Raw genomic sequence first — 288358 nt, forward strand, 5'->3', positions numbered from 1 at the left:
AAAGGCTTCTATCAGAAAATATAGTATCAATTTTCAGAGGGCTTGTTTCACTTATTTATTCCTTAGGTTGATACATTTTTAATGAGGGGTTAATTTGTTCTTGGTTCTGTGTTAAAACACATTTACTATTCTCAAGTTGCTAATTCTTTAAAAAGGTCTTCCCCAGTGCTGAAACTCAAAACAGTATGGAAACCAATTTGACAATAAATTTCATATTAATAAAAAAAAAAAAAAGAAAAGAAAAAAATGGCATGGAGACTGAGCAAGTGCCCCAAATATAAAGAGATTTATTTTATGTTTTTAACTTTTCTCTATAAGCAGAAAGTGTTCTCAAGAGCCCTTTGTTTGACAACACCAAACTAATATTTCAATGAGTTTCCCCCTCATCAGTTGATTTTTTTTCTGATTAACAAGTTAACGATTAATTTGCTAATCAGAAAATTCCACAACATTCCTTTATTTCTTTCCACTATTTTGTCTGTAACACTAACACTGTCGATAAATCTCCACTCATCAAACTTCCTTCTCTTCATACCTATAGCCCTGAACTAACCTTTGATTTTTTTTTTCTTTTTGTTCTCATTCATTTCCTCAGCCAGTTGGTCAGTCTGTGAATAACAAGAGATAATCAGAAATAAACAGTGGCCTCAAGGGATTCAAAGAAATATAATGCAATTTCCCAAAACTCTTTCTTTCTATTTATTTAATGAGAAATGGCATCCATTTCCACACCTCAAATTCTTAAAGGCTCTCAAATACTTCTCTGTGGTTTCGAATTCTACCTGAAGTTCTAAGAGCCCCAACTCTTGACTCTTGACAAAAACACTGACTACTTGAGACATGAGTCATGGGCTAGGAACTTGCTGGAGCTTTAGTCAAATCCCATAGTATCTTAGTCCTCTTTTTCTCAGCCAAATAAAAGAGAATTTGGACTAGATTACCATTGAGATCATTTATAAATCTAATATTCTATAATGCCACAACTGATTTCAACCTGAATGTCCCAAACATGTCATCTCCTTTCACTATAAATTAGTTTCCTCTCATAAATTTTCTGTCAGGTAAGATTGCCATGATTTTCATTATATATACAGTTTATCTCTTTCTTGTTCTTTCCTAATCATGAAATCTAACTTGTTGCCTGAATGAAGGAATCAGGGATTCTATCACCTTTATCATTTTGGGCATAATTCAAGATGTCATTCAAGAAAAAAAAACAAAAAATATATTTATTGTGGGGCACCTGGGTGGCTCAGTCGGTTGGGCATCCGACTCTGGCTCAGGTCATGATCTCACAGTTCGTGAGTTCGAGCCCCACGTCGGGCTCTGTGCTGACAGCTCAGAGCTTGGAGCCTGCTTTGGATTCTGTGTCTCCCTCTCTCTCTGCCCCTTGCCCACTCATGCTCTGTCTCTCTCTCTCAAAAATGAATAAACATTAAAAATTTTTTTTATAAATATATTTATTGAGTGATATATATGAGGATTTCCGGATTAGAGTTGTATTTAATATGTTATAGTGTTCAGGGAATGAAAATTGGCTAATGGTTCAGTTATCTCAGAAAAAAAAATTGGGGTGTTCAACTTTCCTAGGGTTATTTTAAGCATACAATTCTCTAACTTAGTATATATAAAATGAGTTTAAGTCTGGAAAGAAAGGCCTGATAAGAAATGGGGATGAAAAACAATGTAGAAGCAAGATACTGAAGGACTTTATATATCATATTAAGTGTTTTGAACTTTTTTTTAAAAGCAAGGTATACCCGGTGAACTAATTTACATTGAATTGTGATGATCATCTTCATTATAAAAGATCAAATTTTGCATCAACTAAAAATTGAATTGAAGAGAAATAACTGGAAGTAGAGGAACACTTATGAAATTTTGCTGAAACTTAGATATAAGATGATGAAAGCCTATCCAAGGCCAAGTTAGGAGAAGTAAACAAAAAGATATTACTGGAGAATTTAAGGATCTATAATTGACAGGGCATTTTTATACCAAATTTTATATAGGAAATAATGTAGACAAGAATCAAGGATGACAACAGTGTTATGGTTTAAGCAGTATTACGGTGGATTATTGTGCTTCTCACAGTATTGGGAAGTTGATGAAGAAGAGCTATTATTGGAGAAATAACTTGCTTGTAGATTTGAACTGTATATGTATGGTATGTGTAATATAGAACTGGAATAGGTAGCTGGCTGCAAGGTTGTTCTCCATGTCCACTCAAGACTTACAAAAGGGTATTACCTTGATTCCAAAACCAGAAAAGCCTTGCTACAAAGGAGAACCACAGACCAATTTCCCTGATGAACACGGATGCAATAATTCTCAACAAGATATTAGCCAACCGGGTACAGCAATACATTAAAAGAATTATTCACCATGACCAAGTGGGATTTATACCTGGGATGCAGGCCTGGTTAAATACCAAGAAATCAATGTGACACATCACATCAATAAAAGAAAGGACAAGAACCACATGATCCTCTCACAGATGCAGAGAAAGCATTTGACCAAACGCAACATCCTTTCTTGATAAAAACCCTCAAGACAGTAGACATAGAATGATCATATCTCAAGATCATAAAAGCCACATATGAGAGATCCACCGCTAATATCATCCTCAATGGAGAAAACCTGAGAGCTTTCCCCCTAAGGTCAGGAATATGACAGGGATGTCTACTCTTGCCACTGTCACTCAACATAGTAGTGGAAGTTCTAGCCTCAGCAATCAGACAACACAAAGGAATAAGAGGCATCCAAATCAGCAAGGAGGAAGTCGAATTTTCACTCTTTGCACATGACATGATACTCTATAGGGAAAACCCAAAACATTCCACCAAAAAACTGTTAGAACTGATCTATGAACTCAGCAAAGTCACAGGATATAAAATCAATCCACAGAAATCAGTTGTGTTTCTATACACCAATAATGAAGCAACAGAAAGAGAAACCAAGGAATTGATCCCATTTACAATTGCACCAAAACCCATAAAATACCTAGAAATACCTGACCAAAGAGGTGAAAAATCTATATACTGAAAATTATAGAAAGCTTATGAAAAAAATTGAAAAACACACACGCAAAAGGAAAAATATTCCATGCTCATGGATTGGAAGAACAAATATTGTTACAAAGTTGATCCTACCCAAAGCAACATACATATTCAATGCAATCCCTATCAAAATAATACCAGCATTCTTCACAGAACTGGAACAAACAATCCTAAAATTTGTATGGAACCAGAAAAGCCCCCGAATAGCCAACGCAATCCTGAAAAAGAAAACCAAAGCTGGAGGCACCACAGTCCTTGACTTTAAGATGTATTACAAAGCTGTAATCATCAAGACAGTATGGTACTGGCATGAAAACAGACACTCAGATCAACGGAACAGAATAGAGAACCTAGAAATGGACCCACAAACATATGGCCAACTATCTTTGACAAAGCAAGAAAGAATATCCAATGGAATAAAGACAGTCTCTTTAGCAAATGACTGTAATACAGTTATTTAGCAAATAACCCAGTGGTTACTGGTGTTGGGAAAACTGGATAGTGACATGCAGAAGAATGAAACTGGACCACTTTCTTATACCATACACAAAAATAAAATCAAAATGGATGAAAGACCTAAACATAAGACAGAAAGTCATCAAAACCCTAGAGAAGAAAGCAGGGAACAACCTCTTTGACCTTGGCTGCTGCAACTTCTTACTCAACACGTCTCCAGGGGCAAGGGAAACAAAAGCAAAAATGAACTATTGGGACCTCATCAAGATAAAAACTTCTGCACAGCAAAAGAAACAATCAACAAAACTAAAAGGCAACTGACCGAATGGGAGAAGATATTTGCAAATGACATATCAGATAATGGGCTAGTATCCAAAATCTATAAAGAACTTATCAAACTCAACGTCCAAAAAACAAATAACCCAGTGAAGTAATGGGCCAAAAACATGAATAGACACTTCTCCAAAGAAGACATTCCAGATGGCTAACAGACATATGAAAAAAATGTTCAACATCACTTACCCCCAGAGAAATACAAATCAAAACCATAATGAGATACCACCTGACACCAGTCAGAATGGTTAAAATGAACAACTCAGGCAACAACAGATGCTGGCAAGGATGCAGAGAAAGAGGATTTCTTTTGCACTGCTGGTGGCAATGCAAACTAGTGCGGCCACTCTGGAAAACAGTATGGAGGTTCCTCAAAAAATTAAAAATAGAATTACCCTATGATCCAGCAATTGCACTCATAGGTATTTATCCAAGGGATACAGATGTACAATTTCAGAGGGGCACATGGATCTCAATATTTATAGCAGTGCTATTGACAATAGCCAAAGTAAGAAAAGAGCCCAAATGTCCACAGACAGATGAATGGATAAAGAAGATGTGGTATATATGTACAATGGAGTATTAGCAACCAAAAATAATGAAATCTTGCCATTTGCAACAACGTGGATAGAACTAGAGGGGATTATGCTAAGCAAAATTAGTCAGTCAGAGAAAGGCGAATATCATATGACTTCACTCAAATGTGGAACTTAAGATACAAAACAGATGAACATAAGGGAAGGGAAGCAAAAATAATATAAAAACAGGGAGGGGGACAAATCATAAGAGACTCTTAAATATAGAGAACAAACTCAGGGTTGCTGGAGGGGTTGTGGATGGGGGGGATGGGCTAAATGGGTGATGGACATTAAGAAGGGCACTTGTTGGGATGAGTACTGGGTGTTATATATACAGGATGAATCACTGGACTCTACTCCTGAAATCATTATTGTACTATATGCTAACTAACTGGGATGTAAATGAAAAAAAAGAAAAACCTGTAAACAAATAGTAAACTTTATTTAAAAAAAAAAGTTACAAAAGGGCAAACGAGAAGCCAAGTGGTCTGAATTGAGGCCCCCACCTCTACTTCAATAAGAAGAGCTGCATTTTTATCTGTTAGATTTCCACGAAGTTTTTCCTATGTACAAATGTTTCCAGGGCTTTAATAAAGTCAAATGAGATAACAAGTTGACAAGTTGTGACTTTCCTGCAAATATTAATATTTTCATATTAACAGAAGGAAGAATTTTTTTAAAAAATAAGTTCTTCAGAGAGTCTCATGGCTCAGTCAGTTGAGTATCCTGACTCTTAATTGTGGCTCAGGTCATGATCTCACCATCGAGGAATTGAGCCCTGCACTGGGCTCTGGAGTGGATGTATCGTTTAAGATTGTCTCTCTCCCTCTCCCTCTGTCCTTCCCCTGCTCATGCTCTCTGTCAAAAAATAATAAATAAATAAATAAATAAATAAATAAATAAATAAATAAATAAATTTTCTGACTTGTGATCCAATAATCTCAACTTTATCCACATATATTATGTTTTAGAGAACTAAAGATCTATACTTGAGTACTATGATATAACTATAGAAATATGTCACTGATAGAAAATCTATGTCACAGATTGAGAAACTTTTCTATAAAGACTCAGGAAAGGTACAAACTTTCAGTTATAAAATAAATGTTTTGGGAAGGTAATATATAGCATGACAATTATAGTTAATAATACCACAATGCAACTTGTGGGAAAAAATATATATATGTATATATTTTTTTTACATCATGGATATGAGCCAAATTCTAAAAATCCCCTCCCCTTCCAACCAATAATACCACAATGAAACTTGCTGAGAGAGTAAATCTTAAAAGTTCTCATCATAAGAAAAATAATTTTGTAACTATGTGTGGTGAAGAGTGTTAACTCTACTTGCTGTGATGATCACATCATAGTATATAAAATATAGAATCATTGTTGTCCACCTAAAACTAATATAATGTTACATGTAAATTATACCTCAATAAAATGTCAAATTATAGATATTTTAGATTTTTTCAAGCCAGGTGGTGTTTTCACAACTACTTAAATCTGCTGCTTGTAAAGCTTTTAAGGCATCCATAAAGAGTACACAAGTAGGGGCGTCTGGGTGGCTCAGTCAGTTAAGCAGCCGACTTCAGCTCAGGTCATGATCTCACGTCCATGAGTTCGAGCCCCGTGTCGGGCTCTGTGCTGACAGCTCGGAGCCTGGAGCCTGTTTCAGATTCTGTGTCTCCCTCTCTCTGACCCTCCCCCATTCATGCTCTGTCTCTCTCTGTCTCAAAAATAAATAAACGTTAAAAAAAAAAATTATAAAAAAAAAAGAGTACACAAGCAAATGGGTGTGGCTGTGTTCCAAAAAAAAAAAATGTATCTACAAAAGTTTTTTATTCACCAGCAAGATTTGGCCCACAGACTAGTCTGCTGACCTGTATACTACGTAATTCATTGGCTATTGACTCCTAGAGACTGTAGGTCTCACTTGAGAGTATTTGAAGGTGATAAGAAGTACAAAAGAGATCTCTGCTCTAATCTCTAGAATACTAGAATGCAAAGTCATTTCAATATCACAAAAACAGGTCTGCTCTTTCAAAGAGGACAGCATTTGTGATTAGAAAAAAAAGGGGTAATATTGTATTTGCTACCCCAAATTTGTGACCATTATACTTCCTAATCCTAGAAAATCGCCTATCAGATTCCCTGAGAGGTATTAAAACCTTGGTTCACAATTCTTTGGAAGGATAAAGAGAGAATAAATGTCTATAAGCAATTAGTTTGAGAAAAAGGAAATAATGTATTCTTAATAGATAACTCAGACTCATACTCAATTCTTACATAGGAGTGGGATGAGAGGAATCATTGTAATTGTACATTTCAGAAGAAATTTGTCTTGAATTCATGAAAATTAAAATTATTTTAGACACTCCAATGAAAGTACTGTGTGTTCTTTACCATGTACCGAAAGATTTAAGTATGTTTAGCCACGTAGTTCTTATTAAAATTCAGCACTTGGTACTTAGCATTCTCTTCTACTACAACAGAGCCATTATACAATGAAAAGAAATATGAGGAGGCTGAGGTATCTCTTCTACACATTTTTTTTTACGTTTTTTTCTTGCCAGAGAAGTGATTCCTTGGACCTTCTTTATTTGGCTTGCTTGCTCTTTTCTGTTTCCTTTTCAGGACAGTGAATAATGTGTCAAAGTGTGAGGTGCATATGAATTGAACCCAAAAAAAGGAGAGTTATTATTAACATTCAACTGTTACATTAAGCATTGTATTTATTGGATTGGAAGGGGAGGGGATTTTTAGAATTTGGCTCATATCCATGATGTAAAAAAATATATATACATATATATATTTTTTCCCACAATACTCTAATGTTCTAGACATTGTCTCAGGAATAAAAATGTGTCTTTTGTTGAAACAAAAAGACATCCTTCTAAAGTCTCCCATTAAAAATAATCAATATGATTATTATTAAGACCAAAGATAAATTTAAAATGAAAATTGTATGTATGCCATCACTTAATTTAAGGAAATATATATCTTTGAAAGAATGGACAAATTATTTCTGCCCTCACTAAAAATGCTGTTTTGAAGATTAAAACTGTAGCAACTTTAGATATTTTTGTTCTTTTTTAGCAAGTAAGACAAAAATCACCACTGAAAAAGGAAAATGCTAAAACATCCTCATTTATCACTTGTGAGGGTAAGGTGTATCCTACTGTTATTAAATGTTTAATGTAGCTGTTGGCAAGTGTGTATAATGAGCTTTGTTTCAAGTCTGGGACACTGTTAATGTAACTGTTTCTCATTTACCTACTGCAAAGTGTGGAAATTGTCCCTACTCTTTCGAAAATTCATTACAGTATTATTTCCTTACAGTTAAGACCATTTGTGGCATACAGTGGTTTTGAGATTTGTTCAATTTTATTTGCTTTAAATGAAATGGACATTTTCCTTTGTTAAAGAAAATAAAACAGGCTCTAGTAAGTTTTGCCGGATTTAAGAAGACTTTGGTTATTAAAGGTCAAGAACATTGAAGGGTACTTCTTATTTGATAAAACTTTGTAGGACCTATTTAAGTCTAACAATTCCCTCCAATGGAATTATATGTTACTTTGTGTCTTATTAAATTCATTTATTTTAGTTTCATCATTCTTAGAACCTCTTGATTTAATTGCTTCAAATGAATGCTGTTCCACCAATTCAACTTATACTCAGATGAAATTAACAAAATACATATTAAGATTTGTAATTGGGAAATGTTAATATGTAAACTTTTAAAGTAGTAAAATATTTTATAGTTATGTGCTTCAGATTAAAGATTCTCAAACTGTAGCATGTGTAAGTATAAATTATGGAGGTTATTTTTTTTTTAAATCTAAGATATCACTCCAAAAGGTTTTTATTTAGGAGACTCAAAAAAACATGCATTTTTATAAAGAAGTCCATGTGATTCTGATGCAAACGGTAAACCAACTGAACAGAGAAGCACACCTAAATAAAGCATTATAAGGAACCCGTTCTGAATATTAAGGACACAGCTATAAAACTTATGCAGAAAAACAGGGAGCAAGGTATTAGCATAAAATTTGTGCTGAATATAAAGGCAGTTTTGAAGAGAACACATATATCTCTTTTGTCAAAAATACATTTCTATTATGATGTTATTATAACACTGATGTTATTACTTTCTAAAACACTTATTAGTAGGAAACAATTTTTTTAAAAATAGTGACCTGTTTTTTAAAGGAAACAAAAGAGAAAAAAATTTGATATTTGAAGTCAACATCCTAAATTAGATTTAACATAATGTCCAGACTTACTCTATATTGAAAATATATACCCTATAGTATATCTATATACTCCTATTGCATAATAGTCACTGGTATCACCTGCTAGAAGTGCAGTCTTTTTAAAAAAAAAAAAAAGTTTATTTTTTTTATTTTGGAGAGAGAGAGAGAGAGAGAGAGAGAGAGAGCGCGAGAGCAAGAGCGAGAGCATGCAAGCAGGGGAAGGGCAGAGAGGGAGACAGAGTCTCCCAAGCAGGGTCTGTGACTGACAACACAGAGCCTGAGGCGTAGCTAGAACCCACGAACCTAGAGATCATGACCTGAACCAAAATCAAGAGTCAGATGCTCAGCCAACTGAGCCACCCAGGCACTGAAGTTCAGTCTTGATCCCACATTCCAGGCTTCTGATCTGGTAATTGATCAGACAAAAGACTTGCATTTTTATAATTCCATCCTATAATGTGGTCCTGATCCAATTGATTTATGTACCATATTCTGAGAACACTGATCAGGGTAAAAAGACTGGAAATGAGAAAATTAATCACAAAATACAACTGATTTGAACTGTACCAGACTAGCATTAGGACTATGTCCAAATCAAGAAGTAATTCAGTGGTTTCCATGTTAAGACACTCAAAGTTGCCTCACTTATCCTATTAGGAAGAACTTTCTATCTATTTCTCAGATATATTTAAAGACTGCTCAATAATTACTATAACATTTCTTGATATAAGAGCATAAGATTAAAATCATATTGCTTTTATTTAAAAACCTTACCCAAGATCTAGGGGAAATGTGAATGAAATGCAAATAAAAGTGGGGTGAGCCTAGTTAGAAAGAAGGAACACACCATATATGGTGTGTTATAAATTAATACTCTTTAGGTTTCAAGTAATACAAAGTCAATCAATATATTTGAGCAAAAAGGAATTCTACTATAAGTCAACAAGGTATCTTACAGACTCAAGGGAAGAAAAACAGCCAGACCTCACTAGGCAATCATGAGTTATATTCTGAATTTCTCATTCTTTCTCTCTAGAACTACATAATTTCACATACTCACATCAATTTCCACATTCACTTCTTACTTTGCCTTCTTCAGAATAAGCTTTCCCTCACTGTCCACATGAGTGAGTTGAAAATAGCCATTTGAAGCGCCTGTGTTGTCAAGTCTCTTCTTCCTTTAATTTTTATTCTCTTAAGAATAATTTTTTTCACTCTTATGTGTATCCTGAGAAACTTAACAGAAACCCATAGGGGAGGGGAAGGAAAAAAAAAAGAAGTTAGAGTGGGAGAGAGCCAAAGCATAAGAGACTCTTAAAAACAGAACAAACTGAGGGTTGATGGGGGGTGGGAGGGAGGGGATGGTGGGTGATGGGTATTGAGGAGGGTACCTTTTGGGATGAGCACTGGGTGTTGTATGGAAACCAATTTGACAATAAATTTCATATACTGAAAAAAAAAGAATAATTTTTTTTCAAATACAATTTTTAAAACATACTTTTAGGTTATATTTTGAAAATATTTAAGTCAATGTTTCTATAATCCTTCAGCCAGGATCCAACATTATTCAAGAAACATTTAGAATCAATAATGCTCTTGACATTCATCATGAGTTTGGAAGAAAAAAAATACATGAATAATTTGCAGTCTAAAAGATAAAATCGAGTAGGAAAAGAAGCAAGCAATTCAATTAAATATCAGTTGCGCAATATGAGAATCATGGCGCGTGTTCCTATGTCTTTTTACAGAGTGAAATGAGACATTGCAAAGAAGGCCATGTTTGAGAAGACATTTGAAGGATAAGTATGGGTTTTTCAGATGGACAAAACAGAAGAATATCTGAGGTAGAGGGGAGAGAATATATAAAGTCAAGCGGATATGAAATATCACAGTTTGTGAAGGGAAAGATAAATCTTGCACTGTGAAAAAGGCATGAGGTGTAAGTAAGAGAATAACAAGGAATTTGGTTAGATGAGAAGCCAAAAATGTATCATGAATCTATGAGATAAATCAGTAAGTTGTGAGAATCATACATATCAGTCAACATCTTGTTTTCACATCTAGTATCCATTTTATCCTTTCCTGATGTACTACAATTTTCCTCAGGATATCTCATCTCCATACTCTGAGTCACAGATTTGGTGAATATTCTTTGTATCCAGGCTCAGAGACACGACTCAATGTTGGTCAGTTAGAGCAAATATTTGCCAAACTACAATGACTAGTTCAGAGATCGTACCATTACATACAAATTATAGAGATTTTTTTTTTCTGTGACTGCTGTGAAAGATACTGGCAATCTGTTCAACTACCAATATTCTGTCATCTATGTGAAATGCTTAATTCCTAGATGACAATGATTTTTATAAAAGAAAAAGTGTGCCAGAAGTAGTTATACTTCCTCTCTGGGGAAAGATATAATGTGGTTTTAGTCCTCAAAAAAATTCTGTAAATAATTCTGTCAATGAAACATCTGGAATACAATTAGAAATAACAATGCATATAAGGAAACAACAAAATATGACTGAAGATCAGAAGATAACAAAAAGAAAAAGCTATAAAAGGAGACTCACAATGAATCAAGGTATCGAATTAAACAATGAAACAATCACAATTTTTAAATTATATTTCCAATGATCCAAGAAGTCAAAGAAAAATTGAGAATTTTGGTAGAGAACTGGAAATCATGGCAAAAAAATAAAAAATAAAAATCCCATGGAAACTATAAAATTAAAATAGAAAATAAGCAGAAGATTTCTGCTTCCAAATGAAAGGGGGTCACACAGAGTAGATTTATCCTGGAACAACCAAAGGGGAGGGGAAAGAAAAGAAAAGAGAAGAGAAGAAAAAGGAAAGAGGAGAAGAGAAAAGAAAAGAAAAGAAAAAAAGAAAAAGAAAAACATTTAAATTAGTTTCAAGACACCAGATAGGCAATAAATGACAGTGATTCCTGAGAAACCAAAAATGAGATGAACTCAACAATGGCCTTAAATTACAGCCTCGACAGCGTTCTAGGCTGATGGAAATGAGAGGACAGTGAAACCAAATAAACTGGACTTTGCAGAACAAGGTCAGAGAGAGAACTCAGAAAGGCTGCAAAAGCCTCCCACCTGTGAACATTGATGTTCATTGATGTGTAGGAAACTACACAAAACCAAGGAAGAAATCACCTACAAAAATAAGAGCGAAAAATGTCTGTAGTTCACACAGAGCCAGGAAAAGGGCCTACTCCCAACTAGAAAATATTATTATTCATGGAGCACTGGATTGAGTAGATAGAAGATCAATTCACAAATGGTAAGGAATAACTATCCCTAAACTAAGCACTCTTTTTGGCTCCACTTAATGAATCTTAAAAGCAAGACCAAAGAGAATCTGTTTCCAAGTAACCTAACCATGTACAAAAAAATGACCAAAAATATTTATAGGAATTAAATATATCCAGCCCTAATAGGGTAATATCACAATGTCTGGTATCCAGTTAAAAATTAATAGGCATATAAGAAGCAGGAAAATATTCAACATAATGAGGAGAATAATCAATACACTGAAACTGATCAGATATGATACATACATTAAAATCAGCAGATACATCATTTAGAATAGTTATTATGCTGAATTGTCTATGATCAGATATGTGAGTGAAATCTAAAAAAAGACAAAAATCTAATTTCTAAAAATAAAATTATAAATTATGAAATGAAAAACACACTGAAACATATTACAAGTAGAAGAGACATTGAAGAAAACAACTTGATAAACTTAGTAAATTCAAAGATATAGCAATATAAACAATCCAAAGTGAAACACAGAAGAAAAAGAGAATTAAAAAAGAAATTAACAGAACATAAATAAGTGATGAGATAACTTCAAGAAGCCAATATTTGTATATTTTGAATCACCAAGGGAAAGGAGTTACAGAAAAACATTTTAAAAAAGAATTGCCAAAAGTGTCCAAAAATGATAAAAAATATAAATTCACAAATATAAGAAATTCAGTGAAACTCAAGACCCACAAACATGAAGAAAACTTTAGCAAAACATATCATAATCACATTTCTCAAAATTGGTAGTAAAAAAAATCTTAAAAGCAGTCAGAAGAAGATGAGAGATTTTGTGTAGTAGAAAAAAAATAAGTAAGTAAAACATCTAATGTCTTATTCAAAACAATAAGCAAAAGTCTGTAGAATAACATCTTTAAAATACTAAAAGAAAAAGACTATCAACCTTGGGTTCCATAAACAGAAAAAAAAATCTTTTAAAAACACAAGTGAAATAAGAACTTCTAAGACCCACAAAAGCAGAAATACTTTAAAACAGCATACCTACATTCCAAAAAATATCATAGGAAGTTCTTCAGTCATGAAAAAGGAAGAAAAGGTATGTAGCTATGAATAAGGGTCTATGCACAGGAAATAAGAAACACAGAAAATAGTAACTACCTAGAAAAGACGTGGTATATTTTTCTTATTATTTAAATCTCCTTATAAGATCTTGACTATATAAACAAAAGTAAGAATATAGTATGGAGATTATGACAACTGTAAAATATACGGCTACAAAAACACAAAGGCTGGGATAGGAGAAATAAACATATACTACTGTATAATTTTTTAATGCAAAATGTGTTATAATAGCTCTTTATAGGAGACTGTGATAAGTTAAAGGTATAACATAAACTCTGAAACAACCATCCACACTTATTACCCAATAATCCAACTGAAAAGATCAAATGGAGTCATAAAAATATATACATGCAATCTAAAGGAAAGCATAAAAAGAAGAAAAAGGGAACAAAGAACAGATAAACAGATAAACCTGTATAGCAAGCTGATAGATGAAAATCTAACAACATCACTAATCACATTGAATTTAAATAGTCTAAACACCCCAACTAAAAGAATGATATTTCCATAGTGGGTAAAATCAAGACCAAATCAAATGCTTCCCATAAGAAACAAACTTTAAATGAAAACACTCAAATAGATGAAAGTAAAAGGAATTGGAAAAAAATATTTTATGCTTGTACTAAAAAACTGGGATAGCTGTATTAATATTAGGAAAATTAGATTTCAGAGGAAAGAATATCACCAGAGATAAAGAAGTCCATATTAAGTTGAAGGAAGTCAATTCATCAAGAACATGTAATAAATAAAAATATTTATGTATATAAGCATGTATAATATATGTATAATAACAGAAAGATCATAAAGTGAAATGTACATATTTTCAAGGAGAAATGGACAAATCCACAATAACAATTAATTCAATATTGCTTCTCAATAATTAGTAGAAGTAGGAAGAAAATCAATAAATATATATTTCAAAAACACTATCAACCAACTTGTCTTAATTTACATTTATAGAATAGTTTACCCAACAAACAGCAGAATATAGCAAGATAATCCACATTTTGGCCACAATTCAATTCTCAACATAATAGATTTAAGTCTAACAAAATGTTTTCTTGACACAGTGGAACTGAATTCAAAAAAGTAACTGAAGTATCACTCAAAAATCCTCAACTGATGGAAATTAACAACACACTTTTAAAATAACCCATGGGTAAAAGAAGACACAAAACAACAAATTAGAAAAACGTTTTGAGTTGAATGAAAATGAAAAACAACATAAAAATTTGTGGTATGCTGCTAGGTAGTATCTAGGGAGAAATTTATAGCACCAAATGCCTGTATTTGAAAAGAAGATTTCTAATCAATGACTTTCATAAGTATAGACGCAAAAATTTTAAACACAATTTTAGAAAATCGCATCTAATAATATATAAGAAGCATAATATTTCAGAGCCTAGTAGGGTTTACCTCAGGAATATAGGCTTGATTTACATTTAAAAATTGATTAGTTCAAATCACCATATTTACATACTGGAAATACTGGAAACACAGATCTGATCATTTCATATAGCACAGAAAAAGCAAATGACAAAAACAGACACTCAGATCAACGGAACAGAATAGAGAACCCAGAAATGGACCCACAAACCTATGGCCAACTAATCTGAGACAAAGCAGGAAAGAATATCCAATGGAATAAAGACAGTCTCTTCAGCAAGTGGTGCTGGGAAAACTGGGCAGCGACATGCAGAAGAATGAACCTGGACCACTTTCTTACACCATACACAAAAATAAACTCAAAATGGATAAAAGACCTCACTGAAAGACAGGAAGCCATCAAAATCCTCAAGGAGAAAGCAGGCAAAAACCTCTTTGATCTTGGCCACAGCAATTTCTTACTCATCGTGTCTCTGGAGGCAAGGGAAACAAAAGCAAAAATGAACTACTGGGACCTCATCAAAATAAAAAGCTTCTGCACAGCAAAGGAAACAAATCAGCAAAACTAAAAGGCAACCAACAGAATGGGAGAAGATATTTGCAAATGACATATCAGATAAAGGGTTAGTATCCAAAATCTATAAAGAACTTACCTAACTCAACACCCAAAAAACAAATAATCCAGTGAAGAAGTGGGCAAAAGACATGAATAGACACTTCTCCAAAGAAGACAACCAGATGGCCAACCAACACATGAAAAAATGCTCCACATCACTCATCATCAGGGAAATACAAATCAAAACCACAATGAGATACCACCTCACACCTGTCAGAATGGCTAACAGTAACAACTCAGGCAACAACAGATGTTGGTGAGGATGTGGAGAAAGAGGATCTCTTTTGCATTGTCGGTGGCAATGCAAGCTGGTGCAGCCACTCTGCAAAACAGTATGGAGGTTCCTCAAAAACTAAAAACAGAACTACCCTACGACCCAGCAATTGCACTACTAGGTATTTATCCACGGGATACAGGTGTGCTGTTTCGAACGGACACATGCACCCCCATGTTTATAGCAGCACTATCAACAATAGCCAAACTATGGAAAGAGCTCAAATGTCCATCCATGGATGAATGGATAAAGAAGATGTGGTATGTACACACACACACACACACACACACACAATGGTGTATTACTTGGCAATCAGAAAGAATGAAATCTTGCCATTTGCAACTACGTGGATGGAACTGGAGGGGATTATGCTAAGTGAAATTAGTCAGACAAAGACAAAAATTATATGACTTCACTCATATGAGGACTTTAAGAGACAAAACAGATGAACATAAGGGAAGGGAAACAAAAATAATACAAAAACAGGGAGGGGAAACAAAACAGAAGAGACTCATATATGGAGAACAAACTGGGGGTTACTGGAAGGGATATGGGCTAAATGGGTAAGGGACACTAAGGAATCTACTCCTGAAATCATTGTTGCACTATATGCTAACTAATTTGGATGTAAATTAAAAAAAAAATAAATATAAAATTTTAAAAAAGTTTTGAAAAGACAAAAAAAAAAAAAAACCAAAAATAAATGAGTTCATCAGTTTCCTTATAGAGTCAAGGTACAAATTCTAATTCATCTCTATATCCTAATTTAAAAATATGGAAATTTTATAAATGATACTTTTAATGATATAGTAAAAATTTTTGAAAGACTAGAAATGAAAAATTTATGTCTTGTATATGGGATATTATAAAACATTGTGAAAACAAAAGAAAATCAAAACAAATAAAGAAATATGCCATAGTGATGAATTCAAAGACAAAATATTACAAACTGGATCAAACTACAGGTAGATTCTTTGTAAATTATTACAAGTATATAGATTATATAGTATACTAATATTAATTAGTATATTATATTATAGTATATTACAAGGATAAGAAAATAGATCTGTGAAAAAGGAATTCAGAAACATCATCACTCATATACAGACAACAGATTATGTGCTTTCTGTCCCTCTTTCAAATAAACTTTAAAAAAAAAGACTACAAATCAGTAGGTAAAGTATAGACTTCTCACTAAGTGGTACCAAGTTAATTGGTTATCGATATTAAAAGATAAATAAATAAATAAATAAATAAATAAATAAAAACTGCCTCATTCTATATTGAAGAAAAATAACTAAGTTTGGGTGGATTTTAGAAAGTTGTAATATTAAAGCTTTTAGATAATCCTATAGGAGAAAATTTTAGTGAATTTAAGGTAGGGAAATTTTAAAATAAGACATAATCAGTGCCTATCAAATAATAATATATATAATGATAATAATTTGGTGATTTTCTAGTTAGGGGATTCTGATTATAAAAAATATCAAGTGAAAATTCAAGCCACGATGTAAGAGTAGATATTTTAACACATAATGCTGATAAAAGCTGGTATCCTGACTATACATCAAACTTCTACAAAACCAGTAAGAAAAAGACAACTGGAAAAAAAAAAAAAAGATGAGCTAGCAATTTGAAAAGACACTTTACAAAAGAAAAAAAAAGATATTTTTATAGTATGGTCCATTCACGTAAAATTTCACTCAATCTCACTAGTGGTCAGGAATATGTAAATTAGAGCAAATACATACATCTACTCTTTAATCAAAAGAGCTGAAATGGAAAACACTGACAACCTCCACTGCTATCAACGGTGAGGAGCAACTGGACCTCTTCGTGCTGCTGGTAATAGAAGTCAATGCAATCATTTTGCAAAGTGCTTCAGCATTATCTAGCAAAATCAAATATGTGCATACTATAAACAATTAATTCCAATCTCAGGCATAACCTCCACACAAATTCATTACATGTTCATCAGCAAACATTTATAGGAGCATTCATGATGATATATTCTACAATAACCTCAAAAGGCAAACAATATATACCTACACCACCAGTAGAACAAATAAGTAAGTAAATAAATAATGGTGTAGTAATGCAACTGAATTCTACTGAAAATGAAAAAGTATGAAGTACAAATAGATATCAAAATGATATAAACCTTACACACTATTAAGCAAAGAAAGCCAACATATAAAAATACAAAATGTATCCTTTTATTTACATCAGGTGATAATGTGAATAAAGTAACACAACAAAAGGTTTCCCATAAATAGCAACATAATGGCTTCCTGGGAGGGGAGAAGGATATAAGAAGGGGGAGTGACTGGGATAGGGACAAGGTGCAAGGGTGTCATTCTATTTCTCAAACTGTGTTGTTTACAAATGTGTTCATTTTGTATGAAGTCACTGAGCAGTCCTTTGTTTTGCTTCCTAAGAGGAAGAGGGAAGAAACTTACACATTTCTGTATGTGTATAATTTTCATTAATTAATGTTTAAAAAGAAGTGCTTTAATAATCTTAGGGTACATTTGTAAATCATGGGGAATAAATGCATTGCCAAATCATGTTGATTCCCCGTGACTTAAATCCCAGTGTAATTAACATGGACTTGATGTTTAAAACTTGGATTTAAACCCTACACTTACGATCTATATGCATTTTTACTAGTTATGTTCCTCTCTCAGTCTGTTTTATCTTTAAGTTGAAAGTCAAAACATTTTTTTACAAGATAAACACATTTCTTAGAAGTCATTATGAGGATTCAGTGGAGTAATGTTGATTTCAACTCAGAAATATGTAAGTCAAAGCCTGGCTCTTCTTTCCAGTTTTACTGCTAAAGCCTTACAGTTAAGGCACCGTGGTCTTTTACCAGAATCCCAAAGTCCTGATTCCCATGTTTCAAGTGCATTCTCAAGCTTAGTTTTCCCTTTATAAATCACATTGATAACATCTTTTCCTTCTTTTATCACTTAGCTTGAAAACCTTTCATATTGGATGAAGTTCCATTTCCTTAGCATGACAGAGAAGGCTGTTTTCCAATTCTATACATGACTCCCTCTCCAGATTCTTTGTTTTTTACAAATCTGCCTCAAATCTATCCCTCCACCACAAGAACTTTTTGCTGTTCCCTATGCTCCTTTTACTCCATATCTTTGAACAAAGTAATCTCTGGCTGAAATGTGCCCTCTCTTTGTCTCTGTCTAACAAATGCTTATTCATCCTTTCATATAAAGCTAAAATTATCCTCTTGTATGAAATCTTGTAAGTTTCCCCTGACATATTCAGTATGAACTTCTCTCAGTACTTCATCAATATCTCTGCATAACTCCTCGGGGAAATTGGCACGGTCCATTAGTCTCTAGATTACTAGTTGGCCAAATTTTAGCACTTTGCTGGCATTTCCATAGAGGTATTTTTTCCCCTTCTCCAACAAGTCCAAGAACAAATGAAAAGGAAAGGATAAGGGCTGCAAGCAGCGGAAAGGGAGAAAAAACCTATGTCAATGCTATTGAGAGAAGTCCGAGAGGTGTTTTTTTGTTTTTTGCTTTATCTAGCTCTAGGCCCACATTTTGTGCTATGTCACAGTATTCTCAAGAGAAGAAGTGAAAAAGAGGGTTGATGGATAGCTGTGGTTTTCCACGGAACTTTAAGGAATTTAAGCGACACAACATCTGCAAGAATAGAAATGCAAGTACAGCCAGTGCAGGCTGGAGGCCTTCACACACTTAACATCAGTTGATTTTGATGTTAGACACTCATATCTAATTTTCTCTTAACCATGTTACATTCCACTGTTGCTTAACTGAAGGTATCATTTCCTCTTAGAATACCAGCCATTTTCACTCCTTTTAGAATAACTGCCCACTGAGTAATGCTCAGGAAAATTGGAAAGCATTCTCCCATGAATAAATCTTGCTCCCACAGAGATAGGCCATCACAGATTTGCCCTTATAAAAAGGAACTCCATCACCAACCTGTAATTTGGAGTGGGAAATTTGGAAACCTTTTAATAGATTTATGTTTTTTAAGCCAATTCATTTTATGATTCCAGAATTCTCACAATTAGCATTTGCATAGGCCTTTTAGGGAGGCTCAGTTTCAGCTAATTTGGAAGATAATTGCTTCTCTCACCTAAATACTCACCTGGGGCTTGCAAAGTAAATTTTGGATGCCCTATGTCATCGCCAATGATGAAACACAATTCTGTACATCTTACAAGAGAGGCATTCACTACCCTTTTCCCAGGATATTCGTACTACTTTTATATTTTTAACTTTAAAAAAAAATAACAGACTTCATTGGTAGAGCCCTTTTAGATTTGTAAAAAATTGGGCGGATAAGATATATCTCTCACACACGTCTACTTTCTCCTTTTCAGTTTCCTCTGCTACGGATAGGGAAAAATCTGTTACAAGGTGGCTGACGGGACTGACAGGGGAACTCCAGTCCCGGCCGAAGACTCCCCTTCTGGGTTCTTCTTCCCACCCTGCTTGCAGCTCCAAACTGCTAGTAATGAGCATGCGGAAGTAACAGACTATAAATTGTGCCCTCTGCTTATGCTCTGGGCTCAGACCTCTGGCGAATGATCTCCTCTGAGCCCACGGGTGTAAAATAAACCTCCTGCCTTCCAAGATCTCCGAGTGCCGCTCGGTTCTTCTGCCGGGTGATCCAGGCCAGGTTCTGTAACGTTACTTGCACTTTGCCCTATGTGATAATTTGTTAAAAAAATGGGCCAATGTTGGTACATTATTATTAACTGAGGTCCAGAATTTACATTAGAGTGCATTCTTTGTGTTGTACATTGTCATGGGTTTTGACAAACGCAAAATGTCATGGAATCACCATTAGCATGTCATGCAGAATAGTTACAGTGCCCTAAAAATCTCTGTGTTCTACCTTTTCGTTCCTTCCCCCCACCCCACACCCCTAAATTCTGGGGAACAACAGATCTTTTTCTTGCTCTATAGTTTTGCCTTTTTTGAAAAAAAATTAAGTTTATTTATTGATTTTTGAGAGAGAAAGAGAGAGCACACAAGCAGGGGAGGGACAGAGAGAGAGGGAGACATAGAATCTGAAGCAGGCTCTGGGCTCTGAGCTGTCAGAGCAGAGCCCAACTTGAGGCTCTAACCCAAGAACCCTGAGATCATGACTTGAGCCCAAGTTGGACACTTAACAGACTGAGCCACCCAGGCGCCCCTAGTTTTGCCTTTTTCTGATTGTCATATAGTTGGATCATACAGTATGTAGCAGTAATAAGAAATATACATTTATTCTTTGTGTTCTATTCCAGATACAGAGCTTTAAAAAACTTCGCAATTTCCTGAGTGATAGGGATTATGAGAGCATCTTTTGTTATTCAAAACAAGCTCCTGTCAATAGTACCTGAGTTAATGCTAATAAAGTGACTTTTGGTGAACCCCTAGATAGCTTCAGGATTGTTGCTCCTTACTAGAGGAACCACCCATGTAATTAAAAGGTTGAAAATTCCAGTCCACCCTGGACCTCCAGGAAGGTGAGTGGGCTGGAGACTGAGTTCAATGACCAATGGCCAGTGACTTAATAATGCTATGTAATGGAACATGCAGATAAATTCCTAAAGGATCAATTTGGAAAACTTCTTCTTTGGTAAACATATTGAGGTGTTGGGAGGGTGACACTCCCACAGAGGGCTTGGAAGTTTTGTGTCCTTTTTTATTATACCTTGCCCTATGCAGATCACTTTGGCTGTTCCTGAGCTGCATCCTTTATAATTAGCAAGTAGTAGTAAAGTGTTTTCCCGAGTTTTGTGAGGCATTCTAACAAACTGTCAAATATACAAAGGGATTTGTGGGAATCCTCTGAATTTATTGCTGGTTGGTTAGATGTACAAGTGAACATAGGAGAAAGGGAAAAATAAAGGAGAGAGAGGGGAGCAAACCATGAGAGACTCTTAAATATAAAGAACAAACTTAAGGTCACTGGAGGGGAGATGTGGGGGGGTACTAAATGGGTGATGGACATTAAGGAGGTCAGTTGTGTTGGGCACCAGGAGTTGTATGTAAGTGATGACTCACTAAATTCTACTCCTGAAACCATTATTATATTATATGTTAACTAACTAGAATTTAATTAAAAAAAGAAAAACAAAACAAAAAAAAGTACAGGTGGCAATCTAAGACTTCAACTGGCTTCTGAAATGAGAACAGTCTTGTGCTAACTCCAGGTAATTAGGGTCAGAATTAAGATACCCAACTGTGTCTGCAGAGTTAGAGAACTGGTACCAGAAAAAACCTGCACATTTGGTGTCAGAGTGTTGTGAGAAAAAAGAGCCCAGAAGTAGCCTTTTCAGACTGGCTTCTTTCAGCCAGTAATATGCATTTATAGTTCTTCCACGTCCTTTCATGGCTTGATAGCTCACTTCTTTTTATAGCTGAGTAAAATTCCATTGCATGCAAATATTTGTTTATCCAGTCACTTTCTGAAGGATAATTATGAATAAAGCTGCTCTGAATATTTGTGTGCAATTTTTTTGTGTAGACATAAGTTTTCACTTCACTTGGGTAAAGTCCAAGGTAAATGATTGCTGGATCTTATGGGGAGACTATGATTAGGTATGTAGGAAACTTCCAAAATGTCTTCCAAAAAGTGACAGTACCACTGCATTCTCCCTAGTATTGAATGAGTGCTCCTACTTCTCCACATTCTTGACAACATTTGTTATTGTCAGTTTTTTTTTAGCCATTGAATAGGTGTATAACAGAATATCATTTTTGTTCTAATTTAAAATCCCCTAATCACATACGATGCTGAGTGTCTTTATATGCTTATTTTCTATCTGCATATATTCACTGGGGAAATATATGCTCAGATATTTTGACCACTTTTAAATTAGATTGTTGGTATTCTTATGGTTGAGTTTTAAGTATTGCTTAATATATTTTGAGTATAAGTCCTTTATCATTATGTGTTTTGCAAATATTTCCTCCAGTCTGTGGCTTTTCTTTTCACTATCTTAACAGTGTCTTTTGCAGAGCAGAGCAGAAGTTGTCAATTTTAATGAAGTCCAATTTATCAATTTTTTTTTATGATTAATGCATTTAGTATTGTTTTTAAAATCTCATTGCCAAACCCAAGTTCACATAGATCTTCTGCTATGTTATCTTCCAGAAGTTATATAGTTTTCTATTTTATATTTCTATATTAATGTTTTTTGGTCTTTGTTGAGTTTTATTCATATCTCTCTGCTATTATCTATCTATTCTTTCATATTCTCCATTTTTCCCATTAACATAGTCTTAATATTTGTTTTAAACTGCTGGTCTAATAATTTCAAAATCTGTCATCTGAATCTGATTCAAATTCCTGCATTGTCTTTCAAACTGTTTTTTTCTTGTCTTATGGTTTGTAATTTTTTGTTGTTGAAAGACAGACATACGTATTGAGTAACAGGAACTGACACAAATAAGGCTTGATTATGAGAGATTATATTTATTTGGGTAGTAGTTACACTGTATTTACTCTTTGCTATAATTGTAGGTGTCTGAGGCTTTACGCTTCTCCGGTGTTCCTATTTTTGTCTCGTTTGTTGCCTTTGCGATTCTCTAGAAACTTTTTACTCTTTTTAATTTATTGTTATTATTATTATTATTTTTTATTTTTTGAGAGAGAGAGAGAGTGAGTGCTCACAAGCATGGGAGGGGCAGAGGGAGAGGGAGGAGAGAATCTCAAGCAGCCTCCACATCAGTGAAAAGACTGTGAGATCACATCAGGGAGATCACGACCTGAGCAGAAATCAAGAGTAGGGCACTTAACCGACTGAGCCGGCCAGGCGTCCCTCTCTGGAAACTCTTAAATAGAGTCTAAGGCTTGTGGTTCCATCCCATATCCTCTGTTATTACAAAGAAGCCTTGTCAATGTGGTGGGGGAAATGTAGGGGAGGAAGTACTCTATAATCCTATGATTAATTCTGAATTTTAGTGGGTCTATTTCCTGGTATATGAATTTCACAAGCACTCCTCAGCTTTTCTTTCTCTTTTTAGACGAGAGAGGAGGGCTCGGGCAGAGGCTGAAGTTGTGTTCTTCTAGTCTTCCATTTTAGTTAGGTAGTACCTCTTGAGAGCTGGTGGACACAAGCTCTGGTTCTATTTCAGAATGTCCTTTCTCCTATACCTGCTGGTACATAAAGAGATTTCTCTTTGATTTTCAACGTGAGAATGTTAGTGTTCTGGGGGGAAAAGCCATGAAAGTGTGTAGACCTACCTAAGACTGGGCCTCCAGAAATGTTTAGCTCTCAAATTATTCCCCACTCAGCCTCTAGTAGTTTATCAATTACAGTTTAGGTTTTCCTACCCACTTCTGGCTCCAGTGCGTTTTGCTACTACTAAGCTATGATTCTCTATATTCTAGTTTTTAGGTGTAGATTTGATCTGTGACACCAATTCTTTGATGAACCCAAAAAAAGAGTTGACCTTTTAGTTTACTATTTTCTTGCTATGATGATAGCAAGAAGTGATAATTTCCAAGCTATTTACATGTCAAAGCAAAAAAACAGAACTGAACTACCTTTTTAAAGATGTTTCTATAACAAACAGCCTTGTAAAAAGAAGATAATGTCTCCTCCCTGGAAAAAAAAAGGTCAGCTTTTTTATATCATTTGAAGATATACTGCTTCCCTCCATATCAAATAGTAGGCATGCTTGTTATCCAGAATTGAAAAGATAATATCTCTCTCCAGAGTAAAGGGCAGGCATGTTAACTACCCATTATAAGAGACTGAGATTCCCTATGCTCAGGGGTTTTCTGTAATGCAATCCACTGTGTCTATGGTGTCATCTGCCCCTCTCTCTGTCATTCTGTGGGAATTACATCTCACAAAAATCATGCTAATATGCTTATACTTTTTGACTAATTTTCTGTTTGAAAATAGAGAAAAATCTCAGAGCCTTCACAGTTCCTGACACAAAACATACTTCAAAAATTAGAAAAGATTTTCCAGATATTTTCAAGCAATGGCATAATAAGAAGAATGCAAACAATTAGTAGCATTCCTATTAAGGTACAAAATAAATGCCATTTACATTAATAAATTCACAAATAAATATTGTGACAGTTATTTTTATGTGTTGATTTGGAGGGATTTTTGGATAAGATTAACATTTAAATCAGTGAACTTTGAATAAACAAATTGCTCTCCATATTGTGAGTGGGCCTCCTCCAATCAGTTGAAGGCTTGATTAGAACAAAAAGACCAGCCTCATATAGCAAGAGTGAATTCTTTAACACACTGCCTTCAGACTATCTGGCCTACTGGCGTTAGGATGGGAACTGTGCCATTAGCTCACCTGTGTCTCAAGCCTGCCAACCCACATTGTAGATTTTGGACTTGCTAGCCTCCGTATTCCCATGAGCCAATTCTTTATGATAAATCTCTTTCTATATATATATCCACATCCTATTGGTTCTATGTCTCTGGAAAACCCTGACTAGTACAAATGTCTTGACAATACATGATACTGTGAGATATAACAGATAATTTGGAAAAGTAGATGGCATTTCCATTTCCTGCAGTTCTTTAGCAAAAGAACAGTAAGATAACATAATGAAAGCCTGAAAACTGTGCAAGAGTGATTGACTTTTGGAAGAGTTTATGGACCATAAGTTAACAAGAACTCACTTCATTTGGAACCTAAACTACAGTAGCTGACCTGGTTTTATAATCGCCCCCTCCCCATTTTTTGAGAGAGAGAGACAGAGAGAAAGAGCACGTGTTAGTGGGGGAGGGGCAGAGGGAGAGAGAGGGAGAATCTTAAGCAGGTTCCAAACCTAAGGCTGAGGAGGACAAGGGACTTGATTTCACGACCTCAAGATCATGCATGATCTGAGCTAAGATCAAGAGTTGGATGCTTAATGGACTGAGTTACCCAAGTGCCCCAACACCATTGTTTTTCATCCATTTATGTATTAAATAGGAAGCTACTGAAGAGATAAATGCATATTCACAACTCCTCTAAGTGATTACAGTATATTTGAAAAACCAAAAAGATGAACAATTTAAAAAAATTAAAATTTATCTATTTAGTGAGTTACTCATTATTTGATTTCTTTCTCCATGATATTTCAAACGGCAAATACCTGCATAATTTGCACTTTGAATTGATAATTTGCCTAGGCTGGCCAGAGGAATGGAACATGGTAACAGGATGAGACAGTGTTGAGCCATGGAGCATCAGACATGCCCAAGAGAACCAGCTGGATGGCTATGAAATTGTAAAGCAGAGTATCTAGAATTTTACAAAACTGTCAAATAAAACTCTAACATTTCCTGGAGGAACAATATTTTGGAAAACAAATTGCCATAAGTACATCAGTACACATGAAATTAAAATATTTACATGAACATGAAATGGATCTCATTGAAATTTTGCTTATCAAAGGCCAACTTTGATTTTAATAGATTTTTTTTAAATTTTAATAGATGTTTAACAAAATTATTTCCCTGGCAAGTTTTAGGCTCTGAAATTCTTTGCATCATTGCTCAACTTTTAAGATCCCAATATATGGCTTTATGGGCATATCAAATCATAAAGGGTTACATTTTTGTGTTAGTAAAAGATTGTTTACTTAATGTTAATTCCATCTTAAAATCTATATTTTAGGTGCTCAAGCATTTATGATTAATACAGAATGCTAATGTTTCTGTTTTGAACAATCAGCAAAGAAAGGATTTCAGTGCATTAAGTCACCTACTAAGAGTCTTGCAATTGCAATTTTTTGTTTTGATAACATAGAGTCAATTGATAATACAAAACTACCTTTATAGAATTACAGTTATAGAATTGTAATAGGATGGCGGAACAGCATGGAGGTTTTTTGTGTGTCTCACATCCATGAAAAACAGCCAAACCCAACACTAAACCATCCTACACACCTAGAAAACTGATTGGAGGATTAACACAACAATATGTACAACCTGAACCACAGAATTCAACAGGTACGCAGCACAGAGAGGTGAACTTGGGGAGAGAAAAGCTGGCGGCAGGCATGGCCGCTTTTACAGGCAGAGATAGGACAGAGACTGGGGTGGAGGGGAGAATATGGGAAAAGCACCCCTCCCCAAAAGCATCTGGAGAGAAAGTGGAAAATGGGAAACAGCCAAAAGGACTAAGCTAAAAAGGGGAAAAGGAGAAAGGAGAGGGTTTAAATTCCATTAAGACTGTAAACAAGGGGAGTGCAAAGGCTGCAACTCCACAGCTCCATACCTGGCGGTGCTCCGGTGGGAAGGACGAATCTCCAGTAACAGAGTGGGGTCCGGGAGGTTCTCAGGCCACACGGGGAAAAGCAGTTCCACTGCTGGAAGGACATTTGGTAGAGACTGTTGAAGCCACCTGGTCCCAGCAGACTGCAGAATATGGCCACATTCGCTGGTGCTGGTGCAAGGTCGTTAAGGGTGAAGCCTGGTGCCAGATGTGTGTTGTGATTTTCCATAATCCCCGAAAAGCTGCTGTTACACTATCTCACGAACTTTTTCTGAGGCGGGCTGGCACCTGGCCATACTCTCAGGGCACCGGCAGCAGCAGGGTCCAGCAAGCATTCCTGGGTGCAGCCGACATTCAGCCATTGCTCATTCGGCCATTACTGGGTGAAACCCTCCCGCAGAGGGGCGGGACGGGTCCAAGCCGCAGTCCTTCAGAAGTAAGGGGCTGGGGAAAACAGCCGCATCTGAGACAAAACTTGGGAGAGAGGTACTGCCTGGGGCCTGGTCACGGACAGTGAAAAACCGGGGAGTGGATGAGAGCTGAAGACAGAGGATGGGTGCACGATTGCTGATTCCGGAGAACAGACTGGGTAGCTGGGTGCTGCCATTGCCCTGCTCCCGCGCATGCGTATATGCACCTAGAAGCATAACAACAATCTACCCCAGTAGGCTAGCAGGGCCATCTAGTGGAGAGCAGAGCTATTACACTGAACCCCGCCCAACTGGGCCAACTTCACTCTTCAAGAACACAAACCTCACCACCATCTTAGTTTATGGCCTATAAAGCGCTACATAGACTGACTTCTAGGGGAAAACGAAGTAATTTCAGTCCTACTCAATCTGTTAGCAGGTTCATCTATTCAATTTTCTTTCTTTTTTTTTTTCTTTTTCTCTTTTACACTTCTTTTCTTTTTCTTGAAAACAGAAAGAGAAAAAAACATTTTTATTTTCAATTTTTATTAAAAATATTTTTCTTTAGTTCTTATTACTATATTTTTTACTTTTGTGTAAATTTTTTCAAATTCTATATTACTTCCATCATTTTATTTTAGTCTACTTCAGTGTATTAAACTTTTCAAATTTTCAAACAATTTCTTTTTTATTTTTTTCTTTTTTATCTTTTTTGTTTCTTTTCTTTTTCTTGAATACAGACAGGGAAAACTTAATTTTTAGATTCAATTTCTATTAAACCATTTTTATTTAATTTTTTTACTATATTTTTTGCTTTTATGTAAATATTTTCAAATTCTATTTTTCTTCCATCATTTTATTTTAGTCTACTACAGTGTATTCACTTTTTCAAATTTTCAAACAATTTCCTTTTTTCTTTCTTTTTTATCTTTTTTCTATTTTTCATTCCTTTTCTTTTTTCTTGAATACAGAAAAAGAAAAACTCATATTTATTTTTAGTTTGTATTAAAATTATGTTCCTTTAATTTTTTCTACTATATTCTTTACTTTTGTGTATATTGTTTCAAATTCTATTATACCCCCATCATCTCATTTTAGTCTACTTCTGTGTATCCATTTTTTCAAATTGTCAAACGACTTCCTTTTTTTTTTGTCCACCCCCTTTTTTTCTCTAATCTGTCAAGCCACTTTCAACACCCAGACCAAAACACACCTACTATCTAGCATCATCTATTTGATTTCTGTGTGTGTGTGTTTAGTTTTTAATTTTAATATTTTTTTTAATTTCAATTTTTCTCCCTTCAAAATGGCAAAACGAAGGAATTCACCCCAAAAGAAAGAGGATGAAAAAATGACAGCCAGGGGTTTAACCAACACAGATACAAGCAAGATGTCTGAACCAGAATTTAGAATCACGATAATAAGAATACTAACTTGAGTCGAAAACAGATTAGAATCCCTTTCTGCAGAGATAAAAGAAGTAAAAAATAGCCAGAATGAAATAAAAAATGCTATCACTGAGCAGCAATCATGGATGGATGCCGCAGTGGCAAGGATGGATGAGGAAGAAACAGAGAATCAGCAATATAGAGAACAAACTAATAGAGAATAATGAAACAGACAAGAAGATGGAGATTAAGGCAAAAGAGCATGATTTAAGAATTAGAGAAATCAGTGACTCATGAAAAAGGAACAACATCAGAATCATAGGGGTCCCAGAAGAGAAAGAAAGAGAAATAGGGGTAGAAGGGTTATATGAGCAAATCATAGCAGAAAAATGTCCTAACCTGGGGAAAGACACAGACGTGAAAATCTAGGAAACACAGAGGACCCCCATTGGATTCAACAAAAACCGACCATCAACAAGGCATATTATAGCCAAATTAAAAAAATTCTCAGGCAAGGAGAGAATCATGAAAGCAGCAAGAGAAAAAAAGTCCCTAACCTACAAGGGAAGACAGATCAGGTTTGCAGCAGACCTATCCACAGACTTGGCAGTCCAGAAGGAGTGGCAGGATGTATTCAATGTGCTGAATCAGAAAAATATGTAGCCAGGAATTCTTTATCCAGCAAGGCCCCTCATTCAAAATAGAAGGAGAGGGGCGCCTGGGTGGCGCAGTCGGTTAAGCGTCCGACTTCGGCCAGGTCACGATCTCGCGGTCCGTGAGTTCGAGCCCCGCGTCAGGCTCTGGGCTGATGGCTCAGAGCCTGGAGCCTGTTTCCGATTCTGTGTCTCCCTCTCTCTCTGCCCCTCCCCCGTTCATGCTCTGTCTCTCTCTGTCCGAAAAATACATAAAAAACGTTGAAAAAAAAATTTTGCAAAATAGAAGGAGAGATAAAAGTTTCCCAGACAAAAATCAAAAGATTTTGTGACCACTAAACCAGCCCTGCAAGAAATTTTAAGGGGGACTCTCTGAGGGAGAAAAGATGAATATATATACATATATATATATGTGTATATATATATATATATATATATATATATATATAAACAAATACCAAAAGCAACAAAGATTAGAAAGGACCAGAGAACACAACCAGAAACTCCAACTCTACAAGTATCATAATGGCAATAAATTCATACCTTTCCATACTCATGCTAAACGTCAATGGACTCAATGCTCCAATCAAAAGACATAGGGTAACAGAATGGATAAGAAAACAAGATCCATCTATATGCTGTTTACAAGAGACCCACTTTAGACTTAAAGATACCTTTAGATTGAAAACAAGGAGATGGAGAACCATCTATCATGCTAATGGTCAACAAAAGAAAGCCAGAGTAGCCATACATATATCAGACAATGTAGACATTAAAATAAAGACTGTATCAAGATATGCAGAAGGGCATTACATCAAAATCAAGGGGTCTATCCACCAAAAGCCCTAACAATTACATTTATGCACCAAATGTGAAAACATCCAAATATATAAATCAATTAATCACAAACATAAAGAAACTCATCGATAGTAATACCATAATAGTAGGAGACTTCAACACCCCACTCACAGCAATGGACAAATCATCTAACCAAAAAACCAACAAGTAAACAATGGCTTCGAATAACACACTGGACCAGATGGACTTAACAGATATATTCAGAACATTTCATCCTAAAGCAGCAGAATATACATTCTTCTCCAGTGCACAAGGAACATTCTCTAGAATAGACCACATACTGGGACACATATCAGCCCTAAGTAAGTACAAAGATCGAGATCATACTGCGCATATTTTCAGACCACAACACTATGAAACTCGAAATCAACCACAAGAAAAAATTTGGAAAGGTAACAAATACTTGGAGACTGAAGACATTCTACTAAAGAATGTTTGGGCTAACCAAGAGGTTAAAGAGGAAATTAAAAAGTATATGGAAGTCAATGAAAATGATAACACCACAACCCAAAACCTCTGGGACACAGCAAAGGCGGCCGTAAGAAGAAAGTATATAGCAATCCAGGCCTTCCTAAAGAAGGAAGAAAAATCTCAGATACACAACCTAACCTTACTCCTTAAAGAACTGGGAAAAGAACAGCAAATAAAACCCAAAACCAGCAGAAGACAGGAAATAATAAAGATTAGAGCAGAAATTAATGCTATCAAAACCAAAAACAGTAGAACAGATCAATGAAACCAGAGCTGGTTCTTTGAAGGCATTAACAAAATTGATAAACTGCTACCCAGTTTGATTAAAAAGAAAAAGGAAAGGACCCAAATACATGAAATCAAGAATGAAAGAGGAGAGATCACAACCAACACACCAGAAATAAAAACAATAATAAGAGAATATTATGAGCAATTATATGCCAATAAAATGGGCAATCTCGAAGAAACGGAAAAATTCCCAGCAATATTTACACTACCAAAACTGAAACAGGAAGAAATAGAAAATTTAAACAGACCCATAACCAGTAAGGAAATCGAATTTGTAATCAAATATCTGCCAAAAAACAAGAGTCCAGGGCCAGATGGCTTTCCAGGGAGATTCTATCAAACATTTAAGGAAGAGTTAACAACTATTCTCTTGAAGCTGTTCCAAAAAATAGAAATGGAAGGAAAACTTCCAAACTCTTTCAATGAAGCCAGCATTACCTTGATTCCAAAACCAGAGACCCCACTAAAAGGAGAACTATATACCAAATGCCTTGATGAACATGGATGCAAAAATCTTCAACAAGATATTAGCCAACTAGATCCTACAATACATGAAAAAAATTATTCACCACGACCAAGTGGAATTTATATCTGGGATGCAGGGCTGGTTCAATATCCGCAAAACAATTAATGTGATTCATCACATCAATAAAAGAAAGGACAAGAACCATATGATCCTCTCAATAGATGCAGAGAAAGCATTTGACAAAATACAGCATCCTTTCTTGATAAAAACCCTCAAGAAAGTTTAGGGATAGAAGGAGCATACCTCGAGATCATAAAAGCCATATATGAACGACCCAATGCTAATATCATCCTCAATGGGGAAAAACTGAGAGCTTTCCCCCTAAGGTCAGGAACAAGACAGGGATGTCCACTCTCGCCACTGTTTTTCAACATAGTATTGGAAGTTTTAGCCTCTGCAGTCAGACAACACAAGGAAATAAAAGGCATCCAAATTGGCCAGGAGGAGGTCAAACTTTCACTCTTCGCAGATGACATGATACTCTATATGGAAAACCCAAAAGATTCCACCAAAAAACTGCTAGAATTGATTCATGAATTCAGCAAAGTTTCTGGATATAAAATCAATGCACAGAAATCAGTTGCATTCCTATACACCAACAGTGAAGTGACAGAAAGAGAAATCAAGCAATCGATCCCACTTACAGTTGCACAAAAACCCATAAAATATTTGGTTAGAATAAATCTCACCAAAGAGGTGAGAAATCTATATACTGAAAACTATAGAAAGCTCATGAAAGAAATGGAAGAAGACACAAAAAAAATGGAAAAAGATTCCATGCTCCTGGATAGGAAGAATAAATATTGTTAAAATATCAATACTACCCAAAGCAATCTACATATTCAATGCAATCCCTATCAAAGTAACACCAGCATTCTTCACAGAGCTGGAATAAATAATCCTAAAATTTGTATGGAACCAGAAAAGACCCCAAATAGCCAAAGCAATCTTAAAAAAGAAAACCAAATCAGGAGGCATCACAATCCCGGACTTCAAGCTATACTACAAAGCTGTAATCATCAAGACAGTGTGGTACTGGCACAAGAACAGACACTCAGATCAATGGAACAGAATAGAGAACCCAGAAATGGACCCACAAACCTATGGCCAACTTATCTTTGACAAAGCAAGAAAGAATATCCAATGGAATAAAGACAGTCTCTTCAGCAAGTGGTGCTGGGAAAACTGGGCAGCGACATGCAGAAGAATGAACCTGGACCACTTTCTTACACCATACACAAAAATAAACTCAAAATGGATAAAAGACCTCACTGAAAGACAGGAAGCCATCAAAATCCTCAAGGAGAAAGCAGGCAAAAACCTCTTTGATCTTGGCCACAGCAATTTCTTACTCATCGTGTCTCTGGAGGCAAGGGAAACAAAAGCAAAAATGAACTACTGGGACCTCATCAAAATAAAAAGCTTCTGCACAGCAAAGGAAACAAATCAGCAAAACTAAAAGGCAACCAACAGAATGGGAGAAGATATTTGCAAATGACATATCAGATAAAGGGTTAGTATCCAAAATCTATAAAGAACTTACCTAACTCAACACCCAAAAAACAAATAATCCAGTGAAGAAGTGGGCAAAAGACATGAATAGACACTTCTCCAAAGAAGACAACCAGATGGCCAACCAACACATGAAAAAATGCTCCACATCACTCATCATCAGGGAAATACAAATCAAAACCACAATGAGATACCACCTCACACCTGTCAGAATGGCTAACAGTAACAACTCAGGCAACAACAGATGTTGGTGAGAATGTGGAGAAAGAGGATCTCTTTTGCATTGTCGGTGGCAATGCAAGCTGGTGCAGCCACTCTGCAAAACAGTATGGAGGTTCCTCAAAAACTAAAAACAGAACTACCCTACGACCCAGCAATTGCACTACTAGGTATTTATCCACGGGATACAGGTGTGCTGTTTCGAACGGACACATGCACCCCCATGTTTATAGCAGCACTATCAACAATAGCCAAAGTATGGAAAGAGACCAAATGTCCCTCGATGAATGAATGAATAAAGAAGATGTGGTATATATATATATATATATATATATATATATATATATATATACATACCACACTTGCCATTTCCAATCACGTGGATGGAACTGGAGGGTATTATGCTAAGTGAAATTAGTGAGAGAAAGACAAAAATCATATGACTTCACCCATATGAGGACTTTAAGAGACAAAACAGATGAATATAAGGGAAGGGAAATAAAAATAATACAAAAACGGAAGGGGGACAAAACAGAAGAGACTCATAATTATGGAGAACAAACTGAGAGTTGATGGAGGGTTTGTGGGAGGGGGGATGGGCTAAATGCGGACGGAGCACTAAGGAATCTACTCCTGAAATCAGTGTTGCACTATATGCTAACCAATTTGGATGTAAAAAAAGAAAAAAAAAAAAGAATTGTGATCACAATTTTTATAATGACTTTAGTCAGTTACATGGAGTCATCTCATTGAATCTGATTGTCCTCAACAAAATTTAAATTTGAAATATCATCATGATATTCCTTATTTCCTGGTTAGATTTGTCAATGTATCACTTTGGGAGAAGGCTTATTTTGTTTGTAACTTTAATAATTACCCACATGGGTTACTGACACTTTTATTTAGCAAACAAAAAGAGAGAGAAAGAGAGACAGAGAGAGAGAGAACTAAACATAAAGGACTTTGATTATATTTCTGGCAATCAGTTCTAACAAATGTTTTCATTCCATTACCATCCTTACAAGGTAATATGGCACACCCTATGGTCTAATTTGAAAAAAAAAATAATGTAACAATATGTAATATAAATCAACTTATAGTTTAACTTCAAGTTATTAAGATGAGACTTTGGACTTATAAAGTTGATGCTGGCACAAGTTAAGACTTTTGGGGATATTTGGGTAGAATAAGTGAATTTTGCATGTGAAAGGACATGAGTTGCAGAAGCAGAGGCAGAAAGCTACAGACCGAATATGTCTCCTCCAAATTCTTATGTTCCAATCTAATCCCCAATATGATGGTATTTGGATATGGGGCCTTTGTGGGATCATTAGTCATGAGGGTGGAGATTCCATGAATGGAATGAATATTCTTATAAAAGAGACCCCAGAGAGCTCCCTTGCCACTTCTGCCCAGTGAGGACACAGCAAGCCACCTATCTATGAACTCCCCAAACACTGATTTTACCTGTGGCTTTAACTTCAACTTCCCAGCCTCTAAACTGTGAGAAATAAATTTGTGTTTTTTGGTAAGCCACCAAATGTGTCTATGTTATTCTCTTATGGCAGCCCAAACTAAGACATACTTATAAAGCATTTTTTAAAAGTTAAAATTAATTAGAATATTAATATAACTTAGAAACCATTGGGCTGATATTGCCTCAGTGTCACATGCAAACTCTGTACGAACCTTCACACAAAGCAACTATTTAACAACCGTGTCTATAGAGGATAAGAAAATTGTTTAAATACTTACATCCTTACATGAGACTATGTTACCTATACATAGTTGCTTTACCCAATTCAATTACATTATAGTGAGTTGGATGGGGGATTTGTAGTTAAGAAATAAGACATTTTATTTTTTTTTCCTTTTAAATGAAATAGACTCCCATTGGTGTGATGCTGGACAGAAGAGTGCTTTATCCTAAATATGTATTATTCCACTGTTTGGATCTTTTAGATTTGCTACTTATCTAATTATTTGCATTGTACCAGAGTTTCTAAATACCTATAGTATTTTTAAAAAGTAAAGATTTCTATCAAGAATGAAATGAGCTTGGCTCATAAAGAAATAAAATATTGCTTATTTCCCAGTTCTCTATTTCTTGCTAGTTAATTTCAATCAATATTTTATATGATTCTATTCAATGACTTGATGGTAGTACTAAGACAGCTTTAAATGTCCTTTCAGCTTGACTAAACCTTAGGTTTCTTCCCATCTATATGCCTCTGATCTCCCTTTTCTTAGAAAACTTGAAATTGCAAATCCTTTCTCTTCCCCTTTGAGATGTAAGTCTTCTACAAGCCAAGGATATCTTTCTCAAGGACCTGGGAGCCATCTTTTTGAAACGTAACCATCAGGGAAGGTATCATGACTATTTCCAGCCTCTGTGGGAGTGTAGGTGCCTAACTTCAGTAAGCACCAATTAGTCAACACTGATGGCTTAATCACATTCACCAACGTTCCCCATAATGTTCTCCAGTATTTTTTCACTAGCTCACCCCAATGCTGAAAAACACCTGCCTTTGTTTCAAAGATGAGTTTAATCGGCTATCCCACTGTAATAGTCTTAAATAAATTCTTACTTATTATTTTAACTATAATTATAAATTATAAATCTTTCATTGGTAATATGGTGCAAAGCCAGCCCATTCACTCATACTTAAAAAAATTACTAATCTGGAAAATTAATTTTAAGAGCAAAGGTATATTAGACAAAGCCCATTTTTGGGGAGGGGAATGGAAAATAATTTTTGTGTTTAAGCCTTGTGAAATATATTTTTGTCTCATTTTTCCTCTTCCTCACTCTAAATTACATTTTTTTTTTGCCAGTGTGTGGATCTTGTTGATAACAGTTACCAATTTGTGATGATTGGATTTGTAAAATCTGTAATTTAGATGAATGATAAACCGTGAAGTTTTCAGAAAGAAACTCATGAAAAAATTATTTTCTGGAAAATCCAGTGAGTGTTAAGTGAAGCTGAGTACTTTTGAGAAAATAAATGTGTACTTTACATTTCTAATTGAAATCTTTGATTCATCTCTCAATAGACCCAGCAGAATAATCTCCCTATGAATTGTAAGAGACAGAGAAGAGTGAGAACTTTCCACTGTGGCCATGGCAGGTCCTTGCCATTTCCAGTTGTTCCCCCTCTGCCCACTTGATGATATCCAGATTGGGCAAACAATGGCTGGTAATCAGCGAGAGCCATTTCTTCCACTCTGTGAATCTGTCTGACCCCTTCCTTCTATTAAAGCCCTATAATCCATTTCCCCCTTCTTTTACAAGTTTAAATGCTCTTTAGGAGCATTCTCATGTGGGTCATTGTTGAATACAGATTTATACCGATAATGCTCCACTTGATTTTTTCCCACAGAAGATATTTCTATGCAATCTATTGTTCTTATAAAATTCAATATGTGTATATGTTATGTATATCATATTTTAAGGCATATATGTTATATAATATGATGTTATTATGTTGTGAGGTTAAAAAATATTACATTGCAGTGTAAATATTTTTACCTTTCTACACATAAGATAGAGAAATGTAAAAGAAATTATCCTCAGCTACTATTTACAAAATGTTTTTGGAAGACTAATCTCAAGAGGAATTTTGATCAGATAACTTTGAGAAAAACTATAGATTTATGCCCAGGAACCCCATCATTGCCACATTATGGCACATGCCGATATGATGCTATTTGTAGGTCACAGAGGCTTCAGCTGAAGGCAGTATGAAGTTCATGCTATGAACTAGATAGAACTGATGAGGGAGCATAAGGCAAGCAGCAGGCAAAATATAAGCTAGCACTGCCCCCCAGCCACCCCAAGTGGGATGTGTGTGATATTCCTCAGGCACTCCTGGCTTCCCAAGGACAAAGGAAAGGGAAAGAAAACCAATGGTTAACTGATAGAGGTCATAGTCGTGCAGGACACGAGTCTCCATCAGTTTACAAATATCTTAATAAATCACAAGAAAAAGGCAATCTTATAAATACCCTGATCTCCAGGAACTCCCTACTGTCTTAATGATAATGTTGTTCTAGAGGGAAAAACCACCTTAGCTTGACAATAGCTAGGACTACAGTAATCTGTAAATCTTCTTTAGCATTTGGAAATTCCTTTAAGAAACTTCCTCTCGACTTTACCTCCCCCAACTCCATAGTATATAATCAGTCAGTCTTCACAACCCCTGAGCAGCTCTTTCTGCCCATAGGTCCTGTCCCCGTGCTTTAGTAAAATGACATTTTTGCACCAAAGATGTGTTCGAAAATTTTCGTGGCCAACAGCTCCTAACCCACGTTACCTCAAAACCTCATTAGAACTAGCCCAGGACTCAATTCATCTAATCATCAGAGCAAGCTCTGATCTTGGCATGATTTATATTCATCTCTTAAAAACTCCAATAAATTCCATCTTTTAGAGGAACTGTTTAATTCTTCCTGTTGTTTTCTTGTTTGTTTTTAAATTCCAGCTTAGGTTTAAAGGATTTTTTTTTTTTAATAAAACCTGGGAAAATATTTTGGAAAATATTACTCTAATATTTTTAAGGGAAATGATCTTTTTATACAAGTTATGATCTTTATTCATAAAAAAATGGAGAAATATAAATAACATTTTATGAAATGTCTTCAAATATTCCTTGGCCATAAATTCTGGCAATTATTAAAATCTACAAGGGACATCAGGTCAACTGTAGCAAATTTTAATCACATCAATGCAATAGTTTTAGAAAATGGCCCCTTTCTTTGCAACACTTTACTAATTTCTTCTTATTCTCCTTCTCTTTCTCCTCCTCCTCCTCCTCCTTTCCTCCTCCTCCTCCTTGAATACTGTGTTTTCTTTTCCCTAACACAGCCTTCATATATCTCCTCACAATTCCCCATGCATTCCAGATATTGTATGGTTGATAAGACATATTTGTGAGTTGATTAATGCTTTTCCACTTTCTAAAGGAAACCATTTAATGTTTATAGTGTTTTGGTATAAAAATTTGCATATTTTAAAATGAATATATGATCACTATGTGTAATTATTTAATCATTATTTAAATATATACAATTTCATCATAAATACTATTAGAACAATTACATATTTTACTTACCATTTGTGGTACTAAAAATAATAAGCAAACATTTACAAACGTTACCTATATTACAAGCTTTTCTACAATTCAGCCAAATAAACCCTTTTGACTGAGCTGAAATGAGACTATTTTTTCAATGCCATAAATAATGCTTAAATATTCACGATCCTAAGATTGCTGTAAAAATAATATGTGAAATCGAGTGGCTTGCTTTAACAGAGCACTTTGTAGTGAAATAAGATTTTAAAGCACAGTATAGCGAGTAGTTATTAAAAAGACATCGAAGCAAAACCAAACAGGAAGAATTTATGCTCTTGAGTGCTTTGCTGAGATCCTTTCAGTCGTGTTGAAGCAAGATTGAGTCTATGCTTTCCCAGTTCTGTGTGTCAGGTAAAACATAGCAGGGGGTGAAATGAATTCATCTTTCTGTCTTCAAGTAAACTAAAAGCAATTTTTGTCTTCCCATGTGGTCACTTGAGGTGCTTGTCATGTTCAAGCTAATGATATCAGGCACCCTCAGGTTGTTTAAGTATTCATGAAGTAATTAAATTCTCATTAACATATAAATAAAAGAAAACTGAAAACAAGTTTAGCAGGCACCTAACATCTGTTCTAATGCTTTTAAGTATTAAAATGTGCCACACACAGAAGGAAAAGTGCATTCTGTTCTGGGAAGTATTTTGCATAGATTATTTATAGAAACTGTAATTAAACTGATTTGGCATATTAAAAAAAGTTAACAGCAGAGCATTATTTAGATCATTTGTTGGTCTCTGTCACCTAAATAAGGAATTAAAAATAGATACGGGGAAAGGAAAATTAGATTTTGTTTGTTTTACATTTCAGATAAAATTATAAGAATAATTGAAATTTATTTCCATCCTGAAACAAGATGGTTAAATTTCAGTCTATACAGGCATAAATCCAACTTTGCAACTGCAACCAAAAGCCCTTTTCATGGTAAATTATAAAATGGCTTGGGTGCTTGTCCAAACATGTCACTTAAATCCATAAATTTATCTTATTCACATATACAGATGATTTCCTCTTTAAAGCTTTTTATATATGGATTTGTCAAAGGGTAAATTGAAATGGATTAAAGAAAATCTTACCTTTCATTATTAACTGTGTGATTTCATGTTATTTGCCACTTATAATAGATTTTTTTAATGCTGTGTATTATATTTTAAAATTTCAGATATCCCATGGGGCGCCCGGGGTGGCTCAGTCCATTAAGCATCCCACATCAGCTCAGGTCATGATCTCATGGTCCACGAGTTCAAGCCCCTCGTTGGGCTCTGTGCTGAAAGCTCAGAGCCTGGAGCCTGCTTCAGATTCTGTGTCTCCCTTTCCTTCCCTCTACCCTTACCCCACTCATGCTTGGTCAATCTCTCTCTCTCTCTCTCAAAAATTAATAAACATTAATTTTTTTTTATTTCAGATATCCCAAACTTTTTTCTATTTCTCATCTTCCCAAATTAGCCATTCAAATAAGACAAATTCACTTATCTTACCTGGAATTATTAAAATCTGTATGTTTGCTAATATTAGGACACCACGACAAAACATTGTGAACAAATACGAGTGGGAATTGTAGAGGAGTGAAAGAAATTTACCCTCTACCCTTCTAAGTTTTTGCCAGGGATCCTTGTGTCAAATAAAGATTGATAAAAGAAAACACTGCATGCAGGGGAACAGTAAGGGGACTATAGGAACAGTCCACATGGAAATGCTAGCTTGACTATGATGATATAGGGGACAGATAAATTTTTGGAACCAGATTCTGGATATGTTTTGATGATGAAGGCAATGTTATTTGGGATACAAGAAAGAGAGGAGTAAAGGGAAAGTCCAATATATTTTTTTCCTGAGAAACTTAAAGAATGGAGTAATCATTTACTGAGATTAAGACTATGGGTGGAGTAGCATTAGGGATCAGTTCTGAATGTGTTGCATTTGAAGTGTTTCTTATCCAACCAAGCACATCAATCAAATAGGCAGTTGAGTATATGGGACTATTTCAGAGGCAAGATTCAGACCAGTGATATAAAACTTGGAAGGCAGCAGAAAATTAATGGCATTTAAAGCCATTAAACTAAAGGAAATCACAAATAAAATGAATGTAAATAGAGGACAGAAGAGGCTCCAGGGCTAGGCTATTGAGCACACCAAAATTTTAAGGTCAAAGAGATGAAAAGAAATGGTCCATGAGGTCAGAAAAAATACCAGAAGAGCGTGATTTCTCAGAAGCCACATGAAAAAGGGTTTCAGGCAGAAGAAATAATTAACACTGCCAAAGGTCAAGTAAGGTGAGGACTGAAAATTTATTATTGAATTTTGCAACATTGAGCTCATTGTTGATTTTGATTAGAAAGGCTTTGTTGAAAGGGTCTCGGTTAATGACTGATTGAGTGGGATAAGAGAAAATGTCAAGAGAGGAATTTGAAACAGGGAATGAATATAGACAACTGGGGATTAGGTTTTAAAATGTAATATATTAACACATCTATTTTGTGTAAATCATGTAATCTGCATAGAGAAGTACTTAGGTCACAATCGCTTGCCTTAGTAGAGCCCCCTGGTGGTCCCAGCACCACTGGCAACAGCTGTGCCTTCAACAGAAAATTGAAAATTTACGTTTATGGACTCAAAACCATGAGCGGAAACAGCTTCTTTGTTTTGGAGTAGCAATCCATTTCTCCTCTTTACCCTTTGAGCCATCACTTTCTCCCCCTTTCTTTTTCAATATCTTATGACACAATTCTCTGGGTTAAATCCTTCCAGATGAAATATCTAACATAGCTTGTTTTCCTGACTGGACCTGAATGTTAACATTGCTGATTGTGGTTTTCATCTTCATACCTTGGTTATATTTCCTTTTTTTCTAGAATATTCTTGCAGTTTTTTTTTGCTTCTGAATTTAAGTTTTAGAGTACCTTTAGGGCATCTGTTACTCTATTTGTGTGTGTGTGAAGCTCTTCCTGGTAGCTCTATATAGGTCACATGGACATTTCCTTCTCCAAACTTGAATGGCAGTCATTAGTTGAAATGTATAACACAGCAGTCACATTGTATACAGATTAGCTACTTTCTCCAGGAAATTATTGTTACCAGACAATAAGATCCTGTACCACTTAAAATAGCTTATGTAAGATGACTAACAGTTGGCACATCCCAATTTGCTTTAAGACCTTCATCTCAAGGTTTTTAGTAATTCAAAGACTTTATGTAATGATATCTGTCCAATCTCAAATGAAATATTCTCCCTGGAGTTTTCTTCTTCTGAGATACTAGTATCTGTCAAGATCGTATTTTCCCTTACTATAGTAAGTTTAATGAACTTAGCTAAGCTTGTCCAAAATTATTATTATTATTTCCTAAAAGTCTTTTAGGGAATCAGTTGACTGACAGTTCTTTCTTACCTAGGCAGTCTCCACGATACACCCACTGGATTCCTACGTAGCCACTCTCTACATGCCCTTAGCAGGGAAATGTAGGAAATTCAATATTTTACAGACAACACCCAAGAATGGAGCAATTCTGACCTTCCAACTGCCTATCCACTGTACAACAGCAAGCTTAATTTGATGTGAACATGTGAAGATTGTTAGGGGCAGTCTGCAAGGTGATCTTTCCTCAAAGTCCCAAACATTTAAGTGAGAAAAACCCTGTGTCATTGGAAATGCTCCAACCCATCCAACAAGTCTCTTTCCTTAGGACCAAAACTCATAGACAGGTCAGGTTGTGATTCATATCACTATTTCTAAATTCTCTTTCCTCCTCCTCCCTATAATCTCTATGGTCAGAAATAAAGATAAGTCTACATTTGCTTTCTTTTTGACTTCTTTTAGACAAAACTCCATAGTTAGCCCAGTCAGTCATTTGATAAACTCCAAGAGAAAATTTTGTGGTCCAAAAGCTTAACTTGGAGAGTAATGATTTATCAGTGGCTTTTTTTCCTGCTCCCTAAACAAGTGGTTCTCCACCACAGATAATTTTGCCCTCTGAGGATATTTGACAATGTCTGGAGACATTTTGATTGTCATAATTTGGGGGATGTTATGGGTATTTGCTGATAAATTTTCTTCAATGCACAGGACGTCCACCAACAACAAGGAATTATCCAGCAAAAATGTCAATAATGTTGAGGCTGAAAAACCCTTTCTAGATAATATTAGCCTCTCTTAAGATAGATCATTAATAAATACATTTATGAATAATGATAATTGTTTTTTTTTTACTTTATGGATGATGGGTAAGTAACATTATTTTTTTACTCATTTATATATATATGTATGAATGAATTTATGCATTTTTGTCTAGTGCAGCTGAAAAATGGATGTATCTAAGTGATTATAATGTACTACTCTTTTCAGACAACAAGTGTCTTAATTGGCAATACAATTCAGTAAGTACTACACATTTATTTCGTGTAACTATTCCTGGAGGAAACAAATACACGTATGTCTATGAAAGTTTCCTTCAGTCGAGGGGCTTTAAACCAGTGAGACCTAATCCAATAAGAACTATAATTAAGGTTTAAAAAAATTCTTTGAAAGGAGAGGGGAGCAAAAATTAATTCTTGCTGGGAAGTTATGGAAAGACCTTATTCAAGCAGTAAGATTTAAGCATCTGGAAAATAATGTGAAAGCGTTCAAGAAAAAGAACATGTTGACAAATGCAGCAATCTAAATTCCATGGTAAAGATGAGTTAATTCTAATCATCTTAACTCATTTAATATGCTTCATATGAGAAGTGAGGATTAGAAGAGATTTAAAGGATATTTTAAAAAGGTAAATTGTCATCTGGGTATTGGAGATTGTCTTCAAGCATATGTTTGCACATGAAAATATGCATGGAAAATGGAAGCAAACTTGGACATGCATAGAAATGGAATATTTGAATTTTAGATTGGTTGTTTTACATGTTGTACACTAATAAGTATTCCTTTTGCATTTTCTTTGGAAAAGCAAATTGAAAGCATTTGCCTAATCAACAATATAGGTACATCTTCCAATTTGTATTTTCTCGTAGACAAGGAGTTTGATTTAATCATGGGTTAATAAGATGTATTTGGTTCCATCCATATGTTAGTTTGATTTTATAGGTCTTTGGAAGCTTTTTGTTAAGATATTGCTTACTTTATACAGTGAAACTACAAAGATACAGCTAAATTAATTCATTTATACAAATTAGTTTTTCCATGTTGTAAACTTTGGAAAGCAAGGTGAAAGGAAAATGTTTTCTTTTGGTGCTGTTAAAGGCCAATAGATTCCCATCAGAAATTGTCTCAAAGGTCAGCAGGTTGTGTCCATAAAAGAAAATTTCAATTATCTTTGACACACTCAGCAATTGCCATGTTATTTTATGTATTATGCTTGACTATTCAAACTAAAAAAAAAAAAAAAAAAAAAAAGGCACTTGTGAGGTCCATCCATTAGATTGTTCCTAGATGGCAGAACCCATAAGCTAATTTAACCCTTGAGGAAAAATTTAAGGCATATTTGTTTCTTTTGTATTATATAATTTGAGACAAATAATTGCTTATCGACTTTAATTTGCAATCTGAAAATTTTAACATTAACATTGAAACTATTGTATTTGTTGTTTCAATAATCTGTTTTCAAAATTGTTGAACCAGCTTTTGAATACTGAGATTTGTTATAATATTAGAAGTGATGCTAAATTTAATCATGTTCACATGAAAATATGTTATTATAGTCAAATGCTACATGAATTACAACCTACATCTTTTAGGCAACTTTACTGAATAAAACATTATTTTAATAATAACCACTAGTTTGTATGTACCTAACACAAATTTCATATTGATTTAAATGATTTTAACACAAAATATTTGGCAAGATTAGAAAAGAGTCATCCCTGAATGTTTTTATAAATCTTCTAGACTCCAGAGAAAGATACTTGTCATTTTGAAATATCAGTTTCTGGGACAATCAGGATGATATTTTCTCAAATATGTGTGACTTGTGACACCCAAGACATTTCTACATATGGCTGGCAGAGTGGGCTCATTCCTAGTCAACCCACTTATTCTCAATATTCAGTGATAAATACTGAACACAGAAACTGAATTACTCAAGTATATATGTTACCTGTTCATGACAGAAATTAACAGATGTGTCCATGACGTGGACATTTGTTCTATCCATATGCTGTGACTGATGTTGCCATTAAAGACACACTAGCTTTTCAGGTCACCCAGTGAACACTTCATATAATAGAATCAAGAGTTTCTGAAAATATAAATTTTACCTTGAAAAAACAATTAACATCTCTGGAAGCAGAGTCGTTCTCTTATCAGAGTAGAATATTTTTAAGCAAAAACAAATTTTTTTTTGCAACAGTACAGGTGAGGAAGCAAATAGTGTAAAAATTAACCTTAGTAGTTTAAAATAACTAACTTAGAACCAAATGGTAACTTGAGTCCTGTGAGAACCAGCCTCAATGGAGTGGCTCAGTAGTAATTACGTACCATTTTAGCACTAGACTTAAAGCCATTTTAAATGAAAGCGATCATAATCATAAAGAGGATAGGAAAAAAGGGAATTTGAACTTTTAATCTTAGTGACTTTCCATTAGATTCAGAAGAACTCTTACAATAAAGGCTTTCTTATTTGCCATTTACAGAGGGTCAAATACCCTCTTCCTACTGTCTTACTATCAGGCCTTGTTATTGGAATAATGGTTTTCATGAGAGCTCTGCAGGTTCTCCATTATCAGACATGTTTGCTACAAACATGAATAAGACAACTCGAGTTTTCAGCATTGGAGACCATGAGGTCACTCAAATTTGAGGGGGGTCTTCATTTCAGACTAGAACTTCCCAGCTGACAGAATAACTGAATACTTCTAGACTAGGTAGCAGTATGATATGGGGCTATTATTTTCCTCTCTTATTATGTATAAATCTGCAATGCAATAAAAGATATTTTCTCTTCCTGGTTAATTGTATAGTTCCTAAAACAAATAATATTTTGTCTATTGTCATCTAAAATGTATGTGTGCATACATACACAAACATAAAAAAAGCATGTATATATATATATACATGTGCATACACAAGCACATATATGTACATACCCAAATATATATGGAAAATATTAGGGATAATTGTGATCCTAGATAGATGTTTCTGTTTTGTTCTCATTCAAATTCCTTTATTTGAGAAAGATGCAATGGATCTATTGAATTTTCACATGTTCTCTTCTTAACCTAAAAATTTTTCAGAGAAACCATCTATGTTATGCTCAAGCATCATGCATAGTAGCAGACAAGAAACATAAATTGCACATAACTCATACATTTTATCTAAGCCAAAGCACTAACGTTGTTTTTCCAAATATTTTAATTTGGGCCCACTTCTAAATAATAAGTGACTTACAATGAATAAAATGGCACATACATAACATGATTAAAATATATCAGCAAAATATATTTAAATTATTTTATTTTTATTATTTTAGTTATCAAAGTATGTAAGCACAATTTAAAATGGCATTTCTATAAATGATATTTCTTTAGAATATTTTTTCAGAGGTGTATGGAAATTGTATCAGAATACCATTGCCTCTAGCTTGTATTTTCTTATGACAACTTCAGAGTTCAGTAAATTTTAATGAACACAAATAATAATACACATAAAGTTAAATAAATTAAAAGATATCAGGCTCAAAGCAGTTATCTAAAACTTAAGTGCATTTTCTTAGAATACTAGAAGAACTAAACTCGGAGTAGGCTGCAAATAATTTAATTTGTAGTTCATGAAAAGCAAATTATATTTTCCTTTATAAGTTTTTGCATTTCCTAAATGTTTACTTTTTCAACATAAGAATACATGTTGAATATATTAAAGATATATTTTAAAAACGGTTGACATATATTATTACATTTTCAAAAGGAAGTCTTTCGTCATTGAAAAAATCTGCATGTCTATTGAGCTTTCACTGTCTAAAGTTTTACTGGAAACCAGAACATTCATTGACTAAATTTATGAAATTATGTGTGGGCTTGAATCTTACTGGCTGTTCTGTGACTATAAAAGTAACATATATTACATTTAAATGTATGCTATACTATTTATCTATATAAGTCAGGATAATTCAGTGGATATTTGCACAACTCTAGAGTGAGTTAAGTAAGTACAAAAGCTTGTTTCATCACATGCTAGCTCTTTACAAGCAGTCACCTGCAAATATGGAAAAAGAAAAGGGTAAGGTTATGTTCTGTTTTCCAAAACAAAACAAAACACAAAACAAAACAAAACACCCTTCTTGCATATATCCATGGCCACATTGAGAAAAAGGAAGCTGGAAAATTAGGTCTTACTGTTCAGTAGCTGTATGCAAAACTGAAAATTATTATATTATCAGAAGAGAGAGAATGAATATTGGAAGACACCAAGTATTTCAAAGTTCGTATTTCCAAGTAACATGTTTACGCCCTTAATTTTAATTTTGTGCATTGATTTTTATTTATGCAAGATGAGCATTTAGGTCTGTAGACATCACCCCTTTCCATTCTCCCACAACTTTTCCAAAATGGTGAAATTACACATTTTGTTTACATCAATAATCAGTTTGTGTGTCACTACAATAATGTAAATATTATTCTTAATCTGAGACATATCAGAGATGAAAGTCCTTCTTTCACAACATTTTATTTTCCTGGAGTTGATAACTCACTCCCTGTGTACTTACTTAGTACAATTACTCCAATGAGTCACCCTCAAGTTCCCCAAACAAAATGTGAACACCAGATATTCTGTCAATTTCATCTATAAGAGGACATGCTCCTAGAGCTATCATTCCTTTTGCTACAATCAGGACTGATTGCTCGCCAGGTCTTCAGCACAGAAATCATGTAATATCTCTTCATTATCCTGTTGGGAATCTCCTCAAATATTCACAATGTGGATCTCTTGTCAGGATCTCAGGACTTTTCTCTGTTTCTTTATTTCCTACAGTGGTGAAGAAGCTTCTTGAGAATGTGCCTATGTGTTTACGTGTCTAAATATCTGAGACCGTGCTTATTTTAAAGTGTCTCCATTTATTCTTAATAGTGATTCAATTTTACTAGGTATAGAATGCATAGGATAATATTTTGCTCTGATTTATGAATAGTATCAACATTTGGAAAGTGAAATTTTATTCTCCTTCTTGAGTTTTGTTTAGGCTATATACATTTTTTCCTTTCCCTGGAGGATTTTATAATTTTTATCTTTGAAACTTGAATTCTGAAATTTCAATTGATGGGCTTTAATGTAAATATTTTAGTCATACCAGTCTTGAAAAAATATATGTTAGTTTAAGGAGGAATAAAAGACATAAGTGATAAACTTGAGGAAAATTTGGCAAGCAATTATAACGAAAGGATAGGTTCAGTCATGATAAAAATCATGATGTTTCAAGGGGTGCCTGGGTGGCTCAGTCAGGCTCAGTTAAGTGACCGACTTCGGCTCAGGTCATGATCTCATGGTTTGTGGGTTCAAGCCCTACATCGGGGTCTGTGCTGACAGCTCGGAGCCTGGAGCCTGCTTCTGATTCTGTGTCTCCCCCTCTCTCTGCACCTCCCCTGCTTGTGCTCTCTCCATAAATAAATGTTAAAAAAAAGATGTAAAAAAATCATGTTTCAAGCCTTACACAACAAATTGTTCTTTTGGGATTTAAACTAATCTAGTTTATAGAACAAGATGGATGGTGTCCTAATTCTTTTTTTTTTTTTTTAATTTTTTTTTTTCAACGTTTATTTACTTTTGGGACAGAGAGAGACAGAGCATGAACGGGGGAGGGGCAGAGAAAGAGGGAGACACAGAATCGGAAACAGGCTCCAGGCTCCGAGCCATCAGCCCAGAGCCTGACGCGGGGCTCGAACTCACGGACCACGAGACCGTGACCTGGCTGAAGTCGGACGCCTAACCGACTGCGCCACCCAGGCGCCCCTAATTCTTTTTTTAAAAGTTACCATCATATTGGTATTGAAAGGCTTGCATCTTAAACATATATATTGAAGTAGAAGTACTAAAACCCCAATGTTAATGAATCATCTCCAACATGTTATAAAAATTATAAGACATTAAGAACTAGCAGAGTAATAAGAAGATTGCAAATAGGGTGGTATATTAATAAATACTCCTTTAATGAATGTAGAGTAGATCATTTGATAAATTTCACCAAAGATTAAAACTCGTAATAAGGTGATCACCTTGGCAATCACACCTTCTCTAGAAGAAGTCTGAGGAACTCTAAGAATTTTTGCTCGTTTGATCTCTGTCTTCAGTATAATAAAAACAAATATTCACTCAAAATCAACACATACCATCACATTTAGGTTTGAAACATTAAAGAAATTTCCATTAAAATCCCAAGTAGTATGGCCTTTTTAAACATGACCTCAAAGTTAGAAACTTTTAATTAATTTGAGTGATAGTGTTGACTGCTATGGTAGACACTGTTGGTTGCTTGCTCAAAGATTTTTTTCCCACTATTTCAAAACTCATTATTTTAAATTCTTCTGAATGTGCATCTTGGTCGCTGAGACCCAAGAAGCAGTCTTTCACTGAGCTTTTGGAAAACTTTTTTAAACATTTTTTTAATGTTTATTTATTTTTGAGAGAGAGAGAGAGAGCACATGAGTAGGGAGGGGGCAGAGAGAGAGGGAAACACAGAATCCAAAGCTCTGAGCTGTCAGCACAGGCTGTGATCATGCCATGAGATCATGAGATCATGAGATCATGAGATCATGACCTGAGCCGAAGTTGGATGCTTAACCAACTGAACCATCCAGGTGCCCCACTTTTGAAAAACTTTTAATTCTTAATTGAAAAAAAAAGGACTCATCAAATTCAAATATCTCTCTGGATTAATGCCATTTTGTAAAATCTAGTACAGCTGCAGCAATTTTGCAACCACGTGAAAAGACAACACTGAACACTTTTTTTCCTGTTTATTTATTTAATTTTGGAAGAGAGAGCACAAGGAGGGGAGGGGAAGAAAGAGAGGAGGGCAGAGGATCTGAAGCAGGTTCTGTGCTGACAGCAGCGAGCCAGATGTGAGCCTTGAATTCATCAACAGAGATCATGACCTGACCTGAAGTCAGATGCTTAACCAACTGAGCCACCAGGCACTCCCTGAACATTTTTATGTTTACAGAAGTGTGCTATAACAAAGATGGTCTAATCTTGTCAGAATGTTCCTGCCACAACTGCTAAACTCACAGATTTTGCTGGAAAATATCATCACCAATGTTTGCTATTACTGCTATTAGAAACAATGGCTAATATTGTTGCTAGAGAATGGGGATATGAAACATTTTAAGCCTTTCAATTGTTTTTTAAAATTTTTTAATGTTTATTTCTGAGAGAGAGAGAGACAGAGAGAGAGAGAGACAGAGAGAGAGAGAATGCAAGAAGCAGAGGGGCAGAGAGAGAGAGAGGGAGACAGAATCCGAAGCAGGCTCCAGGCTCTGAGCTGTCAGCAAGCCTGACTTGGGGCTCCACCTGACCCATGAATCATGAGATCATGACCTGAGCTGAAGTCAGATTCTTAACTGACTGAGCCACCCAGGTGCCCCTCAGTTCTTTTTTTTTTTTTTTTTTTTTTTAAATCATCCTGACAAATAGAATAGAAATTCTAAGTCCATTAGCAAAGTTGGGAATTTTATACAAATGGAACCACTCAGGTTATTTTGTGTGCCTTTGTGTATACATTCTTTGGTATCTGGTTCCTAGCACTCAGCACATTTAAGACTCAATCATGACGGGGTGCCTAGTTGGCTCAGTCGGTTAAACATCTGACTCCTGATTTTGGTTCAGGTCATGATCTCATGGTCCTGAGATCAAGCCCTGTGTTAGGTTCCAAGCTGAGCGTGGAGCCTGCTTGGAATTCTCTCTCTCCCTCTCTGTCTGCCCCTCCCCTGCTTGCACGTGTGTGCCCATGTGCACTCTCTCTCACTTTCCCTCTCAAAATAAATAAACACTTATTTTAGGTATTTAGGTATTTAACATAGTATTTTAGGAGATCATCAGTTTTCTATAGCTGAGTATTACTAATTGTATGTACATACCACAATTTATCCAATTCCTACTGATTTTTATTATTACCAGTTTTGGGGCTTATTATTAATAATGCTGCTATGTTGATACATGTTTTCAGTGGTTTTGGATAAATCCTAGGAGTGGAATATTTGGATTGTATGGTAGATATATGTTAACATTTTTGAGAAACCACAAACAATTTTCTAAAGTAGTTGTACCATTTTATACTTCTACCAGCTACATATGAGGGTCATAGTCTTTTCTAATATTTGGAGTTGCTTACCATTTTTTAAACCAATTTAGTGAGTGGGTGTATTTTGTTGCCTCATTATGATTTAAACATTTTTCTGTGATGACTAATGCTGTTGAGCACTTTTTCTCATGCTTCCTCACCATTTTCATATATTTTCTTTTGAGAAATATTTGTTTTGCTCATTTTATTGTCTTTTATAATTCTGTTGCAATAGTTCTTAATATGTTTTGTCTATAAGTACTTTTCCAGTTTTTAGAATATCTTCATTTCTTTAGTGGTTTCTTTTAATGAGAAAAAGGTTGTAATTTTTGATTATGTCTAATTTATCCCTTTTTTCCCCCTTTAATGGTTATCTCTTTCTTTGATTGGTCTAAGAAGTACTTACCTACCCAGAAGTCATAAAGATATTTTCTAGTTACCTTCTGAAACACTATGCTTTTGGTTTTTACATTTATGACTGATTCATCTAAAACTACTATTTTATTTTTGCACACAGTGTGAAGTAGAAGCTATTTTTCCCCCCATATTGATGTTGTAGCACCATTTGGTGAACAGATTTTCTGTTCCCCAGTGATTGCTTGGCATCCTTGAAAATTATTGGACCGACTATATGTAGGTTTATTTCTGTACTCTCTATACTGCTCCATTGATCAATTTGTCTATCCTTTTGGCAAGACTACACTATACAGATTACTGTAGCATTATAAAAAATCTTGGATTCCTTCAACAGTTTTTGTTCATTTCTCCCAATTGCTTTGGATATTCTTGATACTTTGTCCATTAAAATAAGTTTCAAAATCATCTTCTTGATTTTTAGAAAACAATCCAGCTTGGATTGTGACTGAGATTGCATTTATGTTATAATTCAATTTCTGAAGAATCAATATCTTAACAATATTGAGTTTTCTAATCCATGTTATAGACTATGTTAGTTCAAACTAGAATACTATTACTAGAATTTTTAAGTAGAATCAACTTATTAATTCTAAAAAAAATAATAAACTGCACAAAGCTATTTGTACAAAGGTAAGTACTGGAACATTATTCCTTATATTTATAGCCTAGCACCCACTAAAATCAACAGTAGAAAAAAATCAATAGTAGAATGTTTAACTTTGTTTCCTGCCACATGATGGTGTTAGAATAATTTTGTGCAAAAATAGGGTCACGATATATTCATATGAAAAAAATAGGTAGCAAATTAGGCACACTAGGTGCACTAGGTACCTAGGTACAAATTAGGTACCTAGGTACACTAGGTACCAAATTAGGTACAAATTAGGTACCTAGGTACACTAGGTACCTAGGTACAAATTAGGTACACTAGGATCTAATTTTTATAAACACATTTAACTATTGACTACCTATAAAAACATGACTCACTTTGATGTTTAACTTCTGTTGTTTTTTTTTCTATTATATGCCTCTCGTATATTATAAATTCTTTTGGGGCGCCTGGGTGGCTCAGTCAGTTAGGCATCCGACTTTGGCTCAGGTCATGATCTTGGTTCCTGAGTTCCAGCCTTGAGTTGAGCTCTGTGCTGACAGCTCAGAGCCTGGAGCCTGCTTCAGATTCTGTGTCTCCCTCTCTCTCTGCCCCTCCCCCACTCACACTCTGTCTCTGTTTCTCTCTCTCTCTCTCTCTCTCTCAAAAGTAAATATTTAAAAAATTAAAAAAAAAACAATAAATACTTTCAATTTAAAGTATTTTTACTTTGCAAAAGTAAGCTTTGCAAAAGAAAGCTTTGCAAAAAGAAGCTATATTAGTGCATACATTTTTAGTTGTCTGTTTGCAAACTTTTTTTTTACCTATGATTTCTAATAAAATAAAACTATAAACCTCCTAGAATGATAAAAACACCTCCCACACATATTTCAGTTTCATCTGCTGAATGAAACCCACATGTTTCAGGTACAATAGGTGACATGCAGTTTTATAAATTAGCTACTTATTTATACATCTGCACAGCTTTCTATACTATTATTAATTTTATCCGAAAAACTATTATATTCATATATATGCAGATAAACGTGTTTCCTTTCAGACACTGTTTTCTCTCATCTGGCAGAATTAATGGCTTGTATTGCCTTTCATGGTATGAAAGAGCTATGTGGTATCAGTTACACATAAGAATTGCAGACAACTTTTCAGGCCCAACTGAGTTTTGGGATTATTATTATTTGAGATTATTATTTGTAGCAGCAAAGCCAACAAAGTATTTTGCTTGTTGGACTACCAAGTGTTCTGGAGATAGGAGGGATCAAACTGTTTTATTGATCCAAGGTTGGGTTTTATTTATTTATTTATTCATTTTTTAGGAGATACCATGAAAGGATAAAGAGAGGAACAGAAGAAATAATATCAGTAAGAAGGTAGTTTTAACATAGGGTCATAAGAATGAGTTCAGGAGAGAATAGAAGAGAAGGTTTAAGTAGAGATATTAGAAAGGTCAAAAGTATGGAGAGTTTAGTGTGATACAAGAAGAGGGTTTTGGCCAGAGTAAGAAATCTTCAATTTAAAAATCAGAGATGAAGCCTTAGAGAGGATGCTGACAATCAGCTTGTATAGATGGGAGTAAGCGGTTGAAATAAAGTGAGCATGAACATTTGTATGTAATGAGGATAAGGATTTGGATAATAGTCATCTGCGTGAATACTGTAGTCATTTGAATTATTTAAACATTGAGGCCAGTCAGGGGTGGACAGAAGGAATCATAAGGAAGCTATGTTGTGGGAATAGTTGAACGGCATGATCCTAAAGGACAGAAGATGTTTTTACATATGGTTAGAGGCATCACTATGCAGGAGCCATGAGGTAGGCGCATGCTTTTCCCATCTCAGATCATCTCTGATGCTAAAATATGAGAGATGAAGGAAAATAAAATATAGTTCTTTAAGAAAGCTGCAGAAAAGATGAGACTTGTTTAGATCTGAATTTCAGTAAGACAGCAATAAGGGATTATTCAGAGAAAATTATGATAATGTATGGGAGTTTTGTTTATTTCTTTTTACCTATGGAATAGGATTCTAAAAAAAACACATTGAGGTTGGAAGAAGAGAAAATATCAGTTAAGGATTGCCTTCAGCTGCACAAAGTAGATAACAGATAAAAGTGCCTTAAAAAAAAGAACAGCTTTTTGCCTTTTTTTTTTTTTTTTTTTAATCTAGAAAGAATGTCAGAGCTAGGAAGCCCCGGGATAGTTCATTCCCTTCACAAGGTCACCATTTTCACAGACTTCTATCTCCCTGCTCCACCATCCATAGTGACTGCTATAATCCTCATGGTCACCTGCCTCAAATTGACTTTCAGCCTTATATTACAGGCTATAAACAGTAGACTAATAAGGAAACAACAAGGAGAAAAGGGTGATGACTACATCAAAAAGTAAAATATGCTCAAATATTTCAGTGGACTTCCACTGACACCTGAGAAAACATTGCAATGTCAAGGGAGGCTGGAAAATTATTTTATTTTATTTTATTTTATTTTATTTTATTTTATTTTATTTTATTTATCTTATTTTTTGTTTTACCTTGTTTTCTTTTGTTTTGCTTTAATTTTATTTTTAATTTTTCTAATAAGGTCCATTGCCATTTTAATGAAATCAGGAATGCCTACACCTAACTCCATCTTTCCTACACATTTACATTTTCATTTTCGGTTTTTTTCCTCACCAAGTTTAAATATTTCATTACTGAGACTGATTATTCTTTGTTTCCTACCACCATCCCCAAGAATAGAAGTAAAGTACAGGACGGGCATGACAGTACAGAGAGGGCAGAAGAGAGGGAGGTGGGGAAAGATGAGATCCCTTATTTCAGCCAGTGCTCCGATACGTGAAAAATATAAAGTCTGGGGGTAGTGATTACAAGTGTTTTCTCAAAAAGAGTCACAGTGATCCTAATTTGAATTAATTATACTCTCCACATAGTCAAAGTGTAAGAATTCTAATGAATGCTGTTGAGGATGGGGATGAGAGACAAAGAATTACCAGTCTCAGTGATGAAATATTTAAATTTGATGGGAAATACCCAAAAATGAAAATGTAGATATCTGGGGCACCTGGGTGGCTCAGTCGGTTAAGTGTCCAACTTTGGCTCAGGTCATGATCTCACAGTTCATGAGTTTGAGCCGCACATCAGGGTCTCTGCTGTCAGCACAGAGCCTGCTTTGGATCCTCTGTCCCCACTCCTGCTCGTTCTCTCTCTTTCTCTGAAAACAAATAAACAAACTTAAAAAAAAAAAAAAAGAAAGTGTAGTTATCTAGGTAAGATGGAATTAAGTCTAAGCATCCAGTCTCCCCTTTTCCACAACCCCGTATTATTATAGATTATTTACTCAAAACCATGGCATAAACATGAGAAATTAGCAGAGGATTACACAATGCTTAAATTAAAAAAAAAATTAATGATATGGAAAAAGTTTTATAATATATTGTTAAATGGTAAAAGACTATTACAAAAAAAAAGACTATTAGAAAACTATGTGTACATTTTAATTCTTCTTCTCCCCTCTGTCACCCATATTTTGAAGGATATTTACTCAACTACCAAAAATAGTTATACTTGGGTGGGAGTAAATTTTACTTTCTCCATATCTTTTTGTTCTTGCCATATTAAGCATGGGTTACTATTTTAATGAAAAAGTTTCAGTAAATACTTAAGCTTTTGCTAATTGGCAATTTCTGAAAGGTATTTTCCCCTTTGATGACCCATATCATGCACACACTTTCCTACATTTTTGAGAATAGATCAGTTACTACTTCTTAAATTGCACTATTTACAACCATAATCTAATGAAGCACTTTATTTGGGGTCAGAGACTGGGACACATTGCTAAGCCTTGGGACTGACTCAAGAAAACTGGTAAATTTAGCTACTTAGTATTAGGAGCTTGAGACAGCTCCATTCTCACTCATTAGGAACTTCGAGTGATTACTTGCATTCTAAAGAAACCAAATGTCTTTGAATATTTTATAAATAAGACAAGCCACATAATATGCTATTTTGAATGTTCTAGTGTTTTGATACTGCATAATGTGATGCAGCCTGACATTACAGAGATCAGCTTCTTTTTTGTTTGATGCTGTTCTTAAAATGTTTTATTACAAATCATTATGCAACATGTGCATTTATCTTCATATTACAGTGACAATATATTTGTAAATCATGGAATTACTGCATTATATTTGCATTTATTTCCTTTGGTAAAACAATAGTTATATATTTTATTCTTATAATTTATACAACCTTATTCATGCACACACTAAAAAAAACAGCAACAAAACCCTTAACTTTTTGTAATCACACAGCTATAAACACACCAAGAAAAAGATGTGATAATTAAATGCTTTTGAGTATACAATGAAGATGCTACTGAGAGAAAATAGTTCATTTTAGAATTTCCATTAATTTTAGGCTTACTGAAATCTAAGTGGCAGCCAAGGGAAAAATACTTATTTAGACACTGAGTTGAGTAGTTTATTTAACAAATACTAAGTGCCTACTATGTGTTATGCCCCACTGTAAACTCCAGGAGTACAATACTAAAGAATAAATAATTTTTCTCATGGACATTGCAATTTCTGTTCATTTAATTTTTTCCCCTTAAATAGAGTTTACATTTTAGAGCAGATTTAAGTTATCATCAAAAATAGAGTAGAAGGTGCCCAGGTATCACATATACACACCCACCTATGCATAACTTTCCTCATTATCAATATTTCTACCAGAATGGAACATTTTTACAATCTATAAACTTACATTGACACATCATATCACCCAAAGTCCATGTTTAAGGCTCACTTTAGATGTTGTACATTCTGTTGTTTGAATAAATTCTACCGGTTTATCATATGTACCCATCGTTGCAGTATACAGAGCAGTTTTACTGCCCTGAAAATACGATGTTCCTATTTATCCCTTCCTTCCCCCAATCCCTGTCATTGCTTTAGCTGGGCATTCCAATAGAATGTTGAAGTGTTGAAAGAGGATATGCTTGGCTTGTATCTGATCTCAGTGGGAAAGCTTCCAGTTTCTGACCATTAAGTATGATGTGAGTGGTAGGGTTTTGTATATGTTTTTTATCAAACTGAGAAAATTCTCCTTTATTCCTAGTTGCTGAGAGTTTTTGTCACAAATGGGTGTTGTATTTCAACAAGTGCTTTTCCTGCATCTTGTTTTGTTTTACTTATTTTGTGGTTATAATATATAATTACAATGTATGTATTATATATTACAATATACATTAGCAACTAATCCAAGTTTTGGTGGTTAATTTTGTGTTAATTGGATGGGCTAAGGGATACCCATTAACTGATAAAACATTATTTTGGGGTGTGTCTGTGAGTGTTTCTAGAAGAGATTAGCGCTTTAATCATTAGACTGAGTCCAGAAGATCCACCCTTACATGTGCATGGATATCAACCCATTGATTGAGGGCCTGAATAAAACAAAAAAAGTAAGGGAGGGTGAATTCTTGCGCTATCTTCTTGAGCTCTGATGCTTATCTACTCCTGCCCTCTGACTTTAGAGCTCCTGGCTTTTGGGCCTTCAGATTTGGAACTTATATTAGCAGCCCCCCTTTCTGAGGCCTTCAGCCTTGGACTTGGACTTACACTAGTATGGGACCTATGGTTCTCACGTTTTCATATTTGGACTAAATTAAACCTCTGACTTTCCAGGTTCTCCAGATTTCAGATAGCAGATTTTGAGACTTTTCAGTCTCCATAGCTTCATGAGCCAATTCCTATAATAAATCTCATCTATCTATCTATCTATCTATCTATCTATCTATCTATCTATCATCTACCTGTGTTATCTACCTTCTACATGCTTTTGGTTCTGTTGCTCTGGATAACCCTGACTAATACACAAGTCCACATTCAAATGACACTATACCACTGCACAGGTAATGTGAGTACCTTATAATACAAAATAATCCTAATTCTTCTCTCCCATTCTGTGTATCATTGCTGTCATTTATTTCACTTCATATATAAGCAAACACACACACGCAAACACACACACACACACACATATTCTTATACATAACAATAAATAAGAAAATTCATTGCTGCTGCTATATTTTGAACAAATCATTATCTGTTAGATCAATTAAGAATAAAAAAGGTAAGTTTTTATTTTATCTTCACTTATTCCTTTTCCAATGTTCTTCCCTCCTTTGTGAGTATATGAGTTTCTGATCTATATCTTTCTCTTCTCTAAAGAACTTCTTTTAACGTTTTATATAAGGCAGGTCTAAGGCAATAAACTCCATCAGTTTTTGTTAGTTAAAAACGTCCTTTTTGGGTGCCTGGGTGGCTCAGTCAGTTAAGCGTCCCACTCTGGATTTCAGTTTGGATCACAATCTCCTGGTTCGTGGGTTCGAGCCCCACATGGGGCTCTGTTCTGACACCATGGAGCCTGCTTGGGATTCTCTCTTTCCCCTTTTCTCTCTTTGCTTCTCCCCTCTCTTGCACTCTATCTCTGTCTCAAAAAAAAATAAAAAGGCTTTATTTTTCCTTAACTTTTGAAGATAATTTTTCAGTGTACACAATTCTCTGTTGTTGTTTTGTCTCTCGACACTTTAAATATTTTACTCTACTCCCTTCTTGCTCACACGAATTGTGCAGAAAACTCATATGTAATTCTTGGGCACCTGGGTGGCTCAGTCTTTAAGCATCTGACTTTGGCTCAAGTCATGATCTCATGGTTCATGAGTTTGAATCCCACATCGGTGAACTGGAGCCCTGGTTCGGGTGAGCCTCACTTCTCTCTCTTTCTTGCTCCCCCCACCCTCTCTTCCCCTCCTGGTACTCTCTCTCTCTGCACCTCACTGACTTGTATCCTCTCTTTCTCTCAAAAAGAAAGAAACAAACAAAAAACACCGCCCCCCAAAACAAAAAAAAACCCAAAAAATCTCCCCTAAAACTCATATGTAATTATCTTCACTCCTCTGTAGGCAGGGTGTTTTTCTTCCCCTGGCTTCTTTCAAAATATATATATTTTAAATGAAAATGGTATGCCTAGGTGTGATTTTTAGATACTTATTTTGCTTGGTGTTTTATGAGCTTGCTGGATCTGTGGGTTTTTGTCTGTTATTAATTTTGGAAAATTTTCAGTCATTACTGTTTCAAGTATTCTGTTTTTTTTTTTGTTTTTTTTGTTTTGTTCTCCTCCTGGTATTCCTATACGTGTATGCTACACATTTGTATTTGTCCCATAGTTCTTGGCTATTCTGTTTATTCATCTATTTTAGTATTTTTCTTTAATTTGCTTTTCAGTTTTAGAAATTTCTATTGTGATGTCCTCAAGCTCAGCAATTCTTCCCTTATTCTACTAATAAGCCTATCAAAAGCATTATTTCTGCTACAATGTTCTTGATCTATAGCATTTTTTAAAGTTTATTTATTTTGAGAAAGATCATGGGACAGAGAGCAGGGGAGGGGCAGAGAGAGGGACAGAATCCCAAGCAGGCTCCACACTGTCAGCGAGAAGCTGGACTGGAGGGCTAGAGCTTACCAACTGTGAGATCATGATCTGAGCAGAGATCAAGAGTCAGACACTTAATCGGCTAAGCCATCCAGACACCCCAGATCCTATAGAATTTCTTTCTGCTTCTTTCTTGGTTTTTCTGCTCCCATTGCCCATCTATTCTTACATGCCCTCTACCTTACGCGTTACAGCTATTCATATATTTATATAATCACAGTTGTTATACATTCCTGGCTTGAAAATTCCAGCATCTCTGCCATATCTGAGTTTGCTTTTGATGCTTTCTCTGTCTCTTCAAACTGTGTTGTTTTGCCTTTCAACATGTCTTGTATTTTTTTTTTTTTTTTCTAGACTCAGACATGAGATACTGGGTGAAATGAACTACCACCCCCCCTCTCCCCCCACCAGCAAAGCCAAATAGTGCACCTTCAGACTCCAGCTGCTCCCTGTTTGCCCTCCTGGGAAATCCCACACTCCTCCCAACCAGATTACGCCCCAGGTACAGTTTGTGAGCATCCCTGATGGTGTTCAAAAGAGAACATTTCCTGATTTAAGGGCTTACGTGAAAGGGTCAGCTCCTCCATGGAATGGCGCTGGCAATTAGGCTGGGTCGGTAAGAGAGAACAAAGCCATGAGGATTTTCTTCAAGGGACAAGATCTGAGGAACAGGCAGAGTGATGGTCTTTTGAGTTCAATTCTAGAGAACTCGGAGTTGGTGGGGAATAACTGGCCTCAGGACGTGCAATGAAATGGTGTGTTTGGGTTTTTGAGGCTTCGGACCTTGGCAGATGTGGGACCGGGACCCCAAGTTTCCGCTTCGGAAGCCTATGTCCTTTCACTGACTAGGTCCTTAGTTCTTCAGGAAGGCCATAAACTTGTGTGGGCGCTTTTTCACTGCCCCCATTGTGGCCTCAGACAACAGCTCCCACGCCCAGCCTTTACGCCACAGCTCATTCCCACACTCGTGGTGGCAAGCACTCTGGGGCCAGGTGCCACAGTGTGACTCCGAAAGGGACAGGGACAGGCATCTACAAGGATTGAGGTTTGCCTGATAGGTGTCAGGAGCCAGAAGCCTCGCGGCCGACTTCGGGACGAAGGTATTAAAGCAGCCAAAATTCCACACGGCCTTACCGGCCCCCGTAGATCTCTCAACATCTCGCGAGATCTGTTTCTGCTGGGTGGTTAACTGAGACGGCAGAGTTCCTGGCGTGGACGCAGTGCTTTCTGCTTTACCTCCGTCTCAGTGCTGTTCCAGCTGCTCTGCGGGGACCTACCAGCCTTACCAATAGGTGAGGAGTGGAGGGAGGAGGAGAATTCTATTGTCCTGTGGTTACAGTTTAGTCTTTTAGTGCGCTTTTATCTTTGGATTATTAACTTCACCTGTGCTCCGTGTTTAATCCCCTTAAACGGGACAAGAAGCCGGGAGTGGGCTGGAGATGACTAGTTCCCTTCTTCCATGTGGAATGCTATTTCCTTTCCTGCAGTGGGGTTGCATATTTCCTTTCCTGCAGTGAATTAAACTCTGATAAAACCTGGGAAATTAGACTAATTAAACAAAATGCTCTGGCATATTTTAAAATGTTTTATTTTTCCTCTACCTCTGCCAGAAGTAAGAGAGTTTTTGTTGTTTTTTTCAGCTTTCAGATTCACTGTAAGAATCAGGTTGAGCTTTTGGAGGTAAAAAAACAAACAATGTGGAGTCCCCTTTATTAGTGGGTACTTCTGGAATTTTTGACTGTCAAAGCTATCCACACTGATCCTCCAGTAATTATCAAAGTTTAATTTTCCCTAGCTGGGGATGTTGCTGTTCATGGGCTTCTGATCTGGTAAATTGTGATTGTTTGTAATTTGCCTGTTGGTCTCTCCAATTTTGGGGATACTGGTTTTGCCTGTAATCTCATTTCTCTTATGGATCTAAGAAAAATTGATTTTCCACTGTGTTTAGTTTTTTTATTGTTGTTTAAAATAAGAGTACCAGTTCCAAGCTTCTTACATTCCAGACTGCAGACCAAAAGTGTGGAGATTGCATTTCAATAGAGGAAGACAAATAATAAACAGGCAAACAAAATAAGCATATACTGTGTCAGATGGTATGTGCTGTGGAGAAAATAAATCAGGATAAGGTAAATACACAGTTCTGTTATGGGACAGAACAGTTTCCTATCTCAGGTTCAGCTGCTCGCTGCTGGAAAATCTTGCTACTCAAGAGACTGGTGATGGTGAGAAAAGAAAGGTTGCTTTATTCAAGAAGCTGGCAACCTGGGATGATGGTGGACTAAAATCTCCAAGACCATTTTTTACCATCCAGGTGAAGCTGGAGGGTTTTAAAGAGGAAGGCATGGGAAAAGGAAGGGGGGTATGTGCTAGAGAAGCAGGATCCCGGGCAGTTAGTCATATGTCGACATGACCGTGAACAGACTTGCTGGCATCCTTGGTGACTGTTTTCAAATGTAGTTAGGCCTTATTTTCTGGGAAAGTGCAGTTCTTTACTCCTCAAGGCTGATGGTCTGCAAATTTCAAGGAAAGTATGTTACTCCTGCTGCAAAAACCAAAGGGTTAAGGTCAGCAAGCAAGGAGTGCATAAGCTTGAAGCACCTTAACACTTAAGATGGGTTGGGGTGCTGTTAACGGTTCTACTGATAGGGACAAATTGCTCTTTTATATTGGATAGTCAGGAAAGGCCTTGCTGAAAATGTGGCATTTGAGCAGAAGGAGAGATCCTGGTGGCTATCTGGGGGAAAGAACAGGTGCAAAGACTCTCAAGTGTCAAATGTTCTTGGTGGTCCAGAACAAGAAAGGTTGTGTGTCTGGGCAGAGAGAATGAGAGAGAAGTAGGAGATAAGTCACAGGTAATGCCTGGTGAACCCTTGTAGGCCACTGTAAGGTCATTTGTTTTGATCTGTGTGAGATGGGGACGCTAACAGTCTTGCACTGAAGACTGAGGTAATCTGATTTAAGTTTTAAAAGTTTATTTTAGCTGTTATGCTGCACATAGACTGTAAAGGGACAGATTTGAAAACAAAGATTAGGGAGCTAATCCAGTATTCAGGCTTCCCTGTGTCATTTATCAGGTTGGTAGTGGTTAGGTGGTAATTTCAGGTTTTAGAATCTGGATATGTTTTGAAGATAAGAGTCAATAAAATTTGTTTTTTGAATTTGTGATATGAGAGAAATAGAGGAAGTAACAACACCCCAATTTTTGACCCAGACCAAAATGAAACATCCGTTTACTGTAATTATGGAAGAAAGTATCTGAACTGGACAGAATATGAAGTATGGCCTAATGGTAGATTGAATTTCAATATGAACACATCACATATAATCCATGTGATGTTTGCAAATATAAATTGGTAACACAACTGAATCAAAATTAATATTCAGAAGAGAGTTACCAGCACTGGATAAAGAATGGACCAAAGATTTTATAAGCATTTTGGTAGAGGATGATTTCTGGGAACTTCAATATTACCTTGCAATGCAATTTCTTATTCTATATGTGTTCTCAAGGACAGAAGATCAAACAGCTACTAGGAAATTCTAGGCAGCAAATAAAAGGAGAAGAAAAATACTTAAAGAAACTCTAAATAGAAGAAAAAATATAAAAATGTAGTATTACATAACAGAAATAATAAAAACCAGAGGCTTAGTTGACCCACAAAACATCCACTATCATCAGGCACATGTTTGAATGCTTTTCTATTGAGAGGAGGTACCCATGGAAGAGGCTGAAGGGATCCTGTAATTACCAAATGTTTGTCGCTTCAAATTTTTCTTTGCTATGGGGTCAGGAATGTTTGTTGTAATTTAATAAAGTTGATAGGAGAAGATTGGGGGAAGAAAACAAGCCACAGTCATTAACCTATAGCATTTTTCACATTTAAATATATATTTGAAAGGTGTTTAGTATTGTTTATGCAAAAGCATCTATAATGGGATTTATTAGAGAATAATTATGTATGTTGTTCTTAAACAGTGTCTAAATTAAATATTCTGTGATTTGTATTGTCAAAGAATACTCATTCTGAATTCTTACATAATTGCATTAAGTAGCACTTATCTTTATTTATTTTATTCTCTTTGTTTTAGCATATTGGTTTTTGGTCTGTATTGTTTTGGTTAAAAGGGAGCTGAATAATAAGCCATCCTGTCTGTCCTTTTAAAAATTAAATACTATTAAACTTTAATGAAGTTTTAAAAATTAAACAAAACATTAAGAATATATTTTTAAAAGAGAAGAGTATATGTGATATTCTATAATCAATGAGAAAAAATATTTTCCTCTGATCAACTAAGGAACAGGCAGTTGAGAATATTTGCTCAAAACATTTTATGTGATTTATTCTATTAAAGTATTATTTAAATGATTTTTATTACTTATTTTGCAGAGTAGTTTCTACATCTTTTTGTTAGTAAATTGATAGTTGCATATGGTATCTGTAATCATATTCTGTTCATATGTAAAAATTTATGAGTGATTGTAATATAAAGTATTAGGTATAAAAGTTAGGCTATGAAACAACAGACTAAAAATGAAGTATAGTCATCACATAAGTTTTTACTCATGCATTACATTTTAGAGGTCAAGTACATACTTTTATTTATAGTGATGCTTGGCCATTGTTAATAAAATTGCTACCATGTGTATGATTTTGTAGACTGTTGAGGCAGCTGAGGAATGTTCCTCTAGCTATAACTTAAACCAGTTTCACAAATTCTCTAAACTTCACTTGACTCATCCATAGACTAGCACTACATCTCCACCTTCTTTTATCCTTTCCCAAGATTTCCAACTCTATTAATGAGGAAATTCTACAGCAAGAAGTAGGAATATATACATAAATTGGGTGTGTGTATATATATATATATATATATATATATACACACACACACACACATATATGTGTGTGTGTGTGTGTGTATGTGTGTGTGTGTGTATGTATATTTTTAAGTAGCTTTGACCAAAAAATATATATAAACACATAATATTACATAACAGACATTCATAAGATAGGATAAATACCTACAGATTTATTTAATTTATTTAATTTCATATCCCAATTTACATCATTAAGGATCCGAATTCTTTCTTACTTTACATATATTATCCTCAGGGTATAAATTTTATTATTGACTGTCTCTCCTTATAATGGCTATCACAGTCTGTGGCAGTACAAGAAAATGAAACAATGTCCACCATATTTATATGTGTGTGTTTATTCTGTGTGTGTGTGTGTGTGTGTGTGTGTGTGTTGGGAAGTGCCTTTTATTATGTGTTTCTTTTTTTCCAGCCTTCTTGAGGTATACTTACTATATACAAGAAACTTGCACATATTTAATGTGTACATTTTGGTGAGTTTGGGCATATGCATACACCTGTAACACCATCACCACAGTCAAGGTAGAAAACATTCATCACCTCCAAAAGAATTCTTGTGTCTTCTTGTTCCTCCTCCCTCGCTGCTGCTGCTGTAGTTGTTATTGTTGTTCTTCTGCTTCTCCTTCTTTTGGTGGTAAGGAAACTTAGCATGGAATCTATCCTCTTAAATAGTTAAGTGAACAATACCATATTGTTAACTATAGGTTCTGTGTTGTACAGATCTCTAGAACTTGTATACCTGCAACTTTATACCAGTGAAATAAGTCAGTCACAGGAGGACAATTACTTCATGATTCCATTTTTATGAAGTATCTAAAATAGTCAAATGCCCGGAAGCAGAGAATAGAATGATGGTTGTAGGGGATGGGGGTGTGGAAATGGGGAAAGTTTGTCCAGTGGGTATTATGTATTTTTCTTTTTATTACTAAATAACATTTAAGTCACTCAGCAAATTTCCTTTCACGTCTCACAAGCTACAACTTTAACAATCGCAACTGTTTCTTGGCAACGGTAATTGAGCAAGGCTGATATTTTTCTGGTTTGTACCAATGTGTGGCTTTTCCACTTATTAGATTTTGAAACAATTTTGGATTACTTGCCAAACAGCTGCTGACTCAAGCCTATCTAGTACTTCAACAGCCCTATTCTCAGAATCTTCTGACAGGCAATTTTTTTTTTCCAATTTATTTTTTTAAATTTTATTATTTATTTTTTTTTAAATTTACATCTAAATTAGTTAGCATATAGTGCAACAATGATTTAAGGAGTAGATTCTTTAGTGCCCCTTACCCATTTATCCCATCCCCCCTACCATAACCCCTCCTGTAACCCTCAGTTTGTTCTCCATATTTATGAGTCTCTTCTGTTTTGTTTCCCCTCCCTGTTTTTATATTATTTTTGTTTCCCTTCCCTTATGTTCGTCTGTTTTGTCTCTTAAAGTCCTCATATGAGTGAAGTCATATTATTTTTGTCTTTCTCTGACTGACTACTTTCACTTAGCATAATCCCCTCCAGTTCCATCCTTGTAGTTGCAAATGGCAAGATTTCATTCTTTTTGATTGCTGAGTAATACTCCACTGTATATATGTAGCACATTCTTTGGACCTCCAGCCATCAGCCCCTTGCAGCGGAGTGGGGCCTCCAGAATTCCACTCCTGTGTTGAAGCAGCTATCCATTCTGATTAGGGATGCCTTTGTAATACCAGTTGCTACATACCTTAGAGGAGGACTAGGGAGGATTAGGATCACTATGCTTCTTGTGTAGAACCCATGGATATAGGAAGTCAGTGGGTTCCCTGATAAAATCAGTTTCATTGAAAAAGTAGAAAAGGAAATGGATGGTTACTAAGCCATCTACAGTATCTGCTGCAATACTTGGTAATATGGAGGTCTTTATTATGTGTGATAGCACTAAGAATGGTCTTTTATGTGTGACCTTCCCCAAGGAATTCTTACATGCTTTATAAATCCTGAGTATTTTTCACTTACAAGTTTAGCTAGCGGCAACAGTAGAAAGATGCCCTGTTCCTTCCAAGTCACTGCTTATTATTCAATAACTGTTCTGGCCATTGTCCTCAATATATAGATACATTTCCTTATCCATACACCCCTAAACCCCAACCCCTGACACAGATAAGACCAGTCTTAAGGTCCAGTTGTACTTTATTGAGAAGTTAAAGAATACAAAATAGAATGCAATGCAGGGATTTTTAAGAAGTGAAACATAAAGTTAGATATGTCTCTTAGAATCCATCAGCTGCACAAGATTTTCTGTTGACTTTTTTTTTTTCCCTTAGACTCTTGACTGCTTTTTAGTTATAGGAGTCAGTGTCTTTTTACCTGAATGAGACTCCTTAATCACCTCCTCCCTACTTAGAGTCCAGCCTTTCATCTTTCCTTTAAGGTGAGGGAGAAAAAAAAAAAAGAACCTCCTATTCCTTGCATAATTCTATGAAACAGACTTCAACATCATAACAGTCTTCCTGGAAGGAGGAAATTTTGCCCAGAGGAAAACAATTTGAGACATTAATATATGGAGCAATTTGGTATCATTTCAAATCCTTATTTTCATTAAATGAGTCTTATTTCTCATTTATATCATCAAAGGCCCATTTAAGCTATTCCCATACTCCCACTTCTCCCAGAAGATGACCTTCTCCCCAGTGAACTTTGCCTATAACTAATAAAACTTAGGGATTACATTTCTCTTAATTCTAGCCATCCATTATCAGATATTGGGGACAAGTCTCAGAAGACCCTCTGTAACAAGTTCCTTATAAAATGTGTCTAGAATTAGTCTTTTCAGTAGAATATAGTATGTATTTAGCCTGAAAGATAGCTAAACTGAAGAAGCCTTAAAGCAATATTGAATAAGATTGAATATATAAACAGTTTTGCTTACCCTAGACACCAGAAAATGAATTGCAATAGATAGGAATATATTTCTATTTCCAAAATCTTTTCAGAAATAGACTTGGAAGTGCCCTTCGCTCCCCCAACACATACGTTCAGGACTGAATGAAAATAACAAGGGAGTTTGTTGAGAATGACTCTATAAACATGAACATGTGAATGCTGAGTACATACGTTTGAAATAGTAAAACTTTCTGATATCCTCTGATCTCTCTTGTTCCTCCTCCTTTCAATGGAACATAAGCTGTTCCATGGTCACTATTTAGGAAAGGATATGTTAGCCTAAAGCAATTTCTTCTAACTTGGTTTTTAAATGACTAGTTCTTGAGCAAGTAGGAAGAACCCAGGACATAAACAATAGGCTTTTGGAGAGCTACAGGGAGAAGCAGAGAGAGTGCAGTGCTCTTTTAGACTGGGGAAAATAATGCCCAAATTAAAGCTGGGAGGAGAGGGACATATAAGTGGTAGTGGTTAGATGGAAGCAATTTTCTTTGAAAAAGTCTTTGTTTTCTTGTCCCATAATTCAAGTCCAATAGAGATAAAAATATATTAGAAAGTTTATACAATCTAATAGCAAGAAAGTATATTATTTTGCTTTTCAGGTAGATCTAGGGGAAGGAGGAGGAGCTGGGGAACCCTAGAAAAAATGGATGGCTATGTGAAGAACCTAAGTAGATGATCTTACGCAACCTCATAGAGTTTCATGGATAGAAGCATAAGAATGATTTCCTTTAGTGGGACTTTGAGCATTGAAATGAGGGATGATTCAGTGTCAGCCCATATGCACTGACAACTAAGAACATGACAAGATGATGAATGTATTGGTAAATACCATCATGGACAGATGATGATGAGAACCAGATGGCACTCTTTCAGTAGCAAGTAACAAACAACCCAGCCGACAATGACTTAAACAATAAAGACATAACAAGAACCCAGGAGGTCTGATTAATTTAGCAGCACAATGATGTCATTAAGTCCCTGGGTTTTTCATATTCTTTTCAGTCAGCCTCAGGTGTTGGCTTTAGTTCTGTCTTTTCCTCAAGGATCACTGGACAGCTATTGTAAACCTTGGCATCATATTTACTAAACTGCCTCCAAATAAATAAAATAAGGGCACTCTTCTTGACAATCTACTTTTATTTATAAGAGAGAAACTGGCTTAGGATACTTAATGCAGTCTTTCCATTTGTATTTTAGAGGACCTGGCTATACCTAGCTGAAATACAGGCAAAATTTTGTGAATTCTGTTGGCAAAAATATGAGCTGAAGGGGATTTGGGGGAAGAGGACAGAATATGTGTCTGGCAGGTAAAATGTCAGCTATATTCACCATTCTATACTTCTATACCACAACTATGGAGAACACAACACCCATGACCCTAAGAAAAGGAGAGGGATTTGTTCATTGACTTTATTCTTCAATGTCGGCAGAATTATTTAAATACAAAAAGAAACAAGCCAAAAAGTTACAATGAGTTGTGTGAAAATATGGTTATATATTTTACACAATTTAATGTAAAGAGACTCATAATAAATATAACTAAGAATGTAGAAATATGTGAAATTATGTATATCATGTATATTTTTGAGAGGGACAAATGTATTAGGTTTGTTAGTTCCTATGGTGAAGTAAGAAAAATTGTTGGTAAGTGACCCAAGATTTTTTCTTTTTTTCTTTCCTGGACAATGGGATAACAGGGATTGAGACTGTTAGAGGTAGTGGGGTTCCACCAGCTGCCCCAGTGTCTTTCTCTGTAGTGTGGTTATAGTATGGTTGCCAGATAAAACACAGGTTGCTCAGTTAAATTCCAATTTCAGGAAAAACAACAAACACTATTTTAGTAAAAGTATGCCCCTAATATTGCACAATGCATAATTAAATAATTGTTGTTAATCTGAAATTCACATTTAACTGGGCTTCCTTTGTTTTTATGTGCTAAATCTTGCAACCCTACCTTAACCAGAGCAGTTGGAATATCTCAGAACACCCAAGTCTCCAAGGGCTCCTGGGTACCTGGATTTCCTAGAGATTACTTTCTATCAGCAGGCACTTTAAATTCAACAATTTGGCCTTCAGGTAGTTGCAATGCAGGTAGTAACTACACCACTTTCCACACGTGCCCTAAAAAAGGCAAAACTTTAGGGGTGAAGACTCCTTCCAAAGAACTATGTCCAGGAGAGCACCCTAGTGCTTACATGTGCTCTGTGAGATCATGGGAGAGGCAAGCATCTGTGCCTTTTCTTCCGTTGCTAACCAAGCCTTATATGACTTTCCTTGCCTCCCTGATCCCAGTCCTCCAAGATTAGTGTCATCTCTTACTCTTATGAAACTATATTCCACTTTTGAGCTAAGAGACAGGTGAGATGTATGTCTGCTCTTTTCGCATAGACACAGGCTCATCCTTTATTTCTTCATAACACATACAAAAAGACTAATTCCTAGGGCAGTGCTTCACATATAGTAAACAATTTTTTACCGAGTGAATGAATCAATTAATTTTACTTTACGATTTGGCATAACTCAAAGGAAACAGTTTGTGAAAAATAAGGCTTGATATTTCTTGACTGCTTTTAGAAGTCATAGACTGAACAAACCCATATATAACTCTTATTACACACTGCTTTACAATGATTAAGAATAACTTTATGGAGCTGAAACCTGGCTGAGTCCACTTATATTCACTGATCAAAATTAACACTACCCTTGATGGAAAAAATGTAAACTGGGTGCAACCTAGTATGTTATAATAAGAGCACTATGTTATTTCTGTGATATTCCTGCCAAAATGCATGAAATGAATCTAGGATCTAGTCATGAGAAAATATCAAACTCGAGTTGAGGAACACTCAACTACTCTTGTAATCTTCAAAATTCTCAGGAACTATGCTGAACTAAATGACACTAATGAAAATCATAACTGAAAGCAATGCTTGATCTTGAATTGGCTCATTTCACTCCCGGGGCATTTGATGGAATTTGAATCCAAGGGTTCGATAGTAGTACTATCTTAGTACTAACTTCTTGATCTTGATGGTTGTGCATTCGATGTATAGGGCAGTGTCCTGATCTGTTGAAGTAGAGTGCTAATTTTATTAATTGGTAATCAGCATGTCTGAAAGTTACTGCACAAATCATCATGAAGATATAAGATATGTCTGCAGTCTACCCTCAATAACAGTTTTTCTACTACTTTTGTAACTTTTCAACTGAAATTATTAACAAAAAAAACAACAATAAAAACTAGGAGTTTAACAGCCAACAGTCCAGGCCAGCAACCTGTTCTGCTGAAGGCCTTTTGGTCTCTGACATTATTTTCTAATGAAAGACCAGTGGTAGAACTATCTACAATAGGCCTGCCAGGGAGGATGAGAAAGTAGAGCACTTTGGCAAAGAGCCAAAAATGGCATACATTTTGTGAATCCCATGAAGAAATTTCTTTTTTTTTGCAGGGTAACTCAGGAACCAGATTTGAGGGTGACTTCCTTCCCCTAGCCAGAGTTCGAAGGTCTCCTGAAAGACGTACTCACTGTGTCGAACAAAGAGACCTAAAAATTACTAAAGCCTATTGAACATATTATAAAAATAACATTTATGTGGTTTGTTATGCAAAGACAATGTAATGCAGCTGCTTCTGGGGAGGGGAATTGGCTGGTTAAGGACTAGGAAAGAGATTTTTACTGTGCATCCATGAATTGTGTACTATGTGCATGTGTTTCCTGTTCACAAAAATAAGAAGTTACCTAACAATGGTCATTTTTAATATATCTGTGCTGGGATAGGGGATCACTATCTCTTTGTGGTTGGTAGAGAGAATGGATTCTATGTATGGGAATATGTGGTGAGAAAAGAAACAAATGATCACATTTCTTCTCAGACAACTTTGGTTTTTTGAGGTCATGGATACTTAAATCCTTGGTATGCTCTCTTCAGTCCATTTTCTATAAGCCTTAGGACAGATCCCCAAATTCTGATACTCTGCTGTCTTTTAGTTTTAACTTTGTGTGTAGAGTGTTTTTTATTTTAGGAAGTAACTGTTAGTATTTTGTTTTTTTATGTTAATTTTTTTATATAACTATGAGAATTTTAGAGAAATCCTGATTAACTGTACATCAAAGGCTTTTAGCCAAATACTATTATACATCAAAATTCATAGACAAACTATTTGAATTGCAGACCAAATGGAATTAACCATAAGTTTTAGGGTTGGAGTGATAAAAAATTTTTAATGATTTTGCAAAGAACAACGCCAGAAATATAGAATGTAATTGTAGAATGTTAATGAACATAAGTAGATTGAACAATAGAGATGAAATAATTTACAGTGAAATTCTTTTAAATCATGTTCCAAATCCATTATAAAATTCTTAAATACCTGAAAAACACTCTATAAATGAGTAGTAAATATTCTGTTATTGACTCAGATATGTAAAAATCACTTGACAACCCTCTGGTCTTTTTAATCACACTCAGATTCTCTTAAAAATTTTTTTTTAATGTTTATTTTTGAGAGAGAGAGTGTGAGAGAGAGAGAGAAAGAGAGAGCCAGCGCAAAAACTGGGGAGGGGCAGAGAGAGAGGGAGACACAGAATCCAATGCAGGCTCCAGTCTCTGACTGTCAGCACACAGCCAACACGGTGCTTGAACCCGTGAACTGTGAGATCATGACCTGAGCCAAAGTCAGACGCTTAACCAACTGAACCACCCAGGTGTCGAGATTCCTTTAAATATAAGAAATATAGCAATATGCTTTCTGTTATTCTAGGAATCAAGGTTCAAAGAATGTAGTCCCAGCACTGTCACTTAATTAACTGTATTAATGAGAGGGTATTAATAACAGGGCAGCCTAACTTACAGGGTGTAGTGAGCATAAAAATGCATTTCACATATACTTTTGCAACTGTGTTTTGAAAATCATGTTCTATGAATATATATAATAAGAAATAGAACACTGTGTGGAGGAATTTATGGAAATTACAACAAATATCTGAAAAAAATGTATTTTCAATTCTCAGAATATTTTCTAGTTTCAATAGCATGTACATATGCATGTATTGAGAATGTCTCACTTATTTTTTTATTTAAATTTTCAATTCTGATAAATCATATAAAAAGTCTTAATGAATGTGACTGATTTTCTTTTTTATTGTGAAAATTGTTGATTAATTTATAAATTGCTGTAATTTTTGTTTTCACTGCATTTTGTGTCCTGGGGAAAAATACATAACATAAAATGCATCATCTTAACCATTTTTCAGCATACAATTTAGTAGTGCTATGTACATGGATATTATTGTGAAACTGATTTCCAGAACTTTTATCCTGCAAAACTGAAACTATCTGCCCTTTAAGCAACAACTCCCATTCCCCCCATCATCCAGCCCTTAGTAATCACCATTCGACTTTTTGTTTCTATGAATTTGATTACTTTAGTGATCTCACATAAGAGGAATCATGCATTATTTGTCCTTTTGTGACTTGTTTATTTCACTTAGCATAATGCCTTCAATATGCATGTAGGTTGAAGCATATGACAGGATTTCCTTTCTTGTAAGGCTAAATAATATTCCACTGTATGTATATATCCCATTTTGTTTGTACATTTATTCATTGATGGGCATTTGGGTTGCTTGATTATTGCGGATAGTTCCACTGTGAACATGAGTGTGTAAATATCACTTTGAGACCCTGCTTTCAGTACGTACTCAGAAGTAGGATTACTGCATCATATGGTGCTTTTATTTTTATTGTTTTGAGGGAACACCATGCTGTTTTCCATAGTGGTTGTGCTATTTGCAGTTGTACCAACAGTATATAAGGATTCCACATTTTTTAGATTCTTGCCAACATTTGTTATTTTATTTATTTAAACTTTTTTTTTTTAATGTTGAGAGGGAGACAGAGTGTGAGTGGGGGAGGGGCAGAGAGAGAGGGAGACACAGAATCCAAAGCAGGTTCCAGGTCCAAGCTGTCAGTACAGAGCCCGACACGGGGCTTGAACTCACCAAACGTGAGATCATGACCTGAGCCGAAGTTGGTTGCTTGACCGACTGAGCCATCCAGGTGCCCCTATTTGTTTTTTTGATAATAGCCATTCTAATGGGTGTGAGGTGATACTGTATTGTAATTTTCATTTGCATTTGTCTGATGATTAGTGATGTTAAGCATCTTTTAATATGTTGTTGATCATTTGTGTATCTTCTTGGAGAAATGTCTAAATCATTTGCCTGTTGTGTAATGAGCTATTTGTGTTTTCGTTGTTGAGCCTTTAAAAAAATTTTTTTTAATGTTTTTTATTTATTTTTGAGAGAGACACAGCACGAGCAGGGGACGGGCAGAGAGAGAGGGAGACACAAAATATGAAGCAAGCTCCAGGCTCTGAGCTGTCAGCACAGAACTTGACGTGGAGCTCAAACTCATGAACCATGAGATCATGAACTGAGTGTAAGTTGGACGCTTAACTGACTGAGCCACTTGTTGAGCTTTAGGAGTTCTTCATAGTATAGATATAAACCCTTTATCAGATGTATCATTTGCAAATATTTTCTTTCTTTCTATAGATGACTTTTTCACTCTGGTTTTTGTCGTCCCACCCCCCTCCCCCCGCACAGAGGTTTTTAAGTTGTATGTAGTCCTAATCGTAGGACTATTTTTGCTTTTGTTGCCTTTGCTTTGGGTGTCATATCCAAGAAATCATTTCAAATCTGATGTTAGGAAGTTTCCCCCTCTGATTTCTTCTAGAAATTTTGAGTTTTAGGTGTTACATATAGGTCTTTAATCCATTTTGAGTTAATTTTTGTATAGGCTGTACAGTAAGGATCCAACATCATTCTTTTACATGTGGCTATCCTGTTTTTCTAAGTAAGTTTGTTGAAGATAATGTCTGTTCCCTGTTCAGTGGTCTTGACACCCTTGAAGATCATTTGACCATATATTAGAAGGTTTACATCTGTGCTGTCTGTTATACTCCATTGGTCTGTATACCTATATTTATGTCAGTACTACATTGTTTAAATTACTATACTTTGTAATTTGTTTTGAAATCAGGAGGTATGAAGGCTCCAGGTTTGTTTTGCTTTCTCAAAATTGTTTCAGTTCTTTGGGAATCCCATGAAATTCTACATGAATTTTAGGGTGATTTTTAAACAAAAATTGCCTCTGGGACTTTGGTAGGGATTGTGTTGAATGTTTAGATTGCTTTAAGGTATTGAAGAGTTAATAAAAGATCTTTCAATTCATGAACATGGGATATCTTTCCATTTATTTTTCTCTTTGATTTCTTCTAGCAATATTTTTTTGTACTTTTCAGTGTACAAGTAAGTCTTCTTTGGTTAGGTTTATAACTGTTTTATTTTTATCACGAATTGTTTTCTTAATTTCCATTTTGGTTATTTATTGTTAGTGTATAGAAATATAACTTATTGTTTTGTGTTGATTTTGTACACCATAACTTTACTGAATTTGTTTATTCTAGCCGTGTGTGTGTGTGTGTGTGTGTGTGTGTGTGTGTGTGTGTGTGTCTTTAGGGTTTTCTGTATATAAAATGTTATCTGCAGAGATAATTTTAGTTTTTCCTTTCCACTTGGAAAGGCATTTGGGTGCCTTTCATTTCTGGTTCTTGCTTAATTGTTCTGTATCTGATTAAACAATACTGCATTGAATATGTTGAGAGTGGGATGCTTGTCTTGTTCCTGACGTTAAAGGAAGTTTTCAGTCTTTTACCACTATGATGTTAACTATGGGCTTTTCATGTCTGACCTTTATTATGATGAAATAGTTTCCTTATATTCCTTGTCTGTTGAGTGTTTTATTTTTTATTATGAAAGGGTGTTGAATGTTGTCAAATGCTTTTTCTGCATACATTGAGATAATCATATGCTTTCATCCTTCATTCTACTAATGTATTATATTACATTGAATATTTATGTATATTCAGACATCCTCGCATTTTATATATAAATCCTTTTTGGTCATGGTGTATAATCCTTTTTTATATGCTGCTGAATTCAGTTTGCTAATATCTTGTTGAGGATTTTTACATCAATATTTATCAAGTGTATTGGTCTATAAATTTTCTTGTGGTATCTTTGTCTGGTTTTGGTGTCAGAGTAGTGCTGGCATCATAGAATGAATGTAAAAGCATTTCATCCTCTTCAATTTTTGAAGAGCTTGAAAATGGCGGGCGTTAATTTGTCTTCAAATGTTTGGTAGAATTCTCCAGTGAAACCATCTCTAGTACTGGGCTTCTTTGCTGTGAGGTTTTTGATTATTGATTCATTCTGCTATTTGGTTCTTACTCTGTTAAGATTTTCTATTTCTTCATGATTCCATTTTGGTTAGTTGTGTGTTTCTAGGAATTTATCCATTTCTTCTGGGTTGTCCAGTTTGTTTGCAGGCAGTTGTTCATAGTATTCTGTTTTAATCCTTTCTATTTCTGTTCAGTGGTTCTGTTCTCTTTTAATTCTGAATTTAGTTATTCAAGTATCTTTGTTTTCCTTAATTTAGAGCTTGTCAGTTTTGTTGATCTTTTAAAAAATCCAACTTACAGTTTCATTGATGTTTTCCTATTCTATTTCCTGTTTTATTTATCTCTGCTCTAATCTTTATTATTTGGGTCTAATAGATTTGGGTTTAGTTGCCTTTTTTTTCCTTTTTCTGATTTTTTTGCAGGTAAATTTAGTTGTTGGCTTGAGATCTTTTATTTTTATTAAATTTGCACATAGCTAGAAGCTTCCTTCTTGTGCTGCATGTAGTTCGTGAGTTTTGGCATATTGTGTTTTTGTTTTCATTTATTTCAAGGTACTTTCTACTTGTGACTTTTTAACCCATTTAAGAATGTGTTGTTATGTTTCCATATATTTGTGGGTTTTACTGTTTTCTTTCTGTTGATTTCTAGAAACCTTCCAGTGTGGTAACATGATAATTTGTTATCATGATTGATTCCATTGATCTATATTGTTGAAGCCCTCTATTTCTTTTTCTCTAGTTGTTGTTTTTATTGTTGAAAGTGAGGTATTGAAGTCTCCTGCTATTCTGCTGCTTTTTATTTAATTATGCCAAAGTTTGCTTCTTATATTAAGGGCTCTGATATTTGGTATATAAATACTTACAATTGTTATATTTTCTTTTGAATTGACACTTTAATGATGATGTAATTTTCTATCTCTTGTAAGGTTTGACTTAGAATCTAGGTTGTCTGATACTCATACGGTGACTCCTGCCCTCTTTGGTTTACCATTTGTATGGAATATCTTTTTTCCATCATTTCACTTTCAGCCTTTTATGTGTTTTTCTATCTAAAGTGAGTTTCTTATAGATGGCATGTAGTTGGGTTTTTTTTAAATCCATTTAGCCAATGTATATGTTTTGACGGGAGTTTAATCCATTTACATTTAACCTATTTATTGATAGAAGACTTACTATTGCCAATTGGTTAATTGGTTTCTATATGTTTTGTAGCTTCTTTGTCTTACATTTTCTCTTACTGCCTTTTTTTTTATTAGTTTTTGTAGTGACATGCTTCGGTTCCATTTCATTTTCCTTTATTCAGTAGATACTTTTAGATACTTTCTTTGTGGTTACCATTGAATTTGCATAATATATATATATATATTTTTTTTTTTTTTCTTTTTTACTATTTGTTTATTTTTGAGAGAGAGAGGCAGAGACAGAGCATGGGTGGAGGAGGGGTACAGAGAGATGGAGAAACAGAATCTGAAACAGGCTCCCGGCTCTGAGCTGTCAGCACAAAGCCCCACGCAGGGTTCAAACTCATGACCTGAGCCAAAATCTGATGCTTAACCAACTCAGCCACCCAGGTGCCCTTACATAAAATATCTTAAAGTTACTGCATTGTATTTTAAGCTGTTAAGAGCTTAACTGCAGCCACCTACAAATCCCTACTCTTTTACAGCTTCATCCCTTACATTTTTTTTATTATTTCACAGCTTTCATCTTTATATATTGTAAAATCATTAACACAAATTTTTATTTTTTAGTGCTTTTGTAATTTAAATTATATTCAAAGTTAAAAGCAAACAATATTATAATAAAGAGGTTACTAATTTTTGTCTTGTTTTTACCTTTAATGGAGAAATTTATATTTTTAATGGCTTCATGCTTTTATCTATTGTTTTATCATTTCAACCTGAAGGACATCTGTTAGCATTTGTTGTAAAATAGGTATGATGGTAATGAACTTTTTTAGTTTTTGTTTATCGGGGATTTTAATTTTTCCTTTCTGCGTATAGTATTTTCTTTGATAGTTTTTTTTCCCCCTCTCTATTTTGAATATATCACCCCCCTCCTTTTGGCCTGAAAGGTTTCTATTGAGAAATCTACCAATAACTTATAAAAGTTCTATTATACATGATAAGTTGCTTTTCTCTTGCTACCTTCAAGATTCTTTGTCTTTGACTTTTGGCAGATTGGTCATAATGAGTCTTTATGTAGATCTCTTTGAGTTAAGTTTAGTTGGATTACATTAAGCTTCTTGAATTTTTACATTCACTCCTTTCCACATTTGAGAACCTTTTAAGCATTATTTTTTCTTTTTCTTTTTTTTTCAATATATGAAATTTATTGTCAAAATGGTTTCCATACAACACCCAGTGCTCATCCCAAAAGGTGCCCTCTTCAGTACCCATCACCCACCCTCCCCTCCCTCCCACCCCCCATCAACCCTCAGTTTGTTCTTAGTTTTTAAGAGTCTCTTATGCTTTGGCTCTCTCCCACTCTAACCTCTTTTTTTTTTTTTTTCCTTCCCCTCCTCCATGGGTTTCTGTTAAGTTTCTCAGGATCCACATAAGAGTGAAACCATATGGTATCTGTCTTTCTCTGTATGGCTTATTTCACTTAGCATCACACTCTCCAGTTCCATCCACGTTGCTACAAAGGGCCATATTTCGTTCTTTCTCATTGCCCTGTAGTACTCCATTGTGTATATAAACCACAATTTCTTTATCCATTCATCAGTTGATGGACATTTAGGCTCTTTCCATAATTTGGCTATTGTTGAGAGTACTGCTATAAACATTGGGGTACAAGTGCCCCTATGCATCAGTACTCCTGTATCCCTTGGGTAAATTCCTAGCAGTGCTATTGCTGGGTCATAGGGTAGGTCTATTTTTAATTTTCTGAGGAACCTCCACACTGTTTTCCAGAGTGGCTGCACCAGTTTGCATTCCCACCAACAGTGCAAGAGGGTTCCCGTTTCTCCACATCCTCTCCAGCATCTATAGTCTCCTGATTTGTTCATTTTGGTGACTCTGGCGTGAGATGATATCTGAGTGTGGTTTTGATTTGTATTTCCCTGATAAGGAGTGACGTTGAGCATCTTTTCATGTGCCTGTTGGCCATCCGGATGTCTTCTTTAGAGAAGTGTCTATTCATGTTTTCTGCCCATTTCTTCACTGGGTTATTTGTTTTTCGGGTGTGGAGTTTGGTGAGCTCTTTATAGATTTTGGATACTAGCCCTTTGTCCGATATGTCATTTGCAAATATCTTTTCCCATTCCGTTGGTTGCCTTTTAGTTTTGTTGGTTGTTTCCTTTGCTGTGCAGAAGCTTTTTATCTTCACCAGGTCCCAGTAGTTAATTTTTGCTTTTAATTCCCTTGCCTTTGGGGATGTGTCGAGTAAGAGATTGCTACAGCTAAGGTCAGAGACGTCTTTTCCTGCTTTCTCCTCTAGGGTTTTGATGGTTTCCTGTCTCACATTCAGGTCCTTTATCCATTTTGAGTTTATTTTTGTGAATGGTGTGAGAAAGTGGTCTAGTTTCAACCTTCTGCATGTTGCTGTCCAGTTCTCCCAGCACCATTTGTTAAAGAGACTGTCTTTTTTCCATTGGATGTTCTTTCCTGCCTTGTCAAAGATGAGTTGGCCATACGTTTGTGGGTCTAGTTCTGGGGTTTCTATTCTATTCCATTGGTCTATGTGTCTGTTTTTGTGCCAATACCATGCTGTCTTGATGATGACAGCTTTGTAGTAGAGGCTAAAGTCTGGGATTGTGATGCCTCCTGCTTTGGTCTTCTTCTTCAAAATTACTTTGGCTATTCGGGGCCTTTTGTGGTTCCATATGAATTTTAGGATTGCTTGTTCTAGTTTCGAGAAGAATGCTGGTGCAATTTTGATTGGGATTGCATTGAATGTGTAGATAGCTTTGGGTAGTATTGACATTTTGACAATATTTATTCTTCCAATCCATGAGCAGGGAATGTCTTTCCATTTCTTTGTATCTTCTTCAATTACCTTCATAAGCTTTCTATAGTTTTCAGCATACAGATCTTTTACATCTTTGGTTAGATTTATTCCTAGATATTTTATGCTTCTTGGTGCAATTGTGAATGGGATCAGTTTCTTTATTTGTCTTTCTGTTGCTTCATTGTTAGTGTATAAGAATGCAACTGATTTCTGTACATTGATTTTGTATCCTGCAACTTTGCTGAATTCATGTGTCAGTTCTAGCAGACTTCTGGTGGAGTCTATCGGATTTTCCATGTATAGTACCATGTCATCTGCAAAAAGTGAAAGCTTGACTTCATCTTTGCCAATTTTGATGCCTTTGATTTCCTTTTGTTATCTGATTGCTGATGCTAGAACTTCCAACACTATGTTAAACAACAGCGGTGAGAGTGGGCATCCCTGTGTTGTTCCTGATCTCAGGGAAAAAGCTCTCAGTTTTTCCCCATTGAGGATGATGTTAGCTGTGCGCTTTTCATAAATGGCTTTTATGATGTTTAAGTATGTTCCTTCTATCCCGACTTTCTCAAGGGTTTTTATTAAGAAAGGGTGCTGAATTTTGTCAAAGGCCTTTTTTGCATCGATTGACAGGATCATATGGTTCTTATCTTTTCTTTTATTAATATGATGTATCACGTTGATTGATTTGCGAATGTTGAACCAGCCCTGCATCCCTGGAATGAATCCCACTTGATCATGGTGAATAATTCTTTTTATATGCTGTTGAATTCGATTTGCTAGTATCTTATTGAGAATTTTTGCATCCATATTCATCAGGGATATTGGCCTGTAGTTCTCTTTTTTTACTGGGTCTCTGTCTGGTTTGGGAATCAAAGTAATACTGGCTTCATAGAATGAGTCTGGAAGTTGTCCTTCCCTTTCTATTTTTTGGAATAGCTTGAGAAGGATAGGTATTATCTCTGCTTTAAACATCTGGTAGAACTCCCCTGGGAAGCCATCTGGTCCTGGACTCTTATTTGTTGGGAGATTTTTGATAACCGATTCAATTTCTTCGCTGGTTATGGGTCTGTTCAAGCTTGCTATTTCATCCTGATTGAGTTTTAGAAGAGTGTGGGTGTTTAGGAATTTGTCCATTTCTCCCAGGTTGTCCAATTTGTTGGCATATAATTTTTCATTGTATTCCCTGATAATTGTTTGTATCTCTGAGGGATTGGTTGTAATAATTCCATTTTCATTCATGATTTTATCTATTTGGGTCATCTCCCTTTTCTTTTTGAGAAGCCTGGCTAGAGGTTTGTCAATTTTGTTTATTTTTTCAAAAAACCAACCTTTGGTTTCGTTGATCTGCTCTAGTTTTTTTAGAATTTATATTGTTTATTTCTGCTCTGATCTTTATTATTTCTCTTCTTCTGCTGGGTTTAGGCTGCCTTTGCTATTCTGCTTCTTTTTCCTTTAGGTGTGCTGTTAGATTTTGTATTTGGGATTTTTCTTGTTTCTTGAGATAGGTCTGGATTGCAATGTATTTTCCTCTCAGGACTGCCTTTGCTGCATCCCAAAGCGTTTGGATTGTTATATTTTCATTTTCGTTTGTTTCCATGTATTTTTTAATTTCTTCTCTAATTGCCTGGTTGACCCACTCATTTGTTAATAGGGTGTTCTTTAACCTCCATGCTTTTGGAGGCTTTCCAGACTTTTTCCTGTGGTTGATTTCAAGCTTCATAGCATTGTGGTCTGAAAGTATGCATGGTATAATTTCAATTCTTGTATACTTATGAAGGGCTGTTTTGTGACCCAGTATATGATCTATCTTGGAGAATGTTCCATGTGCACTCGAGAAGAAAGTATATTCTTTTGCTTTGGGATGCAGAGTTCTAAATATATCTGTCAAGTCCATCTGATCCAATGTATCATTCAGGGCCCTTGTTTCTTTATTGACCGTGTGCCTAGATGATCTATCCATTTCTGTAAGTGAAGTGTTAAAGTCCCCTGCAATTACCACATTCTTATCAATAAGGTTGCTTATGTTTATGAGTAATTATTTTATATATTTGGGGGCTCCCGTATTCGGCGCATAGACATTTATAACTGGTAGCTCTTCCTGATGGATAGACCCTGTAATTATTATATAATGCCCTTCTTCATTTCTTGTTACAGCCTTTAATTGAAAGTCTAGTTTGTCTGATATAAGTATGGCTACTCCAGCTTTCTTTTGGCTTCCAGTAGCATGATAAATAGTTCTCCATCCCCTCACTCTCAATCTAAAGGTGTCCTCAGCTCTAAAATGAGTCTCTTGTAGACAGCAAATAGATAGGTCTTGTTTTTTTATCCATTCCGATACCCTATGTCTTTTGGTTGGCGCATTTAATCCATTTACATTCAGTGTTATTACAGAAAGATACGGGTTTAGAGTCATTGTGATGTCTGTATGTTTTATGCTTGTAGCGATGTCTCTGGTACTTTGTCTCACAGGATTCCCCTTAGGATCTCTTGTGGGGCTGGTTTAATGGTGAGGAATTCCTTCAGTTTTTGTTTGTTTGGGAAGACCTTTATCTCTCCTTCTATTCTAAATGACAGACTTGCTGGATAAAGGATTCTCGGCTGCATATTTTTCCTGTTCATCACATTGAAGATCTCCTGCCATGCCTTTCTGGCCTGCCAAGTTTCAAAAGAGAGATCAGTCACGAGTCTTATAGGTCTCCCTTTATATGTAAGGGCACGTTTACCCCTTGCTGCTTTCAGAATTTTCTCTTTATCCTTGTATTTTGCCAGTTTCACTATGATATGTCGTGCAGAAGATCGATTCAAGTTACGTCTGAAGGGAGTTCTCTGTGCCTCTTGGATTTCAGTGCCTTTTTCCTTCCCCAGTTCAGGGAAGTTCTCAGCTATTATTTCTTCAAGTACCCCTTCAGCACCTTTCCCTCTCTCTTCCTCCTCTGGGATACCAATTATGCGTATATTATTTCTTTTTAGTGTATCACTTAGTTCTCTAATTTTCCCCTCATACTCCTGGATTTTTTTATCTTTTTCTCAGCTCCTCTTTTTTGTAATTTTATCTTCTAGTTCACCTATTCTCTCCTCTGCCTCTTCAATCTGAGCCGTAGACGTTTCCATTTTATTTTGCATCTCGTTTAAAGTGGTTTTCAGCTCCTCCTGACTGTTCCTTAGTCCCTTGATTTCTGTAGCAAGAGATTCTCTGCTGTCCTCTATACTGTTTTCAAGCCCAGCGATTAATTTTATGACTAATATTTTAAATTCACTTTCTGTTATATCATTTAAATCCTTTCTGATTAGTTCATTATCTGTTGTTATTTCTTGGAGATTCTTTTGAGGGGAATTCTTCCGTTTGGTCATTTTTGGATAGTCCCTGGAGTGGTGTGGACCTGCAGGGCACTTCCCCTGTGCTGTGGTGTATAACTGGAGTTGGTGGGCGGGGCAGCAGTCATACCTAATGTCTGCCCCCAGCCCACCCCTGGGGCCACAGTCCGACTGGTGTGTGCCTTCTCTTCCCCTCTCCTAGGGGCGGGATTCACTGTGGGGTGGCGTGGCCCGTCTGGGCTACTTGCATACTGCCAGGCTTGTGGAGCTGGGGATCTGGCATATTAGCTGGGGTGGGTAGGCAAGGTGCACGGGGGCAGGAGGGGCAGGCTTATCTCACTTCTTCTTAGGTGATCCACTTCAGGAGGGGCCCTGTGGCAGCGGGAGGGAGTCAGACCCGCTGCCGGAGGGGTGGCTCCGCAGAAGCACAGTGTTGGGTGTTTGAGCAAGCAAGTTCCCTGGCAGGAACTGGTTCCCTTTGGGATTTTGGCTGGGGGATGGGTGAGGGAGATGGCGCTGGGAGCGCCTTTGTTCCTCGCCAAACTGAACTCTGTTGTCCTGGGGCTCAGCAACTCTCCCTCCCTTTGCCCTCCAGCCTTCCTGCTTTCCGAGAGCAGAGCTGTTAACTTATGACCTCCCAGATGCTAAGTCCCGCTTGCTGTGGGAACACGGAACACACTCCGTCCGGCCCCTCCGCTTTTGCAAGCCAGACTTGGGGGCTCTGCTTGGCTGGCAGGCCGCTCCTCCGCCCCCGGCTCCCTCCCGCCAGTCCGTGGAGCACACACCGCCTGTCCCCCCTTCCTATCGTCTTCCGTTTGCCTCTCGTCTGCTCTTGGCTTGGCTTCGGAGGCTCAGTTCTGCTAATCCTCTGGCGGTTTTCTGGGTTATTTAGGCAGGTGTAGGTGGAATCTAAGTGATCAGCAGGACGCGCGGTGAGCCCAGCGTCCTCCTATGCCGCCATCTTCCTCCAATCAAGCATTATTTTTTCAAATAAGCTGTCTGCCCCTTTTGCTGCTGTCCTTCTTCAATGACTCCTATAACGCATGTTATAATTCCTAACATCATAATGTAATTATTAGTCAAGCTGCTATAAAGATCCATGGGGAGACTTTTGAGTGGAAATAATTTTTGTAGTTAATTTGGGTAAATGCTAAGAAGTGTGATTGGTGAATCCTAGTGTGAGTATATATTTACTTTTATGAGAAACTATCACTGTGTCTTCCAAAGCAGGTGCGCCATTTTCCCGATACCAAGTAATGTGGTTACTTGTTGCTCTGCATCATTGCCAGTATTTGGTGCTGTCAGTGTTCTGGATTGGTCACTTTAGTAGATATATAATAGCATTTAATTTTCTTCAGTTTGCATTTCCCTGATGACCTATGTTGTGGGGCACATTTTCATATTCCTATTGGCCATTTTTGTATCTTCTTTGACGAAGTAAATGTCTGTTAAGGTCTTTGGCCTATTTTTAAATTGTGTTGTTTATGTTTTATTGCTGAGTTTTAAGAATTCCTTGTGTATTTTGAGTAACAGTCCTTTATCATTTATGTTGTTTTGCAAATTCTTAAAGTCTGTGGTTTTTTAAAATATCTCTTGACAGTGTCTTTTGCTGAGTTGAAGTTTTTTATTTTAATTTTATTTAGTAAACTGTATCTTAGCGATTCTTTCTGTCCTGAATTGTTCCTTTTGTGTTGTATCTAAAATATCATCATCAAACCCATGGTTATGTTGATTTTTCCTGTGTTATCTTTTAACAGCTCTTTGGTTTTGTGTTTGTATGTAGATGTGAAGTTTTTAAAAGACTACCTATTTATTGAAAAGACCATCCTTTTTTTTCTTTTCTATTTTATTGCCTTTCTTCTTTATCAAAGATCAGTTAACTTTTATTTATCAGTTTACTCAGTTAACTCTGAGTCAGATCAGTTAAGTCTGACTCTGTGGTTTTGTCCCATTGATCTATTGGTCTATTCTTTAACTGATATTACACTATCTTGATTATTGTATTAATAGTAAGTTTTGAATTTGGTTAGTGTCAGTTCTTTAACTTTGTTATTTAATATTGTGTTGACTATTCTGGATCTAATGCCTCTCCATATAAACTTTACAATCAGTATGTTGGTACCCATAAAACTTGCTTGGATTTTGACTGGGACTACATTGGTTTAGTAGGACAAGTTGGAAGAACTGACATCTTGACAGTATTGTTTTCCTATCCATGGATGGAACATTTCTCCCATTTATTCAGTTCTCTGATTTCATTCAAAAGAGTCATGTAGTTTTCCTCTTACAGATCTTTTACATAGTTTGTAAGATTCATATACCTAAGTATTTCATTTTTTGAGATAATGTAAATGGTATTGTGCTTTTCAATTTCAAATTCTCCTTGTTTATTGTTGGTATATAGGAAGGTGATTAGTTAATTATATCTTCCTACCTTGCTATATTATTCTAGATTTTTCCCCCACTCTTCCAAGTTCTTATATTCTGTATGGAATATAATGTCATCTGCAAACAAAGACGGTTTTTCTTTCTTCTCAATCTGTGTATCTTTAATATGTTATAGGTTTAGCTAGGAATTCAGCTACAGTGTTGAAAAGGAGTGGTGAAAGGGGATAACCTTGTTCCTGATCTTGGTGGGAAAGCCTTGAGTTTCTTACCATTAACTATGACATGACCTAAGTTTTTTGTATGTGTTCTGTATTAAGTTGAGTGAGTTCTCTATTCCTAGTTTTCTTAGAGTTTTGAACATGAATGGATATTATATTTTGTCAAGTCCTTTTCCTGCTTCTGATGGTATGATTATCTGTTATTTCTTCATTAGCCTGTTGCTATGATAGATTAGTTTATTTTACAATGTTGAGCCAGGCTTACATACTTTGGATAAATCCCACTTGATTGTGCTGTGTCCCTTTTATACATGGTTGGATTTGATTTGTTAATATTCTGTTGAAAATTTTGTATCTATATTCATGAGAGATATTGGTCTATAGTTTTTGTGTAGCATGTTTTTCTGGTTTTAGTAATAGGGAATGCTGGCCTCACAGAATGAGTTAGGTAGTTTCCCTTGGCTTCCATCTCTGAAAGCGATTATAGAGGATTAGTATAATTTCCTTAAAATTTTTACTGAGGGGTGTCTGGGTGGCTCAGTGGATTAAGCGGCCAACTTCAACCGGTTTGTGAATTTGAGCCCTGCATCAGTGCAGAGCTTGCCTCATATCTTCTGTCTCCCTCTCTCTCTGCCCCTCACCTGCTCTTGCTTTCTCTCTCAAAAATAAATAAACATTAATTTCTTTTTTTGATCTCACCAGTAAAACTAGCTGTTTTCTATTTGGAAGCTTATTAGTTACTTATTCAATGTCTTTAATATATATAATCCTATTGCAATGTATTTATTCCTGTGTGAGTTTTTGCCAGTTGTGTCTTTTCAAAGAATTGTTGCAGTTGATGTAGATTACTGAATATTGTAGACATAGAATTGTTCATAGTAGTTTTTAAACTTTTTTTTAACATTTTATTTTTTGAGAGACAGAGCATGAGCAGGGGAGGGGCAGAAAGAGAGGGATACACAGAATCCAAAGCAGGCTCCACGCTCCGAGCTATCAGTACAGAGCCTGACTGAGGGCTTGAACCCGTGAATGCGAGATCATGACCTGAGCCAAAGTTGGACGCTCAACTGACTGAGCCACCCAGGCACCCCTGTTCATAGTATTCTTTATTATCCTTTTAATTTCCCTGAGATCTATAGTGATGTCCTCTCTTTCAAATCTAATATTAGTAATTTGTGTGCTTACTTATTTTTCTTAGTCTGGCCAGAGCCTTAGCAATTTTATTGGTCTTTTAAATAACTATCTTCTGGTTTTAGTGATTTTCTCCATTGATTTCCTGTCTTCAGTTTTATTGATTTTACTGTTTTCTTAAGTATTCCTTTATATGATTCCTTTAATATGATGAATTTTAAAATATATTTTTAATACTTGAACTTTCTTACATTCCTTGAATTTTGAAGTATGTTTGGTATTTTAATAATTCTGTTGATAATATTTTTTCCTTTAGAGGTTTATATCTACAATCATAATGGAAATTGATTTAAAATTTTTATATGCCAAGTCTTTGCTAGGTTTTGGTATTCTTTGTAATGATAGAATTTCCAAAGGTAAATCATGAAAACCCACTTTATCTTGTTTAAGCATAATATGCTTTATTAAAGAACATTAAGTAGCAAACTTTATTATGTGAAACCATCGTAACGTGGCTTGGAGGTAGTTAGAATAGTATATAATTCACTAAGATTCATGTTTGTCAGATAGTATGAGATTAAACCACAAAAATTCAGTGTGAGGTGTGCCAACTCAGTGGTGTTTCTAGAAATCCTGTGGCTAGAAAGTAAGTAGAAGAAGGAAGGAAGTCAAGTACAGGAATGATAGAGGAAAAACATGTTTGGTCCATGATGAATATGAAACAGTTAAACCTTCCACTGATTACTTACTTGCTGAATTTACAAAAGAAGGAGAAAGTAAAATAAAGTTTTCATCTTGTTCTAACAGTTTATTTTTTTGTTGCTAGTATATGCAGCTGAAGTTAATCAGAATTATTGCAGACTTCATACCAAAACCTGGCTATTTTATCTTTTCCCAATTGCAAATTTTAAATTGATACATCTTAGACCCTGGAAGAATTTCTACATTTTCAAGAAGAGCTGAGTAGAAACAGTTATAAATCTTCCTATTTACTAAAATAGCAATCCAGATAGGATAATGTATCCCTTTGGGAATCAAGGATATTAATAATCAAAATTTTGAATGGTGCAGCTATAGGGATATTTATCATCTACCCATTAATTTTCCTGGTTTGACCTATGCAGCAACCTGATATGTATTAGAAAATTGACAATAGATTAATAAAGGATATTAATTGGGTAGTGATTGCAATTATAACTGCTTTTTCAGATAATAGTCTCTTTTCTTGGATACAGTGATAAACCTCTGACATTGGGAAGGAGTCATGTGCCTGCAAACTTGTTTCTTTTTTACTTTTTTAAAAGTTGTTTATTCTGGCAAGTGTAGATCATCAAGAATTAAGCCTTTACATTCCTGCTTTGAGGATAGATGATACTCCATATTTGTGCCATAATATAGTCTCAAATGACATTGACAGTTCATCATCATCCTGGGACACTTCACTAATAACTTCTTAGTAGACTCTGGAAAAACCAGGAGATCAGGGAGCAGCAGCAAGTTCGAGTTTGCCAGCTGAAAGGTAAGACCTGTGTCCGAGTAGAAAATAAATCCAGGAAATGTTAAACTTCTGTACCTCATTGAAATTCCTGGGAATTCAAGTATCTAAGGGAATTGAGAATATTTATTCAAAGTGAAGAATATAATGCCTGGTTTTTCTCTCTGTGTTTTCGTCAGGCTCCTGGCTAACCCCCAGGTGATGTAAAGCAGTAATGGTTAATAAGGGAGCTATTTATAGATTTCTGGGAGGCATGGGAAAAAAATGGAGGCATCTCAGAGTAGCAAAGAGAGGGATTTATTATCCCTCTACATCAGAAAGGATGAAAGGAAAAAATAGTTGTACAAATCCAGAGATAGTAGCTGTACCTGCAGAAGATGTTAGCTTGATAGAAACTTTGTGGTATTATATTGGGGTGGCTGGGTGGTTCAGTCAGTTAAGCATCTGACTTTGGCTCAGGTTATGATCTCATGGCTCGTGAGTTCGAGCCCCATGTTGGGCTCTGTACTGACAGCTCAGAGCCTTGAGCTGTCTTTGGATTCTGTGTCTACCTCTCTCTCTCTGCCCTTCCCCAGCACTCACACTCTGTCTCTCCTTCAAAAATAAACATAAAAAAAAAAAAAAAAAGAAACTATGTTATCTTGTATGGATGTAGCCTTCCTGAAGCAAACAACATTAAGTATGCAGTGAAAGACATACTATAACTTAAATCTCTTGCTCTCCATCTCTTGGGCTATTTATTAATTTAACCAAACCAGAGAACAGTGAAACCCATTGATTTAGTCCAGAATGTTTGGCATCCTGTTGATGTGTGAATAGAGATGGATTAGGAGGTATTAACAGATAATATCCAGTAATAGGAGGCAAACATATTGGTAGCTCTCTATGGAGTTTTGAGGCAAAGTAGATCGTGTCAACTCTCTAGCTCTTGTCCATTTTCCATTTTCTGGATATTAAATAATTAGCAATGGGAACCTTGGGAACCATGGTTTAGCTGATATTGTGAATTAAGTACTGTCTGGCAAAGCTAGCTATCAGCTGAGCTTATTCAGTGGTATTCCATCATCAAATGCAAGTAGTTTGTATTAACAGATCCAAGATAAAAACAAGACTGTTGCAAGCCACACTGTCCCAGCCTACCTGTTTATACTATCAAGCTCTGTATCAGCCACTGTGTTTAACCTCAGTGGTGCTCCCGTGTGATGCTTACATAAAATGATGGCATTTCTTCTTAGTATCTAGGTTTGTTTGGGGAGTAAATAATCATGACTGGTAATTATTGTCTCTCACAGAATAGTATAAATCCTTTGGACCAGTGAAGAATATATGACACTATCTCTAATTGCCTGTGTGCATGTGTGTGTGTGTGTGTGTGTGCGCGCGTGCGTGCGCATGTGTGTGCACGTATTTGCTTATACGTGGGTGTATTTAGTTAACCAAAACTAGAAGTGTGGGTTAAGTTTTGCAAGAATATATTTAATAACTCACTTAAAAGTTCTGTCTGTAATCTCCATGACTCTGACCTCAGTTTGTTTGGAGGTGTTCATAATCAAGTGGGAAAAATGTTCATCAAAGAATATAATTAGAAGCCTATTGATAAAGTGGCTGAAATTGCTTCCTGACCATTTGAAACAACTGTTGCCAAGAGGGAAGTGGGAAAAGAGAGAGAGGAAGAAAGGCTAAAGCGATTGTCATGCTTTTTAAAAGAGAAATAGTGTGGTTGCTAAACAGTGGTGGCAGGAAAGAGAATAGTTAGAACCTGGAGGAATATCTAGTACAATAAGATGCTCATTGAAATTTTATTAGAGACTAAGCCTGCAATAATTCCAAAATCTCAGATAGGAAATTTTGGGAAGTACTTCTACGTAAAGAGCTTTAACTGGAACATAGAGGTAATATAAGACGAAGTCAGAATTATCAGCTTATAATAGTGTAAAATGTTTACACAACTTAGATTTTTTAAGTTTTATTTATTTATTTTGAGAAGGAGACAGAGCGAGTGGGGGCAGAGTAGAGAGAGAGAGGGAGAGAGAAAATCCCAAGCCGACTCCACACCATCATAGTGGAGCCTGATGCAGGGCTCGAACTCACGAAAACGTGAGATGTGACCTGACCTTACACCAAGAATTGGATGCTTAACCAACTGAGCCACCCAGGCACCCCTACACAACTTAGAATTATAACATTTACCTCTGTTTCTGACTTCACATGAATTACAATTTAAAAAATTTTAATTTTTTTTTCTTTTGCTATACTTATATAGGGTGCTGGGTATGTTTAAACTTAGTCTGGAATTTTCCAAATATTATAAATTAAGAAAAAAATAGGTAGCTTTTAGAGACATTGTGTTTGAAGCTGGATATCATAGAGAATGGCTTTGGATTGCCTATTTTTAGAGAAGGAAATATTGTGTGTGTGTGTGTGTGTGTGTGTGTGTGTGTAATACATGAAACAGAATGTAACATAAGATGGAGATATTTTAATTGCATCTATATCAAAAATTGCAGGGCCACCTGGGTGGCTTAGGCAGTGGAGCATCTGACTCTTGATTTTGGCTCGGGTCATGATCTCCCAGTTGGATTTGTGGGATGGAGCCCACATCAGGCTCCACTCTGACAACACAGAGCCTGCTTGGGATTCTCTCTCTCCCCCTCTCAGCTTCTCCCCCACATGCACACATTCTCTCTCAAAATAAATAATAAATGTAAAAAAATTGCATACGTATTGGAATGTGTACTTGTAAGAGGAAACTTTTCCCTCCTTTTTGTACTCTGTTCTTGTATCAGTAATAACATCATTAGAGCTACAATTTTAGCATTCCATGAAGTCATATTGAGATTATCAGATTACCATGCCTCAAGTGCCACCAATTTGCCTTTACTAAAGGATGAACTGTGATTCAATCTAGTTAGTTTCCACTTCTGAGAATTTTAATATGGAGTGGAGTATCATAGACTGCATATACTTTGGAGCTAAATGGATCAAATGATGATAACCTAGAAGAGATTCTCCATAAGCTTTTGCAGCTGTTCTTTAAGTTTTAATTTTATATTTCCTTTGATTTGGTGAGCTGCCAAGTGAAGTATTCTTTTAATAAATTTCTTTAAGTTTTCCAGAGTCAGTTTCTATTTTTTTATTGAGGTATAATTGAAATACCACATATTATTTTCAGCCTTACAACATTATTCATCATTTGTATATATTACAAAATGATTGCAACAAATCTGGTTAACATCCATCACTATACATAGTTACAAAGCTTTTTTCATGTGATGAGAATTTTTAAGATCTATTGTCTTAGCAACTTTCAAATACACAATACGGTATTATCAACTGTAGTCACCATGCTGTTCATTACATCTCCAAAACTTACTTATTTTATAACTGGAAGATTGTACCTTTTGACTCTCTTCACCATTTGGCCCATCCCTAATTCCCACCTTTCCCTCTGGCAAACCCATTTTGTTCTCTTTATGTGTGGGCTGCTTTTGTTTTTGTTTTTGGTTGTTTAAGATTCCACATATAAATGAGATCATATGGTATTTATCTTTCCCTGTTTGACTAACTTTATTCAGCATAATGCCTTGAAGGCCCATTCATGTTGTCACTGATAGCAGGATTTCCTCATTTTTATGGCAGAATAATATTCCTGTGTGTGTATGTGTGTGTGTGTGTGTGTGTGTGTGTGTGTGTGTGTGTATCCTATTTTCTTTATTCATCCATTGAGGGACATTTAAGTTATTTCTATACCTTGACTGTTGTAAATAACATTGCAGTGAATATAGGGGTTCATATGTATGTTTGAATTAGTGTTTCTGTTTTCTTTGGATAAGTACCCAGTAGTAGAATTGCTAGAGCATATAGTAGTAGCTTTGTTTTTATTTTTCGGAGGGATGTGCATTGTGTGTTACATAGTGGCTGCACCAGTTTTACATTCCAACCAACAGTGCACAGGGTTCCCTTGTCTTCACAGCTTTGTCAACACTGGTTTTTCTTGTCTATTTTTTTAATGTCCATTCTTACAGTTATGAAGTGATATTATAGCTTTACGTTGTTTTATTTTTTTTAAGATTTTATTTTTAAATAATTTCTACATGCAACATGGGGCTCAAACTTAACAACCCCAGGATCAAGAGTCACATGCTCAAAAACAAACAAACAAACAAACATAAAGCAGTTGCATGCTCTACCAACTGAGCCAGCCAGGTGCCCCTATAGCTTTACGTTGTTTATAATTAAAGATTCCAAACTAATACTGACCTTTCATACCAGATAAGGTAGGAATTGTGTTCACCCCCCAAAAAAGAGATCTTATTAGAGTGGCTTAAATGCAGAACAGTTATTAATCTTATCCAAAACAATGCTGGTGATAGTCTCTTTAAGGCTAGTGTGGTAGTTCTACAGTTATCAGGGAACCTTTTTTTTTTCTGGGTCCCCAGCAGTAGAATCAGATCTGAATTTCTCCTAATGTATGAGATAGCTGCCAGAACTTCACACATGACTTCTATTTTAAGAAGAAAGAATAAAAGGAAAAAGAAAAAAAATGAGGCACCTTTCTACAAAGTCACCTTCCTAGTATATTTCCTAGTATATCTCATTGTTCAGAACTTGGTCAGCAGGCCACTTTCAGCTGCAAAGGGAGCTGGGAAATGTGGCCTTTAAGTGGCCAACGATATGCTTACCCAAAAACCCAAGATTCTGTTACTAAGAAGTATGTGGAGAAAAGCAGTTTTTCTGCTCCTTCATGAACAACCTTTCTAATTTGTTGTGTATCTTTTTGCTAAAACTAATATGTTTGCTGTTTTAAAAACTCTTACTGCATACTTGAGATATTATTTCTTAAGCATCCAATCTTACTTACACTTTGGTTGCTATATTAATAACATGTGTGGAAGTCCAAAGGAAGCCATACCAAAAAGAAAAAAAAAAAAGAAAGAAAGAAAAGGAAAAGCTTCAATTGATAATTTCTTACTTGAAGTATGTTTTGTGAGAAAGAACAGCCCAACATGTAATCATTGTTTTGCAACTTAGGAATGCTTATGATTGCTCTGTTGGGTATGATTTTTGGAGAAAAAGAAACACATTTATCTCATTCTCATTTATATTAAATAAAAAGCTGTTAGTGTTTGTATTTTACTATTTACTATTTCATTATTTTCCCATATTAGTGTCTTTATTTTATATATAATATGTTCACCTTAAAATAACACATTTTTAGTAGAAGATTAAAAACTTACTATTAGTTCCCTAAGAATGGAAGGGAAGACTTTACATTGTTTATTTCTGTACTCTCTTACTCCTAGCTGGTAAAGCATGTAGGCGGCAGTAATCGGTGGTCGGTGTGAGAAGTGTATTACTGTACAGATAGAATCCTGATGTAATTGGAAAATTAAGAACGACTCTTCTGCATAGTTTATCCTACAAGCTCATTCAGTGGATGCAGTGATTTTGATTCGCCATTCTGGGGCCAGCTCCTCCATCTAGTGCACACCCTCATGCCTTGATCTACCGGTTGTGGTCTGTCTAAAAACATGTTCTCATTTGACTTCTTTTTTTTTTTCCTCTTGGATTTTTTAACCTCTTTGCTACTGCTTTCACCCATCTGCGTTGCCAGTCTCTTTTACTTCCATGTGACTCCATGAGTGGGTTTACTAAAGGCTGTGAGGGAAGAGAGGGTAAAGAAGCTGATATTCTGATTTAGCACACAAATGGATTATTTAAAAATCAGATTTTCACATTTCACAAGGCAAGGATTATCAAATTCTATTCTACTTCTTACATGCTATTATTATACGCTTACATTAGTGACATTATAAGTGATTCCAGGTTATAAATGGTGCTATATGCATTAAGTAGGAGATGAGGACAAAAAACAAAAACAAAAACAAAAAACCAAAGGAAAAAAACCTCCATTTATTCTCGGGTGTGTGTTCATGTGCATAATGTTAGGCATATGTTTTTCTGTTTAAGCGTCCATTTAGGTTGTCATCTCACAGTTGTGGGATTGAGCCCTGTGGCCAGGTTCTGCTCTGAGCATGGAGCCTGCTTGGGATTCTCTCCCTCTCTCTCTCTCTCTCTCTCTCTCTCTCTCTCTCTCTCTCTCTGTCTGCCCCTCCTATGCTCATCTCTCTCTCAAAATAGATAGTCTTCAAGAGAAAAAAGTGAAGAATTTTGAACTGAGTTAAGTCAGTATGTAGGTGATGACAGACTTCATAGAAATATTAATGAATGCAGTTTTAGTATTTTGTTTATTTATCAATTTTTAAAAAAATATTTTAAAAATGTTTTTATTTATTTTTGAGACAGAGAGAGCCAGATCATGAGCAGGGGGAGGGGCAGAGAGAGAGGGAGACACAGAATCTGAAGCAGGCTCCAGGCTCTGAGCTGTCAGCACAGAGCCCGATGTGGGGCTCGACCTCACAGACTGTGAGATCATGACCTGAGCTGAAGTCGGACACTTAACCGACTGAGCCACCCAGGTGCCCCCCTGATTTAAATATTTTAGAGGGAGAGTTCATTTCTTTATTTGTTAGTAGTTCATGTTTTTAAATTGTGAAATTGAGATTTCATTTTCAAATTGTGGCATTCAAATTTCACAATAATCAGCTGGTCCAGAAAGTTTATCCCCCTAATTTTTAAGGCATGTAGTAATTTTTTTTTGTCTCCAAGTTTTTATATAATATATGGTCCTTTGTAGAATATATTTAAAAGAAACTGAAAGTTTGTATTTTCCATATAGTGATTAAATTGTATAATTGCAACTTTAAGAGAGACTCACTATAATGTATACCTGAATCTCTTCTAACACTGTATTTTAACTATACTGGAATTAAAATAAAGTGAAATAAATAAAAACAAAATAAAATGAAGGGGAAGAGGGGAGTACTTCAGGGGCCTTTCTGGTGGCATTTTTCCTCATGATTGAGTTTTCATACTTATAATCAAACTATGAAATGAATATTAATTAAAACAGGCTATGTCTGAAAGTTAAAAAAACTAATTAAGTAAATAAAATATTTATTTTATTCATTCAAAATATGCCTGTATGTTTCTATGGGAATTTCAGAGATTCAATTAGATTAACTCAGACTTTGTAGGAAGAGAATTTGTTGCTGAGGTTCAATAAAGGTTATCTAAGCCTGTAAATTTACTTTGAAAATCATACAGCAAATAGTCTATTTAGTCAGCCATAAAACATCACTCAGCCTAGTGTTGAGCTTTAAGAATAATAAAGAGCTCAACATCCCAAATTTATTCACATATCTTATATGAGTGATTAACTTTAACTTCACAATTATATTTCTAGAATATATGTTTATACTTTTGTGAAGGGTGTGTTTCTTTTTCCCAACGAGTATTTTGTTGTGACCCAAATAATCTCATCTCTATAAAATATGTGCTTTATCATATATAAATTTTGAAAAGTGTATTCATAGGATTATATGGGGTCTTAACCGGAACTTTTTAATTAAAGATGATGAGGCATCATGTTGAATGAGGAGGGGGTGTGCATAATCCATGCCAGTTCTAAAAAAATTCGTAACAGGCTCTTTTTCTTTTAATTCTTACTTTGAGACATTTTCTGAGTTTTAAAATTTCCAAGCTTCCTTTAATGTTGAGATGATCTAATATAAATCAGAGACATTTTATTGAGAAATAATGGGCATGGCATTTTTGTGTAAGTGCATTAGTTTCCATGGAAACATATAGCAAATATTCTTTATGCTATTTCTTTTAACAGAATGAGTTACAAATTATTTTTAAAGTTACTTTGTGTGACTTAGATATTATATTACTAATAGAAATATACCCTTGGACTTCATAATAGACAGCTGTGGCCTGCAAGTACAGGAAATAATAAAATCCTTTCTTATAAACAATCTCTCAAACTTACAAACATGACTTCAGTTTTAGATTTTTCTTTTTTTCTTGAGCTTTGCAGTAAGAAAAATAATTTTTAACAAGGAAATTCTACTCTGTTTTGTGGCTAACTCTTTAAGGCTGGCTAAGAACAGATTCAGTAGAGTGAGAAATCACCTCATGACTCTTGAACCTTCATAAGCTAAATAAAATTGTTTGTGGTGATCCCTTGAAAACTTTATCTGAGACTCAATACTAGTTGAAGTGGAAAAATCATGGCTCAAAATTCTATAATGCTGTAAAGAAGAAATTGGGTCATATTGGCCAGGGTTAGTGAGGGCATGATTGAAAAGCTGAACAGGAGCGTGGTTTGACTCTGGTGAGATCTCACTAAGCTGTTAGGTCAAAGTTGTGCTGACAGGGAGCGTACATGAGAACCAGACAAGACTTTAGCATTATACTGTGGATTTCCCAAAGAATTTTTCTTAGACCAACCAATTAGATAGATGAAATCTAGGTGCATGTAAATATTGCATAAGTATTTGATATATAATATTTAATGGTAATCTGAATTAATTTGACAAATTATATGCCTCTCTAGATTTCTCATTCATATGGGGAAATTACTGAGAGATCAAGGAAATAAACTGTATACAAATATATCCAGTTGTATGACATGTCGTGTGTATATTTAAGTGTGTGAGTTGGAATGTGGGAAAACCATGTAGAAGAAGATGTTAGAGATTATTCTTCACTGGACAGTCAAAATATATAAATTGGATGCTGAGGTGTAAAGCCTTACTTTCGGCTATAAAAAGAGCAAAAATACCATTTTTGTTTGTTGTGTTTTCTATGTATAGTACATTATTTTTTCACCAGACTGCTAGATATTTGGTGAAAAAAGTGTCAAATACATTTTTATTTCTTTTTAAATAGACTTTATTGGTTGTGTATACATTCACCCACACAAATGTGCATTTATTTATTTATTTATTTATTTATTTATTTATTTATTTATTTATTTTGAAGAGAGGGAGTGTGCATGAGAATGGGGGAGGAGCAGAGGGGAGAGAGAGAATCCCAAGCAGTCTCCATGCTGTCAGCACAGAGCCTGATGCTGGGCTTAATCCCAGAAACCGTGAGATCATGACCTGGGCCGAAATCAAGGGTCACACGCTTAACTGAGCCACCCAGGTGCCCCAATACAAATGTGTTTAGTTTGATAAATCTTGATATTTTCTCATTAATGAAACCACCAGCACAATCAACATAGTCAACATTACCTTCCCCCTGAAGGTTCCTTTGTAACTCTTTGCAGTTAGTCTTTCTACCTTTAGTCCTGGCCAAGCACTAGTCTGTTTCTGTTATTTTTAGCTTTTATTGTTCCAGTTTTTATCTACTTCAAGCTAATTTTTGTTTACAGTGAAGTATTGAGGATTATTTAAAAATTCCGTACAGCATTATTTTTTAAAAGACTATGCTTTCTCCAGTAACTTTCCTTAGCACATTTGTAAAAATTAGTTGCCTACAGATGTGTGTCTGTTTTTGGACTTTGTTTGTTTTAGTTGATCTCTGTGATTACCTTCATATTAATTCTATACCATTTTGATTACTGTAGCTTTTCTTCACTCAAACTTGAAATCAAGTAATTTAAGTTTTTCAGCCTTACTCTATATTTTCAAAAATCAAATAAGCTTTAAAAAAGTGGGCTATAAAAATTATATCTTTTTTCTTAATGGAGGACTTCGTAGAACTTTTAATATATTAATGTGATTTTTAAATCTCTAAGAAGAAACTTTAATAAAAGGCACTTTCAAAATTATTCTACAGAATTATATTTTCCTTTTTCACACACATGATATACTGCAAGCTTATGTTTTCTACAAATACGCTTTGGAAGGTTTTCATTTGAGGGGTAGAGGCATACAAAGTGACATAATATAAACAGTACATTTGAATCCAGCCATTAGTGTAATATTCCTGTAAGATTAAAAACACATGGACTCTTGGGGTGCCTGGGTGGTTTAGTTGGTTAAGTGTCTGACTACTCTTGATTTCCTCTCACGTCATGATCTCACAGTGAGTGGGATCTTGAGCTGTGTGTTGGGGTCAGTGCTGACAGAGCTGACAGCACGGAGCCCTGCTTGGGATTCTGTCTGTCCATCTCTCTCTCTCTTTCTCTCTCTCTCTCTCTCTCTTCCTCTTCCCTGTTTTCGCTCTCTTTCTGTCTCTCAAAATAAATAGCCATTAAAAACACAAAGAACACACTGACTCTAAGTAAGTGCAATGCAATACAGACTGGTGGGGTAACGTCATTTGTATATTTAACATATGCAAAAGGAAAGAAAAAAGTTTGAAGGAACAAAGTAAAAATTTAAATATTGCAGTAGATTTCCTCTTATAGTAAGCCTCCAAAGCAAACATGAACTGAGAAGCATCTGTTCCTCCATTAAGATATAAACTGTCTTGAACTTACTATGACACAATATGTTTGATAGGATACTTTATATGGATGACTGAAGGGTTATTTATAATTTTAAGTATATGGGAATGTGCTTCCATATATTGATTTTAACATCTATAGTCATAAAATGCAAGTCATCTGTAATGCCTTGCCAATCTCTTTAGTAAGTGGAGGTCTGGTGCTCTGAAGACTTACTTGGTCACAAAGTCAAGGAGAACAGAGGGCAAAAGCTGTCTCTCAGTAATAAGAGCGAAGCAAAGTGGCACTGAGGGCCCTGTCTTGGTTTAAAATAATTTCAGGAATTAAGAGGCAGTCCAACACAAGGTTACTAAGATATTCTCTTGTGTTTTCTATAAAGTACTATATTTTAGATATTACATTTAGGTCTAGAATTAACTTAGATTGCATATATTGCATATATTGTAAGATATAGGTTAAGTTTATTTCTTTGCATATGTATGTTCACTTGTTGAAGTGTTTTTTTCCCCATCAAAATGTCTTTGTACCTTTGTACAAAATCAATTAGCCATGTGTATTTAGGCCTGTTTTTAGGTTCTTTTTGGCTGTTTACTTGATCTATGTGACTATCCTTTCATCATAACCATACTGTCTTAATAATTATAGTTTTAAAATACATTTTAAAATCGGGCATTATGAAACATTGACTGTATTTTTCTTTTTTGGAATTGTTTTGGCTATTCTAAGTCCTCTATATTTTCCCTTACATTTTAGATTAACTTGTAAATTTCTACAAGCATTTCTTCTGATAGTTCAGTTGATATTAATTGAGGAAGAATTGAGACTTTGCCAATAATGAATTTTCCAACTCATGAATACAGTATACTGCTCAATGTTTTTAGGTCTTGTTGACACAACGTATTGTTGACGTTGAGTGGGAAAGGTGAGTGTGGATGCCATTGTCTTGTTTCTAATTTTGGGAAAGGGGAAATGTGTCTTTCACCATAAAATATAGTCACTGTGATATTTTCATTGTTATACTTTATCAAGTTGAGGATAATTTTTTAGAATTATTTACAGAAAAATTTAAATACAAAATAAGTAAACTGATAAATTGGATATTGCCAAAATTTAAAACTGCAGCTTTCTAAAAGAAAATAAAAATTTAACAGTACAGGTAAAAATATTTTTGCAAAGTAAATAATATTTGTGAAGAAGTACTCAGAATGTATAAAAAAAATCCCATGATTCAACAGTAAGAAAACATTCTAATAAAATTGAGATAAAATTTTAAACAAATGAAGATATATGAAGACAAATACATAATACAATGCTCAGTAATAGTCATTAGAGAAATGCAGATAAAACTGCATTGATACATCACCGAAAACAACTGGAATGATTAGTATTAAAAAAGGACAGTATCCAATGAGTATGAAATTGTGGAGTAACTATAATTCTCATGCATTACTGACAGTTTAAAATGGAATGAACAATTGCTTTGTAAAGTTGAAGTTTGTAATATAGTTATACATATGATGTAGTCTTTCTACTTCTATGTATTATCTGAGATAAATGAAAGCCTATGTTGATACAAAATCTTGCATATGAATGTGGATAGCAGTATTATTCATAATTGCCAAAAATTGAAACAAATATCTGTCAACAAATTAATGGATAACCTAATTATAGTGTATGTAATTAATGAAATATTGTTTAGTATTAAAAAATGACATGGATTAATATCAAGAGCATTGTGCTGAGTGATTTTATTTCTATGATATTTTGGAAAAGACAAAATTATAAGACCAAAAAAATCAATTCTTGCTTATAGTTGGGAATAAGAAGAGAGAATTCACTAAAAATTGGCAAGAGGGAATTGTTCTATGTCTTGATTGTGGTGTTGGTTACATGATTGTATGTGTTTGTTAAAAATTTGTAAATTCTACCAAAAAGGGTGAATTTTATGATATGCAAGTTTAATCTCAATAAACCTTAGTTTTCAAAAAAAGTGAAACAGATTTTAAAGTCCAGTAGGTAAGATCATTTTTTTGTTTAACATAATTTTTGAGGACACCATTCTCAAAATACCATGTTCAGTTCTGCCATGCATTGTGATATGATCTGGGGCAACAGTGGTAAATCAATTAGAGAAAAATGCTTGCTCCTATGGAACCACATTCCAGTGAGGAAAAGACTAATAATAAACATATATACTAGTTAAATATACAGTATTTAACATGGTGGTAAATACTATAAAAATAAAAAAGAAAAAGATGATGTCAGGAAAGCAGATAAGTAGGAAGAAACCATGTGGCCATTGGGGAATAAAAAAATTACAGATAGAGGAAGTAGTATATACAAAGGCGTTGAATCCTAGCAGATTCCACACCAACATGGAGGTGATTGGTAGTGGAGTAGAACAAGATATTTTGTATATGTATTTATACATATTTTCATACTTTCATAGAATAATTAATATGATTCAGATAGATGAAAGATAAATGGTAATGATATGTATGTGCATCTTCTTTAAAAAAATTTTGTTTAATGTTTATTTTTGAGAGAGAGAGAGAGAGAGAAAGAATGTGAGCAGGGAAGGGGCAGAGAGAGAGGGAGACACAGAAACCAAAGCAGGCTCCAGGCTCTGAGCTGTCAGCAGAGAGCTGGATGTGAGGCTGGAACTCATGAACCGTGAGATCATGACCTAACTTGATGCTTAACCTACTGAGCCACCCAGGTGCTCCTATGCATCTTTTTTCAAGACTCCCAGTTGTTGCATCTTAGATCCCATTGTACATTCTCTTAACCTCATGATAACAACCCAGAATAGTTTCAGTATTTTTTCATGTTGCAAATAATGATTTCGAAAAATAGAATCATAGACTATAAGCTTTTCCCTATGTTTTATTTTTCATTTAGCAAAAATTATATTTTGATATACCTCTAAAATCCAGCCTTTGGTATAATGCCCCATGCACTCAGTGAAGAGTCTTAGGAGTCAATTGGTGGAAAGATGCTGATTTACACTGTGACTGGGTGTCCGGGGCATCCTAATCTGGTACACAAGCCCACACATGGCTGGTAAGAGACATTTAGTTAACAGTTGGTTTCTCCTTTGTCCCGTTTATGTCAGCCTTATTTGCCACCACTTCACCAGAGAGGAGAACAGTGGTTGGTCTTTTCTTTCCTGTGAGGACCACAGTCTACTTTAAAATTTAGTTTATTTGTGTATATTGTATTTTTAGCTGATTTTTTAAAAAAAATCTATGATTTTGTAGCTTATTCAGTTTGTTTTAATTCTTAGGGTGGGAATGGAAATTCCTTCAAACTTCTAACCAGAGGTCAGAGTTTGCTTTCTTTGACTTTTTTACCTCCATTTCTCTTAGTCATAGTCTAGCTCTTCTAATCATCAACAACCACAACTCTTATAAATTCTTTATTTCAACCAACATTTCTCTAACCATGATCCTTCTCCTTACAAATTAATTGCTCTAAGCAATCCCACTCCAATAATTATTTCAGTTCATAAGGAACTTCAGTTTCTTGCAGTGAGATCATAGAAAATATGTACATTGGTCTCTGCCTCCTGGCACAGAGCTCATAAAACTCATGCAGTTTGCTAACTGATAAGAGCATGAGGAGCATCTTTTATTCTAGTGAGGCAATTTTTGGTGGGCTTCTGGTGGGGGCTGGTCACCGGAAAGACTAAGCCATGATTAGAAGTTCAGAGTTATTGGCTCCCCCCACCCCACTTCTCCAGCATGGGGAAAAGGGCTGGAAATGGAGTTAGTCATGCCTACTCTGAAGAAGCATCCATAAAAATCCCAAGAGTATGGGTTCTGTGAGCTTCTGGGTGGGGAAACAGATTTACACCAAGAGGATGATACACCCTGACTCTAGAGGCACAGCAGCTCCTGAGCTTGGGACCTTCCCAGGTCTTGCCTTATGTATTTCTTCATCTGGCTGTTCATCTGTACCCTCTATTGTATCCTTTAATAAACTGGTAAATAAAAGTAAGTTTTCCCTTGAGTTCTGTGAGCTGCTCTAGCAAATTAATTGAACCTGAGGAGCGGGTTGTGGGAACCTCCAATCAGCAGCCAGGCAGACAGAAGTTGTGGGTAACATGGGGACTTACTACTTGCAACTGGCATCTGAAGTGGGGGCGTGCAGGGAGGAGTAGTCTCGTGGGACTAAGCTCCTAACCTGTGGGATCTGACACTATCTCCAGGTAGGTAATATCATAATTGAGTTAAATTGTGCTCAGCTGGTGCCTCAGAGAATTCCTAGGTGGGAGAAAAATCTTCATACATTTGGTGACAGAAGTAGCAGATGTGAAGTGTTCTATGTGAAAGAAGAGACAATGGGGGAAAGACTGGAATTTTTTCCTAACATATTTGCCTCTGTCACTTTTTAAATTTCTGATCTCTTTCATGTTCTCACTTTTATCCTACTCTGGTTAGATTTCATGGTTTGCCATTCTTCTCATTTTATTGCATCACCATCAACTCAAATTCTTTCTCTCGCTTCATTTAATTGAATTTCATAATGATAGTCAAATGATATGAATTGCTGTAGAAAAGTAGCAAATAGCATGACTGCGATTAACTACAAATCTCAATTGTGGATTTAAAATTACCTTTTTTTTTTTTATAAGTACCATTCTGAGCCATGTCATCATTTTTTAAAGTTTATTTATTTATTTTGAGAGAGTGAGTGCAAGTGGGGGAGGGCCATAGAGAGAGGGGAAGAGAGAGAGAGAGAGAATCACAGGCACCCTCTGCACTGGCAGCATGGAGCCTATGTGGGGCCCAAATTCAAGGACCTTGAGATCATGACCGGAGCCAAAACCAAGAGGAGTCAGACACTTAACCGACTGAGGCACCCAGGCACCCCTAAAATTACTCTCAATTATTCAGTTTCCAACACCCTTCTAGCTGATGACTTTTTCTCATGTTAAACACTTTATTATTATAATTATAATTATTATTTTAGTTTTAAGTGTTGAAATTAGTGATTCATCACTGCATACAACACATAGTGCTCATCAGAACAAGTGCCCTCCTTAATCTACATCACTTATTTAACCCATACCCCCCACCAACCTCCCCTCTGATAACCCATGGTGTTTGTTCCCTATAGTTCTGTTTCTTGGTTTGCCTCTCTCTCTCTTTTTTTTTTCTTTCCCCTATATTCTTCTGTTTTGTTTCTTAAATTCCACATATGAGTGAAAACCTATGGTATTTGTGTTTCTGTGTTTATTTCACTTAGCATAATACTTTCTAGCTACATCCCTGTCATTGAAAATGGCAAGATTTAATTTTTTCTTATGGCTGAGTAATATTTCATTGTATATATATATACCACATCTTTATCCATTCATAGCTGATGACTTCTAAGTTACCAACTCCAGTTATAATTTATGTCCTCACTTTTCATCAGCTTTCTGCTAACTTCCAAAGTATTAACACATTTTATTTCTCTTTGATTCTGGGATTCTCTTGGTTGTTGAAAATCTTTTGATATTCATATAATGGTGTTTTTTCCCCCCTTCTCAGTTGTTTCTGTTGACTACTCTCAATAACAGTGAGCCTTTAAATGATACCACTCATTGGGTAAGTCCTGGATGCTCTTCTCAATCTAACAGTTTTTCTCTATGTTATCTCTTCCAATAGCCTGGCTATACATGCCATTCATGGCAGTGATTTCTAAATTTAAATCTTCCCTGATCTCTCAACTGAAATACAAAATCATGCATATAACAAGATAAGTTTGAGAACTTAATCTGGATACCTAATAGGCTTGTCAAGCTTAAAATGTCCTTAAAATGCCCTTGATACCTAACCCTTGTGCAGATTCTTCCCTCTTTTCCCCCTTCTATATAAATGATTTATGCTTCATACAGTTAATTGTATTCAGAGCCAGATTCTTTCCATCTCCATTCCAATGGAGTCTTTCCATCTCCATTCATTCTATTTAATCTGCCCTCAAATTTTATGGGCTCTAACTTCAAAGTGTATCCTGAATCCATTTAGTTCCTCATTTTTTTCTTTGCTAGTACCAGAATGCAACTCACCATCTGCTGATATCTAGACTATTCTGAAAATATCCTGTGTGATCTCCCTGCCTCCTTGCTGCCCTTTGTATCCACTCTCAGCATAATGGAAAGAGTGACCATTTTATTTTATTTTATTTTATTTTATTTTAATTTTCAACGTTTATTTATTTTTTTGGGACAGAGAGAGACAGAGCATGAACGGGGGAGGGGCAGAGAGAGAGGGAGACACAGAATCGGAAACAGGCTCCAGGCTCTGAGCCATCAGCCCAGAGCCTGACGCGGGGCTCGAACTCCCGGACCGTGGGATCGTGACCTGGCTGAAGTCGGACGCTTAACCGGCTGCGCCACCCAGGCGCCCCTAGAGTGACCATTTTAAAGAACAATTCAGAACACATCCTGTACTTCCTTAAAGGATTCCTGTTAAAATCAGTTCAAAGGCAAAATACATATTTGGGTCCCACAAATATCCCTGTTTAACATTTCCATTGCTTACTTTGTTCATAACATATTGGTCTCTTTTATGTTCCTCAAAAATGCAAAACTTATTTCTGTCTCTATTTCTTACTCCAGAACCCACAAGAGATGGAGCCCTGCTTATTATTAGATGTTACCTCCTTGTAGAGCCCTGTGCATTTCTGCAGGACATTTTAACATAAACTTATCTTTTATGATAATACTCTTAATATTCTGTAATCAGCTTTTGTAATAATAATTTGTATATACAAGAAAAATTTCATACTGCAGTAAGAATCCTCTTATGCAAATTAATTATTCTTAATATAAAATTCTAAAGTTTCTGTCTCATTATTTGTTCACACTAAAAGTCTTAATGTTGGAGGACTTGTTTGGAAGATCTGATCGAAAATACATGGTAGTGTCATAGAAAAGTTAAAGGTAGAATAACCTCAAGGCAGTACAGAATTATTCACCAAAATGATTATAAGTGTTAGAGCGAGGTTGTTCATGCATGTGTAGCAGTTCTCCAGGGTGAGTAACAGAAGGGATTTATTTATTCAAGAATGGTTCCTATTTCCTCTGAGTATGCTTGATTGGCCAGCTGTTTATAAATATGTAGGATTGTATTACAATATCAAAGCAGAAAGTACATCTAAGACTCATGAACCAAAACAGAAACAAGAACTAGTATTAGGAACCAAGGCAGCTAATTTTTTAGGACCTCTTCAAGGAGTTACGATCTTGCCTCTTTCTCTGCTTTTCATGGTAAACCTGTGTGTCACAGCTAACTTTTTCTCTGTAATTCTGCATGCACATGTACACATGACCTACTATTCTCACCCACCCAATAATAATCCTCAGTTCTAGCCATCAGCTGAAATCAATTCCAAATTTTTGGAGAGGTCATCCAGTTGTCTCAATCTGGGCCAGGTTTCTAAGCTTGGACATCTTGCTTTGGTCCAGGAACTGTTAAATAGAACAGTCATGGCTCTAAAAGCTTATGAGGCTTTCACAGACTGGTTGCTATGGACAAGGTAACAGCAAGAGGTCTCTATTTGGGTGGCAGAAATAATGGTTTTAATTTTACTTTGATGAGAGATTTAAATTAACAAGTGTGTTATGCAAATAGGTAATTAAAATAACTTTATTTTCAATTCCCTACAACACCCCTCACATTTAAATCTAGGTATAAACCAAGTTATTTTCTGACATTATTAATTTTGTGCTATTGTATTATAAGTTTTTGTTTTTACAATTATTTTTAAATTTTTCATTAGATCTCTTAACTCTATTTAAATGTTACTTCTTTTCTAAACCCATGGGAAAAGCTAGAATATAATTTATGTTACTGTAACATAGAGACTCAAATATGCTATGATTCAAAATACATAGAAGTTAAATGTCTCTCACATTATGTTCTAGAGGTAGGTAGGTGTCCCAGAGCAGGAATGCAGCTCTTATCCATACAATGATCAGGGCTTTGGAGTACCTGGGTGGCTCAGTCAGTTGAGTGCCTGACTCTTGGCTTTAGCTCAAGTCATGATCTCACAGTTTGTGGGTTCGAGCCCACGTCAGGCACTGAGCTGGCAGCATGCAATCTGCTTGGGATTCTCTCTCTCCCCTCTCTCTCTGCCCCTTTCCTACTCACACTGTCTGTCTCTCTCAAAATAAATAAATAAACTTTAAAAAAATTATCAGGGCTTGGATTTCATCTATAGAATTTTCTTTAATTCCTGTTGTCATGACCTACATTGGCATATTTGATGGCTAGTTAACCAGCCACAGTCATATCCAGTCCTCCAAAAAGGATAAAAGAAGAGTACAGGAAACAAGCCAGTTATTTGAATAATGTAAAATATGGGCGTTTAAACATTTTTATCACACCTTATTGGGCAAGAGTTCACAAAACCTCAATAAAATTTACTCCAAAGAACATGTAAAATATGGACACTTCATGAGCTGCTGTGTGCCTAGATTATTTTTAAGATGAAATGAGAAGACCAAATATTAAGGTGGGCTTTGTCTTCTCTGCTGTTGCAGTTGTTTTATACAACAATCCTTTCCTTGCACTCTTGATTGATTCATCTTTTGGTTAACTGTACTTTATTTTTAACTAATTTTTTTCTGGAAGATCAATAAAATGTCATTTTAACTTTCTATATGTAGGTGGTAACTTGTTGTAGGTATCTATAGAAACCACATTTTTTTTTTTCTTTTAAGACTCGGTCATCCTGAGAATTTTAATTCCAGATTTGTTTCTGTTACTTTTTAATAATTGTGTTATTCTGCTGGCTGTTTTATGTTATTTTTCTTCATGATTGAAATGTAAAAACATTGTAGATCTACATCTAGTTATAGATCTTACTTCAATAATTTTTTTCTGAAGTAAAAAAGAATAAGGTGTAATGAGACCAATAGGCTCAGATCTAGATGAGATCTGAGAGTGTTTACTGTCCTGTGGTATTCAGGGAAAAAAGTTTCAAAAAGAAAATGGTACCATAGTTGATATGATATTAAGGACTCTGAAGTCCACATGGTCTGAGAACTAGTGCAGGGAGAGAAGAATGACTTTAAAGATTTTAGTACCTTGTCACATGGTAATAAAGGGGGTGGGCGTTGAAACTTGGGGTGCAAAGAATATTATCGGAGGCAGCTGGTAGGTACATTTATTTCTTTTTTTTTTACAATAAGCTTGTGACAAATGTGACAAATGTGTTCAGTGTGGCTTGGTGGCAAGAAGCTTGTTTTTGTATTGGTAATTAAAAGGATCTGAATATATTTTGTAGGTAAGAGAGGTTCACAAATGATAGTACTGCAAGTGGTTTTAAGCATTCCATGAGACCCTAACCTTGCTAGAGAACAGGGATCCATACCTGTCACCATTATTTTTTCCTTACAATGAAGAACTAGCCAGGTACATTGTAGATACATAATAAACATTTGTTGAATAAATGAGTAGTTGAGTGAGACAAATAGAATTACTTAATTTCTTGTATTCTTTGGATAAATTCCTAGTAGTTCAATTGCTGGGTCATAGGGTAATTCTATTTTTAATTTTTTGAGGAACCTCTAGACTGTTTTCCAGAGTGGCTGCACCAGTTTGCATTCTCACAAACAGTGCAAGCGGATTCCCCTTTCTCCACATCCTCGCCAACATCTGTTGTTTCCGGATTTGTTAATTTTAGCCACTCTGACTGATGTGAGGTGGTATCTCATTGTGGTTTTGATTTGTATTTCCCTAATGATGAGTGATGTTGAGCATCTTTTCATAGGTCTGTTTGCCATCTGGATGTCTTCTTTGGAAAAGTGTCTATTCATGTCTTCTGCCCACTTCGTCAATGGATTTTTTCTTTTTTGAGTGTTGAGTTTGATAGATTCTCTATAGATTTTAGATACTAACCCTTTGTCTGATAAGTCATTTGCATATATCAGACTGCTGATTTGAAGGGGAACATGCACCCCAATGTTTATAGCAGCACTATCAACAATAGCCAAATTGTGGAAAGAGCCCAAATGTCCATCAACTGATGACCGGATTAAAAAGATGGAATACAATTCAGCTATGAAAAAGAATGAAATCTTACCATTTGCAACAACCTGGATGGAACTGGAGGGTATTATGCTAACTGAAATCAGTCAGTCAGAGAAAGATATCACATGATTTCACTCATACGTGGAATTTGAGAAACTTAACAAATGATCATAGGGGAAGACTAAAAAAAATAAGATAAAGCCAGAGAGGGAGGCAAACCATAAGAGACTCTTAGATACAGAGAACAAACTGAGGGTCGATGGGGAAGATGGGTGATGAGCAATGAGGAGGGCACTTGTCGGGAAGAGCACTGGGTGTTGTATGTAAGTGATGAATCACTGGAATCTACTCCTGAAGCCAAGACTACACTGTATGTTAACTAACTTGAGAATAAAAAAAAAAATAAAAAAAATATTTAATTTCCTTGAATAATAAGTGTGATAAACATTGCACTGAGTAATTTATCAAAGATTACCTCATTTTGTATAATATATGCAAGGGATGTTTTAACCACTGTCTCTAGCTGAAAAGACATAGGAGGAAGTTTATATAATTTTAAGATCGAATAGTAAACTGTAAATTAAAGATACTATTCTTTAAAGAAAAAAGATACTGTTCTTTAATTCAGTTCAAACATTTGAAAACCCTAGTGTTTTATTATAGTAATAGTTGTTTTGTTGTTTATTTTAATCTCTGCATTATTGTCTCCTTCACTTCCAGAACTTCAACCACACATCCAGTGCTTGAACTGACTATACAACATCCCTTCCAAGTGTTTATCTATCCTAAGAAATCCGTGAAGCATAGTGGGTTAGGCCATGGATGCTAGCCTCAGATAGAGGTTGGTTTGAATCCTAGCTCTGTATCTCACTAGCTGTATGCTAGCTTTGACTTTCCAAAGGCTCAGATTTTTTATAAATTGGACAAAACAGCAGCACCTACCTGATTAGACTGTTTTGAAGATAAAAATCATACAAAGTGCCTCTCATTACTATGTCATAGCAAGCACTCAATAATTTTAAATGTTATCAGTTGGTACTGTCCTTCGAGGAAGTGTGTTTTTTGCTGGAGCATCTACTGTGAACAGGGAGTGCATTATACTGAAACAAACTCTACTTCATGTTTTTCCTTTTTACTTTACCAGTAACTTTAAAGTCTCTTCTATACATATGTCCTCTGAAAGTGTGATGAAATGAATTTCTTCCGTCATAATCCTCTCCAAGTTACATACTTTTTAATGTGATTATCATTCTAGAGTAAAAAGAAAACGTACGGGAATACAAAATAACTGACCCATTCCTTTCAATGACCTGATACCAGGATTTCTCCCAGTGCCACAAATGTAATTCATTCTTAAAAGTTCTATTCTGTTCTTTAACTTGTAGGTATTCATTTTTTGGCTCCACTCCCTAGCCACCTGATGTCATTTCCAAATGTTGTGTTACTCTGTATTCTGCAAAACACCTATCACTATTTGAATTCAACTTACTTATTTGCTTGCCTGTTTCATTTTAATTATTCCCCACTAAAATTTAAATTTCATCAAACAGGCTATTCTGTCTTCCCTATCACTCTATATCACTTGTGCCGAGAATGGTACCTGGCACACATTTGTCATGGTGGTTAAATCTTTGTAACTCTTTAAACAGATTTAACAACAGTTTTTTTTTTTTCTTCAGCTCTCATCCTTATATATGTCTGTTTCTTTCTTAGAGTAGGAATTCCATAAACAAATGAAATTTACTTGCTAAAAGGAAAACATGATCATCCTATTCTTTCCCCTAAGTATTATATAACTGAACTTGGCATTCAAAGTTTACATAAGCAATTTTTGATACACATAACATATAGGCAAGGGATGGATAGGGAGAAACTGAATATTCAAGGAAGAATTGAGAATATTAATAGGATATCATCCAAAAAATGTAGGAGACTAGAATGGTAAACACAGGTGATAGGATTAGCCTTAGGAAGACATGGAGCCACCTCTTTTTCTGAGACAGAGAATAACTGGAGAAAAGGTAAAATTTAAAACCAGTGATTTAACAAAGGAGAGAGAGTCTTTTCCTGTGAAACTTCTAAGAAATATATGTTTTTTTACACTTCCCTATTGGATTGTGAACCTTTTAGGACAATAAGTTCAAATCGTAACAACACAAACCACAACAGAAACTCCAATAATAACAACTATATATACATATATACTAGCCAATATTTATTATTTGTAATTGGTAGTGATATAGGCCATTTTACAACAACCTGGGTTTAGAATTATCCAGGTTAATTATTCCATAGATTCCTGTTTTGCTTGTTTACCATGAGGAACTGTGCCACTTTTTACTCAGTACACCTTAAGGTAAATGATTTAATGAAAGCGGGAAAGTAGTTTCTTCAGTTCTTATTTCACTGTTCTGAGCATATCAATATTGTGCTTTCTGCTATAATTATTGTCATCATATTTTCAGCTTCTCTGTGTAATTAGATGTTATTGGAATGCTTATAGATTTGAATTTAACAATAGAACTTTCTGTAACTGGTGCTAATGACTCACAACCTCAGGTAATTTTATTTTATTTTTTCCCTATTGAAACTTTCAGTTGCTTCTGAACTGATTTCAATGTGAATAATGCCAGGGAAAAATGAATGCCTTATTTCTTTTTTGCTATTCAGTTTATTACCTTTAGAGTCTTTTGAAAAAAGTCAATAAAATTTCTATGAAGATTCAAAGATAATTTACAGAAAATATAATGGTGCCTTTTACATTAAAAAAAAAACAACAAAAAAAACCACTTTTCAAGAACTGTTACCCTTAACACCGAAGTGCTGGTAGTTTCTGAAAGGCAGCAGAAGCCCTATCCACAGGGCGTACTTCTTCATGTCTGTCATCGTTCCTAACTGCCATCATATTCAGGCTGTCACCTCCATTTCTAATGGCTCATTGATTTCGGAAGTCATAGCCATTTCTTTTTTCCTATTACTGTCAAGACAGTTGTGTAGGATAATAAAAATTAGGTAGCCTTACAAAGAATATCTGAATTTACATAGGTGACTCATTTTCTCAGAAGACTGATATTGAACTGTGGGTAAAAGAATTAGGAATGTAAATCCATGTGATTCATGTTATTGGGTCATATTTTAAGAAATGGGCATCTTTTATTATTTTTCTGAATTGCCGAATGATTAATCATCATATATTTTTTTTGCGATCCTTCTTGTTTTACTACTGTAGATTGTGTGGCCTTGATATTCTACAATACTTAATACTTGAATTTCTCTTCAAACTATAGATTGAGCACTTCAAACTATAGATTGAAGTATTTTTATTTAAAATTTTATTTATGATATTTCATTTATTTATTATTTAATTTCAAATCATAGAATTTAAGATTAGAAATCAGCATGCCAGAGTTTGCCACAGACCTAAATTCACTTTTAATACTTCACCATGAGAAATCATTAGAAATATCTGGGGCACAGTGGTCGCACAGCAGGGAAATAATGTATACTCACTTATATCACCTAGCATTGCAACAGATAATCTTTCATAATCTTTTATCTTGTTATGAAGTAATATTTATTATACAGACACCTGCTTTTTAAAATAGAATTGGATCACAGGCAGAGAGTTTGAATCTATAGCCTTCCCATATCCTGTGTTGAATCTCCTCAAAGTAGATTAGCAGTACCTAGCCATATATTTGCATAATAGCTTTTCCTTTCCCTTTTTGTTATTCCAATTGATTGCTTGAGAACACTACCTCTATTCCATTATTCCCCTGATAAAAACCAGCTGCCTGGTATGTAAAATTCATTTAATTTGCTGCTTTAAAGAACACTGTCCAAACTATTACCTTTGGTTTTCATCCTAAAATATCAAAGGAGACAAGGTCTCTTACAAGATTCTATCAGGGATTTCTTCCTTTTCTTTATTATTGGTGTTTATGGAGGAACTATACATGATAAGAGAAGAGAAATCGTTAAAATCTTTGTGATTTATAATATCTGATAGCTTAAAGACATAAATCACTGCTTGATTACCTGGTGTTAGGGTCAACATATACCAATGAAATCTTCTAAAATTCAGCTGGTCAAAAAATTTATTTTCTTTACCTTTATTCCTCAATACTCCTAAAGTATGGTTTAATAGGAAAAATAAGAAAACTGCATACCATCCCTGAGATACAATTGATGCACCTCATCATTTTCCAGTATTGTAGTCAGTCATTGTAGGTATTAAACTGTTAATGCAGTATGTGTTTGTTGATTATCTGTAAAAGTCTACTTTACAGTGAGGCATACAAAAAAGGTTAAGCTCTGCTCACTTACTCAAAGAATTTAGTAAGAGTCTTAAGGAAAGTAAGACAGAGATAAAATACACTATTAGACTGACGGTGCTTAGGTAATAAGAGAGAAGGATATGGTCAAGGAGAAATCGCAGAAGAGAGGTTATTTAGTTAAGCATACATGTGAAAATTTCATGAAAGTGATATGTATTAGAGTCCCTAGGATTTCAAGTTAGAGATAGATGGATACATCCCAATAAGCAGAAAATTTGCAATCAATCAATCAATCAATCAATGGGAAGGGTAGAGGTATTTTTGAAAAGTCAGTTTGTTTCTAGTTTGTTTGAAATACAGAGAATATTAAAAAAGTAAAGGGTAAGGTAGAACCAAAAGGGTTTGGACTGTTAGGCCAAGAGTTTTCTATTTGCAAATGTCACTTACAAAAATTTTTGAGTTGAGAAATGGCATAATAAGATCTATGTTAGAAAATTATATTTGTAATTCAATGAAATATTTGAAGTGGGATAAGGGTTTTAAAAATTGAGCAAGGGGTTAGGATTAAGAAATAAAGGACAAACTCATGAATTAACAAAAGGTTAAAGAGTAGACAAAAGTCTTGCAGTGTTTGGATCTAAACGAAAAGTATTGTATTTAAAAAACTGGGCATGATGTTATGCCCAGTGGTAAGAAAATAAAGATGTAAATGATAACCTCAATTTTGCATTTATTTTCTTTTTCAAGATACCTTTGGACGATGTAAAATTTGATACAAGATTTTTCTATATGGGGACGCCTGGGTGGCTCAGTCAGTTAAGTGTCTGACTTCAAGTCAGGTCATGATCTCACAGTCATGGGTTCAAGGCCCGTGTCAGGCTCTGTGTTGACAGCTCAGAGCCTGAAGCCTGCTTCGGATTCTGTGTTTCCCTCTGTCTCTGCCCCTCCCCTGCTCTTGTTCTGTCTCTCTCTCGTCTCTCAAAATTAAATCAGTGTTGAAAGGGGCTCTTGGGTGGCTCAGTCGGTTAAGCATCTGACTTTGGCTCAGGTCGTGATCTTGTGGTTCATGGGTTCGAGCCCTGTGTTGGGCTCTGTGCTGGCAGCTCAAAGCCTGGAGCCTGCTTTGGATTCTGTGTCTCTCTCACTCTCTGCCCCTTCCCCAATCATTCTGTCTCTCTGTCTCAAAAATAAAAATTATAAAACTTTTAAATAAACACTAAAAAAATTAAAAAAGAATTTTCTCTATGTTATTCATTATATTATGTACATGAAGATGACAGAGAGGAAGGGGTAATGGATATAATTATGGCCAACCACTCACGTGTATTGTTTATTAAAATGCCAAGGACTGCTTCTATGGGTTCAGTTGCTAAGGACCTGCCTGTATTGCCACATGGTAACAGCAACACTTTTGTTCAAACAGTACCATCCCATCTGTTAATGCTTCATGTCAGTGCCATGAGAATTGATTGTATGTGGTTCCTGGTTGTGCTGTAATATCTTCTTTAATGTATGTAACAACCCTGTGGTATTTATTTTATTTGTTAATGTGTATGTTTGTGTTTGTTCCAGAAAGGATGTCTCATTTCAGAAAGGTTGTAAAGTGGCTTCTAATTTGTAATTAACATACTGTAAAAATAATTAGGAAAACCAAGGATATAAATACAAAAATTGATATACCAAAAGGAATTAGACTGATGCAAAATATGCATTTCGTGAAAACCTATATACTTACTTCAGTTAAAACTTCGTTCATATACTTTCCAGTAGCCAGTACAAAGAAAAAACTTGACCATTACAAGATTCACAGAAAATAACTAATCAGTGCCTTGGAAGTAAAATTATTCCTGATCTTAAGTGTAGACAGAGCTGTCTCCTAAGAAGTCTGATAAAGAAGATACACTTCTTATGTATCATTTTCATATTTAGTTGACAGCACCGTCGTTGAATTTTATTGTAATGTCATGTACTTTCAAAGATAAAAGATTGTTGAATTGTATTAATGGAAGGTGGCTACTGAGTGGGGAAAAACTGTTAAGAGCATTTGGGGGGTTTGTCATTTATTTAAAATTTCCTACTCTTATCAGGGCTCAAATTAACCCTACAGTTAATATTTTATGTACTTCAGTGTCTGAATAATTAGTTCGTCTTCTCAAAGTGCTTTAATTTTGTAAAGTATTATTTCCTTGGGACATAATTTTATATTCAAAGGAGCTGCGTTATTCTAGGTTTCTCTTAAAGCATATTACTACATTAATTTCACAGCCCTTATGTTATGTTCCTGGTACTGTGTGCTCAGTGCTGGTGGTACAATGATAAGCAAAAATTGGTTAGTACTTGTCCTTAGGAGATTATAGTATAACGAGGAAAATGTATATTTATATTATTTATATTTGTTTATATATATTTACTTTCTCTGATGAATTGTGAATAATTTATATGCTCTGAATGTAACAAATGTATTTTCATCATTCTGTAAGTGCTTATAACCAGAGCATGATTTAGACTTACAACAATTCAGAAAAAAGTTTTCTAAAAAGGTTACTTGTAATGCCCTCTGAAAGGTGAAAAAAAACCCTGATTATTTACACTATAAGAAAACCTTTTCCACAGGGAATAGCCTGTTTAATGTCTCTCAGGTAAAAGGAAGCATGTGTATTTGAAAAACTATAAAATTGTCAGTATGACTGCAGCACCAGGAACAAAAGGAAGTACAGAATGAGAAGGAGAAGAGAGAGGGGCAGAGCATACAAAAACCTGGCAAAAATTTTGGTCTTTAGGCCATGACCATCAGTTTTATGTTTTGAAAACGAAAAGCTCCAGAAGAGAAAATTTACTGATAGAAAGTTATAAGCTGGCTTTTGTATTTGTTGCGCTTGATGTTTCTCAGAGATAGGTAAATGGGAATATCAAGTTGGACTGACAAGAGTGGGACTCACTGTAGACAACCGATGATTTGGGGGCCATTGAAATGTACATTTTAGTAAATTCATGACTGAGGATGAAGTCATCTTGGCATTATTTTTAACAAGTTCTTCATGTAAAATGTCCATATTTGTCTCATCTGTCTTATACCCATTACTTCTGCAGAGAAGACTGATAGAGGTGAATTTTAAATTCTGTGTGGAAAGAAGAATAAGAATTGATAGAGGAGAGCAGATGAGCACACTAGGGAAAGTGTGCAGTGGTATAGCAGTTTGAATGGGCTTTCAGGGAAGAATGATGCCTCAAAGTTGTTGATGTTCATCAAAAGTGAGTGGTATTCTCTCAAAAGTGAGTTAAACAATTGAATAAAGTAGCTTATTTTTATTTGAATAAGATATTTAAACTTTTTAAAAAGGTATTTAAACTCTTTGTCAAAAATTATACCTTTTGTGATCTGTATATTCTTTTTTTATCTGTATATTCAGAATTTACTTGACATTTATAATTGCTAATCCATAAACTGTGTTCGAATTTGGTAGATTGAAACCCAGTTTATTTTAGCAACACTTATTCTATTTCCTTCCTAATTCAATAAGTTTAGCTTCATGAATTTGTGGTAAATAATATTCTGAAAGTGGAGGTGGGTTATAAGATGGAGGAGGAGGAACTGAAGATTTGAAGAGAGTAAACATTTTTGAAAATGTCTTCAGGAAAGATGAAATGAAAGAACTGTGCAGATAAATAGATAAATTTCAGGTAAGACAGTGGGGACCCAGATAGGGTGGTGATTCCTATCTGTACAGGTCTGTGATTTTATATTCCTCTCTACTCATTAATCTAGGTACATATATAAAGAAGCCACTCTTCTGAGTTTTAATTACCCTGTCCATCCACATCCAAGGTTGAACAACAGAATGACACAGGGGAAAGAGAATTAGTAACACCAGAAAACTGCTGGTTGATGTGCTTGGCTTCAGAGTTGGAGAAGGAAAGAAGAGAAATAGAAATGGTTGATATATAATGGGTGGGTCACTAGAATGGTAGATATGGAGTCAAGAAGTATAGTCTGGGAGGTTCATTTGAGATTAAATAATTAATGACTTGGTAGTTTTTGAAATAGGAACCACGGTAAATATGCAGACTTTACCAATCAGCTAACTAGTAGTTAGACTTGTTCTAGTAGAAAAGAAGGTACAGTGTATAGTGAAGAAAATGGAAGAAAAGTGATAAAAAAAGAATATCACTAGAGAACAGAGGGTCAGGTAAACGAAGAGCAGACTTTAACTGAATTACTTGCTTAACCCTTACAATCATGAAAAACATTTAAAGGTGTTGAGTCTCTAGGAGTGTGTACACATGTGTGTATATGTACATGTATGACTCTGTGCTGTTATTTTTCCTAGTTTATATCAATAAGGTTGATTTTTGCTGCAAATACAATATTAGAGATGAAACAATCATTGAATGGGTTTACAAGAACATTAAAAATTTAGAAGGAAAGATCGTGAACTTGAAGACAAGACGATTGAAACTAAACATTAGCTCTGGGGAAAAAAAATGAAAGTAAATGAACAGAATTTCAGTAACCTGTTTGAAAGTAGGAAGTTATCTAAAATATGTGTAATTGGAGTCCACAGGGAAGAAAGTGGAAATATTTGAATAAGTAATGCACAAAATGTTTTAAAATTTGGAAAAGTCTGGTAGTAGAATTGATTCAGGTTTTATTAATGGCTCAATAAAGTCATCAAGGAATGGGAATTTTTATCATTTTTCTGTGCTATCAACTCACATCAGTTACTCTCACAGTTAAAGAACAGGTGCCTTAGCTCAAAGCATTAAATATAGATCTAAAAATTTACACAGAACTGTTTCTTACATCATTTTAAGAAGAGAGTGTATAAGAGAGCGCATGAGAGCCAAAGCAAGTAAGAAGACTTTGTTTTTATGTCTCTTTGGTCAGAGCCAATCACATGGCCATCAGTCATGTAGTCTGTGAATGGAATGGGAATGCATTATGGATTTCCTGAGACTTGTAGTGGAGGGTAAATCATGCAACAGTATTGAAGCCTTTACTGTATTACAAAGAGAAGAAAATGGCTCTTCAGCATGTGAATTACAGTGTCTGCCAGTTCTGTTTCCTTTCCCTTTTGATTATACATCAATTTATACAGAGCATCCTCAGATAGCTGTCTGCAGGCTTATTTCACTCTTTGATCTCCTTACATTTATATCATTTTCCTGGTCTCTTACTTTTCTCTACCTATTCCACTGTATCCTGATTTCTTCTTGCCAAGAAGAAGATTTCAGATAAATAAAGTATGTGTGTCACTGGAGGTTATTTTTCGTCATTCATATTCTTGAGATGAATGAAACAAAAACAAGATAACCATTCACTTGCTGATGTTGACTTCCTCTCATAGCATCATATCATTTATCTTAAATCATAAGATGTGTTCCACAGTACTCAGTGGAATTCTGTCTGGGAAGAATGGAGAAAAAGAATAGTGAAAGTCTCAGACTAAGAGAAACAAATAATGTAGAAACGAATTCTTACACTTCGGATGGCAGGCAGAGAGAATAGTGAAAGTCTCCGACTAAGAGAAACAAATAATGTAGAAATGAATTCTTACACTTTGGATGGCAGGCAATATGGTAGATTGTGGATATGTTAACAATTTTATTGGAATCTGTCAAGGTTTTTAAGAAAAACGTGGTATGGGAGAATAATGGAGGGTTTTAAAGACCATTCCTGACAGACAAGTTCAAGACTACTTTGGAGGAGCAAAATTTCAGCTTATCCTTTAAAAACATTAATCACTAGGGAGAGAAAGAGATGTAAGTTCGTTCTTTACTAAAGGAAAAATGTGATTCAGATACATATAAAGGATTGTCATTGATACATAAATGATGACATTGTAACGAGGGCTTAGTATAAGAAGTGGTAGATGATGAAACCAGAGAGGTAGATGACATAATCATTATGAACTTAGTCTTCCAACTAGTCTCAAGGTATTTAAATTTTTGTTAGAAATGTGAGATCCCGTATTTAATGTTATTATTTATTATCTGTCAATACTATCTCTTTCTCCCACTAAATATCATGATGTTTAAGCACACTGTGCTTCCTGGACTCTTCAGATTTGTTACAAAATTTTAAAAAATAAAGGCCCATCTATCTTTCGTGTGTGACTGACTTACTATGTGTAATATGTAGTAGTTGTACGTAGATTGTTTGAAACGTTTTGCCTCTTGTGGCGGAGAGATAGTTTACTTGTAAAGGTCATTTTTACTAGATGGCAATGACTAGCCGTACATTAAGCTAATATATGCAGAAGTGAGCCTGATACCATTTTGTATGCATTACGTGCTTTGGAGAAAAAATGCACTTTGGTAAAAAAAAAAGATGGGACAAGGCCTTTGGAAAATGTGAACTTTAATTTGATTTGGCACATAGCAGTGTTCTAATCTTTGGTAGGCTTGCAAAAATTAATTTAAAATGTACATTTAAAGTAAGAAAGCTTGTGAATAGAATCCTAGATTGGGGTTGGGAGTGCATATACTTACTCATGTGCTCACATACACATAAACACACATACACACACTTAGAGATTGAGTATTGAGTTTAGGCATTTAAAATTCAAACATTCCACTCAGAGCAACACATACTTTTATTGCGCAGTATCACTTTGTACATTGTCAGGTCCACCTAGCTTACATCCCTATCTTTTTGGGAATATAATAGTCTCCGAGTGATTTTCTTCTTTTCCTCAGTAAAGCTGAAAGATTTTCTTTAGTTTTACAAAAAGAAACACTGGAGAAAAGAATGTGTAAATAGTTGTGATGTACACTAAATGCTCACAAAAATAGGAAATATAGAAGAAGAATGTAAATTTTAGAGCGATAAAACTATTTTTAAAACCTGGAATCCTGTTTCTTGGTATGCTGTTTTTTTTTTTTTTAAATCTTACACTGTAACTACTGTTAAATATGTCTTAAATATGTGTATTACCTTCAGAGTATAAAGAACCAGTTTTATGATGTTTTATTGAAACAAAGACCTACCGAGTTTTAATATATTTTGAATACTGAAGGCTGTCTGTGTAATTAACGGTCTGTATGTATTGCCCATGAAGATTTAAGCAGATTGCCTATACATGGCATCCCAAACGAATTATGATATATGTATTCTGCTAAAAATCTATTTTGAATTAATTCTGTTGAGGCAGAAAGGTGTGCTCTTTGTTTTAATTTAAGGTGCGCTTAATGGTTATCAAACTGAGCATCTCTTTAAAGATTAAATTCATCTAATTGATGGAAGTGCTGCTTCTTATAGTCATCACAGTATGATTCAATTTACTGGCGAAGGTGGGATGCCATTATGAAGAATTTCTCAGTGGGGTTGAAGACTTATTCCCAAACAGTTAGTGTCTATTTTTATACCTGAGTGGGAACAAAAAGAATTCCATGCTGAAGAAGAATAAGAAGTTAGAAAACATAAAAATGATAAAATTGCATATGTTTTGAATTCATTGAGTTTTGAAAAAATATTAACCAAGTAAAGATTTATGTTACTTTCTGCTTTGAATTAAAATTTTTTATTCAAAGTATCTATTTTATCATAACAAAATATAAAACTGAGATGAGTAAATATTCATTGTATTTATTTTCATAAAAACTATTTTTTCACAAGATGAAGAGTAAAAGGTATTCCATTATTATTAATGCTTAATGATGTTTTCTTTGTCCTAAAAGTCAAATAAAGATCACTATCACTAATGTAGAAAATGGTATCTAGTCAATTTAGAGGTTTTAAAAAATAATTAATAGTTTTCTTCTGAAGAAGGATTACTTTAAAATACCTAACAAAAATAGAGGAAGTGTCACCAACAGATTCCAACATACTTTGACTCAGGGCTGGTATACCCTATCTACATGCCAATGCTAAGGCTACACAAACTGAGTGGCAGGTAGTGAGGAAAATATGGACAGATATTGTATGTTTTATGGTCGACCATGAGTGATAATAGAATGTTTCTATTTTTCACACTGATTTTATCATTTAATGTAATTAAAAGTGAGGTAATCTTATTATCCAAGTACATAATTTATTCTAAAACAATCTGACTCTTGGTTAACTGAATTAGTTCATAAAGCATGAATAGGAATTTTTCTCCAGTGCATGAAGGAGACTAAAACAGTCATGATAGTTTTAAGGAGATTTAAGAGCTACTATTGTTTTACCTGTTATTTCAGGTGGCTATGAGAATTTTTATTAGGAATGAATACTACTCAATACAAAATATTAAGAATGACTTTGAAATGTATATTTTGGTGTTTTGTGTCCTAACTCAGATTATTCAAATAATGGATTAATATAGAGAATTTATTGCAAAAACAAAATGTACTTTAATTTTGGAAATAAGCCTTCGTAAACATCTCTTTGGTTGTGATTAACATTTAATATCCGTGGCTCTACTATGGAGAATAGATTTTGAAATTTTTCTTTAAAAAGACTTTGATTTGAAAAAGAATATGCAGTAGAAGATTTAATAGAGTAAGATTCAACAAGCAAATGCATGTTGAAATAATTCCATGCTTTCATTTATGCCTGTAACAGATGCATCCAAATGATAGGAGTGAAAGCCTCTGAACACTGTTTTGACATTAAAGAGCAACAGATTCAGCTACAGTGCGTTAATTTGTTTCCACATTTACTTCTTTGTTGTTTGTCTCAGACTAAAAAGATTGAATGAACTTAAACTTGTGAGATTACTGAATATGCTTTCTCATATTTATAAAGAAAGAGTCTTTTTCAGCATGAATGCACATTACTGCTGACTGATATTGTGGCCACTTTTAATTTTGTATGCCATAGCCTTTTCATAAACAATTAGCTTTCGATTAAAACTGCCATGTCAGTGTCTTTAAATGCTTTCATATTAAAGAAAATAGAGTATGATATGCTGCCAGTTTTTTCACCAACATTTAAATGTACACAGCAGTTGTTTTATTGTTGATTAACAGTTTAGGCACATGCAGAACTCTTCTTTAACTGCCATATGTATATAGTAAGTTACTGTCTTTTAGAACTTTCATGATTGACTAGGGAAATGGGATTGTATGTTAAGCACATCAAGAAGAAAAATATAACTTTGTATTTAAGTACTACTGGAGAATGAGAAATATATTTATCCTTTACTGAGGAAGCTGTGAATCCTTTGCTCTTCTGTGACTTGGAGAACTAGGTCACACTAATAATCAATACTCATATATTCGTCTTTGTTCATTTATATATGTGAACTACCATTTCTGGAAATAATGAGTTAGGTTATTTGGAAAAATTTTCCTCCTGACAATAAGTAGGAGTGTTGAATAACATATATTCTTATAATCTTATTAAAAGCATCGAGAGCTGACAAGATAGTAAAAATTATTTGACCAAATTCTAAGAAATATTACTGTCCAAAGGACAGAACAACTTGATAATGTTTTTGGTGTTAAGTGCACACTTACTTACCTTTTGTGGAAAAAAAGAAAGTGCAAACAAACATACAAAACACCCAAAATCAAAGTCACAGAAAGCGGTACTCTAAAAGAAGACCCATTACACAAAACAAGTATCTCTCTGGGTTAAAGCACAATATAAGTGGGTGAGTCTTAGTGAAAAACAAAAACCAGATTTTAAAAGTCTTAGTAATCTAGGGATAATCAAGCCCTTACTTGACTTGAAGTGATTCCAGCCTGGTTGTGTCTGGTGAGAGGCTGAAGCAAATTTTAAATCTCTTAGAGGAAAGTAACCTCATTCAAGGTTACACATTGTTTCACGTTTTTAAAAATTATATGGTAAACTTACAGGTAGGGATTGTTGGCACACAAGCAAATTTGACCCCATAATGGAGATCCATTAATAAAAGGAGACAATTCATGAAAGAGACAAAGTCAGACGTTAAGAAACCAACCCCTTTAGATCCCTGTAAGGTTACTGTAAAGAAATTCCACACCTAAATTATCCTATTGAACTATAGAAAATAAATGACAATTAGAAAATTTCAGAAGAATCCGAGTAGTGAGGGATAATAAAATCACTTTTAAAGGAACAATAGACTGTTGACTGATTTCCTGTGAGCAGCGATGGAAACAATGAACACTGAAGTAACATCTTGTCATGTGCTAAATAAAAGAAATGCCACTCTAGAATTAAACAAAAAAATTTTTTTTTAATGTTTATTTATTTTTGAGACAGAGCATGAGTCGGGGAGGGGCAGAGAGAGAGGGAGACACAGAATCTGAAGCAGGCTCCAGGCTCTGAGCCAACAGCACAGAGCCTGACACGGGGCTTGAACCCACGAACCTTGAGATCATGACCTGAGCTGAAGTCAGCTGCTCAACCGACTCACCCACCCAGGTGCCCCTAGAATTTTTAATATACAAAATATCTTTCAAGTATTAAAGTGATAAAAGTCATTTAAAATGCCAACTTAAAAAAGTAGAAGTAGATGTTAAATTTTGGAAATTAAAAAAAAAATTGGGGTGCCTGGGTGGCTCAGTTGATTAAGTGTCTGACACTTGATATCGGCTGAGGTCATAATCTCATGGTTTCATGAGTTCAAGCCCTGCTCCATGCTCCGTGCTGACAGTGCAGAACCTGCTTGGGATTGTCCCTCTCTCTGCCCCTCCCCTGATCACACTCTTTCTCTCTCTCCAAATAAATAAACTTAAAGAAATTAAAAGATATTAAAACTAAATTTTAGATAAGCAAATGACACCATTGATTGTCATTAGACGTCCTGGTTTAAAGGAGATGAGTTTTACTAAATGTACACAGAATAGAAAAGTTGATAGGAGAAGACTTAAGCAAAAACTCACAAAGGGAGAAGAAAACCATTATAGCTACATATGGTAGACCTAGAGGTTCTTGATCCATAACCCTTGCAAAGGAGTGACGTGTTGCCCTAGTTGCCTTGAATGTTGTCAGCCTATAGGCTTACAAGTCTCAGTGACTTCAAGAATTGCAAACAGCGACCTCATGCAAGGTCATGCCTTCCTGGACTAAGCATATCAGATAACTGAGACAGAGGTATTAAGTCCCAGATAATTTAGCATGAATTGAGTCATTTCAGCTCCAGGGCTACCTGTAGGGCTGCCTGAGAGTGACAGGCCTATATCATCGCTCAGCTTCTTCTGATCTGTCTGGTCCACCCATTCCCTTCACAGGGAATTTCTTCTGGAAGCTATAAAAATGCAAAAACAAAACAAAACAAAACCTGAATATATCTAACACTATGCAAACTGGGCCTGATGAAGGAGAGACAATATGTCAAAGAAACTGCAAAACAAAACAAAACAAAAAAAGTGAGGAGATTCTTTGGGAAATTTGAATGAACTTCTGCTAAGTTCATCTAAATACTTAAGTCTTAACACAATTTTTCAGGATAGGAAAAGAAGGAACACTACTTAACTAATTAAGGCTAAAATTGGAATTAAACTAGAACTAAATAAGAGAAAGAAAATTCACAAGGATATGGAAATTAAGCAGCAGTCTTAAATAGCCAATTCATCAAAGAAGAAATCACAAGAAAACTTATTAAGGCAAAGACGTCATTCATACAAAAATCCAAATAATGGTAACCTCAGTGTGAGGTCAGGAGAGTATAGATGTGATGAGGGAGATACACGCTTGCATCTTAGGAATTGCTATCAGATGTGCTTGTTGACCTGGCAGTTATATTTGTGTTCATTTCTTTAATATTCTTTATTCTGTAATATTTCTGTATATGTTTTACATTTACTATATCAAAAATACTAGGGTTTAAGTAATTTTTAATCAAAACATAAATGATGAGCAAAAGAAAAATAATTGTAATGATCCTGATGTAACTTGAGAAATTACATATTCTGAAATTGAGAAAGAACTGGAAAGGTGAGAGAATGGGCCAGCTTTCACCTGGGTATTTGAGATTCCATAGACATGGACACAGAAAGCCTTTATTTAAAAAAATTTTTTTTTAATCTGTATTTATTTTTTTTGAGAGACAGAGTGTGCTCAGGGGAGAGGTAGAGAGAGAGGGAGACAACAGGCTCCAGGCTCCCAGCTGTCAGCACAGAGCCCGATTTAGGACTCACACTCGTAAACTGTAAGATCATGACTTGACCTGAGCTGAAGGCAGATGCTAAACCGACTGAGCCACCCAGGTGCCCCAGAAAGCCTCTATTTTATGAGAAGTAATAGTTGAGTTCTACTAAATAAGCTTTTCCCCAACCTAGCTTTGCCTGAAGCTTTCCTGAAATTTCCAAAAACTCTGCTAATTGGCAAGTTACCAAAAGTATCCCTGTATTACTCAGAAATAAAAGTGTTATTACATGACCCCTAACACAAAGTGATGTATCTGGGAATCAGTCATATACTACAAAAAAAACCGGGTCATTCAGGTCTTATCTATTGATCACTGCCATTTTACTCCCCTCCTCGTTAAGTCAAATTTATTAAGCCTTTCAACTTTTATATATTGAAGATGTTTTAAAAGCAATATCATAATTTTACTTCAGTAATTTGTTTAAAGTATTCAGAACTGCCATATCATCTTTAAAAGAGCTTTCCACTATAGCTCTTCATAAACATACTATGCCATCATTTTAGTGAAGAATCAAAACACCACCAAAGCTCTACCACTGCCTCCTAAATGAAAATGATTTAAGTGGAAAACTTGTTTCCTCTAATTAAAAATCACTATTAGCTCTAGTTTTGTTAACATAGTTAGAGTCTTCTGTTTACATGTTTTTATTGTTATTGTTAACAGTAACTTCAGTGTTGGGGCGCCTGTGTGGCTCAGTGGATGAAGCGAATGACTTTGGCTCAGGTCACGATCTCACAGTTTGTGTGTTCAAGCCCCATGTCGGGCTCTGTGTTGACAGTGCGGAACCTGTTTGGGATTCTCTCTCATCCTCTCTCTTTGCTCTTTCTGCTTTGTCTCTCAAATAATAAACGTTAAGAAAAAAATTCAGTGTTAACACTGGGCAAGTATTAAATGACAATGTCAACTTCACCGAAAATTCCTAGCAATGTTCTGAAAATCTTAGTTTTCTATACTTTCTCCTATACTTTGTGATACCGTTATCATTGGGGGAAGTTTTTTTTGTGTTTTGTTTTTTAAGCTTGAAATCGACAGCAATATATTTGTGAATTTTAATAAGATTGTCAGGATATGTAAATTCTTGAAATAGTTACTTATACTGAAAAGAAGTTAGTTTTTGGAGAGACACAGTAAACAGTTCAAATTGAGAAAGTAAAGTGCTATTGTTTGCCCTGTGGGTAGATTTAGCAGTACATGAAGCCTTCAGACAACTCTAGAAAGAACTAATGTATCTAGTCATTGGTTTGTCTGCAGGAGAGTATAGGCTATCATGATTGCTTCATGTTAAAGGAATTATAAACAAAAGGGCTAGAGGAAACCAATACTTTGAGCAATTTTGACAGGCATCCCATGAAGGAACACATGTGCGTACTTTATACCTGTCAGATGCCAGCTAGGTTAGTTCCTTTATCAGAAAAAAAAAATACATGCCGATAAACTGAGAACATTTTTTTGAAACATGATGATGGACACTATTTTTGTGAATGCATTCTCCGTAGCGGACACACTGCTGTAACTCCTTTTTCTGGCAGGATAATAACAGAATGAAGGTTTCAATCGGAGGAAACCCTGTGTATTCTCTGGAATGTAACTGAATTGTTTTAGTTTGCCTATGTTATGCGGAGGCTCTAGAACATGTAAAATGATAAAGCATGTATGTTAGTGGTTCACTTATACATAATGGCTTACAAAGGAGATTGATAAGTGATATTATAGATTATTTCTGGGTAAATTCTGTATGGAACAAACCATCTATTCTGTGCCGGCTAAATAAATCTAAATATATGGAAAGTGTTTTCTCTCATGTTAGTACTTCTAGGAATTTGTGCTGTTATCTAAGATCTCTGCATTTCACAGCAAGCACTTACTATTTGTAAAATAAAAAAAAGTGATAGAGGCATAAGAAAACTTGTTCTTTATAATGACAAGGCATTAAGAAAAAATTGTGATTTATAGTCAGTTCCTCTGTGAGGCTAAAATGCTGATCATGTAAATTCTCCTTATCTGTGGCTCTGTAGAAGTGAAATAATTGAGAAGAGGGATGACTGGATGAATTATTTTTAAGTAGCCAGGGAAGGTTACCTTGAGTACACTATTGCCATGGAAGTCAGCTAGACACTGAAGAATGAGATTTTGGAATTATACTTGCCTTTGGTGGGTTTTTAAAGAGTCTCATTCTATCATTTTTGGGAAATGGGAAGTTGAAACTCACTTGACAACTTGCAATCTTCATCCTCACTGGAGAGCTGTTTGATTTTAAGTACGCAGTTGAAGAAAGATGTTGGACATTTTATAGGCTGCTTCATAGACTAAAGTCCAGGAGCTGAAGTTCACAGTTACAATTAGATTTATCTTAAGCTCTGCCAGGGACAAAGCAAACCCATTTATATGTCCTGCTTTTAGGATATACTTTGTAAGGTATAGTAGCAGCTATAAACATGACATGGGAGTGTATATGTTTAAATATATATAACCTATGATGACTCCACTTTGCAATTTACAGTATGATTGAAGATTCTCTGTGAAAATTTTTGATTAAGAAATTTGTACCATGGACAATGCTGTTTTTGACTGTGTAGCCTTGAAGTGGTTTGCCTCATACTCAGGATTTCAAACATGTTCAGCCAGGACTTGTATTATGATGCAGACAAAAAAAAAAAAACAAAAAAACCCAGCAGTTGAACTAAAATTTGCTTATTTATCACTTACTTATCATTCAAATATATTTATTTGAAGTCTGGTATACCAGAAATTATGATAGACACTCTAGGATTGATCAAACTATTGGCACATTATGTTTTCATTACCAGTGTGATCTTTATCTAGGTTCTAAGTAGAATATATTATTTATTTCCCAGTGCTTAGGAACCCAGTAAAATTCCTTTATATGTGAATTAAGTGAGTAAATGTTATTCTTTATGTTGTAACATTTAGAAAATATTTGGTATATCATCTTATCCAGAAAATATCCCTTGGTGAAGGCCAAGTGCTGAATTAAAAAAAAAAAAAAGAAGAATATTAAAAAAAAAAAACTGATTTAAGAATCCTTACTACAATTGTAATCAAGTGAAATAAAAAAAATAACTTTCCAAGTATGTAATTATCAGAATAGTTCTCTGAAATGGAAGTAATCTTCCTGTTTTTTTTTCTTTTTATTTGGCTAAATACAAGATTCTGAAAGAAAAGAGAATAACTAGGAAATGTGGGTGTGTTTGTGGAAAAGGTGGGAAAAATATAAATTTTAAGAAAAATTTGGTACTGGTATGCTCATTGCAATCAGAATTGGCTTGAGGATGGTCAGATAATTGAGGAAAGGCAGACAAAACTAAATATTGAGAATGAAGGAAGGGCTTTAAAGAAAACCTGACTTGTTTCACAATTTTTCATTACTATAAAAAGTATAATTCAGCTTAAAGATAACTGGCAACTAAAAATTAAAGGTGCTATAAATACATGTAAGCTTCGATTTTCAGAAGTCATAAAAGTAATGCAACTTTAAGTTTATTTTACAGTATGATTTTTTACTCTTGAAAGTGACGATTATTAGAAAGTATAATAACTAAAATAAAAAATTAAAAAAAAATTAAAAACCTGGGGCGCCTGGGTGGTTCAGTTGATTAAGTGTCTGATTCTTGATTTCAGCTCAGGTGATGATCTCACAGTCATGAGATCAAGCCCCCATGCATCAGGCTCTGTACTGAGTGTGGAGGCTTCTTAAGATTTTTTCTCCTTCTCCCTCTGCCCCTCTCTCTGACTTGTTCTCTCTGTCTTTTTCTAAGTAAATAAATAAAAAAACCTAAAGACAGTATGATAACTGGGTCAAGGATGACCTGGGAAAATTGGTCACTAGGATGTTGTTGATAGGGGAGTAATTCAGTACATATTCAGGACTGTAACCTGTATGATGATAATCAATAAAGTGGTTAAAATCCCAAAATTTAGAGGTAGGTTTTGGTTTAAAGCAATTCCAAATCTGTCATGGATTCACCTCATGATGGAAAGCAAATTATTAAACCTCTATTTTCCTCATCTGAGGAATGAAAGTAGTATTAATACTAACCCTCATAGGGACACTGTGAGGTTCAACATGTTAACTTTTTATAAAGTCCTTAGAACAATGCCTGTCTCATAATACATGCTCAATTAAGTGTGATGTGGTATTGATAATCTTTAAATGCTTATACCTAGCAATTTCATTAGGTGGACTTGGTTTTGTAAGAAATGTATCAGAGATACTTAAAGCAATATAAGAAGAATGCCGTTTTGAATAGCATTTGTGTAATCTAAACTGAAGCAGCAGAAACATCCAGCAATAGGCAGTTGGCTTAAACAAATGTGTCTATGGAGCCATTAAGTTTTCTCTGTAGAAGAATTTTTTTAAATGCCACAGTACTTCATTTAAAAAAAGGACAGCGGCACCTGGGTTGAGTGTCTTTGGCTCAGGTCACGATCTCATGGCTCGTGAGTTCGAGCCCCACGTCGGGCTCTGTGCTGACAGTTCAGAGCCTGGAGTCTGCTTTGGATTCTGTGCCCCTCTCTCACTGTGCCCCTCCCTCATTCATGCTCTGTCTCTCTTTCTCTCAATAAATAAAACATAAAAATTTAAAAAAAGGACATAAGGAGTATGTATAGACAAACATATTTGGTTAATATTATATATAACACATAAAAATGGAAAGAACTAGATCAATATGTGAAGACTAGTTATGTTTGGATGGTAGATTATGGGTGAGTTTTCACCACATGTGTGTGCCTATTTGGTAGCACTCTTCTATGTTTCTTTTTTTTTAACGTTTATTTTGAGAGAGAGAGTGAGCGCGCGCACAAGTGGGCACGTGCGAGCAAGGGAGGGACAGAGAGAGGGAGAGTGAATCCAAGCAGGCCCCACATTGTCAGCACAGAACCTGATGCAGGGCTCAAATCCCCAAACCGTGAGATCATGACACGAGCTGAAATCAGAGTTGGACACTTAACCGACTGAGTCACCCAGGTGCCCCAGTGTTTCTATGTTTTATGGTTAGAATTGTGTCCCCCCAAATTCATATGTTAACGTCCTAACCTCCAGTACCTCAGAATATGATCTTATTTATAAATAGAGTCATTGTAGGTCTAATTAGTTCAGATGCGGTCACTCTGGAGTGGTTGGATGCCTAATGCAATATGACTGGTATCCTTATAAAAAGGGAAAAGTTGAAAGTGCAACAGAGTAGTCTCTCAGCTCAAACTTGATTCCTTAGGTGACTTTAATTTTCTATTGCCACGTGTACAAGGAAAAGTTAACAACCTGGGTTGCACACATTCTGCACATCCTGCACTTTAGCAGGAAAAATCCTGTTTTCAGGACCGACCCTTGGCTGGCTCCTGGGAAGTGATAGTTGATTCCATGGACTGGTTAACCTGATATGAGTATTTTTGTATGCTTAAGGAGTTGGGTCACACTGTACCAGTTTGATCAGATAGTTTTATGTTAACAGTATGGTTTATAGTGACCATCTGTTTTTACTTTGGGAGTCTGGATTCTGAGGAGATGGGTCAGTCATGCATATGTGAGTGGTCCCCCATAACAACCGGGGAAACCATGAATCAGGTGAGTTTCCTTGTTGATAACAGTTAAAATGTGTTACTACACATCATTGCTAGGAGATTTAAGTGCATCCTGTGGGTCTCCACTGTGGGGGTACAATTGAAACCTGGTGTTTTGTTTCTCCTGACCTTTTGCCCCATTTACCTTTCCCTTGACTGATATTACTCTATATCCTTTCACTATAGTAAACTGTGACTATGTATGTAATAGCAGCAGAATCCTTCCAGTTATACTTACAAGCAAATTACGGTCTTGAGGATGGCCTTTGGAACCCCAGCTACAGCATGTAAACTGATATAATCATAAATTCCAGGGGTTAGGACATGGGCATATTTGAGGACCACAGTTCTGCTTGTAATATAATATAGTTGAATTATTTTTTTATGTTTACACATTAAGCATGAACAGTATTTAATTAATTAATTAATTGATTAATTAATTAATTTTAGAGGGAGGGGAGAGGGGCAGAGGGATAGAGAGAGAGAATCTTAAGTTGGCTCCACTCTCAGTGCAGAGCCTGACATGGGGCCCAACCCTACAACCATGGGATCATGGCATGAGCCAAAATCAAGAGTTGGGTGCTCAGCCAACTGAACCACCCAGGCTCTCAAGTATGAACACTTTTAAACATTGAAAAGTCATACTTCTGAGGTACAGTCAAATGAAGATGTGAAAGCCATTACTGTGACCATTAGAGTAAAAATGGATAAAGAGAGAGGAAAGAGGACCTGGTGGGGAAAGAGAGGGAGGGAGCGGGTGAGAAAGGAATTTGGCTATTTGTTACCATAGAATGTATTGTAAAATATGTATTTTTCTGTATCAATTTTAAAGGTAATAAAAGAGCCAGTAGTAAATGTCATTGCTAACAAAGGCATAGTGAGTTTGATAAGGAGAGTGAAAAAAGACAGTGACTCACAGGCAAACACAAGCTTTCATGACCCTTTAAAATCTATTATAAACAGAATGTGAGACTAGAAATATTGATCATTTGGAATTTGTTCTAAGTGTTCTGACACCCACTATGGGAAATAGGGAATTTAGTATGAATGTCAAGCCACGAGAATAGATGCTTTGTGTCTCCTTTTCAATATATCATTTTTTAGCATCTCAGAAACAATAGTACTCTTGTTAGCTGTCAAGTATTCCAGTTTAATTATCCTCCTCTTTCTTCTTTGAGGGACTAAACATTGTTTAACCTTTTAAATTTCCTAAGTCAAATGTTAGGAAAGCATATGGAAAGGCCATTTCTATGGGCTACAAACATCAACTCAGCTCTGTCCTTAAAGAAAACTTTTTTTTCCCTACTAAGAAATAATATTTGGAGTAAATAATTTTTATCAAATGTTAAGAACTGCTAACTATTTGTACCCCACCATATTAAATTCTGAGCCAGAGGTGGGATTACCAAGTAACATCTTTGAGCAAAGAAGGTCTTAATGTGTATTATCAATGTCCTGCATAGGATCTCCTTAATAATACTAATGTGTGAGTTTTCCTGTCTGTTTTCTTGCCACTACCTTATTTGCTCCCTAATACTTGTTTCCTAACAGTTTTGTCCATTCTCTAATGTAGTTACCCTTGTTTTCCAAACATGTAGACTTTTCTGCGAATGAGCTCATCTGACCTCTGCATGTAACCCTTTAATGACTTCCTTTAATTTTTATAGTTCAGTCTACATATGGTGCATGATGTGATTCAGACACAGTCATCATTGCAGCTCAGCGTTTTCACACATTTCATAGTAGTCCCCACTTATCCAAAGGTGGTATGTTTCAAGACTCCTGGTGGATGTCTGAAACGGAATAGTCCTAAACCCTATATATATCATGTTTTTTCCTACATGTAACATGTCTATGATACAGTTTATAGATGAGGCACAGTAAGAGATTAACAATAATAATAACATGGAATAATTATAACAGTATACTATAATGAAAGTTATGTGAATGTGCTCTTTTTCTTATGATGTGAGATGATAAAATGCCTATGTGATGAGATGCAGTGAAGTGAATGATGTAGGCATTGTGACTGATACTGACCTTCGAATAATTTGTCAGAAGGCGGATCATCTACTTTTGGACTGTAGTTGACTTCAGGTAACTGAAACCACAGAAAGTGAAACTGAGGATAAGGGGACTCCTGCATTTCCTCTTTGGTGGTCATTTCTCCTCCTCTTCCTCTTCCTTTAGCCACCTGATTGATTTTCAAAACTCAAAGCATTTCTTTCACAAAGTTTTCTTATGAATCACATGATTTGTATTCTCTCAGTGCTCTGCCATCCTTGTGGTCTTAATATGTTTGCCAGTCTTTCCTACTACAAAGTAAACCTTTTGAGGGCATGTGTTGTATCTTATCAGAATTTTTGTTCCTAAAGCCTATCTGAGTGGCGAATATTAGTTGTTTAATACATGTTTGATGAATTCTTAACTAGTGCTAGTAAAGCATTAGAATTCGATGTTCAGATTGAAAATGCAATTATCAATTTAAATTAACTCTCTAGATTTGTTTCCCCTTCTATGGATGCTGTCACTTTGTGCATACCCCCAATTTCTCTAGCATTGTTTCTGAGTTGTATAGGTTATCTACTTTAATTTCAGCAGTGCTTATTACTTTAAAAAGTAGCAATTATTGTAAAAAAGGAAGCACTGATTACAGTTGAAATAACCTGGCACAATGACTCACTTACTCTCCAGAGTAACAGATTGAACTCAGTATGACATTTAATTTATATATACATTTATATGAAGAGAGGGGAGAGAAGGAGAGAGGGAGTTTCAGATCAAGAGGAGAATATAGGGAGGGCTGGAGGAGGGGGCCTGGGTATTTGCATGATCTGTATTTCTGTTCCACATGGAAATTAATATGAAACAGAGTGGCCTTTTCTCTTTATTTTGACATGTCATAAGATCTTTTTTTTCCACAGTACATCCTCAATGAATTTACAACATATATTTATTAGCTTGTCTTATTACGTTAGAAATGCTCCAGTGTTGGAGGATACATTCCTGAAATGTGATCTGGCAGAATGCCTACTCTGGTTTCTAACAGTCCCTTTGGGGAAGACATTCCTCAATAGATATGGCGCTATTGACTGTATGAGTATTCAGTCTTCATCCATTCTGTAGTTAGTGGCAGTAGCACATGGGAAGGCAGGTTTGAGAAAAAATGGTAAACTCTCAGACTAACAGAAGGTACACTGTGCATTAGATAGAGTGTATAAGAATGAGGCTGGAAGGTAAACAGTGGCAAAATGATAAAGTACTAAATAAGCCTTGCTAAAAATTGGATTATATCCATATCCTTATATCACAGGAAAGAAATTAATACTTTTGTAAATAGGTATTTGATGTGATCATATTTTTTTTATTAAAAGAAGGACGAGATGCAAGGAGATTTTAATTTTAATTTGATAAAATTAACAAATTTTCATCCCTTATCTATATTTTTTGCAGACATTATGCTAGGCAGAGTTCTAAAGCAAGAAATTGTAAGGGGATCTCTTTAAGACAGTTACCATGAAGGTGGAGTGAAAAAAATAAGAGCTAAATTACAAATAGAGTTAACAAGATTGGTTGATTGTAAGAGAAAATGTAAAAGAAGAAATTAAGGGCAAAATTCAGGTTTTCTCAGAGGTAGATGGATATATGACAGTCTTCAAGATATAAAATTTAGTTTTGCTTAAAGCTGTAGTAAAGAAAATTCAGTTTTAGACATCTGTGGTTGAAGGATCTTTTCATAGTCTGGAGAGAATATGTTGACATGCAACTGGACGTAGTTTTCTGGTGCCTCAAAATGAGAAAAAAGCTGGGAGAAAAATGTAGATTTGACAAATATTTTTAAAAATTGCAAAAAAAATGACATAGGTGTTCTGATGAATCCAAGAGTCCTTTTAATACATTAATTATGGCATAAAATATGTTTCACATAAAAATTTTAATAAAGCTATGTTTCTGGTAATCAAAGGAATTCATAGTAAGAAAACAATGAAATAAAAATTTGATACATGCAGTTGATCAAGATAAAAAATATTCTGGCAAGAATTTTTGGATTATTTTCATGATTTCCTAGGAACTCTGAATTGGTATAAATGCTTAGAAAGTAATTTGACAATTTTATATCAAGAAATTAAAAATATTTATATTATTTCCTGTTTCCTATTGATAGGAATTTTTTCTGTTTAAATAATCAAATATTCTTTATTATTTTTTTTTCATGTGGAAAGGTTGAGTGAATGCTTTCAAATAGGATGATTATTAAACATGATGAATATTTCTGATATATTTTTTGCAGTTTAAAAATTATAGTTGTAAATAATTTTTGATGACTTGTAAAAATGGGTACATTGAAAGTATCTCAAATGGATGATGAAAAATTAAATAACATAGTAATTACAAAGCTATATCACTCTCGGGGCGCTTGGGTGCCTCAGTCAGTTAATAACACATCCGAGTTCCGCTCAGGTCATGATCTCCTGGTTCATGAGCTCAATCCCTGCTTCAGACTCTGTGCTGACAGCTCAGAGCCTGGAACCTGCTTTGGATTCTGTGTCTCCCTCTCTCTCTCTGCCCCTCTCCTGCTCACACTTTGTCTTTCTGTCTCAAAAACAAATAAACATTAAAAAAGAAAAGCTAAATCACTCTGATCCAAAATATGTCCAATACAGAATATTATTCATATATGCAATAAACATGCACATATAATAGGTATATGGAATTTATGTGATTTGTATGGATTATTTTAGTTTCCCACACTATAGTTTCCTGCATTTTGCAATTTTCCTATCAGAAATACCTGCTAATTTATCAATTAAAACATCACATTTCCCTGATATGCCAACGGTATTCTCTGTAGGTAGTCTATATGTTAGTGTTCCAGAATAATGTAAATACATTTATATAGCTTTTGAATCTCATTTTTCTTAATGAATTTGCTGTTTCCATTTGATCTGAGTAGTGAATCAGAGTAAGGAAAATTTTCTTCAGGTTTTGCCTTTTCCTTCTGTATGAAGCCTTTGGTAGAGACCTCAGAAGAGGACCTTGGCTAAGGCATCAGGTAAGATAAAAAGACCTAGAAATAAAGGTACCTGGGTGAAGAATACAGAAATGATTAAGAGCATGATCAGCTATAGAGGCCTGAGTCCCTCACTGCAACTCCCTTTAGAGACTGACATGTATGGGCTGTTCATGAGGTATGGTGTGGAGAGGACAGCTGTCTCCTATGAGATCAGCCAGAGTTTTTTTTTTTTTTTTTAAGTTCTTAAGGATAGGCTTGAAAAATCACACAGAGATTGTTAGGAGCCAGACTCTTCAGAATGAAAATCTGAAATATATTTTGCCATAAAAACTTTCACAAAATACTCTATAGTACCCTAATCTGTGGGGTGATATTCATATCCTCTTCACCCGTTGGGAGCTCTTCCTTAAAGAGATTAGCACTGAAGTAATAAACATATGCAACTAATTTCTCTGGAAAAGGAACAGGTGTAGAGTTCTACTTTGGGTATTATTTACCAGACATGTAATGCTGCATGTTCTCCCTGAGAAAACAATGATTGTCATAATTAATAGTGCTCTCTGAACAAGAGAGGCCAATTCTTTATAATCTGGCAGTCGTGCATATTAACTCTCAAGGCTAGAATTAAATAAATGAATCAGTTTGACTGAAGGCCAAGTAGTTGTTTATTTTATGGTGTACGATTTAAGTCATTTTGTCCATTGTACATGAGGATGTACGTCCTATTTCATGATGAGTCAATGTGACATATTTAGCTACATGACTGAAATGTGACCTCATTTTTATTTTCTGTCTGCTGTGGTTCTTGGAAATTACTATTCACATATTTACTAATGGAATGCTTCAATTAGACGGATTCTCTGAAAGAAATAGAAACTCAATAAGATGCTTTGAAATAGCCAAATGACACTTAGAATTTGGAGGGATTCACAATCCAGCAATTTATTAGAAACACTAGAGGAAAATACAAAAAATAAATGTTGCAGTTATTATATTGTAGTCTGACGTCATGATCTATTAGATGATGAGGTGATGAGGGAGGATTTAAAAGCTGAGTGTTTGTGATGTTCTCTCCCTTGTTAGTATTCCATTGCTTGACTTGCTTTTTTTTTTTTTTTCAAGCAGAGCTTTTTATGGCGGTGTTACTTACCATTCATCTTTTTAAGTTAATTACTATGTAGTTTATTCTTTTAGAGTTAACAACTAGACAATTTAGATATTAGTAACCTATTCATTTAAAAATATTGGTGTGTTACTGATCAGTCATCTATGCAATGATTTGCAAAATGATGCAAAATATTTCTTTTGTCTAATCACTTATACTCTAATCACTGGAAGGAAACCTGTAAGACTCAGATGTTTTTGGGAGATGATGGGTCTTTCTTTACTTCTGGGTGGTAGGGCATAGGATTCTCAGATGTGATGTCCTAAAATCAGCTGTTAATATTTTATATTTAGTCAAATTATCTTGAAGCTAGACAAGATTTTTCTAGGGCAGTGAAAAGATTACTTATTACTGACAGGAGTAACTAGATCCTTTCACATTTGGCCCAGGTTGATTTCTTAAACGCCAGAGGTCTTCCTATACCTACCTGCGTTAGTAAGGAACCTTCTATAAGTAAGGAACCCCAGAAATATGAATCTAGGACTTTATGTAGAACAGGGACAGTTATCCTTGCACTTGTCCTGAAAGAGGAAGAGAAACCGTTATTAATGTAAACAAATTCTCTGGAAGAAACAGTGAAGGAAAGAAATGGGGAAGAATTCTTGGTTCCTATTTGGACTGTAAACAAGTATCTCCAGGGAGAAGATAAGACAAGAGTTTTTAAATCTATTTATGTATGTATTTATGTATATTCATTCATTCATTCATTTATATATTATTTATTTGTTTGTTTATTTATTTATGGCAGTGTACCCATGCTCATGGGGGAAGGGCAGAGAGAGAGAGAGAGAGAGAGAGAGAGAGGGAGAAAATGAATGAATGAATGAATCCCAAGCATGTTCCACATTCAGCATGAGCCCAATGTGGGTCTTGATACCACAACCCTAGGATCATGACCTGCAAGATTTGGATACTCAACCCACTAAGCCACCCAGGTACCCCAAGGGGTTTTCAAATTTAAAATGAGATGTCTCTCTTTTGGAATACAAACACAAAGAAAAGTAACTCTTTAAATCTCTCAGGAAGATTCTTAGCTATTCAGTTGTCTTTTACATCAGTACTCTGAATTTACCTGTCTAAAGGAGATAAGAGAAGGTTTATATCTTTTGAATGGAACCAAATGGCTTTACAGTTAAAGGAATAAATGGCTACCAGTCTAACACCCATAGCATGTGAGGAGCAAATGTTTCTCAGAGAGTGGGTACCTGCATGGCTCAGTCCATTAAGTGACTCTTGATTTTGGCTCAGGCCATTATCTCACATTTCATGGGATGGAGCTCCATGTTGGGCTCTGTGCTGATAGCATGGAGCCTACGTGGGGTTCTCTCTCTCTTTCCCATTTGCACTCTCTCTCTCTCAAAATAAATAAATTTTTAAAAAATGTTTCTTGGAGAAATAACAGCAAATATTCTTTATCTTATAGCTTATCCATTTCATAGATGTGGAGGCTGGGACTTTGAAGGATCATTCAGAAATCTGGGAAGGATTTGTCTTCCCACAGTGATACACCTGAATTCAATAGAAAGTTTTTTTTAGAGGATAAAAATAACAAGCCAGATAACTTTAAGGCAGGTATACTTAGGGAAAAGGGTCTTGTGGTGCACTTCAATTAGAAATAGGGGTATCATTTTAGCTTGCTTAGCTGTTGGGTAAACCATATAGGAAATAAGAGAAACTTTCCCCTTTTTTGGAAATGAATATAAAAAGGTGCTATTTTTCCTTAAAAAGAAAGAATATTTTCCTGTATTACTTTGGGTTAATTACAAAGAGTTATAAAAAAACTAACATATTTTAATGTTTTTTCTCAGTGTAACTATGCTAACATACAGACATTTATATTTTAAGAGTCTTAAGTATCAAAAGCTAATGTAAATATGATACAGAAAGTATAGAAGTTAAAAAACTCAACCTACTTCTCTAACCCATAAACAGTTATGCTGTTTGCACAAATTGCCAGTGCCAGAAAATTTCTGTGAAAAGGCATTTTTGAAAGATGTTATACTGAGTCTTATGATCACAAGGGCATGTATTGTTATTGTGAGCTTGTCAGATGATAAATGAGGATGTAGTTCCAGAAATTAATTAGCTGAAAAGAATATCTACCTATTTCAGTAACTTTCCATGGGAAGTGTACATTCAATTTTATGCCAAAAATGGTCTTTTTTTATAGCTATTAGCTAGTAATTTTTTAGAATCCTAAATCTGATAATGAATAAGTGTTCAGCCAGCTTAAGAAATGTAACTGATATTGTTTGGGTAAAAATATCATTATGAGAACATAATTTTAAGGTTATAAAAAGTGATTATTTTTTGTCTTCTAAGTGTCTTCCATTGAAGGTTAATGTGTAATTAAAATGCTTTTTTATTTCTTCTGGCTTCCTAAATGTCATTTTTAGTCTACTCTCAGTGTTTGTTAAAAAAAATGCATAAAATTTCTCTATTCCCAAATTTGCCATGGCTTTCTTCCTATCTATCATATCTATCATTTATATAACTATCTCTTAAACTATTCCTATATACATTTTAGTTACTCAATAAACTGTGTATGTTACTTAAAAACATTCACTTAGAAAACTTGGGCATTTTTCAAAATGAATATAACCAATAATAAAACTAGATTTGATTTTTCTGGTACTTGGTTACATTACATCAACTTCACCTTTTTTGTTAATTCATAAATCCTTGATAAAGGAATGATTAAGGATCTGCTCTGTATCAGGGACTAGGCTAGGTAAAGGTTTACAAAGATGACTGAGCCCTGAGGCAAATATATAGCACAATAATTAATTTCAGTGACTTTGAAACCAGATAGACTTGGGCACAGTTCCAATTCTGTCACTTAGGGTTTGTGTATGACATTCTGGATGATAATTGTATAAGTTTTATTTAATTGAACTGTGAAATGAAAATGCCAGTAATACTACGAATAAAATGAGAAATATTGCTTCAAGTAAATATAGACACTGATTTTATGCCTTTCACAAAACAACTCAAAATGTATTACAGATCTAAATATAAAATACAAAACTATGAAAATCTCAAAAGATGACGTAGGCTAAAAGGTAGCTGATACAGGATAGAATCTTGACTTGAGCACTTTTTAGATAAAATGGTAAATATTCAGTCCATAAGAGAAAATTGATAAATTGGACTTCATTAAAATTAAAACTTGTGCTGTAAAAATGATAATGCCAAGAGAATAAAAAGACAATGGGAGAAAATTTTTGCAAAACACATATTTAAAAAGGGTCTGGTATTCAAGACTTGCAAAGAATTCAACAATATGAAAATAAGCAGCATAGTTAAAAAACGGGCAAATGATCTGAACAGACATTTCACCAACGAAGATATATAGATGGTAAGTAAGCATATGAAAAGATGCTCAACATTGTGTGTCATTAGGGAATTGCAAATTAAAACAGCAGTGGCATACCACGGTATACATGTTTGAGTGGCTAAAATTAGGAATACAGTGAGTGCTAGGGAGTGTGTGGAGCAACAAGAACTCTCTGTCATTGGTGGTGGAAATGGAAAATGGTACAGCTACTTTGGTAGACAGTGCAGTATCTTACAAAAGTAAACATACTCTTCTCATACAGTCTAACAATCAATATTCCTTGGTACCCAAATTCACTAAAAACTTATATCTACACAAAAACCTGCACACAAGTGTTTATAGAATCTCTATCATTGTTAAAAGTTGGAAGCAGTCAAGACATCCTTCAAGAGATGAATGGATAAACTGGCACATCCATACAATGGAATATTATTCAGTGATACAAGGGAAATGAGCTATGAAGCCATAAAAAAGGACATGGAGGGAACCTAAATGTATTGTGCTGAGGGAAAGAAACTAATATGAAAAATCTGAATCCTGTGTGACTTCAATTATATGACATTCTGGAAAAGATAAAATTATGCAGACAATAAAAAGGTTAGTGGTTGGCAGGGACTTGGGGGAAGGGATGAAGGGTTGAAAGGTTCGGCACAGGAGATCTATACAGCAATGGAACTATTCTGTGTACACAGTGATGATAGACAAACACCATTACACATTTGTGAAAACCCAGTAGCATGTACAACACAGTGAACTCTAATGTAGACTATGGACTTCAATTAATAATAATGTATTGGCATGTGTTCAGCAATCGTAACATGTACCAAACTAATACAAGCTATATAAATAATAAGACAAACCATGTGTGGGAACAAAGAGAATACATACTAACTTTGTTTTTTCTAATTTTTCTGTAAACCTAAAACTGCCCTAAAAATAATCTATTTTAAAGAAAGGTAAAGGGTAGATTTAGAGAAAATGTGGAAAGTATACAGCTCTATGTAAGAAAGAAATGAGATTTTTTTCACAAGCTCTTAGCTCAATGCATAGCACTTAATATATATCAAAATTGGAACTAAATGGTAGGAATTATGATAATGAATATGATTATGATGATGGCAAGAAAAAATAGGATAGTCCTGGATCGATGTAAGTAACAATTTTCCAAAAATAAATAAATAATAAAAGTAAAAGAAAAAAAATCCTTAAATTTAGAAAACACTAATATTTACTTTAGGGTTGGGGACTGAATACAGCTATGTAGAAATTTTCCACAGAAATATATCATTTGAGCTGATATTTGAAAGATAAGTAAATCTGACTAGAAAGAGCAAGAGGTAAAGAGCTTTTCAGAGAAGATATTGCATTTGCAAAACAATGGATTGATCATCTAACCTGGCAATATGGGAAACTGAGTAGTAAACATGTCTCAAGCATTGGATTCATGGCAAAAATGGAGATAAATCCACAAGCCTTGAAAGGTGATCTACAAATTATTACTTGATGCAGACTTTAAAAGCTTAAACAAGGAGTATTGGATTCCTTTAACTATAAACTAGCTATTTGCTTTACATATTCATACAGATGAAGGAGTTATGGAGAAGATTTCTAGGCTGCTTATCCACTGTGTTATGCGTTTATAAAAATGCATTATTTTAGATGTGATTTTGGATTAAGAAATTTAGGATTAATAGTGACTAGATAAAATTACTCTAGAAATATTTAGCTAGTTTAGTACTTCAGGAGATTTTCGTGGATTACTTGAACACAAAGAGAGCATAGAATATTTTGCACATTTTCTCCATTAAAAACTTGACTGAAAATGCGCTGAAGTTTTGTTACTTTTATTGCTATTAATCTTAAATTTTAATGTAATCACTGAACAGGAACGAATGGACAGTTTTTGTATGGCTTAACAAAAAGCAATTGGCCAGAGAAATAACTTCTGAAGTTTACATGACAAAAACATTCTCCATATATTTATGTATTTTCAGAAACATTTAATATAGTTTTTTTCTGTTACATGAGATACTATATTTCATAGATCAGTAAGTGATGAAAATATTTCATAATTACACTTTTGTAAAGGTTCTGCAATATACAATTTCCTGATTTCTAAAATTGAATATCATTAAGAAATCTTTTAAATGTGGAATATGGTATAAATTTTTATTCTATGTAAAATATATTTGCTGGTCCTTATAGTTTAATATTAAAATGTATGTATTGATTCATTTTTGTTAGTGTTTTTATTGTACTATTCTTCTCTAAGTATACTGCTATCAGCCTCAAAATTGTTGGGTTCTTCATCTTTTTTTTTTTTAACTAAACTCTAGTAGGACCCTAATAACAGTGATGCATGACTCAAAGATCATAAGGTGATTGATGGCTGCCTGTAGGTCTGATAATGACACAGTCTGAAATGAAAATACAATTTATCTCATGTGAAAAATATCGTGATCCCTCAAGCCTCTAAAGCATCAATGTGAATGTTCATAGGAAGTAGCCATAGTGATTATGGTTCAAGTTTACCACAGTTAAATTTAGTCTTTGAGGCACCATTTATTACCATCCCAAGTACTTTTTTTTATAGTATCCATAAGCAGAATTCACGGTCATCCAAGGGAGACCAAACTTTTAAGTTACTATATCAACTTCTAAAAGTTAACGAGTAGCCTGGGGAGTTATGATTTACTGTCAGTCCAGCAAGAAATGTCAGTGCCCTAGAATATGAGGAGGCAAGTGTCATCTAGCCGGATTTGTGAACTTTTCACTTTGCCATTCACTAGACAGCAAACAGAAAATTAGTCTATAAATAATTGAACTTGAAATTTTTTTGAAAATCTATCACAGCATGTTAAAAGCAATTTTGTTCTCGAATTAGCTCTCCACAAGTAGTAAATATGTCAAACAGCCTTTAAATAATGCAACATATAGAGCAACAGATAAGAAGGTTTAATAAGAATAAGAGAAAAGAAGACATTAGAAAATACACATGATGTATGATTTTGTTGGTTGTATTTTCTTTTTGAGAAAATTGGAATATAAATCTGATTTTAAAATGCCCATTAAAAGTAGACAATTTGCATAATGATGTTTTAATATTCTAGGAAAATGATACAAATTTGTAAATAAACATTTCTAATATGCCTTTATTCTGTACACAGAGAACATATGTTTAAGCCTTCTTAAGAATGAAAAAACAAAGTTACAAATGACTGCTCATAAAGATATAGGAAAAGATGAAGGGTGAAATGTTTCAATAAAAGCTCTACTGTGTGGTTCTTTAAAAGTGTTCTTGTAAGTGGGGTGCCTGGGTGGCTCATTTGGTTAAGCATCTGACTTTGGTTCACATCATGATCTCACAGTTCGTAGGTTAGAGCCCCGCATCAGGCTCTGTGCTGACAACTCAGCCTGAATCCTGCTTTAGATTACTTGTGCTTTGTCTTTCAAAAGTAAAGAAGAATTTAAAAAAATTATGACTGTTTTGATAAGATACCTATATAAAAGGACACCCAAGTTTTTAGGTGGTTTTAGGAAACCACATTCATAATACTAAAACATTAATTTTTTTTATCCTTTTTATATTTTGGTATCTTTAATATAGGAGAAAATGTATTACTTAACCCTGATGTTAAATAATGTACAGTCGGTTTAAGTATTTTGTATACAATAAAAATTCATTGGCATCAGTAATTAGAAATATTTTATAAAACTAAAAGTAGTATGGAATAAAGTGATGTATGGCAGTAAATGTCTGTCATGGGAAACGTTTGTATAATAATGCATATTAAGTTTATTTTAGTGGTAAACTTACATAAAATGGTAAGAATAGTACATATAACTTTCTTATTTCTGATAGTTTAAAGTATGTTACTGACAAGGTGCCCTGTTACCAAAAAATACTTGAATGTATTACTGACAAATAGGAACATCCTATTATATAACCACATACAGCCATCATAATCAAGAAATCAGCATAGAGGAAGTGCTTTAAGACTCTTGAACTGTCTTATTCCTGATCAAACTTTATTTACTCATTTATATTAGTTTATTTACATACATACCTCTTTTGTTTATCAGTTATAATTCCTTATTATCATTGTTTTTTGATACCTGAACTATCCCAGATTTGGACAGTGAAAGCCCTTCAAGGTTCCTTTTGTGTGACTTTGACTTGCCTGCATCATTCTTTGAACACATCCTTTGTCACGTGTGTGCACACACATACACATACACATGATGTTCCAGATCACTTTCTAATTTCTAATTTTCTAATTGTTTCTCCAAGGAGCCTTGGTTCCTATTTGGGGAGAATGGTATTTATAATCCATTATTCAGGCACAGTTGTGTTCTCCTTGCCCTTGGGTTTTTACTGCTCCTATGCCTTCTCAGTGGAAGAACCAGGGATTATATGAATGTACACACACACTTATGAATATGTATGTAATGTATATTTTATATATAAAACTTACATCCGTGTGTGTGTGTATGAGCATGTAGAGGTACATATATATATAAAATATACCACTACAAATTCATACCAACATCTCCCCATTCTATCCAGTACAATGTTTATTTTAATTTTCTCCCTGAACATAATTATGCCTTCTCTATCAGTGAGGAAACTGGCTATAATTATCTTCAGTGGGTTTTCTTGTTTGATAAATCTCATTGTGTACACTTACCTCCCATTGCTGCTGCTGCCCATGCTCCTTGTGGAAATGCCTTCTCAGTCTATTCAAGTTCCATCCTCTTCCATTCTGCATGATAATTCATATGTAGCTATGTAATTCCTAGTAAATGTGGGGTAATTGAGAAGATTAACTAATGGGTGGATAATATAGTTTAGTGGTCGCCATCCATTTTCAGTATTCTTCTAATATGCCTTCCTCAATGGCAAAGTTGAAAACTGCATTTTCAGTACTTATTTGCAGTTATTGTTCTTAGTGTAATTAATTGTCACCAAATAGATTTATTAATACAGTTTTGGCAAATGGAAGGGAGACAGATCTTGCACACCACTCTTTTTGCTATTTCTGTAGCTTCCCACTACTCCTAGTTTCTTCTGGTACTTCTAGTCATGTCTGGCTTACTTAGGTTATGCCCATTTAGTCATAGTACTATAGCCAGAAGTTGTAATGGCAGTTTCCAGAATGCAGGACAGGCTATAGCTGCCTTTATAATTTATAATAATCGGATTTATAATAGTCATTTCTGAAAATTGAAACAGAATGTGTTTCTTTAGCATTCCTAAAATTCATTCTTTAAATGAATTTTTACCTTTCTGCTGTCATCTAGAATAAGAATGGAAGTTTCATCCATTTGTAGACTGATACGTCTAAACACCTAAAACAATGCTTGGTCCCAAGACTGTGCTTAATGGTAGTGTAAGACCTAAACATAATTACTTGATATAACTTTCTTTTTTTTTTTTAAAGAATCAAATGCAATTAGAAATTCTGTCCATTCCATTCACTACGAGGCCCTCCTTTCACTATAAATCTTTCAGAGCTGACTTTTATTCTATTCAAGCCACTTATTTGAAGAAACCAGAGGTGAATCAATGACTAGCAGTAAGGAGATCGTGCTGTGTTATCTATCAATACATAAATCTAGTTACATGTAGTAGGATTCTATTGTTGCTTGAAAGTAGTCTATGGAAGACCAGGTTCTAGCAAATTCTGAATGTAGTAATAATTTGCATGAGTATGTGGCTTAGGTTTCCAGTGCACCTACCCAGGAGCCCAGGAGAAATTTATTATGATCTGTTCTCTGAAGAAGAAACAATTGGCTTTGATTTATGTGCTCTGCAAATATGCTGGTACCAGCTGGGATTAGACTACTGGAACATTGAAACCTCACTCAAGAGTTTTTCTTCTAAACTTACTTTAGTAGGCTAAACTTAAAGCTTTATATCTTTGTTATTTACTCTGGAAGGGAAATTGCCTAGTAATATCAATCTATAATGATTCATGAATAGTTACTGTTTTGTAAACAGCCTAGAATTTACAGTAATCAAGAATGAAGAGTTGGTTGTGAAGAGGTTTGGGTTTTGAGTAGAACATGTAAATTAGTTTTAGAATAGGACTGTTTCCTTCCAATCTGAATGTTCACCAATTCTTATAATAATTAGATGGACAGAGAAGACCTATTCTGTGATCTGTTTCAGCAGTTTTATTGAGTACTTGCTATAGATTAGGCGTTGTTCTACATTTGGGGATACAAACATACATAAACAGACAAAAATACCTATCTTCATGTAACCTTCATATAGTTGTGGAGATAAGTAAGGGACACCATCAATATGAAAATGTACAATACATTAGATAATATTTAGTATTAAATAAACTAATGTTAGAAGTGGCTGCTATGTAGAGTGCTTAATGTATAAGGAGCAAAGGCAAGAAGTGGTTAGAGAGTAAATTATACTACGACCTGAGGAAAAAGCATTCTAGCAAAAGGAAGAGTGAGTACAAAAAATCTGAAGGAGACTAATATTCCAGAAATGTTGGAAAGGCTGCTGTGACTTAAGCAGAATGTAAAGCAGGAGGGATTTAGTAGGATATAAAATGAAAGAGAAAAATGATTAGTCAGAATACTTACAGTTTGAAGATCATTGAAAAATATTTGGTGTTTCCCTCAAAGTGATTTGGGAAGCCCAGTAGAAGTTTTTGAACAGAGATGCAACTTGATACAGGTTGATTTTAACAGAATCACTCTGGCTACTATGTTGAGAGAAAGGTGGAATCAGAAAGACAAATTGGCCATAACCCAGGTAGGAGAAGGTGACATCTTAGATCTTGGTGTAAAGGACTTGGGAAGAAGTGGCCAGTTTTGAGATGTAATTTGAAGGTAGCACCAAGAGCTCTTACTTAGAAATCTCTCACCATCTTTTCCTATCTCCAGCACAGTAGTCCCCTCAGTGGCATTCCAAATACCATTGCCCATTGACTCAGATGGTGGTTATTTATGAATTCAACAATAGAGACTTCTTTTCAAGTAAGCTAAATTGGCCGCATCTACTGTCACATATTCAAACTGCTAACAGCTTCACCAGTAATATGGTATGGCACTACTCTACAGTTAGATCAGTTTCTTATTTATATTAGATTCTTTCATTAAAAGGGACTTAAATTATATCCACACTATATTAGATATTTAATCTGGTTATGTATTTGCCCTCCCTAACCACTATACTTTTCTACCACTGTCTGGGAACTTAATACCACACTACTGGTGTATAGACAATAGACCAAACAAGAATGATTTTGAACATAACAGATTATTTTATATCAGATTGTGAGAGAATGGTAGATGCCCATGGGTCTCATCAATGAGAAACAGCTGCTCATATAATTTGTACTGGTCTATTGAAGACTTAGTTCTCATGTTTATATCCTTTAGTGTTTGTTATGCTTTTTAAGATTAAGTTTAACCTCTTGTTGAATATTGTACTTGTGGTTCTTGCTTCTTGACTGACACATGACAGGTAGGTCTGGGGAATGGAGAATACAATCAGTAATGTTTACTAAACTGATGTCTTTCAATTACTTATGGATCTGACACTGACCTAATTTTCCATTTAAAAATAATATTTATCCAAGCATAAGCATTCTCCACATTGTTGTAGAATTTCTTTTCTATAGGTTATGATTCTTGTGTGCTTAACTAAATCTTGGATTTGTTAAGGAGATGACACAAAGAAAAAGTAACAATTTCTGAAATACGAAAATAAGACAGTAGTATAAGACAATATAACAAAAATAATAGGAGATGAATTAAAATTGATAATACGGAAAGATACATTGTAAACCATGATGAATGTTAAATGTATTACTTTTTTAAAATATATTTTTATAAGTATTTTAACTATTTTGGTGTAAAAACAGTGTTGCACCTAGACTTTGAAAAGAGAAAATCTATAACCCTTGAAATTACTGATCCCTTTATTTAAGTTTTTTACTAAAAAAAAAGTGTTATATAGGTTACTCTGAAGGGCAAGATTACAATGAAGAGTGATTATTCATTTGCTTAGTGACCTAGAGAATAACTGGCACTTTTTGCAGTTTTTTTGGGTGGAAGGAGTAGCACTTGTCTGCTTTTGCCAGTGAGTTTGCCTCCTGGCCAGTCAACAGAGGAAATGGCCTGGTCTATTTTATGAAGGTAATTTACCCCTGGAATTAGTTAATAACAGCAATGGCTTCATAAAGTACAAGTCCTATCAAACTAATCTAAACTTGATCAATCAAGGGAAGGCAATAGAAGCAATCTTTCTTGACATGAGCAATGATTTTGGTGCTACTGCGTATGACATATTTCTGAGTAAACTAAGAAAACATGTTCTCGTTAGTGTTTGATTTTTAGTGCAGTGCACAACTCTGATCCCATCTTAAAAAAATACTTGCTTCCTTAATAATAGTAACAAGAACAACAACAAGAAAAATGAGAAGTAGTGAAGGGGAAAAGAAGGAATATTTTTTATATATCAACTGAATCCAGTTTCACTAAGAATGATGATATTATTAGTTGTATTTTGGGCACTGTTTGTTAATATACATTGGTTCACATTGACCCTACCATATCCATTATAATGATAATAAAGCCAAATTTATACCTGGCTATGAACCAAAATTTATAAAGCAAGATTTCTCTAGATCCTAAAATAATATATATTACATTCTATTCTGTCACTTTCCAGTGCACCATTTTTTTCTTTTCTTTTTTTTTTTTTTTTTGAGAGACAGAGAGAAGGTGTGCACACACGTGAGTAGAGGATGGGTAGAGGAAGAGAGTTGGAGAATCCCCATCAGACTCCATGCCCAGTGTAGAGCCTGATGCGGGGCTCAATCCCACGACTGGATCATGAGATCATGACCTAAGCCGAAATCAAAAGTTGGGTGCTTAACTGACTGAACCACCCAGGCTCTCCTCTAATGCACTATTTTAAATCTTCTTTCTTTTGTTTACCTTTGTTGAAACAGTAATGTTGCATTTTCTCAATATATTTATTGGAAGGGGTAGATATGCCCTTTTCCAGGTCACCGTGTTTCCTTGTAAGCTAACTGAAATGTGTATGTAAATATAGATAGCTTTGATTGGCATGGAAAAAAATACATATTAACTGAGTGAGCTTGCACTTGTTGGGCCTCTTTTTCTAAGCACTTGGCTTACTGTCCATTTTTGTAGCAGAAATACTCCTTCACTAGAAAGGAGTCCAAACCCACAATTCTGATATCAAATAATTATTTTACTGCATTTCAGAGTTGAATGGGATATTTAAGGTTAATTTAATTACTCCATTCTGTGCTTCAATTCCCTCTATAACATGGAATTAAACTTCAATTGAAATTTTATTTATTGAGTACTTTCTCTTTAGCTGGCACTATCTAGGTTCTAAATAAACAAAAATATGTTGTAAGCATTACAAGGAGCTCACATATTAATGAAGAGATAGGACAAAAATTTAAATATGAATATGAACAAATTAACACAATAATATTAATTTATTAAAAATTTCTGCAAGATATCATAGGAACATGGGGAATAAACCCCCCCTCCCCCCGAGGAAGTCAGAAGACTTTCAAATAGACAGTTAATCTTGGGATTGAAAATAATGAAGGAGCAAGAGAGAAGAAAGGCACAGAGGCTGAAAAATAAGTGGTTTGATAGAATATATCATATACATGTAATGACAAGTGGCTCAATATACCTGGGGCATAGGACATGTCATAGGTAACCAAAATTAGTTTACCCCAGTGCTTCCTCCAATAGACGGAAGGTTTTGGGAGGGGAAAAGCACTGATTCATGTTGGTATTTTTAGTTCTCAGCAAAATGTCTGCTAAATAGAGAGTTTTTAATAGGAATTTTACCTGGCCAATTAAAATTGGGAGCTATAATCATTAATGGTGTAACTGGAACCATAGGTTTAGGTCATCTCATAATTTCTATGCAGAGTAAGAATGAAAGTAATCTAAAGATCTAACTTGGTAAGTTTCAATACTGAAAGATGAATAGGAAAAGGAAAACCCATGCAAGATCATGAAAAAGAGTAGTTAAATATATTAGATAATATATAGAGGATATATATAAACACATATGTATATATATTATATGCATTTATTTTATATTTAATATTCTATATATGTGTATATACACACACATAAATACAGAGGCAACCAAGAGAGACAAATCTTTCAAAATGTATGTGGGCACGGTGGTAGCAAAATATCAGGTAAGGTAAATACATTCGTACATTGTAACTGGTCAGAGGTAACTGCAAATATATGGGGAGTTGTTTCATGAAGTGTTTGGGCCTAACTCATTATATTGAACTAAAGAGTAAATCAGTGGTAAGGAATTGAATCCAGTAATCCTTAGAGTAGTCCTGTAAGGCAGGTTCTGTGTTTTAGAAATGAGAACACAATGGTTACAGAATTAAATAATAAGTATTTCAGATAACTATCTATAGGCTGAGACATAAATCCAAGTGACTAACAGTGGTGTGTTGGACCTGGCCCAAGTTCTCTGGAACCAAAAAAATGTTTCAAAAATTTGAGAGCCAGTTGTCAAATCATTGGTAGCATGAAGTAGGCCATGGTGGGAATATTTACACCACAAAAATTGGCAAACACTTTGTCGGTGATTTTTTTTTTTTAATTGGAGAGCCAGTTAGTGGCAAATCACTGAAGGACCCAAGTTTTAAAATACTGGTATTTAGGCCCAGAGGTAGATTATTATTAAAGAGATTTATCTGTATCCTTAAGCTGAAGGTGATTTTCTACCCATGCATGTACTATTATTTGGTTTGTACATTATAAAAATGCTAGATATGTTTTAGATCTATAAACTTCTGAATTATTAATACTGATAGGAATTTAGCTTCCAAATAAATACTAACACATTAACAATATTATACATGCAGGTATATTCATAGTATTATTGCTTGATATTGAAAGATTGTATACAACCCAAAAAATCCTTCCTTCCAACATGGAATATTCTGTAACTATTAAAAAGAACAAAGCAGTTGTATATATTTAGATAAAGAATGATGTCTAAGACACAAACGAATAGAGTCAGGTGTACAGAAGTGCATATAATATGCTACTTGTAATGAATATTTATGTGAATGTCTCTGAGCAGTGTATGTATGCTAGGACATATATGGATCTGGTAGAAGTAGCTTCTTTTGGAAAGAGTTTTGGGCAGCTGAAAGAAAGAATTTGGTGGATGACTTCTCATGTATTATTTTATATGTGGATTACATAAATTATGATTAAAGTCATTTAATAAAAACACTGACAAGATGGATACTTAATGAAAAACTGATTAGTGGATATGAAAACCTTGTAATTTTAGATATAACATTAACGTAGATTAACAACACATATATGTGTCTTCATAACTGGATACCAGCTGTACTTATCTACCCTGTTCCTCCAACTGTATCTACCCTATTACCCCCAAGGAATTGTTGTAAACCCCCTTTAATCATTGCTAGCAAGTTTTTGACCTTCATGCACTTACTGTTAGATATACCTAAGCATTTTTTACCTTGTAAGATAATCATGTCTACAGTAGCACACTTTCTTTCTCTGATAATACCCTAATTTTGCTATAAAACAAGTTTTGTTCATCCTCTCACAAGGGCAGGTGTTTCCACCTTTTTCTTTTCAGTTCTCATTGCTCTTTCAATGAGGATATGACTATTTCTTTTTTCCTTACTTTGTATCATCTTACTCTAAGCTATTTTTAAGCTGGTTGCTAGATTTGTTTTCCTAAATCCTGAGTTTATTCATGTTACTAATTAACTAAAATGTCCAATCAATGGCTTCCTATTATACAAAATAAAGAGTACTCAGTCTCCCAGTCAAATCCCTTCACACTGTAGTTCCAGTCTGGTGTATTTTGGGAATTAATATGATCGGTTATTCAAAATAGGATCAGATACATGAAAACTCAGCCAGGATGTGAATACATTTATCTAGAAACAATATGAAAACATAGTAAACAAATGGAGTAACATGCAAGAGAAAATAACACAATAAAAGGGCCAGAGATTATCATAAAATACGAACTTGAGTAGATCAGAGTGATCCTAAAATTTTGGAAATTGATCTTTTTTTAGCAGGAAAAAAGTAGCATCCATATATCTGTAAAGCTATGAAACATAAAGATACCACCAAATGGCTGACAAGATGAGTATTTGTAGTGATTCAATATTAAATATTAAATGCTCCCTTTATCAGGTCATTATGGTCTTTGGAATTGTATACATGACTAAGCCTGCATTGGTTTTGGATTTGGCATTGGTGACTACTATTTGCCACAAATACATTATAAATTGTAACTTATATATTATAATTTAAAATGTATATTGTCCATAAATTCCAAATTTAGTGGTCTCTATTTATTTTTGAATTCATGGCATTAGAAGCTAGATTCCAGGAAAATCGGTTCCAGATTCCCTTATTCTTCTCTGCTTTAATCTCTTCACCATTTCTCATTTGATATATCTGATACTCAGACTCAAGTCTACAGTACTTACATTGTGTATTTATATTCCATGTGTCTTAATGTTGTAAATAATAGATATTAATGCCTCTGGAATTTATTTTTATATATGTTAGCATGTGTCTGTCTATCTGATATTACTAATTCTATTTGGCCAGAAAAATTTGCTGAATTTTCTTTCCCTTCCTCACCTCACTTTGGGATAAATGCTATATATAGCATGTATTTTTTAAATCATTTATTTAGATATAATATACATAAGGGCACAGATCAGAAATTCACAGCAGGATGATTTTCATTAGCTGGACTCATGTAAGTAATTGGATTCCATCTCAAGAAAAAGAACATTTACCTCATCCTACAGGTCTCCCTTGTCCTTCTTTTCAATCATTAACCACAAGGGTAAAAGCATAGACAATTTCACCTGTTTTTGTCATTTACATGAATGGAATCATATGGTACACACTTTAATTTAGCATTTTGATCAAGAGTGTGTTTGAGTGGTTCATGTATTGCAAATGATGGGAAATCATTCATGCTCATTGCAATAGAGAATTGAATATGTTAATATGTCACTATTTATCCAGTTCCTGGTGGACATTTGAGTAGATTCCAGCTTGGGGTTATGAGTAGTGTTAGTAGGAATATGTATTATGTATATGTATATCTATGTATGTATATGTATTTCTGAAGGATATATGCATGAATGGAATTGCTAAATTATATGAAATGTATATGTTCAACTTTATAATGCTCTCAAACTTTCCCAAAGTGGTTGTACTAATTTGCAGTTTCCACTGACAGCTTATGAAAGTTCCAGTTGCTCTAAATGCTTGCCATAAATTACTTGGAATTTTTCATTTTTAGTCATTTTACTAGGTCTCAGTAGAAATTCTTAATAGTCTATCTGAATCCATCATTTATGATATTTATGATAAATTCCTTCCTCAGGCCTCATGTGTTCTACTTTACTCTCTCATATCTCCAACTCCAACTGATTAAATTTCCTCTGCTTTCAAGTGATTATATTGGCCTACCAAATAATCCAGATAATGTCCCTATTTTAGGTCTGTACTCTTTATTACATATGTAAAGTGACTTTACATCTGTACCCCGAATTAGTGTTTGATGGCATAATCAAGTAGTGAGAATCTTAGGATATCTGACTACTGCACAAATTAATGAGTTAGTCTATAACTCTGTCATGGATCCTGGCACAAACTTGAGACTCTTGTGAGACAAATGCCTGTGTTACTCATGACAAAACAAGCGGTATGTGTATCATATTTGTGTGCGTTTCCCTTGTTCCAAGTCCCATGGGTGCCACAAAGAAAACCAGTTGATACATCTACATGCATTGGGTTGGATTGGGGAAAAACAAACAAACAAACAACTGGACCAAGGGCCTAGCGCTTTTTGAACAAGCCACACACATTGCAGTTAGCAGTGTGCAAGTCAGTCCTCTTCCCACCAGAGAGCACACAGTTACAAAGTTGGCACACTGTGGTTGCTTTGACCTATTTAGTTATCTATGTGACTAGCCACACAAAATGCTTATTAGCAAGGAGTGGGGTAAGCCTTGCAATTGGACATACACAGCAAGAATGTGCAGGGATGCTCAGGGTCCATGGCAGACTGTCTCTTCCAACAAATTCCTTTGTGTAAGTATTTTACCTGGGCCATCTCATAATCTCACTCACTTCTTCCCCTCTTACTCATTCCACTCCAACTACCTTGCTGTTTCTCCAAATGACAGGTATAAGCTTCCAAAATAAGGCTAATATAAGTCAAATGCTTTCCAATAGAATTTTCTACAAGAATGGAAATAGTATGTAATCTGTAGTATGCATATGTGGTTACTAAGCAGTGATATTCAAAGAACTAGATTTTTTAATTTAATTAAATCTAATCAGTTTAAATTTAAGTAGCCACTTGCAGCTAGTGGACTGTGCACCTCTAAAGATTTTCTCTACTTGCAATAACCTTTCCAAAATATTTACAGGCCTAACCCTGTTGTCTTCTAAGGTTTTTGTCCACTGAAACTTCCTCTGGCTTCTCTGTATACTGCTGCAGCTGCTTCCCACTTCACCCACCACTTTCATCCCCATCTGTTAAACTTTTGTTTTTTTATTTTATAGCATCTCTCCTATGTGATATAGTATTTGAGTATGCATTATTATATTTGTACTTATTTAAGGCCTTTCAGAGACATTTCACTGATAGCACTTCCTCTGATGGACATTTCAGTAGTTTTTAAAACAAATGTGTTACTTATAACTTTTCCATAAAGATGTTTATTCTGAAATGCTCAAGTTAACTTATTTCTACATCTAATATTCTCTTTTAAAAATAAGCAACTAAACTGTTATGTAGGGTACAGACCTATGACTTTGGTGCTAGATGTATGACTCTTATGTATTGGTTAAAACCTAGCAAAAGTAAAACTTACCCCAGACAAATTAAAAATAAATAAATACATTTAAAAAGTCCTAGCATGGATTGCTGAATGTGACAGACAAATCCAATTATATGACAGTTATATTGAGAGGGTGGGGGGAAAGCTAACCTCAGAAAATTGTTTGAATGGGTAACTATAAGATGAAGGGAAAAAGAAAACTAAACTTGAAACCTGTACTCTCTTTAGTAAATTTATTTCTTTCAGAGATAGAAATATAGGTTGTAAATCCTGGAATTACTTTACGTGTATACTTCGGTTGAATAAATGTGTAATAATGGTAGGTAATGGGAGTCAGATTTCTCACTGTCAGAGTAACAAGTTACAAATAAGCACAGAAGGTATAATAAGTTCTGTAATGTTAGATTATAGTCAGAGATATCATTATAAACATATTTATGTTTTGTACACACACATATACATATATATTTGTAATAGCCTTCCCTGATTATTTGCATGTTTAATTGTCATCTGTCATCAATAGATATCTGTCATTAGATAGGTATAGGAATAATCATAGATATGAATATATGTATGAGTTAATGTAAATATATATATTTACTAGCTCTGGCAACTGAAATATGGCCTGCCATCATTGACAGCCCAGTAGAAGTATATTTGAGCTATTTAAAAAATTTATGTAACATATAATTGTACCTAAATTAACTTTTTTATAAGTCACATTTCGTTTTTATTTGAAAGTGTGATTTTAAACATTATCAATTAAATTATTCTAATTTTAAATCTTTAGAGGAACTTAAGCCATATTTTAGTTATTCTTATTAATGGCACAAGTTATTAAATTGATTAATTTTCTTTCTTTAGTATAACTATATTTATAGTTTAATTTTTTTTAATGTTTATTCTTGAGGGAGAGAGACAGAGCATGAGCAGGGGAGGGGCGGAGAGAGGGAGACACAGGATCTGAAGCAGGCTCCAGGCTCTGAGCTGTCAGCACAGAGCCTGACATGGGGTTCGAACCCACAAACTGCGAGATCATTACCCAAGCGGAAGTTGGACGCTTAACTGACTGAGCCACCCAGGCGCCCCATAAACTATATTTATAGTTAAGATGAACTTCAGCAGAGAGTTTGGCATATGGACATGATTCTGGACTCTAAGACACACATTTTGGAGGGATTTGTCTTAGTATATTCATAATTAAAAATTTTCTGTAGAGTTGAAAGTTGGTTAAAATTTTCATTCAATTTATACTAGAAGACAATCTCTAAATGGTAAAAATTTGTCTTCTACAATTAAACTTAGTAGTTAGGTTCGAACTAAAAAGATTCCATTTTATTTGCATATATAATATGCTTACATTAAATATAATAACTAAAAATATTATTTAGAGCTATCCTTGTATCCAGGTGAATGATGGTATCCCAAAATGTATATATGTGGGTGCACCTGGGTGGCTTGGCTGGTTATGTGTCCAACTTCAGCTCAGGTCATGATCTCATGGTCTGTGAGTTCCAGCCCTGTGTCAGGTTCTGTGCTGACAGCTTGGAGCCTGGAGCCTGCTTCAGATTCTGTGTCTGCCTGTCTCTCTGCTCATCCCCCACTTGTGCTTAGTCTCTTTCACTCTCAAAAATAAGTAAACATTAAAATAATTTCAAAACGTGTATATGTGGAAACTATGAGTATGACCTCATTTGAAAAAAAAAAACATCAGTTTTAAGTGTGATGTGGTAAATGTTCTCAATTAACAAGCATATTTAGTGATAGTTTTGATAAATACTAAATTTTACCTATTTAAAACTTTTAAATATTATTTTACTTAAAAATGATTTGGAGTAGGACTGAATTTCATATATATCTTATGGGCTGTAACTAAAATATTTCCAAATGAAGAGGTATGTAATAAGAGATGAGGAAATGGGGAAGAGAAATGGGGACAAGAAAAGAAAAATGGTGATAAATTGTGGACATAGATCACACTGAGAACCCTCTATAAGTAGAGAACACTCTTAATATCTATAGGATAATAATTAAATCCAGTATTCTTTAAAAATCCTTCCTCATATGTACACATTATCTTGATATTATTTTGCTCCTATATTACTTTGTTATTATTTTTAGGTTGTTTCTACTTTCTTGTTTTCCTTCTGTAACATATTTTGTAAACTCCATGAGAATTTTCCTTCCACTTTATTTTATACATTCTATAAGCACCCCTAAATTGTTATACTAATGCAATTGTATAATAAATACAATTGTATAATAAATACATGTCTTAATAAAGACATGAAATGCAAATCACTTTATGTTTTTCTCAATCTTAATTTTCTAATTTTTCTTCATTTTCCATTTTACATAATGAATAAATACTTAATCTATATTTTGGCCTAATTTTAAATAGGGTTATTTGGGGATATGAAGTTTTTTACATGTAGATGATCCTTCCTAGATTTGATGATATAATGGCGTTGATTCATCTAAATGGAGCTTTTAACGTCACTGAACATTTCCTGCAAAATGGAGTGCATAAATTTTTGCATAAAGTTTTGGCATGGATTTAACTTTTTTTGTATTCTAAATATGTATATGAATATACATATATATGTATGTCTATGTGCATACATATATATGTGTATATATATATATACATATATATACACATATATATTATGTGTATGAATATGTAATTTTGTTTGATTTTCCATATTTCCTGCAAATGGAAACACATGAACAAATTTTCCTAACAGCTGAGAGAAAACCCAAGTACCAGTCCGCAAAGACAGAAGTTGTAGTCATTAACTTGCTCCATCATAACCTCACACTTAATCTCAATTTTCCTCATTAAAAAAATGGACATGCTGAATAATTTCTAAATTTGTATTACTTATGATTAAAGGGTATGGATTTTTAAAGCTATGGATTTTTTAAAACTTTAAAAGGAAGTTGAAGAAAAAGAAAATGATATTAAGGGAATCGTTTCAATGACAAACTGTTCCCATACATAGTACTTGCCTACAGTATTTGCCTACAGTGCCCATAATGTGGAAATTTTATGAAATTATACACACTGAAGGAAATAGCTCATCTTCTAGTGTTCTTATAATATTTAAGGAGAATGATACATTATTAATGAGAAAAGATGCATATCCCCTCAGTTTTCCAAAATACCTACTATTCTTCAGAAATATAGTTTGAGTTTAAAGGAATAGGAGTTAAAAAATTAAACACATGATAGCATATATAGATTGTTGAGAGATTATTTTCCATGGGTGTCATGTTTCTGCACATCTTGAGTGAGGTAGCTCTGCTGATTGTTTTTGACTATCTTTTTAAAGGTGTCTATATAGTAAAAGGGCTTCGACTATTCCTTATATATAATTCCTTATATATTTCTTTACATAGATTTCCACATATATATTTCCTTTTATTGTAAATTTATTTATATATGTTGTTTTTCTTTGAGGCAAAGGACTGGTTTGCTGTAGCCTTGGAATAGAGAAATAATATCCCCCTCTGAAGCAAAGGACGGATATGTTCACTGTACAGGGTAATAAATGAAATGTTTCCATTCAAAGCAAAGAGTAAGTATGCTAAATTATCAGTGCTTCTTGAGCTCAGGGTTGCTCTCCTGTGATGCCACTCACCACATGTACAGACATCTATCTGTGTTTATATTTCATTGCACTTGTGGACTTTGGCTGAAAATCACGTGTTAATTCTCATGGTGCTTGCTGTGCTGTGACTATATAGTTCTTCATTTATGACCTAAGTCTTCGGTTGTACACCAGCATTTGTGAAATTGTGGCATGCTAACTTGTTATTTGGCAATTAGGATAAAATCTCAGACCCTTGATATTTCTTGACAGTTTTGATGTGAAGTATTGGATACTCACAGAGATGTTTCTCTTGAAGTAGAATGAGGGTCTGTTGGGTAATATACGGGACTCGAGGGAGTTCATGGAAATTAGTAGTGAACGTGTAGATCAATTTTATGGACAATTGACAATAAATAGTCCAGAATTTCATTGACTTGTATTGAGGGAGAGTTGAGACAGTGACTACCAATTGAATCATAGAAAAATGGTTCAAAAGTCAGCCTTCTGAGTGGTGCCCTCTCTCTCAGGGAGGGCACTTTCTTGAAATTTGGCTTTCAGTTCAGGTCTGCCCCACTGTAATAACTAGGATGCAAATTCATCCTGGATGGGCATAAGATTTTGGCCTATTCCCTTCCCTCCATCTAACAACAGTTACAGGGATGCATTGTCTACACAAAGAAAAGAAAGAAGGAAATTCATGACCACTTTGGTTTGAAAACCAAACCACTTTTAAAACTTCCAGTCATTGTGGGAGGAAGAAGTAGGATACATAATGCTTGTAAGATGTGCAGTACCTGGGCTGTTTTACACCTAAGATCTTCCTATAATTTATGATGACAATCTCAAGATTGTTTTGGGGAAAAACAACAACAAAATGTCTTAGAGTTATTGGTATTGAGTATGGGCTACTGTAAGGCAAATTTGGTAAACTCTCATATGAAACCATGGATAAGGAATTGAATAGTAGTTTTTTTATTTTATTGCCCCAGGTTGGGTTTAGAATACCACTGAAGTGGACTAACTAGAGAGTAAGACACAGACCCAAATAAATCTAGATAAATTCTTGCAATCAACCCTTCTGACATGAAAGACACTCCTAGTTCTTATGATAAAAGTGGCTAGAAATGTAAGAGATACTATTATGGCAATGAGACCAAAAAATGACCTGGATAAAGGTTAACTTTTAAAAAAGCACAGCTGTGTGAATAATGCCCCAGTAAACCAAGGAGTGCAAACAGTGTAGTTCCACTAGAAAAGCAAAGTGATGTAGCTCTGATTAATGACTCAAAGGATCCTCAAAGCTAAAATTAATGCTATCAGTGATAATACCTTACAGCCAATATGGGAATTTGGGTGGAACAAAAATATTGGGAGAATGGTCAGGCAACACATGTTTGAAACTAACTGTCCTTTGTTTACTGCCTTGGAGACATTCTTTCTCTCCTTGTATCCCTATCACTTTCACCTTTTTCATTCTGTCTTCAGCTGCTTTAATGTGAAAAATGATTAGATGTGTGGCTCAGTTCTTATTTCCAAGAGTGACCAATGGCCATACATACCTGGGGAAATTTGAGGACAGGAGAGAATAAAATTTTTATGTCTCTCTTAGATGTAGGGATAAAAGTTGCATCCTATCTAGACCTATGAAGAGAGGAGTCACACAGCTTCATTGATGTGGTTTGAGCAAGTTTTTCAGGGAAAGGACACTAACATGAATTGTGTGTGTGTGAGTGTGTGTGTGTGTGTGTGTGTGTGTGTGTGTGTGTGTTTGGGGGGACACTTTTGGCCAATACAGTATATGATATTGTTGCTTCTATCTCTGAATGCATAGTAAGAATTGATTGTTACATGCTCCTTCTTCTCTGTTACGTAAGTGTCAGAGGTGATGTTCCTGACTGCATATACAGTAATGCTTTTACATTTGGAGCTCCATTATGCTAATGATACTTTTGAGTTTTTGTTACTGATGTTTTGATGATTTGAGCCTTTGGCAAATGGAGGCAGCCCCCACCAAAAAGCATCCTTTGGGGTTTTGGATGTATTGCCTACCTGATATATTCAGTTATGGATGGCTACTAGGTACACCATTTTTAAAAAATCATCTCTTGGGTTGCCATTGGAATCTTGTTGAAACTAAATGCCTGACTCAAGGAAGCCATCTGACTCTTTAGTTTAACATTCCCATTTTGTGGTGGGTCATTTTGGATTCAGTGAGTAACATGGTGAATAGTATCCAACAGGTCTCACTTGTCAAATGGGAAGTGGTGTATATTCAGGAATGCAGCCAGACTGGCTCCAGTAGGAATTTGGTTATACATACAAAAGTATCAGTTGTCTCTGGTGAAAATTTTATCTCCCACTCCACCACTTGAAGCAGAACTGCTAGCTCACTGGAGCTCTCCATTTTACAGAGTTTCAACTAAGTGCTGGAACCAGGTTCACTGATGGTTAGGCAACACTAAACTCAGTGGGGTTCACTGGCTATTATAGTTGTTTAACTTGGTTAGTTTCTGTTTGACTATTACAAATAATGCTGCTATGAACTTTGAGTATGAGATTTTTGTGTGAACATAGTTTTCTTCACTCCTGAGTACATACCTAGGAGTAGAACTGCTGGATCATATGGCAACTATATTTAAACTTTTTGAGGCACTGCAAAGCTATTTTCAAAAGTGGCTGCACAATTTTACATTACTACCAGCAATATATGAGGGTTCTAATTTTTCTACTTCCTCTCCAACACCAATTTTCTTTTTTTTACAATTAAATTGTGAAAATATTGCCATCTTAATGGTGTAAAGAGATATTTCATTGTGGTTTTGATTATCACTTACCTGATGACTAGTGATGTTGAGAATCTTTTCATGGGCTTATTGGGTCATTTGTATATGTCTGTGGAGAAATATCTCTTAATATTCACTGCCTATTGTATTTTTTCTTTTTATTATTGGGTACAAAGAGTTATTTATATATTCTAGATACAAGTGTATTTTTAAGGTATATGGCTTGCAAATATTCTCTGATTATTTGGGTCATTTTTTCACTTTTTTGATGGTATCTTTTGAGGCACAAAAGTTTTAAGTTTTGATGAAGTTGGACTTAATCTATTTTATCTTTTGGTGCTGGTACATTTTGGTGTTATATTTATGAAAGCTTTGGCTAAACCAAAGTCTTATAAATTTACTTCCAAACTTCCTCCTAAGAATTCTGTAATTCTACCTCTAACATTTACATCTTTGCTCATTTTGAGTTAATTTTCTGTATATGATTTGAAGAAGGGCAATGATTTCATTCTAAATTAATTTCATGGATTAATTTGCATTTATTTGCTTTTAATTAAGTATTTAATTTCTTTCAGTAAGGTTTTGTAGTCTTAAGCATACATAACTTGTACTTTTTGTTTAAATTTATTCCTAAGTTTTATACTTTTGATAATATTGTAAATGGAACTCTTAATTTAATTTTCAATTTGTTAATTACTAGCATGAACTAACAGAATATATACTTGTATATTGATTGATTGTGTATCCTGTAACCTTGCTGAGGTCATTTATTAGATCTATTTTTTTAGTTGATTTCTTGGGATTTTCTGTATACAAGATTATGTCCTGTGCAAATAGAGATTGTTTTACTTATTCCTTCCCACTTGGATGCAATTTGTTTTTTGTTATCTAATTTCCCCTAGCATGAATATATATTATAGTATTGATTAGTAATGATGAAAGAAGACATCTTTGTATTCTTTCTGATGTTAAGGGAAAACATTCTATCTTTTACCTTTAAGTATGATGTTAGCTGTAGATTTTTGTAAATCTATTTTTCAGGGTAAGGAAGTTTTCTTTCATTTCTAATGAATGTTTTATCATGAAAGGTATTTGATTATGCCAAAAATTAGTTTTTAATGTTTCTCTGTTGAGATCATGTGGGTTTTGTTCTTTATTCTCTTCATATGGTATTTTAGATTAATTTCTTTTGGAATGTTGAACCATCCTTACTTACTTGGGGTAGTTGTTATTTAGTTATGGTGTGTAATTCTTTTTTAGGTGAATTCAGTCTACTAGTATTTTTTAAAGGTTTTACAACTGTATTCATAATCTATACTGGTTTGTAGTTTTCTTTTGAGGCCTTTATCTGGTGTTGTATTCTGGGTAATAATAGCCTCATGAACTAAGTTTGGAAATACTTTGTCCTTTTCTATTTTTCAGAGGAATTTGTGAATAATTGGCATTACTTCTTTTAAAGTTTGGTAGAATTCACCAATGAAGTCATATGAATGTAGACTTTTCTTTATAGAAATATTTAAAATCACTGATGCAGTTTTTTTTTACTTGTTATACATTTGTTCATTTTATATTTCATCTTGAGTCCATTTCAGCAGTTTGTCTTCCTAGAAATTTGTATTTTTCATTTAATTTATCTCATTTGTTGACATTCATTTGTTCATAGTGTGCATTTTTAATCTTTTTTATTTCTGTGAGTATTGATGTCCCTACTTTCATTTATGATTTTAGTAATTTGAGTCTTTTCTCTTTTATTCTTGGTTGGTTTAGTTAAACCTTTGTCAATTTGTTGATCTTTTCAAAAACCAAAATTTGATTTTGTTGATTTTCTCTATTGTTTTTATTATCAATTTCATTAATTTCCATCCTTTTTCTACAAAGTTTAGTTTGTTTTTCCTTTTACTGTGTTCAAGTGAAAAATCAAGTTATTGAGATTTTTATTTTTAAATGTACACATTTATAGGTATAAATTTCTCCTTAACACAGGTTTAGCTACATTCTAGAAGTTGGGCATGTTTTGCCTTCATTTTCATTAATCTCAAAGTACTTTCTAAATTCCCTTGTGATTTCTATTTTGACCAATTGATTGGTTAGGTATGTGTTGTTTAATCTCATAGTATTTGTGAATTCTCTAAATTTATTTTTGTTATTGATTTCTAATTCTATTCTATTTTGGTTTGAAAGTATACTTTGTATTATTTCAGTCCTTTAGAGTATATTGAGGCTCATTTTATTGAAGCTAATATGGTTTCTTCTGGAGCATGTCTGTGTGCACCTGGGAAGAATATTCAGTTGTGTGGAGTGTTTTATAAATGGTCATTAGGTCTAAATGGTTTATAATGTTCAAATATACCAGTTCCTTGTTGATCTTCCTTTAGTTTTATTCATTATTGAAAATCGAGTTTAAAGCTTCCCACTGATATTATTGAAGTATCTATTTCTCCTTTCAATTCTGTTGGTTATTGGCTGATGCATTTTGGTGTTCCATTGGTGCTTGCATATTATATGTTTAAATTTGTATATATTTTTGATGAATTGACTTTTTTATTATGCTGAGATCTTTATCTTCTGTATGGTTTTCATTTGTCTTAAAGCCTGTTTTTCTTATGTTTCCTGTTTGCATGCAGCTTATTTTCCACTCTTTACTTTGAATATATTTGTATCTTTGAATCAAAGGTATTTCTCCTGTGGGTAGAATATGTGTGGATCTTTTCCCTTCTAGCCTGATGATTTGTCACTTTTTATCAGACTGTTTAATCCATGCACATGAATCTATGAATATTATTAGCAGTGTACTTGAACTTATGTCAGCCATTTTACTTTTTTGTCTAAAATCTCCTCTTTTTGTTCCTGTTTGCTCTTTCTTATATTGATACTGTCTAGTGAAACACTTAGTTCATTTAATGATTTTTTACCACATATAAAAATTTTTTTTTCTTACTGGCTGCTCTAGAGTTTACCATATACATCTTAAATTATCATAATCTACTTTAGAGAAAAATGAACATTTCCTGTGAGTCTAGCTCTGCATCTTCTTCCACATCTATAAATTGCATCTATAAATGTTACAAACCAACACTATATTGTTATAGTAATTACTTTATGTAATTTACTATCTTATGAAAAAACTGGAGAAGAAAGCAGAAAAAGCATATGTCTGTATCATTTAAGTTAACCCTCCTGTGTGCCATTTCTGGTTCTTTTAATTTGTTACTTTAAATTGGAGTTTATGTCATTTATATCATTTCCTTAATCTAACGGAGCTTTGCTTCCACTCTCTGCTTTGGGCTCTTATTAGATGTACTATATTTCTATGTGATAAAGGCTCAAAATTCAATTTATACTATTGCTATAAAATAGGTGTAGATTAAATAGATATATATTTAAATCAGTTAAGAGAAAAATAAAAATGATTATGAATTATTACTGTCTTTTATAATTACAAAATAACTTTACCTAGATTCTTTATTTTTTTATATGGATTCTAATTACAGTCTGGGTCACTTGCTTTCAGGCTAAAGAACTTACTTTCTTGTAAGACATTTACTTGCAGCATATTCTCTGAGGTTTGTTTATTTGGGAATTATTCCTTTCACCTTCACATTGGAAAGAACTTGTGCTCGATATAAGATTTTTGTTTATTTTTTTTCACCACTTTGAAAATATCTTCCCAGTTCTCTGGGATTCATTGCTTCTGATGAGAAGTTCGCTGTTTATCATGCTGTGGTTCCTTTGTATGTGAGGAGATGTTTTTCTCTTGCCACTTTAAAGATTTTCTCTTTGTCTCTAGTTTTCAGTAATTAAAAAAAATTTTTTTAATTTAGTTTTTGAGAGAGAGTGCGAGTGGGGAAGGGGCAGAGGGAGAGGGAGACGCAGAATCTGAAGCAGGCTCCAGGCTCTGAGCTTTGGGCACAGAGCCTGACACGGGGCTCAAACTCACAGACGGTGAGATGATGACCTGAGCCTAAATCAGACACTTAACTGAGCCACCCAGGCGGTGCCCCTGGTTTTCAGTAGATTTACTGTGATATGCCTCAGTGTGGTGTTTTTTGCTCTTATCCTACCTGGAGTTTGTGGAACTTCCTAGTGTCTAGATTTAGGATTTTTATCAAAGTTGGTAAGTTTATAGTCATTAATTCTTTGACAATTTTTTTGTTACTTTCTCTTCTCTCTTGGTACTCACTTTACACATATACTGCTGTACTTAATAATGTACCACATATTTCTAAGTCTCTATTCATGTTTCTTTATTTTTTCCTCTCTCTTCTTTATATCGCATGATTTCTACAGATTTATCTTCAAGTTTAGTCAGACTTTATTCTGCATTCCAAAACTTTTGAGCCCCTTTCGTGAAATTTTGATTTCAGTTATTATACTCTTCTATTCCAGAATTTTAATTTTCTTTTAAAAACATTTTCTATCTGTTGATACTCTGTATTTGATGAAACAGCAATATTCTATCTTCCTTTACTTATTTAAGTGTGATTTTCCTTAGTTCTTCAAGTATAATTATAATAGCTTTCTTGAAGACTTTATCTACAATGTCTCCACAACCAGTTTTTGTTCACAGTTCCTCCTTCCACATTAATGGGTCACTTCCTCCTTCCTTCCTTTTCTTTTCTTTTCTTTTCTTTTTTCTCTTCTCTTTTGTTTTCTCTCTTCTTTCTTTCTTACTTTCACTTAGTTCGTAATTTTTTTGTTGAAACCTACACATTTGACAGTTTATTGTAGCAAGTCCTACCCTCTCCCATTCTAGAGTTTGTATTTATATTTGTGTTTTTATGTAGTTGTCTATGGACTTAAGCTGGACTATTTTAGTAATGATTCTTTTAATGCAGAGTAAAGCCTCTGGTATCGCTCCAAAAGAGTGTGTCCTTGAATATAAACACAGTCTAGCCCTGGGATGATGATAGTTACTACAGGAATTTCTTAGATTGTCTCTTTTCTTGATTTTTCTGTTAACCTATTTGCCTCTTTGGTATCCCACCAAGTAATTAGGCCCCACTAATTGCCAGTTCCTTGCTCCATCGTTTGAGATAATTTTCTGAATCATCTTTGCCTTCACAGTCTCATCTCATTATTTTACTTTGAAAGAATAGTGTTGAGGCCAGTTTTTGAGGTTTATTCTGGACACAAGAGTGATCTTTTTAACCTGGTTCTTTCTGGTAACCTTGTGGTCTACAGTTTGTCTTGTTCTAATGAAGTTCCTAGAGTCCCTTCAGTTGCTTGCCACCAAAATATCCATTGTTTTTAGAATGCCCTTGAAATTCCCTCCTTTATTTGTTCCAAATAAAGCCTGTTTTCTCAGAGAGAGCTCTGCAGCTATCTTATAGACTGCCTTACCTCTTGGAAGAAATCTCTAGAGCTTGAAATACTGGCCCAGTCAGTTATTCCAGAGTGACACATTTGCTTCATGAGCAAAGAACTTATTTGGGACCTCAGTAGCTGTTCTTAGCTTTCCTCTTTTGGCATGGAACATCTACTCTATGAGGCTGGATGAGAGCTACTTGGGCCCATATTATTCTCAGCCTTTCATGCCTAGGTTGAGATTCCACCCTCGGCGTGGTGGTTGAGTTGAAGAAGGAAGTCCTTTGTTTCTTGGATACATTCACCTGGAATTTAGCCTCTTGTTACATGCTGCTGAGATGAATAAGAAATGCTGGTGATTTGACCCTCCTATAGTGATACTATAGTCCTTGGCTGGGAGCTGGGAAAGAAAGATTCCTGTCTTCTTGTCCCATCCATCCAGAGTGGATGTGTCATTATGCTGAGCTGGAGTGAGAAAGGATTTGTTCATTCCTCAAATACCACATATTCTTGTTCTTATCAAATTTAGTAAATTTTCTTAAATAAGTGTTTTTTCATATGTTGTATGCACTTAGGACACTTTTCAAAAACTTAATTACTTATTTATTTATCTATTTTTCCTTGCTGTGGTTGTTCACTGAGGAAAGGATCCACAGAACAAGTCATACCACCATTCTGGAGTTAATCCCCCTCTTGTGTTACACTTTACAGATGATTGGACTATTTGTAATTTTAGCTATTTAAACCACAATTTGGAAGACAACAGACTAAATTGACAAGTATCCTTTTAATGGCTTTGCAGTCTGGAAATAAATTTCTGCTCTTGACCAAGGCAGTGGGACATTCATGAAAGTTCTCACAATACTTTGGACCTGATGATACCACCTATAATCCCATTACTGATCATGTTCAGATTACCATCACTGCTGCCTGGTTCTATTATCCTGCAAGATCTTGCAGTATATCTGCCATCAAAAACTGAACACAAGTAAAGGACTCTGTTGAATATAAAAGCTACTGCTACATGTGAGACTTTTATTTCTTTCCCCAAATTGACTTCATGGTGGGGAAAGCCACGTTGTACTGGACTTTGCCCCCACCTGCTCCTGGCAAATTGACTTCTTTGACACCAGTGTGAGGCCATCAGTGTGTTTCAACACTGTTGACACATTTTTAGATACAGAGGTTTACCATTCTAGTCCCGTCTGTTGACTCCAGTCACATAACTGTGTTCCTTGAAACAAATGTTATATTTTCAACTTCCCAGAACAGTTTCAGTTTGATAATGGTATACCTCAGTCACTCAGTGATAGACTTATAGTCAACATATTTGCTGTGCCTCCACAACCCCTACCATCATCATTCAGTCTCTAATTTTTGACCATTGATACTGCCTTCTCAGATGTCAATTATAAGAGATTTTTGATGCTGTCTTTCTTATTTACTCTTGGTCTAAAATATTATTAAGCTAGCTTGGCTTCTATATATGTCTACACATATACATACATACACCAAAGTAGCCTAATAAGTGATCATCTTCTCTTAGCCACTCCCTAAGGAAAAACAAGTAAAATAATTCTACAGAATTATTTTTAAATATTAAGGATTACACCTTTACCATTTATGGTTTTGGTGCTGTTTTCACCCCTTGAGAGCACACCTAGAGCATCCTGATTGTTGCTATTCCAAAATAACAGCTCAACAAAAAGGCATCCTAGGGAAATCAGTTTTAATTTTGATTCTTTCAGATATCTGGATTATCTTGTTTAATTGATATGATCTCAGTTATAAAAAATAATGATTAAGTCTTTAGTTGAGTACTCCAGGATCAACACTAAACTAGGTAAAATGGACAAAAATTGGGTAGATAATGGGTTTCTGTAAGTTTTAGAAAAATCATACCTGTTGCTTTTACATCCACCACTTCCATATGACAGATGTGTGTGAATATGTGATCATTGGGAAAAATTAAATTATAGTTACAGGGATAGAACATACCATTTTTGTTGTGAACGAAGGAGAACAATAACTTAGGCACGTGTAGAAGAAACTTCCAGACATTGAGAGATATGGAAGAAAGAAGGATATTTATGGCCTTTGTTTTTAAGATCTGTTCCTTAAGATTTTCTCTCAGAAAGGCCCTGATAAGGCACTCCAAAACTATTACAAGCACCTTACTTTTATCTGACTTTTGGGTCCGCCATCTCTTTGCCAGATGGCTCTCATCATAATTTAATCACCATATCTCACAACATTACCAAGAAGTTACTTGGAAACATCAGGGGGAGGGATAAAATATTGCCTCTCCCATACAAAACACCTGTCAGCTCCTGTGAATGTCTTCTGAACAGCCATTTCCTTACCAGTTTCTCAATCATTCCATGTAACAGATGAATACCAACTGGATGGAGTAGACAAACAGCACAATCTTGGCTAACTCTCTTTAAGAAAGTCCCTTCAAATTTATGAGTAGGTTCAGTTATTCACACTGAACTAGGTATCAAAAGTCCTTCCAGCTGCCTGGTAGAGTACATTGGAATAACTAACTCATATAGGGCTCCCACTTGCGAGGCCTCATTAATTGTAATCAATGTATTCTTTCTATGGTCATTATGTCTAGGACTGCACTTTTTATGTGGAAACAGAACTTGTGCTTAACTCTTTCCTGAAAGCAGTGTCTTTAATAAAGAAGTTGTTATGAGAGACCTTCAACTATTTAAGGACAAGCAATAGATCTTGGAGAGAACTATAGATTCTCTTCCAATATGAGACTTCTATTGGTTTTTTGGGGGGAACTTTCCAGTGAAATAAGTGGCTGATTCTTGGTATGTACCATTTGGGAAGATATCTCTATGATGGGAGTCATCTAATCAGGAAGGTAGTAAAAAAATTATTGTTGATTTTAGCTGAATTTATCAGTATTATCACCTCAGCTCCAAAAGTGATTCTACTCAGCCTCAACTCTCTGGCCAGGGTTGCTATGAAGTATAGAATTTTCTTCATTTTCCTTTTCAAAGACCAATCTGAAGTCTTGCAGTTGTTATTCTGTTGTCCCTGAATTAATGAATTGGGCCAAGTAGAAATTCCAGTAAAAAAATGTAAGAAGAAAGCTACTAAGATACTAGGATTTCTAAAGGAGATCCTATTGTTTATGGGATTTCTTTTCTTTTTTTTTTTTTTTCCCCAAGATGGTTGGGTTGGTCTAGAACTTGGATGAGGGGTAGGGTGGGAAGAATTCCTGAAGTCAGTATTGCTTGTTCATTCAGGTTGTTCTCATCTTCCTGCATTAAATCCTATTGAAAGTCACCTTAATGAACTGCTGTATGAGACAGACTCCATGGGTATGATCGCAGTCTTCTTCAATCAGATTAATCAGAGTAGATGGTGGAGTGGTATACTCATTAAAAATTTTTCGTAAGTTAAGAAATTATAGAATCAAGATGGGAAATTCTTTGGATCTCTCATAGTTTTGCCTATCTTTCAAGCAAGTGACTGGATGTCCTTTCTATAGGATAATTTGTTCATGAATATATTTATAACACACAGTTTTAAATCCTTTATTTTATTTTGAGAGACAGAAAAGATGCACAAGGGGCTGGGGAGTGGCAGCAGGAGAAGGAAAGAGAATCTTAGGCAGCCTCCATGCACCAGTATGGAGCCAGATGAGGGGCTAGATCCCAGAACTGGACCATGAGATCATGACCTGAATCGAAATCAAAAGTCAGACACTTAATGGACAGAGCTACCCAGGTGCCCCTAGAGCACATGGTTTTAGAAGGTAAGTAAGCATTAGTGCCAAGTCCAGACATCCTGATTATTGAGTATTATTAAAATAATATCTTTCTCCAGGAGGAAAGGGTAGTTTGTTGTCCAATAAAGGAGATTCAGAATTCTTCTCTTATAAGGAACCTGCATGTACAGTTCATCTGGGCCCATATTATGTTACCCCATGGAAGTTGGGGCTAATAGAAACCAACATACCTGCTGATGCTCATGAAGCTCAATGGGTTGTGAGTAATAAAATCCTTTGTCTCTGGTTTATGAGTCTTGTGTCTTATACACAGCACCAAAGAGATTCTGATAGGCAACATTTTTAGGACATAAGTAGGATAAAATCTCAAACCTTACAAATTTTTTGGCATTGATGTAAAATATTATAGCTAAATAATTTATATTGTCAAGAGTAGGTGCAGGCAGAATTTAGAACATTTCATAAAAGGAAACATTTTAATGAAAATTGTAATAGAGTGAAGTTCATATTTTTATGTAAATCCAATTTTATTTATATTAAAAACAAAAGGCAATTAAAATAATATGGGTACTGGAACAAAAATAGACACATAGACCAATGGAACAGAATAGTCCACAAATAAACCCATTATGGTGAATTAATCTATGACAAAAGAGGGAAGAATATATACTGGGAAAAAATATCTTCAACAAATTGTGTTGGGAAGAGTGGATAGCTACATGCAGAAGAATGAAACTGGACCACTTTCTTACACCATACAAAAAATAAATTCGAAATTGATCGAAGACCTAAATGTGAGATTTGAAACCATAAAATTCCTAGAAGAAATTTAGGTAGAAATTTCTTTGATATCAGCCATGAAAACATTTTTCTAACTATGTCTTCTCTGGGAAGGGAAACAAAAGCAAAATTGGGATCATGCCAAAATAAAAAGCTTTTACTCAGTAAAGGAAATTATCAACCAAACAAAAAGACAATCTACTGAATGGGATGGATATCCAAAATATATAAACACAAACAAAAAAACCTTACACAACTCAACACCAAGAAACCACAAATAATCAAATTAAAAATGGGCAGAGGACCTGAATAGACATTTTTTTCAAAGAAGACATACAGATGACCAACAGACACATGAAAAGAGGCTTAAAATCACTAATCATCAGTGAAATTCAAATTAAAACTGCAATGAGATATAACCTCATACCTGCCAGAATGGCTGAAATAAAAACCATAAGAAATAACAACTGATGACAAGGATGTGGAGAAAAAGGAAACTTGTGCACTGTTGGTGGGAATGTATATTTGTGTAGCTACTTGGAAAATAGTATGGAGGTTCCTCAAAAAATTAAAAATAGAATTACTATATATTCTAGTAATTGTACTACTGGGTATTTACACAAAGAAAATGAAAACACTAATTTGAAAGGTTATATGTACCCCTGTGTTTATTGCAGCATTGTTTACAATAGCCAAGTTACGGACTTAACCCATGTCCATCGATAGATGAAAGTATAAGATGTGGTATATACTGGAATATTACTCAGCCATAAAAAGGAATGAAATCTTTTTTTTTTCAACAACATGGATGGACCTAGAGGGTATAATGCTAAGTGAAATAAGTCAGAGTAGGACAAAAACAATGTATAGAATGTAATGTACAGAACTGTTGACTCATTATATTGTACACCTTTAGCCACTATAACACTGTATGTTAATTACTCTTGGATTAAAAAAATGCAACACATTTATTTAGTTAAAGATGATTAAACTCCTTTAAATTATTTACAGAATATAAAAAGTTTGCCTCAGGATTTTTGGGTGATATATATGGCATTATAAATGTTCAGAATAACAGGAAAGAAGTACAGACTTCATGACTTGAGTGCTCCTTCTTGAATGCTTTAGTCAGCATATATGTACATATTCATTTGAACTATTTCTGTCTCTTATGAACTGTGTAAGCTTTTCCAGTTTATAGTTCTTGTAACATCTTTTATATTATTTTATTTAATATGGTTTTAGGTAATAAAACTTGGGCATCAGGATATAAAATGAAAAAAAATCTAAGTTGCATATTTGGTGACATTAAATTCTTCTTTGTTTTAGAAAATAAATGTTAAAATCTGATTTTTATTTATTTAAAAAATTTTTTTAATGAGAGAGAGAGAGACCGAGACAGAGCACAGGCAGAGTGGCAGCAGAGAGAGAGGGAGACACAGAATCTGAAGCAAGCTCCAGGCTCCAAGCTGTCAGCACAGAATCTGATGCAGGGCTCGAACCCACAAACCATGAGATCATGACCTTAGCTGAAGTTGGAAGCATAACTGACTGAGCCATCTAGGTACCCCTAAAATATGATTTTCATAGCTGCAATATACGTATTTTCTCTTTGCATTCTTAGAGGTCATTTTGCTAAAGACTGCCCAAATAGTTGTCTCATAAAGCACGAAAGGAAATGCCTGCAAAGAATTAAAATATTCTTTTCAATTCCCAAAGGCAGTATTTTAAGCAAGTAGTCAATAGTTATAATGTTATAAAGCTGGTGGAAATGAATCTTCAAATAAGTGGTTAACTCTGTACAAGTTTAAGAGCTGAGCAAACACATTCTTGTCTTTTGGGATTAGTTGAATATTGGGTTAAAATAATTATTATACTCTATAATTATACTCTATATTATACTCTATATTAAACTCTATAATTTTTATACTCTATTATACTCTATTATATGCTAAATCTACTTTTTCTTTAATCTTTAGTCCAAATTCATTTTTTTTAATATGAAATTTATTCTCAAATTGGTTTCCATACAACACCCAGTGCTCATCCCAACAGGTGCCCTCCTCAATGCCCATCACACACTTTCCCCTCCCTCCAACCCCCCCCATCAACCCTCAGTTTAGTCTCAGTTTTTTAAGAGTCTCTTATGGTTTGCCTTCCTCCCTCTCTTAACTTTTTTTTTCTTCCCCTCCCCCATGGTCTTCTGATAAGTTTCTCAGGATCCACACAAGAGTGAAAACATACAGTATCTTTCTCTGTATGACTTATTTCACTTAGCAGAACACTCTCCCAGTTCCAGTTCTAAAAGGCCATATTTCATACTTTCTCATACTATTCCATTGTGTATATAAACCACAATTTCTTTATCCATTCATCAGTTGATGGACATTTAGGCTTTTTCCACAATTTGGCTATTGTTGAGAGTGCTGCTATAAACATTGGGGTACAAGTGCCCCTATGCATCAGCACTCCTGTATCCCTTGGGTAAATTCCTAGCAGTGCTATTGCTGGGTCATAGGATAGATCTATTTTTAATTTTTTGAGGAACTCCACACTGTTTTCCAGAGTAGCTGTACCAGTTTGCATTCCCACCAAGAGTGCAAGACGGTTCCTGTTTCTCCACATCCTCTCCAGCATCTGTAGTCTCCTGATTTGTTCATTTTGGCCACTCTGACTGGCGTGAGGTGATATCTGAGTGTGGTTTTGATGTGTATTTCCCTGATGAGGAGTGACGTTGAGCATCTTTTCATGTGCCTGTTGGCCATCTGGATGTCTTCTTTAGAGAAGTGTCTATTCATGTTTTCTGCCCATTTCTTCCCTGGATTATTTGTTTTCCGGAAGTGGAGTTGGGTGAGTTCTTTATAGATTTTGGATACTAGCCCTTTGTCTGATATGTCATTTGCAAATATCTTTTCCCATTCCGTCGGTTACCTTTTAGTTTGTTGATTGTTTCCTTTGCTGTGCAGAAGCTTTTTATCTTCATGAGGTCCCAATAGTTCATTTTTGCGTTTAATTCCCTTGCCTTTGGAGATGTGTCAAGTAAGAAATTGCTGCGGCTGAGGTCAGAGAGGTCTTTTCCTGCCTTCTTCTCTAGGGTTTTGATGGTCTCCTGTCTCACATTCAGGTCTTTTATCCATTTGGAGTTTATTTTTGTGAATGCTGTAAGAAAGTGGTCCAGTTTCATTCTTCTGCATGTTGCTGTCCAGTTCTCCCAGCACCATGTGTTAAAGAGACTGTTTTTTCCATTGGATATTCTTTCCTGCTTTCTCAAAGATTAGTTGGCCATACTTTTTTGGGTCTAATTCTGGGGTTTCTATTCTATTCCATTGGTCTATGTGTCTGTTTTTGTGCCAATACCATGCTGTCTTGATGATTACAGCTTTGTAATAGAGGCTGAAGTCTGGGATTGTGATGCCTCCCGCTTTGGTCTTCTTCTTCAATATTATTTTGGCTATTTGGGGTCTTTTGTGGTTCCATACAAATTTTTTTAATCGAATTTGAAATACTTATGTGGAGTTCATATCTAATTACTGCATTATAAAGTACAATAAACCGTGTCATAATATCCATTTGAGTATTTTACCAGAACTCACTAGAAAGGTTATCTGTGACTTATTAACTGGTGTGTAAGTGAAAAACTGACCTTTATGTGAAAGATGCTAATACATATATTTGATTATTCACAGTGATTTTGCAATATAGACAAGTCAGTGAAGCCTCCTGCTGGAAAATACTATAATTAAATTTTATTACAGATTTTTGAAAAAAATAGCTTATTTTGTAAATAATTAGTAAGAGTTTTCTGTAATATTTATTTTTTTTATTTAAATTTTTTTTTTAACATTTATTTATCACTGAGAGGCAGAGCATGAGAGGGGCAGAGAGAGGGGGAGACACAGAATCTGAAGCAGGCTCCAGGATCCAGCTGTCAGCACAGAGCCTTTCGTGGGGCTTGTACTCACCAACTGAGAGATCATGACCTGAGCCAAAGTCAGACGCTTAACTGACTGAGCCACCCAGGTGCCCCTGTAATATTTTAAAATAATGTTTAAGATTCATTCTTTCAATATTTTATTCATTAATTATCTTATTCAAGATAAATGTATTTTGAAGTTGAAGAAATTAATCAAAGAAAGATTAAGTATCTTAAGCAAGTCTCTAAACATTAAGAACTGATCGGGTAGTAGACCAATGATTTCAGCGTAATTAATGACACTCCAGACTCTCATCTTAAAACTATGTTTTAAACTTCTTTCAGAATTACATACAAAGGGAGAAGTTAGTAACTGGAAATAAATAAGCCAAATCACTATGTCAGTAGAAAGCTCTGTTTAGTAGTGATATAATTTTTGCTTATGACATTGAAAAAGTACCTTTTGAATTGCTTTTAAAAGATTTCTTATTGAAGTTAAAATAAAAAGCTATAGAGGACAAAAGAAAGAAGCTCCTATTACTAATTGATATAATTTAGAGAATTTTTAACCAAGTTGCTAATGGAATGAACTCAAGTTCAACTTAGAATATTTAGATAGAAAACAGTAATTTTAAATTTTTTTAATGTTAATTTTTTTTTTTTTTTTGAGAGAGAGAGAGAGAGAAAGTGGGGGAGGTGCAGAGAGAGGGAGACACAGAATCGGAAGCAGGCTTCAGGCTCCGAGCTGTCAGCACAGAACCCGACGCGGGGCTCGAACTCACGGACCGTGAGATCATGACCTGAGCTGAAGTCGTACGCTCAACCGACTGAGCCACCCAGGCGCCCCAGAAAACAGTAATTTTAAATATAAGTAAACTATTACAGGCATGAACAGCCTATGTGTAAAGCCTGATGTCACATATATACTATTAAACATAATTTCTTGATCTTTGTGAGACTTAAAAATAATTTATTTCATCCATAATTGGCATTTTACCCTCAGTCTGTCTGCATTCAAGAACATAGTTTCTGAAGCTCATATTCTTTTTTTTTTTTTTTTTAAGTAATGAAAATTTATTAAGCATTCCTAGGATGGTGGTTATTGCCTCCAAACCTGGAGGGAGGAACCAACACTGTAGGAAGGTCTCAGAAATCACACTGTCCCAATAACTCTGGCCAACACAGGGAGAAACAAAATCATTCCCCAGAAAATTGGGTCAGACGTTGTTCATCCAAGAAGGGCTGGAGGTCAGATGTATAAGGAACAATCACATGATGCTGGAGGGTGGGTGCGGGGATGGGTGGCGTGCTGGACCCCAAGCTGGATCCTTAAAAACCAGGGGAGAAACTGATTCACTTCTTCTCTGGGGGTGGAGTTCCTGATCACCAGGCTCATTTCTTACCCTTGATGAAGCTGTCACTGCCCCGGGTAAAACTTTCATCCTAATATTCTAATATTAGAATATTCATAGCTAATATTCTAACAGAAACTCTAAGTCATTGAAAATGGTCTTAAAGTAAGTTTAGTCCTTCCATCTTAAGAACTGATTTTACTAGGTTTTCTGTATAATTCTATATTTGTTAATGAAAGCTGTAGTAATACAGCCATAGATTATGTTGTTTGCTTCACTATTTTTGGTAATTCAACATATTTCACCGAGAATTATTTGTGCTATTTGAATAGAATAGGTTAATTTTGGGGGGACCTGACTTCAGCTCAGGTCATGATCTTAATGGTTCTTGGGTTCAAGCTCTGCATTGGGCTCTGTGCTGACAGCTTGGAGCCTGGAGCCTGCTTTGGATTCTCTGTCTCCCTCTCTCTTTGCCCCTCCCCAACTTGTGTTCTGTCTCTATCTCAAAAATAAACATTAAAAAACAGAAAAATTATCAAGTTATGAGATTATTGTTGATGTAGCATGATTAACTGAACAATAGGCTTTATTTGGATTCCACCACTGAGGTTTAGTTTATGGTCCAGGATCCAATCCGGAATTGGTTTATTTCTCATCTTTCTGTGATAAGCAGAATACTACTTCTACACTCCACCAAGATGTTCATGTCCTAATCCCTATACCTGTGATTATGTTACCTTATGTGATAAAAGGGATTTTGTAATGATTAAAGCTATGATTGAAGGTATAGGCCTTGAGATGGGAAGATTACTATTGATTTTCAAGGTGGGCACATTCTTTCCATATGAATCCCCTAAAGCAGAGAACCTTTTGTGACTGTGGTCAGAAAGAGATATGAAAATAGAAGGAAGGTCAGAGAAATGTGATGTTGCTGGCTTTGACTGTGGAGATAATGGGCCAACAGCCAAGGAATGCAGGCAGCCTCTAAAAGCTATGGTCATGGACCTCCAGAAAGAGATTCAGTCTTACTGATACCTTATTTTAGCCCAGTGAGTATGACATTGAACTTTTGATTTTCAGAACAGTAAAATAATAAACTTGTGTTGTTTCAAGCTACTAAATTTGTGGTAATTTGTTATAGTAGTAATAGAAATCTAATTAGAATTCTCCAATATATTACAGCAACTTCAGTATCATATTTCATGACTGACATTTTTTTAGAGGGAAGTTCAGTTATTTATAGAATGTTTCTCAATTTTGATTTGTCTGAAGTTTTTTTATTTTTTCCTTTCTCAAAACGAGATTGTGAAAGTACCACAGAAGTGATATATTCCTGTCGCTGAATAAATCAGGGATTACATGGTGTCATATTATCAATACGTGATATTAACCTTCAACACTTGGTTAAACTAGTGCCTGCTAGGATTCTACACTATAAATTTACTTGTTTTCTCTCTATAACATAGTTTATAATTCTTTGAAACTAGATGTATATAATATATACTGTTTTAGCTTAAATATTTGTCTACTAATTTCTGCATCCATTGATATTCTAGCCTGTGAAAATTACTTCTTTGGTATTCTGCTGGTGATTTTCTCGTGATCATTCTTTCTACATTTTTCATGGGGAATTTCTATAAGGAAGAGTTACTCCTTTTCTTTTTTTTCCTTCCTCCCTTCGTCTTTCTTTCCCTCCCTCCCTGCCTCCATCCATCTATTATTAATATGGACTCATGGAGATTTGTTTTATTTTTTTGGGTTATAATCTAATGCTGTCATTATTTATTTTGTACTCACAGTATTTCAGTGTTGGCAATGGGGAGATCTTTTATGTTGGTTTCCTACATTCTTTTGACATTTCCCTGTTTTTTGGTCTTTCTGCTCTAACATTGGAATCAATGAATTTTACAAAGAATTTCTAACTCCTCCTGGTGAAAAATACAGATTTGGGCAGTAGGTGTACTTGTTTCTACTGGGGTGTAATTGCTGGATTTTGAACCATAGAAGGAAAAATATTCTTCAGTGATTTTTACTGTTATTCATCCCAGAATGTGTTTTGGGTTAAAGAAACAATTTACACAGTAGAAAATTAATAAAATGAAATTGAATTTTATTCAGTCTTTAGTCATTTATTTTTATATTTTCATTACTCTGATATTTAAATCAGAAACCACAATTTTTACTGTACTTATTATCATTGTGCAAAATGAGCACAATGCCATAAAAGTGAGCACTCAAGAAAATAATTATTATTGCAGATTATTATTGATGATTATATTTTGAAGCAAGGTTAAATTAAGCATGAGAATCCTAATGTAAGAGAAGGGTAGAATAGAATAAAGTTGAAAATCAAAAACATTTCCAAGCAACTGTGACATATTCTTATTCTTGAGGAACTTAAATCCTGGGCAGTCTAGTTCTATTGTCCTTCTTCTGAAGGACAGCCATGAATATCCTTGAATGTGTTTTTAGTATTGTTTTATACTAGGGTCCTTGGTAATTTTACTCATTGTATCAAAGGTGTTCATGATGATGGCTTAGGATTTGAAATCCTAAAATATGTATTAGCTTGGGGGAAAAGATTTGAGGATTACAGGCACAGCACAATCATAAAATTTATTATCTATACTTAATTTAAAAACGATTTGAAATCAACAATATAAGAGTTAATTTTATAGGGTATACTCTTATAGATCTAACTTGAGACATGTTTGAAAAGGATTGTAATTTTAATTTTGGGAATATAAAATTTAAGAAGAAAAAAAGCCCCCAAATTGCTGTTTTTCTTTTACGAGTTACACAGTGTAGATAGTCTAGTAATGTATTAAAAAGACTTTTAAAATCCAAATACTTACCTTTTTTTTTTTTTTTTTTTTTTTTAGCCCATACTACATTTTAGAGAACGATCAAATCTTAATTTCTTCTAGGGGACAAAAAAACAACACTTTATCTTATTTTTTTAGTTATTTCTAGAATTGAGAGTTGAACTGTCTACACATGAAGTAATTTATTTCAGATAGCTATGATGTAAATATCACTTAAATACTATAACTTTAAACATTTTTTGCTAAAGTTACTTCAGTAAATATATTTTACTTCTGTATATTTTTATCTGTAGTATAGTTAACTTGGTATTGCTTTAAATTAATTGCTTAAATCTGATGTGGAATTAGAATGCACCAGCTAGATAAACAAACAAAGAAGTTTTGTCTCCCTGGAAAGATCTGAGATATCTGAGTGGGGACCTAAGGAGGTTTTCTATGAATAAAGTACAGCTCAGAGAAATATTTTCCCATGCATTGTATTTGCCCCAAAGTGAACTACTTTCATGTTTCAATGGGTGATCCTAATTCTAATGTACTTTTGGTTGGATGAATATGTCCTGTTTATCCCATACACGTTTCATTAGTTTATTAAAGACTTGGTAGTAATAATTGAAAAAGGCTTAATTTTATTATATGAAACAGTTTTAATGCTTTCAGCATCTCAAAAATCAGTTACTGCATCTCTCTGCAACTCTGTTCCTCAGGTGACTACAGCCTACCATACACAGTAGAACAGTATTGAGTGTGAAAAGGGATAAATGACTCTGACAAGTGAACACACAAGTAAACTTATGTACTGTCCAAGTCCACCAAGTCAGATGATCATGCATGCTACATATGCTCCTTTCATAATTAAAAATTTTTAATGTTTATTTATTTTTGAGAGACAGAATGAGAGTGGGAGAGGGGCAGAGAGAGAGGGAGACACAGAATCTGAAGCAAGCTCCAGGCTCCGAGCTGTGAGTACAGAGCCCGATGTGGAGCTCAAACTTATGAGTCCTGAGATCATGTCTGAGTTGAAGTTGGATGCTCAACTGACTGAGCCACCCAGGTGCCCCATAACCATCTTTAATATTTTTCAGATTAATGTTCCAGTAAAGACATACAGTGATTTATATAAGGAATCAATTTTTTTACATTTAACATCAAGACTTTTTTATAAGAGGGAAGCTCTACCAGAGTTCCTCTAAGTGTTAATCGATTTTTTTCTATCAATTACCAGGAATTACGTTGCGCACAAGGCACCTATGTATTTCTCATTTAATTGTCAAACACATATATGAAGTGTTACGGTATTTTTTTTTCAGATGAGAAACATGAGACTCAGAGAATTTGTCTAATTTCTAAAGCTTCTGATAGAGCAGAATTTCAGATTGGCAGCCAGGTCCCATATTACTTCAAGTATTTATTCACAAATATCGTAGAAAAATTAGTATATTTAATTTATATTTTAGGTTTATTCTAAATATGTTTTTGTTTCTCCCATTTGAAGCCCACTTAATACTTTGTTAATGCCATGCACAACAACTTCGATAATTAATTTTTCAAAGAAAAAGAATATGTTAGCTAAGAGATTACGTTTGATTCCTAGGATCAGAAGTTGGCTCTGCTACCCACAAGTTTATGGCCTTGGGAAAGTCACAACCTCTCTGTCCTGAGTTTCCTCATTCTGTGAACCCATCAAACAGGATCTATAGTTGTTTTGAAAAATAAATTAGTTAATGTAGATAAAGTGTTAGTATACATTATATTAGTTAACATAGGTAAAGTATTAATCATTACTATATTTCAATTGTTTAATGTTTATAAAAATATAAATTTATATGTTATATATGTTTATGAGTACTTCATATATGTTTATAAATAATATGCTCATAAGTATATCCCTTTATATATGTTTATATGTATGTAACTATGTTTATAAACAAATGTGAATTTAAATAGGAATCATTTATATCTATACTTACACTTATATATATAATATTTATATTTTTCCACATTTATAAAGTATAATACTTCATAATAAATCAGGAAATATATGGCAAATGCTAATCATTATTACTGTTGAGTTATTTTGTTCTTTAATTACTAGGAGAAATTCTATATGATCGACAAACTTAGAAGTTTCACTGCAGTATCATTTCTACATTACTGATAAAATGTTAATAACAGATCTTTCAGAGAATGGGACAAAGAGGAAATACTGTACTTGACTTAGATGTTGTGATAATTTACATATATACTTTGTTAAATCTTTATATCCTTAATTAATTACTTATTCCTTATAATATGACTTCATTAATGTCAGTGACCATATTTTTAAAATGCACTGTGTAGAACGTTGCCTTTTGGAAAATTTTAATAAATTAAAATATCCATTGGTTATACTTTTTCTACATGCTTATCACCTCCAAACAAAAACTTGTAATTGTCATCATCAAGCTATTTTTATTGACTGTTCGCAGTATACCCTTCATAAAACTTTTCAAAGTTGGCATAAAGTACAGGTAAAACAGAAATAAAATAAAGCTGGATATGTAGGGTATTAAGGCACTTCCCTGAGCTTACAGAATTACTAAAGGTATAGCTCTGATATAAACCCGTATAAGCCACTGTCTTCCCACTGTGCTAATGTTATTCACAAAGAAAAGTTCACTTCAATAGATACAAAATAGGATCTCTAATGAACTATAAATGGCATACGAGAAGCAAATTGCATAATGCAAGAGTTGGTAATTTGGCCACAAAGTATATAAACTGGGTTCTCAATTCTCATATTTTTATGAAAGAGTACATGTGAGTCAAATTTGCTTCTCTCATTAAAGCACGGAGCTTTATAAAGAGAACGTGTGTGAGAACAAAAGTTAAATGAAAAAATTACTGAGAATTTACTGAAACATTTTAAAATCATGTGTCTTAATCTGTGAGATGAATCTTGGTCACAATTTGGATACTACTTTTTATTTTACAGTTGAAGTAAAGAAAACCATGACATATAAAATAAATAGGTTGCCCAGGGTCACATGATAAATTTTACCAAATTCTAGGTGAGAACTCGACTTTCCTTGACATTATTTTTATTTTTTAATTTTTATTAGAGAGTGGGAGAGAGGGGAAGAGGGAGAGAGAGAAGGAATCTTAAGCAATCTCTACAGTCAGCTCAGAACCCGGGGCTTGATCACAAGACTCTGGGATCATGAACTGAGCCAAAATCAAGAGTTCAACACTCAACCGAGTGAGCCATCCAGATGCCTCCCCCTTATTAATTTTTACCCTTGACATTAAAGAGTAGTTCCTTTTCTTATTCCTAGTATATCTCTTATAAATTCTTATTGTAACTTAGAGATATATGTATGTTACATGCATAACAGTATATGCAGAAATTCAAATGCTTATAAAATATACCTGACAACCATGCTTTTTATTTGACCTAAATATACTAATGTGTCAGCTCCAATAAGTCATAATCAGTATGTAATGATTTTACTCATCTTCTTAGAGCCAATAAATGTTTTTATTTATGTAGGAGTTTTGTATGTCACATGTTTATTGAGTAAGTGATTTGTTTAAAAGCAGAAGTTCATGGAAGATTAATATATTTTTTCTTAGCTTCAAAGTGAAACTCCTGTAAACAATTGCATAAACTGAATAAATGCTATTTTTAATCTTGTTTTATTTTTTATTTTTTAAATTTACATCCAAATTAGTTAGTATATAGTGCAACAATGATTTCGGGAGTAGATTCCTTAGTGCCCCTTACCCATTTAGTCCATCCCCCCTCCCACAACCGCTCCAGTAACCCTCAGTTTGTTCTCCATATTTATGAGTCTCTTCGGTTTTGTCCCCTCCCTGTTTTCATATTATTTCTGTTTCCCTTCTCTTATGTTCATCTACTTTGTCTCTCAAAGTCGTCATATGAGTGAAGTCATATGATTCTTGTCTTTCTCTGACTAATTTCACTTAGCATAATACCCTCCAGTTCCATCCTTGTAGTTGCAAATGGCAAGATTTCATTCTTTTTGATTGCTGAGTAATACTCCATTGTATATATGTGTGTGTGTGTGTGTGTGTGTGTGTGTGTGTGTGTGTGTGTGTATGTGTGTGTATATATACACCACATCTTCTTTACCCATTCATCCATTGAGGGACATTTGGGTTCTTTCCATACTTAGACTATTGTTGGTAGTGCTGCTATAAACATGGGGGTGCATGTGTCCCTTTGAAACAGCACACCTGTATCCTGTGGATAAATGCCTAGTAGTGCAATTGGTGGGTTGTAGGGTATTCTATTTTTAGTTTTCTGAGGAACCTCTATACTGTTTTGCAGAGTGGCTGCACCAACTTGCATTCCCACCAACAATCCAAAAGAGATCCTCTTTCTCCACATCCTCACGAACATCTGTTGTTGCCTAAGTTGTTACTGTTAGCCATTCTGACAGGTGTGAGGTGGTATCTCATTGTGGTTTTGATTTGTATTTCCCTGATGATGAGTGATGTGGAGCATTTTTTCATGTGTCGGTTGGCCATCTGGATGTCTTCTTTGTAGAAGTGTCTATTCATGTCCTTTGCCCATTTCTTCACTGGATTATTTGTTTTTTGGGTGTTGAGTTTGATAAGTTCTTTATAGATTTTGGATACTAACCCTTTATCTGATATGTCATTTGCACATTATCTTCTACCATTCTGACAGTTGCCTTTTAGTTTTGCTGATCGTTTCCTTTGTTGTGAAGAAGCTTTTCATTTTGATGAGGTCCCAGGAGTTTATTTTTGCTTTTGTTTCCCGTGTGTCCAGAGACGTGTTGAGTAAGAAGTTGCTGTGGCCAAGATCAAACAAGTTTTTGCCTGCTTTCTCCTTGAGGATTTTGATGGCTTCCTGTCTTTCATTGAGGTCTTTCATCTATTTTGAGTTTATTTTTGCGTATGATGTAAGAAAGTGGTCCAGGTTCATTCTTCTGCATGTCACTGTCCAGTTTTCCCAGCGCAACTTGCTGAAGAGACTGTCTTTATTCCATTGCATATTCTTTCCTGCTTTGTCAAAGATTAGTTGGCCATACGTTTGTGGGTCCATTTCTGGGTTCTCTATTCTGTTCCATTGATCTGAGTGTCTGTCCTTGTGCCAGTACCACACTGTCTTGATGATTACAGCTTTGTAGTGTAGCTTGAAGTCTGGGATTGTGATGCCTCCTGCTATGGTTTTCTTTTTCAAGATTTCTTTGGCTATTTGGGGTCTTTTCTGGTTCCATACAAATTTTAGGATTATTTGTTCTAGCTCTGTGAAGAATGCTGGTGTTATTTTGATAGGGATTGCATTGAATATGTAGATTGCTTTGGGTAGTATCGACATTTTAACAATATTTGTTCTTCCTATCCAGGAGCATGGAATCTTTTTCCATTTTTTTGTGTCCTCTTCAGTTTCTTTCATAAGCTTTCTATGGTTTTCAGTATATAGATTTTCACCTCTTTGGTTAGATTTATTCCTAGGTATTTTATGGTTTTTGGTGCAACTGTAAATGGGTTCCATTCCTTGATTTCTCTTTCTCTCACTTCATTGTTGGTGTATAGGAATGCAACCGATTTCTGTGCATTGGTTTTATATCCTGCAGCTTTGCTGAATTCATGAATCAATTCTAGCAGTTTTTGGTGTAATCTTTTGGGTTTTCCATGTAGAGTATCATGTCATCTGTGAAGAGTGAAAATTTGACCTCCTCCTGGCTGATTTGGATGCCTTTTATTTCTTTGTGTTGTCTGATTGCAGAGGCTAAGATTTCCAATACTATGTTTAATAACAGTGGTGAGAGTGTCTTGTTCCTGACCTTAGGGGGAAAGCTCTCAGTTTTTCCCCATTGAGTATGATATTAGCGTTGGGTCATTCATATATGGCTATTATGATCTCGAGGTATGCTCCTTCTATCCCTACTTTCTTGAGGGTTTTTATCGAGAAAGGATGCTGTATTTTGCCAAATGTTTTCTCTGCATCTATTGAGAGGATCATATGGTTCTTGTCCTTTCTTTTCTTGATGTGATGAGGCACGTTAATTGTTTTGTAGATATTGAACCAGCCCTGCATCCCAGGTATAGATCCCACCTGGTCGTGGTGAATAATTTTTTTAAGGTATTGTTGGATCCAGTTGGTAAATATCTTGTTGAGGGTTTTTGTATCCATGTTCATCAGGGAAATTGGTCTATAGTTCTCCTTTTTAGTGGGGTCTCTGTCTGGTTTTGGAATCAAGGTAATGCTGGCTTCATAGAAAGGGTTTGGAAGTTTTCCTTCCATTTCTAGTTTTTGGAACAGCTTCAAGAGAATAGGTGTTAACTCTTCCTTAAATGTTTGGTGGAATTCCCCTGGAAAGCCATCTGGTCCTGGACTCTTGTTTTTTGGAAGATTTTTAATTACAAATTCAATTTCCTTACTGGTTATGGGTCTGTTCAAATTTTCTATTTCTTCCAGTTTCAGTTTTGTAGTGTATATGTTTCTGGGTATTTGTCCATTTCTTCCAGATTGCCCATTTTATTGGCATATAATTGCTCATAATATTCTCTTATTTTTGTTTTTATGTCTGTTGTGTTGGTTGTGATCTCTCCTGTTTCATTCTTGATTTCATGTATTTGGGTCCTTTCGTTTTTATTTTTGATCAAACTGGCTAGTGGCTTATCAGTTTTGTTAATTCTTTCAAAGAACCAGCTTCTGGTTTCATTGATCTGTTCTGGTTTTTTTAGTAGCATTAATTTCTGCTGTAATCTTTATTATTTCCTGTCTTCTGCTGGTTTGGGGTTTTGTTTGCTGTTGTTTTTCCTGCTCCTTAAGGCGTAAGGTTAGGTTGTGTATCTGAGACCTTTCTTCCTTCTTTAGGAAGACTTGGATTGCTATATACTTTCTTCTTTTGACCGCCTTTGCTGCGTCCCAGAAGTTTTGGGTTGTGGTGTTATCATTTTCATTGACTTCCATATACTTTTAATTTCTTCTTTAACTTCTTGGTTAGTGCATTCATTCTTTAGTAGGATGTTCTTCAGTCTCCAAGTATTTGTTACCTTTCCAAATTTTTTCTTGTGGTTGATTTCCAGTTTCATAGCATTGTCATCTGAAAATATCCTGGGTATGATCTTCATCTTTTTTACTTGATGAGGGCTGATTTGTGTCCCAGTATGTGGTCTATTCTGGAGAATGTTCCATGTGCACTGGAGAAGAATGTATATTCCACTGCTTTAGGGTGAAATGTTCCGAATATATCTGTTAAGGCCATCTGGTCCAGTGTATCATTCAAAGCCATTGTTTCCCTGTTGATTTTCTGATTAGATAATCTGTCCATTGCTGTCAGTGGGGTGATGAAATCCCCTACTATTATGGTATTATTATCAATGAGTTTCTTTATGTTTGTAATTAATTGATTTATATATTTGGATGCCCTCATATTTGGTGCATAAATGTTTACAATTGTTAGGTCTTCATGGTCGATTGACCCCTTAATTATGATATAATGCCCTTCTTTGTCTCTTGTTACACAGTCTTTATTTTAAAGTCTGGATTGTATGAGGTAAGTATGGCTACACTGACTTTCTTTTGTTGACCATTAGCATGATAGATGGTTCTCCATCCCCTTATTTTCAATCTGAAGGTGTCTTTAGGTCTTAAGTGGGTCTCTTGTAAACAGCATATAGATGGATCTTGTTTTCTTATCCATTCTGTTACCCTATGTCTTTTGATTAGAGCATTGAGTCCATTGACGTTTAGCGTGAGTACTGAAAGATATGAATTTATTGCCATTATGATGCTTGTCGAGTTGGAGTTTCTGGTGGTGTTCTCTGGTCCTTTCTAACCTTTGTTGCTTTTGGTGTTTATATATACACACACACACACACACACACACACACACACACACACACACATATATATTTTTTCATCTTTTCTCCCCTCAGAGAGTCTTTTCAGGGCTGGTTTAGTGGTCACAAACTCCTTTAATTTTTGTTTGTTTGGGAAACTTTTTATCTCTGCTTCTATTTTGAATGACAGCCTTGCTGGATAAAGAATTCTTGGCTGCATATTTTTCTGATTCAGCACATTGAATGTATCCTGCCACTCCTTTCTGGCTGCCAAGTTTCTGTGGATGGGTCTGCTGCAAACCTTATCTGTGTTGCCTTGTAGGTTAGGGGCTTTTTTCCGCTTGCTGCTTTCATGATTCTCTCCTTGCCTGAGAATTTTTTTAATTTGGCTATAATATGCCTTGTTGATGGTTGGTTTTTGTTGAATCTAATGGGGGTCCTCTGTGTTCCCTGGATTTTCATGTCTGTGTGTTTCCCCAGGTTAGGAAAGTTTTCTGCTATGATTTGCTCACATAACCCTTCTACCCCTTTTTTTTCTCTTCCTATTCTGGGACCCTATGATTCTGATGTTCCTTTTCATGAGTCACTGATTTCTCTAATTCTTAAATCGTGTTCTTCTGCCTTAATCTCCCTCTTTTTTTCTGCTTCATTACTCTATAAGTTTGTCCTCTATATTGCTGATTCTTTGTTCTGCCTCATGCATCCTTGCCGCTGCGGCATCCATTTGAGAATGCAGCTCAGTTATACCATTTTTTATTTCATCCTGACTAGCTTTTACTTCATCTCCACAGAAGGGGATTCTAATCTGTTTTTGAATGCAGCTAGTATTCTTATTTTCATGATTCTAAATTCTGGTTCAGACATCTTGCTTGTATCTGTGTTGGTTAAACCCCTGGCTATCGTTTCTTCATGCTCTTTATTTTGGGGTGAATTCCTTCATTTTGTCATTTTGAAGGGAGAAAAGTAATTAATGAGGTAGAAAAATTAAAATTAAAACAATTAAAATTAAAAAAATATTTAAAAAATTAAACACACACACACACACAAATCTAATAAATGATGCTAGATCCTAGGTGTGTTTTGAGCTGGGTGGTGAAAGTGGTTTGACAGATTAGAGAAAAAACAGGGGGAGAAAAAAAAGGAAATCGTTGAGAATTTGAAAATATGAATACACTGATGTAGACTGAAATGAGATGATGGGAGTAAAATTGAATTTGAAAAATATACACAAAAGTAAAAACATAGTGGAATAAAAATTAAAGAAACATTTTTAATAAAAATTAAAAATGAATTTTTTTCTTTCCGTATTCAAAAAAAAAAGAAACGATGAAGAGAAAAAAGGAAAAAAAAGGAAATGCTTAAAATTTTGAAAAAGTAGACTAAGTAAAATGATGGAAGTAAAATAGAATTTGAAAAAATTACATAAAAGCAAATAATATAGTAAAAAATTAAAGAAGAATATTTTTAATAAAAATTGAAAATAAAAATGAATTTTTCTCTTTCTGTATTCAAGAAAAGGAAAAGAAGTGAAAAAGCGAAAAAAGAATTGAATAGTTGGACCTGCTAACAGACTGAAATACGACTGAAATTACTTCATTTTCCCCTAGAAGTCAGACTATGAAGCGCTTTATAGTCTATAAACTATGTAGGCGGTGAGACTTGTGTTCTTGAAGAGGGAGGTTGGCCCAGTTGGTTGGGGCTTAATGTAACTGCTCCGTTCTCCACTAGATGGCAGTGCTAGCCTACTGAGGTGGATTGTCGTGGTGCCCATAGGTGCGTATGCACGTACATGGTAGCTGTGAAAATGGCGTCACCCAGCTACCCAGTCTCTACTATGGGAACTCTGTTCTCCCCAATCAGCAATCACACACCTGTCTTCTGTCTTCAGCTTTCGTCCACTCTCCGCTTCTTCACTCTCCATGACCAGGCCCTAGCAGTACCTCTCTCCCGAGTTTTGTCTCAGATGCGGCTGTCTTCCCCGGCCCCTTACTTCTGAAGGGCTGTGGCTTTGACCCATTCCGCCCCTCTGAGTGAGGGTCTTACTGAGCAATGGCCGAATGCCGGCTGTACCCAGGAACACTTGCAGGACCCTGCTGTTCCCGGTGCCCAAGACTGTGGCCAGGTGCCAGCCCACCCTAGAAAATGCTCGCAAGATAGTGTAGCAGCAGCTTTTCAGGGATTATGGAAAATCACAACACACATCTGGCACCAGGCTTCACCTTTAACTACCTTGTTCCAGCACCAGCGATGTGGCTGTTCTCTGGGGTCTGCTGGGACTGGGTGGCTTCACCAGTCTCTACCAAATGCCCTTACAGCAGTGGAACCACTTTTTCCCGTGTGGCCTGAGAACCTCCCAGACCCCACTCTGTTCCTGGGTATTCACCCTTCCCACGAGAGCACCGTCAGTTATGGAGCTGCGGAGTTGCAGCCTTTGCGCTCCCCTTGTTTACAGTCTTAATAGAATTTAAGCCCTCTTCTTTCTCCTTTCTCCCTTTTTAGTTTTGTCCTTGTGACTGTTTCCAATTTTCCACTTTCTCCCCAGCTGCTTTTGGGGAGGGGTGTTTTCCCATATACTCCCCCACCCCCAGTCTCTGTCCTCTCTCCACCTGCAGAAGCGCCTCCCTACCTGCTGCTGGCTTTTCTCTCCACAAGTTCACCTCTCCACGCCATGTACCTGCTGAATTCTGTGGCTCAGGTTGTGCAGATTGTTGTGTTAATCCTGCAATCAGTTTTCTAGGTGTGTCGGATGGTTTATTGTTGGTCTGGCTGCATTTCATGGACGCGAGACATACAAAACACTTCCATGCTCTTCCACCATCTTGGTCAACTGAATAAATGCTATTAACTATAATTTGACCTCATTTAGAAAGATTAAGTAAGCTATAATCTTTGAAATTTTATTAAGCGTAGAGTCTCTGAATTAAGAGATAATTTCTACAGTTGCTAGCTGTGTGACCTTAGAAAATTTACTTAAACTTTCTGTGACTAGTCATCCATCTATAGCTTGGGAAGGATAATAGTACTGGAGAGACCTGTCATAAATAAAAGTTTAATTCATGTAAAGGAATCAAAAAACTGCATATTTTTGTCCATTTTTTCTTTTAGATTTGATGTAGCATATGCCTTTGTAAGGCTTTTTTATAGGTATTCATTAAATACCTTTTAATGAGGTTAGACTGCTTGCAAACTGTTGGCATTTTGAGTTTGCATTAATATTTTCCTTTCTTGCCGAATTGCTGCCATTTTCTTGAATTGTGATTGTCATACAAGGAGAAAAAATAGTCTGTCCTCTAGTCTGTCATGACACTCATGCAATCAGTGTTGGAGGAAGTGGTCTACATGTCATGGTGACGTGCTTAAGTCAGCTCTGCCTCTAGCAATATCTACCACACAATATATCTGTAGCTGATACAGGTTTCTTCAGTGGAAAGTAGTTTTGTATTGTCAGATAGTAATGTTGACTTACTAATGTTAATTCACCTATGTACCCTAGGAAGTTACAAGCAATTGACCTACATCTCTTAATATGTTCGAATTGCTATACAATTTATATATGTATTACAATTACTATTTCTCTCTTTTTCCTTCTTGTGAAACGTGGTTTTTATTCATCAGTCAACCTGGATCTTATGGCACAACTAGAAAGCAGTACACAGCAGTATGCTTTAATGCCACTTTAAAATGTTTTCTCCTCAAGTTACTCTAAGTTACATTTCAAAGGACTACCCAAAAATAGTTATATTTTCAAGGCCCTAATCTATCCATAGGTTTTGTCTGAGATACCAAATTTCTCTGAAAGTACTGAACTCAATTCAATTTTTACAAATCCTATTCATTGTCCATTTGAGATAATCCCAAAGACCTGGCAGAATTTATGCAAGATATAAACAGTGAAGGAGTATGTATTCCCTCTGTGCAAAAAGGTTAAAATAGAGAAAAACAGTATCTTTGCAAGATAAACATGAAACTTATTAAAAATGAAGGCCATATTAAGTAGAAGAATGAGTACAAAAGTAAATATTGGATGCATTTAAAAGAATATCTGACAGGGTTTCTTAAAGAGATAGAACTTGGTAGTACATAAGCCTGTGCCAAGGTGCTTCAAATCTACATCAGTTTCACCTTGCTTTTAATATATTTCATGTGATAATTTTGATTTACTTTTGCTGCCAAGGAAACATTAATTCTATATCAACCTTTTGAAAAATAATCAATTATTCTTACTGGACTCAAGCCCAGTTGTGCTTTTTCATTTAAGTGTAATATTGAATAAAAAGATAGAGATAGAGGAGAACCAATGTAAATTTTCTTCATGAGAATTATTAATGATAAATTTTATTCAATAGATATAAACACTACTCAGCTTACAAGTTTCATTTTTAAAAAATTTACTATAAAATTGTGTGTGTTATTAAACAGCATTGTGCTTTAACTGAATGGATATACCCTAGTTCTGTTTTCTTACTGAACAAGGACATCTTGAATGTGTTGTATTATAGATGTGGTTGATAATGGATTTACTTTTCATGTTAAAAATACCAAGATATTTCCATATTAGGTGGTATTCAGTAGCACTTAAAATGCAATATTAAGTTATTACTAAAATCTGTGTATTCCATAGTTATTGTTTAATCATTGAAATATTTTACCCTGTCCCCCCTGCCCTCACATTTTCATCCCTTAAATTCTCTCTTTTGCTGCAATATTTTCTTCAGTAACCCTATAATTGTTGCAAATAGTATTAATATAAGATCAAATATAATTTCTCCTAAATCTTTCAGATTAGGAGCTCTCCATAAATTAATACATCTATTATATTTACAAGCTAGCTTACCAGACTTTCTTAGCAGGCTCTCTCTGCTATTATTCTTGCTGCTGAGTGTGTTAATTCATCATTCTTTTTCTGTCAGCTGTCTGCACTGTTAGTTGATTTCCAAAATGCCTGAAGGGTGCACTGTCAGCTGCAGATACCTGAGTCAACATGGTAATATCAGTTGATTTCATTCTAGGCAGTACACACACACACACACACACACACACACACACACACACACACATTTGCACACAGTGTACCTTTGTAGAGGTACTTGGCACATTTCAAAATATAACCTTTTGTTATTGCATTTAAGTGCCTGAAGCAGCACAGAATTTTCACAATAGTATTTCTGCCCCTCAATTATTTTTTTAATTCTAAAAGTTTTTGGAACAGATATTCCCTAAGAGTCACATTAAAAAAAAACAAAACTTAATTCTCTCAATACTTGAATAGCTTGCTAAGACATCTAGTCTCTGCATTGTCCCACTTTTGTGTGCACTTCAACGAATGAAGAAGCTGTACTTGTTTGGGAAATACATTCAGTGAATCAGTAGGGTGTACCATATAGGCACATCTTACTAATTTGAAATTTAAGTTAAAAAGTAAACTCTCTTTATGGTATAAAAAGAAGGAGAAATGGTAGATGGAACCAGGCACAAATATTGAATCTAAAGGAATTCAAGGTCCCAAAGCAAGTTAAAGTCTGTTGGTACCTCCATCCTGTCCCCCCTCACAGTTTCATCCCTTAAGTTCTCTCTTCAGCCCTCAATATTTCTTTCAGTAACCCTGTAATCAGTTAAATGGGCAGTCATGCTAAACATACACGGTTATCATGGACTGATTTGCTTCTATCCTTGCTTTACGGTATTTTCCCCCGGCAATGGCTCAAATCCATATCTGAGAATATTCATATCACTTTGAAAATCACACAATTCTGAGAATTCAAGTATCTGAGCGTTTACTATGCTGTGATTAACATTAGTTAAGTATTATCATGACAAGTAAGTCTTCCTCTAGGACCCAGGAATCAAAGGTCCTGTTTGTTCTACTTGATGTCAACTCGCGTGACAAGAAATATTAGAAATTATATTAGCATGTGTCATGGTTTAGTCAGCGACTCATATAAGTAAATCTTTTTTTATTTTGAAATTATTTTGTGGATAAATAAGTAATATTTGGGCAAATATTTGGACAATTTTTGTAGTTGTACCTACTACTAAGTGAAATATCACTTCTTTTTGTGGAATAAGAATCTTATACTAACTGAAGTATATGAAGCCTGGCAATGAGAACCATGTTTATCTTGATTTTATATATAGTTTTAGTTATAAATTCAGAGATTCAATTTATTATCTCATATATTTGAGAGCATAGTCACTTTAGTCTCTCAAACAGTATATAGAATATACCTCTCTCCATTATAAGCAGAATTTTTTGGACAAGAGTGTATTGGGGCATTAGGAGAACACCTTTAAAGTACTAGCAAGGGGTATAGTCAGAAGGTGGGTTCAGGTTTCCAGATTTTGAGTAGCAAACACAAGCAGCAGGATCTAGGGCAGGATGTGCCATGGGGCACAGAAGAAAGCAAACTGGAAGTATTTTTAACACAGGAAACCAGATCCAAAAAGAAAATCAAAAGTATGAACACAGAACAGTGGATCCAGTGACTGTGCAGAAACCAGGGTCAGGGGAAACACCTAAAGCCCCAGATTTCAGGCACATGTAGGCTAGAGATAAAAATTCATGGAAGAGAAAAAAGTACACGGGTGTCTGAAATTTGTTTAATGCTGATTGGTTGGTGTTTCCTCCTTTACTAATTCTGGCTTATATGTTAATTACTAGAAGTTGAGTCTGTCTTTCTCTTTGAAATGTCCTGATCTGTAATATTGTAGTAAAGAACAGTTTTTCTGTAATCTTAATGCAAAATGGTTTATAAGAGTAATCTAACTTGTTTAAAAATACCATATGATTTCACTTATATGTGGAATTTAAGAAAGAAAACAAATGAGCAAAGGGAAAAAGAGAGAGAGAGAGATGCAAACCAAGGAACAGACTCTTAACTACAGAGAACAAGCTGATGGTTACCAGAAGGGAGGTGGGTGGGGAGATGGATGAAATAGGTGATGAAGATTAAGGAGTGTACTTGTGATGAGCACTGGATGTTGTATGGAAGTGTTGAATCACTGTGTTGTACACCTGAAACTAACATTACACTGTATGTTAACTAATTGGAATTTAAACTTAAAAAATCATTGCCATAAACAGTGTATTATTTTATCAGCCTTTAGTTGGAATGTGCTTGTATATGTTATGTATGTTTTATATGAACCTCTATTCAATTAAATTCATAGATGCATGCCTTTACTAACATGTATTTTGCAAGCATGAATCATTAGACCTATTCAGATGTGATTGTATTTTTCTTTGATGGTAAAAGTTTTGTTTCCTAAGCTGGGGAAATAGACATTAATGGCATAGGCAACTAACATTTCAGTTCATATTCTGAATGAGTTATATTCAAGATCATAACGAAGAAATACCTTATAAATGATTGTAATTTAAGAAAGGTTCATAATTCACTTTTTGAAAGTCTGTCATTCTTTTTTTTTCTTCTTTGTAGAAACCTGTACTTTTTACTCAAGGTCATACAGCTCTGTATCAGATAGCAGCAGAGCTTCAGCAATAACATCAGATGCCATCGTAGATTAATGTAAGTGAATATTTTTTTTTTGCAATTTTTATAGTTTCTCTCCCTTGCACCCATTTTGACAGGGAACAATGTCCTAGAGGTGCCCGAGAGTTATTTTAACGAATTCAATTTGCTTTGCTTTTCATGTAAGAATGGCTTTTCTTCTTAGATATTTTTGAGGTATAGGAGAAACTATTCTTACATAAAATGTTTTAAAAAGTTTACTCTTTATATAAACTTTCATTATAGAATCATAGAATTTTAAAACTAGAGACCATAGAGATCATCAATTCCAGGATTTTCAGCTTTATAATGTTAAAAAAATCAATTTACCACTCATTTCTGTTCTTGCTTTTCTTTATTAATGTAGTGATTCTGCCAACTTTTCTCACTTCTATTCCTTCTTTATGTCAGTAGGGGAGAGTTTAACTAGTTTGCTTGCTTGTAATATATTTTGAATTACAAAACACTGTAGTAGTCCAACTTTTTATTGTACAAATAAAGAAATGCCCAGGTACAGAAAGTTTAGTTAACTGCCTAAGAGCACACACATCTCTGGTAGCTGAGGTAGACTGAGAATTTCCTAAGGGTTCACAAGTGCAGGGCCCTTTCCCCCACTGAACCCTTACTCTATTTTCTTCCTGTTATTCTTTCCCCACAACCTTTTCAATTTGTTGATTAAAAATTCTGGTTCACCCCTATCCATTTTCTTCTTTGTGCTTGCTATTTGATTTTTATTTTATCTTTATTTGCTTTTTTAAAAAATTTCGATTAATTTTTGATATTTATATTCTCAATGCCGGAGTCCATATAAAAGCTAAATCAGATTATGATTCACATATCATTTAATGCCCCAATTCCAGTTTTTATCCCCAGTGTCCTAGGTGATTTGAACACTGTCTCCCAAGCAGTTGTGTGCAATGGGAAAGAGTTAAAGCTCTAGTTTCACAGCAGACTCCCTGGGTAGAACTCTGATATCTTTATTTACCATATAATCTTGGTTTAATAAGCTGCTCTGTTGCACAATTACCTCATCTGTAAAATGTGCATAATAATTTTACCTGTCTCATAGTTCGCAGTATTAAATGGATCAATGTGTAAAGTGCTTAGAACAGGGCCTGATAAATAGGGAGCACTTAGTAAGTGGTACCTGTTTTGATAACTTCCTCTTGGTATTATCATCTCGCCACACTCCTTCTTTCTATTATTTGAGCACTCTTTCCTAAGCTTTCTTTTTTCTTTTTTTTTCTTTTTTTAAGAGAGAGCACGCCAGTGTGCCACCTTGGAAGGAGCAGAGGGAAAGGGAAAGAGAGAACCCCCTAGTGTGGATCCAACCCAGGGCTTGATCTTACGACTGTGAGATCATGACCTGAGCTGAAATCAAGATCAGAGGCTTAACTGATTGAGCCACCCAGGTGGCCCTTCTTTCCTAAGCTTTTAACTCTCAAGATTTCACTCTTCATTTAACTTTCTTAATCAAGTGCTTCATGGGTTTTCCATCTTCTTGACTTAAGAGTTTGAATTTACAGATTTTCAGATCTTATCTGATTCCCAAATATCACATCCATTTATTTTTTTGTCACATTAAAACCTTTTCATTTTCTTCATATCAAATTTTGGAACTGATGTTTTTTGTTTATTTATTTATATAAGTACCTTTATGTTGTACATTCATGAGAATGATGAAATGGTCTACAGTAATTCCAACTCATTAGAGTAGCTTAAAAGTAGATACTCATTATCCAAAACGTATAAAGAATTTATAAAACCTAACACTCAGAAAACAAATAGTCCAATTAAAAATGGGCAGAAGAAAGAATAGACATTTTTCCAAAGAAGACATACAGATAGCTAACAGACACATAAAAAGATGCTCAACATCACTCATCATCGGGGAAATACAAACCAAAACGACAGTGAGGTATCACCTCACACCTGTCAGAATAGCTAAACTTAACAACATAGGAAACAACAGGCATTGGTCAGGATGCAGAGAAAGGGGAACTCTCTTGCATTATTGGTGGGAATGCAAATTGGTGCAGTCACTCTAGAAAACAGTATGAAGATTCCTTAAAAAGTTAAAAATAGAAATACCCTATGATCCAGCAATTTCACGACTAGTTATTTGGCCAAAGAATACAAAAATACTAATTTGAAGGGATTTGTGCACCCTGATATTTATAGCAGCATTATCAACAATAGCCAAATTATGGAAAGAGCAAAACGTCCATTGACTGATGAATGGATAAAGAAGACGTGGTATACAGATATAATGGAATATTACTCAGTCATGAAAAAGAATAAGTTTTCGTGTTTCCAGTGACGTGGATGGAGCTAAAGAGTGTTATACTTAGTTAAATAAGTCAGAGAAAGACAAATAACATGGTCTTATTCATATGTGGAATTTAAGAAACAAAACAAATGAGCATAGAGAAATAAAGAGAGAGACAAAACCAAAAAAACAGACTCTTAACTATAGAGATCAAACTGATGGTTACCAGAGGGGAGGTGCATGGGGAGGATGGGTGAAATAGGTCACGGGGGTTAAGGAGTGCACTCATTGTGATGAGCACCAGCTGATGTATGGAAGTGTTGAATCAGTGTATATTAACTAATATTACAGTGTATGTTAACTAACTGGAATTTAAATAAAAATTTAAAGACTAGCTACTCATCATCAGAGTTTGAACAGGCATAGAGTGGTAGACCTACAAAACTCCTGTCAAATGAATGAGTTTATTGTTATTTTTCTTGTAAATATTTTACCTTAAAAGCCATCAGTTTATCAGATATTACTCTGTCGATCTCTGAAAAATACAAATAGAAAGGTGAATAAATTTAGATAATTTAAGAATAAAGGAGAATTAATTGAAGAATTGAGACAGGTAATAGAATTCCTTTCAGAAGAAGAATTTTTTCTCTCTTGCAATCTGGTGTGACTTCAACAGTTCTTTATATTGGTGTCTGGTACCGAGCCTTGTTTGGCTTGCAGTGAAGAAAAGAAGTACAGCGAGATAAACTGCTTTTGGACTTTGCAATTGGATGTGTGTTTTCTCCTGAAGATGCTAGAATAATGTCCCCAGTGAAGATTTCACAGTATGTGTATAGACACACTAATAATGATTAATATTATGACCTAAAAACATACACAGTGAGTTGTCCATTTTATGAGTTCAGTAACATGTTGATGGAATAAAGGAATGAATAAGATGGACTAAAAAGCAAAACAGATCCATTTCGCCTAGATATTCTTATATTTTAAGAAGCATAATACTTTTTTCCATAATAATCCATTGTATAAATTTAGAGGTATATTTTCTTCTAACTTTCTAAGTTATGATTATGTAAACTCTAATTTTAGAGTGCTGCATATTTCTCAAAATGAACTATGCATTTTTACAAATAAGGGGTTCATTTGTGTATTGAAATATTAGATATAAAAGTAAAGTGACAATGTAGAGTGGCAACTATATGTTTAATCTGTTATATAAGAAGTTGGAATGACTTTAAATAACACAAAAATCATGAAGCCTTGGTGTTTTCCTCTTTGATATATTAAGTCCTTTGCTTATTTGCTTTATTCACATATACAAAACATAATCACATATTATTTCATATGATAAAATGGTCAAATTATCTTTATTACTCAATTCTGTAGGTTTGTTATTTTCAAATTTCTTTGCTTTACTGATTTCAGTTTTCCTTTAGTAGTTTGTTAAATATATTTTATAATTTTTTATTATAAAATATATTTTCTCTCATTTGTATAATTTTTATATGAATAATTTAATCTCTCAATGTGAGCAATAATTAAACTGTAAAAAATTATTAGAGACATCTTTTTTATTTATTTTTTAATTTTTTTTTGAGAGAGAGACAGAGACACAGAGAGAGAGAGAGAGAGAGAGAGAGAAAGAATGAGTGGGGGAGGGGCAGAGAGAAAGGGAGACACAGAATCCAAAGGAGGCTCCAGGCTCTGAGCTGTCAGCACAGAGCCTGAAGTGGGGGCTCCAACCCACGAACTATGAGATTATGACCTGAGCTGAAGTCAGAGGCTTAACTGAGCCACTTAGGCACCATGAGTGACGTGTTTTTTTTTTAAGTATGGGTTGACAGATACCATATGTTTTCACTCTTATGTGGATCCTGAGAAACTTAACAGAAGACCATGGGGGAGGGGAAGGAAAAAAAAAGTTAGAGAGGGAGGGAGCCAAACCATAAGAGACTCTTAAAAACTGAGAATAAACCGAGGGTTGATGGGTGGTGGGAGGGAGGGGAAAGTAGGTGATGGGCATTGAGGAGGGCACCTGTTAGGATGAGCACTGGGTGTTGTATGGAAACCAATTTGACAATAAATTTCATATTAAAAAAATAAAGTATGGGTTGATACTTTAAGATTATAGAATGTACAAGGATGCCTGGTGGCTCCGTCAGTTAAGCATCTGACTTCAGGTCAGGTCATGATCTCTTGGTTTGCCAGTTCGAGCCCCGCTTTGGGCTCTGTGCTGATGGTCAGAACCTGGAGCCTGATTCAGATTCTCTGTCTCCCTCTCTCTGTGTCCTTTCCCCACTCGCACTCTGTCTGTCTCTCTAAATAAATATTTAAAAAATTTAAAAAAATTATGGAGTGTGTAGACATTGATGAAATAATCACAATTATAGGCATAGTTAAAAAAATTCTAATTATATCTTCAATGTTTTGAGTATTCAGAATAATTAGATAGTTATCGATCTGTGTTTGAGTGATGAGACCACCCTAGGGTCCTCCTACCATGCCACCATCTTAGCTCCCCCACCCTTAGGCTATATTTTAGAGTTCAAAATTCAGCCTTGGAATTTTTGCTATGTGAGCATTTTGCATATAGGCCTTGATTTGTTTGTCAAATGGGAAAAATATTTGCCGTGTTTTATAGTACCTTCCAGTATAAAATGCAAATGATGTGGATAATATTATCAAGTTGTGATGTTGGGAAAACCAAATACCACCGATGTATAATCCCTATTGCAATGATTTCACATGGTAGTTAATAAGACTCTATTTTATTACTTTTATTATTTCCATCATTGAATTTAAGTTTATTTAACCATTTCTGATAAATGATGATGCAGACAATTTTGAAGAAATGATGGTGATTGCAACTTTATTGATAATTACTACATTCATATTTTTATTGCATCTTTATATGTTTACTACCTTTATATGTGTTTGGGTCTATTATTCTCAAATACCACGTAAGCTGTCTGAGGGGGGCCAATAGATCCTTCTAATTTGTATCTCCCATAAAACATAAAACTGACAAGTTAGCCTGACAGTTACATGGATGCTGGCAGAAGACAGAAGACACAAGTCGCCTGGGTCAGATACAAAATAACAGTACTCAGGTTTTCTCAGCTAAGGCTCTCACAGGATGACATTAAGCAGGCCAGGTAGCATCTGTACATGCAGTAGGATACATTCCAGGGCAGGAACTCTGGACTTAGGGAATCCAATGCTTTATAACAGATAGGAAGCATGCCTGTTTTTGCACAGGAGGGAAACATTCATTCTATTTTCCAAGCCTGAAAAAGTCACTCTTTGCTGTGGGGGGGAAAACTATGTCGGTATTCCAAGACGGTTTCCTGTACAAACATTCTTGAAAAGATAGTCTTTAAAAAGAAAAGGCAGTCATTTACTCTGCTCTCAAGATGTACAAAAACACAAAAGACCTATGGATAATTGTCTCCCAGCAACTCCTTTCTACACTGACAATATCTTTTGATTCTAAGATCAAAAGGACAGCACGATATTTGGTTTAAATTGAAGTATTCCATCACTAAATGTTTTCTCTATTTCTATAAATGTTAGAACAGTCTTCTATTATTACTTTTGAAAAAATTAGTCTATTTTATTGCTTCAAGGGATAAGGATGCATATAGCAGTTGTTTTCTGCCATTTAAGTTTTCTTTTGTTTTATTTTCTGTTACACCCCAGGCCAGCATATGTAACAGTGCTTTTATTTATTTATTTATTTATTCATTCTTCATAGAACCAGGAAAAAGATTGTGATTTTCAGCTGAACATGACCATGGTCTGTAGCATGGTTGTTACATGGACTAGATACTAGATAGGCAAAAGTGGAATTTGCACAGAAATGTAACATTATAAAGAGACAAAGCAAGAAGGAAACATGCAACCCAAGTATAAATAACTGTTCAAAGTGAGATATTACCCCACTTACAGAAATGTACACATCATCTAAGCAGAAAATCAACAAGGAAACAATGGCTTTGAATGACACACTGGACAAGAGACACTTAACAGATATATTCAGATATATTCATTTCATCCTAAGGCAGCAGAATACACATTCTTTTGAAGTGCACATGAAACATTCTCCAGAACAGATCACATACTTGGTCACAAATCAGGCCTCAACAAATACAAAATTACTGAGACCATCCCATGCATATTTTCAGACCACAACGCTATGAAACTTAAAGTAAACCACAAGAAAAAATTTGGAAAGACCATGAATACTTGGAGATTAAAAAACATCCTACTAAAGAGTAAGTGGGATAACCAGAAAATGAAAGAATAAATTTAAAAAATGCATAGAAGCCAATGAAAATGAAAACATGACAGTCCAAAACCTTTGGGATGCAGCAACAGCTATTTTAACAGGGAGGTATATAGCAATACAGATATACCTCAAGAAGTAAGAAAAGTCTCAAGTACACGAACTAATCTTACACCTAAAAGAGCTAAAAAAGTAACAGCAAATAAAGCCTAAAGCCAGCAGAATAAGGAAAATAATGGAGACTAGAATGGAAATTAATGATATGGAAACAAACAAAATCAGTAGAACAAGATCAATGAAACTACGAGCTCATTCTTTGAAAGGATTAATAAAGTTGATAACCCCCTAGCCAGACTTATGAAAAATAAGAGAAGGACTCAAATAAAACCACGAATGAAAGAGAGAGATCACAACCAACACCACAGAAATACAGTTAGAATATTGTGGCAAATTATATGCCAATAAATCAGGCAATCTGAAAGACAGGGATAAATTCCTAAAAACATATACACTATCAAAACTGAAACAGGAAGAGATAGAAAATTTGAAGACTGTTAATCACAAAAGAAGTTGAATCAGTAATCAAAAACCTCCCAGCAAACAAAAGTCCAGGGCCAGATGGCTTCCTAGGAGAATTCTATCAGACATTTCAAGGAGAGTTAATACCTATTCTTCTCCAACTTTCCCAAAAAATAGAAATAGAAGGAAAACTTCTAGACTCCTTCCATGAGGCCAGCATTACCTTGATTTCAAAATCAGAAAAGACCCCACTAAAAGGGAGAATTACAGGCCAATATCCCTGATGAACTGGGCACAAAAATTCTCAAGAAGATACTAGCAAATAGAATCTAAAAGTACATTAAAATAGTTATTCACCACAGTCAATTGGGATTTATCCTGGCTTGTAAGGGTGGTTCAGTATTTGCAAATCAATCAGTGTGATACATCATCACATTGTAAGGATACATGTAAGAAACATGTGATCCTCACAATAGATGTAGTAAAATCATTTGACGAAATACAACATCTATTCTTGATTAAAAACCCTTAATAGAGCAGAGAGAGAGGGAACACACCTCATCAACATAAAAGCTGTATATGAAAATTCCACAGCGGATATCATCCTCAGTGGGGGAAAACGGATCTTTTCCTCTATGGCCAGGAACAAGACAAGGATTTACACTCTCACCATTGTTATTTAACATAGTACTGGAAATCCTAGCCTCAGCAAACATAAAAGGTATCCAAATCAACAAGGAAGAAGTCAAACTTTCACTCTTTGAAGATGACATGATCCTCTATGTAGAAAACTCAAAAGACTCCATCAAAAAATTTCTAGAAATGGTACACAAATTTAGCAAAGTCACAGGATATAAAATCAGTGCACAGAAATATGTTGTAATTCTCTATACAAATAATGAAGCAGCAGAAAGAGAATTCAAGGAATCAATCTCATTTACAATTGCACCAAAACCGTAAGATACCTAGGAATAAGCCTAATCAAAGAGGGAAAAGATCTGTACTCTGAAAACTATAAAACAATTATGAAATATATTTGAAGAGGGCACTAAAAAAAAAAATGGAAGAACCTTCCATGCTCATGGGTTGGAAGAACAAGTGTTAAAGTGTGTATGCTACCCAAAGCAATGTATACATTTAATGCAATCTCTATCAAAATACCACCAGCATTTTTCACAGAAGTAGAAAAAACAATCCTAAAATTTGTATGGAAACAGACTCAAATAGCCAAAGCAGTCTTAGAAAGTAAAAGAAAAGCTGGAGGTATCATATTTATGGACTCTGAGCTATATTACGAAGCTGTAGTGATCAAGAAAGTATGGCACTGGCACAAAAACAGACACATGGGTCAGTGGAGCAGAATAGAAAACCCAGAAATGGATGCACAACTGAAAGGCCAACTTGTCTTCAACAAAGCAGGAAAGAATATCCAATGGAAAAAGACAGTCTCTTCAATACTGGTGTTGGGAAAACTAGACAGCAACATGCAAAAGAATGAAACTGGACCACTTTCTTACACTGTACACAAAAATAAATTCAAAATGGATGAAATAACTAAATGTGAAAAAGGAAGCCATCAAAATCCTAGAGAATACAGGCAGCAACCTCTTTGGCCTTGTCAGTAGAAACTTCTTACTAGACACGTCTCCGGAAGCAAAGGAAACAAAAGCAAAAATGAACTATTGGGACTTCATCAAAATAAAATGCTTTTGTACAGCAAAGGAAATGAACAACAAAAATAAAAGTCAATCTATGGAATGGGAGAAGATACTAAGAAATGACATACCAGATAGAGGGCTAGTATCAAAAATCTATAAAGAACTTATCCAACTTAGGGAAGCCTGGGTGACTCAGTTGGCTAAGCGTCCTACTTTGGCTCAGGTCATGGTCTAGTAGTTCATGAGTTTGAGCCCCCTGTTGGGCTCCGTGCTGACAGCACAGAGCCTGGAGCCTGCTTTCAGATCCTGCCCCTCCCCTGTCTCTGTCTCTCTCTCAAGAATAAATAAACATTAAAAAAATAAAAAAAAGAACTTACCCAACATAACACCCCGAAACAAATAATCCAGTTAAGAAATGGCCAGAAGATATGAATAGACATTTTTCCAGGGAAAACATCCAGATAGCCAACAGACACATGAAAAGATGCTCAACATCATTCATAATCTGGGAAAATCAAATCAAAACCACAGTGAGATACCACCTCACATTTGTCACAATGGCTAAAATTAACAACACGTAATTAACAGATGTTGGTGAGAATGGGGAGAAGGAGGAACTCTATTACATTGTTGGTGAGAATGAAAACAGGTGCAGCCACTCTGGAAAACAACACAGAGATTTCTCAAAAAGTTAAAAATAGAACTACTCTATGCCCCAGAAATTACACAACTGAGTATTTACACAAAGGATACAAAAATACTGATTCAAAAGCACATGCACCCTGATGTTTATAGTAACGCTATCAACAATAGCTGCATTATTGAAAACGCCCAAACATTCATTGACTGATGAATGGATAAATAAGAGGTTGTATATATGCATGTGATACACACACACATATACATATATATGTATATACATACACACATATACACAATGAAATATTACTCAACCATCAAAAAGAATGAAACCTTGCCATTTGCAATGATTTGGAGGGAGCTACGGTGTATTATGCTAAGTAAAATAAGTCAGAGAAAAATAAATATCATAATATTTCACACATATGTAAAATTTAAGAAACAAAGCAGATGAGCATAGGGAAAGGGAAAAAAAGAGGGAGGCAAACAATAAGAGACTCTTAACTATAAAGAATAAACTGAACGTTATTGGAGGAGAGGTAGGAGGGGATGGACGAACTGGATGATGGGTTATTAAGGAGGGCACTTGTGGTAAGCACTGGGTGTTCTATGTAAGTGATGAATCACTTAGTTCTCCTTAAACCAATATTACACTATACTTTAACAAACTAGAATTTAAATAAAAAATTTAAATAAATATGTGCATACTAAATGTACCCTTATTTGAAATATTTGTTAATAAAATATTCATGCATGATTGTTAACAGAAACAGTGAGATATTTTTGCAAATTTTATACTTTCTTTAATTCTTTAGTTACTATAAGTTAAAACAAAACCTAAGGCATTATACTTGTATCTATACAGTTTCATAAACGTACATATTCTATAATACTAGTTTTAAAATGACCTCTACAATCCATTCTCCCTACCTTATTTTGTATATTGTTTAATTTTGTCACACTAGGTATATACATTTTATGAGAGTAGAGAATGCATTTCTTTTGTACACTGCCATAACCCTTGCACCTAGAAGAGTGTCTGGAAAAATAGGCATGGATATTAGTTAAACAAATAAATATAATACCATTATGACTTGCATGTAGGTTGTTTAAATAGCACCATTTGTTTAATTTTTGTAGTATGATATACCAACAAAATACATATCTCAAAGTTACCATGTTTTAAATATATAAAAGGATTCCAGCATTTTAACAGTCTTTAATGAAATGGCTAAAATATATGCTATTGCTATTAAGACTTTTACCATTTCATAAATGAGAAGGAGTACTTGAATTAATTTTCTCTTAGTGAATACTTGTAAAATTCAATTTTTAAGCTATAAATGTTATTGAGTTAAAGCTTTAAAATACTATGTAATAACCTCCTTTTTAAGTCATTGTGGGTTGCACAGGAATTGGTGTACTTTGGTGCTTACTTAACAATCTGAGCTTTGAATCAACACAAGCCTGGGTTCATATCCCAAGTTCTGCCAAATATTTATGTGACTTTGGCAAAATTTTAAACCTCTAGAAGTTATGGTTTCTTTCTCTGTAAAATAATGACAATAATAATACATAAATTTTCGAGTACTGCATGAGATTATTCATGGAAACATTTAGCATCTTGCCTGGTATGCTATTATTATTATTGACAAACTTTGATGTGAATTTCTTAAAATTTTGTTCCATAAGAAGAATTAAGAAAGTCTTTTTGCTGTATTATCTGCCATGTCCTAAAAGATGATACCCTGAATCTGGTACTTTGGCTATATAAAAACGTGTCTTGTTTATCTTTGTTTCTCTAGGGATTAGTTTACTCATTAATGGAACAAATAGTTGTTACAATATCAGTATGAATAAAGATTGGCATTTAAAAAATGCCATTATTGAATCAATAGTGTATAGTAGTCGCCTTAAGAAAGATAATTTAGCGAGTGACTACAGTAACTATGACTCAAGAGCTCTCAAATGCCGAAAAATCTTTAATGTTAGTAAGGTAATACACATTTACACTATGAAAACACCTCAAGGGGAATCATATTAATTATAGAGACTCATAGCAGAGTGAATATACATACATGAAAAGTTGTGGAGACCTGTGATACTTTTTTAAATGCTTTTTACTTGGGAGGGGGGGGCGCCCGGGGAGAGAGAGAGAGAGAGAGAGAGAGAGAGAGAGAGAGAGAGAGAGAGAGAGAGAGAGAGAGAACACATGCACAGGAGTTAGGGAGGGGCAGAGAGAGAAAGAGGATGAGAGGGAATCTCAAACAGGCTCCATGCTGTCAGTGTGCAGAGCCTGACATGGGGCTTGATCCCACGACCCATGTGATCATGATCTGAGTAGAAATCAAGAGTCTGATGCTTAACCAACTGAGCCTCCCAGATGTCCTGAGACTTGTGATATTAAAGCAGAGTTACCATGGTAAGGAAATTGTCTCCTCTATATCTTATGTAAATTCTTGGTAGTGTCCTACTTTTCACAATAGAAAAGAATACTTTCTTAGAGTTTTTATAAATCTCGATCCACTTACTACTTCGATAGCTTAAAAGTAAATTATCACTCTAAGTAGATATTCAGATACATAAGTGTATCCCAGGAAAAACATTTTCAGAGAAAGCTGATACACACATGATTTTTGAAAAGTTAAAAGGCAATGCCATTAGTTCTGTATTTAAGTGTTCAAATAATTTCTAACACTTGTTGCACACCATAGTTTTCAAAATGGAAAAAAAATAGTAACTTCTTCAGCATTTTAAAAGTTTTGTTGCATATTGACTTCCCTAAATGATCACCAGCATAATCCATTGATCAAGTAAGTCACCTCCTGGACGGAGCTCTAATACTGTTTCAGAAGAAGAAATTCACCAGAAGATTTTTATAGGGATTTAGTGTATGAGCTCTAGTAAATTAAAGCAGGCTATTTAAGGGGCACCTGGTGGCTCTGTGGATTAAGCATCTGACTCTTGATTTCGGCTCAGGTCATGATCCCAGAGTTATGGGATCAAGCCCTGCAACAGGCTGAATGCTGAGTGCAGAACCTGCTTGGGATTCTATCTCTCCTCTTCTCTCTCTGCCCTTCCCCTGCTTGTGCTCTCTCTCTCAAAATAAATACATAAACGTTAAAAAAAAAGTAAAGTGGGTTATTTAAACCCAAAATTGTTTGGGATCAGGCAAAGTTTGTAACATTATGTTTAAGAGTGGCAGACACAATGAAGTGAGAGTTGCAATTAAAATATGGTTTGAGAGGTTCTTTAATCTTGTGAACAGTTTTTATCTGTATTAATAGAGTTTGGAAGATTCTTCCCTCCAAAAAAAAAAAAACCATAAAGTTATTATTTTGTTCATTGTCATCCTGGGCAATAATTTGCCAAAACAATTCTTTATTTATGTTGACCTAGATGGGCTTTTTTTTTTCTCAGTCGTATTAGTTAAAGTACATAGATACAAGTGTTCTCGGTTTCCGGTGCCCATTCTTCTCAGACTTACAAATCTGTTTCAAGTATTTTATAATATAAGAGCTCTAATAGAAAAGAGAACCTTGAATATTCAAATGTAAAATGTGTAGATTAGAAGGATGATAAACCTATAGTTAATTAAGGAAACCATTAATTTATAATTAACACTCAGATAAATTCAGCACTTCCAGGGGACTAAAGAATGCTTGCACATGTGCACGTGCACACACACACGCATACACAATAGGGCCTCTTGTGAAAGCTCCTTTAGCCATAACTATTAAATACCTTCTATGCAGAAACTAGTAGACCTTTTGAATAAAATGGTAATTACATCTTAATCATCAATAATTTGGTAATAATCCTAGTCTTTTAAAATTGGAAACGACTGCCAGTATGGAAACATATCCAGAAAATCAGTTATTGGGTTCCCTGGCTGGTTCAGTCAGTAGAGCATGTAATGCTTGATCTCCGGGTCATGAGTTCAAGCCCCACGCTGAAGGTAGAGCTTACTTAAAAAACAAACAAAAAGCAAAACAGAAATTCAGCTAGAAATTGGAAGCCTTTAGGGAATATACAAGGTTTTCTAATGTTAGAGTTCTTGAACCACAAAGCAAGATAGTCTGGATTATATCATTTCAGAATCAAATTGGTGATAGAAATAGTTGTGCTCAAAGTGGAACTTAGTTTTTACCTTATTTTTTCTCCCTACTGTTGCTACAATGTGGAAACAGTGGTACATGCAAACCACCATATAATCAAAAAAGAATTTCAAAGTGGCCCATCTACATACTTTAAGTTGCAGACAACCTGGTAATTACACAGAGCCATCCATTGGCTATCATTGGCATACTTAAAGGTTATCAGTGATTTCTGCATTTTCTGTTACCATTAGTGATTCAACTAGAACTTGTGGTCTACAGGATTGGAGAGAAATTGCAGGATGAAAATATCACTATGTCAACACAATGCAAAGATGATGATCTAAATGTATTCTGATTACCCAGTTTTATTCAACAACAAGGAAAAGTGGTTGTGCTCAATAAGGCTTTCCAAAAATCAGTGACAAAAGCTTAGTGCCTCTCTCCACATTTCACACTTAAAATACCTTGCTCTAGTTCCACATTTGAAACTATTTCCATAAATGGAAACAGTTACCAGTACACAAGGCTGTGGATACCACCAGTGAGATCTGAGATGTTGAAGTTTGTTTCTTTGGTCCCTACAGTTTTTCCTTTGTTCCCATTTGTGTTACACAGTGGTATGTGAATGCTTTGAGAGAAGGTTGAGTTATTCAGAATACAGTGAAATCTAAAGGACTACATTTTAAATACGATTTGGAAACTATGCACCATGGAAAACTTGCACCATGGAAAACTTCAAAAGATGCATAAAAGATGACTTTAAGCATCTCAGGCTGGGTAGAAGTAGCGGTCAGCATCAGGTGAATTAAAACAGTAGTAGACTCTGGCCAGAGGAAGACAGCTGCTTCTATGTAAGGGGTTCTCTGGAGGTAGCGACGTTCTTCTGAGTTTAAATGTACTTTTTATTTCTGGTAATAGAAGTTTAGAAATTGAGTAACACCTTAATTATAAGTATATAGAAGTAGAATTAAAGAATTGTGTGTTTTCGTAGGAAGCAGGAATAAAGGACTAGACTTCTTGATCAATTTTAGCTGTTTTCTTAAAGGCAATTTTCATTTATTTTTGATAGCTCTCTCTATATTGGATATGGTTTAAAGTATATCGATCTCTGAAAATGTGAGTAGTACTATTATTCCCAAATGGCTGAAGCAAAATGGGGAAAGAAAAGCCTCTTGGGTGGGTGAAAAAGCTAATCCAGTTTTTCCTGTTCCTATTGAACTTGAAGCAGAATGAGAGGGCCAAGGCCATGTTTTTCCTACCTACCTGGAGTTAATAATGTGAGGATAAATTGAAATTACTCTTTGTAACCAACTCATGATTACTACCAAGAGGAAAGATAATCAATACCAGGCAAGATGAGATCATAGTCAGTGATGACTTCTAACCTCATTAACTTTTAAGGTCTTTGAGTCAAACATGGCTCTTGGAGAACTGAAATGAAAAATAAAGAGAGGGTGAACGAGAAGAAGAAGGTCACTGCCCTCAATTTCTTTCATTAATTTGCTTACCATACAAAGAAATAAGTGGAAATGACTGACAAATGTTATCTGTGAATGCTTTAGATTTTGTACTTGTTGTGTGTTTTGTTTGTTTGCCTCTTAATGTCATGGCTTTATGTGACTACCAGTTGAATATCTGGGCATTAAAAGCCATGGGTGATAGACTCTTAATTAAGATTATTACTAGGGTATACTATTGCCTATGATTTTATATTTGTTGAGGATTTAAAACAAAAAACAAGAAAATAAACACATTTCTCTGTTAATACCTGCCAAAAGTTAGACCAAAAATACTTGTTTTATTAGAGAGATTTGAACTGTCTTCTTTTGTAAATATCCAAACTTATGGGATCATTCATTTGAGAGACAGATCAGTGAACAATATGTTACAAACTGGGTATCATGAGAGAAATCCACACATAGTGTCCAAATTTATTTGATAAACCTTAAAATATATGTAGTAGCTCTGATGATAGTAATGCATTTAAATGTTTATAAAAGAAAATATTTTATGTTGGCAGCCACTTTCATAGCACTAGAAATTATTTAGCCCTACTAAAATATTAAGCCGTGGTTAAAACTGAAAATAAGCTGAATAACCTGTTGAATTACATAAAAACACAAAATGATAAGAATGATAGATATAATATTTTAAAGCAGCATTTATTTAAACATCTACATTTCCCCCATGTTTTATCCGAGCCTCTCTCATTACTATCCAAAAAAGAGAATATTGCTGTTCTGCTATGTTCATTTATTGTCATTAGACATCCATTTGAAATTGTCAGATAAGTCATCATCATTGAAGGTAAATTTGGCTTCTCTTTTCTCATGCTTCATGGACCCCCAAATTCTGTCCCATCATTGATGTTTCATTGCCCAGGCCTCGGATCCTGTTGTTCAGGAGATGAATGAAGTGTTACTGAGACAATTTCAGCCCTTGAGTCACTTTATAAAATTAAATACTCTCTTTTGCAAAGGACCTTCCTGGAATATTAAGGTGTTTGTTTGTTATGTGAAGAATAGCAACAGTAAAGTGGAAAATACCATTTGCAGTGGTAATCTTAGTAGTATTGACTTTCGCTTTTAAGTGATTATCATGGAAACATTCTGTGTCAGATCCTTATATCCCAGGTCCTTGTGCAGGTTTCCTCCACTGCCTGAAAGCAGACCCTTCCTATGAAAACTTTCATAAGCCAAATATAGTGAAGTGCAGAAGCAGTTGCCATTAATGTATGTGGGAAATTTTTTGAGCATTTCCAGACCCCCAAAATACCCTCTTTTAGGATTTTCTGACACCTTGGGACACATCTTACTAATGGATGGCCAGAATAAGTGGAGATAAAAAATAGATGCTCACAGACACAGTGCAAAGCTCTGGTGGCTTGATGCTAAGAACCTGAGTGTAATTCCAGGGAAGGAGCTTGGCAGTGCCCCTCTCACTGCTTAGGATGTGTGTTGTCTCTATGACTTGCTGCAAAACAAACACTGAGTGCTGTTTTTGCTTTTAGCCATTGTTTGCAAAAACAAAATTCCTCTTCAGATTTCTTTTGGCTAGTGAAGAGAGGTATTCATGGAGGTCATTTCTAAAGGTGAAGTGGAGTAACACGAACTTTCCAAAAGCAGGGATACCTGTATCTTTAACTTTGTATCATGCATTTGAGCATAATTATTTTACACAGAGGACAAATGAAGCTTTTAAAAGTCAAATAACATGTACTAGTTAAAGTTATAGACTCAGGGTTCGGAATTCAAACTCAGATCCTTAGGTTTCTAAAAATTGCTCAGTTTCTAATCTGACACTGAGATAATCTAGGTTTACACTTCAGATTGCTGATGAGTAAGATGTGACACAGAGTAAAATTTGTGCTACCTTTCTGTTTCCTGTGATAGATTCTTTGATATGCTGATTTTTAGCATTGTAAAACACATTTGGGGAATAAATTCCATCCCTTTATGTATCCATCATTAATTACATGTCAATATCTATGGAAGACCAGTGCCAAATAAAGCTTTTGTTAAACTTCACTAGGTCATCAGTGAAGTAGACAAAGGGAACACAATTTGAAATGCTCACTTGGTAAATTTTCCTTTCTGACTTACCTTGGTGTTCATTTGGCTTTTTGGGCAAAATATGTTACCATATTTGGGGAGAGGAGTGGGCATTTCTTACCCTTTGTTTCCTATCTCCTTTTTTATTTTCTCATTTTCTTAGTTTTATTTTTTTCACAATTGTCCTCCTTACTAGAACTTTTTTTTTTTAAGTTATGGGGTTGAAATATAGTTTGTGATCTTTTCTTGCTGTGAAATGCAATACTTTATTGAAGCCTTCCATATCTCACACAGATGGGTTAAAACTGAGAATTGGATAGGGGCGCCTAGGTGACTCAGTCAGTTAAGCAACTGGCTCTTGGTTTTGGCTCGGGTCATGATCTCACAGTTTGTGACTTCAAGCCCCACATCAGGCTCTGTGCTGACAGCATGGAGCCCTCTTGGGATTCTTTGTATCCCTCTCTCTCTACCCCTCCCCTGCTCACACACGCTCTCTCTCTCAAAATAAATACATATACATTAAAAAAATTAGAATGGGATAAGATAAAAAAGCATATCATGAAGTGTTTTATTTGGTACCCCTCAAAAAAACCACACAGATAAACATGCACATACAGATATACCCACATACAGGTAAATGTACAAACTGCCACTTTGGGTATGAATTTGTTCTGTTAATAACTCTGGGACCCCCAGCGATTTCTGGACCTTGATATCATACTCCCTAAATAAATTTGACTTCATTTGTTAGTGCATCTTCATTGTTTTATAAGCATTTTGAATCTTCATAAATTATTTTAAATATTTTAGAGTCTTACAACATAAGAGATTTCTGTGCTTTCTTAAAAATATTAATTATACATTTGATTTTTGAAATGGCAGCAGAGAAAACAGTTGCTAGGGCATTAAGTTTAATGCACAAGATCAATATTCTCATGTTAGATACCCAGAAGTCTGGACAGAACCAGGGATATGGCCTCTGTGAAACATACACTTACTGAATAATTCTTTGTGTTACCAACTTCCCAAATATTTTAAGAGATTTTATCATGTGAGATAGGGACTTTATGTAAATATATTTCTTTTTCTTCCCCATTTCCTACCTATATCTCTTCAAGGACACCAATAAACTTTTGATTAGCACAATGGGCATTTCTAACTTCCTATATTCAGGTTTCTTTTACAATGAATTCTGTCATGAGCTGGACTACACAGTTTTCCCTTACATTCTAACCATAATTCATTATACTCTTGTGATTTCTTTATAACACTTTTTCTTGATTTGCAGGAAACTCTTCAAAAGCAGGCCATCAATCACTGAACATGTGCATGAAGAAATGACCTTCATGTCTGTTTCTTGTTCTAAATAATTTCTCTTTCCTTGTACAAATTCTTCAAGGTAGTATCATTTTTTTAAGCTTGTTGTTCCAAGTTTTTGTTGTGATATTGTAATCAAGTATTGTAGGATATCTATGTGTGTGAATGCATGATAACATGTATTTATTTATACTATATAGGTATAAATATTTATAGAAGGCAGATTAGTTTACTCATTATTTTGCTTCTTGTTTGTAATTTTTTTTAGTTATTTAGGTAAGAAGACAAGATTATGAACACATCATGTAAGAAGTTAAACAATGTTTTTGTGTTTATATAGTTCTCTTCTGAATGTTTTAATTGTTTTGAATACCTAATGATGTGGTCCACCCAGTGACTTTTTAATTACTTTAAATAGTAATTTTTTATAACACTCTTACATAGGGCAAAAAGTGTAGCATAAAGTAGTGTTGGATTTTTTGATGATTATTTAAAAAATTTTTCAGTATGTGAGGAATAAATGTCTGAGCATAGGCTTTACCTGTAGGCAGACTAGAACCATCATAGTTTCCTAGTATCTGTTGATTAGTCAGGTTAAGCTAGATTATATTATTCTGTAGTAGGCAGCAGTCCCAAATCTTAATGATTAAGTAATGCAAAATTCTCGTACTTAATCATACTATGAACCTAGCATTATTTGATAGATAATTTGGTAGATTTTACTCCACATCGTCACTTGGAGATACCCTCTGAGGGAGATTTACCATTGTGTAACTGAAGCATCTGGAAGACCTGATCCTTTCATCTCCATAGATGGTGAGAAATGTGTTTGAGCGTCTTAAATTGTCAATTAACTACCTTGGCACGGAAGGTCATATCTACCATAACTGTACTATAACCATAACTCTTACAGTCCATTGGCTAGAACTACATATATGGTCCTACCTAGTTGTAAAGAAGTAGAAAAATGTTTTTCAGCTATGTATTTCCAAGATAAGAGGGAGTCCCAGGGGAGTCTTTATTGAAATGTAAAATTATTCCATCATATTCATGCATTATTTCTCAAGAAGTTTAAATAAAAATTACAAGTGTCTGACAAATTTTATTATACTGTTTTAGTTTTATATTAAATTTTACTTTACATTTTTAAAAAATGTTTATTTTGAGAGAGAGAGAGACAGAGACAGAGCATGGGCATGCACATGAGTGGGGGAGGTGCGGAGAGGGAGACAGAGAATCCCAAGTAGGCTCTGCACTGTCAGCACAGAATCCAATGGGAGGGGCTCGCTCTCATGAACCGTAAGATTATGATCTGAGTCAAAATCAAAAGTTCAATGCTTAATTGACTGACCCACCCAGGCACCCTTATACTGTTTTAATTTTAAACATTGATGAGATTCACCAAAGTTTCTTAAATTCAAATTATTTGACTATGCTTATTCTCCTCATCTTTTATTGTTTGCTTATTTGTATTATGTTAACTGATACTAGTAATTTTAATGTTAATAATTAACTAACTTTAATCCTTGTTTGACATGTATGTCTTTCAAAATTAATATTTCAGAATTACATAGTTTACTTTTGCGAGACATTTTAGTATGAGGAAACGACTAATTTCAGATCTCTTTTTTGTTATTGAGAATAATATTTGTAAATTACCAAAATTAAGAACCATCCATATATTTTCATTTACAAAATACATTTCCTATACTTAATGTTTTTTAAAACAAACCATGTGTTTTATGTTATTTCCTTAGGTTAATAAAAAGGAGTCTGTAAAGAATCCTTTGATGTTCATACAGTTTTGTCTTTCATATGCTGTATCAACACTTCTGTACAGCATTGCACAACCACATCACATAAATTAATTTATGTAAACTATCAACCATTTTCTTAATTTTATCTAAAACACCTCTGTGTGGTTAACTTAAATAGTTCAGCCAGTACTTTTTGAATATCTATTAATGTTCAAAGTATTGTGATAGCTGCTGCAAGTACTAGGCCAACTTGATGCATATAATATATTTGAAGAGATAAAGCATTTACACATGCATTTGTTTTGGTGTTTTATAGCTAGAGAGTTCATTTTCAGAACTGCATAGTAAAAGAGAATTATATTCACAGATACGGATAAATCTCTCTTATTCGTGCATTTATTTAGGGGTGTACATAATTCTAAAAACAAATCGTTTAAAACCATTTACATTTCGTTTTAGAATATTTAATACAATTTGAAGCAGTGGAATAAATAATAATCTGATGTATGTATTGCTTGAATTAAAGCTGGAATTGTCTGTGAAAACCTGTATTATGGACGAGGGCAAGGATGATCTTTGTGTACTGGAAGCTGAGGAAAGTTCGTTTAGGATTCAAAACTTAATATAAAATATCCTCCAAGTGAAAAAACCACACAAGAACAAGTTGGAATTTTCCTACATTTATAGCTTAATTGAAGAAAATAGAAATACTTAACTTGCCTGACTTGGATGATCTGATAATAACCAATGTTGGAAGTACACTGGCTAAACGCCAATTCATAGATTATATCTCCCGATTTGCTCCTTGCTGTTACATGTATGCTATTTATCAAAAGTCTTGTTTTCAGTCACCAAGCTCTTATATATAAGAAATCTATAGCCTGCCCAATTTCTAAATCTAATCCTACAAAGTAATATACCTTCCAAAGACTTAACTGTTTTACATATTTATGAATTTCTCCACAGGCCCCCTGAAAGATTCATTTCTCAATTGTGTCACAAGACATCACAGTATAATGCTTGGCTTATTTTCCCATCAAGTATTGTTCTACAGCTACCTGGTGTTTTCTATTTGCCATTGTCTAGAACAAACTGAGGATGCCGCGTTGACCCAGGCTGCTCAATGTGCAGGACTCATGCCTGCAAGCACTGGGACTCTATAAGACTTATCACTGTGCGTTTCTGTGTCATATCACCAGCTCATCTGCAGTAATACGTTCTGACTGAGTAACCCTGAGGTAGACAATGCTTAATTCTCCATTTCAAAATCTTCCAGGAATGGAAAAATGATTCAGCTGGAAGGCATCTGCCCTGTCAGCACCCTATTATCCTAACACTGTGTTTACTCTGTTACAGGTTTCAGTTATCCTTACACAGTTTGATCATTTTTGAAGCTGGCCTGGTATGTAACTTAACACCAGTTCACAGTATGTTTATGATTGGTTTTAACATGATACCTATGGATTTACCTACATCTGTTTGACTAATTTCTCTAGTCTCTACTTTTGAGAAATATACTTAGTAAAGAAATAATGGGAGGATAAATTATTAAAAACGGAAAAACCATTTGTTAAAAGAATGTAGTTATTTTAGTCATTACTAATTACCAGTGTACTGAAATAAATGCATCCACTGAAAAAAGGAACATTTCTATAGATGCTACACACACACATGCACTTGTGTCACATACACAAATACACATATACATGTATAATTTCACATACACACAGGTGCTGTCTACAGTGTGTTAATGTATGTCCATAAGATATAGAATTATAGTAAGAAATTACATTAAGAAATTTAATCTTGCTTACAAATAAAATAATCCAATTTACCAGTTACTTAGCATTCCATTTTCCCACATCTACTTATAAAATATTCTGTGCAAACAAAAAATCATTAATTTCTAATACCATGGAAAACACTGAAATTTTTTTTCCATATTAGTTTGAAATGACAGTTCATTTTTTAGAAAGTAAAAAAATGGGTAAGGGTGTATAAAAGCAAAAAAAAAAAAAATCTCATTTTCAGTAGGTTTAATAGTTGGCTTTAAAATTATGTTTTTCTTTATAATTCTAGGTAATATGGTTTATATCAAATATTAGCAACACTGTCAGCATTAAGATAACATTTTCTTTTTTGTGACCACAGTAAAAATTAATAATTTAATATATATGTATTTGAGTTGAATCATTTAATTGTTTCATTATTTACTTAATCATTGAATAAATATTACTTAGGTCCTTATATCAAAAACTTTCTTTAACATATTATAGTTTTAAATTTTAGATATATAATATCAGAATTGTAAATATGTTGGTGTTAGTTTACTCTTCTGTTTTTCCTTTTGTGGCTGCATTCTTTTTCAACACCTTTTAGATAGAAACTGATGAAACTCTGTTCCACATTGTGCTAAAATGTTTTCAGAGTTTGGATATAATAATGAGCTCTCAAAGTCATTTTATTGAAGCTTTATTTTTTTGTCTAGATTACATACAGTCTACTTGATTAATTTAGGATGTCTTAATAAAAACTTACTTAAAAGAAAATAATGTCAGCTGACTTCATATTAGATTCAAAATTAGGTCACAGTTTATTTATTTGAAGGATCATACCTTTGAATTGATAATATACATATGATGCTATGAGTGGATGAGTTTTCTTTATAGCTTTATTTGCAATTCAAATTAACTACATGTTTTATGATCATATGTGTAGATATATATTATTTTAATATCACTTATAATCATATGCATGTATATGTATGCATGTATGCATGTGTGTATGTACATTTAAATCTCTCAGAAGTACTGTAACACAAACTTGGTTGCTTAAAACATAGTTATAGAGACTAAGAATCTGAAATCAAGATGTTATGGGAGGGGTTGCCAGGGAAGGTGGTGGTATAGGAGGATCCTAAGCTCACCTCTCCCATGGATACAACTAGAAACACTCACATCAGTGTAACCCAGAAAATGACCTGAAGACTGGCGTAACAGACTCTCCAAAGTGAAATATAGAGAAGAGGGTAGAAAGAACTGAAATGTGGTTGGGAGCTAAATGGTCCCACACAACTGTCCCCAGGAGGGTGGGATACTGACATGGAGAGGTGAGAGGACCAGTCCCTCACACTAAGCATCCCAGGTACGAGGAACCCACATGAAAACCAGAGGGGCATAATTTTGTGAACTTTTATAATCAACAGGACTTAACACCTGGAACTTTAAAAATCTGTGGGCTTAGCTCTGGAAGAACCCGGGAGGTAATAGGAAACTGAGTCTCTGCCCATAAAGAGGACAGCAAACAGTCCCATGGAGATACAGCATAGAAGCAACAGTTTGCAAAATGCCTGGGGTATATGGGATGGACATTTGCTTACTAATCTCAGAGCTTGTCCTGGAGGGGCAGGGATCTTTGGGAGATTTCTCAGGAAAAGAGAAGCTGGTAGGTGCCATTGTCCTCCTCTGCCCCCAACCCTGGATATAAGGATAACTTCAGGAACCAGCACATAGCAGCATTCTCCACCTAGCTTGCTAACAGCTTTCACTGCCCCCACGTACTTCTTTGGATACACTCCCACCAGCCTAGCCAACCTTCGCAGGGGTTTTGGATGACTGCAGGGCCTCTCCCACAGTGGACCAGTGTGGACCTTGTTAACACTCCATGTCCAGTCCCCACAGTCTCCCACAAACCTGCCTCCTCCAATATGTTCTTAGCCAGAGCCCACCTAAAGTGGTGCCAAAAGCCTGACAGTGTGCAAATAGCCCAGACCGGGATCAGTACCACTCCAAAGTGACGCCTGTCCTGGAGAGAGGGGAAGCTAAGCACACACACACCAGTCCCACTATGGCAGCAACGGTGAGCTGGGGGCAGTCATCAGGTCAGACTGCAGGCTCTGCCCACCAGTGAAGACTTCTTAGAGAACAACATAAGGAATACACTCTGAAGTTTGGTGCTACTGCATCTCTGGTAAGCACTTAGTCTAACTCAACGCCATCCCAAGGTAGCCTCAGATTGACTCCTTAATAACACAGGGACAAAACCCTGCTCACAACTGGCAAAGAGAGCTGTTGCAGATGACTGATGGCAAAAACAGATCAGCCACGACTGAAGATGCACACAAAACACATAAATAGGCACTGGTGAAGCTCCAGGTGAACAGAGGACACTATAGGGTACTACTGGAAATCTTTATATGGCCACTACTTGCAAGAGCAGGAAACATGGCTGATTTTCCTAACGCATAGAAACAGACAAGGAGTGTTAGACAAAAAAAAGGAGGCAGAAGAATATGTTCCAAATGAAAGAACAGGTCAAAAATCACAGAAAGAGCTAAATGAAACATAGATAAGTAATATGTCTAATAGAAAATTTAAAGTGGTCACAAAGATACTCAATGGACTGGAAAAGAGTGTAGGAACTCAATGAGATCCTCAACAAAGAGATAGACAACAATAAAGAACCAATTGTAGATGAAGAATTCAACAACTGAAATTAACAACATACTAGATAGAGTCAGTAATAGACTAGAGTAAGCAAAAGAATTGATCAGTGACTTGGAGGACAGAATAATGGAAAGCAATCAAACAGAAACAAAAATAATAAATGAAAATGGACTTAAGGAACTCAGCAACACCAAGTATAACAACATTCACTTTATAAAGATCCTGAAAGGAGAAGAGAAAGAAAAAGGGGCAGAAAACTTATTTGACCAAATGATAGCTGGAAATTTGTTGAATCTCGGGAAGGAAACAGAAATCTAGATCCAGGAGGCACAGAGAGCCCCAACAAAATCAACCCAAGGATGTTCATACTAAGAAACATAATTATTAAAATGACAAAAAGTAGTGATGAAGAGACAATTTTAAGAGCAGCAAGAGAAGGAAAAAAAAGTTACATATAAGGGAAATACCATAAGCCTATGAGCTGATTTTTTAGGAGAAACTTTGCAGGCCAGGAGGAGGGGAATGAGCTATTCCAAATGCTGAAAAAAAAACAAAAACAAAAACAAAACAAAAACAAAAAAACCCAAAACCAAACCAAAACAAAAACTGCAGCCAAGAATACTCTTTCCAGAAAGATTATCATCCAAAATAGAAGGAGAGATAAAGAATTGCTCAGACAAAAGAGAACAATCCTACAAGAAGACACAACAATTGTAAGTATTTATGCACCCAATATGAGGGCAACCAAATACACAAGGCAGCTAATAACAAATATAAAGGAAGTAATCAGTAGTAATTCAATAATAATAGGGGACTTTAACACTCCACTTAAATAGAAGGAAAAATCATCCAAACAGAAAAACAAGAAAAATATTAAACAATCTAACCTTATAGCTACAGGAGCTAGAAAAAGAAGAACAAATAAAACCCAAAATTAGTAAAAGGAAGGAAATAAAGATTAGAGCAGAAATGAGTGAAATAGAAACTACAAAACAATAGAAGAGATCAATGAAACAAGGAGTTGGTTTCTTGAAAAGATCCACAAAATTAATAAACTTTTAGCTAGTCTGATAAAAAAATATAAAAATAAAAATTAAAAACAGAGAGGAGAGAGAGAGAGAGAGAGAGAACACTCCAATACAATGAGAAATGAAAGAGGAGATCTAACAACTGACACCACAGAAACACATAGGATTTTAAGAGAATATTGTGAAAAAGTTATGGGACAACAAATTGGACAACCTAGAAGAAATAAATTCCTGGAAACACAAATCCCCCAAAAATGAATTAGGAAGAAACAGAAAACTTTTTAGCCCAATTACTCACAATGAAATTGAATCAGTATTCTAAGAACTCCCAATGAACAAAAGTCCAGGATCATACAGCTTCACAGGTGAATTCTACTAACATTTAAAGAAGAGTTTATACCTATTCTTCTCAAACTACTGAAAAAAAAAAAAGGCAGGAAAACTTTCACATTGACTTTATGAGGCCAGCATTACCCTGATACCAAAATAAGATAAAGAAACTACAGAAAAGAGAACCACAGGGTGCCGGGGAAGGTCAGTTGGTTAAAGTCTGACTCTTGGTTTTGGCTCAGGTCATGATCTCATGGTTCATGAGGTTGAGCCCCACATTGAGCTCTGCACTAATATCATGGAGACTGCTTACGATTATCTCTTTCCTTCTTTCTCTGCTCACTCCTCTCTGTCTCTCAAATAAGTAAACATTTTTTTAAAAAAGAACTATAGGGCATTATCTCTGATGAACTTAGATGCAGAAATCCTCAGCAAAATATTATCTAGCAAACCAAATCCAGCAATTCATCAAAAGAATCAGGGACACCTGGGTGGCTCAGTTGGTTAAGTGTTCAACTCTTGTCTTTGGCCTAGGTCATGATTTCATGGTTTATGAGTTTAAGCCCCATATGGGGCTCTCTGCTGTCAGCACAGAGACCGCTTTGGATTCTCTGTCTCCTTCTCTCTCGGTCACTCTTCCATGCCTTCTCTCTCTCTCTCTCTCTCTCTCTCTCTCTCTCTCTCAAAAACAAACAAACAAACATTAAGAAAAAATGAATCACCACAATCAAGTGGGATTGATTCCTAAGATGCAAGGATGGTTCAATATTTATAAATCAATCAACATGATACATCACATCAGTAAGAGAAAGGATAAAAACTGTGTGATCATTTCAATAGACGCAGAAAGCATTTGACATAGTACAACATCCATTCATGATAGAAACCCTCACAAAATCAGTCTGGAGGAACATAATAAAGGCCTTATATGAAAAACCCCCAGGCAACATCATACTCTTGTAAAAAATGGATTGCTTTTTCCCTAAGGTCAAGAGAAAGACAAGGATGTTCACTCTCACCACTTTTATTCAACATAGTACTAATGGAAGTCTTAGGTACAGCAGTTAGACAACATAAAGAAATAGAAGGCATCCATATTGGTAAGGAAGAAGTAAAGTTCTCATTATTTGCAGATGACATGATACTATATACAGAAAATTCTAAAGACTCAACCAAAAACCTACCAGAATAAATGGATTCAGTGAAGTTGCAGGATACAAAATCAATGTACAGAAATCTGTTGTATTCCTATACACTAATAATGAAGTAGCAGAAACAGAAATTAACAATCCTATTTACGATTCCACCAAATATTATAAGATACCGGGAAATAAACTTAACCAAGGACGTTAAAGACCTATTACTTTGAATACTATAAAACACTGACAAAGTAAATTGAAGATGACAGAAACAAATGGAGAGATATTCCATGCTCATAGATTGGGATAATCAATATTGTTAAAATGTCCACACTGTCCAAAGCAATCTATAGATTTAATGCAATCCCTATCAAAATAGCAATGATATTTTTCACAAAACTAGAATAAATAATTCTAAAATTTGTATGGAATTACAAAAGACCCCAAATACCCAAAGCAATTTCCAAAGAAGGAAGAACAAAACTGGAAGTATTCTAATTACAGATATGAAGATATATTACAGAGCAGTGGTAATCAAAATAGTATGGTACTGGCATAAAAAGAGACCTGGGGCACTTGGATGGCTCAGTTGGTTGAGCGTCTGACTTCAGCTCAGGTCATGATCTCACAGCTTGTGAGTTTGATCCCCACATCAGGCTCACTGCTGTCAGAGCAGAGGCTGCTTCAGATCTTCTGTCCCCCTTTCTTTGCCCCTTCCCTGCTTGTACTCTCTCTCTCTCTCTCTCAAAAATAAATAAATCTTAAAAAAAAAAACAGAGAAAGAGACCTATAAATCCATGGAACAGAATAGAGAGCTTAGAAATAAACCCAGTTTTATATTGTCAATTAAACTTTGACAAAGGAGACAAAATGTGCAATGGAAAAAGACTGTCTCTTCAAAAAATTGTGTTGGGAATATTGGACAGTTATGTGCAAAAGAGTAAAACTGAATTACTTTCTTATACCGTACACGTAAATAAACTCAAAATGGATTAGAGACTTAAATGTGAGACCTGAAAGCATAAAAAATCCTTGGAGTATTTCCCCTTAATTTTTACATCTTTATTCAGTTATAATTCATGTTGTATAAATTTACTCATTTATAATGTACATTTCAATGATTTTAGTATATTCAAAGAATTGTGAAGCCATCACTGCAGTCTGAAGTTGAGAAAGAACATTCTGATCACCCCCAAAAGAAACCCGTGTTCATTAGCAAACTTTCTCCTTCACTCTATTTCCCTGTGTTCTAGTCCTAGGCAGTCTTTCATCAAATATTTTCCTGTGTATATTTCTCTGTTCTTGACATTTCCTATAAATGAATTTTCATAAGATGGAGTTTTTTGTGATTGGTTTATTTTGCTTCCTTTTTTTAAAGGTTCATTCATGTTATAGCATGTATCATTATTCCTTTTAGTGCCAAACATATGCTATTGTATGGACACAAACCACATTGTGTTTATCCATCCAGCAACTAATGGACATCTGGATTATTTCCAACTTGTAGCTATTTTGAATAATGTTCTATGGACATACTAGTAAAAGTACTTCTGTGGGCATATATTTTCATTTGTCTTGGGTACATAAATAGGACTGGAATTGATGGGTCATATGATAACTATGTTGAACATCTGAGGAAATGTCAGGGCATTTAAAAATTGCTGTACTATATTACAGTCCAGCTACCAATGTATGAGTGTTCTAATTACTGCACAGTCTGCCAACACTTGTTACTGTTTGTCTTTTTTATTATAGCTATTCTTGTTGGTGTGAAGTGGTATCTTACATGGTTTGATTTGAATTTGTCAAATGACTAATGATATTGAACATCTTTTCATATGCTAATTGGCCATTTAAATATCTTACTTGGAGAAGTATCTATTCAAGTTTCTTTTAAAATAATCTAAACTCTATTTTTAATTCCATTTTATGTCTTTTTATATGTAAGTTGTAAGAGTTCTATATATAATGTGAATAAAATTCCTATATTGGATATGTGATTTACAAATAGTTTCTTTTATTCTGTGGATTATTTTTTTCAGTTTTTTGGTAGTATCTTTGTAGGGGAAACATTTTTAATTTGGATACAGTCCAGTGTATCTCTTTTCTGTGTCACTAATTAAATTATCTCTTTGTTTTCACATTTTAGTCCTGGTTACCAGGTATAGTTACCAGGTCTGGTTACCTGGTTTCTCCAGGTTTCCAGAAAAAATAATGGAATTTCAGATAAACAACAAATAGTTTTTTTCTGTATAAATATGTCCCAAATATTGCATGGCATACACTTATACTAAGTAAATAGTTCCTTTTTATTTGAAGTTCTATTTTAATTGGTCATCCTTATGCTGTGTCTTTATTTGCAAGAGATAGCCACCTATTAGTAGGGAGCATGGAATAGGGTGAATAATTCTTTAAAAAGTTGAAAATACTGAGATCAGTAGGCCTAGATTCTGATTTCAGTTTTTTAAATGATCCGGTGGGTCATTTTGCTTTTACTTTGCTGCCTCTACATGTAAGGCAAGTGAGGAAGATAATGCCTGGCCTCACTTTCTTCACAGAAATGTTGTCAGAATGGATGAAGCAATGTACACATAAGCACAGAACATCTTGGAAAACAAATACTCTATAAAACTGTAGTATCATCATTATTATTATTGTTATATTATAGAGAGAATTTCGAAAAGTCAGCTGGCTGAATATATTATAGTAATCTCCAAAAGAAAAAAAATAAAAAAACACATTACAGTATAGATTTAATGGCTTTGTCTTCTATTTTATTCAGCACAGCATAAGAATATAGATGTACAAGTTTTGGATTATGAAAGTGCATTGTTCTCTGTTTCATGTTGCCTTTATGGCTTCTTAGTCTGTACCTAACAGTATGTATGCTATTGCACTTATACCTCTCCTTCCATTTGTAAAAATCACTAAGCATAGTCAGAGGTCCTACATTTTTTAGATTTTATATTGTGTATTTTTGTGTATGTATATGCATATGGATAGTGGAAATGGTGTTTTTTGTGCATTAATAATATGCAATATACTATATCTGATCTGATGAGGCTGTGATGGCTCACATATTTAATAAAACTATCATTATGTTAGTTTATATTTAGATCCTGATTGCTTCTTATAATGAAAATATCATATATAACTATGAGTTTATAATTTACACAGTAAATGTTGGAATGAACAATCATGGAAGTCACCTTCGCAGGCATTCTTTATGTGAAATAATGGATTGTGCAAATTCACTAATTTTTAAACTGTGTCTGCATTCTAATATCTTTTGAATATGCAGAGTGTTTAAGACAGGTAGGAGGTGAAGAAAAAGAAACTAAATTCTAGGATCAAGTGATAGCATGTATATGGAAATACATACTATATACACACCTACATATATATATATATATATATATATATATATATATGCATGCATATCTATCTATCTATCTATATATACACACACACACAAACACATACATAGATATATACATATACATCTATATTTCAAAACAATATTTATAATTAGAACATTTACAAAACTCCATACCACTATTTTAAAATTGTTTTTATTTTGGGGGCACTTGGGTGGCTCAGTCGGTTAAGCGTCTAACTTTGGCTCAGGTCAGTATCTCATAGTTCATGAGTTTGAGCCCCATATTGGTCTCTGTGCAGACAGCTCAGAGACTGGAGCCTGCTTCAGATTCTGTGTCTTGCATCACTCTCTCTTCCTCTCCCACTTGCACTCTGTCTCTCTTTCAAAAATAAATATTAAAAATATTAAAATTGTTTTTATTTTTCATTTAATTTTTATGTAACTCCAACAAAATACTAACTTTTGGATGTAATTCACAGAGTCAAACACATAATGTAATAAGGCTAGAATCAGGTGATATTTAGAAAAATAAGTCAATTGTGAGTAGTTTTATGTCAGCATTATATTTAATTAAAAATATTCATGGGGTCCCTGGGTGACTCAGTCTGTTAGCATCTGACTTTGGCTCAGGTCGTGATGTCACAGTTTGTGGCTTCAGGTCCTGCTTCGGGCTCTGTGCTGACATCTCGGAGCCTGGAGCTTGGAGCCTGGAGCCTGCTTCGGATTCTGTGTCTCCTTTCTCTCTCTCTCTCTCTCTCTCTCTCTCTCTCAATCTCTCTCTCTCTGTCTTTCTTTCTGCCCCTCCCCCACTTGTGCTGTCTCTCAAAAAAAATAGAAAAGAAAAAAGAAAAGAAAACAGAAAAGAAAAGAAAAAAATTATTCCTTACCTGGGGCACCTGGGTAGCTCAGTCTGTTAAGTGTCAGACTCTTGATTTTGGCTCAGGTCATGATCTTGTGGTTGGTGAGTTCAAGCCCCATGTTTAGCTCATGCTGATATCCTGGAGCCTGCTTGGAATTTTCTCTCTCCCTCTCCCTGTGGGCCTCCCCTGCTTGTGCTCTCGCTCTCTCTCTCTCTCTCTCTCTCTCTCTCTCTCTCCCCCTCTAGGGAAAAAAAAATTCCTACCTAATTTTTAATTTGTAGTTAAAATTATCTTCCAATTGTTACCTTCTAATATTTTCCTTAAAAGTGGAACTTAGATTAAATGTATTTTAATGAAGATCACTTATGGGTTTTTTGTTCCTTTTTTTACATTTTTTACATATGTATTTGAATTTGGAATCTTTTTGCTTAGGAATTTTATAATTAATACAATTCTGGGCTTTCACATGGAGAAGTCTTAAATTTACCTTCTCTATGCCCTTATAAAACAGGCATTTTATTTTTGTTTTCATCCACAAAGACATTTAATATTTTGAAGCTGATGTGTCATATTTGGCTGCCCTTGTCATATTACATCAATCATATTCCTTTCAGTGAGACATAATCTGATTTTAGTTGATGAACATAACTTGATTTGAGACAATAGAGTCCCATCTTCTATAAAAGGTGAAAGAAAATAAAAGCAAAGGTAAAAATTTTAAGATTAAAAACAAACTAAAATCTGCAATTAGAATATACAATAGAAAATTTATGTTTTTCTTCTTGTCTTCTCAGTTTCATTTGTATGTGAATGCATAAGTTCAAAAGAGTCAAATGTGTAATAAAACATTGAATATTGTGTATAATTTTGAATCAGATGCAATTATGACTGTAGTAATAAGCATAAAATTGCTGAATCAGATGCAGTGATGGCCATAGTAATAAGCATAATAGCTTTGGTATATAGAAAACCTATTGTTTTTAGTAAAGGTATTTTGTTTAATTGTTGATGAATGTTGTTATGATGTTACATACCTTTAATTTTTTAAAATATTTATCTTTGAGAGAAAGAGAGATAACATGAGCAGGGAAGGGGCAGAGAGAGAGGGAGACACAGAATCCAAAGCAGGCTTCAGCCTCTGAGCTGTCAGCACAGAGCCCGACGTGAGGCTCGACCCCACAAACCGCGATATCATGACCTGAGCTGAAATCCAATGCTCAACAGACTGAGACACCCACGCATCCCTCTTATATAGATTTAAGCAATACTTGTCTCTACCAGTGAATGTTTCAGTAAGTCATGTTGCATTTTGTATCTCTTTAATTTTTCTACAGATTCTAAATTTTCTCCAACCATGTGGAGAGATACATTCAGACATTTTCTTCAACATTTCAGATTGATCATTGAAGAATCTGTACTCCTTATCAATCAGACCCTACCATTTTGCCATTGCAACTACCTCTTCTTCTGCCTCTCACTTTTTGACATCTAAATTTTACTGTTATTAAATAAAATATTCCTGTGACAAACATACAACAAATTTATAATGCCCCTCTATTTTTTATGAGGGTAATGATATTATTACCAAATTCAGAATATGAAAAAAATCCCAAAACTTATGAAATATTGTGGGCTTAAATTATTGTATAAATATTTTATTTTTTAATTAGCCTGCCTAGAAAATAAGGCATCACTGCTTTTATGGGATATCCTGCTTACAAATTTTGAGTATTTTTATGTTTTAACTTTTAGTTTGGGATTAAAAGCATCTTCCCCTATTCTTATTTTCTAACTGCATATTTTCCTTGGTGAGGTGTCCATTTAGTTTTTTGCCTACTTTTTAATTGGGTGCTTTGTTTCTTATTGTGGAACTTCAGCAAGTCTTTGTACATTTTAGGTACAAGTACTGTATCAGATACATTTTTTGTAAATATGTTCTCCCAGTTGTGGCTTATCTTTTAATTCTCTTAACTATGTCTTTCACAGAGCAGAAAATTTTCATTTTAATGAAGTCCAACTTTATAATTGTTTCTTTTACTTTTGTGTTATATCAAAAGAAAATCATATAGGTTTTCTCCATTATGTTCTCCACGTGACTTTTTAGAAGTTTTATAGTTTTCCGCTTAACATTTAAGTTGATCTATTTTGAGCTAATTTCCATGAATGATACATGTTTTGTGCCTATGTTAATATTTTTAAATGCAGATACTCAGTTGTTTCAGGACCATGTATAGAAAAGACTATACTTTCTCCATTGAACTTCCTTTGCTCTTACATCGTAGATTAGTTGACTGTATTTTTGTTGGTCTATTTCAGGGCTCAGCTTTTCATTCCATTGAGCCTTTTGTCTCTTCTTTCACTAATACCACACTGTCTTGATGGCTGAAGCTATAGAGTGAGTCTGGAAGTTGAGTAGTGTCAGTCTTCTCACTTTTCTTCAATAGCATTGTGGCTATTCTAGGTCTTTTGTTTGTCTCTATAAACTATAAAATCACTTTGTCAGTAGCCACAAAGTAACTTTCTTGGGAATTTTATTAGAATCATATTAAATACATAAATGAATTTGAGTATAACTGACATCTTAAACATTATTGGGTCTTCAAATCTGTGAACGTGGAATAACTCTCCATTCATTTAGATTACTTCCATCAAAGTCTGTAATTTCTCTCTTACATATCTTGAACATATTTTGTTGGATTTTTACCCAAGTATTTCTTCTTTTCATGGGGTGTCATGTAAATAGTGTTGCGGTTTTAATTTCAAATACCATTGCTCTGTGCTGGAACATAGAAAAGCGGCAGACTATTATTAGCCTTGTATTTCACAACCTTGCTATAAGTACCTACCATAATGTTCCAGGAGTATTTTTGTTAATTCTTTTGAATTTTCTACAACAGTTATGTGTCATATGCAAACAAAGGTGGTTTTATTTCTTTCTTTTCAATATGTATTTTCTTTTCTTATATATTTGCATTAGCTAGGTCTCTCAGTACAATGTGTAAAGGAGTGGTGAGAGGGAACATCCTTGCCTTATTCCTGATCTCACTGAGAAAGCTTCTCATTTCTCACCATAAGTATATTATGAGCTGTAGGATTTTGGAGATGTCGAAGTTGATGAAGTTCACCTCTTTTTTTAGTTTTCTGGAAGATTTTATTCTGGATGATGTTAGATTTTGTCAAATGCTTTTTTCTTTTTTGTCTGTCAAATGCTTTTTCTGCATCTCTGATCATGTTTCTTCTTTAGCCAAATTGATGTGATGAATTACATTAATTTATTTTTTAATTTTTTATTTTTTTTAGTGTTTATTTATTTTTGAGAGATAGAGACAGAATGTGAGTGGGTTAGGGGCAGAGACAGAGGGAGACACAGAAGCAGAAGCAGGCTCCAGGCTCTGAGCTGTCAGCACAGAGCCTGACGCGGGGCTCGAACTCATGAGCTGTGAGATCGTGACCTGAGCTGAAGTCAGACGCTCAACTGACTGAGCCACCCCGGCGCCCCTAATTTATTTTTTAAAAATATAAACCTGCCTTCCATACCTGGAATACATCTTACTTGATTATGGTATATAATGTTTTTAACTCATTGTTGGGTTTGATTTGTCAATATTTTATTCAGGATTTTTGTATCTATGTTCATGAAAGTTATTGTAGTTACCGCCCCCCCCCCCCCCCCCCCCGCCAGCACACACACACTCTTTTTTTTTTTTTGGTGATTTATTTGTCTGGCTTTGGTATTAGGGCAGTGGTGGCCTCTAGAATTAATTAAGAAATGTTCCCTCTGTTCTGTAAGAACATCTGGTCCCCTATCTTCTTATTTTGGAAAGTTATCAGTTCAATTTTTACAGTCTATTTTGGCCTATTTATTTATCCATTTATCTTTTATTAATTTTTGATTAATTGTTTCTTTCAAATAATTGGTGCATTTTATCTGTTCTCAAACTTGTGGGCCTAGAGTTGTTCATAGTATTTTTTTTTGTTAATCTTTAATGTTCATGGTAGCACTAGCAATGATCCTTCTCATTTCTGTTATCAACGATTTATATCTTATCTAATATTTCTTGGTTAGGCTCTCTAGGGGGGAGTATCAATTTTATTGATCTTTTCAAAGAACTAGCTTTTTGTTTCATTGATTTTTCTCTATTGTCTGCCTGTTTTCAATTTCATTGATGTATGCTTTTGGATTTTCTTTCTGTTCTTATGCTTACATTGAATTTAATGTTCCCTTTGTTTCTGGTTCCCAAGGTAGAGGCTTAGCTTATTAACATTAAATCTATGTTTTTTTCCTTTTCTAATATATATACCTGAAGCTTATAGCTTTACCTCTAAGCATTGCTTTTACTGCATTCCACAAATTTTGATAGGTTGTGTTTTTCATTTTCACTTTTTTCAAAATATTTTAAAACTTTTGGAGACTTCTTTCTGACCCAAGAGTAGGGTCAGATAGTAGATACAGTTTCATTGCCATATATTTGGGGGGAATTTCTAGCTACCTTTCTGTTCCTTACTCTCTTCTGATAGCATACATTGTATAATGCCTATTTTTAAAAATTTGATCAGGTGTGTTTTATGACCAAGAATGTGGTATATATTGTTGAATGTTTCAGGATGACAATAATGTGTATTCATGCATTGTTAGATGAAATATTTTATAAATGTATTCAACTGTTTTCTTAACGATTTCCTGTCTGATAGTTCTGTCAATTACTAATGTAAGCGTGCTAAGTCTCCAAATATAATAGTAGATTTGTCTATGTCTCCTGCAGTTCTGCCAGTTTTTGCCTCATGTATTTGGCCCTTGTATGATTAGGGCTTACTCATTGATGATTATTATGTCTCCTTGGATAATTGACTCCTTTAAAATTATGTGGTGTCTCTCTTTACACCAGTAACGTTCCTTGCCTTGAAGTGTTGTAGTATTGAAATTAATATAGAGATTCCACCTCTTTTTTGATTAGTGACAGAGTGATATATCTTTCTCTATCCCTTTGTATTTAAAGTAGGTTTCTTGTCAACAGTGTATAATTGAGTCTTGGTTTTTCACCTGTTCTCAGTCTCTGTATCTCATCTGGTGTATTTAAACCATTCACATTTAAAGTGATTATAGTATTGTTGGGTTAATATCCACATTTCTAACTCTTTTTTATTCATTTCTGTCTTTTGTTTCTTTTTCATATTCTCATTTTCTGCCTTTTCTGATTCAAATTGAGCATTTCATTGGTGTATTTTCTGTTCTGTATTAGCATATCAATTATATTTCCTTTATTTTTAAATCTTCAGTGGTTCTAGAAATTGCAATGTACATTTATTATTTTTTAGATACTTATTTATTTTAAGAGAGAGAGCGGGTGCAGACAAATGGGGGAAAGGCAGAGAGAGAGGGAGAGACAACTCCCACCAGACTCCACGCCTGGAAGGAAGCACAATGTGGAGCTCGATCCCAAGACCATGAGGTCATGACCTGAGACCGTATCAAGAATCTGACGCTGAACTGACTGAGCCACTCAGGCTTTTACACTTATAATCAATCCAAATCCTACTATGTCACTTGACAGGTAGTGCAAATACCTTAAAACAGAGTATTCTTTATTTTTTCCTCCCATCCCTAATAACATTGCTTCATTCGTTTCACTTATACAGAAGCTAAACTTACTAAATAGCTTGCTGTTGTTGATATGTTGAAGAAACTCTTACATAAGAATTAAGAAAAATAAAAATAAAAATAAATATTTTACCTGTATTCATTCCTTGTCTGACACCCTTCTATATGTAGAGCCAAGTTTCTGACCTATATTATTTCTTTCTCGCTGAAGAACTTTTAACATTTTTTTGCAAGTAGTTCTGCTGGTAACAAATCACCTCAACTTTTGTTTGGGAAAATCATTAATTCCCTTTCACTTTTGAAAGATAATTTCTTTGGATACAGAATTCTAAGTTAGTATTTCCCTCCGTGTCAACACTTTAAATATTTCACTCTACTCTCTTCTTGCTTACATTGTTTCTGAAGAGAAGTCTGATATAATTTTTACTTTGTTTTTTTTTATAAGTAATATTTTCCCCCCTTCTTTAGATACTTTTGAAATTTTCTGTTTATCTTTGACTTTGTGCAGTTTGAATATGATATGCCTGTGTCTGGACATTTTGATATTTATCCTGGTTAGTGTCTGTCATTAATTTTGGAAAATTATTAGTCATTATTACTACAATTATTTCTTCTGTTACTTTTCTTTTTGGTATTACCATTATGTATGTATTATAACTTTTGTATTGTCCCAAAATTTTGAATATTGTTTCATCTTTTATCCATTTTTTTCACTCTTTCATCTCTGTATTTCAGTTTTCAAAATTTCTATTGACATACTCAACTTCATTGATTTGTTCCTCAGCTGTGTCCAAGGTATTCTTCATTACTGTTACAATTTTTTCCTATTATTTTCCTTTAATTTTATTATATGTTTTGCATCTCTCGCTTACATTACCCATCTATTTTTTTTAAATGTTTTATCTTTATTTTTGAGACATAGAGAGAGACAGAGTGTGAGCCTGTGAGGGGCAGAGAGGGAGACACAGAATCCAACGCAAACTCCAGGCTCGAGCTGTCAGCACAGAATGCAACACAAGGCTCAAGCTGACAAACCGTGAGATCATGACCCGAGCCAAAGTCAGATACTTAAATTACTGAGCCATCCAGGCACTCTAATCTGTGTTTGTGTATTGTCCACCATTTCCACTAGAGTCTCAGCATATTAAACATAGTTTTTCTAAATTTACAGCCAGACAATTCTAAAACATTTGCTATGTCTGAGGCTGGTTTTGATGCTTACTTTGTCTCTTTAGACTGTGCTTTTTGCCTTTTAGCATACCTGGTAATTTTTTGTTGAAAACGAAACATGTTGTATTGGGTAAGTGGAACTAAGGTAGACAAGCCTTAGTGAGACAGTTATGTTTTTCTGACTCAGAGTTAGCATATGTTTACTGTTTATCATAGCTAAAACTTCCTATGGTGTCTTTGTTTTTGTTTTTGTTTTCCCTTTTGACTTTGGGAATTCTCAGAGAATTCTTTTTTTTTTTTTTTCTTTTAAAGTAGGCTCCACACCCAGCATGGAGCCCAACTCAGGGCTTGAAACCATGACCCTGAGATCACGATCTGAGCTGAGGTCAAGAGTCCAATACTCAACAGACTGAGCCCCCAAGGCACCCCTTCCCAGAGAGTTTTTAAATAGGGTCTGGTCTGCAGTTCTTTTAGGTCTAATACCCTGCTTTAAATAGAAGCCCTATTGATGTGATAAAGCATGGAGGTAGGAAAAAAGTTCTATAGTCTAATGATTCATTTGCACTCTTCTAGTGAGCCTGAGCTGGGTATTTGTTTTGCCCAAGTAAAAGGCTAGAGGGGGCTAGAGTTGTATTTCCTCAGTCTCTAATAAAATAGTTTCTGTTGAGAACAGGTTTCGTTAAGAACAGAGAACTATCAGCCTGTATCAGAAGAGGTACTTTCCCCTCCTGTGGGTAGAAGCACCAGAATTTTATCTCCAAGCTCCATGTTAAAATTTTGCAAGGGCTCCTGGGTGTAAAACACACCATGATGTTGTGGCTTCTCTAAGAGTGGGTCCTATTAGAATTTTTAACTCTTAAAAGAATCTATACTGAGTCTCCCCTTATTTGTCATTTACAGGTTAAAAAGTTCCTATTGATAATGACTGCAGTTCAAGCTTCTGCTGCTGAGCAGCTTCTACTCCTGGTAAGTTGTGATTCTCTGTATATATCTGTCTTTCTAGTTTTCATGGCAAAACTTTTGCCCTGTGACCTCAATTCTATGATGTATCTAAGCAAAATTGCTGATGTTTAATGTGTTCAGCTTTTTTCTAGCGTGTATGAAAGGGATGGTTTTCAAGTTCTGTTCGTGTTTGGACTGTATAAAACTAATTATGTTTTAAAGATTGGGAACTTCTATAAACATCAGTGAACTTGTTTTTAAAACAAATATTCTTGATAATCTGGGCTTATAGATCCATAAGACTTCTATTTTAAAACAATTAATTAGAATTACATTATTGTTCTATCAATAATTTCACTTTCCCTACAGTAGGAAAGGTATTCATTTCTTTTCTGATTTTATCTTCCAAAAATATACCATAAAATTCAACTTACAGTTTGGGAAATATTCAGTTGAATTTGATACACCTGTTGAAGGCTGTAAAGCCTGGATACCAGGAAAGGAAAGTGAAGGTAGAAAATGTCTCAGGGGAAGAAGAGCAAGATTCCCATTTCCCTGAGGAAACATAAGGGCAGGCTGTGTTCACTTCATTTTGTTTGGATAATGATTGTAAAGGCATATGGGACTGAGCTATTTATTACTAGAAAGTAGTTATTGATATTGAGTAGATCAATCATAATGCTTGAAAGAAGTTGACCTCTAGAGACAGTGATTCAATTGTTTCAGAGAAACCAGAGTTTGTATATGGTATGCAAAAATATCATGTGAGATTTGAGGTTGGGTAAAAGATGTTAAGTAAATGATAGATGCATACATATGTGTACATATATGTTTATGCATATATTTATATCCATACAAATGGTACATTTTAAAAGAATTTTATAATTCCCTAATTTATACTAATTTTTTTTCTTCATATAAGTCTGAAATATAAAAAACAAAAATGGTAAAATGCAAGATAAAAATTGACTTCAGTCACCAAGGCAGATTTAATATAAGTCCAAAACTATTCTAGTAATTGTAGTTCTTAAAATATTTTGCTGAAGTAATGGAATGATGGGTGACCGTCCTGCCCACGATTGTTTGGTTTGAGTCTCTTCTCCTCTGTTCAGAGCCCTCTTTACCTCTCAGTATGACAGAAAATTTATTTTTTTTTCATGAGTGAATACAAATATTTATGCAGATATGTTGCCTTTCCCCCTCTCCTTATGGTAGCATTTTGCAATACTAAGTAGAATGTTCTAACAGTCCAATTGAATTATTTGTCTGTGGATCATATTACCAATATTTGAAGCTGTACCAAAGAATCAGATGGTGTTTTGACCTGGAGAACTTATGAAGTCAAACCTTTCAAATTACAGTGTTCACTTACAGAGGCAAGGCAAATAAATTGATGTTACCTGAAAAGCAACCATTTTGTTCTTGCTTGCATCTATCATGAGTAAAATATTAGGCTGACCAAAAATTTCAGCTTGCTCAGAACTGAGAAGTTTTGCTGGACATGGGACTTAGAAAGCTAAAACTGGGAAAACCCTGAGAAAACTGGGTTGAGTTGGCCAACTGATCTCAGAACATCCAAATTCATAAAGGAAGAAAAATATTAAATTATAAAACTGGAACTGTATGCCTCTGATTATTTTAATTTTCATTTTTGGCTACAGAAATTATATTTAATTCTCAATATCTGAAAGTTTTAGATAAATAAAATTGCAATTCCCATTAAAAATTGTGGCAGGATTGTCACATTGGTTCAAAATACCAGATTTGTGTGTGTGTGTGTGTGTGTGTGTGTGTGTGTGTGTGTGTGTGTCTGTCTGTGTGTAATCATCACTTGGGGTCATGCAGCTTTCATTTCAGTTAATATTTGATAAAAATGAACAGTGTGCCACAAATCGAGCAAATCAGCAAAGGGTTACAGATTATTTCTGTCACCCCAAAACTCCATTGTATTTAACATAGTCCTTTGAGAAGAATAAAACAAAGTTTATTTCTTCACATCAGTTTCAAAGACAGAGAAATTAAACACAACTTTAATATCGATGAAGACTTTGCCCTCTCTTTTTAAAGGAAAAGGGCACGTTATGATTACACTCTGAGACTCAGGATGGTTACTTTACCTTCCTTGACTTTCATAGTAATTCATTCATTTAGCAAGAATTTATTGATCACATTTCGCAGGTTTTCCAAAGTTCTTTTCCTACTCAGCTTCATCTCATAGCTGGATGCTATCAGCCTTGAATTTCCTTTCCTTTTTGCCCACTCTCTCTCTTTGAGTAGCTTCCAGCTCAAGTGTAAATTCCTTGTAGAGTCTTTTTCCTCTACCAGGCTAGTGTGCCCATTATTTCAGTTTCTGTATGCAGTTTGTTTTCCCTTATTGGTCCAGAATAATTATCAAGAATGACTCCCATTTTACTCACAAAAGAGCCTCAGCTTTCACCATAATTTATACGGTCATCCTTTAATCTGTGCTTCCACAGTTCCCATAATGTATGTAATTTGTTACAATACATCATAATTTTAATTATCTTTACATTACATCCTTTAATAAATAACTTTAGAGTGCATCCTTTACTATTTTGTGAAGCACACAGTATTCTGTATTGTAACCCACTACAACCAGCACGTTTGCCAACACACAATAGATATTTACATAAGTTATATTTACATTCATTATCGACTATAATGAATGTATAGAAGTTAATGCATGTGAGAAATGTTACAATATTTTTATAAAACAGTCACAAATATTTGTATTTTTAATTTTAAAACTATCTTAATTCTTACACTTAAGGCCAGTCTTCCATCAGCTGTCTAGAATATTGTGGATTGAATTTACACAAATCCAGTTAAGGTCACTTCTGCAACACAGTGACAATGATTTTACCAATATAGTCTGAAACAAATTGAGGTCAGTGTACATTTTCTCATAGCCTTGCTCTTAGCTTTCTTCCATGAACTGCAGAAGGTTTCAATTTACTGAAGCACCGAGGTAGGTAAGATCCAATCAAAGTAAAAGCAAAATCAATAAATGCTAACCTCGAAGGGCTAAATAGTAGCGACATCAGTCACGAAGAAAAGTTGTTTGCAGGTTTGAAACGCTATTGTTCTGTAATGGTAAGAGAATAAAACTGCAACTATGGACACTTGTAAGTTTTGTTTACCCTATATTTTGTTTAATATTTTTAACATGCAGACAGATAACAAGGTGAATTGTTAAACACTATTGATAGTGCTTAATAGAGGAGAGGAAACCTGTTCTTTGCACCATGATATGAAAATATTTTGTCATTGTGGCATATTTTGTTAATAGATTCTAAAAATAATTAAATGCTCAAGAAGTAATTCTAGAGAAACACTTTTTTTTCCAACAAAGTAAAAAGTAGAATAGTTATTTTTATTATCACCTTGACCATATTTCATTAAAGTAATCAGGGTTTCAATTTAGAAAGTAATTTAATGCTAAGACCAATAAATTTTGGTGTCTGAAATTGACAGGTAGGCAGAATGAATATAAACTCTGTTGCTTAGTATGTAGTCAGTGCTCAGTATTTGATGCCAGAAAGCCCCCTGGTTGAGGAAGAGCAACACATGGCAGTCAAATTTCTGTGGCTGCAGCTAGCACTAGTGATGAAGGACTTGTTGTTTTGTTTTTTGTTCGACTGAAATTGAAGGAGTTAACAAAACTAGAAGGGCAAAGCATGCCAGGAAGAGAGACCTTAAATAAAAATCTTATAGATCATCTGGGAAGTCTAGATATTATTGAAATGATAAGGCAAGAAGCAAACAGAATACAAAAATATGCAACTGCAATCCAGGAAAAGGTTAAGAACTTGAGAAAGCTTCAAGAGGGCAGTAGCCTCTGTGTCTTAAATCAGCGCTATCTCCCTTTTTAAAATGAAAGAGCAAACAAATGACTAAAAAATAATAAGTGACTGACTGAAGGAAAAAATAAGTTAAAAGTAGATGAGGAAGGTTTCTGTAGCTTATCTTAGGCTGCAGATCATTTAGTAGCTTTGGGCCCTTGCTTTTCCATTACCTACTTAGACTGGAAGTACTTTTTGGTAGGGTCATTTTTCCTTTTGGAAAATTAGTGCTCAGCATATCAAATTCAGTTTATTTGGGGCCATATCATATATTCAGTAACCTGCTCCACTCATTTATATGCTCTTATAATTCTCCTGGAAATTTCTGCTTATAAAGGGAGGTGAGATTTTATAGAAGCTTTTCTTAAAGGAATGCTAAACTGGCATAAATTTAACTGCTTTACTTTTATATGATTTTAAACTTACTACTCAGTACAGCCTTTAGGGGTCCTTTATGGTACTGATCTCTGTAGAAATAATGCCTCATTGTACAAATCCACAAGGTCATAGGAGAATATAATTCTCAAACTCTTTTCAAATGCAATTAACTTCTTTTCTGGTTCAAACTCCCTGAGTTAAAGCAGTATTTCTACCCATGAACGCCAAAACTTTGTCCCCACTTGTTTGAGTGACCCAAGCACATTACAGTTATATAGATCACTGGTTATTATGGTGTGTATGTCATGTAAAGAAGACCTTCAGCTTGCCCGCAATGAGTCTTGGTTCACTTGGTTTTCAAGTGTCCTGTCAATTTTGGTTAAATATTGATAACTTTGCACAGCAGAATGCAGAATGTTCATTTTGTGGGTAGATAACGGACAACTGGTGAAGTGAACCTTTTTCTATATTGTGGAAGTGCAGAAGTCATATACTGTTTTGACATAACAAAACCCTAGTATATAGAACCTTGTACAAAGAATCCGTATTATAATAATATCCTATATGTAAAGCAATGAGGTTAAATAAAATATCTTGATCTCTAATAAACACTTGAATAAAACTGTTCCCAAAGTAAATTTCTTAAGATGCCTCTGAAACCTGAAATGCATTCAGTATACCTTAAGAAAACATAATTTACTTTCCTCGGAGAAATTCTGAAAAATCAAGTAAGACTACCTACACTATTTATCATTACTACCTATGATAACTAAGTCCATAAGAGATAACATTTAGGTTTAAAGTTTTTTTTTTTTAAATTAGTGCTATTCAGTGCATAAGGTATTTCTATTTCTTCAAGCCTAAAATACTTTAAATTTAACTAAATTATTCTGCACCTCCACCCTATACAAATATATGCTATTTTGTTTAGAATATAATATTTTAAATCTTTCAGCAAATAGCTGATTAGTATTAGAAGGGCAGAATTAGGCAATTTTGGAAGTGAAATTGCATTTTACATAAGAGTACAGAAAATATTTTTAAAAACAGTTATAGTGAAGAATTCAGAATAAAAGTAATTTTGTTGCCTTATATCATTTTTCATTTAAAATATCATTAAACAAAACTATATTTAAAAAATATTTTATGCTAGGAATTAATACCCAATAGCAATGAACAAGGCTGATGTAAGCTTCACAGAAATATGTCAAGTTGAAGAACAGAACATAAAACACCTAAGTATTTAATAGAGTTTGTAGTAGGCAGTGCATTCATTCTTTTGTGTGTACAATACCAAGTCCTCTAGGTCCTATCCTATTGCTGACTCGGCTGCAGTGTGTAGTTCCACACAGGATTTAAACAGAAGCTTTGTGTTTGTGCAATCTGATTGTCTTACAGCCTCAACTTGCTTGTCTTACTATCATCTCGGGTACACAAACATATCTGCCAATCATATATGCAGAACTCAAAAGTGAAGGGAACTTAAGGCATAGGGAGCAATTAACTTCGCATACTTTCACTTCATGGTTGATTGGGATGAGTACAGTTGAAAGGTGAAGAGTTGCCTTTTGTAGTGGCTGTGGTTCCTCATCAATACGTATAAATAAATATAAAGAGAATAAATATAAATATTGAGGGATAGCCTGGCTGTTGGTAGCTGATTTGAAAGCCTTTAAAAAAGGAAATAACCACATGATGCCATGATACTATGAAATGAATCATCATTCTAAAACAGTCTGTCTGATAAAATAGTGCAATAATTTGTTTATGGCTCAGCTAAAAGCCAGGTTGAGAACTATACTTTGTGGAGTAGAGGGGAGCTGCCCTTCAGAATGGAGAATATTTATTGAATCAATGGCCAATGTTTGATATTTTGACTAAAGCATGAAGCTGAAGAAGAAATAACATGAGAAGAAGCCTGGCAGTTAGTTAGGGTACCGATGATTCAGGGCTCTATGATAAAGAGTATATATGTAATTTATTAACAGGCACACACATACAGATATAGGTAAACATATCTATGTACCATTATGTAATTTAGAAACAAATAACACATGTGCATAGGAGGTATATACTCAGAGGTTGTTGGAAAAAAAGGACAAACACTTAAGAGAGTAAGAAGTTCATGAAACCAAGGAAATAAAATATTTTATAAAGAATAGTTTCATAAGGTAAGGAATCAATTGTCTAAATCTGTGGTCCCTCAATCAATGAGCATAGTTTTGGTGCTATGGGTAAAAGCTCAAATGAAATGGAATAAAATATTAATTTGTTCATTCAGCAGATTATTTACTGAGAAACTGCCATGTGCCAGGCAGCCCTGTTTTAAGTTCCTGGAAATGTCAGCAAACAAAACAACAAAGAGCTTTTCTCCATTAGAATAGATAAAAAAATAAACATATTGAATAAATTAGTCATTGAGTATGTTAGAAGGTGATATATACATGGGCAAAAAATTAATGGACCTAGGGAAGCAGAACCAGGAGTGTTAAAGGACAAGGTTGGAAGGCTACTATTTTAAAGAGATGGCTAATATAGAAATCATTAAGAAGGAGGTATTTAAGATGAGATACATTGAAGGAGAAAGGTTGTTAAATATACAACTGAGGGACAAAGTTCCAACTAGAGAGGAGAGCCAGTGCAAAGTCCCCAAAATTGGAGAGCATGTGGTGTTTCCTAGAAATATCAAGTAGGCCTTGTGGCTGATGAAGGAAGAGGAAACTATAACAACAAATGAATAGGGAACATCTCTAATAGATAAAGTAGATGATAGCATACAAGAACAGATGAGGGTATAAACAGAGATAGAAGTCCTAAGAAAGAACTAAAAAGAAATGCTAGAGAATAAAAATTCTATAACAAAAGTAAAGAATGACTTTGATATGCTTATTAATAGACTAGACATGACTGAGGAAATAATCTCTGCACTTGAGGACATCTTGGTAGCAAGTTCCAAAACTGAAAAGCAAAGAGAACAACAGGCTGTAAAAACAAACAAAAAAAACCCCCAGAACAATATCCAAGGACTGTGGGACAACTATGAAAACGTAACATATGTATGTTATACAAAGGTACAAAGGTATTATACAAAGGTAACATATGTATAATGGGAATTGTATATGGAGAAGAAAAAAAAGAACAGAAAAAAATATATGAAACTGTAATGACTGAGTTTCCCCAAATTAATATTAGACACCAAACCACAGATCAGAAAACTCAAGATAACTGCCAGCAAATATACAAAAAGAACTATTCGTAGGCATATCATTTTATTTATTTGTTTATTTTTAATTTTATTATTATTTTATTTTATTTTGAGAGCGAGAACATGAGCAGGGGAGGGACAGAGAGAGAGAGAGAGAGAGAGAGAGAGAGAGAGAGACAGAATCTGAAGCAGGCTCCAGGCTCTGAGCTGTCGGCACAGAGCCTGATGCAGGGCTCAAACTCATGACCTGAGCTGAAGTCAAATGCTAAATTGACTGACGCACCTAGGTACCCCAGACATATAATTTTAAACTACAGGAAATCAAAGATAAGAAAAACCTTGAAAGAAGCCAGACAGAAAGAATACTTTACCTAGAGAGGAACAAAAATAAGGATTACATCTGACTTTTCAGAAACCATGCAAACAAGAAGAGAGTGGAGTGATCATTTTAAAGTATTGAGGAAAAATATCTCTGGCTATAAATCTGTACCCTGCAAAATTATCCTTCAAAAGTGAAGAAGAAATAAAGACTTTCTCAGACTCACAAATAGTATATGCTTCTATATAATTGAAATGAAGACAGCAATGATATATAAGGGATGGGAGGGAAGGATTAGAATCATTTGGTTATTATAAAGTACTCACACTACTTATTAGGTGGAATAGTATTCCTTGAAAGTGGACTTGAATTAGCTGTAAATACATATTACAAGCTCCAGGGCAACCCTAATAAAAGTTTCAAAAAAAGTATAACTGATATCCTAAGAAAGAAGAGAGAATGAAATAATATAAAATGTTCAGTTAATACCACAAAAGGCAGATAGAAAGTGGAAGACAAAAATAGGAAAAAAAACAAGGGCAACAAATAGAAAACAGTAACAAATATTGTAGATAACAATTCAACTATATCAGTAATCACTTTAAATACCAATGATCTAAATGCACCAATTAAAAGATTGTCACATTGTATCAAACAAGATAGATGATAGATAGATAGATAGATAGATAGATAGATAGATAGATAGATAGATAGAGTCTCCAAAAAAAGGTACATTAAATATAAACACATACATATATATTAAAAATAAAAGGATATAGAAAAATATATCATATGAATACTAATGAAAATACAGCACAAGTAGCTGTGTTAATTTCTGACAGTCAAGACTTCAAAACAGGGAACGTTATCAGGGAAAAAGAAGGATGGGCATTACATGATGATAAAGAGGTCAGTTCTCCAAGAAGACATTCTGAGTGAGTATGTGCCTGACAACAGAGCATCACGCTGTGAGGCAAAACCAATAGAACTGCAAGGAGAAATAAATGAATCCGCTACCATAGTTGGAGACTTCAACACCCCTTTCTCAAAAATGGACCAATCCAGCTGGCAGAAAATTAGAAAAGTCATAGTTGAACTCAACAGCACCATGTTGACATCTTGACATGTTGACCACTTGACATCTGCTGACTAAAAAGACAGCAGCAGAATGTACATTCTTTTCACACTTGACTAGAATGTTAACCAAATTAGATCACATAGTGGGCCATAAAACATACCTTAACAAATTTGAAAGAATAAAAATCATACAATGTCTGCTCTCAAGCCACAATAGAATTAAACTACAATTCAATAACAGAATGATAACCAGAAAATCCCCAAATAGTGGAGATTGAACAACACACTTCCTAAGAACACATGGGTCCAAAAAGAAATCTCCAGAGAAATTTAAAAACATTTTTAAGTGGACTAAATAAAAACAAAACCCACAACTTATCAAAATTTGTGTGATTCAGTGAAAGGAGTGCTTAGAGGAAAATTTATAGCATTAAATGTCTATATTAGAAAAGAATAAACCTCTAAAATCAGTAATCTGTGTTTCCACCACAGGAAACTAAAAACAAAACAAAATCAACCTCAAAAACAAAACAAAACAAAACAGAAGAAAATAAATAATAAAAATTGGAGGAGAAAGCAATGAAATTGAAAGAGGAAATCAGGGAAAACCAATAAAACCAAAAGCTGATTCTTTGGAAAAATAACAAAATTGACAAGCCTCTATCCAGATTAACTAAGAAAAAAGAGAGAACACAGATTACTAATGTCAGAAATGAAAGCAGAATTAGAGACTCCATAGAAATTCAAGAGGATAATAAATAGTATGTAAAACTGTGTTAACAAATTCAATAATATAGATACACTGGGCTATTACTTGAAAGACAGTCTGCCAAAACTCACACAAGAAGAAATATACAATTTGAATACTTCTGTATTTATTGAAGAAATTGAATCAATCATTAATAACCTCCCAAAACAGAGAGCATCAGGTCCATCTGGTTTAACTTGTAAGTTCTACCAAACATCAGAAGAAGAAAGTGTACCTATTCTCTACAATCTCTTCAGAGGATAAAAGCAAAGAGAATAGTTTCTCACGACTCTGACGCCAGCACTACCATAACCAAAACCAGAGAAAGGCATTACAATAAAAGAACAGCACAGACCAATATGTCTCATGAATATAGAAGCAAAAATTCTCAACAAAATATTAGTAAATCAAATTTTAAAAAGTATAAGAATTATGCATCAGAATTCAGTGTGATTATGTCAGGTATGCAAAGATATTTGAACTCTCAAAAATTAGTGTAATTAATCATATCAACAGGCTAAAAAAGGAAAATTATATGATTTTATCTATAGATTCAGAAGAAGCATTTGACAAAATCCAACACTCCTTAATGATAAAAACTCTTAGCAAAGTATGGATAGATGGAACTTTTCTCAACTTGATTAAGACTACAAAAAACTACAGCTCACATCAAACTTAATGGTGAGAAACTAGAAACTTCATCATTAAGGTCAGATATAAGGCAAGAATATTCTCTCTCACCACTCTTTTTCAACATCATATTAGGTTGTACTAATGCAATAAGGCAAGAAAGTGAAATAAAATGTGAAATTTTAGTATGAAAATAAATTCCATAATTTCATGATATGAAATTAAAAATGCATCACCATTTAATAAGACTATCCTCAATGAAACATGTATAAATCTAATAAAATGTGTACAGAATCTATGAGGAAACCACAGAACTTTTATGAATGAAAATAAAGAAGAACTAAATAAATCAAGATATATTCCATGTTCTTGGACAGGAAGATGTCAAGATGTCAGGTCTTCCCACATTGATCTATAGATTCAATATAACCCCCATCAAAATCCCAGCAAATTATTTTGTAGATATTGACTAACTGATTCTGAAGTTTATATGGAGAAGGAAACACCCAAAATAGCCAACACAATATGAAGAAGAACAAAGTTAGAGGAATGACGCTATCTGACTTCAAGACGCTATCTGAAGAAATAAAGGCAACATAGTATTGGCAAAAAAATAAACAAGTCCACAGAGGAATTTCAGGGCAGTGAAAATACTTTCCATTATAGTGATGGATGCATGTCATAATACATTTTTCCAAATACATAGGACGTGCAATACCAAGAGTGAACCCTAGTGTAAGCTATGGACTTTGGTTGATTATGATGTGGTAATGTAGGTTCGTCAATGGTAATAAATGCACTATAGTAGAGGATGTTGATAATAGGGGGAGGATACAAATGAAGTGGGGGAGCAGGGAATATAGGGGAATTTTTTATACCTTTCCCCCAATTTTTCTGTGAACCTAAAACTACTTTCTGAAAAATTCCTTAAAGAATTAAGTCTTTAAGAAATAGTAAGATCATTTAGGGCTTTTCAGGACATTGCCAAATCTTTGTCTTTAATTCTGAGTAAAATGAGGAACCAGTAGGGAGTTTAAGCAGAGGATGGGCAAGTTATGATTTACATTTTAGAAAGGATTATTCTAGCTTCTCTATGGTGAAAAGACTCTGGAGATATCAGTGTAGATGCCAGAAAACTGGTAAAGAGAATAGAATTTACTGTTGGATTATATATGGAGTGCAGACAAAGATGGGGGACAAAAATGTTATCACGTGTTTTAGCCAATGAAGAAAGGAGTTGACATCTCAAAATATGGAGACCTGTAATAGGGTAGGTTTAAAAACTAAAATCATTACTTTTTAAAATGTTAGGGTTAAGTGTTGTGTTAAATATTTGGTGTTGATGAGAGTGGTACATGGAAAGTGAGGAAATGGAAGCACTGATTCTCCTCTTTGGAGAATCCTGGCTTTGAAGAGAAAGGAATTGAGACAATTTAAAATAAAAAGGAATAAAAGTTTCAAAAATTTAATATTAATTTAATTTAATTTTAACATGTTGGAAATTAATTAATGTAAATTTTTGATAGAATGGAACCAAAGATTTAGGGAGGTTCAAGTTAGAGAGCAGGGTAAGTAATCAAAGTTGTGACTAATGTCACAATAATAAACATGGTTCAAGGTCAGTAATATAAATACAACTGTATTTTATCTTCCCTCTGTCTCCTTAAAATGCATTCAGTGAGGTACTTTTTCTTTGCCTTTCAGTGAAAAGTTAGACAAGTTTTGTTACTTCCAATCACTCTTAAGAAATGGAAATTCCTAAAATCTTTTAAAATTTCAAACGGTTTGATCTTAGTATTTAGAATTTCCAGTTATAGGAAATAAAATTGTGAAGTTAATTTAATGCCAACTATTTTCTCCTCCCTCATGTAGAGTCCTTTGAGGAATAGTCTAGGAAGGAAAGTCAAATATGGGTAGAAGTTCCTATGTGAAATTTCCAAGATGTCACCTTTCTCTGTGTACAAGGTCATGCTTATATATAACAGTTTCTCTTGAGTAATCACCATCCCAAGTTAGTGGTGATGTCTTTCGTTAGAGGAGAGCTTCCCTTTCACTCCTGGGCTTCCTGTTGCTCTTCACAGTCACTCATAACTGAAATTCTATTGTTTCTCTATGTAGTCCTTTCCTGCTGGATGTAAACTGGCCCTGATAAGGATAATGTACTATGAGTTCTATATTTGAGTCAGAAAAAACATGCTGAAAAGTTTGGTCCCCATTTAAAGGGATGTACTATTATGTCCTAAGTATAGTGGAGACCTACCTTTGCTATTCTTCCTAAGTAGTTAATCTACCTGCCTTACTTCTGATGCCTGTTTCTTATCATTGAAGAATTCCGTCATCTTTCCCTTCTTCCTTGATGAAATAGTACCTTTTTGCAACAATAGCTCTTTCCCAAAAATCTCTTCACAATCCTTTTCCTGAATCTCCCCTTTGGCTGTACTTTATATTCTTGAATTGGGCAAATTTGTTCTATAGTTTTCTAATTTCAGGTCTATCATCTTACATCAGAATGTCATATCTGTGGAATCCAGGTAGTTCAAACTAAACCCTTCCACTTAACATTCTGTTACTTGTACGCTTATTGAGAAGATGGAAGGCTGTAAGTGTAATGGAAAATAATCTAACATAAATTGATATGGAAGTCAGCCAGAATGGTTTTAATTAGAGATAATATACAAAATTTACAAAGTATGAGCTGAGTCTTGTTGCAAACATGTTCTGAGTGAAGTTCATGAAATTTATTCTAAATTACATGTTTTAAATTTTAGGAAATATCCCATTCAACATCACATGCTTTATTGGACATATATTGATTATTTGTAATTCAACTAGTGGTTTTAATTTGCAAATTACAATGAGTGACACCAGGACAAAGTGATACTTTATTAACCAGACATGGGCTAGGGCTCCATTTTTCACATGGATCCCACAACTTTCCTTTCCTTTCCTTTCCTTTCCTTTCCTTTCCTTTCCTTTCCTTTCCTTTCCTTTCCTTTCCTTTCCTTTCCTTTCCTTTCCTTTCCTTTCCTTTCCATCTTTCTTTTCTTTTCTTTTCTTTTCTTTTTCTTTTTCTTTTCTTTTTTTTCTTCTCTTCTCTTTCTTTCATTTCACTTAAAATATAAATGAATCCATTTTTAGGAGAACATTCCATGAAATTGTATTTTAAATGTCAGAAAATAATTTGACTAAAATAGAAAGAAATCACAGACCTTTAGATGATCACCTTTCTTTCAGCTAAAACACATTGAAATAACGTAATTTATACTTTTCATCTATACTTAAATAGGTTATTTCCAGGAAGAACGAAATCTACACAGCACATAGAATTGTTGGGGTTTGTTGGAGGAAGGACAATCTCTAGTATTATAAACAGAATAAAGAAGAAAAAAATAAATTTAAACACCAATTTTGGTAAATTTACTGATTTTGCATCTAGTGCACTAGGGAAGCTTCATAAAAGAAGGTACATGAGTTGAATCTTGAAACCAGATGGAAAAGTAGTTGTCTGATTCAAAGCATGAACAGTAAATAATCGTACAGGAGGTGGATGGTGAGAAATAGATACGGGAACAGTAGTCAGTTACTAGGTAATAGAGGGTCTTGTATGAATCCTAAGGAGTCTTTTATTCTGAAAGCAATGGAGAATCATTAAGCAGTTTTTATCAAGGTGAAAATTCATGTTAGTAGTATGTATGTAAAGGATATGTTGAATAAAGAATCAGAAACAGGTATCCAGCTAAGGATGCTGTTATAGTAGTTCAGTTTATAGATAAGATGCTCTATTGTCTGTGGTAAAAGGGAGAGAAGGAGGAGAGACATTAATGACTGCAAATTGGCTAGAAGAGGAAAATAACAACATATAGAAGATGAGAAAGAGCCCACAGTCAAGAAAAAGATTCAGGTTTTTTGAGCAGTTGTATATTTTGGTATCAACTGATACAAAAATGAAAAGGGAAGAATTGCAGTTTGAGAAGAAATGGAGAGACAATAATGTTGAAGAGATAATTTAGTTTTGTAAATATTGACTTTGAGATGCCTACTGGATATTCAGGTGGAGATATAAAGTACAGTTGTGTATCAAAGTTTGAAGCTCAGGTGGAGGTGTGGGCAAGGTAAACTGATTCAGTAATCAAAAGATAAGTATGTGTGGAAGTTTTGTAATAGATGAGATTATCCAGATATATAACCAGCTTTGTGCCACTGTTTTCTATAAGTCATATTATTTTTACATGCCATAGATAATGAAAAAAATATTCCTTTGTTCTTTTATTTGTATACTTTATTGGATTTTCCTTTCAAATTAAAAATCAATACATACTCTCTGCAATAAGCCAAACAGCTTTCTAAAATTTCTTCGGTTTTGATTGTAAATAATTTCACTACTATCATCTTCTGAATCTTTGGATATGTTTTCATTTCCATCTCTGTGTAGTATTATTTTATGCATTTCCTATTGATATTCTTTTTCCTGTTTGCTCATTCAGGAATGAAAGAGATACCTAGCAACACGATATTTCATGAAAGTACATGGCTTGCCTTTAGGCATGTTTACTGTCTACATGAGTATTTATACATAGTTCCTTCATAGATATTAAGTTGGAGGGTATTTAGACTGATATCCCTAGGGGGAAAATGATTCGAAATTAAATATTTGCACACAAGACGTTTGGGGGCTGTAGTTGGAACAAAGGGTATGTAAGCGAGGGAAGCAGGACTGAGTGAAGTGTGAAGTTAAACTGTGACACAAAGGTCTAAGCTGATTCCAAGGGCTGAGCTGTCCAAAATTGAGACAAGAGGTCTGGGCCTTTGCAGCCTAACACAAACCATTCTTTAAACACAGGCTGACCTGTCAAAGGAAATTCCAGGAGGAAGATTCAGCTCTGAGTTGTCAGCAGCCAATACTCAGCAGCTATGGTGTATCCTAGTACCCATTAGAGCTCCCACTTTGTGTCACTTTGATCTACATGTTTCTATAGCAAGTTCCTTTCATCTGGTTCAGATTCTCCTGGATTCCATTTTCATGTCCTAGGAAAAAGTATAATATACAGGTTAGTAGGACTATTTGCAATCTCCTTTCTCCCCACTGCAGTTGGTTTCAAGACCTTAAATAATACTCATTTTTCTCCATCTGCATACCTTTTCAAGATTCCCCTCATACTGGTTAGCACCTCTGCTGGTTTGGGTGGTTTACCTCTGTGGGGGAACCTTTTATTCCTCATTAAAGATCTGTTCATTCTGTAGGTGATGCACTTACCCATTCACCATTAAAATTGGGCATACGAAGTACCAAAAGAAATGTCAGTGAGTTAACTGAATGGCAAACATATTCTTTCTTGCTGCTGTTTTGTAGCAATAGCCTTACCATTCATTAATGATTAGGGCCAATCATCTTACCAGTAAGTTAATTCCTAAACTTGCAGGCCTATGGGCACAAGGAACTTGTGGGTACTATAAGTGGGTATTAGAAAAATGGAAAACAAGACTATACTTGTTACATTTCTTGCTTTCCAGACCCAAGTGTTCTACCTAATGAGGAAAAGCAATATCTTATGGTTGGTAATTTATGGTTAAAAAAAAAATATCCTGGAGAAGGTGCCCTATCTTCATAGCTCATCAACTCTGAGTTTGCACCTCTGCTGATCCTTTAAGAGGCCATGCAGGTCAGTGGCTTCTGGGGTTGCAGTATTTGCTAGGATGAGTGGATCTCATCCTCATGTGCCCACTGCCATATCTCTATTATAAATATTTCCTTTGGTCAGAAGCAATGATATGAGGCATCCACTGTGATTGGATTAGATACTCGGTGAACCCTTGAGAACTGTGAGCCTGGTAAGCAGGAAAGGCAAAATCAAGAATATTCATAAGTTGTATGTAAGATTGATTTTTAACCCTTCCAGGGCATAAGAGATCTTATGTAGTAAACTTATCACCGAGTGACTGATTAGTCTTTAATTAAGAATATTTCATCAGCATGGTGAATCAAATGCTATTCTGAAGTATGTTCAGATGTTCAAGAATAAAGAATGCATTTGGTAGATTAGTGAAAACATACGTATTTGAGGTTATGCTAATCTGCAAAAAACACACCTGTCATGGTACCGACATTTGGGATTAATACTTAGGTGAGTTTGTGGTAGTAAATTCTTATTTCTCAGAAACAGTTGTGTTTTCTAAGGGGCCAGAATAATGAATTAAATAGGAAAATAATTGTCACCACCACTCTGCATCTTTGTCCTTAAGGGTGGCAAAAATCGCTACTGCTTCCTCCTGGATGTGATATTAATTTGGATTTTTCTCTTGGCTGGTAGTCAGGGGCAGATTCAGAGGTTTATTTTTGGCCTTTTCCACCATGATAGCTCTTACTTCTCAGGCAAGTAAACTGATATTGTTTCTGTCAACAGCCTGTAAAGAACTGTGAAGGATCTGAGCTTTCACCCGCCACAGAAGACACAAAATTTCAGAGCCTGAGGGAAATATCTGATTATACACAGTAGAGCAAGCAACATGAGTGTTATGTTTGCACAGGTTTCCCTTGTTCTCCAAGTTTTAAAGGGGAGATGCAAAGTGGTCCAGGTTGGTGCAACACACATAATGGGTTTGCTTTACAACTGAATTGGGCATAGGTTTTTGATAATGGATAGTAAACATGCATCTGCTTTGACCTGGATGGAAGCATTTTCTTTGTTATACTGGATTGTTAACAAACCTATCCTTTGATCTCTTTCAGCCAAGGCTATTTGCCATACACTTATCCTTAAAAAGATAGCCCAGAACAAAAGCAGTCAATGTCTCTTCTCTTAAAACATGCAGAAATGTGAGAGACAGATGAACACTGGTCTCTTAAAACTACCAAGAAACTATAATATAATAATCTAATTGGAGATCAGAAAGTCCCCAATGGATGGCTCCATAGATACAGTAGACCTACTATTAAGCAGTCCTACACCAGGATTTCATTTTGGGTCTGGTTATGTGCTGTGATTTTCAGAGGTGGCTGTGATGATGCTTTCAGTCTTCAAATATTAATATCAAGTTAGACCCTGTGTTTAACACACCTCAGAATACCTGAGTATTTCCTTTCTCCTTAGTGTACGGTTACATGAGTAAACTGCCACAGGTTTCCCCCCACAGGGCGAAATCTGAGGTAATCATTGATCTATACAGTGTTACTATGACGTTACAGTGACCTTCCTCCTGAGGATGTTGTTTCTCCCCCTAGATGTTTCTCAAATCTGCTGTATTTTTAAGCTGAGTATGTCAATGTGACTCTTTGTTGATCAAGCTTTTCTCAACCACCTGATTATCTTTTATTTTTTGATTGATTTATTATTATTAATGATTATTATTGTCATTTATTTTGATTTAAATTAAGGAGTACTTTTGTTGGCTACTGATTTACCTTGTACTAAGCAACATTATGTTTTAATAATTTCTCTGCTAGTTTCTTTGAATCCATTCCCCCAAGTCTCATGATGGCCATATTACTCATTATGATAATTGCCCCTGGACTCTGAAGTTTAAATGCTGCCACACAGCTTTGATAACTTTAAGACCCTGTTCTTCTTACTAGTAAGCAGACCAATTCTGTAATAACATTCATTATTATCAACACTGCCTTGTAATGAGCAATCATCACTGAGCTTCTTAACCATGCTGTTCCCCTTCATCAGAAAATTCCTTAATGCTTTGGTAAGTGCCGTGCCTTTTGTGTTTTCCCACAAAAAGTCATCTCATAGTGGACTTTCTAATGTTGCATAATATATCCACTGTAGGGTGAGAGTCTCTCTAAATTTGATCCATTCCTCCACTGTCCTCCACTGGAATTTTTACATCACTTAAAGTAAGCCATTACTTTTTCCAAACTTCCAAGTCCCATCTACTCTCTGAATCTTCACCAGAGTGATACAACATATATCTGTGAGATTGCCCCATATTGATAAACCTTCCCATGTCCAACTTTATATTTTGATCATCACCCTGAGACTTCATTTCTATATGTGCTTTCCTGGCTCCAGCTGATACATGTTGGCTTGTTAGGTAGCTTTTTTTTTTGGTATTTGATTTCTTCCTTCCTCAACAGAACCAGGAATACTCCATCGTGTCTGGGATGGTTATTTTCTTATGGCCAGGATGGAAAATGGGAATACATTTCAAGGAAGTTCATGTTTCTTTTCATAGTAGATGACTCTGCATCATATTGCAGCATGGTCTAGGGATGGGTCTAGTGTTTAACAAGGAAGAGTGAGCTACTTTAGCACTTCAACGGGATTCAGAAAAATTTGGGATTTAATGATTTTCAAACTCATTCTGGTTCTCAGAGTTCATTTCTTTATAATCAGGACCCTGATCTTGTCGTAAGAGACTTAATTGGGTTGAGAATTCAGACATCACTGGAACTCTTCTGCTTCATTGTTTATGGTCTAAATCCAATGTTTATGTTTTCTAGCTCCTCAAATGTAGGGGAGAAGATTAGCTTTCTATGCTGCCAAGGAATCACATTGATTTTCACACTTCACATTGCCAACCTTTATATTGACTTTCCATTGTACATGAATAGCATCCAACAATGCTATATTATTCTGTAGTCTTTATAATTACTAATTCCATCTACCTTCCAAATACATAATCTATTGCACTGGTCAGTTCATTCCCATCTCTAGGTATCCCATTCAAGTACAACAGCAACAGAGGTTATAGCAATTGTTCTGCTGTATAATTCCAAGGGCTACCATAACTCTACTTACTATCAGTGATTGAGTGCTCAGAGTCAGAATTCTGGCAAGTGATCCAGTCACAAAATCCTCCATTTAAAATTTGCTTTCTGGAACCATTCTGGGACCAAATGTCTTCAGTTCGTTTCTATGTCACCAGATTCTGAGCTGGATAATGCATACAGGAGGTTTACTTGGCAATACATTCAGGAATGACACCTCTAAGAAAGTGATTGAAGCAGGATTGGGTGGGGGTGGGTGGGTGGAGAGTTAACTAGAGATTGAGTTGCAACGGAATCCTCAGCTCCTTCTGTAGGGAAATATGGACCTGAGAAAACCCTTCAGAATTGTCTTGAATTGGGGTAAGGGGGCTAAAACTTTGACCACCCATATAAAATCGTCTTTAGATGCAGACTATCCCTGACAGGGGTCATAACTTTGGGTGAGACAATACCTTTTGTGTAAGGGCAATTCCCAGGAAGAAACTCAACTCTGAGCCTTCAGCAGCCATAATTTCCTGCTGCTAAGGGAATGTATGTCTCTTCTTCTGAGGGAGGTATCTTGGTGGCAAATCACCGTATCAAAAAAGGGCAAGTTAATTAATAAGTATTGCACGTTGGCTGGAAATCTGTCTATAGGATTTATTCAGTTAATATTAAAGAAGATAGCGTATTGTGCTATTAAGAGCATGGGTTCTAGAGTAACTAAATAAATATTTGACCTTGGGTGAATTATTTAGTTTCTTTAACAGTTTTCTCACTATAAAACAATGGCAGTGAGAGTACTTATAAAAAAGAATAGTTATGTGTATTGATTAAAGGGTGCCAGTAAAATGGTTAGTGGTGTGCTTAGTATATTGCTTAGTATATAGTAATATTCAATATACAATAGCTATTTTAGGTTTAGGTTTATTGTTATTCTGCTATATGTAAGTAGGGATTTTACCCATCTTCTTGCCAGTTTCTCTAGTGCTTTGAGATGATGGCAAATATATTTTGAAAAACGAAAACTCCCTGAATTTCCTAGCCCTAAGTGCTACCAAGATCTTTATATTTCCTGCCCTCAGTGACTAGAGTCCTATTCTTTTCCAAAAATAATTTCAAATATTAATATTATGTTAAAGCTTTGAGACATGCAGTTAGGCTTTACTTGAATCACTGGTTAGAATAACTTAGAATTTGACCAACAAGAAATCTGTCAGCCTAATGGAAGTACTCGAAAAATTTCCAAGGCATGATAACAAAAACTTCTAGGATGGATAGAGTTGAAAAGTTGAAGAAACTTGAATCACATATACTTACGTTTTCCTGAGAAAAGACTGATGAAGAGGAAAAATAAAAGGAGAAGGAAGAGGGAGAGAAAGAGAAGAAGCAGAAAAAGAGGAGAGATAAGGAAAAAGAGAGAGAGAGAGAGAGAGAGAAGGAAGAAGAAAGAAAGGGGGAAAAGCAGTTATTATGAGAGTATCAGTGGTCTAAACTACACAGAGGAAGGGTTGTCTATTTTGTTTTATTTTCTAAATATTAAGTCACAGAAGGCCTATGGTTTTTATCTGAACATTCTAATATTTATCTTTGAAGAAGTTGAGAATGCCCTCCTTATACTTCACCTGGAATATTTTCTTTGCTAAATTTAAATTTTCTTATTCATTGCTCTTTATTTCATTTTTGAAAGTGAAGAAGAGAGAGGGAGGAAGTGAGGGAGTGTGGATTGAGAAAGATAAAAGTGAGAGCAAGAAAGATACTAACTTCCTACCTTGAAAGTCAGCTTCTTTCTTTTCTTAGTGTCTTTAGTAAAGATTGCCTAATATCTAGTGGTATTGTTACAGACACAGAATCACCAGGCACTTTACACAATCACTGGTGAATGGCAGTAGGTCTTTGGGTCCTGCAGAGAAGAACTCTATTAATGCCATCTTCTTCAGATGACTATCCTATTTGGCAAATGTTCTGCATGACTGCTACTGAGCTTCCATCTGTCATAGCTCAGTGGAACGTCTTGGACCAGCACTTTAAAAGGGCAATTGCTCCACTGTCTAGTGGACTTAAAGAATAAAGGAAAAGGAGACAGCGCTGTGGGTATTTACATTAAATAAAAAGAAAGGCTCATTTATTGAGTATGTCTTATGAGCCAAACACTCTACATATGCTTCCCTTTTAATTAACACAAAATTCCTATAATATAGTCAATAATTGGTAAAGGAAACCATGCTCATAAATTAGTGAATTTCAACACATAGTTCAAATACAAGTCTATCATAATTAAACACTTGACTATTTGTCTTGACTATAAGTTTTCAAATACTTAGATCTTACTGTAATTTTCAGGAGATATAAAGAAGAATCGTTATTTAAAAATACCGATTCTATATTCTATGTATCTTCTTTGAAACTATGTTTTGAGTCTGTGTCTACTCTTGAACCCCTTTTAGACTGTTTCACTAGGTGCTTAAGTGGTTTGATCTCATTTAAAAAGAATAGATTACCTTGTACTTTTATTTTTCTGGTTTCATTTTTTTCCCTATTCTTAACTCATATAAGAAAATGCACAACATTTCTTCACACATCTTGAAAGCCCTCAGGATTGAACTCCATTCTGTCCTTCTAACTTTTCTCTCCTTATTATAAATTAGTATCTTGCCATCTACATGGATATATCTACATGGATATATTAGCAATGGTCACCTACCCTCATGTTTCGTGATATGTATACTTTGTAGAGTGCTGGTTTTCTCCTTTTGTTTCTTCCTCTCCTTTTCCCCTCAAAATGTCCTTCCATCTACCTGCTGAATTACTGCTTACATTCAAGACTTGTTATGGATATTCCATCATATTATCCTCCTTTTTGATCCCAAGGACACAATATTGTTATTAGTTGTTTGCTGTATTCCTTATTATCTCAAGTATGTCCTTTTAAAAGAGCATATCACATTTCTTTGTGAGTTTTCATGTGTCTCTCCCATTAGAGTAAAATTCTTAACAGAAAGTACTATGTCACAGTGGTTGCAATCCCACAGCCTAGCTATATACAAATTACACAAACATTTTTCAGTTATAATCATGTAAATAAAGGGAATAATTCATTTCCAACATTTTAAACACTACTTTGTAAAGCTTTGTACTTTACTTATTCATAAATTAAAAAAAACAAAGGCGTATTAACAAGTTTTATATTCTTAATAAGATAATATAATTCTTGGAGAAATAAAATAATGAGATTTTATATTGTAAATTTTTAATGTTTTATTTGGAATTTTTGAGATATATAGCTCTGCTTTTATAAAATTATAAACTGATATTTAGCATAACATTACAAACTCTTTCATGGGTACCTACAATTTTCAAAATGCTTTTCAAAATTTAAATGATCATAAAATGGAAAATCTGACATTATTTTTAAAAAAAGCTTTTTTTCTACCTGCCATTGTATTTGCTTCTTGAAAATTCAGAGTAGACTGTCTCATTATTGTAATATAAATTATTTCATCACTGAAGTGTTTGCAAATGAAATGCAGAACTGATAAATGACACAATGTGCAGGATTTGTAGAACATAAATAGTGAAGCATAAAACTTGTAAAAATGGTTTTGTAGGGAAAATCGACTCCATATTCCATTTTACCCAAAGCTCTATTTAGCAAGACTTTCTTTTATTACCATGCAATTCACCAAGCATGAGTAATTTCCACATCAATTCTTTTATCCAGTGGCAACATAAACACTCACACTTTCTGAAATAAAGGAGTTGGAGTATTATAGTTGCTCCGTTCAGGCTGCTATCTTTAAGGTTGTGTCAGCACTTCCATTATATACCCAGTTTCTTGAAGTTTATAACTTGCAGTAAAAACTAACCCTTGGGTTGAATCTTTACTTACAGAGGTATTTTTCAGTGCAACTTATGGAGATATAGCTGCAAGACACCCCATTTCTGTTAATAGAAGCCAGGTCATGAATCCCTTCCTGGCACATTGAACAGATTTATCCTGTAACTTCCCTACTGGGAGAAAATTATTTTTTATCAAAATGGGAGAAATATTTCGGTTTGATTTCAGTAAGTTATGAAGTGCAATACCTATCCCATGCAGGTATGAATTTCCAATAACTTATCTACACTTACGACAAAACACTTTTTTCTCCTAAAAGTGACCTTGGCAAAATACAAGTTAGTTAAAAAAAAAATTAAGCTAGTTATACTCAGGTATAATTAAAAATAAGGTCATAATTTTTCTCCCAAACATATTAAAGTCTTTTCTTTCTTGAGCATGTCACTTAAAGCTGGAAAAATTTTTAAGTATGTTTTACAAAATAAAGTAAAATTAGTTATTCATTATGAATACATCACAGCTTTACCTAACGGTATACACATAAATTCCATCTGTATCCCACAGGTATTTGCTGGTAGTTATTTTTAATAAAGAAACATAATAAATACAAAATTCTGATATTTTATAAAAACTTAAAAGGATATATCACAAAACAAGTTTCTGAAGAAATTAGACAATTTTATGTTATCTTTGATATAAACAAATTATACCAAGTTGCAATTTTAAAAATATGGTTAGTTTTCTGCATTTTTCACATACACACTTTGGGGTCATTATGCAGTTCATAAACCTCACAAATTCAATAAGACTCAGATAACACATGTTCTGAAAAAATAAAAAGGGGTTAAAATCAATTAAATCAATGATGCTTGAATTAAAGATAGGCTATAGGAATAAATTGTAATGGACCAAATCTCCATCAGTTCCAACATCCACCATAAACACTCATAAAATATAATATAACTGACAATTCATAATAAAAATATTAACAATAAATAAATGGAATATGAATGAAATTGAAACATATGTTTTAATAGTGTTTGACAAAAATACATATGCATGTTAAATATTAATTTCAATATTATAATCAAACAACATTTGTGTTTAATTAATATGTCTAAAGAAATTAAATTGTCTCTATTTAGTTATATTTTTAACTAAAAGAATTCTGTATCAAGGAATCTACCATCTGTCCGTTTATAATTTAAACATTCCAAATACAGGGTATATTTAAGAGTTTTTCTTCAGAATGATGTTGCATATTTTTATTTCAACATAAACATTATATACATACATAATTTTTAAAAATTCAGAGTTCAGTGAAAATATGATTTGGATTTAGTTTTGACCTATTCATTGATCAGTATATAAAAGATTTTTTTAAAAAAATGAGTAGCTTAAAGGGGCGCCTGGGTGGCTCAGTGGGTTGAGCGTCCGACTTCAGTTCAGGTCATGATCTTGCACTCCGTGAGTTTGAGCTCCGCATCGGGCTCTGTGCAGACAGCTCGGAGCCTGGAGCCTGCTTCCGAATCTGTATCTCCCTCTCTCTCTGCCCCTTCTCTGCTCATGCTCTGTCTCTCTCACTCTCAAAAATGAATAAATGTTAAAAACATTTTTTTAAATGAGTAGCTTAGTTAATAACATTAAGAAATATGGATTACTTTTTAATCTTAAATTTAAAAAAAGATAAGAGTTTACTCAAAAGTGACATTTCTTTAACACACCCGTTCTAAGCAAATTCATATTTCATAATCCTGGGTAGAAGGGAATAATGATTTGCAAACCACATTGAGATTTAACTTAGTTCTGTGCCCAGACAAGTTTACTTTCTTTGTTTTGCAAATTTCAAACTAATGCTTGTTCCAATTTCTCATCACAATTTTTTCATTAGCTTGGCTTTGGGACAGTTTCTTTCGTGAATAATAGTCTCAACAGAACGCAATATAAATAAAAAATATTTATTTATTTATTTATTTATTTATTTATTTATTTATATTTATATTTATTTTTGAGAATAGAGGGCACCAAGTGAGTGAGGGGCAGAGAGAGTGAGGGAGAGAGAAGCAGGGCTCGCCTGAAGCGTGGCTTGTGTTCACCCAAAGCAGGGCTCGTGTTTACCCAATCAGGATTCATGCTCACCTGAAGCGGGCCTCCAGGTCACCCCAGCTTGGGCAAGACTTGAATTCATGAACTGTGAGATTATGAACTGAGCCAAAGTCAGATGCTCAACCAGCTGAGCCATCTATGTTCCCCTAAATAAGAGAAATTTTAAATACATAGCATCACTAGATGCCACAGAGGACTATTAGTATGTATATTTCAGCCACATGGTTCATTTCAGATTTTGAAACTAAATAAGAACTAGATTTTAGAACTATTTAGTTATGATACACAGGTAACAGAGGATAGAAAACAGCTTTGAAATGTTACTTTTTCCTTGCTCAAAGTAGAATAATAATGCTGGGTAACTCTCAATACCAGTTTTGATAGCAGATAAATCAGACTGTCTAAATTTCTTCAAAGTGTTTTTGATGTAATTTGTTTAATATCCTTAAGACCCTATTAAAATTTGCCTTAAAGTGTCCTTAAAGATAGCTTTCAATATTTCATTGAGATGGCTTTGTAATGTGTCAAACGGGCTACAGTAACACAATTTCTAATAATTATCTTCCTTGCATATTTCTGGTTAGAGGGTTCTACAGGAATATTTTGTATGAGATTTGGGGAGAGCAAAAGAGAAGCATCAGGCATACTTTTTTTTTAAATGCAAGGAGATATTCACAAATGACATATTTGACAAACAGCATCCAAAATGCAAGAAGAACTCCTAAAACTCACTATCACAAAACAATCTTTTTTTTCTTTCAAGTTTTTATTTAAATTCCAGCTAGTTAACATATAGTGTAATTTTAGTTGCAGGACTGGAATTTAGTGATTCATCACTTACACATGACACCCAGTGCTCATCACAGCTTACTTTTTATCTTTTTATTTTTTTTTTAACGTTTATTTATTTTTGAGATAGAGAGAGACAGAGCATGAACAGGGGAGGGTCAGAGAGAAAGGGAGACACAGAATCCGAAACAGGCTCTAGGCTCTGTGCTGTCAGCACAGAGCCCAACGTGGGGCTCGAACTCATGGACCAGGAGATCATGACCTGAGTTGAAGTCTGATGCTCAACTGACTGGGGAGCCACCCAGGCGCCCCACAGCTTACCTTCTTAATGCCCATCACCCATTTAACTCATCCCCCTGCCCTCCTCCTCTCCAGCAACCCTCACTTTGTTCTCTGTATTAAAACTTTGTTTTATGGTTTGCCTCTCTCATTTTTTTCTTCCCCTATGTTCTTCTGTTTTTTTTTTCTTAAATTCTATATATGAGTGAAATCATATGGTGTTTGTCTTTCTCTGATTTATTTCACTTAGAAAATACACTCTAGCTCTATCCATGTCATTGCAGATAGCAAGAGTTCATTCTTTCTTATGGCTGAATAATATTCCATTGCAGATATATATACCACATCTTCTCTTTTTTAAAGTTTATTTATTTTGAGACAGAGGGAGAGAGAAAGAGAAAGCATTAGTGGGAGAGGGAGAGAGAGAGAGAGAGAGAGAGAGAGAGAGAGAGAGAGAGAGAGAGAATGAATCCCAAGTAGACTCAGTGCTGTTAGCACAAAGCCTGATCCAGGGCTTGATCCCATGAACAATGAGATCATTACCTGAGCCAAAATCAAGAGTTGGATGCTTAACTGATTGAGCCATCCAGGTGCCCCACCTCTTCTTTATCCATTTATCAGTCAGTAGATATTTGAACTCTTTCCATAATTTGACTATTATAGATAATGCTGCCTTAAATATCAGGGTGCAGGCGCCCATATTTTTGTAGTGAAAATTTTTGAGTCAATATTTTTGTAGTAAATACCTAGAAGTGCATTGCTGGATCATAGGGTAGTTCTATTTTTAACTTTGTCAGGAACCACCATACTGTTTTCCAGAGTGGCTGCACCAGTTTGCAATCCCACCAGTAATGCAAAAGTGTTCCCCTTTCTCCACATGCTCACGCACATCTGTTGGTCATCTGGATGTCTGTAAAAATGTCTGTTTATGTCTTCTGCCTATTTCTTAACTGGATTATTTATTTTTTTGATGTTTGAGTTTGATAAGTTCTTTACAGATTTTGGACATCAACCCTTTGTCCGCGATGTTACCTGCAAATGTTTTTTCCCATTTCAAAAGTTGCCTTTTAGTTTTGTTGATTGTTTCCTTTGCTGTGCAGAAGCTTTTAGTCTTGATGACCATATTGTTTTTAAGGTGCTGTTGCAGATTACGCATGTTGTAATTTAACTTACAGTTTATTTCAGTGGCACAATTGGATCTACAGCTGCTTCACTTCTGCCTAGACCCTCCTTTAGCTTCTGTGATTCCTGGGCCAGGTCATGTGTTTAGCTCTTTGATTAAGGGCTCCAGGTTCTCCACCAAATACAACTTTGGAGTCAGCCTGCCTTGTAGATGTAAAAGCCCCCAACATCAGACACAAAGATGATAGCTCTAGAGAAACTGGTAAATAAGTGTGTGTGTGTGTGTGTGTGTGTGTGTGTGTGTCTGTGTTCTGGGGAGTAGGTATAATCTTTCCCTGATTGAATCCTGATTGATATAATTTCAAATACCAGTTACAACAGGGTACTATCCAGGAGACTTTCACTAAAGTCTATATGTTGCACTCTTTGGTTGAATAAATGATAACATTTATTCTTAAAGTGTTGAGTTTTCAAAATTGTACGTACCAATAAATGAATTCAGCAGTGTGTCAGGATGTAATACTGATACACAAAAATAAATTCTGTTACTGTACATTTGCTGTGAACAATCTGAAAATGAAATTAGGAAAACAGTCCTTTTGACAATAACAGCAAAAAGGATAAACACAGGAATATATTTAACAAAAGAACTACACACCTAGTACACTGATATTTATAAAATGTTGTTGAAAGAAGTAAAAGACATAAATAAATGGAAATCTATCTCATAATAATTGTTTGGAAGTTTTATCAATGCTAAGAAAGCAATACTCCTCAAAGTAATCTCTGAATTCACTGTAATTCCTATCAAATTTACAGGTATTATTTTTACAGAAATTGACAAGGTGATCCTACAATTTCTATGAAAATACAAGGTACCAAGAAAGTCCAAAACAGTTTTGAAAAATAACAAAATTGGGTGGCTTACAATTCACAATTTAAAGACTTACTACAAAGCTGTAGTAATCAAGGCAGTATAATATTGGCATATGGATGGACATACATATTAATAGAATAAAACTCAAAGCCAGAAATAACCTTTACCTTTAAATTCAATTAATTTTTAACATGGCTGCCAGTAAAATTCAGTGAGGAAAGAATAGTCTTTTTAACAAATGGTACTCAAAAAACTGGATATCAAAATGCAAAATAATAAATTTGGGGCCCTACTTCATACCACACATAAAAGTTAAAATGGATATCATACTTGAATGTAGGAATTAAAACTATAAAAACCCTGGAAGAAAATAATATATCTGTATAATTTCAGTTTAAACAATATTTTCTTAGGGCACCAAAAGCACAAACGACAAAGGAAATAAGAGATAAATTAACTTTATCAAAACTAAAACTTTTGTGCTTCAAAAGACATCATCCATAACATGGAAGAATAACCCTTGGAATGGGGAACATATTTACGTATTTTCAACTTGTATCTAAAATGTATGAAAATCATAGAACCAGCAGTTTGAAAAATGCTGAGGGTAGACAGGAGGGAGAATGATTTGCTTATCTCAGAGTGCTGCCTGAAGATGCAGAGATCTTGGGGACATCCCTCCAGGAACAAAGAACCTGGCAGGTGCCACATCCTTCTCCTGCCTCCCAGCATAAACAAAGACTACCTGTGGGAACCAGTGCACTGCCAGCACCCCTTACCTAACTTGCTTGCACCAAATTCTGTCCCCATACAACTGGGTGAATGTGCCCTTCATAGTCACACTTGCCTCTGTCCTAGCTCTGTGGGTTCCTCCCACAGAAGACTACTGCAAATCTGGCCAATACCATATCTCCTGACCTGCACAGTTTGTGGGAGCTCAGTTCGGGCAGCAGTAGGGGCAAGTCTCATTTCACAAGCAAACGACTGCACACCTTGCTGCCCACAATAGGCAAAGAGCCTGTCCAGGCTGCTGGACAAAAGGAAAAAAAGACCAAGAGTCCACAGCAGAGCACATAAGAGATACTCACTGAAACTCCAGGGCCTTTGGAACAGGGACACTGTACTACAGGACACTACAAGACCTTTTCTTCATAAGGCTATTGTTGTTAAACAGCTGACTTTTCTAACACACAGAAACAGAGAAAGTTAGACAAAATGAGGAGACAGAAAAATTCCCAAGTGAAAGAATAGGATCAAACCACAGCAACAGAAGAAAGTAAAATGGATATAAGTAATATGACTAATAGAGAATAGACTAAAGAGGGGTGCCTGGGTGGCTCAGTCGGTTGGGTGACTGACTTCACCTCGGATCATGATCTCACAGTTCGTGGGTTCGAGCCCCACATTAGGCTCCATGCTGACAGCCCAGAGCCTGAGGCCTGCTTCCGATTCTGTGTCTCCTTCTCTCTGCATCCCCCCTGCTCGTGCTCAGTCTCTCTCTGACTCTGAAAAAATAAATAAATATTAATAAAAATTTTTTAAAAAGTAGAGAATAGACTAATAATCATAAAGATACCACTGGACTGGAGAAAAGAGTGGAGGACATCAATGAAAACCTTAACATAGAGATTAAAAATAACCAATCAGACATCAAGAATACTATAAATGAAATTAAAAACAAACTTGTGGAGTAAATACCTATCAAGATGAAGCAGAGAAATGAATTGATGACCTGGAAGACAGAGTAATGGAAAGTAACCAAATTGATCAAAGAAGAGGAAAGAAAACTATGCAAATAAAGAATAATCTTAGGGATCATATATTGAAAAATAAAACAAAATAAAATAAATAAATAAAAATCATATATTGAAAAAAATAAAAAAGAATAATCTTAGGAAATTCAGTGTCACTGTCAAGTAATGACATCTGCATTATAGGGATCTCAGAAGAAGAGAGAGATAAGGGGGAGCAGAAAATTTATTTGAAGGAATTATAGCTGAAAACGTACCCAGTTTGGGGGAGGAAACAGATAATTGAGATTCAGGAGGCACAGAGATCTCCTAAAAACTCAACCCATGGAGGTACACACCAAGACACATAGTAATTAAAATGACAAAAATTAATGACAAAGAAAAAATAAATAACTAAAAGCAGCAAGAGAAAAGAAGACAGTTACATACTAGGGAAACCCTCTAAGGCTATCAGTGAATTTTTCAGCAGAATCTTTGGGGGCCAAAAAGGAGTGACATAATATATTCAAAGTACTGAAATGGCAAACTTGACAGCCAAGAATAATCTATGCATCAAGGTTATAATTCAAAATAGAATTAGAGAGAAGGAGTTTCTCAGACAAACAAAAGCTAAAGGAGTTCAGGACCACTAAACCAGCCCTACAAGAAATATTAAAGGGGACTCTGTAAGTGAAAAGGAAGAACATAAGAGAGTATGAAAATTAAAGGAACAAAAAAGTAAAAATAAATATTTCTGTAAAAATCAGTGAAATGATTCATAAAATAAAAGAATGTAAATTATAACACCATATACCAAAAGCATTGGTGGGAGGGGAGTAAAGAATGGATTTGAATTTAGCCAACCATAAATTTAATATAGACTGCTATATGCAGAAGATGTTATATACAAACGTGTTGGTAACCACAAATCAAAAACTGGTAATAGATATGCAAAGACTAAAGAGAAAGGAATCCAAGAATATCATTAAAGAAAGCCAACAAACCATGAAAGAGATCTAGAGAAGAAAGGATCAGAGAAAATCTATAGAAACAACCACAAAACAAGTAACTAAATGGGAATACATATCTATCAGTAATTACATTAAATGTGGACTAAATGCTCCAATCAGAAGACACAGAGTGACAGAGTGAATTAAAAAAAAAGCTCATCTGTATGCTACCTACAAAAACTGATTTCAGACCAAAAGATACCTGTAGATTGAAATTGAGAGGATGGAGAAGCATTTATCATGTGAATCCATGCCAAAATAAAGCCAGGTAGCAATATTGGTATCAAACAAACTAGACTTTAAAACAAAGAGTATAACAAGAGACAAAGAAAGACACTATATAATCATAAATGGGACAATTCAACAAGAGAATATAACAATTGTAAATATTTATGCACTCTACATGGGAGCACCCAAATGATATAAAAGGCAGTTAATAACCAACACAAAAGAAATAATTGATAGTAATACAATAATAGTACGGGACTTTAATACCCCACTTACATTAATGGAAAAATCATCTGAATACTAAATCAACAAGGAAAACCATGGCTTTGCATGACACACCGGGCCAGATTGATTTAACAGGCATATTTAGAACATTCCATCCTAAAACAGCAGAATACACCTGTTTTCAAGTGCATGTGAAACCGTATTGGAGATCACATATTAGGCCACAAAATAAGTCTCAACAAATTCAAAAAGACTGAAGCTAAACCGTGCATTATTTCTAAACACAATGCTATGAAACTAAAAATCAACCACATGAAAAATTCTGGAAAGATCACAAATGTATGGAGATTAAGTAGCACGCAACTAAACAATAAATGACTCAACAAGAAATCAAAGAGGAAATAGAAAAATACATGGAAACAAGTGAAAATGAAAAGTCAGTGGTCCAAAATCTTTGGGACGTATCAAAAGCTATTCTAAGAGGAATTTTTATAGAAATGCGGGCCTACCTCAAGAAGCAAGAAAATATCAAACAATCTAACCTTATACCTGAAGGAGCTAGAAAAAGAACAAACAAAACCCCCAACTAGTAGAAGGAAGGAAATAATAAATATTAGAGCAGAAATGAATGAAATAGAAACTAAAAAACAATAGATCAATGAAACCAGGAGCTGGTTCTTACAAAAGATCCACAAAATTGATTAACTTTTAGCCAGACTCATTAAAAAAAAAAAAAAGAGGGATGGAGAGGATTGAAATAAAATTAGAAATTAAATAGGAGAAATAGCAACTGACATTACAGAAACATATAGGATTATATAGGATTATAAGAGAATATTGTGGAAAAATTATATGACAACAAATTGGGCAATCTACAAGAAATTAACAAATTCCTAGAAACATAACTCCTCCAAAACAAAGTTAGGAGGAAACAAAATTTAAACAGACCAATCACCAGCAATGAAATTAAATCGGTAATCAAAAAACTCTGAAAAAAAACAAAAGTACAGCACCAGGCAACTTCCAAGGTGAAGTCCACCAAACATTGAAAGAATTAATACCTATTCTTCTCAAATTCATTGTGTGAGAATGAATTTGGTAACATCCTGATACCAAAACCAGATAAAAAATCACAAAAAAGAGAACTGCAGTCTAATATCTCTCATGAATATGGATGCAAAAATCCTTAACAAAATAGTAGCAAATTGATTCTAACAATATATGTAACAAAGTCATATATCACAATTAACTGGGATTTATTCCTGTGATGCAAGTGTTGTTTAATATTCACAAAACAATCAGCACATGGTATGTCATATCAATAAGAGAAAGGATAAAACTATATGATCATTTCAATAGATGCTGAAAAAAAGTATTTGACAAAACCAACATTCATTCATGATGAAAACTCTCTACAAAGTAGGTATAGAAGGAACATGTCTCAACATAATAAAGGCCTTATATGAAAAACCTACAGCTACCATCATACTCAATGGTGAAAAAGTGAGAGCTTCTCCTCTAATGTCAGGAACAAGACAAGGATGTGTGTTTGTCACCACTTTAATTCAACATAGTATTGGAAGTCCTAGCCACTGTAATTAGACAACATAAGAAATACAAGGCATCCATATTGGTAATGAAGGAGTAAATCTGTGTTTGCAGATGACACTACATATATACCTATACATACATACATACACACCCCAAAGACTCGCCAAAAAAAATCACAAGAACTGATAAATGAATTTAGTATAGTCACAGGATACAAAATGAATGTACAGAAATCTGTTGCATTCCTATACACTAATAATGAGGTAGCAGAAAGGGAAATTAAGAAAACAATTTAATTTACAATTAAACCCAAAATAATAAAATATCTAGGGATAAACTTAACCAAGGACATGAAAGACTGGTACTCTGAGAGCTGTAAAACATTGATGAAAAAAAGCCAAGATGACACAAAGAAATAGACATTCTGTGCTTATGGTTGGAGGAACAAATATTGGTAAAATGTCTATACTACTCAAAGCCATCTACAGATTTCATGCAATACCTATCAAAATAACAACAGCATTTTTCACAGAACTAGAACAAACAATCCTAAAATTTGTATGGAGCCACAAAACACTTTGAATAGATAAATCTATCTTGAAAAAGGAAAACAAAACTGTAGGTGCCACAATTCCGAATTTCAAGTTATATTACAAAGTGGTATTATTTAAAGCAGTGTGGTTCTGGTATAAAAATAGACATATAGATCAATGGAAAAGAACAGAAAGCCAAGAATAAACCCACAATTATATGGTCAGTTAATCTTCAACAAAGGAGGAATGAATATACAGAGGGAAAAAGTCTCTTAAAAAAATGGTATTGGGACAACTGGAAAGCCACATCAAAAGAATTAAACTGGACCACTATCTTACGCCATACACAAAAATAAACTCACAATGGATTAAAGACTTAAATCTGAGACCTGAAACCATAAAAATCCTAGAAGAGAGTATAGGCAGTAATCTCTCTGACATCGGCCTTAGGAATCTTTTTTTTAGATATGTGTCCTGAGGAAGGGAAGTATAAGCAAAAATAAACTATTGGGACTATTTCAAAATAAAAAAAAGGCTTTTGCACAGCAAAGGAAACAATCAACAAAACTACAATTCAAACTACAGAATGAGAGAAGATATTTTCAAATGACATTTTGGTTAGTGTCCAAAATATATAAAGAACTAATATAGGTCAATACCCAAAAGCTAATAATCCAATTAAAACATGGGCAGAAAACATGAACAGACATTTCCCCATAAAAGACATACAGATGGCTACATTAAAAGATGTGTGAAAGCACATGAAAAGATGCTCATCCTTACTTATCATCAGTGAACCACAAATAAAACTACAATGCGCAGGGCAGTGGTTAAGATATGGAGAAGTAGGGCGATCCTAAGCTTGCCTCCTCCCTTGAACAGCTAGATAAATATCAAACCATTCTGGACACCAAAGAAATCAATCATAAGTCTTAGAGAAAAGCTGTCCATCTACAAACAGAAAAAAATGACACATGGAAGGTAGGAACTGTGGAGAGTAGATTTGTGGGAAAAAAGAGCCGCAGGTGCTTCTGAGGGGAGGGAGACCTGACCAAGAGAGAGTAGCTAGAGAGAGAGAGAGGGACAGAGAGGAAGAGTAAAAAAAAAAAAAAAAAAGATGAAAACATACACAGGGGACTGCTCAAGAAAACTGTTCCCCAAAACCTTTGATGGGGGAAAAGAAGAGGGTTCTGGTACTACCAGTTAGTTATAAACAGCAGAGTGCAGAGTCTGAATTTTCAGAAGTGGGTACCTGGCAGTCCTCTGGAGAGGAAGCAGAATGGAGACACGGGAGCAGGCAGCAAGGTCTGATGATCCTTTAGGTCACATGGGGAGAAGTGGTTCCCCTTCTTGGAGTGTATTTTATAGAGGTAATATGGCCTCTCTAGGGGCAAAAGACCCTGTGGACACCATTGATTTGCCCTGGTCACCTGTATAGGAACAGAGAAGCCTGCTGAGGTCAGCTAAACCTGGTGTTGGCTGTGTGTTGCAATTTATCATAAACTCCAACTGCTGTATAGTCACACAACTGTTTTCTGGAACAAGCCAGAACTGGCCACTTACAATGAGACCTTCCCTCACAGGATCATCACAGGTCTGCTCCTTGGGGGTCTCAGAAGTGTGAGGTTTTGAAACACAGCTGGGCCTGATATGAAACATGGAAGTGCTGTGCTGCCTGTCAGGCAGACAGCTTAGTCAAGGACAGGGTGAAGGTGGAGATCTGATGGAAGTCAGGGATGCAGGAGAGGTAAATGTGCATCTGTGAGTCTTCTTGAAGTGTAGCAAGCATGAATCAATCTTCTGTGCCGGGAGACAAGAGACATGGGTGAAGCTATTTTCCTTGCTCAACAGCACTGATGGACCTCAGAGAGCTAAACAGCACCACCAGTGGAGAAGGGAGCTGCTAAACCAAGCCCCACCTCCTTGCCTTCTGCAGGTACATGTCCACGAGGACAAGTCCATGGGGGAACTAGAGCAGCATGCCTCTTCCTCAGAAGACCAGCACAAAATCCTCCCATGCACTAAATCTACTGATCATAGAGTGCTGCAAAGCTTCAGCTCCAGAGGAAACAGGATTTAGCTTCCTTTGGGTTTAATCAGAGATTTAATCATTACAGATAGAAGTTAGATGTCTGAACTAGAATTTAAAATAGCATTTATAAGAATATACGTTGGGCTTGAAGAAAGCAGAGAAGACAGTAGGGAATCCCTTACTGCTGAGATAAAAGAACTAAAATCTAAGGGCTAAAATTAAAAATGCTATAACCGAGATATAAACCCAAATGAATGCCATAACAATGAGTATGGACAAAGTAGAGGAATGAGTAAGTGATATAGAAGATAGAATTATGGAAAATAATGAAACTGAAAAGAAGAGAGAAAGAAAGGTAACAAATCCTAAAAATAGACTTAGGGAACTCAGCAACTTATTAAAACAGAATAACATTTGTATATAGGAATCCCAAAAGATGAACAGAGATAAAAAATGGGCAGAAGGCTTATTTGAACAAATTATAGATGAAAACTTACTTAATCTGGGGAAGGACACAGACATCAAAATCTAAGAAGCATAGAGAACTCCCATTAAATTCAACAAAAGCTGGTCATCACCAAGGCATATCATAGTAAGATTCACAAAAAGACAGACAAGGAAAGAATCCTGTAAGCAGCAAGGGAAGAAAAGTCCTTAACCTACAAGGGAAGTCAGATCAGGTTCTCCACAGTTGTGTCCACAGAAACTCTGCAGACCAGAAGGGAATGGCAGGATATATTCAACATGCTGAGTGGTAAAAATATGCAGCCAAAAGTACTTAATCCAGCAAGGTGATCATTCTGAATAGCAGGATTGATAAAGTGTTTCCCAGACAAACAAAACTAAAGGAGTTCATGACCACTAAATCGGCCCTGCAAGAAATATTAAGGGGGAGTCTTTGAGTGGGTAAATAAACACCAAAGTCAACAAAGAATAGAAAGGAACAGAGAACATCACTATAAACACCAACCTAACAGGTAACACAGTGGCACTAAATTCATATCTTTCAATAATCATTCTGAATGTAAATGGACTAAATGCTCCAATCAAAGGACACAGGGTATCAGAATGGATAAAAAATAAGATCCATCTATATTTTGCCTACAGAAGACCAATTTTAGACCTAAAAACATTGGCAGATTTAACATGAGGGGATGGAGAACCATCTATCATGATAATGGGTGCCAAAAAGAGGCTGGAGTGGCCATACTTACTTCAGACAAACTGGATTTTAAACCAAAGACTGTAACAGGAGATGAAGGGCGCAATATCATAATTAAATGGTCTATCCATGAAGAAGATATAACAATTATAAATATTTATGCCCCATACTTGAAAACCCCACAATACATAAATCGTTAATAATAATCATAAAGAAACTGATTGGTAATAACACAATAATAGTAGGGAATTTTAACAACCCATTTAGAGCAATGGTCAGGTCATATAAGCAGAAAATCAGTAAGAAAACAATGTCTTTGAGTGACACACTGGACCAGATGGATTTAACAGATATATTCAGAACATTCCATCCTAAAGCAGCAGGATACACATTTTTTTTTTCAAGTGCACACAACAACATTCTCCAGAATAGAACACATACCAGGTCACAAATCAGGCCTCAACAAATACAGAAATACTGAGATCATACCATGCATATTTTTAGACCACAACACTATGAAATTTGAAGTCAACCACAAGAAAAATTTTGGAAAGACCACAAATACATGGAGGTTAAATAACATCCTACTAAAGAATAAATGGGTTAACCAGGAAATTAAAGAAGAAATTTTAAAAATACATAAATGCAAATGAAAATGAAAACATGACAGTCCAAAACCTTTGGGAAATACAAATAAAACCATAGGAGATGTCATCTGACACCTGTCAAAATGGCTAAAATTAACACAGTAAACAGTTATTGATGAGGATATGGAGAAATTGGAATGCTCTTATACTGTTGGTGGCAATGCAAACTGGTGCAGCCACTCTGGAAAACAGTATGGAGGTTCTTCAAAAAGTTAAAAATAGAACTACCCTATGATCCAGCAATTGCACTACTAGGTATTTACCTAAACATTACAAAAATACTGATTCAGAGGAGTGTATGCACCCTGATATTTCCAACATAGCCAAATGGTGGAGAAAGCCCAAATATCCATTGATTGATAAATGGATAAAGATATAATATATAAATAATATATATACATGATGTATGCAATCATATATTATGCAGCCATAAAAAATGAAATGTAGCCATTTGCAACAACATAGATCAAGCTAGAGTGTGTTATGTAGGCAAAATAAATCAGTCAGAGAAAGACAAATACCATATGATTTCACTCATGTGGAATTTAAGAAACAAAACAGACGAACATATGGGAAGAGGAAAAAGAAAAAAAAGAGGGAAACAAACCATAAGCGACTCTTAAAGGTAGAGAACAAACTGAGGGTTGGTGGAGGGAGGTGAGTGGGGCATGGGCTAGATCGGGGATGGGTATTAAGGTAGGCATTTGTTATGATGAGCAGACGGTATTATATGTAGGTGAAGAATCACTGAATTCTACTCCTAAAACCAATATTTCTCTCTATTTTAACTAACTAGAATTTAAATATAAATTAAAAAAACAAACATCATATCTGGGCAAAAAAAAAAAAAAAGAAATAAATAGCAAAAATAAATAAATAGCAAAAAAAGAGAAAAGAAATAGCAAAAAAAAACCCACAAAACAAAAACAAAAAAACACCACACTGCAATGTGATATCACCTGACAGTTGTCTGAGTGGCTAAAATCAAAAGCACACAAAATATCATGTGTCGGTAAGGATGTGGAGGGAAGTGAGGATGTCAGTTTTTGGTTGAATTGCAAACAGGTGCAGCCACTGTGGAAAACAGTATGGAGGTTCCTCAAAAAGTTAAAAATAGAGCTATTCTACGATCCTGCAATTGCACTACTGGGTATTTACCCAAAGAATAAAAAAACAAAAACAAAAACTAAAAAACTAAGTCAAAGGGTTATATGCACCTCTATGTTAATAGTAGCATTATTTGACAATAGCAAAGATGCAGAAGCACCCCAGTATCTATTGATTGATGAATGGATAATGAAGATGTTGTGTGTGTGTGTGTGTGTGTGTGTGTGTGTGTGTGTGTGTGTGTGTGTGTATAATGAAATATAATTCAGCCATAAAAAAGAACAAAATTTTAACATTTGCAATGAAACAGTTGGCGCTGGAGAGTATAATGCTAAGTGAAATGAGTCAGAGAAAGACAGTTAATTATTAGAATGTATAATCTAATTGAAAATTGAGAAAGGATTTCAATAGATGGTGTACAAATGGCCAGTAAACATATCTTTAGTCATTAGGGGAATTCAAATTAAAGCGGAATTATAAACAACACAGGAAAATTTGGAGGTTGTAGTTATATTCACTATTTTGTTTGTGGAGACAGTTTTCACAAGTGTATACATGTTCTAAAACATATGTCAAACTATCAAAATATATACTTTAAATATTTAAATTGTGCAATTTATTATATATCAATTGTAACTCAAAAGGCTGTTAAAATTTTATCACTTAAATTGAAAAGTTACATTTGCCTCCTATAACAGAATGACATTTCCTAGACATACAAAGCTTAAAAATACACACAATTAAGAATTTTATTAGTGTTTGCATGAAAGAAGTATGAATAGATGGAACTGTTTTCTTACTTGGTTTACCGTTTTCTCATAGTGTACAAACAATGACGTATATATTTTATTTGTGTGTTAATTCTGCATTCATTTTGCATTGTCAGCATTCACCGATACCAGTACGCAACTCTGAAGAATACTAACTCTTTGCTTACTTTAAAAATACTATGATGATTTAAGCATAACCGAGTTTATTAGCCCTATAACCCTGGTAGCAACACCACTCCCTCAACACCTCTGTCTCTGTTATGCACTCTAGATCTTTGTATCTTTGGAGAAATTCTCTTTACACTAATATCTTCAACCTTCCTCTACCTGCTTGCTCTGTTCTTTTCTTTTTGCACCTTGTGACTCAGGGGAACACATTAAATTAATCTGACCTTTTACAAGTTCTGAATCCATTTAGAATAGGGAAGAATAAAATACATGGGGGATATACATTATTTGGTAAATATTAGAAAGCATAATGTATTTGTAGGCAAGTAGATTTAAAATATTGAATCTAAGAATTAGAAAACTCAGCTTATGCCAGAAGTTCTAAAAAACATAAGCTTAAGCTCACGGCACAGGCAAATGCAATCAAGGACACATACTTTTTCTGGAATGTCAGCTCCTAAGAAACAGGAGTGTGGAAGAGGAAAGGATATAGCAAGCATTTCCTTTCTCTCTTCTAAACTCATTACAGTTACTTCTCTGGCACAGAGTGTATAAGCAAGCAGCCGGTGACCAGGGGTATTATACCAATGGTTGTCCTTCTGCACTGAAAAATGGAATTCATTGGGATGTAGTAGTGAGAAGAGGAGATACTCGCTTCTGATATTTCATATGTCCTCAGTGAGATATTTGGGAGGGATAGTTGTAGTTTGGGAGAAAAGAGAAAATATTATCATAAAAACAGTAAATTGACTAGGATGAAATGAATTATCTAGGATTCTCAAGCAGTGTTAAATCCAGCTATTTCAGGTTTTTAAAAATAAGTTTATTTTTGAGAGAGAGAGCGCATGAGCGTGTGCTTGTGAGTGGGGGAGGGGCAGAGAGAGAGGGAGAGAGAATCCCAAGCAGGCTCCACACAGCACAGTGCCGGACTGGTGGCCCTAATTCACGAACCTCTAGATCATGGCCTGAGCTGAAATCAAGAGCTGGGTGCTTAACCAACTAAGCCACCCAGGTGCCCCTTAACTGTTTCATTTTAAAGACTGAACAAATAAAAATACTGATGGGAAGTTTTGTTTTTATTTCAGGACATTATTATTGAGGGAAAAAGCAACAAAATTGTGTAAATTGTCTTTTGTAGTAGTTTCATTATTCAGTGATTTGTTTAGTATCTTCATTTTAAGAAAAATGAAGGCATTGGCCTGGCTGACTGTCTTTTTCTTCTTTAAGTGCATTCTTCATGTCACTTTAGAGATATTATGAACTCCTGGTTTTCCCCCACCTTCTCAGTAGCTCCTTCTCAGTCTTCATCAGTATTTCTCCTCTTGCTCACCTATAAATGTTCTCATAAGTTTCATACTGATCTTAAACTCCTGTCAATATTCTCTAACATGCTAGGTAATCTTTTCTCATCTCATATTTTTAAATGTCTCCTATATGCTAAAATATCACACTTCAGGTATTTAACTTGTTCTCCCAAAGTGTTAAAATTATATTTACAAATGTCTATTCAATATCTGTCTCATTGGATGTCTAAGTGGCATAGCAAATGTGATATGTATAAAACTGAATTCTTCATTCCTCATCTCAACCAAATCCCATTTTTACCTCACTTTTCCTCATTTTGGTAGAAGGCAACAACATTCCCCTGAGTCAGCTTAGGTTTCCCTAATTTTTCATTCCTTGCATCTAAACCATCTGCAAATCTTACTGGTTTTACCTTTACACATCTTACCAAATCACAGTTCTTCCCATAGTGCCACTCCTGCTTATAACCTTGCATTGACTTTCATCAGACATAGACAGACATGGGATTCATTTTCTATTGCTGCAGAAGAAATTACTATATTTTTAGCACTTGACCACCAGAAACACTGATTATTTCATAGTTTCTGTGACTCAGGCTTCCTGACATAGTTTAGCAGGATTCTCGGCTGGAGTCTCATAAAGCTATATCCAGGTGTCAGCCAGGGTTGTGGTCTTAAAGCTCAGGTCCTCTTTCAAATTTGTATGACTGTTAGAAGCATTAGTTTTTATCATAGCTTTAGAATCCATAGTGGCTTGTTACTTCAATGCCACCTGGAGGGGGTTTCTGTTGCTTTCAGTTTTCTCCCTGTAGACCCTCTTCTAAAGGCCTTGAATGATAAGGTCAGGTCTACCAAGGATTAAGCTCCCTTTCATTGAATGTAAAGTAGACTATTTGAGGCTTTAATTATATCTGCAAAAAATCCCTTCACTTTTTCCTTATAATGTAACATAATTATGGGAATGACATGCATTTTAATTACAGATTCTGTCCACACAGAAAGTAAAGGTATTATATAAGATACATATACTAGCAATTGGGAATCTTGGAGATTATAATGAAATTCTACCTACCATAGAGGTAAAATCCTTACTGTGGCCCTTAAAAAAATCTTTAAATTCACTTACTATCACTGTTCCCTTAGCACATTTTGATCTACTGTTCTTTGTTTCTCTATGAGGTCAAGTTCAGTTTGGCCTTAGTGCCTCCAGAATTTATTTTCTCTACCTCAAATGTTCTTCCCACAATATTCATATCTTTAATTTTTCTTTTACTCTTATCTTTTCATATATTACATTTCAATATGGTTGTTGTGGGTTAACTAATAATTTGAAAAATTGTGCTACTCCTCTTTATTATATTTTATATGTATCATTTCCTAAAATTACGTAGTGTTATGTTACATTATACCATATTATATCATATTGCATTATGTTATTCATTAGCTAGCATATTGTCTGTTTCTTGCTCCATAATATAATCTCCACTAGAGAAAGGTCTTTTTCTATACTGTTGGTGACTGTATTCTTAGCACATAGGACTGTTAAATATATGTAAAACAAAGGAAAGAAGGAAAATCAGGAAATAAGGGAAGAATTATTCTTTTTTTAATTTTATTCTTTATTTTTAAAATTTACATCTAAATTAGCATATAGTGTAACAATGATTTCAGGAGTAGATTCCTTAGTGCCCCTTACCCATTTAGCCCATCCCCCCTCCCACAACCCCTCCAGTAACCCTCAGTTTGTTCTCCATATTTATGAGTCTCTTATGTTTTGTCCCTCTCCCTGTTATTATATTATTTTTGTTTCCCTTCCATTATGTTCATCTGTTTTGTCTCTTAAAGTCCTCATGAGTGAAGTCATATGATTTTTGTCTTTCTCTGATAGACTAATTTCACTTAGCATAATACCCTCCAGTTCCATCCATGTAGTTGCAAGATTTCACTCTTTCTGATTGCTGAGTAATACTCCATTGTGTGTGTGTGTGTATATATATATATGTGTGTATATATACACATATATATATATACATATATATATACGTATATATACATATGTATGTATGTATGTATATATATATGTACATATATACATATGTATGTATGTATGTATGTATATATATATATATACGTATATATGTGTGTATATATACGTATATATATATACGTATATATGTGTATATATACGTATATATATATACGTATATATATATATAATACCACATCTTCTTTATACATTCATCCATCAGTGGACATTTCGGCTCTTTCCATACTTTGGCTATTGTTGATAGTGCTGCTATAAACATGGGGGTGCATGTGTCCCTTCAAAACAGCACACCTTTATCCCGTGGATAAATGCTTAGTAGTGCAATTGCTAGGTCTATTTTTAGTTTTTTGAGGAACCTCCATACTGTTTTCCAGAGTGGCTGTGCCAGCTTGCATTCCCACCAACAATGCAAAAGAGATCCTCTTTCTCCACATCCTTGCCAACATCTGTTGTTGCCTGAGTTGTTACTGTTAGCCATTCTGACTGGTGTAAGGTGGTATCTCATTGTGGTTTTGATTTGTATTTCCCTGATGATGAGTGATGTGGAGCATTTTTTCATGTGTCTCGCAGCCATCTGGATGTCTTCTTTGAAGAAGTGTCTATTCATGTCTTTTGCCCATTTCTTCACTGGATTATTTGTTTTTTAGGTGGGGAGTTTGGTAAGTTCTTTATCGATATTGGATACTAACCCTTTATCTGATATGTCATTTGCAAATATCGTCTCCTATTCTGTCAGTTGGCTTTTAGTTTTGCTGATTGTTTCCTTTGCTGTACAGAAGCTTTTTATTTTCATGAGGTTCCAGTAGTTCATTTTTGCTTTTGTTTCCCTTGCCTCTGGAGACGTGTTGAGTAAGCAGTTGCTGCCGCCAAGGTCAAAGAGGTTTTTGCCTGGTTTCTCCTCGAGGATTTTGATGGCTTCCTGTCTTTCATTGGCGTCTTTCATCCATTTTGAGTTTATTTTTGTGTATGGTGTAAGAAAGTGGTCCAGGTTCATTCTTCTGCATCTTGCTGTCCAGTTTTCCCAGCACCACTTCACCCAGACAGTGAAGAGACTGTCTTTATTCTATTGGATATTCTTTCTTGGTTTGTCAAAGATAAGTTGGCTATAGGTTTGTGGGTCCATTTCTGGGTTCTCTATTCTGTTCCATTGATCTGAGTGTCTGTTCTTGTGCCAAGGGAAGAATTATTCTTAAAGGAATATTTAATCATATAATTCCATAGTTACCTCCTTTTGATGGCAGTCCATTTCTTACAGAATATAATGCAAAAACACTTAATGTAGTGCTGTCTCTGTCTCTCTCTCTTTCTGTCTCTCTCTCTCATTTTTGCTTAACTCCCAAGGCTTCTCTTTTACAATTTTGTGACCCATACTCTGAAATAGAGCAACATGGAATGCCTTGTAACACAAATCACATGCTATATTGTAAAATTTTTTTCTTTTCTTGTCTTTACCCTGAGCAGCTCACCTGTACTGATCATTTAACACATCTTGAGGTTCCTGTCCAACCTGTAGCTGAAACAAATGTTCCTCTTCTTTACTTGTCTAAGAAATTCAATGGAGTTTGATAATGGAACTTAAGTATTTTTTGTTATTTGTAAATTGCATATGTCTCTGCTCTTATTCTAAAGGTTTAAGAATCAGAAATTGAGTATTATTCATTGATTTTTAATCAACTGATTCTCCCAATTTTTAAATTAAAATATCATTTATATCAGGCAAATTTATCTTTGTTTAGAGTACAGTACAAGTTTTGACAAACATGCAGTCATGTAACAACACCAAAATCAGCATAAAAAATCTTCCAGTCACATCAAAGATTTCCCTTGGTCCTTTTGTTGTGAATTCCTCCCACAAACTCAGCCCCTGGCAACAACTGATCTGTGTCCTGTTTCTCTAGTTTAACCTTCCAAGAATATCATGTATATGGAATCTGAAAATGTGTAAATTTTGGAGTCTCATTTCATTTATCCTATGTATTTGTAACTCATCCTCTTTATGACATGTATCAATAGTTTGTTACTTTTATTGTTGAGTGATGTTCGTTGTATGGATTTAACACAGTGTGTGCATCTTTTCCTCTGCTTAGGGTTTAAAAATAAAGTCTCTGTAAGTATTCATGTGTAAGTTTTTGTGTGAGTTATTTTTTTTTAATTTCTTGTAGGTAAATACATGGGTATTGGTTTGCTGGGTTATATGGTAAGTGTATGTGTAACTTCAACATACTGATAAACTGTTTCCTAAACTGACTATACTATTTTGCTTAATTACTAACAATGTATGGGATTTCCTGTTGTACTGTTTCCTTCTCAGCATTTCGTATTGTGAAGATCTTTAGCATTTTGTCTGTGTAGCAGTTTATTATTGCTTTTTTTAATTTGCATTTCCTTAAAAACTCATGATATCTTCTTTAAAAAATTTCAATGTTTATTTATTTTTGAGAGACAGACACAGAGCGTGAGTCGGGGAGGGGCAGAGAGAGAGAGAGAAACAGAATCTGAAGCAGGCTCCAGGCTGAGCTATTAGCTCAGAGCCAGACCTGGGCCTCGAATTCATGAGCTGTGAGATCATGACCTGAGCCAAACTTAGACACTTAACTGACTGAGCCCCCTAGGGACCCCTCATGATATCTTCTTATATGATATTTACCATCTGTGTATCTTTGGTGAAATGACAATTAAGTATTTTACTCATTATTAAAATCACATTTTTCTTTTTACATGAAATTTTGAGAGTACTTTATATATTCTTAAAACAAGCTTTTTATCAAATATATGATTTGCAAATATTTTCTCTTTGTCCTTGGATTGTATTTTCATCCTCTTAACATTTTTAAAGAAGCAAAAGACTTCAATTTTGATAAAGTCCAATATAGCGAAAAAATTATGAGTTGTGCTTTTGGCGTGATAGATAAGAACTCTTGACTTAGCCAAAAATTATACAGAGTTTCTCATTTGTTTTCTTTAAGAAGTTTTGTAGTTTTAGTTTTGACTTAGATTTATGATCCATTTCAAAGTTAATTTTAGTCTATTATGTGAAATATGAATCAAGATCACTTTTTTCATATGCATATCCAGTTATTCCAGCATTATCTGTTAAAAAGGCTGTTCTCTGTTCTTCATTGAATGACCTTTCTCATTTTCCATATCAATTGGCTATACTGCATGGCTATACTTCTGGACTCTGTATTCTGTTCCATTGATCTATATGTCTGTCCTTTATCTAAAAACACACTGTCTTGACCAATATATCTTTATATTGTGCCTGGAAATCATGAACTTGGAGTCTTCCAACTTGTTTTTGTTCTTTTGACCATTCTTACTCTGTTTCCATGCTATCTCTCTCTATTTAGGTCATGTGAGGTTTTTTTTTTTTTTTTTTTTTTTTAATCAGTGTTTCACAGTTTTCAGAATACAGATATTACCTGTATTATATGTCTTATATCTAAACAGTTTATGTTTGGGTGGCTGTTGTTTAATTAGGCAAGGAGATCATTAGATTATACTGACCTTAATGCCTTATTAGCCTATATAAGCCAACTAAATCCTAAGCCTGAAATGCCTCAAAGTTAAGAAACCAAAATTTATGGACAACCAATCACAAACCACCAATGAGTCTTTCTCAAATAAGGCATCTATCAATTTCTAGTCAATCAGATAGTTTTATTTCTTTACTCCTGCCTTTTCTTTAGGAAACTCATGCTCCTGGTTCCTGTCTATGAAGCACTCCTAACCAATTCCCATTTGGCACTGTTGTATTGGAATAGATATTTCCTCAAATCGATCTTTCCTTAAATTTTTCATTATAAAATGGAGTATTTGAGAATTCAGTTTTCAATTCTTTATTGCTATTATGGAGAATTATGATTGAATTTTATACCCTGGCCTTGCAATTTTGCTAAACACGTTTTATATTTCTCTAAGATTTTTGTAGATCCCTTTTCTGTATTTATCCAAAGATTCATGGAAACTGGAAAAAGAGGGAATTTTACTTCTATATTTCACATTTGTATTCCTTTAATTTTATTTCTTACCTTTTTGCGCTAGCTAGTATCTCCATGAATTGTAAAATGTGAGTGGTGAGAGTAAATAAACATCATTGTGTGTTCCTGATCATTGGGGAAAACATTGAATTCTTCACCATTAATCATGATGTTACAATGTGGACATTTATTTCTACTGCTCGTGTACAGAGAACTATTATCATAAGTGATATTGATTTTTTAACCAATTTTTCTTCTGCGTCTACTAAATATGATAATATAGTATTCCCTCTTTATTTTGTTAGCATGGTTAATTTCATTGATTTTCTAATGTTGAATCAGATTTTTATTCTAAATTAATACTACTAAAATATTATTTAGTATTCTTTTAAATATTATAATAAATAGTGGATTTGTTTTTCTAGATTTTTTTTCTTTTATATATTTTTTATTCATTTAATTTATTGATGGGTAGTTTTTTTTTTTTTTTCTTATATTGTCTTGTGTCTAGTATCAGTGTAATTTTGGTCAAATAAAATGAATTGGTAGAAGTTCCCTCTTATTCCGTATTCTCATAGAATTTCTGTTGAATTGTTATTATACTTCCTTAAATGATTAGAATAATTCATCAGAATCAGGCATCTGATTCTGGAGATGTCTTTGTTGGAAAGCCATTAGTTAGAAATGAAATATCTTAAACCATATGATGTTTAGGTTATTTAATTGTTTTGGAGTAAGTTTTAGTGGTTTTAATTTTTTTGGAATAAACTTTAGTGGTTTGTGTTTTTACAGGAATTTGCCTATTTTATACACGCCTATTGCATTTATGAACATAGAATTGTTTGAAGCTTCCTATGAATATTCCTTTAATATCTGAAGGTTCTGTAGAGATGTCACCTCTTTTATTTTGTTACATGTAGGGCAGGGAGGGTCAGAGGAAGGACCTATGGACCAGTGCCTTTGAAGGTCATGGATGGGGTAGCTTGTGGAATGTGGGAAACATTCTGATTGGATAATTTTAGTATAACTGCATCAACATGGGAAGGAGGGGAGGGATAAAGTGGGGAATTCATGGTGAGGCTTATACTTTGAATACACATGTTGGGGATAGGTTCTCAGAAATGAGTAATGACTAGATAAAAGTTCAAAACAAGTAGGAGGGGTACAGGCACTGAGGGATCTATTGAGGCAACAAGTAACAGTTTTATCTTATAATAGGATAGACAGTCATTCACTGTAATCACAAGTTGTATAGGACAAAAACATTTCTAAGGTATGGATATATGAGGAATAGACAACTAAGAGAAGGAAGTTTGAATATAACTAAACAAATATGAACCTCACTGAAGATATTTATTGCATAAGACAGTGTACTAGAAAATTACTGAAAAAGAAAAGGCTCAGAGTCCATTAAATTTTATTCTGTTAATGAATATAGAAATTACCATGGCTTGCCATTCTGAGACTTGTACTTAGTATCATGTATATCATTCCTGATAAACATGATAATTTTTTAAAAATCCTGTAGACAAAGTCAAAACTTTATGAAAAGTAAGGAAAGGGTAAGTGGAACAATGTATGCAACATTGGGTTCCATGTCTCTCCTCATATCTGCTGAAGGCACAGCTACCGGCTAATATACCCCTAATCCTAATTCCTGCTAACTACAGCCACCTTAACATAATAATATAATTGGCCGGGTAACATACGTTTTTCTTTTTTTTTTTTTTTCTTCTTTTCTTTTTTTAGGGAGATTATTTCTATAATTTGTTTTTCTTTTTTGTTTTAATTTTCCCATAAGCTTCACTTTGGTAAAAATACCTTAAACTGTATTTTTTACTGGAATTTTTCTAGCTCCAAAGACTTAGAATCAGATGACTTATCATTTGATCACTACCTCCAAAGATATATTCTCTTATGAAACCTGGGCTTCCCTTTTCAATTCTTACCTATTTTCCTAGCTTTCTGGTTTCATTTTAAGCACACTTAATTTCCTTAGCTTTCTTTTCTTCCACTGCACATGCCGTGTTACTACCCTTCATACAGTGAATCTAACCATCTGTGTTCTCTGCCCCTGCCCCCAAACTCTTGGGACATATTGGAGAAAGTTACATAACTGATCTGATTAACTCTAAATCATATTTCTTGATTCAAACTCCAAACTTGTGGGAACTTCAACACTACTCACCAGTTGTATCACTTACCCCAGCTTAGTCTTTTAGTGCAGTGCTTGCTGTGAAATACTTTATCTTCATTTCCTCTAAACTAACCACCAACATTTCAACAGATAGTTTGCTTCATAATAAACATAGGAAAATAAAAGCACTCAGGACTGAGTTTTCTTAATACTTGTACTATGCCCTGGGTCACCTGCCTGAATATTCAATTCCCAATTATCCACTCTTCCCACTTCCTGTCTTTCATACAGATTTTCATTTCATCCATAAATCCCTTCAGTTCCCTCATGTTTACCTTATGGTTTTACTTTTCCTCATTATTAAACATCATAAAGGAATAGTCCATGCTAACAGCCAAGTATTTTCTAACTTTTGTTTCTCCTTTGGCCTATGAAAAACAGATTAAATTCTATTGACAGAATTCCTAAAAGTCATTGACAAAAAAAAAAGTCGTTGATAATCTATTCTATCCAGTATTTTTAAAAAAATCTTTTTTGACGTTTATTTATTTTTGAGAGATAGAGTGACAGAGTATGAGTGAGGAAGGGGCAGAGAGAGAGGGAGACAGAATCCAAAGCAGGCTCCAGGCTCTGAGGTGTCAGCACAGAGTCTGACGTGGGGCTTGAACTTACAAACTGAGATCATGACCTGAGCCAAAGTAAGACACTTGACTAATTGAGCCACCCAGGCACCCCTACTCTAGCCATTACTAATTTGATAGACTTGGATTTGATGTATATAGAATTGTGATACTTTATTTTTCTTATAATTATTATAATAATTATGAGATTTTATAAATACATCATAATAAATAAATAAAAATAATAAATAGAAATAAATGCATATAATAATTTTAATTTAAACATCTTTATGCTAGTTTTTGAACCATATTGATTGTAATCTTATATCCTGAAACAACTAATCTTGATAGATTTTGTTTTATCTTACAAAAGAGAAAATGAGGTTAGAACCCTGTCCAACTGTATCCATAACCAGAGTTTCTTATATTACACTGTGTTACCCCTACTCTCTCTGTCCTCTGGTTGTTTCTTCATAACTTCTGAAACAAGAAGGCCGAGCACTGCCTCTTTAGACCTCAGCTGGGAATGTGCACCTTCGGGTAATTTAAATTTTTCACTGCTCTGTGTTTGTCTATGAATGACCAAGAAGGGTCAGGGAGTATCAATTTTGGAGTAACAAGTAAATTTTAGCCAGTAAACAAATTCACAAATACCAAAGTGAATAATGAGGAACTACTATATACCTTTTATCAGATATGTGTATAAGAATTTTTATGTGTATATACTAATTTATATTTGCTCATTTTGGGTAGTAGAAAATTACACGTATATACATATTTGTGTGTGTGTGTGTGTGTGTGTGTAGAATATATGTAAGAGCATAGATTTATATATACATGAGTATGTGTATATGTAGAAATATACTCATTTGGAAAATATATATTCCAGCAGAAATCACCAGGTCAGTCACTTTTTCAAAGTTCTTTCCAATATCCCTTTCTTTATAAATACCCTTTTCCTTCCATCTAACATGCCCTGTTTCTAAACTCGAGAGTTGCCACAAAAAATAGAGAAGTTTAATAATAAATATGGTTGGGCAGAGTTTACTGGGATGGAGTCATCCTCTTTTTTGTTCTGTGGCAGATTCTGCAAAACTATTGGGCCACTGCTAATTGAACTCAGGGGTGTTAGTCTTCTGTGCCTAGGAATCAACATAAGCCTTTGGGGGCAATGGATTTGATTGTTCTGTGAGTTCTGCCTGATCTCTCATGGCTTTCATCCATAGAAGATCAAATAAAGAAGAATATTTCTCCACCTCTTCTGGAATCAGATTCACTCCATGAAAGTCTTCTGATAGGCCAGAGCGATGGTCTATTTTATTTTTAGGTGAGGGCTCTTCTGAAGTCTGGCAAGCTACCCACAGATGCTTCTACCATTTGCAGTTTCTTCATGGGCCACAGAAAACATGTGGGTTTTTGATGTACCAAACTTGCCAGTACATGCAGCTCAGTACTATATTTGACCTCTTTAATTCACTTTTTTCACTGTCCTGTTCTTTCATGAGATAAAAAATAAAATAAAACAAAAGCAACATGGCTGTGGGCTCTGCCTCTATGCAAATTCCCCAGAAAGGATAGGTGCCATTTTTGTGTTTCACATCTCTCCACATACTTAGTGCTCATGGAATTTAATGCATCTTTTCTCCTCATTATTGGCCAGTGCCCTAATTCAGACTCTTTACCATTTCATATAATCAATTCATTGAAATTATTTTCTAACAGACATCTCTGTCTCTGGTTTATTCAATTCATATTTCACAGTGCTGTCAGAGTTATGTTTCAAAATACACATTTAAAGTTGTAATGTGGTGATTTAAAAGTTTTTGTAATTATTGTAATCTCAATAAATCACACATATTTGAGTGCTTATAAAATGACAGCCCATGTTTTAAGTGTCACCGATGGGTTGTCTGTGAACATTCATTTTTATATGACATAATCTAAAATTTCTACAATAGCAATAAACACACTTCAGCATGTTTTCCCATTTAAATTTTCTGCCCTACACTTTTTAATTTCCCACAAAATTACACTGCATCTACCTATAGTTATTTGCTCTTGTGAGAAGAATGTCATGCTCTTTGTATCATTCCTTTTTTAGTCTAAAACATTCTTTCCCACTTATTCTTATGAACTGTTTTTTCCCAAGGTATATTTGCAATACAACCTTCTCTCTGAAACTTTTCCCAATTTACTAGCCATCAGCTAGTTGCCTTTTTTACTGATACAAACAGGACTTTGTGCATAAGGAAGAAATGTATTCTTGACTTACTGGTTAATGGAACGGATTCAGTTTTATCCTCATGTATCTACCTGCTTTACTTTCAATTTTGGTAACAACATGATAGCTAAAATGTGAATGTAGGACAGAGTACTTTGAGCGAAATTGGCAAAGAACATATCCTAGAACCAATTCAAGAACTCTTCAATCTCCTCTGCGAGATATGAGGGGGGTGGGAAGGATTTACAGAGGTTTTTGGAAATAAATACATGCTGAGAGTCTTAATTCTCCCCTCCAGAGTTGGTCAGAGACAAGCTGTGCTAGATATTAACCCTTCACAGCAAGTTTAGGGATTGTCACCTTCTTTCTCAGAGTGCTTGTTATGTGTCCCCAAATTTAAGAGTGCTGTTGGTGACTGGTACATGCAATAGAAAGCTAAAATAATTGTGGCAGGAAAGTATTTGGAAGATAGAATAGAAAACTGAATTTGGGAAATAGCTGCACAAGCAATAGAGTCAATGAATTAGTGAATAAATTCTATCTAGTAAAAGGGAGGTTCAGGAACTGCCGGCTGCCAGTTTGGGGTCATTTTGGAACAAATACAAAAGGGCAGTTCTGAGGAAGGTGAAACTTCTGTGAACAAGAAGCTGGAGTTGAACTACTATATTCCCCTAACCCAAAGAAGAAGTGTTGGTAGGAAACATTTATTGTTACTATTATAGTTGGGGTTTGTTCAGAACCCCCAGTGTCTCTGAAGGCTTATTCAGCTGACTGACTACTGATGCAATTTTTTCAAGAAAGAGATAATGTAGGAGGGATGGAAGTGTTGCCTATTAGCCTTTCCATTTTCTGTTCTGAAAGATACCTAAAAGTATGTTTTTTTAAATTAATATGTGCAGTTCTCAACATTGCCAATTCAGCTTCTAAGTTTATTTAGTGGGCTTTAAAAAAGTATTATATTGGGGCTCCTGGGTGTCTCACTTGGTTAAGCATCCGACTTGGGCTCAGGTCATGATCTCATGGTTCGTGAGTTCGAACCCCAAGTCAGGCTCAGTGCTGACAGCCAGGAGCCCGGAGCCTGCTTCAGATTCTTGTCTCCCTCTCTCTTTGTCCCTTCCTGGCTCAAGCTCTGTCTCTGTCTCTCTGTCTCTCTCTCAAAAATAAATAAACATTAAAAACATTTTTTAAAAAAGGAATACATTTAGCAAAAAGTATATCATAAAATAAATAAATAATTATTCTATCAAAATTTAACTGATGAACAACAAAGCCCATTTTAAGTGTTCAGTTCTGAATTTTAAATGTATACACCCATGCAATGATTGCCATAATTAAGATAAAGACTGTTTACATCATTAAAAAAAAGATCTCTGTGCCCCTTCCCAGTCAATGCCCACTTACCCCTACATCTAAGCAAATGCTGGTGATTTCTATCACTGTCTTTTTCTGAGCTCTTATATTTTTTTCTCGTCCCATTTTTTTCTCCAACCAGGTTATATGTATCCCTACTTTTTTATTTTCTTCATAATTACATTTTTTAAAATGTATACTCAGCTTAAAAATGATTAAAATTGGTTCCTTCTTCTCAAATAGTAAAAAGGATATAGTCATTTAACTCAGCACACTATACCTCCAATATAAATTTAAAGTATTTTTCCTCATTCTTTTTTTGTTCAACTTGCAAATTAGGTATAGCAATAATTTTATCAATAATATTAATTATTATTATAATTATTTTATTTATATTATTAATTTAGTAACAATAAACTATGTTTATAATATATTATAATTTAATATTTACATTATAATTTCATATTTCATTAGTGACAGATTTCCTAAATGTTTTCTATTCTACTCTATTCTATTCTATTCTATTCTATTTCCATTCTTATTTGCATCACATTACATATTTCTGGGATTATTTCCTCCTGTCTAAATCATGCCCTTTATAATTTCCTTCAGGAGCCTTTGGATAAAAGCACTGTTCTTTGAAAATGTTTTTATTTTGTCATTTTTATTTATTTAAAAAAAATTTATAATTTTTTTTTTATTTTGAGAGAGAGAGAGAGAGAGAGAGAACAAGTGGGGAAGGGCAGAGAGAGAGGGTGAGACATACAGTCTGAAGCAGGCTCCAGGCTCTGAGCTGTCAGCACAGAGCCCTCCACAGGGCTTGAACTCAAGAACCACGAGATCATGACCTGAGCTGAAAAGTTGGACACTTAACTAACTGAGCCACCCAGGCATCCCTTTTGTCATATATGTAAAAGATAGTTTTGTGTGACATATGGTTCTTGGTTCATAGTTATTTTGTCAATTTTATACATTCTTTAGTCTTATAACTTCCATTGTTGATTGTTGGTCAATAAAGTTTCTGTTTTCTTTTTTTTCTTTTCTTTTTTAGGAAATCTATTCTTTGTTCTCTGAGTGCTTTTATAATCTCTGGTCTGAACTTTCATTTGAATGACACATATCTTTTAATTTTTCTGTCTCAATGTCATTGTCCTTCCTAAATATGATAATTAAAGTCTTTTATCAACTTGAAATGTTTAGTGAGTTCTAGAAGTCCAGTTCAGTGTATATTAGATTTATTGCCTGCCCTTTGTGTCTCTTACAAATGCCTTTTTTGATTGGTCACTATTGCATTTTGAATAATTTTGTCAATTTTAAATGCTAGTTCATTAAAAAAAATTCCTCTGTGTCTAAAGTAATGTGTTATCCATCATCTGAGTTATTAATTTCAATACTACATTTCCAGATCCTTCAATTCTTTTTTGAGATCTGCTGCTAAATTTTATAATACTTAATACCTATAAAAATGAAATTTTAAAGCATTATCTATTTTCCACTCCTTTTTATTTCTTTAAATAATATTTAAACATACTGTATTTGTATTGTATTGTTTCTGAACATGCCAGTATTAAAAACATGTATGCCATCTGATTATACTCTCTCGTGTCTTCCTTTCCTGTGAATTCTGTTTCTAATTTTTGTTTTAGAACTTATTTTATTCAAAATATTATCTGAGTTGAAGGTACATACAAAAGAAGATTCTCATTTGTTTCAGCCATGTAACTATAGATTACCAAAAATAAAATTTCAGTTTGAGGTTATTTAGACCATATTGGTAGTGGGAATTTAGGCTTCAAAAATGTAGACAGGCTGGCTTGTGGTAATGATTTTCAGAGTTTTTGGTTTTGTTTTTCCTATGATTGAGCAACACGTTTGAAACTTACAAGGTTTTTCATGCCCAGGTCATTCTAATGATAGACCCAGTTGATTCCAGATTTATACTGAGGATTGATTCAAATTGCCCAACTTGGGTGAGCACTGGGTTTTGTCATTTTCCCCTGCACCTTGTCCATAAGAAATAGAATCTCAGCATCACCAGGGCTGGTGCATGCCTCTGGGGCCAACATTGGTTTAAATCTTTGTTTGCCTCCTTAGATTAATACTTCACTTCATATTTGGCCCTAAGGTTTTCTTGCTTTCTGGTTTTCTCAGTGTTTCAATAAAAAAGATTTTGCGATACATTTTACCACTACTTTTAGTTAGTTGGTGAAAGGTATACTCAGGGGACTTGATGCAAGATGGGTGCAGCAGCAATTCCTTGCACACACATGATAACTTGCAAAGAAAATCCCTGTAATTTTAAATACTACAACTCTCCAGTTTTTATAAAAGAACTCATGAAAAATACAATTTTTAATTGAATCTGTTTCTAGGCCCTATGGAATCTCATGAAAATTAGAAAAAAATAACTAAACAATTTAGAATGTTCCAGGCTTATAGATACACATGTGCAAGATACGACCTTCTTTAAATGAATTTTTTAAAAAGCAGCCCTTCTTTGTGGATGTGACATCATATAATTTCCAAGCAGACCTATTACTAAACCTTTTGGCTGGCCATCCTTGCACAGAACACAGTATATACACCTTGTACCTGTTCTTCACTCTTTGCACCATCAAGTACAATCAAAGGATACTTGTATGTACATCATAGCTAATTTGGTAAAATCTTTAGATTTCCTAAAATATGTTATAAATTGATATTTATACAAAACATAATAATTTTTAACAGTGACACCTATTTATGATAATTTTTAAACTTAGATATCCTATTTTTAAGAAGAAATGCACACTTTTAGTGAATTACTGACCTTAACAAATAGTTCAGAGATTATCTTATGCTTAGTTACTTATATAGAAACACTGAAAACTAATTTAAGATATCATGGACATTTCAAAATATTTCATTCCCCTTAGGAAGACATGAGATAATTATACATTATA

At 34.7% G+C, this 288358-nt stretch overlaps 1 long non-coding RNA gene across 1 annotated transcript; it reads left to right on the forward strand.

The window, feature by feature from the left end:
- The first annotated feature begins 59930 nt into the window (after positions 1–59930).
- On the forward strand, positions 59931–232697 carry LOC128314329 (uncharacterized). Its single transcript, XR_008295843.1, has 4 exons — positions 59931–60116; positions 193613–193702; positions 215136–215181; positions 232630–232697. It is a non-coding gene; the product is annotated as an uncharacterized LOC128314329 (long non-coding RNA).
- Positions 232698–288358: the final 55661 nt, after the last annotated feature.

The sequence above is a fragment of the Acinonyx jubatus genome, chromosome A1 (genome assembly GCF_027475565.1).
Source record: "Acinonyx jubatus isolate Ajub_Pintada_27869175 chromosome A1, VMU_Ajub_asm_v1.0, whole genome shotgun sequence".
Classification (NCBI taxonomy): Eukaryota; Metazoa; Chordata; class Mammalia; order Carnivora; family Felidae; genus Acinonyx; species Acinonyx jubatus.